Below are 270,634 nucleotides of genomic sequence, written 5' to 3'. Positions count from 1 at the left end.
TTCTTCATGTTCTTGGCATTACAGGATAAAAATAAAACATGCAAGTTGTTATATAGTATAAAATTAAGAATCCTGCCTCTGTTTTCATGTATTATAAAATACTTTATCTAGTCATTTTCATGGCATATGTCAATGTTACTTTACCTTTTAAGACCATGTGGTAATATACAACAAAGTATGGCCAACTGAATCCTGTACAGCAAAACAGGGCGTACTTCAGGGTGAATGGTGCCTGCTTATCCCATGCAAAGGGCCAGAACTGGAAAAAAAAAACAACCAAAGGAATTCAAAATCAGTCAATCCTCCAAACCTTGGACCCACTACAGAATTACCGGTATTAATGTCACTACCCTTAACTACACAATTATTAAGGTCACCACCCTTAAATTTTTTATTTTAACTGACTGTCTATACTGAAATTTGTCATTGTGTTAGAGTATATTATAATATAGAAAGCATGATATAGCCTAAAAACTTTGGTTTGAGCCAATCGCCCAAATGGGATATAATAGCCCAATCGGGATGTAAAAGCCCAAATGGGATATAAAGTTTTAGTTGCAAAAGATAATCTTTCATATAAATCCCCATTGATGTACGTCAAATGCAGCAGCTTTTGGTTACTGTTAGCAAGTTTTCCTATAAGCCTATAGTTTGTAAGAATGATCCCCAAGAAGTTTGGGATAGACTCTGACTGAGAGATCAATCTGTTACAGAAAAAGTCCATTAATATATGTACCAAAAGTTTCTACATTTCATCTATCATGTCTATTCTAATGATGATTTACCATATACCGTAATTATTTTAAGCAAAACAAAACTTTTTTTTATTTTCTGCACTTCAAACTTAGGGAATATTATATCCCAAATGGGCTATTTAATTATATCCAAGTTAGGTGACTGGTCCCAACCTGTTCATCATCCGAAAAAATTTCTGTCAGCATGGTCAGTAATAACTCAACCCGGATTACATCTTTCTGGAGGAAGGGCAAGTACTCTGTCAGTGACATGTTTGCTTCATGATTAAACATTTGTTCAAAAAAATTTATGTGTTGATTTTTCCGCACGTGTTTTAAAAAAAGCCGAAATGAAATGCTCCCCGGAAGTTGCGAATAAACGAAGTGTTTATATCTTCAATATGATTGATTTTAATCAAAGTACGACATGGCCTTATTCCTCGAACTATTTACTTTCAATTTCTATCATCCAAGCAAGTGGAAAACATTAATCATGAAGCAAACATGTCAGAGTACTTGCCCCATTAATAAACGTGATGCGCCTTTCCTCCAGAAAAACGTAATCCAAGTTGAACAAAAAATGAGTCTCATTTGGTAGGTAAAATAGGTATACCGTTTAGACATTTGACCACTAAATGGGACTTCAGTCACAGTTTCAAAAACACACGGTCAGTTTGTGATCCGACTAAAGACGAACTTACTTTGTGTGGGTTCAGGAAGGTATCGTCAACATCTGGTAGATTGTATTTCTCTGGCTCTTTGTACACTTGACTGGATGCCTTCCTGCGAGCGATTTGGCGAGAAGCCGTTCTCCCAGCTTGGGAAGCAGTTCGTGTGACCAGACCCACCACCATCTTGATTCTTTCCTCTACCAAGGTCAACGATTGGAATATCGAACCCGATTTATAAATTCGCCGAACCCGGGCTTATAACAGAGGAAACATACACCGAATGATTTTGTGTTATCATAAACAAAGTTGTAGAATTTCATATTTATTCAGAAAGGTATTAGAAATTCAAATATTTGGAACAATATTGTGGGTTTTTTGTTTATGTTTTTTTGTTTTTTTGTTTGTTTGTTTGTTTTTTTTTTTTGGGGGGGGGGGGGGAGGTGATGTATCGACTCTCCATGCGCGGATCCAAAACATTTTCGAGTGATAATTTTGTTTATCATTGAGTTCAAGGCCTATTTTTAGTTTTTAGTATTAACTTTGCTATTTGAATTTTCGAGGGGGCGCTTAGGTGCGGATTCACACCCCCCCCCCCCCCCCGGCGTTTAAAACAGAAAAGAATGGGGGTGAGGTGTATATAGACGTTATAACTGTATCGGGGAGGGGGTGTTAAACTTCAGTTCTGTCATAATAGATTCCACAATCCATGGATCTCTCTGGCCAAATATAAAAACCAACCCCTTTAGATTCAAATTCTATTTTTTTTTATCCTTGAAAAATAATTTAACTTAAATTACATGTAATATAATCAAAGTTATAGCAGAGATAGTTGTGTTCAGTTGCACTGTGTATACATGTATTTGACAAATGAATCTTTATAATTTTGACTTCACCATGTACACCGGACACATTTTTGGGGTCCACTCAGTCCGGAGAAAATTAAATCCCTTATTTCGTTAACTTCACGCACATGTGTCGAACCTGTAATCTGTTATCAAAACATCTTGATCCTTCGGTGTCCAGTTGAAAGACTTGGTGTCGTCCAAATTCAATAAAATAAGAAAAATGAAAAATAAGTTACGCATTATAGGACAACGGTCTTATCTTGAATTTACACGCCAACTTATATATAAAGCAGCGCATACTCTCTGGTATTACATATGAAACCGACTTAGCACGCTGGAATAAGGGGTATCCATCTGTGATTTCAAGGTTTGCAGTTTAAAAAAAAATCATTTCCTACTTGAAAAAAAAATGTGTTAAAGACAAAAAAATATCAAAAAATGTGTTTATCAAACGTAATATGTTCTCATTTGTATATGTGAAACGCCCACCATGTGTGTTCTCTATCATACTACATAATTATGTAGTTCATTGTATGTCAGATTTCAAAAGAAACGTATAGACCGAGTCGTGTCCCATATCGACATGTTTCATTAAGACGTAATAGAACTTATATTTTTAGGATAATTATTATAGTCACTTTTTATTGTTGGAGATGTCTTTTATTAATTTTCAATCTAAAGTTGAAAATGATTACATGACAAATAAGACAGAGAGATACAGACCGGGGCCGCTTTCGTCTTAAGCCCTGTATCTCATACAGTAGGGATCAAGTCGTACTCTATGCAGTGGGGTCGGAAGTGTGTGTGTGTGTGTGTGTTGGGGGGGGGGGGGGGGTAGGCTAATCATCAGGAAATCTTAACAAGCAAAAACACACACACACAAAAACAAACAAACAAAAAAGTTTAATTCCCAAAATCATGAAAATCCTAATCCGTGGGGGGGGGGGGGGGGGGGGATGGTAGAATACTAGTACCTTTATCTCAATTATGTAACCTGCGAGAAAAAGTGGAGGCGGCTAGCCCCTCCCTGATGCTATGTGCCTAATGGTTAGGTCTAACTTTGCAAAATGGGGGGGGGGGGGGGGCTAAGCCCCCCTTTAACCCCCCGGTTCCAACGCCTATATATGCTATGTACTCTAAATAAAAGTTTCATAACTAAAATAATGTTTACAAAATATCAAACAATAATTTTATGAGTTAGTAAAACAAGAAGGTACTAATAAATTTAACTTAGAAAAACATGAGAAAACTTTGATGCTAATTTTTAGAACAGTCACGCACATAATGACTGTGACAATCTTTTGAGAAAGCTTTGAAAGAAATTCTTAGGGGGTAAATTAAATGTACGACCAAAGTTTTACTCAATAACCTAATAACAATTAGTAAGAGAATTGACCGAATTGACCTTATTTGACTTGATTTTAAAAAATGTCAGAGTTAATAGAACAACAAAAAGGAAAGACAGAATTAACATGGACTTAATCGATATGACTGGGCCGGTAACGTCTTGTTTGTATGGATTTCATCTACAAGGTTATACTCAGTCTATACAGCTCGGGAAATTAAAGGCTTTGAAATTGAAACCCACAAAATGTAGACACACATAACATATATCTATATATATATGGCGAACAGCTGTTCATAGCATTGTCCGGTTATTTTTTCTTACAAATTACAAATATAACCTAAATGAACCCTAGACTTTGGTAATGAGATGTATACCGAAGAAAAAAAAGAAAGAAAGAGAGATCGAAAAACGCAGCTGTCAGCAATAAAATAAGTACAAAATAAGTAGCGACAATAAAAAACATTGACAGAAGACAGCAGATACGTTCCTCGGAGGTTGCTGGTAGAGTTGACAGAGGATAATGGACTAATTAAAGCATATTAGGCCAATCAGGTATTCGACATGCATTTAATTTCAGTATGTCTATTAAGCTGCACGCGCGGATTCAGAGTTTTTTTTCGAAGGGGGGGGGGTGTCCGAATTTTTTGTTTGCAAGAAGGGTTCCGATCATACCTAATTTAGGTTATTTTATTATTAATTTAATCGTCGGGGGGGGGGGGGGGGGGGTCGGACCCTATTACCCCGTTACTCTAGATTCACGCACGCAGGTCAAATGCTAATGACTTAATGCTACAGTCAGGCGTTAAATGTGATATTTGTAGCTAAACAGTTGACTCGTCGGTAAGACTTATAACCATGATTACTGTACATTCGACAGTAGTTAAATGTAGTTAATTAGTAAAATATACTATAAGTTTTCTTAACGACTTAATTAGCATGTTAAAAACATCGGACTTGTACCATATATACTAATGTAATGTAGTTTAGTATATACTAAAACTGTTTTTAGATATTAAGCAAAGACTAAGTGATGTCTTTATCCAGGAAAGAGACGCCTTCTTTGCATGTTCCTCTAAATGTTACGTATACAAATATTTGTACGACCCTTTTGGTCTCCAGTATTATCTTTAAAAATGTATATAAGAGCATATTGTTCACTATTTGACAAAATAAGATTGTCTGCACATTGACTAGCAATAGAACAAGGTCGGTATAATCAAACTGTACGCTCCCGGCGCATTTGTAGATTTTGTACTCTTAATAGGATTGAAGATAAATATCACTTCATTCTAGAATGTCCAAAGTACAGTCATTTACGGTGTATTAATTACAAAAATTATTACTGGTTAAAGGCTTCTTAATTGTTTCAAGTTTGTTCAGTTGCTGCGTTCGAGAAATAAGAAACAATTAAACAAACTATGCATTTTTCTTAAGACATCTGCAGAGTATAGAAAACATTTGCTTTGATAATTAAGGTCTTCCGTTTCCAACGGAAGACCTTGTACTGATTCTGTTGGAAATTCTTCATTATTATTTTTAGGGTCTTCCGTTTCCGACGGAAGACCCTCTTGTTATTCTATTGTTTCTTTTCCTTATTATTATTTTATTTTTTATTTTTTTTCTGGCTTTTTTCGAACGCTATTTCTCGTGAACTACATGACCGATTTGCATGAAATTTACAGGACACATTGAGCATCAAATATACTTGATATTTTAAAATTTCTGGCTTATGACGTCACTTCCGGTTCGAGATTTTGAGGATTTAGTGAATTTTTAAGGACCATTTTGTCCACGTAACTTCTCAAAAACTACTTGCGATAGAAACGTGAAACTTTCAGGGATAGTAGATGAATGTCTGTAGATGATCCTATTCATTTGATATTTTGAAAAATGCTTAAGGCGGCGAAGCTCGCCCGAGCTCAAAAATAGGAACCAATTTTTTTCACGAAATTTTCGCACATTTTCGGCCCTAGCTTATAATGTGTAAATATTTTGTTAAAACATGTAATGCAAAAGTTGTTAAGATTAACTAGGACTTGCGTTTGATTTCAAGAAAAAGGGGCTGGCCCCTCAAATAAGGGGCCAAAATGGCTCTTAAGTCTTTTTGCAATAACTCTTTTCTGAAAAATAATTTGTTATCAATTATAGAACCAAAAATGTTCATTGTATATCTGTTTATTTATACAGTACCATGCCTAAGTCATATGTTACGTAATTAGGGGTTTCAAGGGGCCAGAAGTTCAAAACTTTGATCTTTAGTATCTAGAAAAGGAGAAATATTTTGATAAGCATTATAGAACAAAAAATGCTTAGAATAATGTTCTTAACAATATGCTACCTTAATAGTTTTTGTTGGTGGCCCCAGTAAGGATTTTAAGGGTCAGCCCCTAAAACACAATTGTTCAGATATCTTTAGAACGGTCAACAATTTCTGAACACTTGTTGAGCAAAATGTGTTTATATTTATAAGACCTTTTATTTGATATCAAGGAATAAGGGCTGGCCCTTCAAATAAGGGGCCAAGAGGGCTCTAAAGTCTTTTTATAATAACTCTTTACTGAAAAATAATTTGTTATCAATTATAGAACCAAACATGTTCATTGTACATCTGTTTATCTATACGGTACCATACCTAAGACATATGATACGTTATTAGGGGTTTCAAAGGGCCAGATGTCTAAAAATTAATATCTAGAAAAGGAGAAATATTTTGAAAAGCCTTGTAGAAGAAAAGTTGCTCAAAATAATGTTCTAAACGATATGGGATCTAAAAATATTTTTTTGGTGGACCTGGTAAGGAGTTTAAGGGTCGGCCCCTAAAACACAGTTGTAAGGATATCTCTAGAACGGTTAACAATTCGTGAATACTTGTGTTACAAAATATGTTTATATTTACAAGACCTTTCATTTGATATCAAGAAAAAGGGGCCAGCCCCTCAAATAAGGGGCCAAAAGGGCTACAAATTCTTTTCATAATAACTTATTTTTAAGCGATAATTAGTAATTAATCACAAGGCAGAAAATAAGAGCTTATTATTCATAATTCAAAACTGAAATCCGTTTTAAAATCGGACGATGCAATACAGAGATAAAGAGTTTTAAAAATTGATTTTTCCGGAAATTTTGATTCCACATTCTTGGTTAAGAAAATAGTTTTATGTTCAGAGTTAAATTAACTCGTACCTAAAATTAATCGATAATTGTTAAATCGTACTTTTACAGATTCGGATTTGTATTTGCTATGTCGTTCTTGAAATCGATAAGGTTTGTTAATTCGTACTTGGTATCATTCGGATTTTGTTAACTCGTGCCAAGAATAATTCGATTTTTTTTGGTCTTAGTTTCTTTTGTTTGTTAGTTTAAAAACCCTGCTTCTTACAGGAACTTCTAGCTTTACTTCCGACATTACCGGAAGACCCACTCGTTGCTTTGCAACGAGCTTTGCTCTAGTTATTATTATTATACTTTTTCTTTTTTTTTCTGACTCCTTCTCGGCTTAATAACTCAAAAAGTTTCCAACCGATTTTTATGAAACTTTCAGAGATAATGTGCAACTATAAAACCTCAATGTATCTAAAGTTTATTTGAAAACGTCACTTCCGTTTTTACGTTACGTCATTTTAAAAATTTTCAAAAAGTCATTTTGTCCGCGGCGTTTCTCAAAAACGCTTTTAGATAGAGGCTTGAAATTTTAAATGGTTATGATTTAGTCGATTTACCTCTGTAATAAGGCTCGAAATGAAAATCTGTCGCTTCCGGTCGAAACCGGAAGTGAAACAAATTTTTCGAAAAAATGAATTTTCTGATCAAATCAAAAATGAATATGGGTTTTGTAGAGCTTATTAAGCTGAATCTAACACTGAAAGCTGTTTTAAAATCGGACGATGCATTACAGAGTTATCGGGGTTTAAAAATTGATTTTTCCGGAAAATTTGATTCCGCATCCTTGGTTTAAAAAATATCGTAATGTTTAAGGTAAAATTAACTCGTACCAAAAATAATTGTTAAGTCGTACTTGAACACATTCGGATTTTTTTGTCAAGTCGTTCTTGAAATCGGAAAGGTGTTTGTTAAGTCGTACTTAAATTTATTCGTATTTTGTTAAGTCGTACCAGGAATAATTCGATTTTTTTCATCTTTTTATTTTAGTTACTCTTGTTATTGGTTAAAGAGCTCTGCTTCTTACAGGAACCTCTAGCTTTACTTCCGACATTAACGGAAGACCCACTCGTTGCTTTGCAACGAGCTTTGCTCTAGTTCTTCTTCTTTTTCTTCTAGACGTTTCCTTAAACTGTAATATCTCGCTTGTTTGTCATTAGATTTTATTCAAATTTTCAGGGTTTATTGTAAATGACAATAGCTTACTATAGCAAAAAATATGGTGAAATCCCTACTTCCGGTTTTGAGTTATTCCCCTTTGAATATTTTTTTAGTGGGTCTCGTGTACCTGCAAAGGCTCCGAGTAGATCCGTAGCAAGTAGTTTTAATTTACAAATCTTTAATGTAGACATCTTGAACGTTGTCCTCCTAGTTTTACATGTTTGATTAACACACGTATACTGCTTAAAAAATTACATCGAAATTTATGTTTCAAAAAATGTTAAATTTTGCTTATATCTTTGCTCAATAACTTTTTAGTTGTAAATTTTTTCTAGACACATATAGAATAAAAGTTGTGCAGAATATCAAGAGCTTTCATTTGATACCATAAAAAAGGGGCTAGCCCCTAAAATGAGGGGTCTAGATCCCTTAAAAGTCTTTGCTTCATAACTCTAAAACGGTAAATTTTTCGATATGGGCGTCGCTGCAAAAATGTTGTTTGTGACTTTATTGATCTCATAAAACTGTTTTTGTGTTCGGGTAGTGCATAATATTCGGGTAAAAAGTAATACGTGTTGACCAGTACTCGCGGCATTTGGCCAAGCTTCCTCGCCCGCGGCCGAGAAAATCGGTCACCATGGTCGCGGCTGGGCTACCTAGCGGTCAGCGGTTATCTAATACACGAGAGTTGCGTCTCTCACAAATGAGTTTATTTAGTCGCGAACTCAAAAATTGTTATAGTTTTGATTACACATAAAAGTTTTATGGACTAAACAATTGGGTGTCAATTAAGAAATCGTTCAGTTAATTAATAAAAGTAATGTCATTCTCAATCTAAAGCAATATCAGACATAGATCAATTGTGGGTTTTAGGTTTAAAATAAAGAACGTTTATTTGATAGAACATGGTCATTATACTGCAAACTTTTCAAATCTTCCTGGGTTCTGAGATGTGCGTGTCTGTGCGTTGTACCTTTACGTAATCTATCCTTCGTCCACGGCCGATCAGCCACGGCTGCACTACTAGCGGTAAGCGGTTATCTAATACACAGGATTCGCACACTTAGATGAAGATGAACGTGTTTGAGTTTATATAGCCGTAAATACAAGAACTGTTTTAATTTTATATTATAAAAGTTTGTCCATCTTGTATTTATTTAATTAAACATTTGAGTGTAACTGAATATTAATGAAAGATATTACTCCAAATCGGAAACATAGTCAGACATAAATTAATGGTTGGTTTGTATATCTAAAAAATTTTAACCCCCCCCCCCCCCCCAATATTAAATGATGATCATCCCTCGCACATGGCCGAGGAGATCCAGCGCGAGTGGACAAGTGATCTGCGGTCGGCTCGTGTTCTTCTATATGTACCTTATCACGCGTTCATGTTTCATATTTTGCACGGACAGAACTATATTTTATTATGTTTTCAACTATTATATAGATTTAAGACGAAAATAAATAAATTTATTTTACTTGTACAGTTGATTAAGCATTGATTTTATTATACGATAGCGTACAAGGTAGTTTAAAAATCAAATCAAATTATAATCAAAGTTCCATGTTACATGTACATGTTTGCGGTAGGTGCTAGCACGATAAAAGAATGTCCTGAATTGTCCTGAATTGAGGCATTTGATGATTATTTAAAAGAATATTCACATGAGTTTTAAACAACTTAAGATTAATAGATTCTATCAGTCACATATTTATCACTCTGTAGTTTTTCTACATGGTTGTTCGTTTCAGTGTGGAAGCGAACTCAGTGCTGTGTCCCCCCTCCTCCCGCCCCTCTGACAAGTGCTCGCGCTGAATATTTTTAAATTGGCGAAAAGATATCCAGATCTGTCGAAAATCATTTTTGGTGACTTCTTTTCTCCTCAACGTGTTTAATTTTCCCACCCGTATGTTTATTCGGTCAGTCTGTGTTAATTCAATCGCCACGTGCGACCGAAGATCTTGTGTCGCTTCAGCGCACACAACTCAGAACATATGTAATTGAGTAACAACTGGAAGGGTGCTTTTATAAACAATAAGACTATTATTCTAAGTCAATCATCTTCACATTAAAGATGTGAAATCGTAACCTAAGAATGTGGCTAATAAATTAACCTGTTGATCACGCTAAACTTTTATAGTTATGAACATAATAATTCATGATATATTATAATTAAAAGTTTGAAGACAAAGACAATTTTTTTCTTGGGAAATACGACTACATTATGCAATGCAGTCGATCGCCATAGAAATCATCAAAGTACTGCAACTGTCGACGGATATCTTATTTCTTTGAAAGACCATGATAATTCACTTGACTTGCAGGCTATAATATAGCGATATATCTGCCTCCCGAAAATATATGCGCTTCTCAAAGTTACACTTAAGTGAGATAGATGTGCGTTATTGGGAATTTTATTTATTGCTAATTGTATGGAAATTGATTAAAAAAACCAACTTTTAATTGAAGTTGTGTATTATGAGGTTGTAATGCAACTTAATTTACTTACAAGGTAAGCTACAGCCAGTGGAATATAGGTGGCTTTTATGTGAACAATGAATACCCAATATATTAAATACAAGATAAATAGTTTCCAGAATTATAATACTAATATGCTTGTGTATATGAAGGTTGCACCCTCATTTGTATGGCTGTAGGTGAGGAGGTATAGGTGTATCGATGTACATACAATGTATGACTGCACATACGGATTCCGGACCATGGCTACAGACGATACCAATGATAGTCTTTTAATACATCAATGCACAGTTTGATCTTGAAACTGACCAGTTTCATAACTTCTTCGAATTTCTCTAACACGGACTGTCTAATTCCTTCCCAGAATTCCAATTTACGCAAGCGCAATTGAAGTTGTTTTTTTTAAATTTAATTAGTCATCCCACTGACATAAAAATAAGGATTTTGCATATTATTACATCGTCGAGAGAAGTAATATTCATTTCTGTAAATAAGGTTATTTAATTCACATTACATAGCGGTGTCTCTATGAAACAGCACCATCTGGTGTAAAAGTTAGATGCTCGCCTTTGCATAAATTCTCCCGCTCATCTTTTTTATTAGCTGATTATATATTATTTTGAATGTCCAAATCTACTCGTATCATTAAATAATATCAGACGACACACATTTCCCTGAAGAAAATCTCAAAGATGCCATCAATTTTGACTAATTACTAAATTTTGTCAGCCCGTAACAATTTTAAACTTGCAAATAGTCTTCAAAAATTTAGAAAGATTTAAATAAACAAGTTATCTTAGAGAAAAGGTTACGTGTTTTGTAGGCGGGTTAGGTTTTTAAAAAAAACTGCAAATCCTGACATGAATTATGAGTACATACTGTTTATAACAATGCTTGCTACCCTTTTTAAAATTTAACTCGCCATTAAACATCTTACATTTTATAGAATTTTTGAAACGATTACACAGACTGTGTTCGACAAATAGTTTTCCTAAAACATTTTCTTCCTGTCTTGTTCAAAACACATTTTATATACAGGCTTTCAATCACAACACGTTTTTATAACAAAAGCAGAACTGAAAGTTTAGTCATATAATCGTTTGACACCATATTACATATATTTTTAACCCGCAGCAACAACGGAAGACCTACTCGTGGCTTTGCCACGAGCTTTGCTCTAGTTATGTATATTATCGTCCTAATGTGATAATTTATTATAAAATACATATATGTACATTTTTCTTTTCTATTTTTTAATGTAATTACATTGTACATTTGTGGTAATATCTCATAATGGCAGATGTGTCTGTGTACTGCCAAAAAATTTGTTCATATTGAATATGTATTTACATGTATTTATACAATGCCTATAAACCATAATAACGTTAAAATTCATATCAATTCTATAAACCATGTGGTTTTGAGCTAATAAACTATATATATAGTGCTTTGCATCTATAGTAGGTTAACTTTAAAAGTGGACTCTATAAATGGACATGTTATACAGTCTATTCAGTCTTGAAGTTACATGAAAAAAATAATTTACTAAAGTCGGACGGTGGCATGCAGTTGAAATTTGGGGCTACCTAAAATTGGGTTATCAGAGTTGAACAGAGCCAAAATGATTCAACTAGAGACAGCTGGATGAAATCATGATGAGATATGTGAATATTTTGTTGAAAAAGAATTATTTCAATTATAATATGTAGATAAGTCTATTTTGGAAAGGCTTATTACTAAGTGATCAAATGTCAACATTCAATTGAATTTTTAAGTATTCCCGTTTTAAAAATCTGATTACAATTATATGAATTGAGAGAGAGAGAGAGAGAGAGAGAGAGAGAGACTCCAAAGCGTTTTATTCACGATTATTATGCACACCTAATTATTTCGATACAACAAAAACCTCGTAAAACATAATTTCATTTCATCGAACTGTATCAGTTCCATAAGAAATATTTAGCGAGAGATGTTATATTTAACCTTTCTTAAGAAAAGAATTACATAAACAGAGTTGGTCAGATTTTTAATAATTCAGTTAGTGGGGTAGCTTGTTCATGATTAATCTAGGAGATTAGGATTATCAAAATTAAAACTACCCAGTACATGTATGTTAAAAGGACAAATCATAATATTAATGCTCTGTTGGTTTTTATCGCTCCATTTTTCAACGTATTGTTTTTTTAATTTTAGGACGCCTTCCACAAATAATGGACGACATCAACTGAGCACAATTTTGAATAACAAACCCGATGCAATGAGCTTGAGGTGTGATAGCAAGGCAGCTTTTGGTGTTTGTCTGTGGGTCGCAGTGTGTTTCGTTCTGATGTATGTATACAATTTTGTGCCGTTACAAACTGATGGCAAATTCCAACACAACGGCATTGGTAAAGATAAAGTACGGGAAACCAATGTTGCGATGCAGCCCAACAGGAAGAGTAGAGCAAACTCCGAGAGGACAACGACTGATACGACTGTACAGGACGTGACGTCAGAAATATGGCGGAAGTTGATGAGACCTAGGGCCAAAAAATCTTTCCGAGAATCCGTGGATCACCATTACTCTCAGTCTCACCAGGATCAAACTGTGTACGACATCTTCCCTCAGAAGAATGGATTTTTCATAGAAATGGGCGCCTATGATGGAAAAGTGCACTCCAACACTTTATGGTTGGAGAGGAAACATAACTGGACTGGGCTACTTATAGAGGGAAACCCCAAATCATGTCGCAGTATCGATAGGCTGCAGAGGCAAGTTTGGCGTTTGTGTGCGTGCGTGTCGAATGAAAAAGAGGCTTCGTTCATAATGGGAAATGAAGTAGGAGGTGTTGGGAAACATATGCCAAAATCGCATTTGGTTCATTTAAACAGTTTTCAAAAAGTACAGATTCCATGTTTCAATTTGCGTGACGTTTTAACAATTATTGGTGTTTTTCATGTGAACTATTTTTCTTTGGACGTAGAGGGAGGGGAAATACACGTGCTGAATAGCATGAAAGAAGATTTGGTTTCTAGAAAAATCATTGTAGATGTGTGGACTATTGAATATCGCGCATGGGCGGGGCAAAAATTTGATTGGCAGAAAGGAAAGGAAAATCTGGCCAATTTGCGAGCTTTTTTCAAAGAAGTGGGAGGATACGTAGAACATTCCCAGCTAGCATACGAGAGACAAAGTCTCCCAGATGGCCATTATTTAGATGTTGTGTTTGTGTATATAGAGACTTGGTGTAAACACAATGGCATGCTTCCCGGGGGGAAGATAAAATGTTAAATGTTTGAAACAGTGGTGCTACAATGCAATATCTATCTATCTATCTATCTATCTATCTATCTATCTATCTATCTATCTATCTATCTATCTATTTATCTGTCCATGTGTCTGTCCGTCTGTCTGTCTGTCAGTCTGTCCGTCCCGTCTGTCTGTCTGTCAGTTCGTCCGTCTGTCTTTCAGAGAGAATATGATGTTTACGTTAGATACCGGTATTTATTTAAATTGTGGGATTATTTCAGGGCGTGTATTCACGAAAAAGATGCTATAACTGTATTCGGCAATGTATTTTTAAAAAAAATTCAAATTTTGTATTGGGGGACCAAATAAACCCGAGTGAAAAAAATTCAAAGTGTGTTTAAATTTTACACCAACTCAACGCACTTTGAAAAAAATATCCAAATAGCGTTATGAAGGTACATATACGTTAACATTTTTTTATGATCGGGACACTGCATAGTCCGATTTTCTAGCTATTAAAGGGACTTGGACACGAATTTAGACCAACATTTAATTTTCTATTTTTTATGTTTAAAATGGTTTATAACTTGCGCATTTTGAATGATTCACCAAAATTTGATTGTTTAAAGTCAAGTAATAAAAGAGATACAGAGGCAAGAATTTATTGTTATGTAAAAAAAAAAAAAAAGCTCGAGTCTTACATTTAAAGCCATGTCAAAGCCGCAATACAATAATCCCCGCCTCGACGTCAGGGGGCGAATTATGATATGAGGCGAAAAAACGCGATACCCTTTTTATGTCGATTGTTTTGTAAGAAAAAAAAATGTACATCATTTTTACATTGAAATATGGCTTAATAGACCGGGAAACTACTGCAATGTCTATTGTTATACACTTGTTTAGAATAACCATCGTTCCAAAGCGTACAATTTGTTGTTTCAATAGAAAAGATCATTTACATCGTATAGGCATTCTCTATCAAGGCTTCATTTTAATCTAATTAGTTGAATGCAAAATGTCAATTAAGTAAATTAAATGATCAATATATATACTTTTGGGTTGTAATGATGTTAGATCTTCAATGAACCAATCACTCAATCAAAAAAATCAATCAATCAATAATTCAAACAATGTTTCAATCAATCAATAGATAAATCAATGAAAAATCAATGTAATGGAATATTCAAAGTATTCAATGTATTCAATTATGACTATCAACCAGCTGGGATGTATCAAACGAATAATTTAATTACTCGGTGTTTTCAATGATTTGCTGTCAATCAATGTTTTCATCAAACGAAGTGCCAATTAAAGTAGGCCCGATTATTGGCCACGGACCTGAAAGTAAAAATAATTCGGACAGTCTTAAACAAAATTCGGCCATTTGTTATCAGGTATGAATAGTCAATAATATATGATACATAAGACATCCGCCACATGAAGTGGACACACTTTAACACAAATACCATGAGAAGAAACACTGCGGAATTTCTCGGCATGGGATGAAGCATGAATTTTAACGTTATCATGTAATATGTCCAAAAGGACAGCCCGAATATTTTCCAAAAAACAGACAAATGAACACAGCCACGTACGGTAAAATTTTGGTGATTGTTGCTGAGGATCAGGTTACTTTAAGCAGGTGCCCTTACGCTTAACTATAAATGGGGTTGATACTTTGTGAATTCTTTTTTCACCTCCAATATTTGATAACATGTGCCTGTATAAATTTCGTGGAAGTATCTGGGACCATATGAATCGAGTATTTGGCAGAATTGTTTGAAGATTAGAAACAGTTAATTTTTAACAACGGCATGGTCCCAATACTATTGCCCCCGCAATGTAACATCACCAAATCTTGATGGCCTCTTTGTTCAATGATGCCTGTAATTGTAGGCTCTACATCCTTCTAGACCATGCCACTCTTCCATGTCCCCCCCCCTACCCCCCATAAAACCTGTGATAGGTTTAGGAGATCTGATCTGAGTGTGTTATCGACGAGCCAATGATCCAGACGGTGGTGTTGGAACCTGAAAACTAAGTTTTTGGTTACTGTGGAGTCATTAGATTTCGTGGTGGCTCAATTTTCGTGGAATTCGTGGGTACCTCGCATCCACGAATTAACATCCTCCACGAATTAATAATTAAGGGTAATAAAGTCATATATCCTTTGTAAGTATCAGAGAATACACGAAATAACGTCCCAACGAACTTGTAAAATTTAAGCAATCCACGAAAACTGGCCCCCACGATATTTAATGATTCCACACTATTATACGAGTTTATTGTAAACATACATAAAATCATATAAATTAAATGCATTATATGTCTATCTGACTTTTGACTAATTGTCCTCCCCTGAATGAACTTGTAAGACTAGTACAAATGTGTATAGCTTTGCATATTCTGATTGTGTGTGATTTAAAAGTTGTCGTGTCTAGGCCAATGAATTTGACGGACTTGTTGTAGTAAGGATGGAAATTGATATTTAGTAAGAGGCTTGGCGTTGAGATGACAGAAAAAACGGCCTTGTATTTGCAGCCGGAATTGACAAAAATTCGTGCATGCACTTAAATAAAGAGTGTGTCTGAAATCTGTAAATTTAGTACCCCTTTAATTTGTATTGGTCTGTTTTTGAATCTTTGATATAAAAACCAATGTGTGTTTCATTAATGGATACTTCTTGAAATAAAAGGGCTGGTGCTTGATTACTAGCATCTTCGCCAGCCAAGGGTTTTCGGTCCACTTTGCTCCCCATAAACCCTTGGCGGATTTCATTACGAAAACTCGGTGATGTGGTGGCGCTATCTAGCGAGCAACTTGAGTTGCGCCCCTTGCATATTTACATTTTAATCGAATTAAACAACGGGTTTATTATACACTACGGCATTAATACAACTTGAAAACATGTTGACTACCGAATATCAGAACATAATTAACGATGCTATTAAATACGAATTAAGTTATAACCATGGGAAAGCACGTAATGTTTTATTCGTAGTGTTTTGTAAGGATCTGTACCGGGAGTGAAAAAGTCGCCGATTTATATGAAAGCTTTCATGCCATAAAACCAGGTATCGTTGTCGTGAATAATGTGAACCAAACAAATAAAATAAAACAGAGCTCATTGAACCTTTAAAAGCAATAACCATAAGCAAACGAATATACTAACAGGATAGGCAACTTCTACACATTCGCCATGTTTACTTCCCATGCATTTACGCGAGCCTTGACAAGTTTACAGAACTATGTATAATCCCAGTAAAATATATAGGTTTTTAAAGCGATCTGGTAAGACCATCGTTGGGGAGGCACTGTACTCGAGAACTTGTGCCTCAACTTGTTAAAAGCACCGAATGTTTTTACGTTTTACCAAAGTTCTTTTAAAGTTTATATTTACAAGCACTGCGATTGGATCAGCTACTCGCAGCTGCAGCCAATCATAAAACGGAACTTGTCACCGAGTTGTCGTAATGAAATCCGCCAAGGGTTTATGGGGAGCAAAGTGGACCGAAAACCCTTGGCTAGCGAAGATGGATTACTAGTAAAAATAAATTCACTAATGCGTAATAATGCGTAAAGCTGAAAACATAGCCGCTTCATAAGAACTTGTGCACACTGTCGATTGTTACTTCAAGCATGGGTTCAAGGATGAACAGCATTCCGGAGGTAAGCGGGCTTGCGCCTTATATTTCTGCGGAGTCAAAAATCTGATTCTTTCCCACTGAAATCGAGAAATTGAATCTTTAATGGGCCCTTTTGTTAGACAAATGCTCTTACAAGAGACATGACACGCTAATACTTATAAACTTGGCATTCAGACCAGAGCGTGTTGTCAGTGTTTATGGTTAATTTCTTAGCTGTAAATTGATCTGACCAAACCCAGAAGGCTACAAGAATAGGCAATAATTCAAAAATTGTAATATTTCTACTTTTATCTGGACCTCATGATTTTGGCCAGGATGTGACTGCCCAGTGATTCTGGAAAATCGCACCTCCACCATAGGAACCACAACTATCGGTAAAGAGGTTTAGGGTATCATTTTCAGACCAGGATAAATCTGGGAATGGTGACCGCCCATTGTATCGGTCGAGAAATGTGAGCAAGATCCCAACATCCTCTTTAACTGCTTGCTTAACCTTGATCAGGTAGTAACGTTTCCTAATACATGTACCATTTGTTGTGCTATAAAACTTGCGGTTAAAAGCCGTTCTGCCAGGCATGGCCTTGGCAAAGGTTATGGGAGCCACAAAGTGATTCCATATCTTTCAGGTTGACTATTTTAGAAGAAGTAATTGATGAAAGCTTTGACTGAAGTTCAGCAACCTTATTGTCAGAAATGAAATGACTTATCAATGGTATCAATTCCCAGAAAGGTAGGCGAGTACATGGACCTTCACTTCTTTTTTCGCGTATTGGGACGCCCAACTCTGTGCACATTTACTTGAACATTTCAGCAAGCTTTGAAACAACATAGTACTTTGCTTTCCAACAAATAAATCAAAGTACTGAGAGCCGGGCTCTTTTGGTGTGTCTTTATGCATATTATAGCATTGAATGATTTATTTTTGACGTCGTCGTGTCAATAATTGCCGTCAGGTGAGCAGACAAATTGAATAACGCGCGTTAGCGCGTTATGATAATTTGTCTGCTCACCTGACGGCAATTATTGATACGACGACGTCAAAAATAAATCATTTAATGCTTATATTTACATTCCCTTACTGAAGAAATCAATTGTTTACTTAAATAAATCGATATAAAGTGCGGATCACGGAGGGAGTGAATAAGTAACAGCAAGAACAGCTGTTTTGTAAAACCGGTTTAAACTGGTTTTCACATAGACTGTTGAGATGAGATCGACGAGCATGAAAATATAATCCATGATAAATAACTCTTGAAATGTTGCTTTTAACAATAAAGTCAAATTTCTTGTTGAATAATTATAAAACATGGTTTTTTGACAACATTCATGAAATACATTTTTAACCGATAACATAGAAATCACTGTTTGAGAACTACTTATGTAAATTACTCGTAAATTCATACGCAGTGAGTAGGTGTTGCATTTAGAGGCATTTAAACATCACGGAATTTAATGGAAAAACACAGTAGAATGTAAATATTGTGTAGTAAAGACTGAAAATATCTCTCTCTCTCTCTCTCTCTCTCTCTCTCTCTCATGCTTTTAATGTCGGCAAAGCGTCAGAGAGCGACCAAATTTTGTAAACGGCTATAAACAAAATATATGTCTGTCTAGTAGAAGTTAAAAAGTTTAACAGTTGCCGCCTTGAATTTTGCAAAAAAGCATTTATATATATTCAATCCCCATTTCTTCATCGCGCAGCAAAGTAGTTCATGGAAATTCATGCGCATTGTATGTATCCAAAATGCATAGTAGTGTTTTAAAAACACGTTATTAATATGAAAACCAAAAAAGATAGACAATTCATTCGAAATTTAAAAAAAGAAACAAAATGCCAACACTTTTGACAAAACGTGGCTCTTTGTGTAACTATTTGGTATAGCGGAAGCTTTACCTTGACGCTGTTTGGTTTTTTGTTTATTTGTGCTATTTATAGTAACATTGGCGATTTGCCTGCCTATAGCCAGGACTTTGTTTTCAGCAGAGCCCGGCTAAAAATGGTCATGATAATTGATGATTTTATGATTTTGAGACTTCTGAGCTACAAGCCTATGCAAAAATTATTAGAATTTTTCGAAAGAAAAAAGATTAGCAAGACATGGAACATCTAAATGGCATGCATCCATCAAAATAGTATTTTTTTTTTAAATACATATTCCTAGCAGTGGAAAATTTGAAGGGTGGATAGGTAAAAGTGTGAGTGCACGAGACAAATCCATCTTACAAAGCAATGCCCCTTCACCAATCTGATGGCGCTATGGTGGTAGGAATAGGAGCTGCAGTCTGCTCATTGGTTGTGGGATCTTCGACTATCAGCGGATTCTCTTTATTTTGAGGTTGGCTAGACTCTTAACTGCACCACTGCCTGCGTGGGCCTGCTTGCGTCTGATTGGGGTTGGGCGGCCGTGGTTTCCGGGTTTAGGGGTCTGAGGCCCGGGCTTGGTGTGCATTTGGCCTGCACGGCGAAGTGACTGGCTCTTTCTCTTACTATACTCAACATGCTCTAGAAAGTTGTCAAAACTAAGTAACTATTTTTGGATTCATGAACTTTATTAGGTAAGTAAAGAAAACAAATATTATGAAATAATTGCAAATAAAAATTTATGAATCATAAGTTTTATGATATGCCTATTAGAAAATAAGTACATTGTAAATTCTATTGATATTGTATCTATTAATGTTACGTATCTATGCTATGATAATAAAAATATACGGCCGTAGGCTTATTATAATAGTATAGGTGACCTATAGTTTGTAGGCCTAATGGCCTACTGAAATTGAAAGATTTTAAATTAATTGTAGAGTTTACCTAAATGTAGTACAAATGGAATATAATATTTTAATGACCGTTGACTATTTCTTTCATATTAACCAAGTCATAGTTGTTTGATGGCCGGCGAATTGACTTGGAACACGCCTTCATTGTAATGAAACAACCATGGCCTCTATAAGGCAAACGCAGACGAAACGAGAAATATGTGTTTTATTCTAAAGTCTGATAACCGTTTAAGAAAATAAATGGAAGTAAATACGTTTCGTTACTTGGAAAATAGTTGTATTTACTCAAGATTTCCCGATTACTATCCGCTGATGGTTTATCCACTGGTTTATCCAACGATTTAGTCAGACGAGAAGAACAATGGGATAATTTTTTAGATCAAAGCTGAGAAATGGCAATAAATTAGCGCATGGGTAAAAGGGGCCGTGTGAAAAGTTAGCGAGAACCTTACATTGAGGAGTTATCTTTCTTTCGATGTATATATTAGTGAAATGGTTAATCTAATCATTTCCATAACATGACATAACTCGTATCAAGTTAAGTCGGAATATAAAATCGGACTAACAGCTTTAACGCAATTTGCAAAAAAAATGTATAGATTAAAAATTCTGCATTTTTGATTATTTAAAAGCTTGGTGATTTGTAAACACTCTTATGGGGAAGATATACCTCATCGAAAACGAAGAGGGAACAATCAAACATACAGATAACTGCAACTTCATCATTCAAATCATCTTCGCTAGCCAAGGGTTTTCGGTCCGAAAACCATTGTCTAGCGAAGATGCATTCAAATTGATGAAACAGGAAAAAATTTCTTACCCATTTTATTCCCTTCCCAAACAGGATAGTCAGCAAACTGGAGTAAACTCAAAAGAACAAAAACGAGAATAAGCTTTGCTGCGATATATGTGTCTAAACATAACTTTACCCTCTTGCGAGTACTTGGGAACAACTAATAAATGTGTAATTAATATCTTAAATAGTGTAAGTAAAAATGTGCAGTCAGCATTAGCAATATCTTTTAGCTTCTTCAAATAATTTTTAAGGTATTCGATGTATAACGACCACATTTTGTACCTAATAAATGAATGGTCCGATATTCTTAATCATGATATCATTTTGAAGATGTTTTCAAATAAAAATACTCCACCAAATGAATTTTCAAAATATTAATTATGATCCAACTAATTACACCTTGAATTTGGTATTGAAGTCTATGGGCAACGTATGTTTTAATAAGATATTGTAAAAAGTAACTTAAAACTCTTGGTTAATACATGCATAAACTTTCTCTTTATTAGAATATGAATTAAAATGAATCATTTACCTCAGATATTTTGACGAAATTAAAATTTTCTTTTTTTTCAACAAGGGGAGATAACAATTTAAAAAAAATTTAAGGTGCAAAATGACCGGCTTCTTATATGTTGTCAGTCATGTGAATTTGGTTCATTTCACTTTTACTGTTATCTAGCAATACATATTTAACTAGTTTAAAACGATTCAAAATTGTTCAATATCTCTTCATTATACATAGAATACCTTAACTGAGGATATTTTGTGTAAAATCCTATTATACTGAAACCCAATGAACAGCAGAAACTGTGTTTAAATTAAAACATATTATAATTGAACACACCCTTAGTGCATTTTTTGTTCTAAATAACCATTGAGTGATTCCAAGTTCCAATAGCAATAGAAACCTTGTCTTTAGTGTTAACATTTTTATAGATAATATTTGTACATTTTTTATAAAAGATTATTGGCTCTTAAAAGAATGACATGACTGGACCAATATTATAACAATATAGTTCTTTAGTGAAGCTAAAAAGTCTTAAAAACTTTGCAATGGCACTCATAATGCTGTACATGCAACCATTATTATAAAACATAAACCCAAAAATTATTGATTGTCTTTTCTAAAAGTTTCTTAAGGATGTTGTTTACTCAGGGTTTGAGTTCTCAAATTCGGATTCTTATAAAGTTAAATGTCACGAGTAAAATTTGTTCTAAACACTAAAAGTATTCATGAAGTGAAAATTTATTGACATGCCATTCGATTGTTTTACTACATTATGGAATTAGGCTCAAACAAAGTTGGACTTTTAGCAAAACAGAGGAAATTCGGATTAAAATTTTCAGATTTTGTTTTTCACTGAAATATTTTTGGTAGCACTGTAATATTCAAAGTTAAGAATTTATTTCTTAGTCAACATAATTTTGCATATTTTCTGTTGGTTTTATCTCATTTTTTCGTTTAGATAATCAAATTACACGCATTACAAAAATATTGAAAAATGCTTAAAAACGATAAAAGACGCCAAATCTCAAAATTTTGATCATTGACTTCATATAAGTTTTATGCCTGCAGAGTAAGGTCAATATACCTAGTTTAATGCTATGAATTATTTAGTATTATCATCATTCAGTTTTTTGTTAAATTGAATCAAAAAAGGGTAAGAATTTGAAAACTAACAGAGGAAATTCGGACTGGAATATTTATAAAAATTGTGAATGAAAACTTGATGTTTTGTGTCCGTTTAGTGTCACTGACAATCATAAACTGTATTTCATTTAAAAAAGAGTTTAGCAATTTGTATTATTTTCATAATTAAGAAAATTTCAATCTTAGTGTAAACATTTTAGGGATTTTTCTTAAATTTTCAAAAAATATTCAATGGCCATTATCTCCAAAAGTAGGTCAATGACCTACTTTTTTGAAAGTGAAAAATAGCACTACCATGATAGGTCTCTAACACACAATAGATGGTTTTTCATTATCATCAGTGGAATTTTTTTTCATTCTGAGTAAACGTATACCTTAAAATATTAATAAACCATATAACGCAATGCGCCGCCATTGAAAATACAAGTATAAACATTAATAGTCTGTCTGCAGCATGCGTGCATGTTTATGTGAATACTGATAAAATAGCAGTTCAAATCTTACGGATCAACAAAAACAGGCATATCATATACGGAGTAGAATTCATACATGTGAGTGAGGTTTCCGATGTAAAACAATTCAATGCTTTAATTACTCGAGTGTATCGTACGTAAAACACGTATCTACTTTCTCTTTATAATTATAGATTGACAAACGTATGTTAAAAGTTATTATAAATGATATTTAGCACTTGTGTAATGACGGTTACGATAAACATTTCTATGCAGCTAAACATGAACACAATCGGGATAAATATGAATCGGGGTCGTGTCAAAAGCAAAAAGGCACTGATCGGATACTGTGGTTTCATCAATAATTTTCGTGGATTTCGTTGTTTAGTTGATCCACGAAATTAAATGTTCATCGAAGTGCAACTTCTATTAACAATTCACCTATCCTTGAAACTGTGATTTTCACTTTATCCACGAATATTGATACCCTTGAATATTAATGAAACCAAAGTATACTGTATACAAATGAAGGGAAATCAAAAGGCAAAGTCCATCCGAATAAGACACAGCAACTGAAGTATTCCAGATTTAAAAACAAACAGAAACTTGTGATATACTAGTAAATAAATCATAAATTACTGAAAAACAAACCAAATCGGCCGCTCCATGTCACAATATTTTGTGATCGGCTTCGGCCGATCACAGTTGTGTCCATATAAGCCAAATTCTACTATTTGCGCACGCATTGCGCCTTGCACTATTTTATTTACTATTCAATGGCAACCTCATTAAATCTTTAATTATACGTAGATTACTACAAACGTTACTCTTATCCTTTTGCCTTGAAAATAAAACATTTATACAGTTGCATACATAATGATTCAAATCACGTTTTTCTTCATATATGCGTAAGAATATTAATCATAATAAATCGCTTCCTAAAAGTAAAGCTTCTTCATGCCTTGCTCTTTCGAATTACATGCCGATCATTCCTTCAAAAGGAGTACTTGTTCACAAATTCGTTCACCTTACTCCGGCGCCATTTTTTTTATCGACAGAAAATAGTCATCGCAAACAAACCTATCACAAACCCCATGATGACCCCTGTAGGCAGTTTGGAGGTTCCCTTGGAGGTTCCCCCCGACACCTCTGTGGCAGCATATTGATTACCTGTTAATCAAACATTGTAAGTCAATCAACTCAACTCTGATCGAGTTTTTCCTATCGTAAATGTTTCTTATGGTTAAAGAATAAGACACTGAGTAGAATGAATCTTTTGCAGATACCATGAAACATTTTATTAATTACATATTACAAATTGATAAATTTAATGTTAATGGTTATTTATTCTGTGGTGTGCCTCTTCTTTCAAAGTTTTTTCTAGTTTAATTCAGGGTTCAAACGATGTTCATTCAAAATTATGGAAATGTTCCAAGATTTCTCTTTCGAAACGCCCCCTTTAGCTTGTCAGGTTTTAATGGCTAAAAAAAGTCTACGGGAATTTTGTATTGTAATTAAAAAACTTCCGAATGGAGAAAAGATATCAATATTTCCCAATAAAAATCTCCGTAAGTAATCAGTTTTCGTTCCTGTGAATTCTTCCGAGTGAAAAATGATAGTGTGTGAAATTGTGAATGAAATTGTTTGTGTAATATTTTCCCTATTTTAATTGCACTTCTTTCACAGGTATTTGTATTTTTTAAATTAAAATCGTCCAAATTTGCTGCATAAATATCTTGGGGGAAAACTATATAGTACTTGCACAAGATTATCAAAACAGTTAAAAAACTTACGGAATGTAGAAATGCTTAGGTTAAAAGTGTTGTGGGGTTGGACAAAATCAGAACCCTGGTCCCGCTGTACTGTGATAGTCGAGTTCCTGACCTCAACAACCCCCGAGTTTTCCTGGTCTCCCAGGCAACGGAAACTTTTCTGCATATTTAGAAATTGCAATCAGTAAAAGCAAAAGGATTCAATTAGATGAAAGCAAATATATCTAATTCACTACATGTTAACGTGCCCTGTATTTGAATACTTCTCATAATCTTTTTAGTGCTTTCATCTTCTTATTAAATGTCTGCACAGTTTAAGAAAATCTACAACAACATACAATGGGGGCTCCAGATGGTGTTGATCCCTCATAGATAGTCAGAGAGAAGGCACAGTCCTTGATGGTGGCCGTCCACTCCACTTTAATGTAATAGTAGGAGTCCGTATACCCAGAGCGTAGGTAAGTGGTACAGACCCGCCGAGGATTGGGGGTGGAGATTGGGGAGCGGGCGGCCAGGTTTATAATGTCGTTGTAAATAATGATGGTCTGCCCGCACGTACTGGGTCCGTCCATGTAGTCTGAAAGAAATGTGACAGTGTCATAGTTTTAGTTTACAGTTAAAGAGCAGACAGAAATCTTACGAGTCTGCATCTAGGATGTTGTGACCGGCAGTTTAGATATGTTGAACATCAGCCAAAATTCATGCTAGCTTTATAAACATACTCATCTTAATTCCAAGTCAAGGGTTTCTGAGCGGAGCGAAGCAGAAACTTTTGACTTTGGAGTATTATGTTATATTATATAGCACATACATGCAGTTTGAAAAATATATTGAGGGTCGATTGTAACCTTGATGTCCTTAGTCTAACATCTTCGCTAGCCAAGGTTTTCTGATCCGCACCGCTTTTCACAAACCCTAGCTGTATCAACCTTTCAAAAATTATTACAACAGATTGCAATTCTACTGGAAATAAGATCGATCATGGTACATTCATATTTCAAATAAGGATAGGTTTAGGAAATTAAGTCTATAATTTTGGTATGTAAAAATAAGATACACATACATTCTCTGACAATTCCATCCGCCAAAGTCAGGCAGACTGTCAAGATGATTAGACAGTAGAACTTCATCATTAGCTCAGCAATCTGAATAAAAAAGTTAAAACACTAACAGCTAGACCTGTGTATAAAGTGTGACTCTTTATATATTTATAAATTTCTTTATTGTAAATTTTGTTTAGGTCAAATTACAATATAATTTTTATCACTGTCTCAAATAAGAATTATAGATAAAAGACGTTTTAGAAAAAAAAACATTTGGGGAGGAGGGTCACCCACCCGTATTATGCGTATATACATGTATTCATAGAATTCGGCAACACAATTTGTTTATGGTCAACAAATTAACGTACTAGTATATGGTTTTATTTGTATTTAATTTAAAAACGCTAGTGTATGCATATTAATATTTATAATAATTCTTATGCAATGCCAACATCAACCTGGTGCAATTTTACATTCAGAGAGTATAGATTTTGACGATAAAATTTATGTATATTTTATAAAAACCAACATGTCATATATGACTAAAAAGAATTATTTAAAATGTGGTATTCTAATTAAGTCAAACAAAGTCAACTTTTAAAACATTCAAGAAGCGAATTGGTTTTTTTAATTTAATATTTAACATTAAAAAAATTTTCAATTTTATTTTTTATGTATACTCTTAACAAGTTCCCAATGAAAATCTTCTCTCCATACGTTATCATTCAATTTTATTTTATTGCAAGTATATAATTTGATGCAAACTCTTATTGACTTGGATCTGCCAAAGCGTATCCACCACCTTACTCTATTTTTTGCAATCGCTGTCGGTTTATCGAAAATGAAAGTAGGTTTTTATAATTGAAATAATTACTTATCAGGTGAAATTCAATTATAGTTTACGGACATCATCTCACACGTATTGAAATACTAAATGTGTAAGCTGTATCTCTGGTGCAGCCATTTTCTAGTTCATTTGCAAAATGTCTTCGGTTTTAACTAGATAGTCAGTTAGTGTCGCAATAAACAGTGAAAAAGCATCGATATATTCATCAAGTAACAATTAAGGTGTGATTAATTACTCAATTTATATGTACATCTTACCTTTCTGATTATATGAACCCCTTCTATTAAAAACAATATCAACCGTTTCACAAAAAAAAAGTGTAGATGAACTATGAAATTATATTCAGTCGTTTTCTTTGGGTAGCTAAACGCGGTTTCGTATCAAATACAGGTGGGTTTCCTCAGAGTAAAGCAATAAAAGGGTAGGGATTTTCCCTATTTTTTATGCGGTATATTTGAAAATTAATTCGTTTTATACTTAATTGCATAATAAAGAGTTTTATCTTTCGAAAACATGAAAAAAAAAGTGCGCAGAAAAATAGAGGGAGGTAACTCCATAAGCTTTAGTAGCGGGTATAATATAGCTCTTTAAAAAGTCGGCGAATGTATGCTAATTATACTAATAAACGATGCCTTAGTACTTGTTTGCAGTTTGCTGCTAGAGGGAGCCTAAAATGCATGGGCGTACTGCAATAAGAAGCATCCTTTTGCCTATTTTCCTCATGTCTTCAGTGCCAAAAGCACCCTGTCTCTCTCAACTCGTGGGCATTCAGTTGTTGATTATATTTGCGTCCCTCATGATATTTTCCCACTTTGCGAAAACTTCCGAATAATAAGTTGTAATGACATAGTTGAGCGATACAATTTAACAAACTTTCATGGGGAGAAGAGTAAAACCCCAGACCACGCAACAATAACATTTGAACTTAAGGTACCTTCACACACTTGCAATCCTCCTGTAAATGAAAACAAAATAGGGATAAAAAAGCGTTACAACCTACGACGCATCCCCGCAAATTTTATGAACACAGAAAGAACTCGCAATGCAATTCTAGATCTCATTTCCAAAATAGAGATGTGTCGAGAAATACAAGACCAAATCGACAAGGTCTACGACGACTTTTGTGATACAATTATCGGGGAGATGGCCGAAACAATTCCAAAATATGACTTATCAAATAAAGGTAGAAAAAAATTGCGTTTCCACAAACCATACTGGAATGATGAACTTACCGACTTGTGGAAAAACATGCGTAACAAGGAAAAACAATATTTAAAATGTGAATCAAAAGATAAAGGCACAAAAAGAGTCCTTCCTCATGATTGCAAAGTGGCCCATAACACTCTTGACAAAAGAATCCGTTTTTTTGAAAGAAAGTACAGAACCGAATTATCTATCGATATAGAGTCCTCAGCTGTGCACACTCGTGACCCTAACAAGTTCTGGAACTATATTAAGCGTTTGGGACCAGAAAGAAAAAACGTGTTTCCTGACGAATGTTTTAAAAACGGAGAAATACACACTGATCCCGAAACTATGAAAGACGTGTGGTCCAATGACTTTAAACTATTGTATAACCCACAAACGGATTCATCATTCGACGAGAACTTTAAACAACAAGTCTTAAATCATAAAGACCACTTAGAACGGCGCATGTTAGACCCATTATACCAATCAAACGCTGACCTGAACAGACAAATAGACATAAACGAAGTACGTTGTGTCGTAAACAAAGCGAAGGCCGGTAAATCTGCAGGAATTGACGAGCTCCCCTATGAAGTCTTAAAATCTGAGAATGTTATTCAAACACTGCACAAAATGTTCATGCTAATATTCGATACAAACATAGCGCCGTTCATATGGCGTCGTGCGATCATCTGTCCAATTTTAAAAGACAAATCGTCGGACCCTAGAATTCCACTAAATTACAGAGGGATAAGTTTACAATGTGTAACGGCGAAGATTTTCAGTTCCGTCCTAAACAATAGACTCATGGTGTACTTAGAAGACAACGAGCTACTCGTAGATGAACAAAACGGGTTTCGACGGCAAAGATCGTGTCTAGATCACATTTTTTCCTTGAACAGTGTCATTCAAAACAATAATTCAACGTTTGTCACATTCATCGACCTACAGAAAGCGTTTGACACTGTAGATAGAGAATTACTCCAGTACTGTCTTTTAACCCATGGAATTGACGGCAATTTTTACCACACTATTAAATCACTGTATTCAAATACAGAATCGTGCGTTCGGCTCAACGACAAGTATACTGACTGGTTTCGCTGCAGTGTTGGAGTACGGCAAGGAGATAATTTATCCCCAACATTATTCGCCCTATTCATAAACGATCTAGCCGTGAAATTAAAAACATTAAATAAAGGAGCCCAAATTAACAACTACAACCTAAGTCTGCTTTTATACGCTGATGAAATTGCTTTAATTTCCCACTCAGAAAATGATATGCAACACATGTTGGATACTGTCGACGCCTGGTGCAGAAAATGGCGATTAAGAATTAATTCGCAAAAATCTAAAGTTGTTCACTTCAGGAAAAACAGATCGAAAAGAAGCAACTTTAACTTTCATTTAGGGGAAAATAATTTGGACTACGAGGCGTCTTACAAATATCTAGGCGTGATTTTCGACGAAAAACGTGGTTTTAAAGTGAACGCTGAAAACCTATCCATGTCCGGAGGACGTGCCCTGGGATCCATCATCTCAAAAATCAACGCAATCAAATCAGTTGGATTCCGTACCTACGAAAAATTATTTAATAATTGCGTAGCCCCAGTCCTTAATTACAGCAGTGGGGTATGGGGGCACAAGAAACATCACTGTGTTGAAATGGTGCAAAATCGAGCCCTCCGGTATTTCCTTGGTGTCCATCAGTTTACTCCGTTGCTAGCAGTCCGAGGGGAGAGCGGGTGGTTAAGCTGTAATTGCCGCCACAAGATGAATATGTTGCGTCTCTGGAATCGACTAATTTACATGGAAAATGAACGCATCACCAAGCGCGTGTTTCTTTGGGACCGTGAGCAAAACAATACTTCTAATTGGAGCTCCCAAGTTAAAAATATCATGGAATCGTTAAACATAGAAAGTACTTACTTAAATTCTACACCCTGTAATTTACACTACGCAGAGGAAAAGTTACGTACAAATTTTGAAACCGAATGGCACAACGATATCCAAAGTATACCAAAACTTCGTACATATATCCTTTTTAAATCCAGCTACACAGTCGAAAAATACGTTACGCTAGATCTCCCAAAACCCATCAGATCAAAATTGGCGATGTTTAGATGTGGTGTACTCCCCCTGAGGATCGAGACTGGTCGCTACAGAGGAGAACCGGTGGAGGATAGAATATGTAACTTATGTAATCTTAACGAAATTGAAACTGAAAAGCACTTTTTATTACGTTGACCATTCTTTAATTACCAGATAAGTCAATTATTTTATAAAATTGGATATGATGTAACTGTAAGTCAAAATAATACAAATGACTCTTTTTGTTGACCTAATATGTAACTACCCCCGCCAAATCGCTTATTTTATTCATGAATTATACAATTTAAGACAGAAACAATTGACAAAGCCGTCTTGCTCCCAAAACATGTAAAACTTTTTATATTGTAACAGTTTGAAAGTGACTTATAGGTCCGTTGGGCCGGGTGTATTGTGTTATATTTGTAAAATGAATTTTGTAATCATGCTATATACACTATAATAAATTATAGTTATGCTATATACACTATAATAAATTATAGTGTATATATGTCACTATAATAAATTATTTACTTACTTTACTTACTTATAAAGTTGTATGTGCATCATTCTTTAATACCTAAAAAGAAACTTCATTATATCTTTCCAGCCACGTAGCATCATTTTTGTAAGTGGGGGGGGGGGGGGGGGGGGGCAGGCTCGTCCAAAAAATCTTGTCAAGCAGCCCCCCCCCCCTGCCCCCCTTCCCTGATGCTACGTGCCTGCTTTCAATTGACACATAGATAAATTATATATATAACACGTCTTCATACGGGTCAGATTCGCCTGTCCCTCATCGGATAACGACGTCCCTATAACGTTATATAAAACTGTGTTTTTTACCGAACAGAGTCCAAGTAAACATTTTTGCTCCATCAAAACTAATAATTTCACAGCGATCCATATTTTGTCAAATCTGTTGGGGTTTTTTTGTGTGTGAATTTTATGGGTTATTTTGTTTATTATTTATGTTTTCTTGTTAATTAAATGTTTTAAAAACAAGACTTTACATTTTGTTCACATACTATATAGTATTCAATGCACACGAAATTCCATGAACCACTTTACAAAGCATTGGTATTTGGTTAAAAACTGAACTTTATTTAATTTACAACGATTGATAAACAAGTTCTACAACTTATATTAATATCTCTCGTTGGCACGGATGTTAGCGCGAGGGGGTCAGTGGTGTGGGAAGAAGCCGGAGTACCCGGAAAGAACCCACGTGTCCAAGCGGGCGACCGCCATACCCTATCACATACGACCTCTGTCGATCGCGGGGATCGAACTCGGGTCGCAGCAGTGAAAAGCGAGTGCATTGTCCACTACGCTACCTGGACACTGGTATATGGTTGTACAAAAAAAAAATGGGGGATTGATTTAATAACGCTTGTTTCAGGATTCATTGCACGAATTCTTTCCTACTTTATTTCAGACATATTTTTTTGAATCACAAAATTTAGTCGCTTTCAGGTTTGTTGACATTAAAAGCATGAGAGAGAGAGAGAGAGAGAGAGAGAGAGAGAGAGAGAGAGAGAGAGAGAGAGTCTTTACTTACTACACAATAAGCCAAGTCTGGCTTTCAGTAATACAGTACTTTGAATTTTCTTACTCTGGTATTTTAAAGTAGGTCGCGGGTTTACCCCTAAAAAATCTCACGAGAAAACATACTTTGAAAATTTGTCAAATCGTTCTTTAGGATATAAACACATCATTATATAAGATCTTGTTTTCAAATCTTCAAATGTCTCTGTTATGACGTCATAAACGAATGTGCACAAAACTGCTACTCGAGTTGTCTAGACTGTGTACAGAATTTGATGACGAAAGCAAACCCGCGACCTACCTTAAGGAAGAAGTATTTTCGTTATAAGGCATACTTCATGTATTTTAAATAAAACCATGAAATTTAGACAAAGTCAAACAGATGACATAAACTAATGATTCGATCAGTTCAATCAAATTTGACCATCTAGTTTTCGCATAAAGTTCAGGTCAAGGTCACTATACCATTTCCCATTAACCAAAAGGTAAAAAAAATTGTAGGTATCTGCAATTATGTAGACACCTGTTTAAGATATGAAGTTTCCATTCTTTATTAAAATGATGGAAAAGTAGAATGTCTCTCAGCTTAAACTACTAAATTGGAATAAATATTTATAAACTTTAATTGATATTGCTTAGCCCGTATTTCCTCTAATTTTCTTAAATTTTGAAGACAGAAAAACTAATATATTGACCATTTAATAAGTGAGAAAATCTTATCTTAGTGATTTTTCACATTAATATATTTATAGAATGAGCGCTTAAAAAGCTAATAAAATGTAATTTAATAGACAAATCAAATTTTTAAAACATATTCTAAAAGATAAGTATCTTATCATTAGTTGACATTAGTTGAAAAAAATTCAACATTAATGTTATTGTTTTAAAATGCTAAATAGATTCATGAATCTGCAGCTATTCTGAATTACTAAAACGTGATATTTTCCTACGCTAATGTTCCGCCAAAAATAGAGTCCTTGTTAAATTCTAAAGTTTGATAACTATTTCTGTGCCAGCCAGGCTGTATGATAGTAATTACAAGTATATTACCGGTTTTCATTACAAGTATATAACCGGTATTTATAACAAGCAAACTACCGGTTTTCATTACATGTATATTACTGGTATCCATTACGTGTATATTACTGGTATTGATTTCAAGTATATTACCGGTATTCATTACAAGTTTATTACCGGTATTCCATGTAAGTCAAGAAAATACATTTCTATAGTACAACAAATAATAAGTTTAACAGGTCGGGTACACTACCTTATATGGATAGCATTATTTAACACGTGACAGTATTTTCGTCAAACAGATTCTCCAATCCAGTGAATGAGTTGCAATGCATGACGGTCTACAACGTGTTTACGATCCAAAAGACGCACGTGGTTTTTGTCTGTTTTATTCACATATTTAATTGCTTGCCGGAAAGTTTGTACATCTTGAATTTTTCTTTAGAAGGTAAGAAGGGAAAGATTACGTACCATTAACTTTGTTCCATGCTCACATTGAAAAATACTGTTGTTTTAGTTGATCAATTGTTGCTTCAAAAATGATCAGTATCAAACGACTGACAAAAATACGCATACAAGAACGAACAGGTTTTGATATGAAAAAACTGCACAGTTGTGTATTGGTGACTTTATCATTGTGCACTAGAAATAAATACAGGTAACTGTACATTTTTAACATACGTGAATAGCCACGGTAGTAGAAATGCACAAATATACAAACGCAGAAGCGCAAGCTGTGCAGCATTTAGTATTAATTTTGTCCGTTAATTAGGCATTCTGATGAATGTCCCTGAAGAAAATATCAACGCGCATTCTAATAATGTTGTCTTAAATATGGGATATCACGTGAAAAACGGTACTCGCTGCTTCTAATTCTATAGGACGTACCTCTCTTTTGAACATTGAAAATGGGGTATTTAAATAGGTTGATATAAGTCCTCATATGCAATATTTTTTAAATGTGAGCATAGAAATTAAAGTTCAGACATAATTGTCCATATTAATTTCATAAATTCTGAAAAATCATTCAAAATGAGTTTCCGAAGGACAATTCAAAATGCTATATATTTTCAATACGCTTTGTATACACTGAAACTTGTAGTAGCCCACAATGCCTTGCAACTCATTCATCTGATTGGTTTGTCGATAATAGTAAACAGATGGCTAATTTAGTATGCAAATTTATGCCGACGTCACAAAATATAGTGGTCTCGACCTGTTTAAATGTCATAAATTCTCAAAGACAACGTTGGGGTTTTTTTTATTAGGCAAGGGATCTCAGAGCGAAATCACAAGAAGACGAACATAAACGAAGTTTAAATTTGTTGCAATGATACACTATGATAAAAAATCAAGACAAAGCAATGTATTCAGGTAGTGTTTTAATTTCTACTAGTTTTGTCTAGTTGTTTATCTTGGCAGATTGTGGGTTTTGATTGCCTCAGGTCCCAATTTTTAACCCCAGTATAGACAATATCTGTCTTTATTGCAATAAGTTTCAACGTATGGACCCGAGTATTCTTTGATGAGTAAAAGAGATTTTCTCAAGAACTTTATCCTACAAGAGCTGGCAGTCTGAAAAAGTCAGGATGACATAAATGGCACTCCGAGAGGTTCGAGTACGACTTTATCTGAGAATGACCTAAACGATCTAAAAATGTTTTATTTGAAAAAAGGAAGCTTACTCATCTTATCGGCACAAAAACTATCAATACTGAATGTACAAGAATCAACATAAAAACATATAAAGCATCTTTGTAATGATAATATTTTCTTCTCGTAATATTGCTCTACTTGTGTTAATTGCATCCTTCTTGGAAATTTACAAGTTCATCTAATCATACTTACTTTATAGATTGTGGACAACACTTTAATATCAAACTATAATTTAATAAAGCAATTAGTATTGTATATCTTCTTGCCTTTAAAATCTACTTGTAATTTTTCGTAACATATATGCCAATTATTCTAAGGTCCAGTACATATTCTAAGTCAAACTTTTGGGTCAATTTGTTTCTAATCGTTTTTTAGCCCTATTTTGATTTCCATATAAAACTGAAATAAAAAGTAAATAAAAAGTAATGTTAAAATGTTTACAAGGATGTAAATTTAGTTGTTACATAATGAAATCATATGAAGTCGGAAGGGCTTCTTAAAAGATTTGATTATGTATTTACCAAATAACATGACAAAAGGCCGCTTTACTATTAATTATAATTGATCTCCTTTTCTAAGAAAGAGGGGTCTACCTTTACTTTCCTTTAAATACACATTTTCTCAATTGAATTTCTCATTCATTTCAAAAATATTTTGTGCCAAGTATGGTTAAAGTTGGCCAAGCATTTTTTAAGAAGAAGTTTTAAATGTTAAAAATTTACAAATGGAGGACAGACAGACAAAAAACCCCAGGAAAATGGTGACCAGAAAAGCTCACTGAAGCTTTAAGCTCTGCTCACTAAAGTAATTGTATCATATTTGTATATTTGACATACAAAGAAAATAGTTCTCTCTTGAAAAAAAATCAAGAAGACCTATTCCAAGGCATACAAAACCTCCGAGGCGATACATGAAATAAAAACAGAATATATGGGTTACATGAATGAACCAAAACGAGTAACACGTTAGCTACGTAAGCAAAAGTTGTTTTCCATATGACCAACATCGAGCAAACGCTGAAAGCTCCATTTAACACACAAATAATGGATATAATCCACGACATCTTTCTGGTGATGGCCGGGTTTACAGTCGATGACCGAAGTCTTCGTATCTTTAAGCAGTGAAGGATCGTGATAACGGTGACTGGTAGAATAACTACCACAGCTGTCCACATTAGTATACCAATAGTTAATACTTGAGAAATATCATAGTTATCGAAAATTACCAGCAACGGGACGAAAAGTGTCAACAAGATTAGGAAAACTATGCTGTATCCCCATAATGCCAATGACACACTGATGACAAGGCAATTGGTAAGGTACTGTCTACACTTTAGTGGATGAACAATCAGGGCGTAACGGAGGAAAAACAGGAACACAACATCACATGACGAATTGATTCCTGACAAACCATTTATAACAGCTGATACAGTCAGGGGAATTGAATATGTCTGGAAAAACAGGTGCAACTCGTTGACAACTGAAGTGAAAAGATATATAAAATCAGAGATAGCCAGACTGCTGATCGCGAGAAAGGTTGGCGTATGCAGTTTTTTGTCCAGTGCTATCTTCAGAATCGTAGCGAGGTTTCCAATCAATCCCAATATTGAAATGGACACAACTATCACAAATAACTGTTTCACGAAATCAAAATCAGGAAATAGATAAACGTCTGTAAAAGCACCGGTGGAATTTGGAAACATTGTTACAGGCACTGTTTCATTTGAAAAGTCCATTCTTGATAAAATCATCTGCTCCGTGTTTAGATGTTCAAATTGCTCTAATCTTGTTTGTTTTGTGTTTTTACCTTTTTATAGTGGTGTATTATATCAAATCGAACACTTAATGGATTACTTCCTTCCGATAAGACAAGTATATCTTATAAATACAGTTTCAAATGTCACGCTTTTCGGAGAGTTTTTATGATTCATAAGTAGGACTTCAAGTTAAATTAATCTATTTAAGAGAGTAAAATATATGTTTTCAAATTTGCTCAAAGTATCTCTATTTTTACCAAATGTGGTTGCATTATAACGAAAGTATTTATCAAATGTAAAGACAATTAATTAAATGCAGTTGGGGATGTAAGTGTTATAATTTTGCTTTAAAAACACCCATATTTCTAACAATTTTACGTAGGCGTAATTATATTAGGCATTTTGATATACTAATTTATATTAACTAAACAATACATACGTACTTTAAGTTAGTTTTACGGGAATGAAATGCCTTTAACTATATATATATATTGTTATGATATAAGAGCTTCACAACTTTTCAGAATTGTAGCGAGGTATTCAATTCCAAGTTTGACAATGACACAATTACCACATACATCTTTTCCACCAAAGCGGGATATCGATAAATGCCTGTAATGGCATCGGTGGAATTCAGAATCATACACTGTTTCATTTAAAAAGTCCATTATAAGAAAATCTTATTACCTTTTCATAGTGTTCTTGCCGGATTATGACGTTAAACATATCTAAGGTTTGAAAGTTGCATTCTCCAAACCAGTGCAGGCAATAGGAGCTAGCAATAAAAATATTTATTAAAAAAAACACTATCCATGTTAAATATGCCAACATTTTAATTCATAATTAATGAAAAAGTGATATGAGATGTAATAAACAATACTGAGCGAGAGTTTTAAATAAAGAAGAACAGTGATCGGCAGTGATCGTATGTAACAGGGTATGGCGGTCACCCCCTTGGACACTTGGGTTCTCTCCGGGTACTCCGGCTTCCTCCCACTTCAATGATTTCCTCGCGCTAATACCCGTGTCAACGAGAGATATTCATCTACTGTAAACGTACTACATTTGGCTATGTATTCTATTTAGTGCTTTTGGTGGAATGCCGCGTCCGCTAAATCAAGTACATCGCTAAATGCCATGCACGTATGTCCAAGAATAGTAACATTCAGGAATACGCTAATTTAAATCCAGCCAACTTGTTCACAAACTAAATTCAGCCAAATATCATATACGCCAAATATGATACGTTTACAGTAAGTTGTAGAATTTGTTTATTGATCGATATGAAATATATAAAGTTCTGGTTTAAAAACGTTCACTATGCACGTGTGTAATCGTGATTTAAACATGTATGGATGACAAGATCATGTGTTATAAATTTGGATTTATGTTGGAAATACACGTTTCAACATTTTGTCATTTTTATTTCTGTTGGATATTTGAATATCCAAATGATGGGCGGTTGATTATTAAAAATACCCAACTGCCCATCAGTTTGATATTTATATATCCAACAACTGCTGATTGAATAGTGAAAATGAACATTGACTAATTAATACAATTAATGACGTCATAGAATTTTTTTTTTTAAAAATAGGCAGCCATCCATGTTTGGACGATGCATGGAAAGAGGGGTCACTATTCTGCCTGGTGCAGGCAGATAGCTAACCTTGCACAACGCTCAACGCAAACAAAAGTCACACAGGTTTCATAGTTTATTTTGTGTGGAAAACGTTGCCGTCGTGAATAATATTTGTAAAAAAACTACAACAAATAGAAATAACAAATTACTAAAAAGGAAAATATAGAACCTTACTTCATATATAGAAGAAATATCTAAATTACTTTAAAGACCATAATGGCGTGCCATACTTTTGAGAATGTTTTATCTGCATAATAAAATTTCCATCTCTAACTATACTTAAAATTACAATTAAATACTGACAAATTTAAGCTATTACTTCAATAAAAAAGACTTACTTAGTGGCCCGAGGCACGCATCTAACAAGATTGAAGTCGAAAGACAAAGTGAGACCGGACTGGTCAGTAAGGCTGACAGGAAGTGAGTGATTGACCAGATATAGTTAACTTGTACCAAAAAAGATTACCGGATATATTAAACTCAGAGTGGTTAACTTGTACAAAAATATTTCTGAAGAATTTCAAAATTTAACTATAGACAACACAGTCACTGCAACACGACTTTAGTTATTCTTTGATATGGTAAAATGAAAGTTAAAGTTGATGTTGGATTATAATAATAATAATGATAATAATAATAATAATAATAATAATAATAATAATCATTATTATTATAAAACAAAATATTCAGTTTGGAATAAATTTAAGACATAAACTTAAAATCTGGATTATTCACTGGAGGAATTAAATAACCGTTTGGTTTCATTGGACCAGATTTTTAGATCAATTGGGCGATTTTATTCATCTTGAAAATGGCGTAACTTGCGTGTCTTAGGGAATGTAATGATCAATTAGTGTAGATTCTTTCTGATGAAATCAATCATGATAAAAAAAAATCTCAAGAGCACTCCTACTCTAGAGAATACTTTACAGTAAACCGTAAACATTTAGCTTAAGGGGGCTGGGGGGGGGGTGGTTGCCATTTTAGACAATATTGATCTCCTTTAAAAAAAGAGCTCCATATAAAGATAATGGGAAGTGATGAAATTTTATATTAAAATATATGAAATTTTTCTTTATCAAATAGTAGTTGATAGCTTCAGAAATCGCATAAAAAAATTTCAAATAAATCTTATGGTTTAATATTATATTATATTTTGACCCCCAGCCTCCTTAATTTGAGAAAACAAAAACTAGCTGTTATTTTCCTGATATGACGAACCTTTGCTAAGAAATGACAGAGAGACATAATTTTGTTATCGTAGTATTTTACAATTAAAAACTCGACCGTGTTCGTTGCCACGCCGCTTTTAATCTTAAAAATATGATACTTTCCTGAAAAAATGAAATAAAGTAATAATCTAATTGCCAAAAATATAAATTTTTATATCCACTTAAATAAAAAAAAGATTACTCATTGAATCTGCACATTCTGTTGATGAGCTTATGAACAGCAGCGGAAACTAAAATGAATTTCTTATGAAATAATTGATATTATGTTTCCAATGAAATAGTTTTATTTGGTCAGGCAAGCTTTTTGGAAGGCTATCACTTGTAAAATAAATTGAATTTAACACCATACAGTACAATACAGATTATACAGAACACTACCTTCAGATAAGACTATAAGTATATCTTATAAACCCGCTCTCTTAAAATTCAAAAGCAAGAAGTTAATGACAACTCAATATTCAAAGAGCAGATTATCTAGTTCTCTTCTAAATTTTTGTATCATTTCAAATTCCTGGTGTACAAATAACGAATGTATTTCTTGCATAGATGTGATAGTTAAAAATATGAACTGAAACAGTTCCACATACGCGAATGCATCATTAATTTTCATAGTCTAAATAAAGCTTTTGATAAATACCGTACCTCAAATTGCATGAGGAGAATGGCTTCGAGATTACGCATGGTATGTTTTGGGTTCTAAACTATGGGTTAATTATTGTAGGGCTAGCATAGCGTACCATAATTGCCAGAAAATTAATAGCATTTGTTTTCTGGGTAGTAAAACGTACTACCATATTACTGATATATATATATATATATATATATATATATATATATATATATATATATATATATATATATATATATATATATATATATATATATATATATATATATATATATGTCCTTGGTATAGGTAACGATATTGAAAAAGGTTTTCCGTAGACGATAACAAAATAATCCATTTCTATCAAATTTAATCCAGAGCGCTTTCGCCTGATCGGCTCTTCAGTGGATTTCAAATTGTAATTGTAATGTTACAATTTGAAATCCACTGAAGAACCGATCAGGCGGAAGCGCTCTGGATTAAATTTGAGAGAAATGGATTATTGTGTTATCGTCTACTAAAAACCTTTATATATATGTAAATATTTACATTCCAAATAGTTTTTGCATGTAAAGTGTGTGAAAAGACATTGCAGTTATAAGACCGTAACACACACAGGGTACTCAAAGGTTAGAAATACTAGTTTTATTATGACGTCACAAACGCTGAACGCTGTAAAATGCAACGTCACAAGCGAGAATCAAAGTTCACGCTCGTGGCTGTTACAGTGGCTCTTCCATTAATTTGAACTTACCCTTAGGATAAAACAGAATTTTTGACGTATAAAACACATTTGCAGACAAGGGAAGAAGTTGAAGAATGTAAATGTAAGCATTGAATCATTATTTTTTGAAAGATAAAGTCTCATAACTGCAGCGGTGTGTGCATACGAATTTTCAATTCGAGTTTTTAAAAATGTAAATATAAGCATTAAATCATTATTTTTTTAAAGATATAGTCTCATAACTGCAGCGGTGTGTGCATACAAATTGAATAACGCGCTGAATGCATTATAATTATGAATGTTTGAATATATTTTATGTTTTTCTTGCACAATTATAGAATATTTGAATATATTATATGTTTTTCCCGTACTATTACAAAACGCTTATACTATGACGTCATAATGAACTCTGAACAGCGCAACATATACTTGATGTTATGTGACGTCACAATGATCATTTGAAATGTATGTACTTATGTATCTATGGTGATTGTTCAAAACTCCTGAAGATTATAATGAAACCGGTTTTGAATCGGCTTTCTGTTATTTTTTATTATTTAATACTTGTGTGGATTAACTTTACTCATTTTGGATTATATATATATATATATATATATATATATATATATATATATATATATATATATATATATATATATATATATATAATAAAAAATAACAGAAAGCCGATTCAAAACTCTACCGGTTTCATTAAAATCTCCTGAAGATTTTAATGAAACCGGTAGAGTTTTGAATCGGCTTTCTGTTATTTTTTATTATTTAATACTTGTGTGGATTAACTTTACTCATTTTGGATTATATATATATATATATATATATATATATATATATATATATATATATATATATATATATATATATATTTATCTCATACGTGTGGTGTATATTACCCGTGTGATAAACCTTTGCTATATCACACGTGTGATGCTATATCAAATACTTCCGGTCGGAACTACTTTTGACACAACCCCTCGCTTCAACGACCTATTTTCGAAGATTTGCTAGTACTTTCAACATAACTATACAGTATCTACTACAAAAATTAATATAAAATTGATTTTGTCAAAGATTTAAATTACAAATATGAAGGAAAACACATAACTGCGTAGCACAGGCGTCGGAACCGGGGGGCTATTGTGAGGTGGGGGGGGGGATAGCCCCCCCCCCCCAACACCTTTTTTGTAAAGTTATTCATAACTGTAACCACAAGACCCTTTGTTCTTCTTTGTCAAGATTTTTGATAAATTTAGCCCACTTCCAACTTTCAATTTGCTTTGTGAAGTTTATAAATCTATAAATTACGTTTACTATCAAGAAGTTCATCCTGACGACCCGAGGAAAACAGAGCGCTCTGGTTGTGTTTATATAAAAGAACTTACCGAAATAATGTTTCATGAGACTTTAATTCCACCACCAGTAAGCATCCTTATTCACTATTTTCAATTTTGAATCATAAGGCTAGCCTAGTGTTTGTTTTATTAAACATCATGCATCAACAACTGTTCCTCGTTCGAGTCAATTCAAACTAACGAGCATTCGCAACTTTGTGTATGTCAACAAAACTGATTATTCAAGTCTTCTAATCGGAATTTCCATTTAATCAAGTGAATAAGCTCTAAGAAAAATTATCTAGAGCTAAAAAATTATTTCAAGGTTTATTTCAGTGAAACTTTACATTAAAACAGTTAGATTTATCTCAGGAATGACGTACTAAATTGTATTGCGCAAGGTCAAAATAGCCGCATAACACAACGTTGCATCATCGTGTTTAATCTTTGAAGAAAAAACCCAATTCGGGTCACATAAGGGACTGTCTCAAAAGCTTCATCATATAAATCAAATTGTATGAGATAAATAGAACATCTATGATTGTGTGATTTTATATTTGCTTTATCCAACTCGTTGAAATGGTTATATTCGCTCGGCAAGCCTCGCGAATATATACACCATTTCAACTCGTTGGATAAAGCAAATATAAAATCACACAATATAGATATCCTCTATATATATATATATATATATATATATATATATATATATATATATATATATCCCCGAGTACCCAAACTCCGTCACCATAAGCAGAAAACCTCCCGCGTTTCTTTGTAAATTATTTTTTGTGGTTTTTATCATTTGCAATCACTAAATATAATCTGAAACAATATAATTTATAAAATTAATAACAAAAATATTTTTATTTTTATTCAAATAAGCCCTCTGAATACGACGTTTATCACCCTTGCTATCATAACTTATGAACCTAACTCCGTCACCCACATGCTCTATGATATGGCAGGGAATGAAGACACATTAACAATTTAGTTAAAACTCAATTTGTATCTAGGCCAAGTTATAATAAGTAAAAATGGTGCATACAATTTAAATTGTATTTAATTTCATCGAAATGAAATAATCGCCAGAATAAAAAATGGGTCCATGTAACAACAATCACAATGGCCTTTTCAGAATTTATGGATGCCGTTTGATTTATGTCCTTATATATTTCAAATATTTTATATCATTAATTAATATATTACTTATTAAATTATTTATTTATTACATTTTTAGAAATGTAGCATATTCTAAATAGCGATATACCGGATATGTCTATACCCTGTATAAGGCAAAAGTATCGGCATGAGCGATTTGACGTAATCATCAAGAGTAGTGCATAAAGGCTATTGCGGTCTGAAAAAAATGTATTAATTACCTTAATCAAAAATGTATTACATGTAAAATGTTTCATCTTGACCGCTCTAAAAATGACTGACCACCGTAAATCGTCGAATGGGCCCGCACGTCAGAAATATCGATATTTTAGTGCACCTGTGAAAAAGTTTTAGCTGATTTCACACAATTAATGGTGCATAAAATGAACAAGGTTTAATTCTATTATTTTTTGACATATTCTTAAATTTAACCGTTGCAAATTGTTTACATTTGATTAAAGACTTTTGACATAAAAAAAATGACGTCATAATCGTACTTGATTTGAAACGGCGAGGAGTTTCCCGAAAGTGACGGAGTTAGGGTAGTGACGGAGTTAGGGGGCTATGCGATATATATTGTAATTTATGACCTGAAATTACAATAGGTATAATGCTACTTATTATAATATTATAATTTGTAGTAACTAGTAATGATAATAATCAAAAAAGAGAAAACATACAAACAAATAAAAAGCCGTATACACAAGTTAAATTTTTTGTGGTAAACGCATACATTCAATAAAAGAGATATAAAAAAACACAAAAAACTTTTCAATGAAGTGGTTTCCCACAGATATATTTTCAAAAGCGAACTTTCTTTTCATATAATGGATCTTTTCATATAATGGATCTATCCAGAAAAAAAACCTCTTTGACAGAAGTGTACATTCAAATGTTACCAGTATTTCATTTTGCATGTGTACCGTTGCACTGTTAAGGTCATCTAATAGCCGCGCCGACTATAAAACACGTGGACTGTTAACTAGGACATCAAACAAAACAATTAAAAAGTGATCAAAAATACTAAAAATTTAAATAACTTGCAAATTCTATTTATAGTGCCAACAAAGTTAACATTAAGAATTAAAATTAAATATAAACAACTGATCATGCATGAGGCACTTGTTGATGTGACGTCATATCGTAAATTTTCACGCATATTATCTGTAGAGAAGGACATATCAATCATTTTGGGAGTTTATTTTAATCAATTGTTCTATGCAATTACTCTGAAAAACCGGAAGTAGAAGCACAAATTATCACCGCTGACAAAATTTAGTTCTTGAAAATAATCGATAAATTCGATGTAATGTATTCTGAAGCATTGTTTTTCAAGGAAACTTATTTGTAATACGTTGAAAATAGTCAGGGTTTTTTTTATACTGTTTTGGCTTTTTCATTTTACCAAAAAACCCAGGTTTTGTTATATGACAACAGCATTTTGTCTCGTTTGATGTCACCACTACAAATAACAAGTGAAAAATAGTATGAATTAGCAAAACAAATAAGGGAAAAAGGAAACAAAAATTAAGTGATAACAAAAAAGATAAAGAGTGTATTGTGAATATATATACAAGTTGGTCACTGTACACACAAACATTAATGCAGAGCGGCGTTTTGTTGAGTAGTTCGTCATAGCATAAACCACAAGATATAACTATACGCAGTTCATTGTATGAATTCGTGACTGGTAAGGCAGTATAATGGAATACACGCCAGCGTTATAATAGGGACATAACAGTTCATGCAAATCTTGGTTACACTTATGTCTGATCCATCACGTGGCCGAATGGTACTAAGTCTACCTCTTCACGGATGTTGTGGGCTCTATTGTTCAGATCGTACGCTCTGATTGGACCATTCGTAGAAGATACAACTTAAGGGATGCGATCTCTGCACAGCTGTCTATCACGAAACATGATTCGATCGCGGTGATTAGTCAAGTCTTCAATACATTTTTGTGTCAAGTTTGTTCCTGTATTTCTTCAAAATCTAAACGAGAAGGACTTTAAGATTAACGGACTTTAACCTGGCTATGATTTGCCTGGTCCGAGTTTGATTTATCTATCCGATAAAAGTTGATTATATCATCCCGCTGGAGAAGGATGCGAAAACGGCCGCATCCAGAATTTTGCCTGCTGTATTTTCGTTTGACGTTTTGGGTATACCTTACTCACAAACCAGGAGTCTACGGCTATATTGTTTATAAGTTCATTAATTTTAAGGAAAAGATCTTTGTTTTGTTGCTTAAATTTGTGTTTTTTCTTGTAGCGGTTGTGTAGCTTTTTGAACTTCACTTTTAACAATGTTTTGAATGTCAGTGTTCATGGATGATAGTTCAGCGCTGAGTAAAGATTTAACTCCTTTACAATTCTTTGAATATCCTCACTACAGATAGTGATTGTCCATGATATTTTTCAGGGGGGGGGGGGGAGGTACAAACTCTGTTGTAGGTTTGGCAGCTCTGATTGCAATTGATAACATTCGCACGTCCACACTTCCTGTTGTTATAATACATTATTCGGACTGGTTGAGCAATACACCACCCACCATGACAAGTGTGGGTAACTCCTCAAACACAACAAATGTGGGTGGGTCTAGTAGGGGAAAAGGGAGCACAAACAATTTAAACGATCTTGCACTTCTTTAAAAGATGAACTTACACAAAAAGAAAAGCTATTGTTTAGCAAATCATTACTAAGTATTGCAAAGGGGTAACAGAATTGAGCCTTTTTAGGGAAACAAAGACATGGTTTGTAAACACAGGGGCTTGAAAAAAAAGCGATCATCTCAGAAACGGGGACAAATCTCATTTTCAGGAGTTATTGTGAAAACATTGTAAATTTTGTTTTACAGAAAAGAAGTTGTGTGTTATGATTTCTATGAGAAAAAATTGTAGCGCAAAGGGCAATTAATATATCGCGGAGTCAAACATGTGCCACATCTACTAGTTATGTTTAGTGGTTAACTATATATTTAGACCGCTCAGATGTTCGCTGGATTTGCATGGTCAAAGTTTAAAATTCCAGCACAAACAATATATATCTGTTACAAATGGTTCAAACGTTTGGATCTGTGAGTATTCTATGATGGGTAAAAGAGATTGTTTCGAATCGTTTTGCTTATGAGTAATTTGATTTCCATTTAAAGAAACAAAAAGAAGTGTTAAAAGGTTTACCGCGATATGCATTTTGTTTGTTACATAATGAAATCATATAAAGCCCGAATAACTTCTTTAAAGATTTGATCACGTACCCACAATCTGACAAATACCAATATATCATCATCGCTTTTCTTTGAATTATGAATGATCTACTCTTGATAAGGGCATGCGCCTTCATTATAACGCACTTCAAGGTATCACACTGGTAATCGGCCAATCAAAATGAACTTAGTCAATTGTAGTTCCATACATACTTCAGAATTATTTTTTTCCTTGACTGCATTTTTACATTTTCCTTTACTCAGTTTTCAAATTTTTTGTACCACTGAGTAGGATATTTCATGTATTTTGTTAGGTGATGATCTTTTTTTCACAGGGACTACTTCTTTCAGGGCACATGCAGCAGCTTTCTGGGGAGTGTGCAGTCTGTTTACAACAAATGGAAAACACGTGGTTTTGAGGGTAGAACTGTTTGGAGCTAGATATTTTGAGAAAATGCAGTATCGCTTGCCCTTTTTATGGTGTTAGCTGATGAGATAGGTAACAAATAACATTTCCTCCTAGTATTTTGTCATGAGGAATACAAACTGATTTTTAGGAATGTTTTCCCCTCTATAGTGCTATATAGTGAAAACAATTACCGGTATGTTACCTTAAATCCCCATCATCTAAGAATGCTTTGCGTCATGTGCCACATTTAGTTAAAATTAGCTCAGCGGTTTTAGGAAGCAGTTGAAAGTGCTAAAGACAGATGAACAGACAAACAGGCCACAGGCAAAGGGTGGTCAGAAAAGCTTACTTAAGGTCTCTGTTGAGCTTATAACTTTAAATTATTGTATCATTGACATACTATCATTGACGTATCCAAGAAAATGTTTTAATTATTATTATGTCAAGATGACATATTACAAGGCTTAGAACATTTCCGAAGAGATACATGAAATAAAAAGAGAATATACGGATTACATGAATGAACCAAAACGAGTAACACGTCAGCTACGTAAACTAAAGTTGTTTTCCATATGACCAACATCGAGCAAACGCTGACGGCTCCATATAACACACAAATAATGGATATAATCCACGACATCTTTCTGGTGATGGCCGGGTTTACAGTCGATGACCGAAGTCTTCGTATCTTTAAGCAGTGAAGGATCATGATAACGGTGACTGGTAGAATAGCTAACACAGCTGTCCACATTAGTACTCCAATAGTTGCTGCTTGAGAAATATCATAAATTTTATCGAAAATTACCAGCAACCGGATGAAAAGAGCTAACAAGATTAGGAAAACTAGGCTGTATCCCCATAATGCCAATGACACACAGATGACGAGAGAATTGGTAAGGTACTGTCTACACTTTAGTGGATGAACAATCAGGGCGTAACGGAGGAAAAACAGGAACACAACATCACATGACGAATTGATTGTTGACAAAAGATGTATAACAGTTGATACAGACAGGGGAATGGAATGTAGCTGGAAAAACAGCTTCAATATAATGACAATTGCAGTCAAAAGAAATATAAAATCAGAGATAGCAAGACTGCCGATCGCGAGAAAGGTTGGCGTATGCAGTTTTTTGTCCAGTGCTATCTTCAGAATGGTAGCGAGGTTTCCAATCAATCCCAATACTGAAATGGACACAGCTATCACAAATAATTGTTTCACAAAATCAGGAAATTGATTAACGTCTCTAGCAGCAACGGTGGAATTTGGAAACATTGTTTCATTTGAAAAGTCCATTCTTGCGAAAATCATATGCTCCGTGTTTAGATGTTCAAATTGCTCTGATCTTGTTTGTTTTGTGTTTTTACCCGTTTATAGTGGTGTATTATATCAAATCGAACACTTAATGGGTTACTTCCTTCCCATAAGACAACCCGTACGAAAATGTTGGCCGTTTTCCGGCTGGACTCGGGGTGAACTTATTCCGGTTAAAATGTAGCTGTACATAGGAGTATCAAAGGCGTACATGGAAAACGCTTTGAATGTTATACGGATTCCATCTTATTCATAACCGGACTTAACCTCAAACCTTAGCCGTATTTTCAGCATCTAGCCGTTTTCTAAGTTAACCGTATTATTTCTCACTGCCCGTTTCCCCCCTTACCATCATAAAATATTCCGCCTTAACCTAGCTAATTGGCAATTCTTTGCAAGTTTTAATATAAAACTTACGGCTAAAACTTGGCCAAATCGTGTTAAAGGTGCACAACAGTTCATTTTCTGTGCTATAAATAGCTCATTCTTATTTAAAATCTTCAAATGACACAAACATACAATTTGAAACAATGGTTTGTAACCTTAAATTCAAATTGGTAATCCGACGACACTATCAAACAGGTTATATACGTATGTTCTACACACAGGATGGTTAATTTTATCTTAACCACAATACACAGGCTGTCATTTGCAAACAGGCAAGAGCCGCAGCCTCTCCCTGTATTGCAAAGGGGCGTCAACGGGGGAATTTTTTTCTATCATAATTTTAAACATGTACATACTATTTTAGCCACAATGTTTAATCAATAAAAAGACAGGAATGAATTATGAACACGCTAGCATATTTATTATACTTTTAAACTGCTACTAAAAAATGTTTTACTACGGCCATCAAGCACTTAATTGAACACATAAAATCAGCGTTACCCCTTATCATATTTCTGGCCTCAGAGGCTCGTGCTTTGTGATTTTTGAATTTCAGGGCAACAACGGTCATGCCTAACTTTCCTGATCATCTTTGTGTTACAAAATTTAGACATATGTAAACCGTTGTGAGGATTATTTTTGGGGGAAATACAGTGAAAATTATTTACAGCTATTTGATGTAAACAAAGTCTTATGGAGTTAAGCAAAGTGTGCGCGTTATGTGGACTAAAATACATGAACACAAGAACCTTAATGTTCATACCGAAAGTAAGTCAATATAAATTTTAATTATGTTCATGGCTTTATCAATAATAGTACTAAAGTACAATTAAAATTGTGCTAATTGTATGTAAATAAAAAAAAAGTTTTAAACTATTCTTCATTTAGACAGTGCGTAAATGTCACACAATGTATAAACTATAGAAATTCCTTCATTCCTTTAGATTTGAAAGCTGTTGAAAACATCTTACATTATGCTAAACAATTAAAAACCAAGGAAAACAACAATACCAACAAGGCATTGGGAGGGTGGCAAGCTGCCTTCTTATATTTAAGCTGTCCTAGTTTGAGCATTGAGAAACAGCCTGATAAATAAACTAGCCCAAAAGCAGAAGGACAATGGACATGGGAGACTAAAAAGTAGAATGTCAGTCATACCACTTACATGAACCCTACCAAAATCAAAGTTTTGAAAGGTAAGGATTGGATCTCTTTTTAATTGTTCACATTGTTGAAAGGTATTCTTTATAATCATGATAATAATAAAAAGGTATATATTTGTATATTGATATATTTATATTTGATCGAGTGTTTGGTTATAAGTAATGCTTTATCAAATTACATGTATTTTTTTCAGAATATGTGAGAGAAGTATTTTTAGTGATGCAATTACCGAAAGATTCGAGGAAGGTCTGAGCTACTCTAAAGACTTTTCAAGGAACTACCTGTACAAAAGAGTGAAAATGTGGACTCTAAATCAAAAAGTTCAATTCATTATATTAAGTGGAAGGCAAACATTAGGAAAATATAAAGATATTATGGATGTAATATCTGTATAATGGTGTGTTTAAAAAAAGAAATACACAGGAATTATAGATGGTTTTATGTTTTAAGTCTGGCCACTGATTTATAAAAGAAATGAAGGCAATGATTCCACCCCATCCGGTGCAAATTTAAAAGGATTTAGTCACCGAATTCAAAAGCTCAAATCAAAAGAAGTTTTTTCTGTCCGTTGTAAAAAGTGTTCATCTTTACCCTAAGGCGGAGTCGGACGCAACCTTGTATTAAGGCGGATTCCACCTATACTAAGGCGGAGTCCACCTTATATTTAGGTGGATTCCACCTTATTTTAGTGCGGAATCTTGCGTATTCCACCTTATATTAAGGCGGATTCCAATTTATCATAAGGTGAATTCCACCTAAGATAAAGGCGGATTCCCGTTTGTTTTAAGGCGGATTTATATTACCCGGAATACGCTTAATCTCATTTAAATATTTCGAGCCATATGCCTCCCGGACTCCACCCGGACTCCACCCTGAATCTGTGATATTTGTTATACATTCAGAGGAATGAAAGACGGAATCCGCCTTTCAAATTTGGCCTACAGTCCGCCTTAAGTCTGGGTGGATTTTTCGTACGGGAAGTATATCTTATAAATAGAGTTTCAAATGTCACGCTTTTCGGAGAGTTTCTATGATTCATAAGTAGGAACTTCGAGTTAAATTGATTAATATTAAGAGAGCGAAATATATGTTTTCAAATTTGCTCAGGCAAGAACACTATGAAAAGGTAATAAGATTTTCTTATAATGGACTTTTGAAATGAAACAGTGCATGATTCTGAATTCCACCGATGCCATTACAGGCATTTATCGATATTCCTATATCTCTATTTTTACAAAATGTGGTTGTATTATAACGAAAGTATTTCTTAAATGTGAAAAAATAATTAAATGCAGCTGGGATGTAACGTTAAGTGTTATTTTGTTTTAAAAACATTCATATTTCTAGCAATTGTACGTAGGTGTACTTATATCATGCATTTTGATATACTAATTTATATTAACTAAACATTACATACGTACTATAAGTTAGTTACGGGAATGAAATGTCTTCTATATATGTATTGTTATGATAGAAGAGCTTCACAACTTTTTCAGAATTGTAGCGAGGTATTCAATTCCAAGTTTGAAAATGACACAACTACCACATACATCTTTTCCACCAAAGCAGGAATATCGATAAATGCCTGTAATGGCATCGGTGGAATTCAGAATCATGCACTGTTTCATTTCAAAAGTCCATTATAAGAAAATCTTATTACCTTTTCATAGTGTTCTTGCCTGATTATGACGTTAAACATATCTAAGGTTTGAAAGTTGCATTCTCCAAACCAGTGCAGGCAATAGGAGCTAGCAATAAAAGTATTTATTAAAAAAACACTATCCATGTAAAATATGTCAACATTTTAATTCATAATTAATGAAAAAGTAATATATGAGATGTATTAAGCAATACAGAGTGGGAGTTTTAAACAAAAAAGAACGGTGATCGACAGTGGTTGTATGTAATAGGGTATGGCGGTCGTCCGCTTTGACACCTGGGTTCTCTCCGGTTATTCCAGCTTCCTCCCACATCAATGACCTCCTCGCGCTAACATCCGGGTCAACGAGATATATTCATATCAGTTGTAGAATTTGTTTATATGTATTAATCGATATGAAAAAAATAAAGTTCAGGTTTAAAATGAAGGTTCACCATGCACGTGTGTAATCGTGATTTAAAAAATAGGCAGCCATCCATGTTTGGACGATGCATGGAAAGGGGGGGGGGGGGGCACTGCAACAATTTTTTCTTCTTATTCTTTAATATGGCAAAATGAATGTTAAAGTTGATATTGGATTATTATAATAATAATAATAATAATTATTATTATTATTATTAAACAAAATATTCAATTTGGATTAAAGTTAAGATATATACATGTACTTATAATCTGGATTATTCACTGGAGGAATTAAATAACCGTTTGGTTTCATAAGACCCGATTTTTCGATCAATTGAGCAATTTGATTCATCTTGCAAATGGTGTAACTTGCGAGTCTTAGGAAATGTACTTGAACAAATAGTGTAGATTATTTCTAAAACATTATAAACTATAAAATACATCGTTGTTAGCAAAACACTGAATGTCAGAATATTGATTTGACCTCCATCCTTATAGATCCATGGATGGGTTCATTCAGAGTATCGGGGATCAGGGTAAAGATCATGCAGAACTTCGCACCATAATGTCACAATCATCAGCTGTTTATATTCTAACGCGCAAATATATATTGTGGACTAGTTCAAAAATGAAATCAATCATGACCAAAAAAAATCTCTCAAGAGCTCTCCGACCCTAAAGAATACTTTACAGTAAACCGTAAACATTCAGCTTAAGAGGGCTGGGGGTGGTTGCCATTTTAGACAATATTGATCTCCTTTTAAAAAAAGAGCTCCATATAAAGATAATGGGAAGTGATGAAATTTTATATTAAAATATATGAATTTTTTCTTTATCAAATAGTAGTTGATAGCTTCAGAAATCGCATAAAAAAGTTTCAAATAAATCTGATGGTTTTATGTTATATTATATTTTGACCCCCAGCCTCCTTAATTTGAGAAAACAAAAACTAGCTGTTATTTCCCTGATATCACGAACCTTTGCTAAGAAATGACAGAGAGACATAATTTTGTTATCGTAATATTATACAATTAAAACTCGACCGTTTTCGTTGCCACGCCGCTTTTAATCTTACGAATATGATACTTTCCTGAAAAAATGAAATATAGTAATAATCTAATTGCCAAAAATATTAATTATTATATCCACTTAAATAAAAAAAAAGATTACTTCTTGAATCTGCACATTATGTTGATGAGCTTATGAGCAATGAACTAAAATGAATTTCTTATGAAATAATTGATATTATGTTTCCAATGAAATAATTTTATTTGTTAAGGCAAGCTTTTTGGAAGGCTATCACTTGTAAAATAAATTGAAATTAACACCGTACAGTACAATACATGTACATATTATACAGAACACTTCCTTCAGATAAGATTATAAGTATATCTTATAAACCCGCTCTCTTAAAATTCAAAGGCAGGAAGTGAATGACAACACAATATTCAAAGAGCAGATTATCTAGTTCTCTTCTAAATTTTTGTATCATTTCAATTTCTTGGTGTACAAATAACGAATGTATTTCTTGCATAGATGTGATAGTTAAAAATATGAACTGAAACAGGTCCACATACGCGAATGCATCATTGATTTTCATAGTCTAAATAAAGCTTTTGATAAATACTCTACCTCAAATTGAAGGAGGAGGATAGGTTCGAGATTACGCATGGTATGTTATGGGTTTTAAACTATGGGTTAATTATTTCAGGGCTAGCATAACGTAACATAACTGCCAGAAAATTAATAGCATTACTGATATATATATATATATATATATATATATATATATATATATATATATATATATATATATATATATATATATTGTAATTTATGACCTAAAATTACAATAGGTGTAATGCTACTTATTATAATATTATATTATTATATTTGTAGTAACTAGTTATGATAATAATCAAAAAAGAGAAAACATACAAACAAATAAAAAGCCGTATACACAGGTTTAATTTTTTGTGGTAAACGCATACATTCAATAAAAGAGATATAAAAAAACACAAAAAACTTTGCAATGAAGTGGTTTCCCACAGATGTATTTTCAAAAGCGAACTTTCTTTTCATATTATGGATCTATCCAGAAAAAAAAACCTGTTTGACAGAAGTGTACATTCAAATATTACCAGTATTTCATTTTGCATGTGTACCGTAGCACTGTTAAGGTCATCTAATAGCCGCGCCGACTAGAAATCACGTGAACTGTTAACTAGGATATCAAACAAAACATTTAAAAAGTCATCAAAAATACTAAAAAATAAAAAATATCTTGCAAATCCTATTTATAGTGCCAACAAAGTTAACATTAAAAATTAAAATTAGATATAAACAACTGGTCATGCATGAGGCACTTGTTGATGTGACGTCATATCGTAAATTGTCACGCATATTATCTGTAGAGAAGGACACATCAATCATTTTTTGGGAGTTTATTTTAATCAATTGTTCTATGCAATTACTCTGAAAAACCGGAAGTAGAAGCACAAATCATCACCGCTGACAAAATTTAGTTCTTGAAAATAATCGATAAATTCGATGTAATGTATTCTGAAACATTGTTTTTCAAGGAAACTTATGTAATAGGTTGAAAATAGTCAGGTTTTTTAATACTTTTTTGGCTTTTCCATTTTACAAAAAAAACAGTTTTTGTTATATGACAACAGCATTTTGTCTCGTTTGATGTCACCAATACAAATAACAAGTGAACATTTTTTATGAATTAGCAAAACAAATAAGGGGAAAAAAGGAAACAAAAATTAAGTGATAACAAAAAAGATAAAGAGTGTGTTGTGAATGTATATACAAGTTAGTCACTGTACACACAAACATTAATGCAGGGCGGTGGTTTGTTGAGTATTTTGTCATGGCATATACCACAAGATATAACTATACGCAGTTCATTGTATGAATTCGTGACTAGTAAGGAAGTATGATGCAATACCCACCAGCATTATAGGGACATAACAGTTCATGCAAATCTCGGTTACACTTATGTCTGATTCATCACGTGGCCGAATGGTACAAGTCTACCTCTTAACCGATGATGTGAGCTCTATTGTTCAGATCGTACGCTCTGGTTGGACCAGTCGTAGAAGATACAACTTTAGGTACGCTCTGATTGGACCATTCGTAGAAGATACGACTTTAATATGCGATCTTTGCACAGCTGTCTATCAAGAAACATGATTCGATTGCGGTGATTAGTCAAGTCTTCATGACATTTTTGTGTCAAGTGTGTTCCTGTATTTCTTGGAAATCTAAACGAGAAGGACTTTAAGATGAACGGACTTTAACCTGGCTATGATTTGCCTGGTCCGAGTTGGATTTATCTATCAGATAAAAGTTGATTATATCATCACACTGGAGAGGGATGCGGAAACAGCACCCAGAATTTTGTCTGCTGTATTTCCATTTGACGTTTTGGGTATACCTGACTCACAAACCAGGGGTCTACGGCTATATTGTTTATAAGTTCATCAATTAAAAAAAAAAGAACTTTGTTTTGTTGCTCAAATTTGTGTTTTTTCTTGTAGAGGTTGTGTAGCTTTTTGAACTTCACTTTTATCAATGTTTTGAATGTCAGTGTTCATGGATGATAGTTCAGCGCTGAGTAAAGATTTAACTCCTTTTGCAATTCTTTGAATATCCTCACTACAGATAGTGATTGGTCCTGATACAATAATCATGATATTTTTCAGGGGGGGGGGGGGGGTACAAACTCTGTTGTAGGTTTGGCAGCTCTGATAACTTACAATTGATAACATTTGCACGTCCACACTTCCTGTTGTTTTAATACATTATTCGGACTGGTTGAGCAATACACCACCCACCATGACAAGTGTGGGTAACTCCTCAAACACAACAAATGTGGGTGGGTCTAGTAGGGGAAAAGGGAGCACAAACAATTTAAACGATCTTGCACTTCTTTAAAAGATGAACTTACACAAAAAGAAAAGCTATTGTTTAGCAAATCATTACTAAGTATTGCAAAGGGGTAACAGAATTGAGCCTTTTTAGGGAAACAAAGACATGGTTTGTAAACACAGGGGCTTGAAAAAAAAGTACAAATCTCATTTTCAGGAGTTATTGTGAAAACATTGTAAAACTTTTTTACAGAAAATAAGTTGTGTGTTATGATTTCTATGAGAAAAAATTGTAGCGCAAAGGGCAATTAATTTATCGCGGAGTCAAACATGTGCCACATCTATAAGTTAAGTTTAGTGGTTAACTATATATTTAGACCGCTCAGATGTTCGCTTGATTTGTATGGTCAAAGTTTAAAATTCCAGCACAAACAATATATATCTGTTACAAATGGTTCAAACGTTAAAATCTGTGAGTATTCTATGATGGGTAAAAGAGATTGTTTCGAATCGTTTTCCTTATGAGTAATTTGATTTCCATTTAAAGAAACAAAAAGAAGTGTTAAAAGGTTTACCGCGATATGCATTTTGTTTGTTACATAATGAAATCATATAAAGCCCGAATAACTTCTTAAAAGATTTGATCGCGTACCCACAATCTGACAAATACCAATATATCATCATCGCTTTTCTTTGAATTATGAATGATCTACTCTTGATAAGGGCATGCGCCTTCATTATAACGCACTTCAAGGTATCACACCGGTAATCGGCCAATCAAAATGAACTTAGTCAATTGTAGTTCCATACATACTTCAGAATTATGTTTTTCCTTGACTGCATTTTTACATTTTCCTTTACTCAGTGTTAAAATTTTTTGTACCACTGAGTAGGATATTTCATGTATTTTGTTAGGTGATGATCTTTTTTTCACAGGGACTACTACTTTCAGGGCACATAAAGCAGCTTTCTGGGGAGTGTGCAGTCTGTTTACAACAAATGGTAAACACGTTGTTTTGAGGGTAGACCTGTTTAGAGCTAGATATTTTGAGAAAATGCAGTATCGCTTGCCATTTTTATGGTGTTAGCTGATGAGATAGGTAACAAATAACATTTCCTCCGAATATTTTATCATGAGGAATACAAACAGATTTTTAGAAATTTTTTCCCCTCTATAGTGCTATATAGTGAAAACAATTACCGGTATGATACCTTAAATCCCCATCATCTAAGAATGCTTTGCGTCATGTGCCACATTGAGTTAAAATTAGCTCAGTGGTTTTAGGAAGCAGTTGAAAGTGTTAAAGACAGGTGAACAGACAAACAGGCCACAGGCAAAGGGTGGTCAGAAAAGCTTACTTAAGGTCTCTGTTGTGCTTAAATCTTTAAATTATTGTATCATTGACATACTATCATTGACGTATCCAAGAAAATGTTTCTTACTTGATATTAATTAAGTCGAGGTGACATATTACAAGGCTTAGAACATTTCCGAAGCGATACATGAAATAAAAAGAGAATATACGGATTACATGAATGAACCAAAACGAGTAACACGTTAGCTACGTAAGCAAAAGTTGTTTTCCATATGACCAACATCGAGCAAACGCTGAAGGCTCCATATAACACACAAATAATGGATATAATCCACGACATCTTTCTGGTGATGGCCGGGTTTACAGTCGATGACCGAAGTCTTCGTATCTTTAAGCAGTGAAGGGTCGTAATAATGGTGACTGGTAGAATAACTACCACAGCTGTCAACATTAGTATTCCAATCGTTTCTACTTGAGAATTATCATAGTTATTGAAAATTGCCAGCAACAGGGTGAAAAGAGTAAACAAGATTAGGAAAACTATGCTGTATCCCCATAATGCCAGTGACACACTGATGACGAGAGAATTGGTAAGGTACTGTCTACATTTCAGTGGATGAACAATCAGGGCGTAACGGAGAAAAAACAGGAACACCACATCACATGACGAGTTTGTTGCTGACAAACTATTTATAACAGCTGATACAGACAGGGGAATGGAATATAGCTGGAAAAACAGCTGCAACTCATAGGTTATTGAAGTGAAAAGATATATAAAATCAGAGATAGCCAGACTACTGATCGCGAGAAAGGTTGGCGTATGCAGTTTTTTGTCCAGTGCTATCTTCAGAATCGTAGCGAGGTTTCCAATCAATCCCAATACTGAAATGGACACAACTATCAATTGTTTCACAAAATCAGGAAATTGATTAACGTCTCTAGTAGCAACGGTGGAATTTGGAAACATTATTACAGGCACTGTTTCATTTGAAAAGTCCATTCTTAAGAAAATCATATGCTCCGTGTTTAGATGTTTAAATTGCTCAAATCTTGTTTGTTTTGTGTTTTTACCCTTTTATAGTGGTGTATTATATAACATCGAACACTTAATGGGTTACTTCCTTCCGATAAGACTAATAGAATCATTCATTATTACAAGTTTGAGATAGTGAAATTCCACCGAGGGGACAAGATTCATAGTCTAGGACGAGGCTTTGCCGAGTCCTTGATCGTGAATCTTGGACCCGAGGTGGAATTTCACTATCTCACACGAGTATATAATGAATGATTATTTTTCTCGCATTATTTTACATTAAAAAGCATGTCTGACAACTCTCTGTCACGACGTTCAAAAGATTACTTTCGGTTTATCCCTCCGCGTGCTTCAAATAGTGCAAGTCAAAATAAGAGCACCCGACAGTTTCATTAATAAAAATATAATAAATTGAAATTAACTATGCAAAACAATTTTTTGATGAATAATCTCAATCAATCATTTTGCATTTCCATACAGCAGAAAACGTTTGTTTGCGTTTTAAAACGGCGTAGTAATACACAGTGTAAGACAGAAAAATCTCACACCGCTGTCTCACACTGGACAAACTGATCTCACACCGGTGATAATGCGAGAAAAGTATATCTTATAAATACAGCTTCAAATGTCACGCTTTTTGGAGAGTTTCTATGATTCATAAGTAGGAACTTCTAGTTAAATTGATTTATATTAAGAGAGCGAAATATATGTTTTCAAGTTTGCTCAAGTATCTCTATTTTTACAAAATGTGGTTGTATTATAACGAAAGTATTTCTTAAATGTGAAAAGATAATTAAATGCAGCGGGGATGTAACGTTAAGTTTTAATATTTTGTTTTAAAAAACACTCATATTTCTAACAATTGTACGTAGGCGTACTTATATCATGCATTTTGATATATTAATTTATATTTACATATTTACATACGTACTATAAGTTAGTTTTACGGGAATGAAATGCCTCTTGACTATATATATTTACATTTTCCAGTGTCTTTGCCTGTGATAACACTACGTGTCGATTTTTTACTATAGAAACCATAACTTCAAATGACGCAAAATTGATGCGCCAGCGGGGTTTGCTTATTTATATTTAAATATTTAATCGTACGATGGCTTAAAATTACATAAATATAAGTAATAAGGAATCATTCTTTGAATATTGTGAGGTGATAATTTTGGTCGGGACGTGATCAAATCTATTATAAAGCCCTTCGGGTTTTATTGGATTTGATAACGCCCGACCGAAATTATCACCTCATAATACTCAAAGAATGATTCCTTATTCCTTATATATTTATAATACAATTCATGTATTGTTATGATACAAGAGCTTCACAACTTTTCAGAATTGTAGCGATGTATTTAATTCCAAGTTTGAAAATGACACAATTACCTCATACATCTTTTCCACAAAGCAGAATATCGATACACATGTAAATGTCTGTAATGGCATCGGTGGAATTCAGAACCATGCCCTGTTTCATTTCAAAAGTCCATTATAAGAAAACCTTATTACCTGTTCATAGTGTTCTTGCCTGATTATGACGTTAAACATATCTAAGGTTTGAAAGTTGCATTCTCCAAACCAGTACAGGCAGTAGGAGCTAGCAATAATTTTTTTTTAAAATGTTTTAAAAAACCACTATCCATGTTAAATATGTCAACATTTTAATTCATAATTAATGAAAAAGTAATATATGAGATGTAATAAGCAATACAGCGCGATAGTTTTAAACAAAAAAGAACGGTGATCGACAATGGTTGTATGTGATAGGGTACGGCGGTCGTCCGCTTTGACACCTGGGTTCTCTCCGGTTATTCCAGCTTCCTCCCACATCAATGACCTCCTCGCACTAACATCCGGATCAACGAGATATATTCATATAAGTTGTAGAGTTTGTTTACATGTATTAATCGATATGAAATAAATAAAGTTCAGGTTTAAAGTGAAGGTTCACCATGTACGTGTGCAATCGTGATTTTAAAAATAGGCAGCCATGTTAGGACGGTGGATAGAAGGAGGGATGTCGATAAAAAAATTAACACTAAACCCGTTTAACAGATATACATATACTTTTCACGTTTTCTTTTGACATCTATTCTTATGACCTACTCCAACAGAAAAATGAAATTTTTACGTAAAGCACTACATATGTATAATTGTACAATGATGATGCTCACTTGTAAAAAAAAAAAAGGAGAAATCGTTTTATATATTACATTATACATGTATGTAAACATTTATTTACAAGAATGCTTGGAACCTGGCGCACGGAAACCCAAAACGGCTTTTGTAAGTAGGCAAGTTTGGAAAATAAACCCTCCAATAATAATTAATACCATGATACTAAAAGCCAGAAAGTTGCCATAAACGGAATCTGCAGGTGATATGAAACCATATTGTCCCTTACCAATTGCAAACTGTAATTTTGCTTTGAATTTGCAAGAAGTCTACTCGCAGGAAACAAAATTATTTGTGGATGATTGTCGCTAGCTGCGATCTTGCGGCAAACATTGCAGCAGATAAGCATAGACTTTCCAATAACCATTACATTACGATCTGTTGTTTGTTTCAAGTTTGGAAGTAAGAAACATTTTAACAAATTTGCAAAAAGTTCAAAAGAACACTTAATGAGTCGAATCAGCCAATGAATTGCAGACTGTGCTTTGTCATGAAAGACTTTGAAATGCCTGAATGTTGAAGTTGTAGATTGTTGTCTATTGTAACACATTATAATATAGAATATATATATGTGTTCAGAAGTCTATTTGTTTCATAGAAGTAAATGCAACAATTTTTAAAGTAAAACCATTTATTTCAGACCATTCAACATCTGATCACATTGATTTGATATATTTTTTTATTTATTGCAATGTAAACCAAAATTTTGTGTCTTTTAAAGTAAATGAAAATGATTTTTTTTTCCCCTAATTACAGTTGTGCAGTAATTGTTCTACATGTATTTTCCAAATTTAAAAGATGATATTCGTTTTAAAAACATTAAATAATATATCAGCTTATTCCAAATTAAATAACAAATATTATCTTAATTAATGTTACATTTCAATTTTTACTCATAAGGGATTATTGTCTAGAAATAATGATAGAATTACTAATCCTTCAGACAGATTTTTGTGTTTTCCAAAAGTATGATGAATTTTCTTTATAACTGAGGTCAAGACAGCATTTTTTCTTCAAACTTCCAGCAGGTAGATTACGCAAAGGACAATAATGAGACGTTAGCTACGAGTTAGCAGTAGGATTTCCATATTTGGAAAAGTAAATATTTGTTGTAGACCTTCAATAACGTTATAAATGTTTTTTAAAGTATAAAATCATTTTAAAAACGTTAACATTATCAATTACAATTTGGCATGATAAATTTTCTCAAGAAACGAAGGACCAAAAACTGTAAATAATTGAAAGCTATATCATCTAGCAAGCATCTTTCAGAAAAGTTGACACTGTTAAAAGTTTGATGATCCCGAACTTCCTGCCATGAAAAATAATTCCCAGTAAAGTATATACTAGTATTGTAAATTGTCCATATGATAAAAGGCATCTTATTTATAAGCAAAAAAAACAAACAAAGCAGAGTTAGAGATCAACAATTTAATTCATGATTAAGATTTAATACATCATATGACACAGAAACAAATCCCTCAACTTCAGGGAGATGCATTACTTTCTGAATCGCTAGTGGAAGTTATTTATTATGTACACAACGCTTTAAAATGGGGGGGGGGGGGGCATTTGACGAAAAGTCCAATGGAAAATAGTCAATAAATACAAATTAAAAATAGGCCTCATTATGCATATTATATTAATTCTACCCTAGGCTATCCCCAGAAGTTTCGATAAACATATAACACAGTCAAAAATGCTCTCATCTTGCAAAGCTTATTGTAATGATCATAACATTTTGCAATTTTACCAACACTAAACATACTTCAATTTGCTGGCCATGCAATCGCAAGTCATACGAATAAAAATGCAAGACATCATATTCTTCAAATTTAAGGATTAACGAAAGTAATATCATTTCTGAAACTACGATAAACAAGAACTCATTTTCTAGAATGATCTCACGAGGCTGGCCCAGTTTGTGGTATTGTTTGATGACGTCATCGCTTAGATCAGTAGTCACTACTTCTCAGTAGCGGAAGTAGATACTAGTCGCCCGACAAAGAGTTAGGAAAAGTGTCAAGAAAATGATTGGTCAAAAATTTTACAGCCTGGTACATGTATACTATATTTACTTTCCAACTTGTTTTTGACACATAATGAGGTAGTGATAATAAGGATGAATCATAGGAACACTGTTAATTGCCATCAAATTTAAACAGAGATTCGGTCATCATAACAGGGCTTTTTACTAATTCGAACGACTAGTAAACACTATAGTAAATACATAATGAAGTGAGACATCGTAGATATTTAAATCAAGAGTTTATTTTGATACAATACGGAATCATATATCATAATGGTTATACTATAGCCTAGCAAATCAAGTTTGCCAAGAGACGCACTATCAAAGAAAGCTTCTTCATATATACAATGTAAAAGAAAGTTGTCGACTTTAATATAAAATTTATAATAATATAAATAAATTATACACAAAATTTGTTCATTCTTTGAGCGATTTAGTTGCAAATATACATATATTTTAGTTGTGATCATGATTATTCTTAAATGAAGTTTATTCACTTTCCATTTCAAATAAATGAGTTATATGATAAAAGAGGAGAACTCCTTATCACAATTAACCAGTTGTAGACAGAGGGGCTGAATATACACAATCAACATTTTTTGACTAAATGAAACAGTGACATGTTTTTTAAATAACACAATGAAATCTTAATATTCTGCATGGAAAAAAATCAACAAAAATCATTATGAGTAGAATCTTTTTTTTTCACGGGGGGGGGGGGGGGGGGGGGGGGGGGGGGGGCTCCCACTCCTACAGAGCTTTACTATACATACTGAAGAGATAATTCCAATAAAAAGAGGTACGTGTTTGAAGTGAAAACTAACTATGAACGTTTATATTAAAATACCTTTACAGTTTAATCAGACAGTTTCATAGCTTATGATGTAATGGATGTAGAAACTCAAATCACATCGAGAGAGACACGTGTATAAGGAATTACCCTGGACACAGCTAGAGCCAGGCCATCCCGGGTCATGGAATACATTTCATTGTGAAAAAGTTCTTTCACCGAGTCCAAATATATTACAGACCAAAGCAATAATCAAATAACATAAGTAATTCTTTAAAAAAAAAATGATGCGAGCGAGGCACAGTCTGACTAAAGCCAGCCCCTACTAATTCACTTCGTTGAAGGGAATTAGTAGGGGCTGGCTTTAGTCAAACTGAGCGAGGCATAGAGAAACGATTTTTTTCTAAAAGGAAACATGCATGTACTAGCATAATTATATACATTACATCGCATGAGACGATGAAACATTGCTTTCGGGGTATGTTGAAGGGGTTTTTATGACGTCTCAATCTTTTATTTTCTTGTCAGTATACATTGAAAATCTGAACAAATGTCAATATATATATTTAAACATTTCTACAGCAAATGAAGAGGGAATAGTTATGTGCATAAAACTGCACACTCATACATATCCTATACAAATTTGCCACAAAAGTTTTATTATGTCAACTTCAAAGTAGCTTTATATTTAGAAATACTGTATGCATAGAAATATTCGACTCCGCTTAATTTTCGCCCTTTTCGCCCTCGCGGGCAGTGGACAAGTTTAGGACTGGGCAACTTTCTATGTCTCAAACTATTTTACTTCGGTTATTGACAACTTTGTCTGGGCGAATACAAGACGGGGCGAAATCGTTTGCAAGTTAAAAAGGGCGAAAATAACACAGGGTGAAAATAACCCTGTATACAGTAATTTAATCTCAACTCAATGCATGCATGTATAGATGATGACTGAATATTTGATCTGTACTTAAGAGTTAATTATCACCGTAGAAGAACATGCACCTTTGTTGAGAAAAGAAAATGAAATGGAAATTTGAGAAGAACATGAAATGAAAATTATCTGTAGGAGGATGTCAACAAAAATCTTAGTTGAAACTAAAACCACTTTAAAATAAACATGGCCAGATACTAATTAAGGGAGCGAAAACAGTGTGTTTCAGAGAGATTCAGTTTTGACTAATGGATATTGATCACACCCATTTTTGACCGTCTGACATGATAACAAATAAAATACAGCGCAGACCAAATGATCATTGAAAGTATGATTTAGAGTGTTCCCTATAGCTAGCATTGTGTGAATTTAGTTGTAGAGAATAACTGGTTAGCCAGTTTTAGGTCTACAGGTGGCTACAGAGGCTAACAGAATCTAACACGTCCGGCTCTTCTGGCTTTGACAATCATGGATTGGTATCTCTTGATTCTATCTTCATAAATGTGTCTAAAAAAAAAAATTAAAAATAAGATTATAACAAAGAAAAGAAACAAGGAATCAGAGAAAAATTGTATTGCTTAACTTTATCAAAAACCTTTATATTTCTTTAAAATTACAAAAAAAATGAAATCATATATGAATGTTATTTTACTCCAAAGGTTTTAAATATAAAATAATAAAACTTTTCTTTTTTAACCACAGTTATTAAAAATATTCTTCGGAATGCATAATTATCAATCAAGTCTTTTCTTGAGCATCAGACCCTTTAGTGATATGTTGTAAATTTTGTATTTACTGCCACGGTAAATTCAAAACTTACAATTATATGACAATATAGACCCTATTATGAAAATTGCACGTTCTCTACAAGTATTTCATGGCCAACTGTATCTAACGTGAGTTTCCCTCTGAATTTTCCTTTAAATGCACATGATAGGCACAATTTTAAGTACATTTTAAATCTAATCTTAACATTATATACACCACCACCAAGTCTGCATGCAAAACATCAAAACAACAATGTTTGAAGAGGATTTTTTTTAAATATCAAAAATATAATACAAATAAAAACCTGTAAACTAGTGACGACGTTTATTGTTAAATTCGGTTCATTTCATTATTTGCTGTTCAATAGAGAAAAATAGAAAAAAAATTAAATTGTAGCAGTCAAAAAAGGTGAAAATTCAATTTTTTTTAAAATTTGCTTTGATTATGGTCTCAATAAATGTACATATGAAATTACAAACCGCCAAGAAATGTTTAACTAAAGGTGGATTATATATAGTTTTTGGTTTGTTTTTGTCTAAATCCAATGTTTTTAAACTTCCTAATTTTATTGCTTCATATGATATAAAAGAATAAAGGCAATGACATTGTCAGAGATATATATTATCATTGTGAATATATAATTTTAGCGATTCATTGAAGCTGTTTCGAATAATTAATTGTTATAATATATACAGGCTCAAACAAATAAAGTACGTGTATATATCATTTTCTTCAATTAAAAGTAGGTGAAAATACTTTTAAAATAACTTGAAAACTAATAAGTCAATGTTATAACTAAACTTAAAACTTAAAATTCGATGACTTTTGATCGATGAACATCGATTTTACATAGATGCATTTACAAATTACAATATTTTACTGACATGAACAATGTAGTAAGAAGTAAAAAATAAAAGTTTCAAAGAATGAAAGTAAAAACTTTCCTTTTATTAATATCATCAGCTGGGGAAAATTGAACTCTGACAAATTTTAGAATCATGATAATCTATCAAATAAAGTAGCATCAATCAATGACAAAGTTTTTCTTAGACTGAACATTAATAATAAAGGGGTTTCAATATACAGGGAAGAATGGGTGCCTCTAATGAAAAGAAAACCTGTCTAAACCGACACAACAATAAAACCTTTGATGTGATGCACATATTTGTACATATAGATGGATAGCCGAAATAACAACTTCATGTATATCCTATATAGTGAACAAGTATATTTTTAGATTATGATAATGAATTGACCCTTTATCTTATGCAATTTGCTACAGCTGCTAAAACACAACCTTGTAATGTTGGCATCGTTTCACTTCCATAGGATAGTGTAAGCAACAGTACAAGATAAAAACTTGACAGTACTTCGTCAGAATAGACAGGCCTTACTACTCTACAAAACTACTTGACTAAAAGGGACAGATCGAAGGAAGCTTGTCATTCTAAAAAACAAATCATTATAAAATCATCCTTGATAGTCATCTCGATCTTTGTGTCAAGTCAAGTGAAACAATGATACCTAACATATCCATATCAGGGACTAAAATACCAAATTTTCTTGGCTTCAAAAAATAAGGGGGGGGGGGGGTGCAAAAATATGAGTCTCTGTACTTGACACTGTATTAATCTGATTGATCATGTAATCAATATGATTGATCAGGCAAGGTACTGCTGGGAGCATAAGAATTCTGGGATACTGTCAAAAACAAAACTCATGAAGGTCAAATGTATACTCAAGCTTTTTTTTCAATAGAGCTCGCTTCCCCCTAGCCAGATTGCCTTTCTTTACTCTTTGGGCCTTATTACTATACAAGATAAATATATCATTTGCACTGGGTCATCGTTTTCTGAGTGAGGCTACACAGATTCAGCCACGTGGTAGGATAATCATCAGGGGATATCCCGAGGATACTGGCATATAAAAGGATTTTTTCAAAATAATGGATAACTAGGAATCAGAAAGTGGGTACAGTATTACAGGACAACAACAAATCTCCTTCTTTCTTTATAGGATTCTCTGATTTTATGTTTCAATACATATGATCCCAAAAGTAAAAAAAAAACACTCCGTATAACAGTTAAACAGTCACTAACTCACTAAAGATATCATATTCCTAAAGAGTTAAAAGACCGAATTGCAAATTCGTAAAATCAAAACCTAAATACAATGTTGCAATGATAAACTCTTCATCACTTTTATTTTACATGGGTTTTTTTTTACATGAATTTTAAATTTTCATGAATCATTGATCAAAAGTTGTGACTTTAGGGTGAAAATACTTATTAAGTTTTCGTAAAAAGTGATTTACTAGTACAATCAAAAAATCAAATTACTTTATCTTAAAGCATTTCATTAGCACTTCATTTTTTGATTTTTATAACCACAGGTATGTATACTTTTGTTTTTACAAATTTTTAAGTTAAAACAAAATTGACCTTTATTAAAATGAATCTGGTGATTAGGGGCCCTGCCTGTCTTTTAACTCTTTAGGTTGATGATATCATTAAGATTCAAGACTATATAGATGAGGTGCAACAGAATTACAAGTCAGCCTTACTGAGAGTTTCCCCCTTTCTACTTCTGAAATCAGAAAAATACAAAGAAAACAAAAATCAGTCAAGTTTAAAATATATCTGTTTGGAATCTACCAACAGTCTTTTTCTATCATTCATAGTCGAATAGACTGCTTTCTTGTTTATGTTAAAATACCTCTTTTAAGAAAAAAAAAATGCTGGGAGGACACAGATATTACGTGTAAAATCAATAACCTACAGCATCATCACTTTAAAAAATATAAAACTCTATACAACATGTACAAATATAATTGTAAAACCTGAACTTATTCTACATTCCAGGTGCATGTTGACGCTTAAGAGAGAGAGAGAGAGAGAGAGAGAGAGAGAGAGAGCAATAAATAAGAGCAGGTTCCCAAAGCAATGTATTCATCAAAACTTAATTGATTGGGTTTGAGGGATGCATATGCTTCCAAGCCCCCTTTGGTCACAATTCTGTTGAAATTTAGTGAGCAGAGCTGGTAACAAAATGCATTCTGCCATCAAAACCAGTCAACAATTTATAAACAATTACACATCCTAATTGGCAATGCAGTTGGAAGAAAACATTCATATACCAGAATTATCTGTTATGAATGTAGCTCAGTCCATTGTATATGTTACACAACCTCCCTACTCATATATTTTATAAAACCAATTTGTTCATCTTTAAACCAAATTAAAGACTGTTTCAAATTTTACATACTACACAACAACACTGACTACACAAAGCATTCATCTCCTTCTACACTAAGGAAATCTACTATAGATACACAAAGGAAAGGAAAGTTTTATCTTCATGTTTCTTTGAGAAAAAAGATGTCACTGCTCCTTCACGATTTAGGGTTATTAAAGATGAGTTGTCTGCCTTCCTGTGGAACTCTCCGCTGTCTGGCTGTACTCCAGCTCATTTCTGGGTAGGTAGGTGAATCGCCTCAGTGCGACTGGCTTGTAGTAATGAATGGACAGTGGAGGGGCCGAGACTCTCAGGTTATCAGCCGAGCGCCTGAGAGACTGTTGCTTCAAGAGATGATCCAGTCTTGTTCTCATCTGGACCTTGGAATAAGACTCTGGATCCTCATCAGAAAATGAGCCAGATCCGCTCCCAAGAGGAGATAACTCCTCTCTTTCTTCACCAACATCATCTTCAGAGTTCTCTCCCTTTGCAGAAGCTCTTCTTTCTTGCATGATAAACTCCCCTCTAATTCTGCTGTTGCGTGCCTCTGTGTGTCGCACTATGTCATTGTTAGTGTTAGCTAGTGTCTTTTGAGACAAAGACCTGGAGTCTAATTTGTGGTGCAAGAAATTAGTTTTGTTAGTACCCTTCACCACACCATGCAAAGCTATCCCAGCATGCAAAGCTTTCCCCGAAACACCAGACTACAACAGTGAAAACATAAACAAATAGAAAAGCATAGTAAGCTGAATATGTTTTAGAATTGCAAAGAAGAATACAAGCATATTATCTGATTATACACATAAACACACAGTCACCAAGGTTTTGAATTTACTCCATGTCATTTGTCATACAATGAAATGCTGTCTGTCCTTATTTCTGGTAAATGTAACTGATAGAACTTTTAAGACAATTATTAATATGTTGTTTTCTATTATAGCAACAAAGTTTATAAAATATTTCAATGATCTCTAAAGACAGTTGAAAAATTGAGGTGTAAATGTTTCAAACCCTGGCACTGCATACTTTTTATTGTTACTAAAGCACTGGTTAAACAATTAAAGTTAAGAAAATAAAGAAGAGTTTTTGTTGTCTTTACTTTATCATGCTGTTTCATCTTCAAAGAAATGATAAATACAAGTATATTAGAACAAATTAAATCTGCATCTACATGTATATATATATATGTCTGTTTCATACATATGTCAGTCAATCCATAGGTGCCATTTTAAGCTTTACTGTCAACAATCAAATCAGCCTGAGATTAACTCATTTAAATAAGATTTCAAACTCAAGGCACCATTATTATCAATGCTAGCCACTAGCTCAATAGTCAAACTGTAGAGGATAGGCAATAAAATATTCATTGGGAATTCTATAATTTTACCTCTAGGGGACCTTTTCGAGACTGTGAAAAATTAGTATTCATTTTTTATTTTCAATTCATGAAACTTTTCTGAAATTTTTGAAGATGAAATTATTTTTTTAATAAATAGTTATTATGAATTATACAAATATTAATTGGCATAAAATGAATTTCTTTTAACATATTAATGCTGATACACGAATATTATTAAAGAATATAAGCATGTAAATTTTGTACATAATGATTGATATAAACTATTAATATAATTATGTATTTGAATCTGAATATTTTTGTAAGCATTTGCTGAATAATACATTTATTTAGTAATTAAATCATGGTTCTATCTCTAATGGAACTGCAAACAAACTAATCCACTGAAGTTTTATGTGGACCTAATCCAACTGTTGATAATAAATTTAATTCATACTACTGGTTGCATTCAACCCAGAAAATCATTTTTTTGACACAACAAAATACCCCACAACATATATTAGCAAAGAAATGATTTTCAACTACTTATATTAAAATAAGTTCTACTAGGTGTACTAAAGCAAGCCCTTTTTCTGATACAACATGTAAAAATGCATCAACTTGCTCCAAAAAAAAATAAGGCAAAGAGTTAATTTCAGATAATCCAAGTCACACAATGACACACAACTACAAATCTGTCAAACCACAGCAACATGCTAAACAGGTCATGTCTTCCTTACCATTTCTATAGCACCACTCTCTTCCGTGGATCCCATTGCCTTATTGCCCGTTGGAGAATCCCCCAATGTGGAATTCCCTGCTTTATCCACCCCTGTTGATCCTGAATCCTCCTCTTCTTTTGTGGAAGTCACTGGAATGTCAGATGCTAACACTGCAGCTTGATCTGTATCACCTGAATGCTTGACATCTTGTTCACCTGAAAGTTTGTTCTTGGGGTCTTGATCACTAGAGTGTTTGTCACTGTGTGAAGAAGTGTCTGAAATTGTGATAACTGTTTTCATTCCAGCACTACTGTGATCCGAGTTATTGGAAACATTGGCGATGGTGAATCCTGGTGAACCTCTCCTCATTACTGGGGAGGTGTGGTCCTTGTCCAACTCAGCTTGAAACGCAGGTTCTGTTTCAGATAAAACATAATTGCCATCAAGATTCTATCACATCAATCTATCGGATTTCATATTAAAAGGTTAGAAAAATCTTAAAATACATTTAAGATTTGTAAAAAACTCTTTCACTCCTTGCTTTTTTACTTTCAAATTGAATGAAACAAGATATCTGTGAGCTGAAGCTCACTAGTGATAACCCGGTCACTCTGATGTGAATATACAAACAAAAGCAAAGTTGGCATTTAACAGGAAGTTGACATCGATTTCTTGAAAAATGAATCCCATCATATGGCATGCCTATATAAAGACTGTGTCAAATTTCAAACAACTGCCATGCATAGATGATGAGAAATCTCAGACAAAATTTTTAGATGACATCGTAAAGGTACAAAATTTAATCCCATCAGTTGGCATGGCTAAATAAATGTGAGAAAAATTGTGAGCATCTGCAATTAATAGTTTCTGTGAAAAATGCTACAAAAATTTGTTACGCACAGATTCACGAGAGTAAAACAGTATACCCCCTCTCCTTGGAGGGGGATATATCATTGCAAAATTTTCAAAGGGGAATGACAAAAATTAAATATTCAAACAAAATTGAAAATCAAAGTTAATCCCCTTTCATAATAGGGCGAATAAACTAATTCATGCAGCAGTATCTAACCAGATATGACATGCCTGAGACACAAAACATTAATCTTTTGACCTTATGAAAACTTCTTTCATTTGCAGTGTGCCTAAAAAATGCAGTGATAGCCCTCACCTATGTCGCTGTAACAGCTAGGGGAGGAGGGGGTGTAACTGGGGGTACCCTCCGTGTACTCTGTGTGTGTGGGCGTGGACTCCGAGATACTCAGGGGTGGGGATCCCCGCAGACTGGACATTTTGGGAGAGACTGGATGTGCAGAGTCAGTGACCGTCTGGAATGTGGATCCTAAAGTTCCGGGTGTGCGACTGGAACAAGATCCAACATTTACAGTCAAGCAGGGTTAATACCACAAATATGTTTAGAAGCATACATAAATACCTGTGACTCAGCTGTTTCTCATAAAAAGTGAAAGCAAAGATTGTTTATTTATAAAGAACTGGCACTGTCAAGAAAGTGAAATCTCCCCCATTTTAGTTTATACTGCACTATTATGAGCAGTACTTCTTTTGTATCATAAGAAAGGAATTATAGACATATTGTGCCTATATATATATATCAACAAATATAAGAAACTGAAATGCTTATCAAACTCAAACATGTATGCATATATATGATGTATAAAAATTTGTCTTGCCTATAAAAATGTGAACTACAATGAAAAGTCAAATCATTTCTAACTTGATCTGTATAATTACAAAACTTGATTAAAAATATTTTTAAAAAATGTTAGACATGAACAAGCAAAAGATTAATTGCTTTAAGAGATAAATAAAAATATTCAACACGGTGATAACCTTGACATGGGCATCTCATGACCATGTGAGGAAGCCTCCGATTTGGAAGCTATGGCCTCAGCGAAAGTTGGAGGGGGTGTTGAATTTTCTGGCAGTAGGTCAGGCCTGCCTCCTTTTGTGCCTGTGTTAAATACAAATTGTCATTTATACTTGTATGTCCAAGATAATCTGGTTCCCAAAACATATAAACATATACTGTGGAATCATTTTTTTTCTTGGGGGTCAATATCCGTAGGTAGCCAAAATTTTCCTGGTTCGTGGGGACATAATTTCGTTGGTAGTGTTATAGGAAAAATGTTAACAAATATTAAACAAATGATTGTACTTAGGTTCATTGGGATGTGAATTCATGGGCATGGGTTACCCACAAATGCCACAAACATTGATCCCCTGCAAACAATGATGATTCCACTGTATATTAAATTAGTATATACAATGCAGGACCAAATCATCCAATGTTGAACATGACAAAACGTAGAAGATTCCTACTAGAGCAAATAATTTTGGACAATAAAAAAGTATAAATATTTTGCCTTTTAAACTTAAAGCAATATGAGCTGTATTATTTAGAATTTTATTTTTCTGCAAAAACCAGCTAGTGTGATAAGTCTGCCTGTAACTTAAACTTTTATGATAAATAAGATTTGAAAAAATCATTAATTTTTGTCAGGAGAAAGATTTCACTTATAAGGAATATATAGTAAATCAATTTTTGTACAGGACGACAATAATTCAATTTTGCTCCAATTAAGGCTTCTTAATGGCTTTTCCCACAAAAACAGAGGTAACAGAAATTTTAAAACCATGATACTTTTGTCATTTTAGTAGAAAATAACATTTTCTTCAAAAAAAATTTGCAGCTCATATTGCTTTAAAACCATTCCTAGTATGTAAAATTTAATTATTTCTGATTGTGTACAGAATGTAAACATACCTGACGGAAGGCCGTCATCATCCGAGAAACTGATGTTCCTTGTTCTTTGACCTCTAACCTCTGTTCTCAGAGGCTCCGAGAGGGTCTCAGATTCAGATGTCGTATTTGCTCTTTTACCCATAGTAGGTTTGCGCTTGGATGGCGAATGTTTAAGAGCTTAAAAAAAAAGAGTATAAAATGAATCTCAGTTAGGATAATACTTACAAAAACAAAAATGTTTAAAATATGTAGATATTTTGCTAACACAAAAAATCCAACCATTTCATTTGGTTTTTATTTTTTTAATATTTTGCTTAGAAAGACCAGAATTCAAATTTAAATACCAGTGATTAACCAGTCAATATCAATTTCCATTTTTTTGAATTTATGAATGATAACTCTAAAACTATAGTTTTGCCTTGCAGCTAAGGTAAAGATCTGCTGTGTTGGAGAAAGGTTTTAATTCATGTTGAAATACTTGTTAACAAAGGGATTATAAAGCAAGCTCCCTCAAATGCTATGTAATGTGGGTATTCAAAATGAAACACATAATATCTGTATGCATTTTTCATTATATGAGTTCAAATTTCACAGTTGTTTTACATTATTGAAACACACTGAACATTGAAACATACAAAATTAAATTTTTGTCATTTATGCATGGTAAGTTCTGTGATCACAACAAAAGAAAGATATATTCAAATCAATGTAATGCGCCATTCAACTTTTATAGTACTGAAATGGATGAAAATTGCAGCTATTTAAATCATGTTCACTTTAATTTTGACTGATAAGTTGCAACATATTCAAAGCATTTTAAATTCATAAGCCATCAATTTTGACATTAGAAAAAAAAACACTTTAATTTGTATTCTTTACAAATTGAATGAGGTATGGTTCATATTCTCAGAGTGAGAATCACCCATAAACAATATTTCTAAAAAAAATTGTTTAAAATTATTGGAACATTGTATGAATTTTTTAATGTTTGAAATGACAGTCTTCTTGTATGATATATGTAAGATATATCAATTTTGCATGGGATACTACAGTGCCATATAATAAATAACATACATGATTGTATATATATGCTTATTGCTTGTTGAGATTTTCAATATTGTAAACAACATTCATTCTTTGATTCATCATTATGATTCTCTCTCTCTCTCTCTCTCTCTCTCTCTCTCTCTCTCTCTCTCTCTCCAAGCATTATCTGAACAAATATGAAAAAGCATGCATGCTCAATTGCAAGTACATAATTTCAAAGTAAATTGATGAAAAATAAGTCGGAGAATGACATTGTATTAAGATGTTGACAATGAAAGTGAGAAACATACAAGAAGTTTCTCCTCAAGGCTCTTTTATCATTCTTTTATAAATAAAATTTAATTTACTGTTGATATTAAAGATCATAATTTCGTGCAAAAAAGTAGATCAATGATTTTGTTGATAGGAACATGAAATTCAAAGTGAGGAGAAAAAAATAAATTGCTGCAGAATAAATGAATGAATGAGTAGAAAAAATCCATACCCATTTTTTGGCGTAAATCTTAAAAGAACAGCAAAAATTTTCCCTTGAAAATTCACAATACCACAAAGCAATATCATTACAAAAAAACAATACCAAGTCATTTGTATCTATTAAAACAAACAAAATTTTTAACAATGCTCAATAAATGTCAGATGAAAAACTAAATTCATACATAATTTAAGGAAGCGTGATAAGAGTCTTACAAAGTTGTATGTCATCTGACATCCATTATCACAAGGAGTGCATGTTTTAGATGCGATGTACTGTACATTATCTTAAACTGAAATGCTTCAATAATTAAACAAAAGAAACATAATGCATGATTTAACTTTTAATGAAATAAACACAGGTGATTACTGGATGCTTAGTAGTTGAATTTGAGACTGAGATTGAATCTCAATAAAAAGAAAATCTCCATACAAAGACATTGTAAGAATATCGAAATATATGGATTTTTTCTTATTTAGATGTTAAATCTTATTAGCTTAACGAATCATATCTAAAAATTCAAAGAAGATCTGACGGTTAATTTGGTGACAACCCAGCCTACTTTAGTTGAATGCGGCTTTGATGCGTCAGACATTGAAATTAATTTTTGCCCTTAAGTAAAATGCGGCTTTGATGCGTCAGACATTGAAATTAATTTCTGCCCTTAAGTTGAACGGGCTTTGATGCGTCAGACATTGTAATTAATTTCTGCCCTTAAGTAAAATGCGGCTTTGATGCGTCAGACATTGAAATTAATTTCTGCCCTTAAGTTGAACGGGCTTTGATGCGTCAGACATTGTAATTAATTTCTGCCCTTAAGTTGAATGCGGCTTTGATGCGTCAGACATTGAAATCAATTTCTGCCCTTAAGTTGAATGGGGCTTTGATGCGTCAGACATTGAAATTAATTTCTGCCCTTAAGTTGAACGGGCTTTGATGCGTCAGACATTGTAATTAATTTCTGCCCTAAAGTTGAATGGGGCTTTGATGCGTCAGACATTAAAATTAATTTCTGCCCTTAAGTTGAATGTGGCTTTGATGCGTCAGACATTGAAATTAATTTCTGCCCTTAAGTTGAATGCGGCTTTGATGCGTCAGACATTGTAATTAATTTCTGCCCTTAAGTTGAATGGGGCTTTGATGCGTCAGACATTGAAATCAATTTCTGCCCTTAAGTTGAATGCGGCTTTGATGCGTCAGACATTGAAATTAATTTCTGCCCTTCAGTTGAAAGCGGCTTTGATGCGTCAGACATTGAAATTAATTTTTGCCCTTAAGTTGAATGGGGCTTTGATGCGTCAGACATTGAAATTAATTTCTGCCCTTAAGTTGAACGGGCTTTGATGCGTCAGACATTGTAATTAATTTCTGCCCTTAAGTTGAATGGGGCTTTGATGCGTCAGACATTGAAATTAATTTTTGTCCTCAAGTTTGTTAAACTTTGTAGATGGTGTTTGGATAAACGTAATAAAATGTTCATTACATGCAAATTTTATGTCTTAGATTGCCTGTAATTAAACTAATTAAAGCAAATAAAAGCATGTCATTCAAATCACAACTTAAGTAACAACCAACAGCCTATTTCACTGAAAAAACCCCCCAAAAAACTATTATCAAAATGGCTTTACATTAGCGAGTCATAATTAACTTAATGCCTAGAACCTCACTTAAATAACTTTAATATACAAGTCTAGGACTTCACTTAATTAACATTATGCATAGGAACTTTCTTAATTAACTTCATGCCTAGGACCTTGCTCAATTAACCTAATGCCTAGGACCTTACTTGTCTAATTCCAGGCCTAACTTTATTAATTTCATGCCTAGAGGCTCTCTTAATATACATGTACTTCAAGCCAAGGAGTACATACTGTCTATCCATTTTTTTTTTGGCATATCACAAATTTGCAAATAATGGGAAAAATATGTAATGTTTTTAATTTGCATCAGTCATTTTTTTATTTCAAAAGTTTCTTATAATATATTGTTTTACTTTCATGTTAAATACTGAAATCTGATTGGTTAAGACGCAGTCAATAATATTTACTATTACCCTCAGCGTTAGCAACGCACTTGGCAACGGGTAACATTAAAAAATGTTACATGCGCGAAAATTATGTGCGTACGGTTCGCTGTAGAATTCACGTTATTCCTATATAAAAGCAGTAAAATTTTCTTAAAAATTTTAAAAAAGACATTCAGTATAACAAAATAAATAGTGCCTGTTTGGGAGGATAACAGTTGAAATTGACACCCCTCGAAAACCATTGTCAACCTCCGCTTCGCGTCGGTTGACAATGGTTTTCTCGGGGTGTCAATTTCAACTGTTACCCTCCCAAACAGGCACTATTTATATAATACAAGATATATATTCTGCAAATTCAGTAATTTGCTATTTAAAGCAATATGAGCTGTATTTTTTAGAATTTCATTTTGGTCCAAAAACCTGCTAGAATGATGTCTGCATGTAACCTAAACTTTTATGATGAATAAGATTTGAAAAAATTATTAGTTTTTGTCAGAAGGGAGATTTCTCTTCTAAGGAATATATAGCAAATCAATTTTTGTACAGGATGACAATAGTTCAATTTTGCTTCCATTAAGGCTTCTTAACAGCTTTTCCCACAAAAATAAAGCAAACAGAAATTTAAAAGCCATGTTATTTTTTGTCATTTTAGCAGAAAATAACATTTTCATGAAAAAAAATTTTCAACATTAAAATTGCAGCTAATATTGCTTTAAAAGAGATATGAAAAAATAAAAAATTAGATCATTGCGAAAATATGCGATATATGGTACATGTATTTAACCTCATGTCTGGGACCTCAAACTTCATCAAAGCATGGGAACTAGATAGAGGGATTGTAATAATGTAACATGGGAACTAGATAGAGGGATTGTAATAATGTAACATGGGAACTAGATAGAGGGATTGTAATAATGTAACATGGGAACTAGATAGAGGGATTGTAATAATGTAACATGGGAACTAGCTAGAGGGATTGTAATAATGTAACATGGGAACTAGATAGAGGGATTGTAATAATGTAACGTGGGAACTGGTTAGAGGGATTGTTATAATGTAACATGGGAACTAGATAGAGTGATTGTAATAATGTAACGTGGGAACTGGTTAGAGGGATTGTAATAATGTAACATGGGAACTAGATAAAGGGATTGTAATAATGTAACTGTTCAAAATGATACGGAACCAGGTATATCTGGAATTCAGCTTCATATGCCTTGAAGAGATCACTTGCCCTTTGGGCCAGTAATTTTTTAAATTCTTTTTTAGTCTTGTATATTGGACAATAAAAATTTTATTTGAACATTTGAATAATCAGTGAAAAAAAAGTGATTTCTAGAGCTAGCCCTGCTTGGAAAAAAATTGCCATTACATTGCAATTATACAGTTGCAAACAACTATTAAAAACTACACCACTTTCCAACATTTGAAAGGCACACAAATCATTATAATATATATATAGTACAGAGGTACCATGCACCCAAATCAAAAGACAAAAGCAGTAAAAAGTTAATCATATTTAGCATTTTAACATACATTTCATAAAAATTGGTCCCGATTTGTGATGGGGTGTGAATTTCATTCAATGATTTGCTTGTTTTCTATCCAATAACTTACTTAGGCAAGAAGCCATGAAGCAGCCATTTTGGATTTTTAAAAAATTAATAGATAATCTGAGGAATTTTTTTTTTATCAATTTTTTATCTAGTAGTAAACTTTTTTAAAAACTAATTCTAAAAATGACTTTGAGGTGGAAAACATACAAATTGCTATTCTGAGAGTTAATCATAAAAATCCATGTGATGTCACTGTGAGGTCATTTTGGTATCAGGGATAAATGGCATTAAAAATTTCAAACAATACATGAATCCAAAATGTTGTCAGATTTTCATCATCCAATTGAAGTAATTATCATTTGTGACCTTCATTGACTGTGCATTATGGGCAATTGCGAGTTTTAATTTACACACAGTGAAAGCTATCAACAGAACTCATTGTACATGATAGGTAATATAACTTTAGCTTTAAAAACAAATGATAATAATTATGCAATGCACTGAATACAAAACTTTAAATAAAAATATAAAAAAAAGAGTTTCAGTCACAATTTAATTTCATCCAAAAAAAAAAAAAATAACTGAGGGTAAAGCACGTAACCCAAAAATAAAGAAGCTAAATAAATAATTGATTTGATTTCTTTTTGTGAGCAAACAACACACTGAGCACAGCGAGAGTGACTTTAAGCCATTACCTAGATTGACAAGTTTGCGGAAGCGTTGTGCAGCCCGAAAATTAGGCGGCTCCACTGAACGGGGGAAGCGTAAAAAAAGAAACAAAAGTAAGAAAGACGCAAAACCCGCAAATCACATTCAGCCATTATCAAATCTTTGTTGCCCTCGACCTGAATGTAAAATTGAATGGTTCAAGGTGCAAAATCCGTCTTAAAAAAAGAGAGAAATCATACTTATACTAAGATTTTCATGTTTTGAACGTTCTGTTGAATTTAAATCGTTATGTTTAAATCAAGTTAATATTTGAAAATTTGCGTTATTTTTCAAAACATATTTTTTGATTCCCTTAAATAATTTATCAAATATATCACATTTATTCATCAAATGTCAAAAACACAAAATTTTATAAAGGGATGTTGCACCTTATGCCTAGATTAGTCTTCAGATGGAATCATCGACATCACATTGCTTCTGAAGGAAAGTCCCAATCCTGATTCTTGAATTTCCTTTTAAGCACCCCACACATATTCATCCCCCCCTTTCCCTGGGATTACATCCATTGAATAATAAGAGAATAACCCTCCACCTTTCCTCAAATTCACCAGTTAACATAAAGAAACCTTAATTCTAAACACCCACTGGGTACTTTAAAGGTAAAAATACAGTAATCCATTTCTTTGGCAGCATATTATGAATCTTTTGTACAACAAACTTACAAGTATGATTTGTTTTATTTATTTTTTGTTATACCTTAATTTTTTTTAGTTCCGACTGCAAACCCCAATACCACACAAACTATACTACTTGTGTTCATGCAAATTTGTAAACTACATGTTTTACAGTACATGTAATTTTAAATCATTCAATCTCAAATATTTATATTTTTCATCCACACAGTTCTAGTGTCTTGAGCTTACAGTAAGAAGACATGATCAGGTTTAAATGTATGCACACTGTACATTGTTTGCAACTTAGAATGACTATGCCTAGAAACTAACTATGATGGATCTATTATCTGAGCTAAATCCTACACCAGGGAGCCAAAGGCCCAAAAAATTGAATTTCATGCAAAATATCTATAAAAATCTAAGGATGAAAGTTGAATCCATAGACAGGTCCTGAGTTTGGAAAAAATAATTGTTTGAAAAACTATAAAAAAAAAAAACAAACAAAAAAAAAAACCTACATGTCAAAATGGGAATGGTGCAATCTCTAAGCAATCTAAATGCTGTGGAATCATTGAAATTCGTGTTGGCTCAATTTTCATGGTATTCGTGGGTAGCCCTCCCCCACAAATTTACATCCTCGACGATAACAAATTTTGATAGAGTAAGTTATCTTAATATCTTACTGATACTAAAAACCGACAAATTCACGAAACTACATCCCCACAAATAAGCAAAAATCCCATAATCTGCGAAAATTGACCCCTGCGAATTTAAATGATTCCAAAGTAACATCAATCAATGGAGCGTGCAGTCAAAACTTGTACTAACTAATAAATCTTAAAAGTCGTGTCATAGAGCTGTCCTACTAAATCAACAGTGTGCTAGCTGGCTCTAGATGTGTACTTACGTGTGGGGATTTTCCTGAAGACTTTGGCAGACATGAAATCCTGGAACCTCTGAGAGTAGTAGCTGGGTCGGTGAACAGATATACTGTCCTGTTGGCAAAAAGGGGGAAATAGAATGATAAAGGGTCCACAAAATGTCCATAGCTTTATATCATCAACAGAGCATCAAAAGACTATTTCGTTTCCCAATGGCTGCCAGAACATAATTCATTTTTTTTAACAGTATAATAACTTAGACTGTTGTATTTTATTCTGAATTATTTTGAATACATGGAGTAATGTTGTTGTTTGTCCATCAACCAAGAGAGAGTCATGAGGCTTCCAAGTGCCTAAATAATCATCTCTTTCACAAATTAAAGAGCTTGCTCTCTTAACGCATCAATGACTATAGATTTTATGGTGTGCTCGCTAGCTCTCTTTAGCTCTCATCAAAGACTATACATTTCATGGTGTGCTCGCTAACTCTCTTACCGCATCAATGACTATAGATTTCAAGGTGTGCTCGAACTTCTTTTTGAGTCGGTAGCTTTGTAGTATATCGATGAGACCCAGGTACAACATGATTCTCTCCCCTTTGCTGTTCCTGGCTGGAATGCCTCCCGGTCTATCAATTAAACAGTATGCTTCAAATTAGTACCCTGGGTATAAAACTGAGCTTGAAAGCTAGGCCATCAGTTAACATGGATGTTTCATGTCATTGAGTGTTTGAAACATTAGAAGAGGAGACAAATTAATGTTGAAGTTAGGAGGTGGGGGGGGGGGGGGGGGGGGGGGGTGGAGTGAGTCGGTGGTGTTTTTATATGGGAATGGGGAATGTTGAAAGAGGAGGACAGGCCAGGGGTTTTCCTGGCTTATATTCGGATCTGTTTACTGCCAGATCCTTTCCCCCTTGAAAAATCATCAATATTTTGAATTCCTAATTCAAGACTTTTTTTACAATCAGGTGCCCATAGATGTTGGAAAGAGCTGTCGACTTTTTTTAAAGACAAAATATGAGAAAAATATCATTGCATTATTAATAGTCATTAGAATCATTGTTTAACTTTGTTGATAATTAAAATGCAAACAAACCAGCTAATTTGTTCACGATTGTTTATATTATGGAGCATAATAATGAAACCCTTAGTTCTTTAAGAAAATTTATAATTTTCCCAAATTCAACAGTTGATGCGTCAATTTTCCCCATTTCACAGACTCTGGACCCAGTTGAAAAATAGTAGGAAAACCCCTGCAAGCACATAACATTAGATTGTGGTTTGTGGTTTTTTGTTGAAGAGTTGGGGGGGGGGGGGGGGGGGGGGGTTGATTCTTACGGAAATTCGTCGTCCTCCTGCTCCTCTTCGTCAGACTCTGTGTTGTGGGCGGTGATAGACTCCATGGGGGTGGTGTACTGTGCCACGCGGGTCTTGATGGACTTGGTCCGCTGTGGGGCACCACCTACAAAACAAACACGCACTGATTATCACCTGCTGAACTAACAAAACAGACCCAGCATCACTTGTTGAATCTAGTCCTTGCGTTACACTCCAACAAGTTTGTAAAAAAAATTTTGACTTCCATTCCTAAATTTACATTATGTTACTTGAATGTTGATTTTCTGCTTATTCTGGACTTTTAAAATCTTCTGATTAAAGCTGTTTGGTCTGATTTTTTTGTAATTACAGTTTCAAAAATTTTTTCATACGTCAAATCATATATCTTAGAAAGTTATGGGCTTTCTCCTATTTACACCAGCAGAATCAGTCTCCTTTCAAAGTTAGAAATATTCAAAGTAAATAAAAAATAATTTCTCTTTGGGCAAACGAAAAAACAAACCAGAATGCATCACGGGAATATTTAGAAAAGGAAACTGTTTGGTTTCGTCCCCCGAATGATTGGGTTTATTCAACCCGCATGCTATGCATCGATTGTAAAGAAAGCAGACTTTAGAAATATTAGCAAACAAAACGTACACATGTTTATTTCTAATTTGTCTGATCATTTCGACCTTTATTTAAAGCGATGTCAAATTCGTAATACAACCATACCCGTCTCATCTACAGGGGTGAAATTTAACATGAGGCGAAATAACGCGGTACCTTTTATTGTCGTTTGTTTTGTTAGCAAAATTTGTACGAATTTTTCTTCATTGAAATTTGGCATAATTGACGGGTAAAACTACTGCAATGTCTTATTATTTTACATATACTAAGCATAGCCATCGTTTAAAAGCATGCATAAAATCTGATATAAAATCGGACCAAGCAGCTTTAATTAAAAAAAATTGACAATACAATCTGTCTAATATATAATGGGTGACATTATGATATTCTGGCAGAAACTTTCAGACTTTTCCTTTCTTCAAAGTTTGATTTGAGTTAATGAGTCCACAGTGTTATATTCATAATTATAATTATATTTTTCAACACTCATATATTCAATATTTTGACTATTCAATAGCATAAACTATAAAACAAAGTTTTGATATTATATAAATGAACTAGCAATTCTATTTACCACACAACAGTTATGATTAACAAATTTATCATGATAAATGCAATAATATCATTGGAGGAGGCAATTCCCAGAAACCCAATTTATAGATATTTTTCTCAAATTAATGTAAAATAACAAACCCTTTTCCTACTTTTTATTTACCGTACAGTTCAAATTTTCATCAATTAATTCATAGAAAATCAACAACACTTAAACCAAAATTAAATATTTTTTGTTTTCCCGAGGGCCTGGCTTTCAGAGAACTTCCTGCTAATAGTCTCATCCAATCATTACAAGCAAACCCCCCTCTGCCCTGTCACTAGCCAATCCTTATCATTTGTGGTGACCCCCCCCCCCCTCCACCTTGTCACTAGCCCCACCAAATCATTAGAAGCATAGCCCCCTCTATCTAATCAATAGTCAAACCAATTCATTATTAATGAGAGCCTCCCTCTACCCTGTCATTAGTCCCACCCAATCAATATAAGCTAGCCTCCTTTTCCCTGTGATTAGTCCCATCCACTCATCAGTAGCTAGCCCCCCTTTCCCATGTCATTAGTCCCACCCAATCATTTTAGTCCCACCCAATCATTAGTAGCAAGCCCCCTTTTCCCTGCCATTAGTCCGACCCAATCATTAGTAGCGAGCCAGTGAGGTGAGCCTGCAGACCTGAGCGCGGCGTGCGACCACCTGTGTCATGTCCTCCGTCTGGAGAGAGCGTCGTGTGTGGATAATCCGCCATGGCCGATACGTCAGGGTTAGCTGACATGCTCAATGATGGACGCTGCTGTTTCCTCTGCAAATCAACAAATTGATAAAATAGAAACAGCACAGAAAATATCATGATATGTGTAACTGTTGTTTCTTTGAGGTAATTGTCAACTTAAGCGTGCATGTACTAAAATTCACTAAATGCACATAAAGCCAAAACTTTTAGATAATTAACTTAGCTCTTTGCCTTTAAAAGGCATTTCAATAAAGAGAAGTCCAAACTTTTTTGTTTTACTCTTATAATGTTGTTTTTTCGACTAATCATCATCAAATAAATAATTTACCGTCATACACATAGCAGATAGGTAAAGTATTCGTAGTAAAACATGACTCAACATTTTCATTTTATAAGAATAAAAGGTTATAACAAATGGATGCCTTCTTACCTCCTGAGCAGCAATATCTAGATTGTAAATTCCCAGCAGCATGCTGAAATCCATGATCTTGAAACTTTCCAGCACCTGTTCAGACAAAACAAAGACCATAAAATCATTCCTCATTCAATCAATGAAAGCATTCAATGACACACTGCTATTAAAGGCAATTTTCTCAAAATACAGCAGAAATTTATTACTGGAGATTAGTGGAACCATCCAAGTCACAAATATTTCTTCTTGTGAACCAGACCTTTAATTGTTTATTATAAATTTATGTACATAATTTATGCTTTATTGCAAAAATTAGTTGCCAAGAACCACTTTATTAATAGCAAAATTTTGCTTTGAATTAAAGTTGGTTTCAGCATATAGACTGTAAACCATCTCTTAGTCGTGACAACTTTTTTTTCACCATTTTACGGGAGATAAACTGGTTCATCTGACTAATTTTTGCAATCAAGATGTAAATATCTGAAAGACAAGTATTCCTTTTTAAGTAATGATTGGTATGTGACATCAGTTGTCAGCATGTATTGTTTTTAATGTTATGCCAAAAGCACAACTTCCATTAAATAGATATATCGCGCTGATTTGTTGTTTTCTGATATAGCAAGGTGCGAATTAACTTCATGTTGAAGCGTACTTCTGAACCATTCTTAAGTATGTAAAGAAAAACAAAACCTGATTCAAATCGTTATGTAACTGTATAAATGTTTAAATTTCAAGCCAAATACATCAAAATAATGTTCCTTAATTATAACCCTATCAATTTAAGATTTACATAAAGCTGTCTCTGCATAGTTAACAAAGTAGTGTGAAGCATGTGTGCACAAATAGTGAAGCTTGCCAGATGCCTCATCTGGACACAACTGTGATTTGCGGAAATCCCATCACAAAAATACCAGAGACATTTGAGGTCTGGATCACAGCGAGTAATATTCATAACAATGAGACTCTCACGAACCAAAGGAAAAATTTTCATATGTGAACCAAAGTTTGTTTTCAGAATATTGTGGAATCATTAAAATTCGTGGGGGCAAATTTTCATGGATTGTTTAAATTTTACAGGTTCGTGGGTACATATTTTTGTGTATTCTCTTATACCTACACTCTCTTAAAGGAAATAATACTTTATGACTCTAATTTATTAATTCGTGGAAGATGTTATTTTGTGGATAAAAGGTACCCACGAATACTATGGAAATTGAGCCACCATGAAATCTAATGATTCCACAGTATTTGCAACAATGAGACTCTCATGAACCAAAAGAAAATTTTTCGCATGTGAACCAAAGTCTGTTTTCTGAATACAGCATATAAGCAATGGGGAAGTCTTACTCTACAGTCCCTCTGTATGGTCTTGATGAGAGCGTCGTATTTATCCTTTTCCAGCAGGATTCCCTCGGGGTGGTTGTTCATGAAGTCCAAGTCCTTGAGGGTGGGGCTGGACTTGGACCGCTCAGCCTTGGACGCCTTCCTCTTGTACGTGCTTCCCTTCAGGTCGTACTTCTCATGAAGTTTGACCGACGATGGAAGAAGATTGTTCATGACTACGAATCGAATGTTTTTGCCTCCACACTGTAAAAGAGAATCATTTTGGCTTGACAATTGTCAGACCCTTTCAAGGTAATTAACTGCAATAGTGCTTTTTTGCAAGGCAAATTGGTATAGTTTGGCAAAGCTACAATAGGTACATGTTCTAGATAACTAAATGACACACAGTAAACAATTTGTAACATCATGTATATAATATTAATGTTACAATTTTTATCTTGTAGATTTAGTCTTTCTTACCTGATAACAGTAGAATCCATAGAACTTGGGAAGCAAGGTCCGAGGATTTTGATTCAGGTTCTAAAAAAAAAAATTTTAATCAGTAATAAAATTGTTATTATCACCTTTAATTCATCTTTACATATAGTTAGAAACCAGTCACTATAACAAGATGCCCGAAATTCATGTACAATTTTGATATTTTTTTTATTACTGAAAAATATATTTTTATACCATGTTTTCTCATACTTGCAATAGTCACAGAAAAAATATATTTTTTATACCATGTTTTCTCATACTTGCAATAGTCACAGAAAAATATATTTTTTATACCATGTTTTCTCATACTTGCAAAAGTCAAAATAGAAATGGATGTACAGAATACAAGTATTATACACTGAAACGTGTGTGCTCTCCACAACGATTGGTCCTCCATGCAATCATTCTCTACTACAATGGGCAAACACTGTTAGGGAGATATACATATATACATCACTGGAACAATGATGTCTGTGCAGTGTGTATAAAGATATAGAGAGGGCCAACATTGATGGTTCTGTCTGGGAGGATACAGAGATTTGTGTGCAGTAGGTAAAATAGAGATTAACACTAAAACAGACCTGCAGAGGAAATTCTGAATAACTCCAAGGAAACTAGCAATTCAAATTCAACAAAAAATCCTCTGGATACCTTTTTTTTTTTTGGAAGATTAAAATTTATGAGTCCCAGTTATAACTTATGTAAGCCTATTAACAAAAACAAAAAGCAATACTGGTAATTTTGACAGACCAATAATCCACAGAGTTCATTTGAGCAGGACTTGGACAGTATGACGCTCAGCTACAGAAACTCATTCCAAGTTTTAGCTGAGGTGTGCTTTAACTTGTTCATAAAAAAATACACAAAAGAACATGTCAGCAATAAAATTCTTCATTAATAAATAATGCCTTTTATTAATTTAATCATTTGTGTGAAGAAAAAAAAAAATCTTTACTTTTTTTTTAATACATATTTTTTTTCTTGTAGCAGGCTTTCCATGACAAAAGTTGTTCTAATGAAAGAAGTTTAACACTTAACCGGTGCAATGTCCATGCACAAAAATTTTTAACTGGATATAAATGTACTTCATTTTCTATTCCCTGGTGTATTTTTTCTTTTCTCTTGCGGAGGATACCACCATTAAGAGAGCATCATTGAAAACTCATGGCCAGTCTCACAAATACACAATCTAACTGTGGACAAATTCAGGGATATGTGTTTAAATAAACAGAGATGGTGCTTATTTGTTCAGGGAGCACCGGGGGACTGGTGATGAATTTTCAACAATGTTAGGAGAGAGGAGTCCACAATACTGTCGCTCTCACCAGTGACACACGAATCAGGTGTATTCCCATGTTGACCAAATACAAAACACAGAAAAAAAAGCACAGTCAATCCATTATATTTTTTGTATCAGCTAGCTAGATGCATTTTAAAAAAATTGTCTTAATAAAATCTTTCCCTACAAAGAACAGACTACCCCTCCGTTTTTCCAGTGGGTTACAGTGTAACTGCCCCCCCCCCCCTCCATTTACCTGTGTATGTTGACTTACCGCACAACATGTAGACCATTCCCTCTACCTGTTGATTAACTGCCCCTCCTCTCTCACTGTGTGTTAACTGACTCCCTCTATGTGGATTAACTGTTCCCCTCCCCCTTCTCCCTTTGTGTTCACTGACCCCCTCACCTTGTGTGTTAACTGACCCTCTCTCCCTTTGTGTTAACTGACCCTTCTATCTCCCTTTGTGTGTTAACTGACCCTCCTCTCACCTTGTGTGTTAACTGTCCCTCTCTCACTGTGTGTTAACTGACTTCCTGTATGTGGATTAACTGTCCCCTTCCCCCATCTCCCTTTGTGTTCACTGACCCTCTCACCTTTTGTGTTAACTGACCCTCTCTCCTTGTGTATAAACTGACCCTCTCTTCTTGTGTATAAACTGACCCTTTTTACCCCCTCTCTCTGTGTTTTAACTGATTGCATCTCCCTGTGTATAAACTGACCCCTTTCCCTTTGTGTTAACCGCCCCCCCTCCCCCCCCCCCCCCCCCCCCCATCCGTCTTTTCTGCGTGTTCACAGATCCTCACCATGTAGTAGCCTGGCAGCAGTTTCTGTAAGAAGTCCGCCTCCTTGTGCTGCACTGTCTTGATGATGAACTCGTCGTCCTGACTCAGGTAGAAGATGCTGCCGCTCGCCCCGGGGTTCGAAAGCTCCTTCAACGACTGGTCACACAGTGACAACTACAGGAGGAAACAAAATTACTCAATAATTTTATGACACAAGTCAAAACCTTTTTTTGTAGCCAATCAAAATCCGTCTTACTAACAGAAATTGCATGAATTCTCCTGTTGTAAATTGTAAAATAATGGAACTCGGCCTTCAACCTACCAGAAAGTCATCTGTCTGAATGGAGAACAATTCACGAAAGTAGCGGAAAGCAATCGGGGCGTATGTCTTAAAACGAAAGTCGCTGTAATGATGGGCTGGCGTTAGGTTACTTCCCTCTCTGAAAAATAGCATCACAAAACTGAATTATTCTTCACACTATGCTGCAATGCAATTAGTTTTTTTTTTTTGCTGTTAATAAATTATTTGCATTGAAGTTATTTAGCAATTTTCATAAAAGTGCAGGATTTGGAGAGAAAAAAAACTTCGATAGTAAGTCTTCTACCAACAGAGCCAACTATCTAAGCTGTTTAAATTGTGATAAATTTTTGTATCTTTTTACAATCTGTTCTTCTCTTGCTGAAAAAAGGACATTAAAGGACAATCCTGATGAATTCATAAACTCAAACAGAAATTTCCCTGCCTTTCTCCACAGCTTCTCCCCACTAGTCCTAATGGGCATGATCAATACATTACAAGACTTATAAATCTACACGGGCAGAATAATTGAACACCATAATATCTGCCAAAGTTTCATTATCTATCCTCACAACCAATTCAAGCAGGCATGATATAGAACGTAAAGTCAACACTTATATAAACTCCAAAAGTTTGAACCACCAGTTTGTCATAGAGTTAAACAGACAATCTGATCGGTGAATCTTACGATGGATAGAACACGCTCTCAATGACAGCAAAGTCCTGCATCAGTAAGTCTCGCTCCGGTTTGGATGACAATCCTCCCACGCTCTGTCCTATACCCAGCTGGATCGCTGCCATCAACTCTGACGTGGATTTCTGTATTTAAATAAACAACAAAAACATATCTGAGAGATATGATACTCTAATGATATAAATAACATATTAAGTGAGGAATGATAATACACTTAAGAGGCTAAATATCATGAGTAATGATATGCTGAATATCATGGGACATGACACACTAAAAAGGTTGGATATCAATAGACATGATACGCTAAAGAGACTTAAAATCATGTCAGAGGAACTTTATGCTAAAAAGACTGAAAATCATGACATGATATACAAAAGAGGTTGGATATATCTGGACATGATATGCTTAAAAGACTGAATATCATGAGGAAATGATATGCATAAGAGACTGAATATTATGAGGAATGATATGCTAAAGAGACTGAATATCATGACATGATACACAAAAGGGGCTGAATATCATGAGGCATGATACACTAAATGGGATGAATATAATGAGACATGATACAATAAATGTGATGAATATCATGAGACATGATACACTAAAAAGGCTTAATAATATAAGTGAGGCTATATCATTCCATACTGTGTGAGGTTTAGTAAAATAAAGTGAAGGTTTTTTATTTATCATTAATATCATAAACTAAATTTACAAAGTGAGGGTCTTCCTGAATAAAAGATGAAGAGGCGATAGACTAAATGTAAATACAGAAGGAAGTTAAATATACAGAATGATAGGGCTGGATATTTTGAGTGAGACATATCACCACACTGTTATATTTCAAATTTTAGGAAGCTTTGATCAATCAACTAGTACTTGATTTATACTCAATGAGCAAGATATACAATTTTTAAAAAATTATCTATTTCATCATTTCATATATGGATTTAAATTAAACTTCAGATTATATTTTTACCTTTTAAAGTCGAACATCCTGACACTTATTTGACCTTTATGATGCACTGTGTTTAAAGGTAACCTATCATGTTTTGGTCCATGGTGTTGACATTAAATGATACCTCTTGACCCCACCCTACATGTATTTCAAAATACAGCACCAGGTATGTAACTGATAATTACTGTAGGCATGAGAGAGAGAGAGAGAGAGAGAGAGAGAGAGAGAGAGAGAGAGAGAGAGAGAGAGAGAGAGAGAGACTCTAGATCTCTAAATGATTTTTCAATCACTTGGCATGATATATCAGTGTGTGTCAAGCAAAAGCTGTCTAAGCTTATAAGCCTATAAACAAAATGGAAAGCCAAAAATCAATAAATGATACATCTCTCTCTCTCTCTCTTCTCTCTCTCTCTATCTCTCTCTCTCTCTCTCTCATATGAAAGGAAAGTCTTAATCCCCAAAAAAGCTTCCACTAAAAGCACTCATCTGAATTGCTACATACTGCTCATCAAGCACTTCCTCATACTGCAGTTACAAACCATCTGCCTGCTCATACTCAATCAATACTTCTTCATTTCAGAAACAATATGACATGATGTATCGGTGTTCTCTGCATTATACCTACATGTATATATCTATTGCATGCTACACCAGTCCTTTTCAATATAGCAATGGTTAACCACAGTCAAATACAGCTCACACTGAAAATTATGTACTTATTTATATATGCACGCTGTACTGAAATATCAATTCTAGCTCCCTTTCTATCTTTTGTTTGGATCACTTGAACTGAAAAGGCCATACTTAACAAGAATGATTAGACTGCACTGAAAATGAGAAATACACTGGTTGCAGATCAGGAATTTTTCTGAAGAAATTTACCATATTGTGGTGGGTTTTTTTCTCAAACCCTTGACAACACAGCTGTACATAGACATCATTCCTTAGAACCATTTTAACAAGACCTTGGACTTTCAGTAAGATGTAACTATCTTTTTCATGCATCAAAACAAAGTTAAAAATGATGTTGGTTTCAAGTAAAATATACACTGATTGCATCATCTTAGATCAAAAGCCAGACAAATTGTTGATTTTAAAGAACTATGACTGGATGGCCAGCAATGAAATAGACAGGCCTACGTCACATTGCTGTTTGACACAACTACCCAGAGTCCTAGCTCCTGTTAAAATGGTTCTAATAGTTGAAAATCTGCTTTTAAGAACCACTGAAAAGTGGGTTTCATGCATTTGAACAGTCAATAAACTGAACTCAGTATCACTCAAAGTGGCATCCCATGTACATGATGTGTATGAACAACCAATTAGCTGAGCTTTATTGATGTTGGATCTTTGCACAAACCTTTTTATAGGTTACTGCTCCCGTCTTGTCCACTCGTCTGTGTCCAATTTTGTCCTTGGCTTTCAAGGTGGAAGCCTTTCCGCCCATCTGGAAGGAAACAAAGAAATAATCATAGTACATACCATTAATTAAGTAATTTTAAGAAATTCATTAAACTAATTTGACAATTTTTTTAAAAAGCTAGAAATGTGAAGTCCCAAAATCATTATAAAAAGTTTATGAGAATTATAACATTTTTGTAACAACTGAAAGCAAGCTTTTCTTCCAACACACGTCAAAATCTCATTCATGTCCAGCTGACAAAGGAACATGGCCTATGAGCTTATTTACTCGAGAAATCCTAGTAGCATGTTACAGAAATGCACGTTACCTCTGCATGGTCCAAATGTTTACTCTAAAATCCTAGCATGTTACAGTATATAAATAGTGCCTGTTTTGGAGGATAACTGTTGAAATTGACACCCCAAGAAAACCATTGTCAACTGACGCGAAGCGGAGGTAGAGAATGGTTTTCTAGTGGTGTCAATATGAACAGTTACCCTCCCAAACAGGCACTATTTATTTTATTATACTGAATGTCTTATTTTCAAAGAAAATTTTACTGCTCTTATATAGAAATGAAGTGAATTCTACGGCGAACAGTACGCGCATAATTTACGCGCATGTAACAATTCGTTGTGTTACCCGTTGCCAAGTGTGTTGCTAACGCTTAGGGTAATTGAACGGATTATCAACTGCGTCTTAACCAATCGGATTTCAGTATTTAACATGAAAATATAACAAAAATGCATGTTACCTCTGCATGGTCCAAATGTTGTCCTGCCTTGCCAGATTCTTCATTGGAGTCATCTACAAAAGTTTAATGTAAATCATTCTTTAAAAGTAATTTACAAATTTTTTTTGCAAATCATCATTTTTAGAAAGCAACCTACGAAAGTTGATTGTAAACGATATAAAGAAGGAAACGAGTTTCATCTTATAACAATTAACAAAGCTGCAGCTGTTATTACATAACACATATTCAGAATTCTGCTATTTATTGTAGATAGAACAGTTATTCAACCTTTAAAATAACATTAAATTGTATAAAATTAATGCAACATCAGGCATTTTTTATGCTAATCTAAATTTACTGCGACATAGGCAACATTCTTTAAATACAATATAAACTAATTTTAATTTTCACAGCTATTAGTAAGCATATATCGCGTCAGAAACAAAATTTAGTTTTTCCCGATACCAACACCCTCCTTTACACCCCAAAATCCACCTCAATTTTCCCTCAAAATTTTTTGCATAAAAAAATTCAATTGGATTTGGAATTCTTAAGATTGGAATTCAAAACAAACTACTAAAATAGTCGAATAAATGAACAGAGAAATTACAGTTTTTATTACTCAAAAGAACAAAATGATTAAATTGTAGGATTTTGTTTTTGCAATTATAATATAAACTTTATTCTGACTCACAACGGTATGCTCAATTCTGAAAATTAGTTTTACAATAGACATTAAAGAACATATTCAAAACTTCCATGTTTTTGATAAATTATTGTAAAATTTCCAATTCCAAGGGCTCCGGCCCTATTCCCAAAATGGTGTGGAAATCCCTTAAGCTAATTATAAATAGTATAGCAGCTGGTCTGCAACACAGTAACCCATTTTATGCAGACAAAGGAAATGATAAGAATATCATATAGGCAAAAAATCAGTGCCTGCTCAATATTAAATATATTATAGTCTGTCCCAAGATATTTATGCAGCACATTTGGACGATTTTTAACAAAAAATACACATACCTGTGAAAGAAATGCAATTGAAATAGTTGAAAGGAATATTTTCCAAGATAATTTCATTGACACATTATCATCTTTCACTCGGAAAAAATTAACAGGAACGAAAACGGATTCCTTACGGAGATTTATAATGGGAAATGTTTACATCTTTTCTCTCTTCGGAATACACTCGGAATACGTCGCGCAATTTTTCAACGTTATCATCCGGGCTTGCTGCAATACAAAATCTCCGTAGACATCACATTTTTTAGCATTGTATTGAAACCTGATAAGCTAACAGGGGCATTTCGACTGAGGACTCTTGGAAATTTTTCATACTTTTGAATGAACATTCGTTTGAACCTTGAGGTATTTATAAATATCAAGCCAAATGTAAATCCAGAATACATATGTATCTTGGAACAGAGTATAACAAACTGTTCATAGACGAGAAATTCATTCATTTTTTTTACTAATATCTTAGAAGGTTCAATATTGTGTGGAATCGGTGTATCAACAGTGCCTTTTTAATACATGTCATATTTCCAGCTGGTTTATACAGTGAGCAAACATATAAATTATCTAAAGACTTCCTCCTCCCACCCATATTCTATAGGCGTTGTGAAATTTGGGATGACACACATGTCAATTTACCGACACGACACTAAGCCTCGATGGCTCTCGGTCTATTTGAGTTTTTCCCTGGATAACTTACCGCTGTCTTCGGCCATGGAGGTGGAAGCTTCTGGCTCTGGCCTCATCACACCAACCACAGAACCATCGCTTGTGGCCATCCTTTCAAATTTCAATTTGGGAACACCCAACACCTCTACCGATGCTGTTTCTGACCTTCTTCCAATAAATTTTTAAGTTGAGGTCAAACTAGAGTAAACCTTTAGTCGTTCAACCACATTTCTGAGCTAAGAGAGGATTCGAAATATGTAAAGTTTACATTTTAAATCAACTTATTGATTGTTGTTCTTTCAATCGCCTGACATTATAGCGGATGTATGAATCACGCATGCGCTGTACTATATTTCCGGGGTGGATCCAAACATTTTATACAATATTGTGTAATATTTTGTTAGTGCAACAACATGGACGTATATTATATGAACCGGTGATATGCATTCCTAAAACATGCATATATCATATTGATTTTTTTTTTTAATCTTTTCAAAAAAATTATGAAAATTACAATGAGAGAGAGAGAGAGAGAGAGAGAGAGAGAGAGAGAGAGAGAGAGAGAGAGAGAGAGAGAGAGAGAGAGAGAGCAATGAAATTCAACTAATGCATAGGCTACATGTAATATTGATCATCTTCACAACGTCAATGCTTTGTGATTACGGAACTCCACACAAGTTTGTTGCGACAAAGCCTTGACGTTGTGAAGATGGTAAATGATTCGAAAATGTTTAAAACCACTCTGCTGATTTGTGTAAAATTTATCAAATGCTGGTGTCTGTTCCTCGCAGTTGTGTGAAATAAAAATTGTACCGGTGTTACAGGGGTCATTTTTCAACGTTGAATGTTGAAATCAGAGATGTTGAATAAAAACCCTGGTCCGTTGAAAATTGACCTGTATCGTGAAATTTTGACCATATGAAACCTGTTTAAAATTCAACGGCAATTAACAAGCACAAATTTACATTTATTTATGTAACCAAAAATTTTACATTCTTTTTCATATTTATTCTTTATATACCATGTATTGAAATGTTTTAACAGTCGAACGCCAAAAAAACCCCGAAACATTTCAATTATTATTTTGTTTATATTATCCCTTCAAACTATATATTTTATTTCTATTTCATAGTGAACTTTTTGCGTATAATTGCTGTTTTGTGTGATACACATGTATATATATATATTTCAAAATTGTGTTTTAATAAGAATATTGGTTACATGGTTACAGGATAAACTACAATGTATTTAATTCAATGAGACCGGTTTTTTATCATTGGATATGTATACAGATATAAATAATAAATAAAAATTTACGTCCTATTGTTTAATTTTTGTTTAACACTCACCCAGTAAATTGAAATTGTGATATTGATCATTGTATATCTGGGTCGGTGTTAATACAAAATTTACAATAAAACGCATCAATCAAGCTCTCTTTTTGTTTATATATTTATTTCCCCTAACATTTGTAATTTTAGTATATATCGGAAATGTAAGAAATCAAGGTCATGTTTTACATATATATTATCATGTATACCCTGTTCTGAACAATGCTGTAGTAACTACATGTATGTATGTATGTATGTATGTTTGTATGTATGTATGTATGTATGTATGTATGTATGTATGTATGTATATACAGCCGATATTTTTCAGGGGTTTTTTTGGTTGTGTTTTTTTGCTGTGAAAATAGAATGAATAAATCAGGATGTAATATAACTAAATATGATGAACAAAATTGAATCAAATTGTTATTTTTTTTTCTAGGCATAATTTAAACAATTCTGCTTAACGGAATATATATATAGCAAGCTTGCAATCTAATTTTTGTACAGGATGACAATAACGGAATAACTTTTTTTTCCTTTTATAGTTCCTGAATAGCCCTGATCATAAAAACTTAACACAAGTTTATTAACCATAATTGTTTTCGTCGACGAAAGGATCAAATAAGATTTTGAATTAAAAATATTAGTATATCAAAATGAAGTAGAGGATCATGCTACGGGCCAAAGTAGGTGATTAACCTTTCTATTACATGCACCTTTATATATATATATATATATATATATATATATATATATATATATATATATATATATATATATATATATATATATATATATATATATATATATATATATATTGTAGAGGGTGTATATCTTTTATTAGGAGAAAAATACGTGTATTTAACGTCAGTGGTCTCTTACACCTATACGTAGTTAATAAAATTGAATTTTAACTCAAAATAATAGAGATAAATTGTAATTTAAAAAAAAAAACTGTGCATATGCAGAAAGTTGGCTGGTGCTTAAGAAATAGTTCATCTGGCAAGTTTACGAAATATTATTGCTTAGTTAAATATTAATGAAACAAAAACTTCTGGCGACTTCTCATATAAAAATATGACATGCAACTGTGCAAGTATTATTTTGTCAAGGAATCATCCTGACTTCTCAAAATTAAGAACATGAACCTAACGGTAAATATTTTTCTTATAATAAAAAAAAATATATGATTATATACCCTCTATACCAAATAATACAGTACTATAAAGGTAAATATTTTTTTATTATAAGAAAAATGTACAACGGCAGGTGCCTGTGAAATTAAGCTATATCGATATGCCTAAAAAGGAACGGTAACGGCCAGTATTTGTTGGACACAATATCAGAGATTATGACAAGTTTACATCAATTAAGGGAAAATCATTATATCCCGATGAAGGGAAGAGTAGGGAATGATTTGAGTTTTTGAGAGACATTAATTTGTATTCTGTATTAGTATACTTGAAAACAAATAACCCATTTTCTTTAAAGCTACAAAAAAAATTCTGACCATAAGGGCCAATAAATTCTGTCCCACAATCGAGGGAATGAAAATCAATTCTATGTCCAAAAACATTTCTTGCCTGACTCGCCCGTCCCATTCAGAAAAGCCAAAGGTTATCTTCTTATTCTGTTTTATTTACAAGGTAAAATGAATGGATACCAAGTTTTAACTTATTATTATATGAATCAATCTAAAACAAGTCAGCCTTGTCCGCATATATTGCACAATACGAAAGAATTAAAATTTTACAACTGAACTTTTAAAGTGTTAACATGTACATGTACATTAAAACCGTGTAGGGCAAGTTCCAATTTAGTTTAAAAACTCGACCTGAAGTCATTTACTCGGAGTCAATTTTCAACAGGGTCAATTTTCAATGTGTCGAGATCATCAGTTTAGAAAAATCTTTTTCATGCTGTTGGAAAATGACCATGGGTATGAATTTCACGACTTTTGGTCTCAATTTTCAACGTTGAAAAATGACCCCCGGGTCAATTTTCAACCCGAGTCAATATTCTTCTTTACACCGTAAGTGATGAACTACACAACAATTTATCTATACCTGAATTATATAAACCCTTTGAAGGAGCATGGTCACGAGTTGGGTCAAAAATTATTTTTCCAATTTCAATGTTTACAATGATTCAGTAAGGCATTTTTAATATTCAACAAAAATTTGAGTGTCATTTGTTGAGTTTTAAGGGACTTACAGAGCTTACAATTCTTCGCTATGTAAACAAAGCCTTTGTTTACATTTTGAATGTTGAAGTGAAAATTTCAATTTTAGATCTAAAATGAATGTGTTATATGTTAGGAACTGTTTATTCATGCTTAAAATCAATAAGAATATTGACAAATTGGCTAAAGATTTTTTACTGGTATATTAAACCTATTTAAACAAATACAGGGCACGAGCCTTTTTTATATGACAAAGAATTGCAATTGTGAGCCCTGTATCTTGCTTATAACTCTACGACTGACCCTCAAAATTCATTTAATCATTAGAAATGCCTTCCTAAAGCATTGTAAATGATAAAAACAGAATTTGACCAAATCGTGTCCATATTCCCCTTTAAATCGTTTAAAACCAAATCCCCTCCTTCAATTTCTTTTTTTTTGGACTACTCTGGACTCTGGAGTAAAAAAACTACTCTGGACTAAAAAAAAAATCCTTCCATTCATCAGCTGGAATTCATTCTTTGGTTTCCTTACAATTAAGCTACAGTTAACTTTTCTAAGCTCAGTTTTTAAAGTATTGACCAAGCCAGACTTTGCAAAAGATGATCTTTGCAGGGTCAACCTAAAGGTCAAAAGGGAAAACCAACAGTCACCTTTAAGCTAGTAACAATATGGGCATCCTGTGATATAATCTCATCAATTCATTCCTTTGAAATGTGGGTTGCCCCACCCTTATTATAAAATCTCAAATATCAAAGGTACAAACTTCTTAACTACAAAGGATACTTTGAGAAATCTATGCATTTCCCCTCAATATGGTGGCCAAGGGACATAACTTCTGTAAAAAGTGGATTGGTGTAATTTTTTACACTAAATTTTCACCCCTCCCCTTGGCACCCTTTGTTGGGCCTTTGAGTTGTATTTTTTTGCATTTTGAACAAACTTAAATTTAGCTGTAATTCTGAAGCATGTAGCTCTGAAAAAAATTGGGTTGATATACAGTTGAGCTACTTCCACCCTCCCCAATACAAAAACTTGCAACTTTCATACAGCACATAAAGCACACAATAGTTTTATTACCCATATGCATTCTGTGGAAATACTCAATTCCAAAATGTTGTTGGTTATTTTACTACTGATATCATAACTTTACTTGCCACAAACTTTCACTTAAACATGCTCACTTACTTCCTGAGAGTGAAGTATGTATATTCATGTGCAGATCAAGAATAGCCATTTTCATATGTACACAAACCACACTACTTCATTTAGCAGTGATGGGGAAGGTGTTTAAAAATAATCTCAGAAGAAAGTGAAGAGTTATTTAAAGTGAATATTTGTATAGAATGTTTAGGAAATTTAAGATAGTAATTCAAAAACTCGTGACAGTTTTTGGTTTAGCCTGCCCCCTCCCCCCTTCCCCACACACATTAAGAAGCCATGTTGTTTTATTAGTAAATAAGCCGATAAAAAGCATGATTTTTAATTTTTTTGTTTCTATTTAATACGCATAAAATAACATCAATATGGTATAAGTTAATCACACTCTATCCCTTTTCTTCTTCTTTTTTGTCCTCTTTGTTTCATGATCTATATCAGTTTCATGTCCCAACTCAATGTTTTTCCGCTTCCGCTTCTTTTCTTTTTTAACATCACTTTTATCATTTTGGATTTCTTGACTGTCATCACAATCAGGACTTTGATTTTGAGAAATTTTCTCTGCGTCTTTATATTTGTCTCTTTTCTTTTTCTTCTTTTTGGTTTTGACACACTCCCTATTCACATCTTCATTTTCAGTTGTGTCAGTTTTAGCATTTAAAGACGACCTTTCTGATTTGTCCATTTCACTGTTGCTTCCTTTCTGTTTTTTCCATTTCTCCATTAAGAGCCTTTCTTGCTCCTGGATTCGTTCTAGCTTGCCATTCAACTTTAACCCATGTCTGGCTCCCCTGCAAGAAAATTCAATGACATGAGTTTGAGACTCACTGTTTTCTCACACAATCAGAAATCTCTTTTTTCTCTTAGTCCATTGGAAAATGACAGTCAGTGTATCATGTACAATCATGTAATTTTTTCTAAATATTTCCTTTCTCTAACAGTCTGATTGATGTTACAAATTGCAACTATTCATAAAATGTGGCTGAGGTGCATAAATCAGGTTTTCTATCAATTATTGTGGAATCATTAGATTTCGTGGTGGCTCAATTTTCGTGGAATTCGTGGGTACCTCTCATCCACAAATTAACATCCTCCACGAATTAATAAATTAGGGTAATAAAGTTATATTTCTTTTGTAGGTTTAAGAGAGTACACGAAATTACGTCCCCATGAACCTGTAAAATTTAAGCAATCCACAAAAATTCGCCCCCACGAAAATTAATGATTCCACAGTATTACACTGAATGAGCAAGTAGAATAAAAGTGAATTTGGTATACTAGCAAAATGTGTGGATGCTTATCCATAAAACCCAAGACAGAAACTCTCTCAAGACAAAAAGACAATATGAACATCCTCCGAATTGCAATTAGTTGGTTCCCTTCAATAAGGATCTTACTTGTGTGCAGTCATTCCTCCACATATCTTCAGAATTTCTTCATCTGGTAATCTAAAACAGACAAACTCTATTTAGCCATGGTAAAATTAGTATAAATTCATATATATAAAAGAACAAATTAAATCAAATTTGGCATCTGAGTTTATGAAACAATGTCATTGACAAAATTAGGCCACATTGCAAAAAAAAATTACAGTAACTGTAGAAACTGAAATTTTTGTCAGCCTAAAAAAATTGTGACTTTAAATACTCAAATCCAGCTTACAAGTATTCATTGGGCAATTGTTCCTCTGTGTGAATTGCAATTTTTTGCAGAAAAAATCTAAACAACTTTTTAAGTCTAAACAAGTATGAAATGAGTAGCTAGTCAAAGCCATTCTAAGTAAAAGTCTTTTGTATGGAATTTTTTGGCATATGTGGTATACATGTATGAGTAAAATAAGGATATTTCCTATTATTCAGCAGTACTTTGATACACAGTAAGATTCCTAATTGTAGGCCTACGTGTACAGTGAATAATTCCACAATCCTGCTGTTCTGTATCACAAACACTGAACTTTTGTACAGTATACATACAGTTTACATCTTAAAAAACACAAGCAAGATTTTTAGAATTCACTAGGGAAACTGTTTTTTCACCCAAACATAGATTCCTGGCATTATCAAGGAATCTATAGTTTACAATAAACAACAGCGCAATTTTACATAATTATCAATATCTGATGTTTCACATAAGCACAATTTTAAACTGATATCATTTCCTGTAAGTTATAAATGAATCTATAGTATACATAAGCAAAATACCAATGTCTAGGGTTTATTAAGGAGTTTCAATACATTAGAGTAAGTAAAAGTAAGTAATTTATAAATAAATCTGTAGTATACTGTGGTTTCATCAATATTCGTTCAATATCAATTTTCGTGGATTTCGTTCTTAAGTTTAACCATGAATTTAAATGTTCATTGAAGTGTATTTCTACTACCAGTTTGTATTGATAGCGTCATTGGCCACGAATTTATGTATCCTTGAAACTGTGATTTTCACTTTATCCACAAAAATTAATACCCTTTAATATTAATGAAACCACAGTACATAAGCGAAATATCAATGTCTAGGGTTTATTAAGGAGTGTCAATACTTTAGAGCAAGTATGTACATATATATCAAAGTCTAGGATTTATTAAGGAGTGTCAATACATTAGAGCAGGGCTTACTTCTGTAGAGTCTGTCGGTCCTCCTCGAGGTACTCTGTCACCTCTGAGGCGTCCACCTCCTCCCCCTCACTCTTCACCTCCTGGTTGTTGTCCAGTGTCGCCCCCTATAAGTATCAATGTATAAACAGGTCTTATCGGTGTTCACCATTTTTTTTTGTATAAGAAACTGGAAAGCATAAGGGTCATTGTTAAATCACTGAAAATCAAGACACAGTTTTTTTTCTTCAAACATTATCTTAATCTTCAAAAATTGGCAACATTTTGTATGGATAACATTGACCACATGGAGCCTACCTTAACAAACTTTCTATACAGCATTGTCTTGTTGTCTGTATATGCTAGTGTCCAAACATTGAGCCTACCTTACAAACCGTCCATACAGCATTGCCTTGTTTTCTGTAATATGCTAGTGTCCAAACATGGAGCCTATCTTTACAAACTTTCTATACAGCATTGTCTTGTTGTCTGTATATGCTAGTGTCCAAACATTGAGCCTACCTTTACAAACTGTCCATACAGCATTGCCTTGTTTTCTGTAATATGCTAGTGTCCAAACATGGAGCCTATCTTTACAAACTTTCTATACAGCATTGCCTTGTTTTCTGTAATATGCTAGTGTCCAAACATGGAGCCTATCTTTACAAACTTTCTATACAGCATTGCCTTGTTTTCTGTAATATGCTAGTGTCCAAACATGGAGCCTACCTTTACAAACTTTCTATACAGCATTGTCTTGTTGTCTGCATATGCTAGTGTCCAAACATTAAGCCTACCTTTACAATCTGTCCGTACAGCATTGCCTTGTTGTTTGTATATAATAGTGTACATTAACAGCAAGGAGCCTACCTTTAAAAACTGTCTATAAAGCATTGTCTTGTTGTCTGTATATAATATTATACTAATGTCCAAACATTGAGCCTACCTTTACAAACTGTCCGTACAGCATTGTCTTGTTGTCATAGGTCCTCGCCTTCTTTGTGGACACGCCTACACTCTCTTTGGCTGCATTCACCGACACGCCCTCCTGTATAGAATTATGCAAGTTCCATTTAATGACAAACCCAGGAATAAACCAAACTTTCATAAGCCATGTACTGTAGACAACTCTTTGTATTTTGCAAATTGGAAATAATAGAAAAGAGTTTTCAAAATAAAGGAATCCATGATCATGTAGAATAAATGCATTGGAATCGAATCATGTACCACATAAGGCAATATGTTAAAGTGAGATTTTAAATTTCATTTAAGCTGTTTACACCAGACTTAATACAAGTCATGTAACAATTACATTTTCAACTGTCTTTGTCTGTGATAACATTACAAATCAATTTTGAACCCTAAAACCCAATAACTTCATAAAACATGAGTGACACAAAATGGGTGTGTCTTGTAGCATAACAGAAAAATGGCGTAGTAATACATAGCATGTGCTACATAAAAAATAGTGGTTTTTTAAAATAATGTTGTTCTCAACTGTACAATTTGGAAATAATACAAATATAAGTAATAAGAAATAATTCTTTCAATATTATGAGGTGATAATTTCGGTCGGAGCTTCAGGCTTTATTGGATTTGACCACGTCCCGACCGAAATTATCATCTCATAATAAATGATTCTTTATTCCTTAAATAAATCAAATTTACCATTTTTGGTAATATAATGTGCATTTTGTTTATGCTCCAGAAGATAAAACCAATGGGTTGGAGTTTAAGACAAGCCTCACAATGAAATTGCAGTCAGAAAAGACTGTAAAATGTTTTACAAAGGTCCTGACACTGACAGGTCTCACTGTAACATAGTTCCATAGTATTGTCCTATACAAGTTTTGTACATGTACACATATAGTATTGTACTATACCATACCTGTGTGGACTCCACCACGATACTGCTGGCTGCCTTATTGAACACGTGATCCCACCAGTGAAAGGTAAACTCATCTCCTCTGTTGTGGCCCACCTTTAATGAATAAAAGTCACGTAAATACTGAACGTAAAGGTTTATATAAAGCATTTCATATCTAATTCTCTTTATCAATATATTTGTACAAAAATTCTATACCAGTTATTTGATTTGCCCTTTTAACCAGGTCATGATGTTACACACTTACAATTTCAGTTATTAATATAAAGATTTGTATGCACAGAAACATTGTTGAATGCTTAAAGTGATTAACTTCAATTTTCTCATCAAAATGAATTTCTAAATACATTTCCTATTAGTTTACAACCAATATTTCATCCAATTGGTAGAAGACCTACTAATATTACAATGGTAGTTATCAACAGCATGGTTGCACACAACCTACAGTAGTTATTTGCCAAAATGTTACTATGGCAAAGACTGTACATAAATTCAATGTGGTTTGAGAAATAATAATAGTGTGAATAAATTAAAAGACATGATTTTTTTTAACATTGATCAACACTAGAAGTACATCTTAGGGCAATAAATATTTGGGGTTGACACTATATAAAATCACACTTTCAAAAACTTGAAAAATAAGGGTTGATTTTTTTATTTTTTATTTCTGATGCAAAGGGTATATGCTGGCCAAATAGTTATTTAACATGTTAAATGCTCTTAACATGTTCGTTACTATTTAAAATTTGTATTAGTTCTAAGAAGCTATACATTTCTCTCTTCATACAAGGTAATGGATGGGAGATGGAAGTGGGTTACCAACATGCTCAATACTATTTGAAATTTGTACAGGTTGGATCAGTAATTCAGTTCTGGGAAACCATTTATCTTTCTACTCTTCCAAGGTAATGGAAGGGAGATGGAATGGGTTATCTAATGTACGATCTAGGTTATCTAGTGTACGATATTTGGCGGAAATAAGTTTTTTAACAAGTTGGCGTAGATTTGAATTAGTGTATTCCTGAATGGAAGTATTCTTATACATTTATACATGGCATTTAGCAATGTTCTTGATTTAGCTGAGGCCGATTTCCACCAAAAGCGCTAAATAGAATACACAGCCAAATGTAGTACATGTACAGTAAAATGAGAGTTCTCTTTACTGTTGACAATGCATTCTTCCAACAGAGGCACTAGACCTGATACGATAATTGATAGTCACCCTTGTCTGTGGCATCTCTCGGAGCTTGTTTATTTTTCTCTTACTGGTTATTTGGCTTTATCAATTAAAGATTTTACTGGCCAATCAAGTATTTTCACTGTCACACTTGACACATAAATATAAAAAATAAAATGTCTTAATTGCTCAAAGTGCAAATGGTCTTAACAAAGTAAAAACTGGCCCCCATCCAAAATTTAATGGTCCCAGCTAGACCATCGGTTCAACAATTATTAACAGTCAAGATTATTGAAAGAGGATGTAAAATGCCAAGCACCCATACCCCATGACTGTCGTTCTTTATCTTCACTTTGATGGCTTCCTTCATTCCATTCTCATTTTTTCCCAGTCCCGATCCTAAAAAAATAAAGAAATCAATTTTAACATTTATGTTATGTACATACTGAAATATTATTTTCCTTTGACAGGCCAGAGGAGACTTTCTATAGATGCAACGTGATTTGTTACAATTACACTATGTCTCAAGTTTCTGCTTCAACAAATTATTTAATTACCGGTATAAAGATGTTCAAATATGTTTGGACAATTCTACACGTGGAGTTATGAGGTACTGTCACGAGATTCAGTGAAGGCACAAGTCAACTCTAACTACATTTATCCGGCAAATTTTGCTGAGGTTAGGATAATAGCAAAATATCTTTGTAACATTGATTTATAGCTGTCAAAACAGCTGACACAAATGACTGTGGTCTACTGGCGTGTGACCAGTTCTCTCCAAGTACCATTTCTCGCCAGTACATTCACTACATTGTGACATGATTTTATCAACACATGAAATTATATATGAAAAATAACATTACAATGTACTGGCGAGAAATGGTACTTGCCGAGAACTGGTCGCACGCCAGTATATATTAGTACATGTAAAAAGTGAATATCAATATGATAAGGTGTAGCAGGTACTCTTGGCAGGCCATTGGTCTTCTTACCCTTTAATTACCCTCGTGTATAGGTCCCTGTTTTACTTTTTAAATACAAAAATTAATATGGATACAATGTGCCAAAGGTCGAACCATAGGAAGATAAACACTAAAACAGTGAAAGATTAAATCCTTATGCTGTACAAAAAATATAAATACCTTCCTTCCATCCGAATTTTTTCAACTCCTTTTGAGCAAATCTACTTTGTGACATTTTGAAATAAACTTAAAACTTGAAACAAACGTTAGTCTAATCCATCCCTTCAAAATTAAAACAAATTCGTCTGACTGGTTTTGTCTCAGATACACTGACAGTGTCAGTGTGTGTGCTGTCTATTCAAACCGGAAGCAGCATGTGTGTTTGTTTTCGTTATAACGATCCCGATGGGAAAAAAATTAATTGTATCTTTGTGCAGGTGTGCCTTGATTTGTAAATATTCTCATTCATGAAATTAATTATTAGGAAAAATGCACTATGGTATCCTTTATAAACATGTGCCTGACCTCGTATCTTGTTCTTGTTATATATTATGCCAGCCCCTTATTGAAAATGATTAAAACAAGTGTCTATATACATGTAGCTGTGTTTTGTAAATAATTAAACCATGCGGTCAAATCAATGTAGATTAAACATGCATAGACATGCATGAACACAATATCACATACAAAATTTTCAAACAAATTATATTATGATTAATTACACGACGCCGATATTCTAAATAATTTTTTTATACATGTACCTATTTTTCATAAACTGTAATACACAGATGCATATGAAATATTTACACCCACTGAAAAATTAACAAGTAATGAGAATTCTTTGTACAGTCCGTCACTCGAAATGTAATATTTTAAATAGCAACGACAGTCACAGTAACGACAAAAAAAAATTGTACGAAACAAAAATCGAAAACAGTCTTATTACAAGTACAGATACTCTATTCACAATTGGACTTACTCATGTTATTAAGATAGTTTTTGAGAAACACAAAATGAACGAGTTATACACACACATTATGTTTTTTCTTACTGTGGTGAAAGTACATGTGTAGAATTAATTCAAATTTATCAAAAAATAATCAATTTACTCTTAACTTTACACATAACTGTTAAGTAATACTTAAAGTTTGAATATATAAATTTTGAAATATTTACAGACCCTGAGTGAAACGTTCTACTTTCCCACTTCAATAGTAAGTGAACGAAGAGCGCACTCTGAGCGTACGGTGAGCTCACTCTGAGCGTACGGGAAATTATAATTCCTATATAAATCACTTTAAAAACATACATCGGCATTAATTCTTGTAGACATTATAAAAACAACAACAAAAAAACGGACCTGCTCAAGAATGTGTACTTGATTAAATTTTACGGATCAAATTCTGATTTAAATGATGTTTTATTTGTAATATACATGTAGGTTTCCTTTCACCTAAATTTAAGTTACGCATGCGTTCTTTTCTAATCTTGTTGCGACTCGCGAATACCGATCCTTTCATTTTGGAGTTCGGGATGAAAATGAATGAACTTATCGGAATGAACAAAAGTGAACGCTGAACGAACGGTGAATGCAAGGTGAACGCTTTGTGAACGCACAGTGAGAGCACGGTGAGTGCTTTGTGAACGGGAAGCGCGGTCGAAGCGATGCGGGGAGCGCAAGTGAGCGTACGGTGAGCGCACCGTGAGCGCGCGGTGAACGCACGGAAAAATAGGAAAGTAAAACGTTGCGGAGACTGTATGTAACACGTACATGTATTTTAACCAATATGATTCGTACACTAGTACACCAATCAACAGCATTTAAAAAAAAATCACAAATCCATAAAAGTTTCGTAATGCCCCTTTAAAAATAAACACGTGCCAATTACGTAGACATCAGGTTCATTAATTTCACTCGCACGTACGGCCCAAAAATATAACTCATAAATTACATACACGTAAGAGGGTCCCGGAAACAATGTTCAAGTTCAAGTTCATTTATTTCACTCATAACACATAATATGTTACATGAGGTGCAGAAGAATTATATACAAAAGTATATGAAAAGCAGGATTTACAAAAAAGAAACAGAATAAAGTAAACAGTGAATTTGTTATGGTTATTACGTAGGATGACCGACCAAATCAAATATTTTTCTAATTAAAGTACACATTTTCATAAGTACATATGTATTACATGATTTGAAGATGACATAAGTGTTCTAAATTTCATGTTCTAAATGAAAACACATTCATTTGCTATAAAACTCACAGTTATTTTTGTTCATACGGATTGCGATCTTTTCTTTTTCTTTATTTTTTCAAAGGTTGCATTAAGAATTAGTACTTATACAAATAAATAAAAAAAAAGATGCAGTAGTTATTGCGGGACAAACACGTGTTATTTTATGGAAAGTGAAGGACGCCGTTATTTATTTAATCATTCTGCTGCTGAAATAATGACGGTTGTATAAGAATTCACGAGGCCGTGACGGGCCCACACATAAGCTAGGCTGGGTTGTTGTTGATATTTTCAGATTAAATTATTCCCTTTAAGAAGAAGGCTTCTGTATAAAGATATCGAGAATATTGTAATTTATAAATCTTAAATGTTTGTCTTTTGGATTTTTTCCTCCAAGAAATAGTAGTTTATGGCTGAAGAAATCATCTCCAAAATTCAAGGCAGATCTGATGAGTAAAACCATTTCAACAAGAGAGCTTGGACTTTGGGTAGTGGGTGTCAAAAAGCACTGTGACGTAGGCATGTCTATTTCATTGTAGGCCACTCAGCCATTGCTCTTTGAAATCAACACGGTTTGTCTGGCTTTTGAGCCAAGGCTACGCAATCGGTGTATATTTCACTCGAAACCAGCGTCATTTTTAACTTGTTTTAACGCAAGAAATTGATAGTTACGTCATACTGAAAGTCCAAGGCCTTGTTAAAACGGTTCTAATTTGTTGACCATACAGTCTCATCAAAACAGAACAAAATGCTGGTTAGATTAAAAAAAAATTATTTCTTACGGATGATGTTAAATAAAATTTAGGAAATTGTTAAAATTAAACTTTCGAAGGTTTTAAACTCAATTTCTTAAAAATCTGATAATTTTTTTACACTGCTGTTTGTTAATTATCAAGCTCTAAATTGAAATCAATTTTATGCAAAAATATGTTTTATTATACACAAAGTAATTTCATTTGCATGATTTAAATCAGTATTATTTAGCCCCCACCCCCAAGAAAAAAATTAATTCATTAATTAATATAGTCTAGTTATCGGTAGCGGGGGTAAGAGGATGGGGGTTCATTCATTCATAACCCAAAAATGTTATTTCGCAGAGCTCCAGTAACAAACTTAATGTTAATTTGTTTGGACAAATTAATTGCTGTCTTTTATTTCGTGAATTACTGCAACACGTGACCAAACTTGGCGCTTATTAAAATAGTTCAAAATTAGATCTACATGTAAATCTTATTCTAATGGGAAATGTCATTATGACATAAATTGCTTTCATCTTGGAGCATGTAAATTGATTTCAGGATTTAAACTTAAGGTCGATTTGCTTAAGCTGCAATGATGCACGATAAAAGCACCTCCTGGGTATATGCGTGGGTGTCCATTAGGTTCACCTTCCATTACCCGGACTCCTTTTAACTAAATATATATCCAGTCGTCAAATTATCTATTTTGAAATACATACAAAAAGGATATTTTATTGTCAATTAGACCTATCAGATGAATATTTAAAGTTCAAAAGGAAATGGTGTATAGAATTTACTTATTTAAAATTACTTTTCTGTTACAAAAAAATGGCAAAATTGTCAATGTTGCAAGGGCAAGTTTTTATCGATGTAGGGCATATGAGCTTATTTGTGGGGATCTTAGTGGAGATTTGATATAAGCATTTTCTGTAATTCACAAGAACGTATAAGCCTGGCACAGGTTGGGTTAAGTGCAGAATCATTCCTGTTACATTGTGCATCTTCAGAAAAGACCAATCTTAGTTTAGGCAATGTTATCTGTCGGCATAAAGATGAAATTAGCTGACGTATGAATACATATTAACAGTTCGTTACCGGAATCCGAATATAAATAGTGTTCAATCCACATTTTTTTTCATTTTTAAGAGTTAAAAGGGCGGAACGATCATGGCCATTTTTACACTGTATCAATCTCCTTTAAACAAAGAGGTCGGTATGAAAATAAGGAAAATATTCAAAGGACAAGAGCGTACAAGGCCCGACAAATCCCCCCGTACCCAGGATTTTGAAATGGCATATGAACATATAAAAAATCTTTACATTTGAAAGTGTGCATCAGTACATGTACATGTATAATATAGAACTGTATTCTCTGACAAATTAATAATATACATTAATACATGTACTTGGTACTTATATCCTTTGTTTTATTTGTTGCTTTCTAAACATTACAGCATGATCTCATATCTGTGCTAGCGCTATTTTTATCCGACATTGTGTGTACAGAACATGAACGTTAGGTAATTGTTGTCAGTATATAAATTATATTAGATTTTTTTCATGATAATCCAATGAAAAAGCAAAATAATGTTTTAGTTTATAGCAAATGAATAAAAAATAAAACGCATTATATACGATTAGAATACCCTCTACATCGAGAAGGATGGACTACTAGCCTCCGCCTATCACAGTGAGCTACGTTGACACATTAGAGTACGAGTGAATAAATTTAACTGACAATAATTGATAAAGTGAAACATTTTTGGTGAAAACTACGAATTTGACCCATTGTGGGTCTAGACTCCATTTTCATAAATCAATGATAAAAATCAATATCAACTGTGCAGCTTAGTTTGGAAACCTATACCGAATAAAAGCCCAATATTGGTTCCAATCGTGCTAAAAACAATACATGCAAGCCAAAAATTAATATTCTAACCTAAATTGAAATTCTTTCGTCTTCATTGTTCCGAGTGGGTGATATACAACATCCTGTACGCCCCTGTTCTTTAAAAACTGAAATATTTGGAATTTTCTTTACTAAATAAATAGTTAGAAATGACATGTAGTGATAACGAAAAGCGTTCAAAATCAAAAGGTTCAAAACAAAAATACATAACAGGAGCAGAGCAAATACGGACCTCTAAAAAATTAGAGGTAGGATCAGGTGCCATGGAAAAACCCGTAGGCAATTAGGTGATAAATTATGGTCTAACAATAAGTAGGAATTGTATTGTATTGTTATTTGCCAAAATTCATATGAATTATAAACAGTTGTACACGCCACTACCAGTATTAACGTTAGACAACATTCTACAAAAAATATTATTCATACATGCACATTCATAGAAGGAGAGACTCTATTAATCAATAAATCAAAAAGTTATGTTAAAAAATAATAATGTTAATACTTGAAGTATGAAAAACGTCAGTATGAATGCGACCCAACTGAAGATTCATTTGCTGATAAGTTTTTTTTTACATAATTAATTAAGAGAAAATACAAATAATTGTTCGGTAATATCTCTGCAGAGACCCTCTAAATATATCTTCATCTGGGGTGCCGGGGGGGGGGGGCTGGATCAGATATGATATGATATAATAAAAGTAATAAAGGTTTACGAGACATATACCAACAATGACTTATATACAAGTATATAAATGTACATTTTTACCTGTATCACAATTTATAATTATGCATAAACTTAAAATTTACTCGCGAAGAGCAAAATATTTTTGGTAATAAATATACACAAAGCAGAACATGTGTGATCAATGTAATCAAAACAATAAGCAGTTATGCGGCAGGACTACATGTAGTTTCAATATTCACAGTTCTAAATTATCCACCGCATAGATGTACAAAGGTGCAGGTTTCCCTCTAATACATTTTATACTTACAAAAAAAAATACATCTATATCTGTAGAACAACGCAATCCGAATATTAAACAAATATGCGTCAGGACCAGATTCACTATCCACAGTCCTAAATTGCCTACCGCATAGATGTGAAGAGGGGCAGGTCTCCCTCTTATACATTGCATAGTACTTGTAATATAATTTACAATATTTCATCAGTCGTCATATATCATTTGATAACTTTTCAAGAATGCTTATGATAAGTTTAAATTTTATACATTTTGACTTATTTACAGTATGATACAATTGCGTTAGTGCATTTAAGAAAAACAGCGCATACCCTTATATAGCATATGTTCATTTAAGTTTCTACATTTCATTTTATATTTGTAAATTTTACATGCAATGAATGAAAAACTTTCATTTGAAATAAGAGAATATTTGATGCTGGCAAAAATAAAGCCAATGATAATAAATTTCCATGTAACATCAATGTTAAGTATCTGTGAAATCCGCCGAAGTGGCATTTATAAGTCACATTCGAAGATCAATTGTTGTATGTTTTATGTTTTCTGGCATGTTGCAATTATTACAATTCCCATTAATGTTTTTATCCCATTTACAAACCGACATATCTAGATTTGTGGTCAACAGGTTGTGAAGTAATTTATAATTAAACTCTGATATATAGATTTATCACATAATGACCAGACTCTGTTCTTGTAGATTACATTGAGATAGTACTTTTCTATTCTACACCAGAATATTTCCCTTTTAGGTTTTTGAGATTTCTTATTTTATAAAAATGTTGTAGAAAATATTTAGACTTTTTATTTTGCTGACAAGGTCGTTGTATCGACAATAGAACTTACGAAAAATGACTTCACCCGAGACTGTTGGTAGTCCTGTTATGTCCACTTGTTCGTCAGCAGCTTGCATTGCCTTAGAAACTGTTGTTAAACTATCGTATTTAAGATTGTAATGTCGAACTGACTGATAATTTTATTTATCATCCTGCCTCAGAGCCGTTTGAGAACTCCAATATTTCCTGACCTGAAATACTGGAAGGTAAATTGTGAAGCAGTGATGGATTCAGAAAGATTCCGAATCTTAAAATAGAAAACTATACGCCTTATCCACGAAATCAGTGAAACTTTTTGAGATTCCGAAGAAGCATACATGACTTTAAAGTATGTACATATAACGTGATATATTTTGTAAGAGATAAATACTGGTCAATGAATTTTTATAGAGAGAAACAAAATAATTTGTTTATTATGTAATATATTCTGTTGGGGAAGAAGATGGGCGCCTCTCTGACTGATTATCCATTGCAAAGTGAAAAAAAAATTATTTCTCATTACATTTTAGCGATCAACAAGAAATTTAAAAGTATTAAGAGAAAAAAGGATATTAAAGCAATCACCTTTTTTTTTTAAATCTTTACAGTTGAGTGAATATCTTACCAAAGCTTTCAGAAAGGCATGTTGCAATGAGCAAAGATGACTAAATCTTTTTTATAGACATACTGTTGAAACAGGAGGCATGAACACATTTCATAATTTATAAGAAAGAGATGAGATGGGAGAGTAAATAAGGTTACATAGCAAAAAAAAAAGAACTATATTTCAAATAATGTGAAAATTGAAAATATTTATTAGGCTATGAAAAATGTTTTCTTCTTCTTGGAGCGTGAAAATAATTTTTCCAGCATGTAAATAAATTTTTCCAGATTTAACATTAAAGTAAATTGCTGAAGCATTATTGAATTATAAAAGCGTCTCCAGGGTGTATGAATATGTGTGTGGGTGTCCATTAACTCGGGTAATGGAACCCACAATAGTACCAATACATATAATGAAAGAGAATAATCGGTGCCAAATAGCCAAATTTATTTTATTTATACCATTCATGGTTTTAAAAATAGGAGGGAGGAGTTATGCCAATGTTACACGGGCAAGGTTTTGTCAGTGGAGGGTATATTGACATATTTATGGGGAGTGATGGTCTTAGTGGCGATTTAATAAGCATTCTCAGGAATGCGCAAGCTTACTTTTCCTCCACAGAATCCGGTTTTGCTTCGCTTGTATAATATATTGTGCACGGACCATGCAGAGGGTTCACGCCAAAAAAAAAAAATCAGAACAAAGGATCGCTTTGTAAAAGAAAATGAGAAAGCTGTTTACATATCACACACAATGAAGCTGCATGTCCATCTATCTAAATTTTGAACTCAGTGTCACGTTTTACATGTATGTTACAATATACCCAAACTAAATAAAGAAGATTCAGAAACATGCATACTAGAACGTTCTCTAACAAAAGTATTCCAAAATCCCTGAATATTGAGTTAAATTTTTTTTATAAATATACAAAACAAAGACATAATTCTTTAAAGATGTTAATATTTAATTTTAATCCTTTTTCTTACGTAAACAAATATAAAGTGCACCTTTCATTTATTCAACGCAGAAAAAATTGAGGTTTCACATATTTTAAAATTTCAAAAGTTACATTTGAATGGTGTCTATTAAATGTTTGAGTAGTTAAGCTTTCCATCAAATTCATTGAAGAATGTATAACTTGCATTTCTTTTAAACATTGTATGATAATCCAAGGTCATATTAAAAGGTCAAAGGTCAAATATGTGACGACATATACGACTTTTATCAATTAAAATAATATAGCAATAATTTCATGAGGATGTTATTAGGAACCAATTAGGATGTTATCGTTTGTATTTCTTTAGATGTTCTCGATATCTAATTACACTGGTAATAGTAGAAAATAAGGGCAGAATCTTCCCTGATACACAACCCATCTACAGAAAATTTCAACCTTAGTTTAGGCAATGTTATGTGCTAAGTACAAAGATGTCACTAGTTGAAGTGTGCATACACATGTATAACATTTCGTTACCTTAATGTAAAAAGTGTACAAACCCACAATGTTCAAACAACAAATTAAGAACCATTTGAAAAACTCCAAACATTTCCTGCAATACTGGAAGTTGAATTGTGAAGAGAGTCTGGTTTCATGAAAACTTCTTTCTTGTAAAAAAGATTTTACAATAGAAAATTATATGTCTATCAAATTTCACGAATTCAGTAAAATGTTACAAGATTTCGTATAAGGTATGCACATATAGAAATTGAACGAAATACATGAATTATGAATCGTAAAAAATAATACTGTATGGTCAAAGAATTCTTTATTTGAGGCCCTAGTAAAAATACACAAAATCTACTCATTAAATGCAGAAGATGAATCTTATTATCACGTGGACTTTTAGTTTATTATGTCTAGTTACCAAATAAATATTTGTCAAATCTCCTGGGCCAAATACCTTTTAACATTCACTCTGAACCAACACAATAAAGGAACAAACAAAACTTCTCCCCTCCTTTAAAAAATCAATAATAAAGAAAACAACAACAACAAAATCCGTAGATAAGTAGAGATTCAAAATATTGGAAACAAAATATATATGAAACAAGTCTTAAAATTCACTCAATACATCCATCGAATGTCATTGCACTTTACTACGGTCTTTGATCTTGTGTTCAAAATTTAATTCTAAAAACTATTTTCATCCCAAATGATAAAAAGCAAAAAAAAAAAAAAAAAAAAAAAACAAGACAATTAATGACGTATTTCCATATCAGGTTTAATAGATCAGACTCCCAGATATCTTTTTGATTTTTGTGTGTTTGGGTTTTTTTTTGGGGGGGGGGAGGAACTCAGTCCCAAAATAGACCAACCGATACCTACGTATCATTGCATGCACCGGTTGCTTTGAATACGTCCTACGCTAAAACATTCAATGACTTATTCCTCTAAGTTCAGACGAAGACACTAGGAGCCTATAACCATGAGAGCAGGACATTTTTTGGGTTTGCTTCTTTTGGGAGCTGGCATTGCAGTCGTTCAACCAAAGAATGCACCAACAATCAAAGGTAAAATTTACTTTATTTTCTTTGCAAAGGTCTTTCCTTTCGTCCAAATTATAGAATATATTAACAGTTTTTCATGATGCAAAAATTAGAAAAAGTTACTAGTATACAAAATATGCAATTCATAAAGATGATTTCGAAAAGCTTAGAGTATATTTTGTTTTATTGCAAATTTGTCATTAAAAGTCACTCAGATATTATTCAAAAACGTGTATAAAGTATTTTGAAAAAAAATATACATTATTTTCCATGATTATAAATAAGAAACAGCAAAGTTTTGTTGGATTTAAAAAAAAAATTACAAAGCAACCAAGGACAGGTGTTGTAATTTTCACCAAGCAATATTTCTCTTTTTCTCTTTCTCAAGAGATATTTTAGATGCTTATAACAAAGTGTGCTCGTTTACTTTATAAACTTGAATTGGTATTCTGAAAAAAAAAATTCCATATGAATTCAATTCTTCCCTTGTCTTAGATGTAGCGATTGTGTTGAAATTAAAATGTTCTTTTATTGGGGTACTGCAGTGGCAACTATCAAAAATTTCAGTTTAATGTCCTTTTATTTTCGGAGGTTTGCTCATCCAAACAAGGGAGTGTTGAACAATAAAGATGAGGCAATTGATAAACAGCATGAAAGAGATGTTAATATTCCATTACAAGTGGGAAAACTATTAAAAGTTAAAGTTCAATTTAAAAAAGAACGTCTTAATATATAATGGTTTTAAGACTACAAAAGAAGAAACCTTTTAGTTTGATATGACTTTAAAAATTCTTAGCATAACATTTCAGGTACAAAGCAAAAGAAAATTAATATAATATCAGAACTTGTTTATCAATCGTTGTAAAAAAATAATAAAGTTCTGTTCAGTTCAGGTTGTTGTCAATTGCTACAAAAGTGGTAAAGAAATTGGGCGAACTAGTCTGATGAAATATCTACAGAAGGGCTTATAAGAGACTCAGAAATAAAAATGCCAACATTTCTAACACTGCAAACAAATTTCGTTTTCAATGGCAAATACAATACATGTATTGATATATATTGATCCGAACTGGTGTTGGCGTGCACCTTCTGCCATCAGTTTGTGTTATAAATAATTTACTTATGTGTTTGAATGCATAGTTTACCTTGTATAATATTCTGCTCTACATAGTATATATGTTGCAGTTAATTTTAACATATGTTTTTTACAGTTACAATATTTTGATTTTTGTTCTACTTGAGTTATTGGTACATGTATGTACTAGATATGATGTACATAATCATATTTTAATCGAAAAAATTTTCAACATATTTGTGAGTTTGTTTGATGTGTAGGTAGGAGAATGAGGAGGCATAAATATTGATACGAACTGGTGTCGGCGTACAATAAGTGGCATTATTTAAATCTTTTGAAAAGGTAAAATTTAAAGTAAAATACACAAAAGCTTAGAGAGATTCTATCTTTTTTTAAGTAAATCGTTTGAAATTATCAATATTTTGTTATTTCCGAATAAAAGTAAAAATATTTAAATTAGATTTTTTTTTAGGATTGAATTCAAGGGCATTTGCACCGATTTCTTCGTCCATGGTCTTTGTATTTAAACCTTTATAGTCCATAATATGTACGCCAGGGAATTGTAAAAAAAACCTTTTAGTCTAAAAAAGAAAAACCAAAAACCAAAAACAAAAACAAAAACAAACAAAAAATAAATAAAAAAAACCAAAAAAACAAAAAAACAAAAAACAAAAAACAAAAACAGACCCCCCCCCCCTTAAAAAAAAACAGAAAAAAAAAACAAAATAACAAAAATACAAATTCAGACATTTTTCTGCTGTAGATGTTCAGTTGCAAGAACTTCTGAAGGAGCTTGGAATGGAAAACCTACAGTCACGAGCTCAAGGGGGATCCAATGAAGGGCAAGAAGATCCATTGGAGAAAGTAAGCTTAAGAAAATTAAGACATGCATTAATAGCATTAAAATTATTTCTTTAGGCTAGGTACATGTACCAAGTTCATGTCTATTATAGCTCACAACACACAAAGTTGTGCCGTATGTCAACTGAAAGGCGACTGAAATGTAACTTAAAGGTCACAAAATGGCATGGTCTGCCGTTCATTTACCTTTAACCATCTCCGATTCTCAGCCATTTTCGACAACTTAAAGGTCACAAAATGGTATGGTCTGCCGTTCATTTACCTTTAACCATCTCCGATTCTCAGCCATTTTCGACAACTGGATTTTGTTTTTATTCGTACAAATAATTCTTTACTTGTCTTTTATGTAAACAAATTAAATAACTTAAAGTCTTCTAGTGGTAATATTACGATCAATTATTCAACGAAACGGAATGCTTTGCTTAGTGGCTACATAGAGGTAAAGGTACAAGCTTCTTTTTTTTTTTTTTAGAATTTGATCTCCTCATAAATATATATATATATATATATATATATATATATATATATATATATATATATATATATATATATATATATATATATACAGCAAAACTCGTTTATAACGAATTTCAAGGGACCGTAGAAAAAACTTCGTTATAGCCGTAATTCGCTATACGTTTATAACGAATTCGTCTAAAATATTATAGCGAATTCGTTATAAAATAATCGGCTTACAGTTTTCCACACTATCGTAAGTTATAAAATTGGTTTTTACCGCAATTTTCAAAAAAATGTATATATATATATATTCCACTATATCTAATGTTGAAAAATTTGTCATTACTTTGTAAAATGCATCGATACCATCAATAAATTTCTTTTTATTCCTTTTCATTTATAAAGTTTGAAGGAGAAATACAATTTTTTGGATGAAAAAAAAATAGCTTGACGCTGAGAATCGGAGAACTTCAAGTATACTCCAATTTTATTTGAATGATATATAGTTGAAAAATGTACAATTGTATGCAAAATATAAAAGTTAATTCAAGTCAAAGTTCACTGTAAATATTGATAACATTTATTTTCCCCTTCACGTGATATAAACATTTCACAATGTTCACCTTGTATTGTCACTTGAAAAAATATTTAAAGATGCGTAAAACAGCAACATTTTATTCATTATATCAATTATATAACTCTTTTGAAATATGACATCACGCAGTATCAGTTGTATTGTAGAACAGACTGACCATAAATTGTGATCTTACCCTAGAAAATGAAAAGACTAAATCGTTAATTATATTAGCGCATACAAATTACTACTAGATTCTAACGTTTTTTAGAGAAATTAATTACGAAATATGACATCCCGCAGTATCAGTTGTATTGTAATACAGACTTACCATAAATTCCGATCTACCCCTAAACAATAAAAAGGCTAAATCGTTTATTATACTAGATTTTGACCCGTGCGTGCACGGGTTGACATAGCATATGATATCGTACATTTACGAAATAGATACATCGATACACTGTATATTGTTGACATTTGCATAACCAAGCTTTAAGCCTAAAATAATGCTATTAATTTTACTACACTCTGCTGAGTTTGAATAAAGTAACTGTGTCTGGGGAAAGGCAACAAAAGGCCTTCGCCACAGTTAAAATGCCTTTCATATACATGTACCCGTAATGTAGCAGAACATTGCAGTATCGCCCCTAAACGATTTTGGAGAAAATTAATTCAGTTGCGTTGAAAATACCAGTCAAATTGTTCATAACAAATCATTTCGAAGTTGTAAATACCCTTCTTCGAAAAGTGTAATTCCATAATTGCAGAATTCAACATTTCTTCAACAACGTTTTTACCATCTTCGCTAGCCAAGGGTTTTCGGTCCACTTCACTCCCCATATGGAGAGCAAAGTGGACCGAAAACCCTTGGCTAGCGAAGATGGTTTTTACACACCTTGTTGACATTCAAAACTCTCGGGATATTTTGTGTTTGAGTTATCTCCTGTACATGTATTTTCTTTGATGAAGAGAAGAAAAAAAATCCAATGAAAATTTACACGCATTTGTTTTATCGTCTTTAAGTTTATCCATGCAAATGTGATATTGTGGAAACATAAAATAAAGAGCCTTGATTTAGCGTGAATGTAATGCGCATGCGCAAGATTGTAAAATTTAAAAATTATAGGTGATTTCCGGACTTTTTTGAGGAATTTTTCGTTGATTATTAATTAGCGAAGCTTGATTGAGAAAAAATAAAAACAAATTGGTAATCTTCAAGTATCAATGATGTTAAGAATATATGAAACAAAAGACAGTGCTCTTCCGATTTATCGGTATTAACGCTCAAAAATTCGAGTCTATTATTTTAATAAAGTAGTATAGATTCGCATATACCAATTACTTCTAGATTCTAACATTTTTTAGAAAAAATATTTACCGTATAATGTTTTATTTATCAATACAGTATGCAGGGTTATTTTCGTCCAGTGTAATTTTGGCCCATCTACACTTGCAGCGGGTTTCTCCCCGTCTTGAATTCACCAAGACACATTTTTGTTCAAAGAGAAATAATAGTAGTTTGAGACTTTGAGATTCGCCCAGTCTTAAATTCGCCCGCTGCCAACAGGGGCGAAAGGGGCGAAAATAAAACAGGGGCGAATATTTCCCTGAATACAGTACCTCATACCTTAGAATTGACTACGTTAGGTACCAACTTCTCCAAAGTTTACGACCACTACCTTTTTTTTTATTTTGACAGGATCGTTTGACTACGGAAGATGAGAACAATGCAGAGAGACAGACTGTCGTTGTTGGTAACAAAGAGTTTAAGGTAGGTACTCTTCGCCACATCGTCAGATAACCAAGGCCAGACTTGTTGTGGCTCACTACACCGTGAAATATTTTCTCAAATCAGCAGAAAATTTACTTGGTTTTGATAGATATCATAATGGATAAGAAGTATTTAAGTCTAATAGGCAAAAATGTGCAATTTTTTTATGAAAAATTACATTTTCAAAAATTTAACTCAGTTAACATGAACAAAAAGCTCCATGCGGATTCGAACTCATGATCTGCGGTTCAGAAACCCAATACTTTATCCACTGAGCTACGACGATATACAACCCAATCGAACGATATAAACAGTTTAACAAAACATTTAAAATCGCCGTATTGTGACGTATTGTCTTAAAAAGTATAAGTGTAGGTGTAGTGGGGTACCTTAATGTTTACTGACGGAGGGCCATGAGCTCTCCTCGTTGTCATAAATGTTCCTTTATTTTAACAAATCAGTAAAACAATGCATAATGCTCTAGTTTTTGGAGGTATCATATGGAAACGAAGACAATATTTTCAAAACATCCTATTTTAGATATATGTATAAGCTTGCGTAAAGCATTCATTTGACGCAATCAATAAAAATTCTTTAATGAATGGATAAAATAGCCAATCGGAAAAGAGCATGAAATTTTTGTGAAAACAACAGAATATCAGCTTGTTGGCTCTTTCATAGTAATAGGATGCGATACTCTCTGTGAATTTCGACAGTACCGCTACTGTAAAAGTGGTTATTTACGCGTGGGGGAAATTTACACTAAATACGCGATTTGCTAAAAACCACGTAAAATACCCCCGCGCGTATTGTAAAATATTAAACATTTTAAAGTGGAAATCACGTATCCGCGTATTTAATACCCACGCGTATTGTTTGATCAAAGAAAACGCGTACTTAACCACCAGCGTAAATAACCACTTTTACAGTATTCGACGGGCATTGGTTGAGGTACAGTGCTTAATTATCAAGAACAAACTGTTAATTATTAAGTACAAATTGTTAATTCCCATCTCCACGCTCCTAAAAAGATAAACGTAAAAGAATGAAGCAGTGCAAAAATTAGTTTAATAAGTAAAGGTATTATTTGCTGCAACTTTAATTTGTGTAGCAAATAAAGTAAATATGTTATTGCCTAGTTCACCATAATCTATAAAAAAAAATTGTAATTTGTAAATGATGTTGAGCTTTGAAAATGTTTAATTTAAAAATTAGTACCTCTTAAAAGTATTTTAAATTTTCAAATTCCTCCAAAACTCTGATAAATAGATGGAACGATATTAATTTTCAGCCCAAGAACATTCATGTTAATGAAGAGCAAAAGAATGATGACAACAAAGACAGACACCCACTACCCCCGGTAAATCCACCCGTTGTAGGAATAAAAAAGGTGAGATCTGATTGGTCTTTAACAGTCATTTTCATTACGTGCTCAATTTTGATTGGTCTTGTTTTTGTTACATGCCCAGTTTTGATTAATCATGTTTCTTCTGTTGATTTAGTGAAATTCAATTAATTTACATGTTTTGTGTAATTTTTTGGATTGTTCTCTGTTTTTATTGGGGTTTTTTTCTTTTGTTAAGTTGCTTGACTCATCATTTGAATCTCACCAACTGTATGAAGAAATTTAAAAACTGAAATACATTTAGAAAAGGGATGGGATAATTGAAAAAAAAAAAAGAAATTGTTAATGAGTGTAATTTTTCAAAGTAATTGGAAGCAATCTGTAGTTGAGTCGTAAATGAATGTATTGAAATACACTCAAAAACGTCATGTATTTTAAATTACTTTTCAATCACATTTCAATTACTTTACTACAAGTTAGAAGTTAGAAAAGGGTTCTTATAATGATGTATAGTTTGCGTACCTGTTTGGCATGAATTATGAATTAGTCTCTGGGGTTTTCGCACGTTATTTCCGTCAGCTTACACTTGCTATCTAATTTGTTACTGGTATCTCTGTGGACCGTTGTAAAACGGTGTTGTTTATCAAATGAATAAATGAATGAATGAATGAATAAACATATAAATATATCAATTTCATATTTATAGGCTCTTCAAGCAAGGAATTTTGGAATTACGTCAAAATTTCTTTGGGAAAATAGCGTTATCCCGTATGAGATCGACACAAATTCTTTTGGTATGTGTTCTTTACTTATTCATTGTCAAAGGTTATGTTATTTTAATGACAGAAAACACATTTTAATAATTTAAGATAATTATTTTGGCGAAATTTTATTGCTAAAAAACAAATGTAATTGCAATATCTAACTAATCCTCAGTAGTCAAGGGTTTTCGGTCTACTCCGCTCCCCAAACATTTTGTAAACCTTTGGTAGATCTTGGTGATGCGGTGGCGGTATCGAACGAACAACTTGAGTTGAGCCCCTTGAAAATTTAACCTTTAATCGAATGACACACCTGATGATATACACGCATTATATATATTATATATAACTTGAAAACATGTTGACATGGTGAGTATCGGAACAGAATTTACAATACAATTAAATAGGAATTAAAATATAACCAAGCGAAAGCAAGGATTGTTAAAATGTAACTCTGGATGAAGTGAGCTACCTTAAAGTCGTACGTTATACAAATGCTATCCTTGTTTGAATAAATGATTTTCAATGCAAAAACTTTATCATAGTGTCATATCCCGATTACATGACATAGACAAAATGTCAAGATAGAGAATTTAGAACCATTTTAACAGGAGCTTGGACTTTGGGGAGTTGGTGTCAAACAGCAATGTGACGAAGGCCTGTCTATTTCACTGAAGGCGACTCAGCCATTGCTCTTTGAAATCAACAAGATTTGTCTGGCGTTTGAACCAAGACTACGCAATCGGTGTATATTTCCTCTGAAACCAGCGTCATTTTTAACATGTTTTGACGCAAGAAATAGGTAGTTACGTTCTACTGAAGGTCCAAAGTTTTGTTAAAATGGTTCTATTTTCATTGTACATTCTTTCTGATTTTTCAACGTAAAGACATTTTTCTTACGAAACCTTAAAGTTTCCGGGTAGAAAGAACTGTAATATTGAGAATTCTGTTAGAATTCAATATCGATTGCAATATAAGAGAGGAAGCAGTCACCATAAACTATACTTAATATGTACTTTACATGCTATAAAGTACCGAGTGGTGAATGAAAAAAATGAGTGTAATATCCCAAAGGTTTTTTCTCCACATGTAAATGGTAACATCCTTTTTCAATTCTTTTTTTATTTACTGAAACAGTATGTTCATTACTTAAAATATTTTGTCCAAAGATTGAAGTTAGATAATTATACAAAATACAGTGAATATCATTGGATAATGCATACGCCTATCACGAATCACTTCATTTATTAACCAATGAACACTGCTTGGTCCAAGGTATATTTTTGTCGCCCAGAGTTATAATAGCCTCAAGTTTATAAATCAGTATTTTGGGATTGTTTGGGGGGGGGGGGGTATAATATCATTGTTCTTTTTCCTCCCAAATGAGTTATGTTTTTTTTTCTATCAATGAACGCCATAGTTAAGATCACCATTGTTATTACAGGTACAAGACTTAACCAAGCCACCACACTTATTCAGGACATGATCGCACATATTGCACAAACCACGTGTGTCAGGTGGAGACTCAAAACTGCCACGGATACGTACTTTGTAAAAATCACAGGAGATCAGAATGGGTGATTAGAATATATTCTCTCTCTCTCTCTCTCTCTCTCTCAATAGAATATTCTTTTCCTTCCTCACTCTCCCTTTTCCAGCTTGCAGTATTTTTTTTACATTCAATTTTGGCCGCATAGTCGTGACCATGTTTCCACTATTAAATCTTCTAAAAACGAATATCTCAATAAATAATGAAGAACAATATCCCTAAACATATGTCAACGGCCCATTTTTTATTCGGTGAATTTTAGAAGAAAAAAAACCCATGATTTTGATATTTTTCAGATGAGAATGAAAAATTCATATATCTTGAGTAGTTTGGATGGCTTTGATTTAATAATAAATCAATAAATAAATTAAATAAATTATGAATAATAATAATTTTAATTTAATAATTGAGACATTATTGATGATGTTGTTGACCTACCAGCAGTGAATATCGTTCTGATTTGTGACTCTGTTCTTGCAATAAATACAGCGGGTCGTAGTATAAAAGAGGAGATGAATATGATGTAAATAGTAAACAGATCCGACAAGACTGGTTTATCTATCACGTGACATTTTTTTATCGCCAAATCTCGCAACTTAATAATAGTGCATTATTCGCGTAAATGAATATTAAGGAAGGAGTCTTTTCTGGTTTTCGACTTGTCAAAAGTAAATTTGATTAATTGTTCATTAAATCAAGATGAAAGGAAATTAAAATAGTATATTTTTCTTTCTTTTTTACTATCATACAACTTGGCATAGAAAAATGTAATCAATGTTTAGAATGGAACAAGGACTATATTTTTGGCGTAATATTGGCGTAGGAAAATATCACATGTTGCGCAATTCAGAATTGCTGCAGATTATATATATATAATGAGTCTGTTTTAGCATTTTAAAAACAATAACAATAATGTTGGATTTTTTTTTACTAATGTGAACTAATAATATGATACTTGGGTTTCAGATTATGTTTTTAAAATATGATTTGCCTATCAAATAACATTTTTATAAGCTTTTTAAAGCGCCCATTCTATACATTGATTTTTGTGAAAAAATCACTAAAATCAGTTTTTCTCTCTTATGAAACGATCAATATATTAGCTTTTCTGTCAATTTATATCTTTATATAAAGTCTTCATAATACATAAAAATTAGAAATATTTTATTATTGGAAGCATAAAAAAATAATCAAAAATTCTTCAAAATTTAAGAAAATTAGAGGAAATGCGGGCTAAGCAATATCAATTTTAGTATAAATATTAATTCCAATTTAGTAGTATAAGCTGATAGACACTCTCATGGTCTTTGATTTCATTGAAGATCTGAATCTTCAAATCTTAAACAAATGTCTACAGAACTATAAAGAGCTACACTTATTTTTATCACTCTTTACGTTGGGGAAAAAGGTAGTGACCTTGACCTGACCTTTATCCGGAAACAAAAAGGTCAAATTTAATTAAACTGATAGAATCATTAAGTAATATGATCCGTTTGACTGTGTCAAAATTTCATGCATCTCTTATTATAAGAAGTATGTTTGATAATGAAAAGACTCCTTCCTTAATGGCAGAGAAATTCACATCGAACACGCTTATCGATTTGGATATCACGTGACAAGTGTATAGTACATATGTACAAGCATGTTACTTTAATCGAGTTCATGCAATACACCAGGTATTTTTATAGGGAAGCCAAATGGACTTTTGCATTTTAAAAAAAAGCATTTGAACTAGATATAGAGAGATAGAGAAATAGGTTTTGACAAAATACATGGACCCGTCGAAGGAAAAAAGTGTACCTAATAGCGCTCATGTATCTTAAAGACTTTAAAATGTGGGACGAAGCTAAAAGTCCATGGAGATTGAATGCAGACAGTGTACCCTTACTACGAATAATGATGTATAGTTCCCATGTAACTGTTTTATCTCAGATAAAAAAGAGATTATGTAATGGCACATATATCAAATTTAAATATATGCAATTCCGAATTTTTTTTCTATTTGTTTGTCAATATACTTTGGTCCATATATCACCTCATCTGTTGAAAGCTACAGTATATCGATTTATTCTTTACTAAATTATAAATTATAATAATAAAATCTTGAAGTTTAAGGTATATCTGACTGTTGTTTGTTGACTTAGCCTCCTTCAAGAAAAAAATGCACGTTTTGCACGATGTCTTTCAGGTGCTGGTCCTACGTCGGCAATGTTAAATTCTCTGGAGGTCAAGGACTCAATCTCGGTCAAGGATGCTTAAATGTGAGAACTGTATTCTATTTTTGTATTCAACAAACAAAAGACATCTCAATTAACAATAATTCTCATTTGGTCTCATGTTGTTTTATGCGTATTTTTTTAAAAATTTTTGTCGTAGGAATATATAGTTCTACACGAATTGCACCATGCTATAGGAGGTCTTCATGAACAGCAGAGAAACAGGAGGAAATACTTCGTGAAGATCAACTGGGAGAATATACGCAGTAATTACAACGACCAGTACGCTCTCAGTGCCCAGACAAAGAACAACGAGGTGTATGACTACGCCTCCATCCTGCAGTACCACTTGACGGTAATTAAAGCTGACATGAATTCATAAAAGAATTTGGTCGCCATATTAGTTTCTATCGCTCTTCTACTGCCAACTGGGGGATATATATGGGTTGAGAAAGTTACTGTCGGTTGCGTTCCGATCGAGGTACTAGTATTCAGGTTGTAAGGAAACTGCAATCCATAAAACACAAAATAATGAATTTCCAAGGTATCCGTATTATTTTTTGCACAGATAGTGCTGTCTTTCTTTACATGCACTTCGAACACGTGTGTCGTTCATACAGAGTACATAACATCAATTTGCATCTTTTTGAAAACCACAGTGGCACTACATCCAACACAGTAGATAGATGATAGTAAATCCAAGAAAGTAACAATGTGACATGGTTTCTATCGGTTTCTACAAAACACTACGGTTTTTTTAATCCGTACGGTCATTGACATTTTCGATCTGCCACAGCATGTGGTTTGCGCGTGTATAATGTTATAATACATACGTCTGTAAGTATCAAGGTTTTTTAAAATACGTGTGCCTGGATTTCAGTCTGTCTTGTTTCGTCGTTCATTGGATATTCCTTACAAGTGCAGTGATTGTAACATTTTTTTTTTCAAAACGCGTTTCTACGAGTCTTTTCGTCCTATGTAACAGTGTTCGGGTGAATGAAATACCTGAATGCTTTGAAGCATGAATAGTGCTATCGGCCTTAAATATGGGGTGTGTAGCGATGAGCAGAACAATAGAAATAGTCGGTAGTGGAAGATAAAAGAGAAATGATGCGAATTTATGAATTATGGTCAGCTATCAGTTCAATCGCAAATTTTCAGGCCTTTCCGACAGGCTGAAAAACAACCTTAAAGGTTTTACACAGGTAAAGACATTTCCCTTCTTTAGGTAATCATTGAAAAGGATATATTTACATCTACCAAGCATAATTTCCTCTATTTCTTACGGAAACTTATAGCTAATTCATAGCTCTATAGAAACAGCCAGACTGAAATCTACACGCCCTATTTATCGATTTGTCAAAATCTACAGCGGCTGAAAGTGACAGGACTGAAATTGACACGCCCTGTTTATCGATTGGTCTGAACCTACAGCGACCTTAGTAAAATCCCGGACTGCACGAAATAATCATGACGATGCCAGACTCAAAGTCTCACAGTAGACGATTTGGCTGTTTCTTTTAGCTAACGTACTTTTATACATTAACAGTAATTTAGTGAATTTTACTAACTTTTCATGATCAGTTTATTAATTAGTTTAAGAAAGATGTTAATATAAACAATAAAATGCTTTCTTTGATGATTCATGCGGGTTATGAAGGTAGCGATCATTGCAGGAAAAATTTACATAACCCGCTAACGCGGGTTATGTATTTTTCCTGCAATGTCGCTACCTTCATATCCCAAATGAATCACCAAAGAAAGCATTTTATTGTTTAAATGAACTTGAAATTGGGGATTAATTTGATTATATCAAACGGCATCCCCTGATACTATAATAAGATACAGGAAAGACATTTACCTTGGTCAAATAATATCTTTTTAATGGACTTTTGTGTAAAGTTTCAGAATTCGATGACATATGACATCTGATGGGGATTATACACTGTATATAAGCTTCAATTAACGCATGTTGCATGGTTTCGTCTAATTAACAAAGGCAAACATGTTCAAGATTACTTAGGTTTGGAAAATGAAAGCAACACTTACGACGTGATGTGGAGTTGACTTATAGATATGTTAATTTGCATGAAGAAATAATTTTCTTTATCTAAGCATATTTAATTGGTCTAGATTTATAGTTTCATAATTCAGTATCGCTCTCTTAGAAATTCGTTTGCTTTAAATTAATCATATTATGTGCATGTAACCAAAATCATGCAGCCAAAGCATATTAAGTGTTTTATATAATCCCAATAAAGTTATACGTTGAACATTTTGAATAAAGTTTTTATGTTCAATTTTCTATAGTGGCATACCCCCCCCCCACGTGCATGATAAATTAAGTCAACTTGAAAGAAAAGTATGTAAACATGAAAGTAACCAATAAGGTCGCATTTAACTATGGGTAAATGTGCTTTTTACCCCCATTACCGGTCACCATGTTAGAAGGTGCAATATGTAAATCATGAAAACACTCAATATTTATGTGCAAGAAGCAAAAGGTATGTTGATAACTCTATCTTGCACAATGATATAAATAAAATATCTTGCATACAAAAATACGGATATAAACTTTCAAACTTTTAAGTTGTTTTGAGGTTATTTTCCTACTATGTACTGCAGATACTTTCCAGTTATAAAAAATATACCTTTATGTAGTATACATATTGCAGGCTTTTACCTCAAACGGCAAGGCAACAATGACAATCCCAGATAGAGACTTGGAGTATCTGATTTCCAACTACAAGAGCGGTTTTTCTTATTACGACGTGGCGGAAGTCAACAAAGCGTATGGCTGTGTTACCGGTAAGTATTTCAGATCTGATCCAATTCTATGAAGAAAAAAAAAATGGTAGCATCGCATTCAGATACAGTCATACCTAACAGTTTTGATAGACTTTGATAAGTTAAAAAGCCTAACACCATTTATTTGTTGCTGAGTGGTCCTGTTGCCATAGTAACAGAGGGTGAAGTCGTAAAAATTGCATTTTAATATCTACTGTGGAATCATTAGATTTCGTAGTGGCTCAATTTTCGTGGAATTCGTGAATACCTCTCATCCACGAATTAACATCCTCCACGAATTAATAAATTAGGGCAATATAGTCATATTTTCTCTGTAGGTTTAAAAGATTACACGAAATTACGTCCCCAGAATCCTGTAAAATAAAAGCAATCCACGAAAATTGGCCCCCACGAAATTTAATGATAACACAGTATTTGAGAATATATTGTGGGTAATGGCAAGAAGTTGGGGTTTACAGTAAAGGATATTTTATAAAGAAATGTTGTCATTTTTCAAGAGAAACAGGTACATTAATGGAGGCACGCATATTTTTATAGTGTTTTCATGGTAAATGATCAGAAGTTTCTAAATATGATTTATTCATTTAATTTGAATTTAAAATGGAATTCTAGATTATTTTTGTGCACAATTTTATATTTGGAAAATGAAGAATCCAAAAATAAAAATTGAGAACCGCTGCTATATGATAATAAACTGAAAAATAAGGTAAATTCTACTATTTCATATCTATGCCAGTGAATATAACCATGTATTATGTTTCAAAGTAGATAAGTTTGCTTTTTTCTTATCTTTAACAGCTGTTTCAATGGCCATGGCAACGGTTGCCCTAAGCAACCTTTATTAGTGTCGTAATACTTTCATCACCTAGATGTGTCCGAATGTGAAATATAAAAAGAAAATTGATGACAATGTGTGGCCAGTGCATTGCAGAATTTTTTTATTCTTTTAAAGAATCGATAATTAAAAGTTAATTGAATAAACCTTTTTAAATGGCTATTATACAAAGATGGTTAATCCTATTTAGCTTAAATCATGCACATATGAACGACCAAATCCCAGTATTTAACACAGTAGATCAAATGACTAAAATCGCTTTGAAATCCAGAATAAAACAGTGAATGCATTTTTGCTTAACTTATTGTCATAACACAGGATCATGGGCAGAATACCGATTTTGTAAAGGCACGCTGCTATGGAAGGCCTTACTCATTGCTTTATAACGAGCACGGCTCTAGTTGTTTCACTTACTATTTTTAGATGAGAATGGAACATGGAAAAGCAAAATAGGGGGTTGGGGGGTTGTGGAATGTAATTCTTTGTAATTTGAATGAAATTCACTTTTAAAAAAATCCCTGAAAACCAGATAAACATTTTTTTCAGAAATGTTTTTCGGCATTAAATGGCTTAAAATAGCATATTATCAATATGAGTTCATACAAACTTAAGTAGTTTTTCAAGCACTGATCAAAGCGAGCACTCAGATGAACAATCAGAGGGTGCGGCGGTTTCCAAACCTCTATAATTAAGTTCATTAAGTTTTCTCCCATTCCGTTTTATCTAATTCCCTGACTCCACTTTATAACTAATCGTTTTAAGCTCGACTAAATCTTTATAAAAGAGATTCAATCGCTTGCATTAGGTAGCTCATTTGAAATGGCACCTTATCGTTCATGTCACTCGGCACCTGGTTCGAATTCCAGACTTGTTCGTCATCATCCCTTCCCACAATTAGTAAATTTTGGGTTTAACAGAAAAATGAAATGTGACCTTTGGAGATTAACAATCAGACTAATTTAATTGCTGGCGATAGATGGCTCTCTTGAAAGATCGCCAAACTATAAGGACCAAGGTTTGAAGACCAGTATTCCAGTTTTCAGTACCATCAGTCTTAATTTCTCTGTTATCGAAGTGACTTGAAAAGAGACTAAAACTGGTTATGTCGTCATTGGCTCTACATGTACATGTACAAACCCTTCGTAGTGTATGAAACAAGTACGGTAACACTGTATACATTTATTATAATTTGGTGTTCTGTTTATAGCATCGTGCACAGTTTCCTGTCAAAATGAGGGTTTCCGAATGCAGGCTGTGGACCAATCCACGTGTGAATGCCAGTGTCCTTCTGGTCTCAAAGGCGCAACGTGTGAGGATCTCGACACAGACGCTGGTCAGTGAATTATTATTAATCAAAGTACCAAAAGTACTTGTTGGAGCTCTTAACACCCACCCTAAGTTGACAATAAAAATCTACATGATATTGCTTAATGATATAAGAATTCAGAACCACTAAAACTGTTTTTTTCTTAAGTACAACTACAGTAACACTTACATGCAACAGTCAAGCGATGAATATGACTCCAAACCTAATAATGTAAATAAAGAAATGTTGTTCAATTATTTCTAAATAGGGAAATATTTTAGTTTATATATTCTGGATTGTGTTGAAGTAAATGTAAAGTATATTTATCACTTGCTTATTGTTGGTAGTTTGAAACTTTTTTAACTTTAATAATTAGGAAATTAAAATGTCATGTCTAAACCAAAATTCGTGAACACATATTTTCTAGGATTTTCTGAAAAGCTTAGCAGCAAGTATTGGTAATTCTTAGTCAATTTTACTTTTTACTAAAGCACTGGATGTCCTTTCGGATTTCCTCTGCACTTTTAGTGGCATCTTCTTCCATCTCTTTTTATATGCTGTTCAATGTTGAGGTTTTTTTCATGGTACTATGAGTTATTGGAAATCACACATTAAAGTTAACTTTAATGAACATTAAATTTTCGTGGATCAACCTAACTGCTAAAGTATTTAACGAATACTAATGATACAACGGTCTGTGGATTTAAAATGACAGCTAGCACTGAAGAAAAAAAAATAGTTTTTCAAATATCAACATATTTGTAAAAAACAATTTGAATAATCAACATTAATATAAACCTCGATTTATAAGTACCGGTAAAGTAAGAAAAACAGAAAAATAGCCCGTTGAGATTTATGAAGCATTAGATATAGGGATGTGTAAAAATTCCAACGTTTTTAATTCAGTTATGTATTCTTAAAATGCGCATGCGTCAACAAAAAGGTAGAAATGCTATAAAAGAGTATAACAATTATTTTTCTTAAATAAAATCAATATACATATCAGAACTCAATAACGACTGTTTGGTCTGATTTTCAATTTTTTTTACACTGCTTAGATTGCGGGAGAATTATTAATCTCTCTAATGGTGGATTCGGGGAAATTAAAATGACATCATATACCCAAGGAAAAGTTTGCACGTGGCTTGTGAAGGTAAATATTACAACGCGCCTATATAGGCAAAATTTCTGTAAACAGTCAGAAAAAAACCTAATAAGTTATAGTGTAGGCAGATGTTAATTTGTGTGTAGGCAGATGTTGATTTTTGTATAGACAAATGTTAATTTGTGTGTAGGCAGGTGTTAACCTGTTTGTAGGCAGATGTTAATTTGTGTACATGCAAATGTTAATTTGTGTGTAGGCAGATGTTGATTTTATTGTAGGCAGATGTTAATTTGTGTACCTGCAGATGTTAACTTGTGTGTAGGTGGATGTTCACCTGTGTACCTGGAGATGTTAATTTGTGTGTAGTCAGATGTTTATTTGTGTGTAGGCAGATGTTAACTTGTGTGTAGGCAGATGTTAATTTTTGTGTAGGCAGATGTTAATTTGTGTGTAGGCAGATATTAACTTGCGTGTAGGCAGATGTTAATTTTTGTGTACATATGCAGATGTTAATTTTTGTGTAGGCAGATGTTAATTTTTGTGTAGGCAGATGTTAATTTTTGTGTAGGCAGATGTTAACTTGTGTGTAGGCGGATGTTAACCTGTGTACATGCAGATGGTAATTTGTGTGTAGGCAGATGGTAATTTGTGTGTAGGCAGATGTTAACATGTGTGTTTAGTAGTTTTGTATGCGGGCGTTAGTATTTGTATGGGCATTTATCAATCTGTTAATTACCATGTGACGTTAATAAGTAATTGTTTAGGCGGTAAATTGTAAGTTTGCTAATAGGTGGTTGGTTGCATGGGTTATAGATTGTTCAGATTATTTGAGACCTTACAAAAACAAGCATCAAACACTTCACAATTTTGGTAAAAAAGGTAACTTGTTTCTATTTTACCGCATCAAAATTGAAATCTTTGTTTGTAATACAGTTCTATAAAATAACTAAATTTAGTGCGGTTTGATGTAATAACAAAAAGATGACCTTTTCTGCTGAATTATTTTTTAAAATCAGCTATGGAGTATGGACAATTGCTATTACTTATTTAATCCTTTAGTTTATCTCAGATGTGATTTCGAAAAAAATATATTTCACATGTTCCTTTCTGTGACACAAAACGTCTTTGCGTGCTAGGGATACGTAAACAAAATGGGGAATTTCATGTAACAGCAAGTCGAATTTTGTGGAAGCGCAAAATCATGACTGATAAATTTAATCTTTTGATAGTTTCTAAAATAGTTTTTGAAGATCGAGAATAGCTGCTGTAATTTTTTTAATTTCTCAAAATCTTAGGCAGAATCCAACTCCATTATCAAAGCAACTGTGACGTCAGTCGACCTGCCATTCAGCTCACAGAACGACTGCTACCATTGGTTAGAATTCAGAGACTATCTGATTGGAGACGAGGGAAAAGAGTAATTTAAATAAATTATTATCTAATCTGATTCACATATAAATGTATTTGAATATTGTTGAAAATATCAAATATTCATCTTTTATAGTTTTATTTTGTCAAAATTTGTCATAATTTCTATTCAACAGATTGTGTGGACAGTCTACAACAGCCAAAACATACACACAGGCTAACATTGGGAAGGCGTCACCATTTATGATTCGATTCAACAGTCAAAAAACTCAATTACCAGGAACTGGCTTCACCGTAAAAGTGGAAGCAATGAAATCAGGTAACCAATCAATTTACAGCTCATAGTGTTATTATATTTTTCTATATATTTTTCTATATTATGTTTATTTTTTTTTACAGGATATAGAGTTCTCCCTGTAAAACATGAGTTTGATACAGTTAATTATAATGTTGTGTTTACAGGAATTAATGTTTGTTAACAATATATATATATATATATATATATATATATATATATATATATATATATATATATATATATATATATATATATATATATATATATGACTTTTCCTTGTAAAACGGACCTTTTCGATACAGTTATTTACAATGTTGTGTTTACTGCAATTATATTTCTTTGTTTACATGATACTAGAGTTCTCCCCATAAAACATGAGTTTGCTACAATTAATCATAATGTTGTGTTTACAGGAATTAATTTTTGTTAACAGAATGCATTTCTTTCTTATAAAACGGACCTTTTCAATGCAGTTATTTACAATGTTGTGTTTACATTTATTATATTTCTTTGTTTACAGGATGCTAGAGTTCTCCTTATAAAACATGAGTTTGCTACAGTTAATCATTATGTTGTGTCTACAGGAGTTAATTTTTTGTAACAGTGTGTAAGACTTTTCCTTGTAAAACGAATCTTTTCAATACAGTTATTTACAATGTTGTGTTTACAGCTATTATATTTCTTTGTTTACAAGACATATGAGTTCCCCCTGTAAAACAGGATCTCTTTCTGTACTGCTGGTAATGAACTGTAATGTGTTTACAGTTATTATTTTTCTGTCTTTACAGGATGTATGAGTTTTCCCTGTAAAACAGGCTCTCTCTGTACCGAGGGGAGCGGAGACGGATCGTACACCTGCTCCTGTCAAAATGGCCTCTCGGGCAAAAACTGCGACGAGTTCAGAGGTAAGGTTAGGTGTTGGCATTAGCTGTCAGTACAACGTAGACACCCAGTATAGATATCTATAGAACTTAAACTGCAAACCGACTTGTGTCGAGTTTTAACAAGTGTTTGTTGTACTTCGTTGAAATGTATCATTAGTATTATGATCCCCAAATATTGACCTAAGGTGATTCATTAAATCAACGACAATTAATTCGTTTGAATTTAATCTACAGAAAAGATGCACCTTAGACGGGTGCTTTGGTTCTGTCATAGTTATCCTGACGTTGTGAGGTATCTTAATTATTCTAATAAATTTCGTCAATCCTTTCGCGTTAATTGCTATACTGCTCTTCTGCAGTGACGGTTGGTTTAGTTTGGCACTGTTTTAGCTAGATAATTAAATGACGTCAATAAAACAGAAATCGTTACGCCGTTTTTATGCAAAGTGCGGCATTTATCCTTTGAAGGAGCAGTACCGCAGAGTTTTGGAAAAGGGGTCTGTTAATTAATATTTTTTATCTATTCTTAATCGTAAAACAGCTGGTGCATGTTTACATGCTTTCGATGTCTTTAAAGTATAACAATACACACTGCATGCAAATTCTTTATACAGTTGGTTTTTTTTTGTCAGCGCCATCTTACAACCTGTGTGACCACGAGGACGATTTCGGCACGTGTTTGTTTGACCAGGACCCTTCCTCCGATATTGGTTGGAACTTCAATACGGTAAAAAGAGTTCAGAGTTCAAACAAACCTGTTTAAACTGAAACCTTAGTAACCCTTCACTTTGTCCATCTTGACGAACAAGTTCTAGACATAACGAAAAAGTTATATCCTTTGGCCGCCATCTTTGGGAAATAACCATTTCATACAGCTGAAATGAAATTGTCTGAGAGCTTTTACGTTTTTCTGCATCATAAAAGATGCAACGATGATTCAACCTTACTTACTTTGAAATGTTCAGTGGAAGAGAAATGTATAATTGAAGAAAATTCAATTACTGCAAACGTAGAGGCGGCTCAGGTATAACAGGCTTCGTTAATTTGAGCTTATCTTTTTTGCGTCCAACTTCTGTACATTTTTATGGAAGGAGTTTGAAATGAAAAATTGCAACAGTACTATTGGAACTGTGCATTGCACCCCCCTCCCCCCCTTTTTTGTCAAATGAATTTCTATTATTTGATACATTTAGATACCCAGTTACACTATTACCAAACGTATTGAGGTGTCCTTTATAATGAGAAACTGACCTGCAATTAATGTTTTTCGGAGTTGTGTGACTAACTTAAAGTAACTCGAATATGTGCACATACGCTAGTGCTTATCAACATGTTGGGTGGACTCATACACACGAAATACAAGTATCTCCTTATCAAAACATTAACGCTTCCTGTAACAGCAAAGCACTTCTCAAAGTTTATCACTCAATTAGATTAAATGTTTGTTTTTCTAATTTGTATCATATGAACCTCTTGTAATTTTTGAAATATATCCACAATTAGTTGTTTTTCGAAAGATTAGGAACTTACAGTTGATGAGTTATCTTCTTATAATTGAAACAGAGGCTGTGTGACCGGCCGGACTGTGGGGGAGGAGTTCTGACCAGGGGTACCGGATACCAGTTCCTCACCCTCACACCCTACTACGACGGGGTACCCTGGGATCATGGGTCGAAGGCAGCCATTAAAACCTCTGCACAGTTTATAGGTAGCTTGGAAATTTTTAATCAACCATATTGTAGTTGCTTTGAAATAGTTGTTGCTATTTATAGAGAAATTTAAAAAAAACGTGCTTGTTTGAGAATCATAACCCCTGAAACATCTAAAATGATAATGATTTTTGCCTTTTTATTAGGGCACTCATTCAAACAATATTCTACTCTACTTAAAACTAAAGTAAACACACGGTTATGATGTTTACGAACCATCTACCACAATTGGGAAATTCCTCGTTCCAAACGTCAGACATTCAGGCCCTAGTGCGGGACCAAAATGGCCATAAAGTGCAAATGTATAAAGTCTTAGAAACATTTTCCTCTTTACTACTGTATATATTTGAGAAAAACTAAATGCATATTTATCATGTCCATGAAGCCCTCTACCTAGATTTTGAAACTCATTGCCCCTTGGTCAGGGGTTCAGGCCATAGGGCAGGGTCAATACGGTTATATAATGAAAATGTGGTAAAACTTAGAAAATCTTTTTCTCTTCTTCCATATATATTTGAGAAAAATGCATGGTTATGATTTCCATGATGTTACGTGCCTGAATTGTGAATTGTGAAATTCATGGCCAAGGAGTCAAGGATTTTAGGCCTTCAGTAAGGCCAATATGACCACACATTAAAAATATACAACGTTGCATGTTATTTACTTATGTACTTTCACGGTCGAGTGAAATTTACTGCATAAATGTGATGCCTATAATGCCCCCTTCCTAAATTGTTTAATTCACGACCCGTGTGGCACGAGTTGATGTATTTGAGTGGATGGTGTGGGTGACAAATTTGGCCATTTGGTGATCGTGTATTTTTTTTTAGGTCACTTGAGTCTATTGCGTAACATATTGCTGTTGGTCATGTGTTGTCCGTGAACAATTTTACATTTTTAACTTTGTCTTATAAACTTTATTTTTCAAAAAAAATATTTTCCTGTGCAGTGTATGCTTGACCAATACACTGTATGCATGTAGTTTAAATTATACATGAAATCGTGAATAGTATAAAAGATTGACCATTAGGGTCATCTGGTGATCCTCTGACTTCCCCCTCCGTTAACTGATGTTTGCAAACAGCAAATAATAAAAGTGGAGTAATAATCAGAGAGTCTCGGATTAGGGTTAAGACTCGAAAATGAAGTTTACATGCAGACATGGGTCCATCTGTTGGCCATGATACTCAGGTGACTGTCAAAGTCTATGGGCTTCTAGTCTCGTTGTAACCCAACAGCATAAATGTTAATCAGTCTTTTAAAACGTTTTGTACATTTTCATTCTGCTACTATTTATATATATTTCAGCCGTTGACCGTTGTTTATCATTCGACTACTCCCTCGGTAATAATGTACAGGGCAGTTCTTTAACCGAGATCAACGTGTACGTGGAAGGAACCGGAAAGACAAAAACTAACGTCAAGAACCTGAAAACGACCACGGATTATACCTGGAAAACGGAAACTGTTTCCATTTCAGCTGTTGACAACTTAGTGGTAATGATGTGTATGACGGAACTTGTAAATATTTATCATTGATTAATCATTTGTGTTTGTCATAATTGAGGATATTTATCTCAGTACGTTACGTATTTTCTCCTAACTTCTTTTTCAAAAATCTATAACTAAACACTTTTTTTCGTTGATCTCACAGTTGAGTCTTTCAACAAAATTAAATGTTCATTGATTTAAAAACTATTTATTTAAATAGAAAAATAAAAATACCAAAATTCGCGTTCGCGTGTTATGTATATTTTTACTGCAATGATCGCAACCCTTTTAACCTGAATCATAAAAGAAAGCATATTGTTGGTTATATTTACATCTGCACTTCAACGCATTATTACATTAATCATTACACGTAAGTAAAATTAACTTAATTAATGTTAATGTACCTCAGTACGTTAGAAAAAAAGAACAATCGTTTTATATAGGAGTAATTGCTGACATCATCGTGATTTTTTTCGTGCTGTCTGAGATTTTTCGAAGGTTGCTGATGGTTTAGATAAACTGGTTTGAACTAGATCGCATAGAATTCAGCCCTGTCAGTATCTATAGTGCTGTGAAATACAATCGATTCATTAAGAAATAGAAAAAATACTCGGTAGATTAAATAACAGTGAATTGTCTTGATCATCGAATGAAAACGAATTTTACAGTAATCCATGAGAATTGATGGCCATACATATTAATAACACCCTTGATGAACCTTATTTAATGTGAAGTGAATGTGACCCATTGACAGATCTACATAGAAGGAGTAATGGGGCCACAGCTTATTGGAATTGACAACATATCCCTCCGCCCCGGACTATGTAAGTACTATATAGATGTTCTGTGTTGTTAGCGCTCCTTTTGTGTTATTGTGTGCAGCAAAAACGTCTAACGCTTAGAGCACTGATATAAATGAAAAAATACGAGTGCTTGACTATTAAATCTTTACTAGACTTTGACCCGTTCGTGCACGGGTTGACATTGCATATGATATCGGACATTTACGAAATAGATACATCAACAAACCGTATTGTTGACATTTAATTAACCAAGCTTTAAGCCTACAATAATGATATTAATTTCACTACATTCTGTGTCTCGGGACAGGCCATCGCCACAGTTAAAATGTCTCCCATATACCCGTAATGTAGCAAAAAATTGCAGAATCGCTCCGAAACGATTTTGGAGAAAATTAAAGAAGCTGCATTAAAGTTGATTTATTCATAACAAACCATTTTGAGGCTGTCAATATCTTTCATCTAAAAATTTAATTCATATTAATAAAGAATTCAACCTTTTTTCACCAACTTTTTTGCTTGCTTCGAATTTACACACCATGTTGACATTCGAAACTCTCGAGATTTTTCATATTAAATGCACTGAATTAGAGTTACATCCCGTATTTGTTTTGTTTGATGAACAGAATATATGACAATTTTTAAATGAAAATTTTTATGTATTTGTGATATCGTTTCTGAGTTTATCCATGGAAATATAATATTGTGGAAACATAAAGTAAAGAGCCTCCCGTGATTTAACGTGAATGTAATACGCATGCGCAAGTTTGTAAAACCAAAAAAATCAAGACAATTTCAGGATTTTTATAAGGAATTTTCTTTAATTATTAATTAGCGAAGCTTGATTGAGAAAAAATAAAGGCAAATTGGTAATCTTCAAGTACCAATGATGTTTAAAATTATATAAAAATAGGACAGTACTCTTCCGATTTCTCGTTATTAAAGCCCAAAAATTCGAGTCAATTATTTTAATAAGGTAGTATAGAGTTATGCATGCAAACGGAATCCTCGCACTGCATACCATACAGATACATGTTGCGTTAAGAACAGTTTACACTAAAAAACTTTAATATGAAAATTCAATAAAGTGATTTAAAAGAATTCAGAGGTTAAAAAAGACTTATTGCCTTGTTGCTGCTTACTTATTGGTGCACTAAAAATGCAAACTTAGTATACATATATTAAAACTCTCTTCGCCGCTTTACAGGCACAAACACCCCCTGCAATCCAAACCCGTGTATAAATGGCGGAACCTGTGACGGATCAAGTCCGCCGTCCGGATCTAAGTACGTGTGTACTTGTCCCACAGGATTCTCTGGAGATCGCTGCGAAAGTAAGTTCGAATCTTTTTGTTGGTTAATTGATTTCATTTCAAATGATTTGCACTCTAAACATATTTATACATGTACTTTGAAAAGCTCTGAACTTGTAATATTGATAAGATTTACATTTTCAGAATCAATGCTCGTAAGATGTCTTTAAAACCACAAAGATAATGTGAACTTGCATACAGTATTGTTTTACAGAATTTTAGCAGTTTTTCGTGTTTTTCAGTAAAACACGATTTTTTTTCTTTTCTTCCTCCTTTATGTACATATCGCTTTCGAAATAATGATAATGAAGAAAATATTCAATCCATTACCAAACGCTCTGTTCTATTAAGGTCGTATATGACGACAACTTTAAATTTTATATACATTATAGTTACTGCTTATTAACTTATAAGTTTATACTTAGAATTGTATTAACATTTTTGCTATAAGTTTATACTTAGAATTGTATTAACATTTTTGCCAACGTTTTTATTTCATTTCAACTTCGTGATTATTTGTGAAGTTTAACAAAATTATTACTCTCATGAACAGTTATTTTTGTGTATGAAATTCTGTTCACTTCACTTAAGATGCAATCAACCCATGTGACGGCAATGGTTGTCAGAATGATGCTACCTGTGTTGCTGATCAAACGAGCACTGAAGGTTACAGGTGTCAGTGTAAAACAGGTTACACGGGACTCAGATGTGAAAGTAAGACAAAGAATACTTATTTAGTCACTAGATACAGAGGTTACAAAGTTATTGTTGATAAAAGACATGCACAATTCTGATACACGAACGATAACGCACGATACACGAACATCACAAACTTACTGAATTTTCACGATAAACGATTAAGAACGATAAACAAACGCAAACAAATGATTCTTCACAACTTATTTATATTCTATATCAGGTTTATAAAATGCAACGGGGAGGAATGTCTATTGAAGTTGAATTTTTCATTTACCACCTAATTTTGATGATAAATTACATATTTGTTTGATTCCGAATTCATGCAGTTTTACTAAATAGAACATGAAGAAGACAAAACTTAAAGATCGTTACTTATCAAATTCCACATTTAAGAAGAATTTCTTTACAATATGGAAACTAACTTAATATGATCATTTTAAAAAAATGGCATATCTCGATTGCGCCTTCCTAATTTCAATTTTCAGATGTATATATATTTCTGTGACTTTATACTACCGACAAGAAGAAAAAATAATAAAAGCTTATAGTCCTGGTTTGTAAATAGCGTTTTAGAACTGAAACACTGTTACGGATAAATTGCACATAGGAGGCATTTGAATGAAGATATCTTCTGTTTGAACAAAGGCAGTACACAATTTATACGTTTTAAGCATTACTTTTAGGTTTGATGGAAGTGTCATTTCCTAACTGACACAATTCTACTTTAATGTACAGAACCAGGAAATGATTTTCTTTATGATTCTAGGTCTTATCAACCCATGTGACGGCAATGGTTGTCAGAATGACGCTACCTGTGTTGCTGATCAAACGAGCACTGAGGGTTACAGTTGTCAGTGTAAAACAGGTTACACGGGACTCAAATGTGAAAGTAAGACAAAGTTAGAATACTTTTTAGTCACTAGATACAAAGGTTACAAAGTTATTGTTGATACAAAAACGATCACCCACGATACACGAACTATTTAATACGATTGGTTTATCAACATTAACGTTGTTACCACTGTAGAATTTGAAGAAGACGAAAGATCGGTTCTTTTCAAATGACAAAATTACCCATGGTGACATATCTTGATTGAGCCTCCTTAATTTCAATTTGCATTGTAAATTTGTGTAACTTTATACTACCGACAAGAAGAAAGATTATTAAACGCTTGTTGTCCTGATTTGTTGATAGCGTTATAGAGCTAAAACACTTTTACAGATAAATTGCTTAAACGTAGGTAGCATTTTCATGAAGATATTTTCTGTTTCAACAAAGGGCAGTATGCAATTTATACATTTTCAGCATTACTTTTAGGTTTGATGGAAGTGTCATTTCCTAATTGACACAATTAATTCTTTTTAATGTACAGAACCAGGAAATGATTTTCTATATGATTCTAGGTCTTGTCAACCCATGTGACGGCAATGGTTGTCAGAATGACGCTACCTGTGTTGCTGATCAAACGAGCACTGAGGGTTACAGTTGTGAGTGTAAAACAGGTTACACGGGACTCAGATGTGAAAGTAAGACCGAGTTAGAATTGTATCGACTTTGTTTTGGATTTTAAGTTGAATATTTCATGAACCAACTAATTTTGATGATAAAATACATACTGTTTTATTCCGAATCGTTGCTATTTACTAAATAGAACATGAAGAAGACAAAAAATAAAGATCGTTACTTTTCAAATTCCACATTTAAGAAGAATTTCTTTATAATATGTAAACTTACTAATAAGATCAGTTCAAAAAATTTGGCATATCTTGATTGCGCCTCCCTAATTTCAATTTTCATATATATATATATATATATATATATATATATATATATATATATATATATATATATATATATATATATATATATATTGCTAGATGTAGGTGATATTTTCACGATATTTTCTGTTTCAACAAAGGGCAGTACACGATTAAGAAAGTTTTTAGCATTACTCTAAAGTTTGATGTAAGAGTCGTTTTCTAATTGACACAATTCTACTTTAATGTACGGAACTAGAAAATGATTTTCTATATGATTCTAGGTCTTATCAACCCATGTAACGGCAATGGTTGTCAGAATGATGCTACCTGTGTTGCTGATCAAACGAGCCCTGGCGGTTACTGGTGTCAGTGTAAAACAGGTTACACGGGACTCAGATGTGAAAGTAAGACAACGTTAGAATACTTTTTAGCCACTAGATTCAGAGGTTACAAAGTTATTGTTAATAAAAGACAGGCACGATTCTGATACACGAACGATGAAACTACTCATCGCTGTTTTCATTAATTACTTCTTGCTTTTTTTTTTAAAAAAGTTACCACACGCAAAAGTTCACACGAACACGCACAAGAAAATCCACAAACCGATTTTCTCATACACGCACGTTCCCACACGATACACAAACGATCACCCACGATACACGAACTATTTAATACGATTGGTTTATCAACAACAACGTTGTTACCACTGCAGAATTTGAAGAAGACGAAAGATCGGTACTTTTCAAATGACAAAATTACCCATGGTGACATATGTTGATTGAGCCTCCTTAATTTCAATTTTCATTGTAAATTTGTGTAACTTTATACTACCGACAAGAAGAAAGATTATTAAACGCGTGTAGTCCTGATTTGTTGATAGCGTTTTAGAGCTAAAACACTTTTACAGATAAATTGCTTAAACGTAGGTAGCATTTTCATGAAGATATTTTCTGTTTCAACAAAGGGCAGTGTGCAATTTATACGTTTTGAGCATTACTTTTAAGTTTGACGTAAGAGTCATTTCCTTTTTTTCACAATTCTATTTTAATATACGGAACCAGAAAAAAATTTTCTATATGATTCTAGGTCTTATCAACCCATGTAACGGCAATGGTTGTCAGAATGATGCTACCTGTGTTGCTGATCAAACGAGCCCTGGTGGTTACTGGTGTCAGTGTAAAACAGGTTACACGGGACTCAGATGTGAAAGTAAGACAAAGAATACTTATTTAGTCACTAGATACAGAGGTTACAAAGTTATTGTTGATAAAAGACAGGCACAATTCTGATACACGAACGATGAAACTACTCGTCGCTGTTTTCATTAATTACTTCTAGCTTTTTTTAAAAAAAGTAACCACACGCAAAAGTTCACACGAACACGCTCATGAAAATCAACAAACCGATTTTCTCATACACGCATGTTCCTACACGATACACAAACGATCACCCAGGATACACGAACTATTTAATACGATTGGTTTATCAACAACAACGTTGTTACCACTGTAGAATTTGAAGAAGACGAAAGATCGGTACTTTTCAAATGACAAAATTACCCATGGTGACATATGTTGATTGAGCCTCCTTAATTTCAATTTTCATTGTAAATTTGTGTAACTTCATACTACCGACAAGAAGAAAGATTATTAAACGCTTGTAGTCTTGATTTGTTGATAGCGTTTTAGAGGTAAAACACTGTTAGGATAAATTGCTTAAACGTAGCTGACATTTTCATGAAGATATTTTCTGTTTTAACAAAGAGCAGTACGCAACTTATTAGTTTTAAGCATTCCTTTTAAGTTTGACGTAAGAGTCATTTCCTTTTTTGCACAATATTATTTTATGTTCAGAGCCAGAAAATGATTTTCTATATGATTCTAGGTCTTATCAACCCATGTAACGGCAATGGTTGTCAGAATGATGCTACCTGTGTTGCTGATCAAACGAGCCCTGGCGGTTACTGGTGTCAGTGTAAAACAGGTTACACGGGACTCAGATGTGAAAGTAAGACAACGTTAGAATACTTTTTAGCCACTAGTAGTCCTGATTTGTTGATAACGTTTTAGAGGTAAAACACTGTTAGGATAAATTGCTTAAACGTAGCTGACATTTTCATGAAGATATTTTCTGTTTTAACAAAGAGCAGTACGCAACTGATAAGTTTTAAGCATTCCTTTTAAGTTTGACGTAAGAGTCATATCCTTTTTTACACAATATTATTTTAATGTTCAGAGCCAGAAAATGATTTTCTATATGATTCTAGGTCTTATCAACCCATGTAACGGCAATGGTTGTCAGAATGATGCTACCTGTGTTGCTGATCAAACGAGCCCTGGCGGTTACTGGTGTCAGTGTAAAACAGGTTACACGGGACTCAGATGTGAAAGTAAGACAACGTTAGAATACTTTTTAGCCACTAGATTCAGAGGTTACAAAGTTATTGTTAGTAAAAGACTGGCACGATTCTGATACACGAACGATGAAACTACTCATCGCTGTTTTCATTAATTACTTCTAGCTTTTTTTTTTAAAAAGTTACCACACGCAAAAGTTCACACGAACACGCACATGAAAATCCACAAACCGATTTCCTCACACACGCACGTTCCCACACGATACACAAACGATCACCCACGATACACGAACTATTTAATACGATTGGTTTATCAACAACAACGTTGTTACCACTGTAGAATTTGAAGAAGACGAAAGATCGGTACTTTTCAAATGACAAAATTGCCCATGGTGACATATGTTGATTGAGCCTCCTTAATTTCAATTTTCATTGTAAATTTGTGTAACTTTATACTCCCGACAAGAAGAAAGATTATTAAACGCGTGTAGTCCTGATTTGTTGATAGCGTTTTAGAGCTAAAACACTTTTACAGATCAATTGCGTAAACGTAGGTAGCATTTCCATGAAGATATTTTCTGTTTCAACAAAGGGCAGTGTGCAATTTATACGTTTTGAGCATTACTTTTAAGTTTGACGTAAGAGTCATTTCCTTTTTTACACAATTCTATTTTAATGTTCAGAGCCAAAAATGATTTTCTATATGATTCTAGGTCTTGTCAACCCATGTGACGGCCATGGTTGTCAGAATGACGCTACCTGTGTTGCTGATCAAACGAGCACTGACGGTTACAGGTGTCAGTGTAAAACAGGTTACACGGGACTCAAATGTGAAAGTAAGACAGAGTTAGAATACTTATTTAGTCACTAGATACAGAGGTTACAAAGTTATTGTTGATAAAAGACAAGCACGATTCTGATACACGAATGATGAAACTACTCGTCGCTGTTTTCATTAATTACTTCTTGCTTTTTTTTTAAAAAACAGTTACCACACAAACACGAACACGCACATGAAAATCCACAAATCGATTTCCTCATACACGCACGTTCCCGCACGATACACAAACGATATCCCAGGATACACGAACTATTTAATACGATTGGTTTATCAACATTAACGTTGTTACCACTGTAGAATTTGAAGAAGACGAAAGATCGGTACTTTTCAAATGACAAAATTACCCATGGTGACATATGTTGATTGAGCCTCCTTAATTTCAATTTTCATTGTAAATTTGTGTAACTTTATACTACCGACAAGAAGAAAGATTATTAAACGCTTGCAGTCCTTTTACGGATAAATTGCTTAAACGTAGGTAGCATTTTCATGTAGCTGCAGGTCTGTAGCTCCCGGTCTGAAAAAATTCGGATGGACGACCTGGGAGCTACAGTGCCTTCCATAGTAAAAAACTGCAAATTACGGGGCACAAAAAATTGCGCTAGTTTTGGACTTTTTAATCTCATTTTCGAACATATTCTGTATAAATATTTGATTTCAAAAAATTCTTCGGACAATTTACTACAGATATCGTCACTTTACTTGCCTCTGATATTCTTTTAAACACGATCACCAGCCCTGTAAATTGAAGTGGTGCAGTTTGTTTACATGTAAAAATGGCGACTTTCGATCTCGACGTGAATTAATATACTTTATCTCCGAGGTCGTTTAGCATGTTTCAAAGAAAGTCTGAGGCAAGTTAGATAACAATATCAGTAGTAAATTGTCTGAAGAATTTAATGGTACTAATTGTTTTCACAGAATTTGTGTGAAAATAAGGTTGATCAGTCCAAAACTAGCGAAATTTTTTGTCCGCCGTAAATTGCAGATTTTTAGTATGGGAGGCACTGTAGCTCTCATGTCGTCCATCCGAATTTTTTTCAGACCGGAAGCTACAGACCTGCAGCTACATTTTCATGAAGATATTTTCTGTTTCAACAAAGGGCAGTGTGCAATTTATACGTTTTCAGCATTACTTTTAGGTTTGATGGAAGTGTCATTTCCTAATTTACACAATTAATTATTTTTAATGCACAAAACCAGGAAATGATTTTCTATATGATTCTAGGTCTTATCAACCCATGTGACGGCCATGGTTGTCAGAATGATGCTACCTGTGTTGCTGATCAAACGAGCACTGACGGTTACAGGTGTCAGTGTAAAACAGGTTACACGGGACTCAAATGTGAAAGTAAGACAGAGTTAGAATACTTATTTAGTCACTAGATACAGAGGTTACAAAGTTATTGTTGATAAAAGACAAGCACGATTCTGATACACGAACGATTACGCACGATACACGAACGATAACGCATTATACACGGACGATCACGTACGATACACGAACGATCGCGTATTATACACGGACGATCACTAACTTGCTGAATTTTCTCGATACACGATTGATAACGATAAACAAACTAACGATTCTTCACCACTTATTCATAGTCTTTATAATGTCTATAAAATGTAAAGGAGAGAAATGTGTATTGATTTAAGGAATGAATTCAATATTTATTTGTTTTATTCGATATAAAATGCATGGTCTGGGGAGGTTTAAGCTTTATAAACCGCGAAGAATACAATTTGGACACGTAATTTACATTAGAAAACCAATTTTTCTATGTGGAGAAATTATAACCATAGAGTGTTATTGTTTAAATTCTACTTATATCATTTAATTTTATTACCCATGTTGATTTTTTGGTTTATTTAAACAGCCCCAATTAATAATGATGCGTGCTTAAGCAACCCTTGTCAACACGACGGAAGTTGTACTAACACACCAGGGGAGGAAAACCCGTACAGATGTGAATGCAAGCCGGGTTTCCTTGGACAGAATTGTGAAGGTATTCATTTTCTCTTTGCCAAAGTAGCCTCTGTATAAAGTAAAATTAAGTTTAGAACATTTCCAAATATTTTAGCTGAAAAATTACGTTGTTTTTTTTTCACGGAACTCTTTTTTCTCAAGGAGGTTGATATAGCCTTAAACTAATCACGACTATTTAGCCTTCTTAATCTATACATATAACAAAAAAAAAACTTATTACATAATTGTTGTGTTTAGTATTTAACATAAACATGTAAAGAGGTGCTTTTGTTTATTAGTGAGATTTTATAATAACCCTTTGTCAGACGTTGGTCTGTCTGTCCGTCTCTCTGAGTAAACTTTTTTATATAAATTTTTCATCTACTTCTCAAGATCCACTCTAACAATTTTACCAAACTTTGCATAAAGCATTCTTGGGTGAAGGAGAATCAAGATTGTTAAAATAAAAGGCAACATCCTCTGACAAGGGGAAATGGTTATGAATTAATGAAACAATGATAGCAATTCTTGAGATCCCGGGGGTAGGATGGGGCCACAATGAGGGTTGTATTTTTGCATAATAAAAGGAAGAAAAAATAATTTTGTCATAAACGTCGAAACCTATGTGGAATTATTAAAGTATCCTAAGGTAATGTACATTCAAGTTGTTCAAATTATAACCCCACCGGGGTAGAGCGGACCATAATTTTTACATAGGAATATGTACAAAAAATCTTTTTTAAAATCTCTTTTTCTGAAAACCATATGGCCAGAAAAGCTGGAAATTGAAAGGCAATGATTATTTTTCCTTAAACCGGTGATCAAATTTTTACATAGGGGGTTTTCATATCATCAGTTTTGATGATAAGTATTACCAGTTATTATTATACTAACACTATTGCTATTTCTTTAGGTTTCTCCTGTGGGTTTGAAAGGCGAAGAGAAAGGAGCTGTTTTCTGCGGACACGAACACGTGGGTGGTTTAGGCGAAATGTAAGAACTTTATTACGACCTCTGAACGCATATTTTGTTCGGCATCTGTTGGTCTCTTTGTCATCGGTATATCATTTCACAAATTTTCTTCTCTACAGCCATTTAAAAACCTGTCTTTACCAAAAGGATTTTTTAAAATTTTTTGTTAAAAGTAGGGAGACTATGTACAGGTAACTCTCGATGGCTCGAACTTCGATCGCTCGAAGTTCTTGATCGCTCGAAGTGGGTCTAGGGTCCCGATTTTTTCCCCTATATAACAAAGCAAATTTACTCTTGATTTCTCGAACTCTTGATATCTCGAAACCCTTGATCTCTCGAAGTCAAATTGCAGTCCCGTTGTTCATAGAGTTTTTTACTCTCGATACCTCGAAGTCGCCGTGTATATCCAAGCGCTATACCTAATTAACACCTACTTGGTCATTTAAATGGCTCCAGGCGTTAGACGCGGGACCCGGGTCAGGGGTTGTCTATTCAGGCGACACTTGTCCTGCAAGGTGATAATTGTTTGATGAATGAGCATACCGATACCCAATCTATAATTAACACCAACCGTTTTACGATGAAAATGAGAAATTAATTGAGACGAAACGATAATATTAAGCCATGGTCAAATTTTAGAATTATAAAACTCTAAAACTTATGTTTATCAGCACCATTATCATTATAATGATTATTGCTGAACAAGTTCTTACAGCTGGGGAAGGACCCGTACAGTGGAAACACTGGGTGATACTCAGTTATCTCATTTATGACATGTCGATCGTCTCGAAGTGCAGTAGTACTGAGCAATCTGGTCTTAATATGATGTATAGAATAAATAATTATGATGAATTTATTCAATAGTTGTTTGTATTTAGTTTTAAAAACATCCAGTTCTGTATATTTTACTGAAAAGAAAACGTTGTTTAAGCACGTGCGTAAGGTTAGCACTAAATAAATGGCTTAATCATAACATCCGGTAAGACTAATTTTAAAACCCGTCGGTCAACCCGGAAAATTCCGAACTCTTGAAAGACCGCGAAGTTTTTCCTCGGTCCCATGGACTTCGAGCTATCGAGAATTACCTGTATATTTATATAGATGTGTAAATGATGAGAACAATTTTAAAGAAATAAATACTTTATAAACTCGGCCACTTTAGAAAATGACCATTTTATTTTCGAGCCCTTTCTCGAAATGAAAAAAAAAAAACCACATACTTAAGTGAGCCAAAAATCAAAAACTCAGGTCGACACTCACAAAAGCATATTTATCGCAAAACATATGACTAATTTATATTTGACACATCGCACGATGACGAACACTATTTTGACGTAATTGTATTTATTGATAAAATTGCCCTTACATGCAATTCTGAAGGTTGCGAATTGACTGGACTTCTCCAAGATAATAGAAACATGTCGCTCCGGAAGTTAGTGTTTTGTTTCAACAGACCAATGTATAAAGTGCTAAGTTTTGAATGATTTTCGATGAGGAGAATAGGTGCTTTGAATTATAATTGCCATACATTTTATAATCAAAATACACTGTATATTGATTTAATTACAGAGAAGGACCCCCTCGCGGGGGACTGGACCTAACAGTGCCTACAAGGGCAAATACTTTTTCTACTTCGAGGCCTCGAGATATCAAGCAGCCTATATTATTAGCAATGTTCGATTTCAAAGTAAGTTTCATCGATTTTATGTTGTTAAAATATCGACTGTTTCGTAATCATGTTAATTATGCATTTCAATCTACTTAGTTTAAAAGTTCATATGACATTGCTCTGATTTGTGGTTTTTTTCCCCCTGAAATCTAAATTAACAGTATGAATGATTAAAAAGAAGAGTTTGCCTCTGTATTTATTTTAAGAATAAACTTAATTTCAACTTTTGTAAACAATAAACTTAACATGACTTTGGGCATTTAAACGCTTCTATGAACTATTGAAAAAAAAAGTTATTTTTAAAAATTTCATCTTTATCTCAATATGATGAAATATTCAATTTCACTACCTTACAAAAAAAATATATATATATAACTTTCCGATTTAAAACTTATATGCATGTACTTAAATTACAATTAACAAGTAAGAATTCATTCGAGTTCATTGACTGTTACAACTCTTTGTCTTCAGACGCTCCCCATTGCCTGAGTCTCCAGTATCACATGTGGGGGAGCAATATGGGCAGTTTTGTAGTGTACACGTACTCAGCTGTACGAGGCTTGAAAGAAGAGTTCACAATCGCCGGCGACCAAGGAAACCAGTGGAATAATCTGGAGCTCGACTTAACACTGGACGATTCAACCTGGGTACGAGTTACTCGAACACTTTTTGCAAAATTATTCTTTTACGAGTGTATAATACTAGATAATTTTCGCAGTACAGAAATGTTTTGAAACATACGATTTTTATTTTAGGTTATCCTCCAAGCAAAAAAGGGGACTTCATATAAAAGTGACGTAGCGATTGATGACGTCAGACTTATGCCTAATTCTTGTCCGTGATAAGAATGCTACCGTTCCAGTTTCGACATAACGGAATCGATCGAAGTTCACAATTTTATAAAAATATAAAAACACAACATTTGCAGAAGATAATTTGGAAATAATCGTACAGTATCTAAACGTATTGGTTGAAAAAAAATCAGAATTTTAAATAAATCTTACAAAACTTATTAAATTTGTGATATTTGTGTCTGACATATTATATCGTTTTAATATTCTGTTTTCTTCATTTATTCTGAGCGGATGAACTTGTTTAATGTCTAAATAAAACACTCTGTTTTAAAATAGCTTTGATATTTTATTGCTTTATGTATTTTTCATGTAGATTTCTCTTTCAAATGACGATTTGAATAGAACCATGTGATTATTAAACACCGCTGTCTATGGCAATCTTTACATCTGTGTTTTGTTTGAATTCCATAAGATATCATGTAAGGAAGAAGGAATCATTCTTTGAGTAAATTATGAAGTGATAATTTCGGTTGGGGCATGATCAAATCCAATAAATCCCGAAGGACTTTATGATAAATTTGATCACGCCCCGACCTAAATTATCACCTCATAATATTCAAAGAATGATTCCTTATTACTTACATTTATATAATTTTAAGCCATGCATCGTACTATTGAATATTTAAATATAAATATGCAAACCCCGCTGGCGCCTCGATTTGGCGTCATTTGGAGTTATGGGTTATATAGTACAAAATCAATACGTAGTGTTATCACAGGCAAAGACTCTAGAAAATGTAAATATTGCAAGTTATTGGGCGTCATCTATAAATAACATATCATTTTTGGATGTATAGCAGAATATAATTTAAGACGGGATGGTAAGCGATTGATTTTATCATTTTAATGTAAATTGGGTTATGAATACGGGATGGCACGTGATCGATTTGATCACGTACCATCCCGTATTTAATATTTTTATCTCATTAAAAATGTTGTTACCGTTCCTGTACTTTTTTTTGACTGAAAAATGTCAATGTATCAATAAAGATATCTCGGATATTTTCCCTTTCGTCTACGTGAATTACACTTCCTTCACTGGTGTATTTTGTTACAAATCATCCAAATCATCATGCATGTATATCTTAAAGGGGTATGGTCACGATTTTTGTCAAAAGTTATTTTTTCGATTTTTATGTTTACAATGCTTCAGTAAGGCATTTTTAATAGGCAACCAAAATTTGAGTGTCATTTGATGAGATATAAGGGAGTTTTAGAGCTTGCAATTCTTTGCAATGTAAACAAAGCGTTTGTTTACATTTCGAACGTTGAAGTGAAAATTCCAGTTTCAGTCCTAAAATAAATGGGTAAATCGTTAGGAACTGTTTATTTATGCTTAAAATGAAGAACAAGATAGACAAACCAGCTTTAAAAAGATTTTTACTGGTATATTGAACACTTGTAAACAAAAGCAGCGCACGAGCCTTGTTTACATGACGAAGAATTGTGAGCCTTGTATCGTGCTTAAAACTCAACGACTGGCACCCAAATTTCATTTGATCATTAGAGATGCATTCTTAAGGAAGGAGTCTTTTAATTATCAAACATACTTCTTATAATAAGAAATGCATGAAATTTTGACACAGTCAAACGGATCATATTACTTAATGATTCTATCAGTTTGATTAAATTTGACCTTTTTGTTTTCGGATAAAGGTCAGGTCAAGGTCACTACCTTTTTCGTCAACGTAAAGAGTGATAAAAATAAGTGTAGCTCTTTATAATTCTGTAGACATTTGTTTAAGATTTGAAGATTCAAATCTTCAATGAAATCATAGACCATGAGAGTGTCTATCAGCTTATACTACTAAATTGGAATAAATATTTATACTAAAATTGATATTGCTTAGCCCGCATTTCCTCTAATTTTCTTAAATTTTGAAGAAATGTTGATTATTTTTTTATGCTTCCAATAATAAAATATTTCTATTTTTTATGTATTATGAAGACTTTATTTAAAGATATAAATTGACAGAAAAGCTAATATATTGACCGTTTCAAAAGAGAGAAAAACTGATTTTAGTGATTTTTTCACAAAAATCAATGTATAGAGTGGGCGCTTTAAAAAGCTTATAAAAATGTTATTTGATAGGCAAATCATATTTTAAAAACATATTCTAAAACCCAAGTATCATATTATTAGTTCACATTAGTAAAAAAAAATCCAACATTATTGTTATTGTTTTTAAAATGCTAAAACAGACTCATTATATATATATAATCTGCAGCAATTTTGAATTGCGCAACATGTGATATTTTCCTACGCCAATATTACGCCAAAAATATAGTCCTTGTTCCATTCTAAACATTGATTACATTTTTCTATGCCAAGTTGTATGTGGTAAAAAAGAAAGAAAAATATACTATTTTAATTTCCTTTCATCTTGATTTAATGAACAATTAATCAAATTTACGTTTGACAAGTCGAAAAACAGAAAAGACTCCTTCCTTAAAGCATTACAAATAATAAAAACAGAAAAAAAAAACTTGACCAAAATCGTGACCATGCCCCTTTAAGGGCAGCTAAGTTAATTCACAGCTAGAGCGGTTGGAAATTAGAAAACAAAGCGGTTAAAAACAGAAATTAGAAAACAAAGCGGTTAAAAACAGAAATCAGAAAACAAAGTGGTTAAAAACAGAAATTAGAAAACAAAGCGGTTAAAAACAGAGTTACTCTGTTACAGAGGAATTTTCAGAAGTGATCGTATCGCAGAATTAGATTGAAGAGAATAATGATTTTCCTCAGACATTTTAGAGACAAGCTATTCTAGACTGTATTGATATCTCTTTTAGAAGAGCTCTATTAAAAATATCGGATAAACATGGACTGTAATAAGGATTTTTCTACTTTGACAAATTGCGAATGTAATTTTCAGATACGCTCTGTTGCGATGTCGACCAGTAAACATGATGTTAAGCGAGTACGCGAAGCCATGTTCATTTATCCAGCTCATGGGTGTCGTTATATATAGTGACAGCCATTTTGAAAAAAAAAGTTAGCTAGAATATTGAATGCTGAGGCTCGTAATATAAAGGGTACTTAAGTTTAAGACAGTGCTTAAGTAGGACTTATGTACATTCTTAGACTTAAGCTAAGACATTGCTTATTAGTTTGCTTTATGTTACGGTATAAGATATACTTGAGTAGGAACTTATGTAGGTCCTGAGATTGCGCCTAAGTCCTACTCACGACCCCACTTAAGTCAAAATCTTAGAATACTTTATGTTACGAGCCCCTGGCGCTTTTCTATGTTTAACTGAATTACAAACTTTCCAAGGTTTCAATCGAAAGTAATTTGAATTAAAATGATAGGCTAGGCAAACCGGATTAGTTGAAACAGTACTACAAAACACAGCTAGTTATATGTAATCCTACTTAAATTAGTACATGAAAAATTAAAACACCACGATGGTGTGTGACGTACTTCCTATCGAAATAAACAGCAATTCAAATATTGTAAAATTTAAAAATTCTAAACCGGGGAAAGTATTTTGTTTATAATATGATTTTGTCCACATTAATATTGACAGGAGTCTCATACCATTTTAGCATCAAGAAACCGATGTTTTAGAAACTTATTAGATTAACAAATTCATCAACAAATGAAGTTGATAAGCTTGCAAGATAAAATGAAACCTTCTCTATATCAATAACAAAGGTTCTGAAAGAGTGAGATATTCAGGTTTCAGTTAAAGCAAATTTCAGAGCATAAAACTAATTAAAAGTAGTATGATTCTCAGTCGAAAAGATATAAAATATATGTTTTGCACATTTCACAATAATTTTCAGTTTATGTAGGAATTATGAAGCGTGTCATAATAATTGTCTGAAAATGTATAGCACTGAAGAAAGTTTGTGAAAAGCAAGTGATAGATCTTATAATTGTCAAAAGTCAGATCTTACGACAGTCTAATGTCAGATATGTCTTATGATAGATCTTTAGATAGTTTTCTGAAACCCAAGTGCTGGTATATTATCAACTAAATATTATTTTACGATATTTGATAATTAGATAAGTTTTACAACTCATAATGGCGCCCCTCGTTGACACTTTTAGGCATCTCAGTCGTATATATATGCATCATGCATCACCACGCATTTTGAATAAAATTCATTTATCGAAAAAGAAGTTTCATTTTCTAAATTATCCTGCGAAGGGAAAAACTCAGCTTACAAAAGAATCTAAAAAAATTGTTTTTTTTTTTCTATGTTTAAGTTCATGAAAACGAATTAAATTAATTAGATTGGAGAGAGAGAGAGAGAGAGAGAGAGAGAGAGAGAGAGAGAGAGAGAGAGAGAGAGAAGTTTAAAAAACTGCAGATTGAATAGAAAGATATCCATGTAAGTATCATTGGGTTCTACCATTATGTTGGTTGCCTATTTATTTACATTGCGTATTTCTTTTAACGTCAGATTTTAGCACATTCCAGCTTAAAAGTTTAAGGCCTGAAGATTGTAATGTTTGATAACGTTAGTAGATGTGTTCATTCGTTAATGCCTGCAGATATATATATACATGTACCAGCTTAAGAATAGAATCCATTCTATCAATATTGATGTTCGATCAGTCGTAACGCTGCGCAAGAAAACAACATGATGATTTAAATATCAAGACAGTAAGAATTAATAGAGGGAAAATAAATGAAGATCCAAATACTCGCAAGAAATCGTTCCCTCTTCTTTTATTTTGAAAATCTCCGTTTGACCACTACGGCTGTAACTTTCTGAATTTTTTTTTTACGGATATGGGAAAAAATTTGGATGGTACATGTCATGTATTATATCATTATCATTAGTAATGGGTGATTTTTTGTTTGAGTTTACTACTTTAAACTTAGCTGATATGTTAAATCGTGTATTAAGAATTGATTTTAAAAAACAAAACGTACTATTAGAATACCTTTAAGAACACCATCACGCATATATATTTTATTACCATCCGCAGTAAGTGCTGGAAAACAATTAATACAAGTAGTTTAAGATTCTCCTTTAGTATATATTTATAGTTAAATTAATTCTCTCAGAGAAAAAAACTCCCAAAGGATTCGGTTGGTGGCAGGGTTACAAATGTTTATGTCTTAAGATAAGAGGACATTGAACATATTCATATTGTACTTTTTTCTAAATCGGTAAAATAAAATTAACAAAAACCAATATACAAAGTGTATTTTTTCCCAGTAATTGTACACGTATCTATTCCATTATAAAAGCGTAGCACAATAAATCCATTAAACCAAAAGTAGAAGTTGATGGTGTTACAATTCTTATTTTCATTTCGTTCCTGCCGTTCTTCTTTTTACGTTTTTTCTCCTCTGTTTTTTTTTTTGTTTTTTGTGTTTATAAGTAATTACTCTGACCGTACGGTCGGGAAGGGAACGAAGATTAGCTTCTCTGCCTCTTTTTCTTTTTCATATTCTATATATTTGAATAAACATATAGATATTGTTTAATTTAAAATTAAAAAACTTCATTCTTGAGGAATTTTTGGGCTTATTTGGGGAGTTATTTTTTCAATCTTTTGAAAAATCAAACTCATCCTCCAACGCCAACAGCCTTCGCCAACGTCACAATCTACGACGTTTTATAATCAAAATTTAAAAATAATATTTTCAATCCAGAGGATGAAAAGCGCAAACAAGACAATTTATGACGTCTTTTCTTAGTAAAGGTCATAAACCTTACGAACACTGTTTGAGTTTATTTATTTATTTTCGCCGCTTTTTCTAAAAATCAGCAAATTAGTAGATTAAACGAACCATGATGTGGATCACGAAGTTGTTGTTTATTGAAAATATCACTGGACGCGCCAGTAACTTTGGGTATTCATGTCCGGACAAATTTGTTATGGCCCACTGCCACCCACGCTCGGTGGGCCTCCGGTATATAGGGTAGATTCTGGACGTGGTCATCCAAAAAAAGAATTCAGAAGCCAACAGTCATGAAAGCACGGCATCTTCTGTGCGTGCTCCTTTTCGGGGTTAGCATTGCAGCAGTTCAACCGAGAAGTACGCCAAAAATTCAAGGTAAAAATATTTTTTTTCCGGTAGTTCTAAGAATTATTAAAGCAAAATTAAAATTGCAAAAATTAATTTTTAAAGCTTCATATTGTTTAAATTGCGAATTGAGAAAAGAGATAAATTTGCCAACAATATTCAAGATGCACGACAGAGGGAGAGAACTTCCTAAATAAATAAAAACAGAAACACAAAAGCAATGTTCACTTTATGTTGAATTACAAATTTAAATTAAAATCTTAAAATTGCATGCACCAATTGATAAATGCTTAATATACCAGTCAGCGCGTGTATTGACAGTTATAGTAGCAGTATCTTTTATTGAAGTATTTACAAGTTGCATTTTTTTTAATCTGATTTGATTTGAACATATTTTATTTTGCAAATATACATTTACATAAATGGATTAGTCTGCAGGCAATGCCTATGTAAGCCTTCTCTATTTTTTAAGGTGGCTCGACACACCAATGCATTATTTGATGGATCGATGAAGAATTCTTTTTGAGAAATGATTATTCAAAAATGACACCTATATCGGCCTCTGATTATTTTATATGAATTTTTTTGTATTTTTTTTATCAAAACCGGAAACATCGTTTTAGCTGCGAACAAGTTATATTAGAGCTAAAAATTTGTTATCAATTAATGCACAATACAATTATCAATAAATACATATCAAAAACGGCCAGATAAACTTTGAAATATTTTTGTAAAAAAAATATTTATGAAAATGAAAAAAAAGGATTGTAGATATTTTTTAAATCTATGGAAAAAAACTGCAGATAAACTGTTACTCGCATTTAACAATTGCTGTACAATCATATTTCAACAAGAAATTGAAACCAAATAGTGAAATTAAAGTATAAATGGAAAATTTCAAAATCGAACCGATCCCGATTGTAATTAAACTGATCCCGAACGAAATCACATAAAGTTAGAATGAATCAGAATTTCGCAAAAATTTCAGGTTGTTTAGCTGAAAAATGGTTTCGTCATTTACTAACTTCATAATTTTTATCAATTACTTAGAAAAAAACTGCAGTTTATTTGTAAAATTTCAATTTTAAAATAATTCTGATCGGGATCAGTTTTTTTCAATCGGGATCGGTTCAAATTTTATAAATAGCAATTTTCCCAAAATTTCGCATTTTCATTTCAATTTCTTTGTAAAATATCATTGTTTAGTAAATAGTTTATGTGACTATATGTTATTTTTAAAATTTTATCCATAGATTAAAAAGATATTAAAGAATTACAATTTTGATTTTCAGAAATACTTTTTTAATTAAAAAATTAAACACTTGACCAAATGATCTTTGGCATGAATTTATTTATAATTATATTACACATTTATTGACAACAAGTTTTAAGCTCTAATATATTCTGTTTGTCTACAAAACAGTTTTCCCTATTTCACTGAAAAAATACAAAAAAAATCGTATAAAATAACTGAAAGCCGATATTGATCTCTGTTTTGTGGAATCATGTTTCAAAAAAGATTCTCTATCGATCCATAAAATAAAATTTTGGTGTGTCGAGGAACCTTAATGTGAATATATTGATTGCATACAAAGTCTCTTTCTCATTTTTCTTATATTACTTTCTTTCTCTTTCATGCTCTCTGTCTGTCTGTCTGTCTGTCTGTCTGTCTGTCTGTCTGTCTGTCTGTCTCTCTCTCTCTCTCTCTCTCTCTCTCTCTCTCTCTCTCTCTCTCTCTCTCTCTCTCTCTCTCTCTCTCTCTCTCCGGAGGATTTCAATCGATAAAACGATAGCACGGTAGAGAAAAATTTCTGAGCTGCTACACGTACGTTTCAAAGTGTTTTCTATATAAACTTTCTAGTATCAAATTGAAAACCCGTGACAATTTCCAATTAAATGTTCCTCTTTGTTAATAAGACATACCCCTTGGGGAGAAATTGAGATATTTTGATTAGACACCATCGTCGTCTCTTTCAATTCGCGGTTCAATAATCACGTGACGTTTTATTTTTCGAACTCCGCTCTTACAAATCAATTAGTGTGAACGTGTATTTGGATTTCTTTCGTTGAAAATCAGAGATGATATAGCAGATAAAAATGTAGAGAAATTTGTAACACTAAGAGGTAAAAAAAACTCTTTGAAGTTAAATTCAATGAGAAAACAGATGACTTTATAGAATTTGATTTGATCACAAAAGAAAAACCTTTTAATTTCACGAGGCTTGATAATTGGTAACATTGTATACAAAAAATAAATCATTTTTGAATTTTTCTTCAATAATTAATAATACACGTATTGAGACTCTATAACTTTAGAGAGTTGTGTTTGTTTTCGGAACGCAATTCTCAATTTTATAGCCATTCTTTCTTTCTCTTCTTTTTCCCCTCTCCATTTCTCTTATATTTTTCTCCATTTTCTCGTGCATTCATCTTCCCCTTTTCTTTCTCTTTCTCATCTCTCTATCTGTCTTTTTCTCTCACATGGTTCTCTCCCATGTTTCTCTCTCTCTCTCTCTCTCTCTCTCATTTCCTTTCCCCGTGTTTCTTTATATATATATTTCTCCTTCTAGTTTTTTCCCTTTTTTTCTTTTTTACTATAAACTCTTCCTTTTGTAGACGTTCGGTTGCGAGATCTCCTTAACGCGCTCGACAAATACGTCACAAATCAGAAAGACTTACAGTCACGTGGGTCCAATGGAGCAGAAGATCCTTTGGAGAAGGTGAGAAGAAGGTTCACTACACCTTTGGGAAAGTTTTACATACAAGTGCAAACCTTTATATTAATTTCTTAATGATATATGGAGTTTAAGCAGGCGTTCGACTTAGACTTCAATTTCTTGGGGGAAATCAACTTTTAAAATGTATTGCTATTTATAAAAGCAAAAAGTCCCCGTCGTGTTAGACCTGTGTGTTCGTATGCTGAATCTATACTAATAGCGCTACAGAGATAGGTATCCCATTTTGGTGTTATATAAACTGTGCCAAAATGGGTTAAATTCGCCTGTTGTGACGAATACAGTTTTACTTGATAAATACTGGTAGGACAATAATATTCGTCTAAATATTTTTTCCCATTGTAAACAATTCTAATGATTTTTCATCATGATTTGACAGGGTCGCCCATTTTTGGATTTTTTTTGGGTTGTCTTTTTACACCCATCTTCTTACTCGCTTATAGAACAACACATGATTGGAAGTGCTATGTGAATGGCTTCACGAGAGCATGCTTTATGGAGGTCTTTTTCCTCCTTGTTGAATCATTAAATGTAAGGGGCATTCACTAAGTACAAGTTGGGTATGTAGCTGTTTTATTTGTAACTTTCTGATACACACAGGACGTTTTAAGTACAGAGGATGAGAACGACGCAGAGAGACAGACGGTCATTGTGGGGGACAAAGAGTTGAAGGTAGGTACACGTGTCTATAAATCTTAGATCACAGGCGTCTGAATCTCAATTCTCTCCAGTTCCATGTTCTAACCCCCCCCCCCCCCAAAAAAAAAACAAACAAACAAACAAAAAAAAACAAATTCTCAGTAAACAGACAAATTTATAGCAAAAAAAAAAAAGGACAACATCACTTCAAATAATGGACTTCCTGGTGACCTCTGAAATTTTATCCACACGAATGGTAGCAATGGTCGACCACCTCAGTCATTGAATGTGTTTTAGCTATCGTGACGGAACTAGGTAAATCCAGAAGTCTGGAGGGCGATTGTCGCGGGATGGTGTCAATTGACTGACCCGTATGGTCACAAAGCTTATAGCGTCTGCTGTTTGATTCAATTCATCTTTACAAGAAATGATTAGAATATGTATACATGTAGGTTTTGTTACACCTGACTAAATTTTGACCCGTGTCTGTTCGGGTTTATCTCATATAATTCAGTGCCTAACGATTTGACCATCAAAAAAGAAATGATTAAAAAATCAAAGGCCAGAAAAGCCTGAGGGGCGATGCGTCATTAAACTGGTTCAAAGTTTTCTAAGTTAAAAAGTATTTGATAAAGAATTATAAACAAAATACAAGAAATTATGAAAGATCGAGAGCTGTTATTCGTTATTAATATTTTGTTGTTTATTTGTAAGATATCGTTTTTAAAACTTACAAAACTGTGCATCTTTTGAATCGTTTGATAAAGTAATAAAAATACAGACAGTGCCGCCATTGAATTTCTATTTAATGTAAGTTTTATAAAAAAAAAAAATACTGCATACTTTTCTTCAACATTTGCACAAACAGTTCTAGAATAATAACTTTAAAAAAAATCCTTCTTCAACAAATACGATGCTATGATAAAAGGTCATATCGTTTAAACCATCGTTTTTGTTTCAGATTATGCTGGTATATATAAATATATGTCCCTATCACTTTAATCCGTAATTGTGAGATAATTTTTAGCGATCAAAAGTTTAATCAAAATCGAGATCAGATCGAGGCTTTCCACGTCGAATGTGTTTGTAATATTAATTCTTCATTTTAAAAAATCTTGAATTGAATCGAAATACACATGATTGGAATTTTTATATTCTTGCTAGTGGAGTATACTACCAGCAAAAACACAACTTATCTTGAAAAAATGAAGTTAAAAAATTTCATTCAGTCAGAGTTGTTATCTATTGTACAGTGTCGATGTTACTGACCACCCCTCCCATCCTCCCTACCCCCCCCCCCCCCCCAAAAAAAATGAATTTGACCCTATTTTTTTTTTTCAGAACAGATAACATTGTCAACAGTTAGCCCCCCCCCCCTTTCCCCATTCCCCCCCCCCCCCCAAAAATGAATTTGACCCTATTTCATTGACAACAGATAACAGTGTCAACAGTTAAAGAAACGTTAATTAAGGCATTGACATCAATAACAATTCTTTCAGCCCAACAACGTCCATGTCAACGAACAACAAGCGAATGATGACAACAAAGACAGACACCCCCGACCCCCGGTAAATCCACCCGTTGTAGGGGTCAAAAAGGTGAGATCTGATTGGTCCTCATTAAATCATTGCTGCTTTTGATTGGTCGTCATTTGCGTGTTTTTCATACTCAATTTTGCTTATAGTTGTTGATTCAATTTTGTTTATATTGGAAAACTTGCTATTTTTAACTCAGTTTTCCAGGTTTCATACTCTAAATATATTATATTTGGCATGTACGATATTTGGCGGAAAATAGTTTATGAACGTTTTGCATGGATTTGAATTAGCATATTCCTAAATGTAACTTATACTTAATATGCATTGCATTTAGCGATGTACTTGATTCAGTGGAAGCCGCATTCCGCCAAAACCACAGGGGCCAAGCCCGTTTTAACATTCATTTGACTGTAACCCGTCTTAACATTAATTTTAATGTAATAATCTTTATTTATGGTTACACTGAAATTAATGTTAAAACGGGCTTTGCCCCTGTGTCAAAATGCGCTAAATAGAATACACAGCCAAATATAGGACATTTACTATATGTTTTTTTTGGTACCGTTTTTCATGATTTATATTGGATTTCAAAGGGTTTTCCTGTGTTGAAATGCTGAACTTTGGATCTTACGAATGCTGAAATATTACTAAATTCAACTGCATTTTGAGATAAAATTTAAAACTGAACTGGTCCTTCTGTTACAATTTCATCACCTCAACACTTCGTTATGTTTTCATACTCTCTGATAAATTTGTTAATTTATTGTTGCATTTGAAAAAAAATGTTAATGTTTCGTACTATTCCCCACTTTTGAAGGCGTTCGAATTCTTTGCCACTTATTTCTCTCTGAATTTCACTGGTCAATATTCAAATTCGAATATTCCTATAAAGTCAAATAAGAGATATGCTGCTTTAATAGATGAAGATGTATTAATCTTAATATTGGCTCAAACAATTTGTTTTGTTTTTTAATTTACAGGCTATTCAAGCAAGAAATTTCGGAATTTCGTCAAGTTTTCTTTGGGAAAATGGCGTGATCCCATATGAGATCGACGCAAATTCTTTCGGTTAGTCTTCTTTACTCATTAATTTCTATGCATTTTACGTTTTTATCATAGGATGGGATATATATATATACCTTATCTCATTTGGGCATGTTTCTACCCTTTATCTTGATTCTGATTATTTCAAAGTGAAGAATTCACTTATTCCCGGGTGAACAATTTAAAACTTATTCAACATCGCACAATCTTTTTATGTCTTTGTTAAATTCCATAATCACATGTTGAGCTTGAGAATAATTTATTCCTATCTAGTAACTGATTTGTGCATGGTTAGAGAAACATACAATCTGGCGGCCACCATATTTTGTGGCGGATGCCAATTAGATAATTATCTGGCGGTTTCCGGGGCCGCCAAACAAATAAATTGTGACCGCCAAAAAAATTGGGGAGTATTTTTTTTTTTAAAATGCGTATGCGCTTGATGTGATCTTGATATTGGAAACCTCTACAAAGAGAAATCCTCGATATTGTTCAAAGTACAGCTGGCTATTAACGGTCCAAAGCATATAACATACAGACCATACACACAGTAGAATAATCTAATTATAATCTTAAATGTATAAATCAATTATAAGTTAATATAACTACATGTATATGATCATATTTTGTGGTAGCTGCCAGTTTTCTGCAATGCTAGCTACCTTCATACTTGTATGAAACACAAAGAAAGCATTTTATTATTTACGTAACTCGCATTTTAGGGACCCGACTCAGTCAAGCCACCACACTTATAGAAAATATGGTGGCACATATTGCACAAACCACATGTGTCAGGTGGAGACTCAAAACTGCCGATGATGCGTACTTTGTGAAAATCACAGGCGATCAGAATGGGTGATTAGAATAGTCTCTCTCTCTCTCGCTCTCTCTCCTTTTCTTCTCTCTCTCAACTTAATTTGTTTTCATTTAAATATTTGATAGAGAATTTAAATTGAACGTTTTGCACGATGTATTTCAGGTGTTGGTCCTACGTCGGCAATGTTAAATTCTCTGGAGGTCAAGGACTCAATCTCGGTCAAGGATGCTTAGATGTGAGTACTGCACTCTTTATATTGGGAGTTATCGGTAACCAGTAAAACGTAATGATTTGTCGACTGCCGATTTTACAAAGTAAATGATACTTACCTGTAATTACAAATTAGCGGGAGAGTTACTCGCAGTTTCGCCATTGTCGCATCAATGTCTCGTTTTGAAGTAATAAGATTATTAAATGTTAAAAAAACATCAGGATAGTACTTAGCCTTATTGTAAATATTTATAAAATAGATAAACATATACTGGTTATAAAGACTGTCTCGTAAAAAAGTCTTAGAGTAAAAAAATAAAATAGGAAAACTTGTCATACGAACTTATGCATTGCAAAAATAAGGATTGAATTTTAAGAAAACGAATTTTCAATTTGGTCTCATGTTGTTTTATGCTTATTCTTTTTTTTTAATTTTCAACTCGTAGGAATACGTAGTTCTACACGAATTGCACCATGCTATGGGAGGTCTTCATGAACAGCAGAGAAACAGGAGGAAATACTTCGTGAAGATCAACTGGGAGAATATACAGAGTGCTTACAACGACCAGTACGCTCTCAGTGCCCAGACAAAGAACAACGAGGTGTACGACTACGCCTCCATTCTGCAGTACCACTTGACGGTAAAGAAGCTCTCTCGGGCTTTAGTTTATATACATGTACAAAACAAAGATTTCCCTTTGACGATGTCATGTTTTATCATGGGCAACATCATCATGTTGGGAGTCGAAATGATGTGCCTTTCGAAAAAAATACCATGTTACGTCATATAGATTGTGAAAAAGAAAAGTTTCTCCCATTTTGCTTCGTATCACAGGAGTCGGCGGCAATTTTATCAATTTGTTCCCTCACTGTTATAATTTTGCCTAATTTTTAAATTTATTTACAACAAATTGAAAAAATTGCCGACTACTGTGTTCGAGTAGTTTTTTTTCAGCTGTTAACTGCTGATTGAATGGCTTTATCTCATAGACTTTGTATAATGATATATAATTTTGTACCATAAATATTTCAGGCTTTTACATCAAATGGCAAGAACACAATGACAATACCAGACCAGGACTTGGAGTATCTCATTTCCAACTTCAAGAGCGGGTTTTCCTTTTACGACATGGCGGAAGTCAACCAGGTTTATAGCTGTCCTTCCGGTAAGGATATCTCGGTGATTTTACAATGAAAAACTATCAAAGTTTTCTGAAGATGTAAATCGAACTCAACTTTAAAAACTAAAAGAAAAGAAAAATGATAATTGAGAGATGTGTATAGTATACACGTATACGATTTTAATGATTTTGGGATGTCGAGGTTTTCAACCCATCATGCAGTTTCATTTAATGCCGTAACCATCTCTTCAACAGTCGCCTGTTGAATAGGTTGAGGTCCTGTCAAGATTATATTAAACTTAGTTACCGAATTAGGCTAACTGGAAGTGACAGATTCCTAAAGTCAAGACTATTTGGCTTAAGCTTAAGCGCTTATGCGAGATTTCTTTTCATGTGCGTCCTATAGTCTGTCCCGTGATATTTATGCAGCACATTTGGACGATTTTTAATAAAAATACACATACCTGTGAAAGAAGTGCAATTAAAATCGATAAAAGGGAATTTCCAAGTCATCTTCATTGACACATTATCAATTTTCACTCGAAAAATTCACTGTAACGAAAACAGACTTCTTACGGAGATTTATAATGGGAAATGTTTGCATCTTAAGTCACTCGGAATATCTCGCGCAATTTTTTAACGTTATCATCCGGGCTTGCTGCAATACAAAATCCCCGTAGACATCACATTTTTAGCCATGTTTTAAAATCTGATATGCTAAAGGGGGCGTTTCGACTGAGAAATCTTGGAAAATTTTCGTACTTTTGATTGAACATCATTTGAATCCTAAGGTATTTATGAATATTAAGTAATGAGGCAAAATGTGATTCGAGGATATCTTAGGACAGAGTATTGTTCCCTTTTTCCAACCAAAACGTGAAAAAAATGTCGACGACATATGTCAGAAAGTATCATATGACATTAGGAAAGGGTGAAAATCATATGTTTGCTTTTGTTCTTTTTAGCATCGTGCACAGTTTCCTGTCAAAATGAGGGTTTCCGAATGCAAGCTGTGGACAAAACCACGTGTGAATGCCAGTGTCCCTCGGGTCTCAAGGGCACAACGTGTGAGGAACTCGACACAGACGCAGGTCAGTGAATTATTGTTAATATAATCAAAGTATTGAAAGTACTTGATGGAGCGGACTTCAGTAGGATTCTTTGATGTCAATTGTTATGGTATCAGGTTATATTAGGGCGTTCGGCATGTGGGACCGCACTTTATCTATGACGTCATCAAATAGATTAAATGATGAAGTGTTGACTAAAATATGGGAAAGCTTATTTTGTAAAACAAAAATTATATTTTTTATTGTTTTAGATTGTGGAAAAATCATTAATCTCTCCAATGGTGGATCAGAAGAAATCAAAATGACGTCATATACCCAAGGAAAAACATGCACGTGGCTGGTCAAGGTAAATATTACAGAGGTTGGAGCATGATTTTTTTTTTAGGATTTATCATTATAGCATTGAATCATGATTTTTTGAAAGATACAGTCGCATACAAATTGAGTAACGCACGCTATTGCAATTATGAATATCAAGGATTAATTCCTTATTTGGAACTAATTTTTTCTCTAATTCTTAGGGGGAGTCTGATTCCATTATCAAAGCAACTGTGACGTCAGTCGACCTGCCATTCAGCTCACAGAACGACTGCTACCATTGGTTAGAATTCAGAGACTATCTGATTGGAGACGAGGGAAAAGAGTAATTTAAATGAATTATTATCTAATCCGATTCTCATAGTAATATGTTTGAATATTGTTGAAAATATCATATATTTATTTTTTTATAGTTCTATTTTGTCAAAATTTGTCATATTTTCTATTCAACAGATTGTGTGGACAGTCTACAACAACTAAAACATACACACAGGCTAACATTGGGAAGGCGTCGCCATTTATGATTCAATTCAACAGTCAAAAAACTCAAACACCAGGAACTGGCTTCACCGTAAAAGTGGAAGCCATGAAATCAGGTAACCAGTCAATTTGCTCCTGGTTTATTTGACACTGAATACTTGAAATGGGTATGCAGAGAAGTTATGTTTCTACTGTATTGAATCTAAAGTGTTTAATTTGCGTGATTTTAAGAACAATGTGGATAAAATGATAATAAATTTAAAATATATAGCAATAATAAAATTCTATGTAAATTAGGTTTTACCGAATTTTTTTTTTGTTCAGGATGTATGACTTTTCCCTCTAAAACAAATGCTCTCTTTGTTTTGTTGGTTCAAATGAATTGTATTTTATTTTTGTTTACAGGGTTTACGCTATCTCCATATAAGACATGTGCTCTCTGCACCAATAGATGCAGATTGTGTACTTGGTTTAGTAGTGTTTAAATGCTATATCTGAGTTCTCCCCGAAAAACAATCTTTCTCTATACTTATTGTTTTGTAATATGTAATGTTTACAGAAATTGTATTTTTTTTTTGTTTACAGGATATATGACTGTGACATACAGAAATGTATGTTTTAAGTTTTGTTTATAGAAATCAGGCACGAAGCATCGGAGGGGGGGGGGGTAAAAAATTGAATTAATATGGAGTTGCAAGTTTACTTGTTTACAAATGTTAAATCTCTTCGTTTACAGGATGTATGAGTTCCCCCTGTAAAACAGGCTCTCTTTCTTTACTGCTGTGTTTGTACTGTAATGTGTTTACAGTTATTATGATTCTGTCTTTACAGGATGTATCAGTTCTCCCTGTAAAACAGGATCTCTCTGTACCGAGGGGAGCGGTGACGGATCGTACACCTGCTCCTGTCAAAATGGCCTCTCGGGCAAAAACTGCGACGAGTTCAGAGGTAAGACTCTGGTTTCATATCGTACATGTCACCGGACATGTTTTTTTTTTTTTTGAAGATAAGGTGTTGGTGGTAGTAACATATATCGTTATATTATAAACAAACGCATGATCTAGTTAAAATACTGAACCAAACAATATTTTTATGACTTGAACTTACTTAATTAAAAGTACCTACAATATTTTCTCGTGTATAGAAAGAAATTTTTAGTGCAAATTCTATATGCAGTTAATTTTTTGTCAGCGCCATCTTACAACCTGTGTGACCACGAGGACGATTTCGGCACGTGTTTGTTTGACCAGGACCCTTCATCCGATATTGGTTGGAACTTCAATACGGTAACAGAGTTCAAACAAACCTGTTTAAACCGAAACCTTAGTAGCCCGTTACTCCGTCCATTCTGACATAAATAATTAGTCTGACAATATTATATTTGAGAAGACATTACCTAACCATATATTGGATTACGGTCTTTGCACTTTAAAAAAGATCTTCTAATTAGCTTTTTTCCTTATTATATCTTTATATGGTTTGAGGGGGTGGGAAAATAATGAATACTTTCTTTAATTGTTTAGCTGGTTAACAATTTTTACAATTATTAGTTAAACAAAATTCAATAATTAAGTATAACGCTACTAACAGAGGCACAACAGCTGATACACTCTCGTTTATTTGGTCACCCTACAGAGGCTGTGTGACTGGCGGGGCTGTGGGTCAGGAGTTCTGACCAGAGGGACCGGATACCAGTTCCTCACCCTCACACCCTACTACGACGGGGTACCATGGAATTATGGGTCGAAAGCAGCCATTAAAACCTCTGCACAATTAACTGGTATGTGTATCATGTATAGGTTTTGTGACAGGTTATTGAATGAAAAATGGCGTTTACTAGCGCTCATAATTGGTATATTTCTAAATATTTTTCTCGGTAGTTTATTCATTTTTTTTAAGCAATATTATATCTTTTTTTACTTGATTAATTTTTCTGGGTGCAATTTTTGCTTTCTGATTCTAGAATTGTTACATTTATTTTTTGCGAATGCTAAAAGACGTCAAAAAGGGAAAATCTTAAACACTTTTTTGAAATGAATTGTATGTCCGTAATATGGAAATATTTTTTTTGGACAAAATGGGGCATTTGTGTGTGGTGTTATTCGTTCGTGATATTATTCAGTGTAATGAACTTAATCAATCATTTGAAGCATACCTAATCAGTTACAGTATTCATATTTCAGCTGTTGACCGCTGTCTATCATTCGACTACTCCCTCGGTAATTATGAACAAGGCAGTTTTTTAACCGAGATCAACGTGTATGTGGAAGGAACCGGAAAGACTAAAACTAACGTCAAAAACCTGAAAACGACCACAGATTATACCTGGAAGACGGAAACTGTGTCCATTTCAGCTGTTGACAACTTAGTGGTAATGATCTATACTGATCTGTATATATCACATGTCATCAAAACATTTCAAAACATTTCTTAAGAGCATTACCAGAATAGAATATATTTAAAAAGTTTCACATATACTGTTTTATCTCTGGCAATCGAAGGTGTCGTTAATCTATTGCTTTTGACCTAGTATGCCAATACTAAACTTTGCACGTATCGCAATAATTTATCCGTTTTATTAGTATTCACCAAACGCTTGCCATAACTACAAATATACCTCTAGCTAAATGCTTTGATTGATGATGTTTTAATTTTATTTAATATTCATTAATTTTCTTTGCGGAGTGCATAAAAACAAAAATGACGTTAAAAAAAGAAAACGAAAACCGATTTCGACATTATAAAAAAAAAGGAAATGAAAAATCAGAGAATACAAATTTTTCCATTTTTTTTTTTATAATGTCTAATTTTTTATATTTTTTATCCGCGAAAATTGATGCCAACGAATATTTTATGCACCCACAATGCAACTTGTCCAAATAGATATAAAGTATCAGTACATCCACATAAGTATTATCTAATGTAAAGTGTCTGTGACCCATTGACAGATCTACATAGAAGGAGTAATAGGACCTCAGCTGATCGGAGTCGATAACATATCCCTCCGCCCCGGACTCTGTAAGTAGTCCATATATACTGATTTGTTTTTGCCATCGATCGCTTCAAACATTTTGTCACTGATTATACTAAGGGCTATTTTTAAAGGGATATTCGATACTACTTTTAACTTTGATTTTAAGTTAATGATTTCGGTAAATTTCAATCGCCATTTTTAGATTTACATTTAGAATTTAAAAATCTGATAATGTCACTGCTATTGAGAGATGCACGTTTTAGTTTGAACATTTAATTTGAAATAATTTAAGGAATGAATGCAATATTTTTTCTATAAAAAAGCGTAAACTGTCCCAAACCATTTTATATCCTATAAAACTAAAAAATATTGCATTCATTGCTTACAATTTAATTTTTTGCTATAACGTCAGGCGGATTAATACATTTTTTTACGTTAGTCTTACTATGACGTAGGCAACATTCTTTAAACAATATAAAATAATTCTTTTGCCAATCAAAAAGCGCGTTACAACCGGAATTAAATTCTTTTTTTTTTTGTCAGTTTGTGAATGCATCAAAATATTTGAAATTATTTTTGAAACATTTTAGGCACAAACACCCCCTGTAATCCTAACCCATGTCTGAATAGTGGAACCTGTGACGAATCAAACCCGCCGACCGGATCTAAGTACGTCTGTACTTGTCCTACAGGATTCTCTGGAGACCGTTGCGAAAGTAAGTCGGAATCTTTTTTTTTTTTGCCTTAATTGACGCAACGTCATTGGATAAAACGCGTCACGTGAGTGTCGTCTCTTTGGACGAACAATCACAAAATGTAGACGACAACATGGCGGACGCAACATAATTTACGTTGCAAATTTTCATGGACGTAATCAACGCGACAAATTTTCCTATACAAACCTAGTAAGTGATAATGTACTCTTGCTGTGGATACACATTAATAGACACGTTTTCAGAGAAATTTAAATAATTTGAACCAATATCAGAATTTATTTTGAAATATAAGTGGACGTAGAAGTATTTGTCCAAGAGTTCCTATTCCTATAAGTGGGATCGATGAAATCCACTGATTAAAAAGACTATTGAATTGATATCTATAAAAATGGTGCTGGAACTTTAAAAATATATCAATACAATCACACACGCGTAATATTTTGTATTTATGTAAAACTTTCTCCGTTTCAGCCTCAGTTACAACAAACCCCTGTGACAGCAACACGTGTCAGAACGGTGCAACCTGTGTTACGGACGCAACCAAAACAGACGGGTACAGGTGTGACTGTGCAACAGGATTCACGGGAGATAAATGTGAAAGTGAGTTATTACAGCAAAGATTTAGGGCCACCGTGATACAAGTAGCAACTCAACGCCATTCTACCTAGGAATCTGGGTGGTCAATAGGTTGCCCATTAGATCAATATAAATTTTGAGATCTGATTTGTTTACCCAAAACTGATTTATTAAAGAAAATCCCTGTATCTTTTACCTAGTCAATTTGGGTATCTTTATACAATGCTTTTTAGTGACATTTAAATTATCATCCAGTCCTCTTTAAATTAAGGTTATTGAGATAACATGTACTCTAGATTCCTTACTATACGCGAGTGTACATAATTCCGCGATTGAACGATTTTTCATCAAATTGCGATCGAGTGCATAAAATCACGAAAACCGAAATTTTATCATATTTCATGCAGTTTACATGAAAATTAAAAGTGAGATTTTAGATTTCGCGAGACGGGCTTCTGATATTTTTTTTAAAAATCCAAATCTCTTCTTTATTTCTTTATTGAAAAAATGAATTATTAGTAATAACAGATTTTGTCAGGCGGCCCATTGTGCGACGTCGAAACTTTCCAGTCTTTTTGTTGTTGCTAAACTCTAAACATCGTTGACGATAGCATTAAATAATATGTTTTATTTCCGAAAATGTCCTAAAAAATTAGTTTCTTTGAACACGTATGCTGAGTGCACATTTTATATATATTGTTTAATATTTTTATTAAATATTTTTTATAAAAGTTTTTTTTAAGTACAAACGATCTGCTGACGCCAAACTTGCCCTGCATTACTTGTTCTCCAACGTCCGTCTTACCAAAATTTGTCGTCCAGCATTTTGTCGTCCGTTTCTTTCAGTCGGGAGTTCTTTTTTTTTACAATGTTGTTAGACTACTAATTCACAAATGCATTTCTAAGCAATTTTGTTAATTTTATTTACTTCAAAAGCCGCTTAGGATTTATTTCAAGGTCTTTACGACATTTTATCAGTTACCGACGCGCCGTCTTTGACGCTGATATCGTTTTATTACGATTTTACACTGCAACCTGTCACAAAAAGCTCTATAAAATCTTTGTGTTATAGCCAAAACATTTACTGGGTAAATAATATAAACTTTTAAGGATAACTGCACTTAGCACCGGGTTTTTGGGCCCTTTTCGGTCGCTTCTGTTGCGTTTATTTTTTAACCTAATATCACTTTTGTTAAAAATTTTAAAGAGTCTAGTCAATTTCTAACATTAATTAAGATTTTAGACTGTGATAGAATAAGTTCATTCTATGCTTTTCTCCTAACAACTTTCGAAAAAAGGAGAATTTTCGCTTATCAGCCCTTGATCAAACATAAGACTAATATTAATATGCATGAGAGGGGGAGCTGACATCATCAGAATGGTACTAAAATTAGAGTAGCATGAATAACAATGCCACGTATAAAATTTATGTGATCACTCTTTCACCATGTAACCCTATCTATTCTATATGGTACATGTATACTATTATGGTTTCAACATTTAAACCACGCTTATATAAGTACAGAAGACTTTAAATCAATGCTAGACAACTTTAAAACGTGTTCGAAAACATTGTCCTAAGCTAGTTAGCACAAAACATACTACCTTACACGTCACGTGATAGAATTTTGTATTCACAAAGTTACCTAAGGTGAGAAATCACGTGGTGAATTATAATATTCAACATGCATCAACCCTTGGTTACAACAGGGAAAGCGAAAGTAAGAAGAAGCAGGGGTTTTTTATTTATAAACCATGAGCGCATGTTTGTCTTTTAATCTCCTTTTGACATAACGTTGATAATGCAGATAAACAACTACTGTTAATTAAACGGAGAACAATATACAAACATGCGCTGACTATGTATGAAGTTAGTATAAAAGTGGGCGTCCTCATTATCGTAAGGTGATTCAAGAAGAGGTTATGACGCCGCCTATGAAAATAAATTCGTACTTGGTAAAAACATACATGTACTTTTATTTAACGCAATCACGTAAAGCTGCAGTTTAGATGTTGACCATTTCTGCAATTGAATGAAAAACTCTTCTTTTTAAAGGTTATTTTCTCGCGAATAACGCATGTCCTTAAGTGCACTCATCCTTTAAAAGTATTTTTTATTTGATTTTTTTTATTCGGAAAGTACTTTTCCTCGCAATTTCCATTTCATTCATTTGATTTTAACTTTTCGTTTTTGACATTGCGCCGCATGTCGAATTTAAGATCTTGTATATTTGCATTTCATTAATTTAAACTCAAACAATACTTGATTTCAAAACCCTTACTGTTAATTACAGCCCCAGTCACAACAAATCCCTGTGACAGCAACACTTGTCAGAATGGTGCAACCTGTGTTTCGGACGCAACCAAAACAGACGGATACAGGTGTGATTGTGCAACAGGATTCACGGGAGATAAATGTGAAAGTGAGTTATTACAGCAAAGATTAAGTGCCACCGTGATACAAGTTGCAAAAAAATAATAAAATCGTAATAAAACGACGACATCAGCGTCTTGGCAGCGCAGCGGTAACTGATAAAATTTTATAATGACCTTGAAATAAATCCTAAGCGGCCCTTGAAGTAAATAAAATTAACAAAATTGCTTAGAAATACATTTGTGAATTAGTAGTCTAACAAAATTGAAAAAAAAAGAAATCCCGACTGAAAGAAATGGACGCCTAAATGCTGAACGAAATTTTATCAGTTACCGGCCGCCAAAACACTGACGTCGTCGTTTTATTACGATTTTAAACTTCAACTTGTTACAAAATGCGCTATAAAAACTTTAAAAGTTTTGTTATAACCAAAACATTTTCTGGGTAAATAATAGAATTTTTAACAAATATGCATTTCTTATTTGATTTTTTTTCATTCGAAAGTACTTTTCCTTGCAATTTCCATTTCATTATGTTGATTTTAACTTTTCGTTTTTGACATTGCGCAGCATGTCGAATTTAAGATCTAGTATAACTGCATTTCACTAATTTAAAGTCAAACAATATTTGATTTCAAAACATAATTTGAATCAAAATTACTTGAACCCTTTGTGGCACAAGTTTCATCTTCCTGTGTATTTGATAAACTGAAAAACACCACTTGTCAACGCTATTTTGGGACAACCCTGGCATTGCTTATATGAAGAGTCACTTATTGAGGTGCAAAAATTAATTCACAAGTATACTTCTAGCTCACACACAGTTGTCGCAGTAACCCACTTCATTTGTACAGAGGACATAAATGAACATTATAAGCCAAAACCTGCATTGTTTATTACAGCCACAGTGCCTACCAACCCTTGTGACAGCAACACTTGTCAGAACGGTGCAACCTGTGTTGCGGACGCAACCAAAACTGATGGATACAGGTGTGACTGTGCAACAGGATTCACAGGAGATAAATGCGATGGTAAGTACAAAACATTACCAGTGCATAACATATGAGAACATGTTAATGGTAAAATAAGTAACAGACTCAGCGAAAAAATCGGTTTCTCGTGAAGAAACCCCCTTAAAGGGTGAAGCGAAAGTGATAGTAATAATAAGTTTATAAAATCAGTGACTTTTTTAGAAGCATCATAAAAGGTTAAAAAAAAACAGCTATTACCATATTCCTTGGAATACGTATAAAGAATTGAAACAATTTACAATCTCTTGTGCACTGTGCGTTGGGCACTTCCTCGCCTTTGAGATTGGTAGAAAATACATGCTGTGAAATTGTTTTCATAGGTTGAAATACTGTTAGGCGCAATAGGGATAATTTCTGGTCATCTTTTGTAACGTACGAATTAATGTCGATTTCAATTACCATTGCATATGAAACATCATTAACGAAAAGTTCACGTTTTTCTTAAAGCCCCAGTCCCGACCAACCCCTGTGACAGCAACACTTGTCAGAACGGTGCAACCTGTGTTGCGGACGCAACCAAAACAGACGGGTACAGGTGTGATTGTGCAACAGGATTCACGGGAGATAAATGTGACAGTAAGTTATTTTTTAGACGAGTGCTTCAGTTAAACAAAGTAATCACTTAACGGCACTCAGTTCAAAAGTTTTGATATACAAGTACTTAGAAATTGATAAGTAATAGTTTTCTTTTTAACACCATTCATTGTAGGGTAAAAATATATATACCAACGATTATTCTAAATCTTCGTGGTCGCATAAACAATGTATATAAAACACCATTAACGAAAAGTTCACATTTCTCTTAAAGCCCCAGTGCCTACCAATCCCTGTGACAGCAACACTTGTCAGAACGGTGCAACCTGTGTTGCGGACGCAACCAAAACTGATGGATACAGGTGTAATTGTGCAACAGGATTCACGGGAGATAAATGTGACAGTAAGTTGTTTTAGCATAGTGCTACAATTAACAAGTAATTATCACTTAACGGCATTCAGTTCAAAAGTTTTGATACACAAGTACTCAGAAATTGATAAATAATAAATAATAAAACATTGTGGGGTAAAATTTTTATACCAACGATTATTCTAAATCTTCGTGGTCGCATAACCACTGTATATAAAACACCATTAACGAAAAGTTCATATTTTTCTTAAAGCCCCAGTGCCTACCAACCCATGTGACAGCAACACTTGTCAGAACGGTGCAACCTGTGTTGCGGACGCAACCAAAACAGACGGGTACAGGTGTGATTGTGCAACAGGATTCACGGGAGATAAATGTGACGGTAAGTGAAAAAAATCACCTGAACGTATAACCTTAAAGAAGCAAATGTTGCAGAAATTAAGCAAAAAATAGTGTCTTAATTCATTTTTTAACATAGTTAAACAAAATGTAACCAAAAAAATGTAACAAAATGTAACGTCATACTCAGTTGAATTAATCTATAAACTGTTTCTAGAAACATGAACGGTTGAGAATGGTATAAATTTTAGTTTTTATATCGAGCACTTCTTCTAAAGGGGTAAATACAGTCTTAATGGCCAAGACAATCGATGATCCCTATTAAATACCAAAAACAGAATAACTACAAACATATGTTTCTTTACTTTGTAGTCACTGTCAACCCGTGTGACAACAATGACTGTCAGAATACCGCCTCCTGTGTTGCTGACGCTACGGACTCTAAAGGCTACCGATGTCTCTGTCCATCAGAATTCTCTGGGGATAAGTGTGAAAGTAAGTGTAAAAAAACCAAAAAACAAAATAAGTTTGAAAAAAAAAAACATTTCATTGAGTCTGAAGTGATGTAGGAAAATTTAAGAGCTCAATTTAAATGATGATTACACTGTTTTTAGAACTCTGCATTACTAGACTTTTGTGCATGTTGCCGATTAAAATTGACAATGGCCAAAGAGAACATGCAAAAATTAAATTGATAAACGTGGATCTTGATAGTGATGTAACTGTATTTTTGTAGTTCAAGATTACTGTTATGATTTCCCGTGCAAGAACGGTGGAACGTGTACATCCGGGACAGCTACCTATTTCTGTCAATGCACGAGCGACTACACGGGACCAACATGTGACACATCCGTCACCATAGACTACTGTAACCCGTCCCCCTGTCTAAATGGCGCCTCCTGTAGTTCCTATGACTTCGGCTATTACTGCGATTGTCCATCAGGCTTTTCGGGAGATAAGTGTGAGATTCCTGTAACGAATAATTTCTGCGACTCGTCTCCATGCAATAATGGTGGAACATGTCATACAGATGATTTTGGCTCTTACTGTATCTGCCCCATGGACTTCTCGGGAGATTTGTGTGAGATCGCGATAACGGACCACTGCTCTTCATATCCCTGTATAAATGGCGGAACTTGTTTGTCCTATGATACAGACTTCTACTGCGCATGTCCTGAAGGCTATACAGGACAAACATGTGAAAGTATGTACAATGTAGTTGTTACCTTAAATAAGTTTGTTTCACAATGAGGTCGGATGGTCAACAACTTATACCAATCAGATCTATCTTAATTTTTAAATATGATTTTTAAGCTGACACACCTAATATGATTATATTTGGTAAAGGAACCCATCGTCCTTTATACAGATGTTACATTTGATTATAAAATCACGTCACAGAATTCTTAGCTATAACAAACTAGTTGTTCGGAATTCTGTGATTTTTAAACTTTTAATTTAACAAAGAACTTTATAGCTCTTTTTTACATGGAGATTAATATGGTCTGTAATTGACTATGACTATCCAGACCTTTCAAAAATTGTAAAAACCTTTTCGACATTTTGTTTTTAAAAAAAAGTGGATCGTAAGATTTGTAAAAGAGCTTTGCTTCGTCTATATGTAATGAAAAATAATAATGATTGAAATGTTTGGTTTTTTATGCAGTCCCCTTTAATGATGCCTGTCTAAGCGACCCTTGCCAAAACGGCGGAAGTTGTATAAACACACCAGGGGATGTAAACCCGTACTTATGTGATTGTCAGCAAGGTTTCCTTGGACAGAATTGTGAAGGTATTCTAAGAATGTTTTTATGATCTTTCTCTTTACCAAAGTCAACCAAGATATATTAAGAGACATAGTATGCGCATGACTTCTGTTTTTTCCATGACCGTGGATTTCGTGATATTTCGCCTACCTGAAAATGTACACGTCCAACTCAACATAAGACTCGAATTTGCCATAATATTCTCGATTTTATTATATTTTAATGATAAAATATTCCACATGACATCCACACAGCATTTATGTTGCAAGGAGATTCCATATCAAAGTTTTTCATAGATCTACAGCTTATGAATTCTTAGCTGGTTTGTTTGACTGTTACCATTCTTGTTTTAAGGTTTCTCCTGTGACTTTGAGAGATGGAGAGAACCAAGCTGTTTTATGAGGACGAAGAGAGTGCGGGGATGGTCAAGGAGAAATGTAAGAAAATTTTACAACCGCTGGATGACTGTTAAAGCTCTTCTGGACAGACTTTGTCGTAATGCCATAGTGCTATGTTGCCACTGTTGATTCAAAATTTGTAACGCACTCCCTTTTCAACTCGAACCAAACGATAAAGCAACTAGAGTCTTTCTTATGTATTTGAAATATACTTTGCCGCTTCGAAACTTAGGTTTGACTTCTCACATGACTTCTCGCATGCATCGTATCCGGTAGTTAGCATAAAAACAAATAGACCATAAATAAAACCAAAACAAAAGTTTTTTTCAATTCTCACTACACAATCAACTAAATGGGGTTTTATCCGGAATACTGACTGGGTTTTTTTTTTATCAATCTGATGTTAAACAATATTTGATAAATGTAACCGACTTTTTCAAAAATTGTTTTACATGGCGGTATGGTCTTATAATTTATACGCTGTCGCAAAATGGCAACTCTCCTCAATGTCCATGGCTTAAATTTAAAACGAAGAGAAGAAATTTAGGGTTGTTAATTCTCTACCATAGAATATACCATATGTAACTGTAATCGATAAGAATTGGTTGAGTTATCTTTTTGTGGAAAGATGTCGCTGAACCGGAAGTCGTGGTTAGGTTTAATAATGTCAATGTTTAAAACTCAAAGACAACTTTTCCTCGTTTTTTTTCTGGCAGAGTTACGAAAAGCTACCTTAAATGTATCAACATCGCCGTATTTTAAAACTTTGTACAGAGTAGAGTCGCTTCCAATCAGTTTTGTTAGACAGCTTATATTAAGGTTAACACATCATTGAATTTTGTGAAGCTAAACTGAAATCTAAAATCTCGACGTATCAAAATGTACAAAAAGGGGATGCGTGTTGTTATGGACGCCTAATTGATATAGTCAATGATAACTTTTTCTTTGCTTGTCGGAAAGACCGGAGATGTTGCGATTGTGATTGTAGTGCTTTGCATAAATAGTTGCTTCATAGGTTAAAACAAGACATATAATAATTTTTCATCATTTATTTTCATCACAGAGAAGGACGCCCTCGTGGGGTACTGGCCCCAGCAGTGCTTACAGCGGCCGCTACTTTTTCTATTTCGAGGCATCTGGACAAAGAAGAAATGGACGATACAACGTTTTCAGCAATGTTCCATTTCAAAGTAAGTTTCAGCACACAAGTGATTTTGCGCTTAAACAGAAATATCCACTAATTTTTTCAACTTTTTAAATTTAAAAATGCATTCTATGCTCGTGTAGTAGTATTTAGTTATATATATATCACGGGCTTTTAAAATAAAAGTAAAATTTTGGCTGATTATTTGCAGTTGAAAAAAAACTTAAATATTGTAAACATTAGAAATGGAATTTGAAAAAAAAGTAGTAACAATGCCTGTAAAATTTGATTTATCCAATTTCACTACATAAGATCAAGTTTGATTATCAAATAATGTAATTTCATTATGGAGGAAACTTTCGTTCACTGTAACATAATCTTTGTTTACAGACGGCACCCACTGCCTGAGTCTCCAGTATCACATGTGGGGCAGCAACAACGGTATGGGCAGCTTCCTGGTGCTCACGTACTCACCCGGCCTCGGCTTCACACAAGAGTTCAGGGTCAATGGTAACCAAGGAAACCAGTGGAATTTTCTGGAACTCGACCTCAATCTGGACGAATCAACCAAGGTACGGGTCAAAGGAATACTTTTTGCAATGCAATTAATCTAAGAAATTTTCCATACTTTACTAATTCGTAATTCCGTTGGTATAGTGTAAACAAGATAATTTTAGTAAATATGAAACAAATGATTGTGTATACTAGGTTCATGGGGATGTAACTCGTGGTTAAGGGTTACCCACGAAAGCCTCGTACAATTGGCTTTCCACGAGCAATGATGATTCCACAGTATATTAGGTTACCGGTCTATAAAAAAGCACAAAGATAGCAAAAACTCTTACATTAATATAAACCTGCCCATAGTGAAAAAATAAAATGAAAATAATGAAAAACCACAACCACGGAGAAATTCCATAAATTTGCTACACCCCGAGTCCGCCTTGGATTTTATCTTATACCTATCTAATAAACCTTACACCTAGCTCCTGTGCTAACTATTTCGTCATATCTACATACTTCTCAATTTTCATTTTAGGTTGTCATCCGGGCCATCCGAGGACGCTCATATAAAAGTGATATAGCCATCGATGACGTCACACTCATGCCGTACCCTTGCAATGGTACAACAACTTCAACAACTACCATGCCACTTCCGGCTTAGCAGAATCACAGAGGACGAAGTTCATTATTTTATTGTAAACGAATCGTGTTTTTTTAGCTTATCGGGAAATTTTTTAACTTTATTGTAATTTTTAGAATAGTATTTCAATTATCTTTTTCCATAATATTATCTTTCATCAGATTTATGCAGTTTTCTATGTTTATTGGAAAAAGAAAAACATTCCGCATAACACAATTTAAAAAAATGAAACTGATTTGTAGAAAAAAAATTGTATTATTATTTCATGTGATTATTTTATGTTTCTGTTCACTAACTTTCAAGTGACACAATGGTGGCAATAATTACTCTATGAGCTAAAAATAGCCTTTAAAAAAATGTTATATAACCTTGATGTTGAGTTTTCTTCATTTTAGTATTTTATAGAGGTTTTTGTGCATCATATGAAATAAGAAAAATCATTTGATCGATCTTGCTTTATTTATTGGCTAATGACAATTAAAAAGCAAACTATATCTAGTCTGTCCCGGGTAATCATTTCGGTTTGGGGGGGGGTATATTAAATATACACACAGTTTCACCGAGGAACACATAAAATTGATAAATGGAAAATATATTGAGATTTATTTTTGTATATATGCTCATTCTTTATGCCCGGAGATATCAGAACGATCATTTTTTTTTGGGGGGGGGTCTGATAGGAAAATTCTCGAAACTGAGAAGGCATTTCAAAACAACATTCTGTAACATTTCAATCTAGTGAATAAATATAGTTCGAACACAAAGGTTTTTTTATGAATATCGAAATGTCCAGCCGAAAGTTTGATAAACAATAACTTAGGACAGACTATGGAGGGAAGATTCATGTTTATTGCCTGTGCTAAATGTTTTAAATAATTTTCAACGTAGTTCGTTGACCATTCTACAGAATCAAAGAAGTTCTATTGTGGCCATTTTTTAAACAATAAACAATCGCATGACCTGCTACGTATCTATATTGCCGCACGAAAAACCAAAGAAAGTGTTAACTGTTTATATTTACATTTATCTCTGGAGCAACCATCCGTAAAAGTAAGCTAAAATACTTACAAGTATATCATATATCCGTCGTTAATTATTATAAATTATAATAGTAAAAGTTTTAAAGAAAGTCTGAAGCAAGTAAAGCGACGACATCAGTAGTAAATTACCTGAAGAATTTAATGACATTTATTATTTCCACATGTACGTAATGGTCCGAATCTAGCGCAAATTTTTATACGCCTCATATTATGTACAACTTTTCAACACGTAAGTGAAAGGAACTGTAGCTCCAATGTCATCCTTCATATATGTGGAGATCACCGTGGTAGCTACAATTTAATAGAAGTCTGAGGTCAGTCCGTGCTCCCAGTGTAGCGTTAGTTTTAATCGAACAAGAAACACATTAAAGACATCATTGAACAATATATTATTTTCTACTATAGCTACTAAATAAACTACGAGGGTCAATCAAAAAACACAAAGACAATTTGTCTCTCGATCACATATTTTTCATGAAAGTCCTATCTAACAGATAAATATGTACACCAACACTTATTTTATTGATATGCAAAGTTTTAGATAAAACGGTATTTTTGTTACTCCTTTTTGAAAACAACATGTTTTGTCACCACGGCGCAGGGTAACGTTCAAAACATGACAAGAAAAAACACGCAGTTTATAGATATACACCATATTATTTCACGCTTAGGTTCTTGTGTCTTTAACCTTACAATTTAAAATGGCACTGACATTTAATATGTTAAACTTAAAAAGCAGTTTTTAAAAGTTAAAAGGAATAGGTATATTCAATTTGAGAAAACTTTTACCATAAAAAAGCTGCATATTACTTTATCAGGTTAGCTTAAACCTAATGGGTTTCTTGTTTAGTATCCCACTGAGTTAAACTAGATTAAAATAATCTTCTATCATATTTGATACAAAACCTAGCATAATCATTATCCCAAAAAGCGTTAATATTTACCATATCTAGTTTTGAAAAAAAAATTCAAATTGCGTTGACTTGATCCCAGAAATACATTTTGAAACTTTTTTTCCCAGAGTGCTTAATTTTTCAAAGCGCGTCGTGACAGTACAGGCGTTATACATGTATAACGCCTCTTCCAGGAATATCTTTCTTACAGGAATATCCTTCTTAATTACAGGAATATCCTTCTTACAAGAATACCCTTCTTACAAGAATACCCTTCTTACAGGAATATCCTTCTTACAGGAATATCCTTCAAAGTTCAGACTTATCAAAACAACAAAAATGTAGGCGAAAAAAGTATGGAATGTAAATATTTTTTATTATTTTCCAATAATGAAGCATCTTGGTTTTTTTTTATATGGAAGACCAATAGTGCACATATAGATGAAGTTGATGGTTGATACAATGAAAAATACACGTATTATGATATAGACGTACAATGTATGGTTCATTAAATGCAGAGTTTGCTCATGAACTGTTACACATATAAGACAATGTACAACCTACGCAGTGTCATAGGCAACAAAACAAAAATAATAATAAGTGGTTGGCATGCATAAGTATAAATAATGGTGCTATCATTGACAATTATATTTTTATACATCATTTTACATGAATGGTATACTGATTTTCTACCTGAAATGTGGACAAGTGAAAAATACTGCCTTAATAACATATGCTTTTGACAAAACTTTCCCAACAGATGAATTCATTTTTTCTGCATTAACTAATATATATATTGTATTTGAAGGTTAAAAAAAAATCAACATTTTTTTTTGTTATTTCTTAAAAAATTGTGGCAATGATTTTTTTCTTCCAATGTTTAATAAATGAAAGAGGCTTACAAAAAATATGAAATGTTACAAAATTTTGTCTTTGAGTATTATCTTATAATTGTCCGTGCTTTAGAAATGGCATACACACATAAAGAAAATAAGAATTCTTGTTCAGTTGTAACCTATTTCGGACTCTACTAAAATGTTTCACAACCATAACAAAATTACACATATATAAACTTACAAATAGATAAAGACAAAACTTTGAATACTTTTCAAGACAACCAGTTCAAAATATTGCAACTTGTTTAAAAAACTAGATATCACAACCAATATACGAAATTATACTCCTTAAAGGTCCATGGGATTTTAAAAGCATGAAGATTTTTTTTTTATAAATAATTCTCATCATTAATGAAAATGGAACATTTTTCATGAATCAAAATTATATTAAAAATATTTTTGTGAATTATGTGATTTTCAAATATCAAGGGAGATCACTCAAAGACTGTAAAAAATCGACCAGCAAATGTGTCAGAACTTTCTTCGAAATCGTCTAAAAGGCTAGAAAATTCTTAGCTGGACCGATTCCTGCAGTCTGGGAGGCAGGTTATATCTTTTAATGAAGGGACTGGGTTGGACAAACAAACTCGTTATTCTGATGTTATGCTAAAGTTGAAAAACAAATGATTGTCACCGTACAAATTGTCCAATATCAGCAATTTCAAATGTTATATTGCAAAAAAAAAAAAATTAATAACCACAAAAAAATGTATACAAGTAAATCTGCCTAAAGATTATTGCATAAGTCTCAGTTCCTTTGATTTAACTGTGATACAAGTCCTGGTTTAAATAGGCACAGAAAACATTGGGTATTGGTTGTTTATCAGTTTCTTGCTTCTATATGTGCTTATATATCTGTATAATATTAACTGTTGGAAATCCAATACAACTTTGAAAGGGTAAAAAAAGAATAACAAGTTATCTATCTTTCTTCATAAATGATCTGAATGCAACAATTCAACTAACACTTTGCAAAAGCATAAAAAATAATCCCATGTTTGTTTTCATTCTAACATGTACACAGAGTAAAACTAGGTAACACTGAATCATTTTGCACTTAACAAGGTTTTATATTAAAACACACACTTGTTGCATACAATTTCATCATCAACAAAGCATTTCACGATCACTTCTTAAACAACCAGCTTGTTAAAATAATTAAAACAACTAAAGACAAAGAAAAAAAAATAACTTCTTTAGTTGCTACAAAAATATACAATATATCATTTCAAACAAAATAAACAAATTTGGCTGTAAACTATGACAAACCATTGACAATAAAAATAAATTTTAAACAGATGACTGTGTGTGTTTGGGGTGGGGTTGTAGGTGGACAGTGTCTTCTATATATAATTAACATGCATTTTATTTTGCTCAAGTTAAGGAATAAAAAACCTTTTTTTAATGACTGTTCAGCACATTTTAAATTTTTTTTTTTCACATGTAACAATGTAATGTTTTTATCACAACCAATCAGAAACCTCTGAATTCACAACCCCATTGGCTATACTATGAATCTCAAGTCCAACATCAATCCACGGAACATCAAAAATAAAATGAATATCCTTGCGGCTTTGTTTTTGGTTATTTTAGTATGCTTTCAAAAGTCTCCACCCTTCTGCCTGCCTTTAAATCATCATCATCAATCCAGCATTATTAATCTTCTCTCTTGCCTGTTCACCATTGCACACGAGTACAAAATGTTCTAGTCTTACAAGTGTTTGGTTCTATGGTCAACCAGCAGTGGGAAGTCAATGTCGGACACAGAACATGATTCGTTTTCCTCAGAAATGGTCAACCAGGACAGAAACACTGTTTTTACCCACACGACCTTGAGCCACTCCGTCCATACCAGCCAAGGTCATATTCTGCCACTGAGTGGGGTGACCTGCAAAGATAATGCCACACATAAATACACGGTAGTAAACTTCAAATTAGGGAAGCCTATTATCTCCCTCAGGATCCATCTATCATTTTACTATTACAGTTTAACAGAAAAAAGTTGCAAGGAATCTGAATACTTTGAATTTGAGTTTCAAGTTGTGAGAATATGGTGCATATCTTTTGAATTTTCAAAAAAAAAATTAAATCCACATTGCAGACTAACTGGACATTGACTATCTTTCCTCCACATATCTATTCAGTACAAGTATCTTATCACTATATACTGTTTGCCAGATTGCTCTGTACAATAAAAAAAAACCTGTTAAAGCTAAGGCAATTCTGACTTGGTTTCTAATATACCGCTCATCCACAATATCTTTTAAGTTTACAATGCATTTTTGAGATAAAGGCAATGAAACCAGCTTTGCTATGAGTGTGAATTCATTTTAAGTGTAATCCCTGTCAGGGATTCCCTGAGACCATGTTTTACTATGATGGAATTAAGGTAGACGCCCCTCACCTGTGGGGGAGTCGCTGGACTTGAGGGCGAACGACCAGCTGTCCGGGTTGACGGAGGCACAGTGAGGGAGGCGGAGCTCCACAGGCAGCAGGAATTTGAGGCCGTGCGGTCCGCACATGACTAGAGGGCTCAGGAGGGTCTCCCCTGCTCAAAACAAAATATACTGTGTAACAATTTATCTGCATTACAGTTTTCCTGTGTCAGGTGTGATTCAGTTTACCTGTGTCAGGCGTATTACAGTTTACCTATGTCAAGTGTGTTACATTTTACCTGTGTTAGGTGTGATTCAGTTTATCTGTGTCAGGTGTGTTACAATTTACCTGTGCCAAGTGTGTTACATTTTACCTGTGTCAGGTGTGTTACAGTTTACATGTGTTAGGTATTTTAAAGGTTATCTTGTTCAATGTTTCAAAGTTTTAGGCACTAACAAAATCATATGACTCATTTTCAGAAAAAAACCTAAATCATGACTCTACACAACAACAAATACTTGACCAATCAATACAAGATAAATGTTTACTTTTTTAAGAAACAGATATTTGCTAACCAACATATAATGTGTGAAAAACATTCAATATACAATGCTATTTTGATTACAGTGAACAGTAATTTTTTGGGGGATATATCAAATATAATTTTTTTTATACTTCAAAGAACATTACACGCAAAAGCAACAGGCCTATAACCAATCTGAAAGCCTCCAAGAGGTTTATTATCTGACAGTAGTACAGACCTTTATCCTTGTCTAGGGGTGGCAGGATGTTGTTGTCCTTGCACACCTTGAAGTAGATTTCTTGGCTCACTCCTTCAGGAATGGCACCTTTGGGAATTACTATACTGACACCTGAAATATAAAGTCACACATCTTATTGTTAAAAGGAAAGTTTAACACATATTCATTGAAAAACGTTTAGTTCGTTTTGTGCTGCACTTCTTATCCAAACAATTCAAATGCTTAACAAAATGTGCAAGTGTAGAACAGTTTACCTACTCAGTAGACAATGATATAGTTTCTCTGTATCAGATGAGATCTACTTACATCAGGTGATACACGGTTTAACAGTATCAGGTGTGTTATTGTATCAAGCATGTTACAGATTACATGTACCTGTATCAGGTGTGTTATTCACGTAGATTACCTGTTTCGGGGGACTCCAGCACCCCTCCCTGATGGTCAAACACACCCCTGGCTGTAGCCACCACTGTGTGGTTTCCTTCGATCAGTTGACCGTTATCTGACCTAAATAAAAGTCAAGTGTTAGCTTTTTTTTTTTTTTACTGTTTTTACAATTAAAAACTTTGGATCTTATCAATTCATCAAACTTATCATTTGCAAAGAATTTGATTCATAAATATTGTGTTTTAATCATGAATTTCAACCATGTACTTTTATATCTATTGAACCACTGTCAAATTTTCTCACTTTCTATTCAAAAGGTTGAGGTAGCTAAACACAGTTTCATATAAAATCCGGGGGTTTTTCTCTGGGAAAAAGCATGTTGGGTAGGGATTTTCCTGCTATTTTTATGCGGTATACATAAAATTAATTTTTTAAATTCTCAGTTGCATAATATAGTGGACTATCTTTCGAATACATGAAAAAATATGTAGAAAAATTTTAAAAATTAATTTTGTGAGACTCTAAAATAAAGGGAGGTAACTCCAAAAACATCCGGATTTAACACATGCAGAATTTCATGAATTTTTTAGTGGGTGACATAGCTCTTTAAAAAGCTGGCGAATGTACCCTGAAAATACTATCAAACGATGCCTAAGAACTTGTTCTTGAAAATGTACAGAAATTAAAATTGCTGATTTGGTTGCATTCTGCATTTAAGGGGAGCCTAAAATGCATGGGTGTATTGCATTTAGAGGCATCCTTTTGTCTATTTTCCATATGTTTTGAGTGCCAAATTAATTCTAGCATTAAGTTACATGTGCATTATTCTTCAATATTTAAAAAAAATCACAATTTTATCTTTCTATTGATATATAGATATATATGTAACATGTTTTTACAGGGGTCATTTTTATATTTTTATAGGGGTCAGTTTTGCTTTCCCCTCATCTGAAAACGTCCTTATAACGTTACATATAAAACTGTGTTTTGCACCCTAAACTGACAATTGACAAGCATAATTATATTTTTTTAAAAAGATATAAATATGAATTTTAAATATTTTTCTAAATGCATATATGGTAAACTGTTATACTCTGTCCCAAGATATTTTGGATTCACATTTGGCTTAATTGCTTGATATTTATAAATACCTCGGGATTCAAACGATGTTCATTCAAAAGTATGAAAAATTTCCAAGATTTCTCAGTCAAAACGCCCCTGTTAGCTTATCAGGTTTCAATATAATGCTAAAAAATGTGATGTCTACGGAGATTTTGTATTGCAGCAAGCCCGGATGATAACGTTGAAAAATTGCCAATGTATTCCGAGTGTATTCCAAATGGAGAAAAGATGTAAACATTCCCCATTATAAATCTCCGTAAGGAATCTGTTTTCGTTCCTGTGAATTTTTCTGAGTGAAAGATGATAATGTGTCAATGAAATTATCTTGGAAAATATCCCTTTCAACTATTTCAATTGCACTTCTTTCACAGGTAAGTGTATTTTTATTAAAAATCGTCCAAATGTGCTGCATAAATATCTTGGGACAGACTATAGGTTTAAAAATCCGGCTTAATATGAAAATTCCAACTATAAGTCTTATATGTAAGCTCATAACAATTCATTTACCTGAGTACCATGGTACATCATTTAATATTCTAAACTTTTTGATAAATTGTACTTTATATTTTGACAGCCATAATACAGCAGCATGCCTTCATACACAAAGTTTGATACATGAAAATCTGAATACATACATCTCTTTATAAAAAAAATTGTTACATAATTATGCTTACTTGTAAATCTGTGAATTAACTCAGATAGAGTGAAAACCTTAATAGATCAAACACAAATTTATATCTTATTTTGGATTTGATTATTTGTCCAATTTGACCCTACATGCACCTGTAGAATAAAATATCAGCCATGAATGGCTTTTAACTTTAAGGGGGAAAACGACATGGATTTAAGGGGAGAATTTTGACTTTGTTCTTACCCAACAAGAAAAGTGTTGGAAGCATTGACTTGCTCAATGTTTGAACTTTCACCTTTGACCGCATTATCGCTTGCCCTTTGGTCAGTGTCTTCTGACCTTTGCGCACTCTCCTCAGGGGGTGAGGAGGAGTTTACCGTAGGTGCTGTAGGTGGGTTAGTATCAGAAGAGAGAGTGGCGCTACAGAAAGAAAAAAGACCAAACCAAAAGATAGACACCTCAAACACTCTCAACTTCCTGTTCAACCAAAACAAAATGGCTGCTATTTGATAATATTCATCAAAATTACTGGTATACAAATTTTGTTATTTCATGTGTTGTTTTTTTCAAATTCTCATTTCTTGCAATTGAATCATTAAATTGACACCCAATTAATATATTTCATGTCAAATATTTTTGTATTTTTTCGTAAATAAATGGTGAACTACGGACATTATGAGTGTTGAGGCTTCAGCACAATGAGATGAGAGTTCAAAGCATCAGTCACATTTAAGGTACATCACCTCACCCACCCACCCATCCCCCTAATATTTCATAACTTGAAGTTTAATTTTGTTTTTTGATTTAACAAAGAATGCTGTTTGATAAGTTAGTAATCGAAATAATCATCAGACTTATCTTCTTATCTCCCCATACTATACATGTAGTAACAAGCTTACTTTTGTTTGATCTCTGTCTCACTTCGACAAAAAAAATACATAGCAGGAAAGTGAGCTCATCGGTATGCTCTATGGCCTTACAGCTTGAATGACGGAATCTTAATTTTTATGAATTAAAATTAAAGTTTATATAGAGCAGTTTCTCCCCAATATGAGTAACCTCCCTTATCAGAAGAGTTCTCTCCCTTTGTCTAGATGGGGGCTACTGTGCGTTTAAACATTTCTGCAAGACTGTGCCGTGAACTCTCTAAATCAAGAAAACTAAAACAGGCATAGGATGCTAACTAAAGATCTAAAGATATCCAAGTCACGGTATAACTCCATCACAACTAGATTTATGTACATGGCTATAAAATGACATGGAAAATCTAACTACGGTATAACAGAGCATGCAAATTAAATTCATGCATCAAAACTACTGGGAGTCTGTAAATATACTGGTACTTCATTAGATCATACATGTACAAAATAACAGGCTGTCAGAGAGCTTCCATTCCTGTACATATAGCACAAACGATCCAGTGGATTGAGGATATAGATACAAACACTCTGCAATCCAACTTTATACAGGAAATGATGCAATCAAAATATCTCTGCATACTAATTTTAAGTGGGAATATTTCTTTATGAAAGGAAGTGATATTCAGTGACATGGCAAGTGAACAACTTGAAAAAAGCCAACAAAGTCAACTTACACAAAGGAACAACTGAGTGCTAATTTGTGAGACACAATTTTAAGCCAAGTTTGATGCTGAGAAATTACACCCTTGCTCTGATGGAAAGCATGTAAGACACTTTGAATTTCATTAGTTAGTCAATCCATGTATATATACAAGTATTGGTCTCCAAATATGATATAATTAAGCCAATTTATTTCTTGATTTCATGAGTACATGAGATTCAATATAGCATTTAGGTGTAAAACTGTTCTTGTGATTATATCAATAAATACACTGCCTAGTGAGATATGTACTGGGCTCCCGTCTATGCATCTCAGAGATTCTCTGTGGTGTCTGCGATATCAAATACTACTTTCTTACCCAATGTTAAGGGACTCTAATTTCAATTGTCGCAGATTTACAGCAAAAGGTTCCTCATCGGAAGCTGCAGGGTCGTCTGCCAAGTCTGGATCTCCTTGTCCATTATGATTGGAGAAGACAGTTTTACAGGTTGTTTTTGGCTTATTCTTGTCATTGGTGACTTTGACATCGTCGTCGTCGTATATATCGTCCACACAGGTCTCCTTGATGTCTTTGTTGTAGGCCAAAACGTTTCTTTTCGTGATTCCCGACGTTCGCCTGTAGGTTCTATAAATGGTCTGTTTCTCCTGCGTTACTTCGTTACTTTGTTTATCGCTTTTTACAGAGACGCGGACTCTCTCGGCAGACTGATCGCGTCTGACATAGCTGTGCGGTTCCCTCCGATTTTCTTTACTCTTTCTTAAATCTTGGTTCCTTCCCTCCGACCGACCGTTGATGACCTGAGGATTTTGTCTGACCTCTGAGCTTTTTGGTTCGTTAGTCGGAGATTCGTGACTGATTCCACGAATCAGAGAGTGTCCTACTGAGGGCTGATCATACATTCTGTCATAATCTAATATCTCCATCACCTCTCGATCAACCCCATTGTTTGTATTAGGTTTTCTTTGAGCCTTTTTGTCAGCAGTCTCAACAGTACTCTTTTTAAGAGACACATTTGATTTATCAGCTTTTCCCGGAGCTTGCAATTTGATAGGGACACTCAATCCCTTGCTACCCCCTTTATCAAATTCCTTGCTCCTGGCATAACCGTTTTCCAACTTTTCCGGCAGTTTTTCTCCATTTCTATCTTTGTCTTCCTCATTTGTTACCTTCCTCATGTTACTTGTATTTTCTGGAGAGTTTTGACTCTTCTTCGTTTCAAGCTGAGGTTTTTTGACCTCTTCTTTACTCTCCACCAGTGAGTCAATAGAAGGACTCCTTATCACAGACCCTTCGCTAGCAGTTGAGGAATCATCGTCGTCTTCTACTAGAGTACTACTGGATGGACTCTTGACCAGTCGTCCCCCTACTTCATCCTCATTGCCATTCCTTTGAAGCCCATTACTAGGTATGTCATGAACCCCCAAAGATGAATTTTGCACATCACCATCCTGTTTCCTCTCTGTTTTGTTGTCCTTCATTTTATCATTACCTTTTACACTGTTTTGGATATTTTCTGGTGATTTCTGTTCGTGTATCTCTTTCTCTCCTTTTTCTGGACCTGCAGCTCTCACATCCTCAGAGCTTGACTTCTCGTAGGAGGACATTCTCCCATGGGTTCCTAATAGGCCCCTGTATCTATCAAGTCGATTACTGGTGGGCGACACCTTCTTGTCATCTCCCAGTTTATACCTATCTAGTCTCATTTTAGGAAAATTGAACACACTGGCGGGGGGAATGGCCTTCTCTTCTGTCCCCTCAGGTTTTCTGTCGTGAGTGGTGGACAGCCTTGAAGAAGAATTTGTGATATGATTGGAAGGGATAGCATCCTGTCCTTCTTTTTCCGGTACTGGATCTTCTGCCATCCTTGCATAATCATTATCTTTAGTCTTGCTATCCTTCTCATTTCCAATTTGGTGCTTCGTTCCATATTGTGCAGGTGCCAAATCACCCCTTTTCAAAGGAGGAGAAAGTTCAATGCTATCTTTAACATTTTTCTTTTTTTCTTTATCCATCTCCTTCTCTTTATTGTCATCACTATCATCATCATCATCATCATCATCATCATCATCGTCATCATCATTGTCAAAAGCGTTGTTGGCTCTGTCTGAAGTTCGTGCAAGATGGGTGCTTGCACTTGGGTATTTTGGCAAGTTTTCTGTATGCAATTCATGAGAATAATCAGAGCTATTGGCATCATCCATATTGACCTTGATTTTCTCTGTTCTGTCATAGGTTGGGAAACCTGTACTCCCTGTGGGACTAAATTCCTCACTGTCATAGGCAGAATCTTCCATCTTCTCACCTGTATTCCATTTGCCATCTGGTCCATTAACACTTGACACCCTCACTGCTTTCTCTCCATAATTGTGCATGTTGTCAATCTTCCATTTGCCATCTGGTTCATCAACATTTGACACCCTCACTGCTTTCTCTCCATAATTGTGCATGTTGTCAATCTTCCATTTGCCATCTGGTTCATCAACACTTGGTGTTTGGTCTGCTTTCCATTTTCCATCTGGCTCATCAACACTTGAAACCTTCATATCTTTCCCTCCATAATTTTGCACCTTGCCCATCTTCCATCTGCCTTCCAGTTGATTCAAACTTGAGATTTTTGTTTCTTCCTCTCTGTAATTTTGCCTCTTGTTGTCTGTCTCCTCTTTATCATCAGGCCAGTCACCAGCTGATCTTTCCAACACTTTACGGGTACTAATAGTTTAAACAAAAAATACATGAATAACATGTATATAATTGATTAATAGGGAACCCCTATAGGTAAAGTGCTACACTTCCTGGTTACACGAGTTCTCTTACCCCGCCTGCCTTGGCTGTGAGCCTTCTACTGGATGGTTAGCCTCATTTTTATCCAGTGGTTGCTTAGGAACTGTGTCAGAGTCACCACTTTCAGGTGCACTGACATGATGTGTGACATGTGTATCGTCATGGTGATTACTTACAGTAGCACTACCAGGTTTAGGACTTGATGTTCTAAATCACCAATATCAAAACATAATTATGTATTAAACATGCAAAATATGTGTCTGAAATTTAAAAAAAGACCCAAAGTAAGTCTATCCAAGTGAAAGTATGGGGAATATCAAAGATGAAAACCCAAGAATATGAATAATCCACCAAGAATATGTAATATAAGAGGATGGAAGCTTTAAGGATGAAGATGATTTGGTCACAGCCACTACATGAAACACTAGCTACATATAACTAAAGAAGTCAGAAAGTCAATGAAAAAATACAGTGCTGCATGTTGTAAGAGAAAACATTGTTACCAGTTCAAGGTGCCCAATCCAGTAAATATTCATAATATGCTCATGAATATGCATTTCATCCACTAACCTTATATGTTTGCTGGGTTCAAAGCCTTTTCCAGCTGGCACTTTGCCAAACGTAGACATGGCGGGTTTTCTGTAGGCTTCAAAGGCACTGCCGTGGTCACTGCTGTCCTCATGGCTGCTCCGCTCCCGATCACTGGCCTCGTGGTTCACAGCCCTACTGTGATCTCTAAAGAGAAAGTAGATCACAAACACTGTATATGTTACCGTAATCTCTAAAGAGAAAGTAGAGTAAAAACACTGTAGATGTTACTGTAATCTCTAAACAGAAAGAGGAAAATGTTATCCTAATATCTAAATAAAAAGTAGATCAAACCGTTGATCTCCAAAGAGAAAATCTATATTTGGATGAAATCTTTTAGTGTATTCCAATATTGATACAAAGATAAATATATCTAAATCTCTTGTATTTCAAAATTTGATAGGATTTTCTTCATATATATAGTTTTCTTTATCTTTGTTGGTATTTTCTATCTGCAATTGCACCCCTATTCCACTGCAAATGGAAATGTTTTACTTTAAATTTATGTTCTTTCCTTCACTAATACTGTAGGAAAATATTTGCTTTGTGTGACAAATCAGTCTCCTTAGATTTCTACACTCATATTTTGACAGTTTCTATTAGAGAGACTAGCACTTCCAGTCTTAATTTTTTTCAAGTCCAGCATCTGAATGAGTAAATCATTGAAACGTCCACTTTATCACAAAGTACCGGGGCATTATTAAACAATTCTTTGCAACAATTTGAATACATGAATACTTAACTATGTTTCAAGCATATTTCAAAACAGTCTAGCAATATGTGTTTTTCTTTTAAACCTCCATCTCTTAAAATTTCAATTTAAAGAATCAGCTTGTACAATTTACGTGAATTAGTGACGACGCAAATGACAGATAAACTCAAGACAATACATTTCAGGATATTTCAGTTGATACTTTTATCTTTCATAATCACCCCTATATACATAAAGCTTAAAATTAGTTTTTAGACACAAATTTTTTCACAAAGATATGGTTTTCATTCAAATTTAATAAGATTTTTAATTAATAACATATCCAAGTTTTGATTATTTTTTAAAACAAATAAAAAATATTGCCTGTGATGCTTTTCTCCCTCCCAAAATGTAACAGTTTCTAATCATAAGCTAAGCTAATCACAAAGTATTGGGATAATGTCTGATTATATATCAAAGTCTTCAAATAAAATATTAATTTACATCACATGTAAGTTTTACATCTTTGTTAGTGGGGAGTGTTTGAATAATAGGTGCTAACATAATTCTACTCACTATGACAAGCAGGAAAAAGTCAAGGTAACATCACTGACCCTTGTCTCACACATACAATAATCATAAACTGGGCTTAATCAAAACAGGCTCTAATAGATCATTGTGCAGAGGGCAAAATAGTTGTCTAAGACTAATTAGAGATATTCAAGAGAGCTAGTCATCTATAGAAGTAAAGTGACAGCATTGTGCTTTGTTTGTGCATTTGGACCCAATCACCGCTAGTTTGAACTAGCCTACAAGTGTGTCGCCATTACCCTGGGTCGTCTCGAACAGAGTGGAATGGTTTTATGGCGCCATAGAAACCAGGTGTAATGAGGTTCTTGTATGAAGAGAAACTAGTCCCATTGCCACTAATCCCCTCGCTAGAACTTGATCGTCCAATCGGCTCCTCCGTTTCTCTACAAATTGGTCTTCTTATATATCATAAACTAGATTTATCAACCCCTTACAATTCATGTTAATGGAAATAAGAATTCCCACCAAGAACAGAATCTAAAACTATAAAAGCTCAACAAGCTTAATTTTAATTAACTCAGTCTCTCTTTAGTGAAAAGAATATATGAATATAGGGGGAAATGAGACCTGGAAAAGTGTGAGCTTGTAAAACTTGGATAGTCTACATGATTCTGATCCTGACATGCAGCATTTTCATGCATTGGAATCTAACAGGGACTATAATAATCCATGCAGCTACATGCATATCTCTTAAGATAGGAATTATGATCAATTTCTTTACATAAAGTTTATCAAACTAGTGTTTGGTTATTGCCTTTATCAAACATCCCCCATCCTATCTCTATGTAGCTGATTGCATTCTTGTTGAAGAGACAACAGAACTATGGCCAGAAGTTGTGACGAGGAGTTTATTAGAATACATATAACAAAGCAATACAAAAACACTATTATAGATCTTATATATATATCTATATTCTAAGAGAGCTGCTCACTGACCATGCATTTCTGTGACATATATATATAGATATATTAATATAATAAATGTACAAATATATTAAGTGTCAAAAATATATATATTTTTTTAATATTTTTCTGTTAAAGCCATTATAAACTGTACAAAATGCTACAAAATAGTTGAGATTTTTTGAGTTAATTCCCAATTAAGACTGGAAGAAATTAATACATAATTAAACATTATTAGTATTAAACTGGAGTTGTCTACCCTCAACAAGAATGCAATGTTCACTTTTACCCTAAACATACACTTACTTCATCACTGTAGCAGCCATAAATTTCTTACCGAAAAAAAATGCAGTATATCTTGTATGTATAACATCTTAAAAAGATAATATATCTATAATATTATAAATTTACGAAAAATGTATGAAACCATGACAAGCAAATAATCAAAAATCAAATATTTCTTAAAGACAGGTATAAATCACTTGTTGGACAGTGGTAAAAAAAAAAAGGTACAAAGTTGGTGAATAATAAAGGTTGATGTGAATTTTTCTGTTCCCAGACAAACATTGAGATTAGAAGTTGTGAAATTGAATAATTGCACAAAACAGTTGTTATGTTCTGCAAATATCAAAGATAAAAACAGGTCTTGGGATAATAAGGCAGTCTTGTCGAAACTTATATCATCCATCAGGAATTTACTAAAAAATCTCAGAAAAATTATCTTAGATAGCATTTTCAATTTGCTCATAAATGTAAAGACAAATTCTTTCTTCTACAATGTAGATCTTAAGACCAAATTCTTAGTGATTCCTATCTCACGACTATTGACAATTTCTGGACATGTGACCTTGACATTATTTACTTAACACACATGATCTTGACTCTTAAGTAACTGCTGAGATATGACCTACAAATGACCTTGATACTATCATGCAACTGTTAAAAAAAGAGATATACAAGATGCTTGAATGGTGGAACTTGCACATGCTAACTTACTAGGAAATCTAACTCTGGGGGTATCACATGCATATATGTCTCAGATAAACATGCTCACAATGCAAGATTCACAGTATTTGACAGTTATATCAACTTCTCTCCATCTGACTTATTATGGCACTTATTGGAACAATTACTAGTTAAATAACTTTTAATAATATTTTTCAAATAACACTTTTACATAACATAAATTAAACCTCAACAGCCAGTAATTTTTTTTTACCCCAAACTTACAGGGAAAAAAGGGAGCAATTATGAACTTCAAATGCTAAAATAGTATTACAAAACTACATATCTGTAAAAAGTTTTTGATGCATGGAGCAAAAAATCCACAAATTAACAACCAAAGACAAGGAGTGATGATAGAGTTGTTAACATGTTAATACACATTCCACTAACACCAACTCGTGAACGTGCACATACATATTATGCAATCTAGATTACAATTTTCTTTTGCATACATTTTTGGAGGTAGACACATTCTTCATCAAGACTTCATCAAATTTCATCAGATATTCTTAACAATTATTGCCAGATCAGAAATAAAATGTTTCGTAAGACTTTCAATGTGTTTTAGCCAAATGAATTATCAACAAAAGCTACATAGATGCTAAATCAGTCATCTCTTTATTTCAGATTTAATCTTAGCCTAAATTATGAAAAAGCAAAATCTATCATAAATGTTTTGCAATTTTGGCATAAGGCATTTATACTTGCAGAATTTCAGTTCATAAAACAAACTTAAGGGAAAAACCACTTGATGAAAAATGCCTCTGTTAAACACATAGAGATAGATACACACATCCAAACAGTGAGGGAAGACAGGCTACGAGCCCTGAAACACAGACCCAGTTATCTCAAAAATCACAAAAACACCAATATGTGAGCTGTAACCCCTCACCTCGGCCGCTCTGGACCTGGGTACCCAGAATCCCTTGCTCCCATCACTTCCCTGTTGCCATGGTTACTGGTAGGTGGGTGGCTTTCTTGCCTGGCCCTCAACTTCTGCAGCTGCTCGGTGTCCATGTAGATCTGGTTCATGAACGACCTTCCCCGGTCGTACGACCCCTCCCTGCTGTGTCGGTCCGGTGAGGCGTAGGGCCGGGCGTACACTGCGTTCTGATTGGGCGACGTCCGAGATCGGGGGGCAGAGTTTTGCCTAGGAGCAACATAATCATATGGATTTTCGTTTTGTTCATTGTAATGATGTTTCTGGTCGGGACCTGAATAGCTGCTTGGATCGGCGTAATTATAAGCTCTGAAAGAAAAAGAATGAGTTCCGAATATTTCATAAGCAGTGTTTTCTTTTTTGCATGTGCTGTATATAAATTTTTTTTCCTTCTTTTTTTTAGCTTGAAAATTGAGCACTCTAGAAAGCAATTGTTCTCATATCTGGCTGGTATAGACACCTAGCTCATGCACGACAACAATTTCCAGTCGTTCCTTTGTACTAAATATTCTTTTATGAATTTTGATTTTGCATTATCAAAACATGATTCTATTGATTATGATGTAGTTCAATTTAGAGGATAGTGGATCAGCCACATGAGACTGATCATGAACACTGAACAGCGTGTTCACATGTATATGGGAAGAACCCCAGTGAGGCTTGAACCCCATATCACTACTGATCCATGTGACAATGACAATGCAAAGACCTGTCGAGAATTATATTAGCAGATTTCTTTTTTAAGAACAAAGTAAATACTTTGACTTCTAATGCCCTACTACTTATACTTTTGTAAAATATGAAAGGCCTAGCATAATTTTTCATTTAGTCTATGGGGTGAGCTAGGTATACTCATACACAGACAGAGAACAATGTTTCTATCAAATAGCAGGCTGCAGCACTGAAGCTTCTGATTACACATGCAAAATGAAATGCCTTTGTCTCTTCCTTCACATTTCTTCGGTGACCGATCCAAATTATGTGTTGAAATGTTTTCAGAAAACTTCTATTTTGTTTGCAATACATCAAAGTAAAATGAAATTCATGATCGACATTTGAAGCAATTTGATAATTCATCCAAAAAAAAAACCCTACCCCAGTAAAAATTTCAATATATGTTACATGATTTAACACAAAAATCCATGTTTAATAATGCACTGAGAAGTGAAACACTTCAACACACTTGGAAAGGTTAATAATGATAGAGAACCTCAAATCTTATTAATGTGCAGTTAATTAATTAATAGATTAATTAATTCAATTTCCAATTATGGTATATTTGAGCTACACTGAAAATTCTTGAGCAAAGGAAAAATCATGATGTCATGAATGAAATATATATAGGAAAGGCAGTAATGGAGACCAACAGATCCAATTTGGATAGCACTGTAAACCATTCTCTCTCTCTCTCTCTCTCTCTCTCTCTCTCTCTCTCCCCACACAAGCAAGATTTGAATTCTCTTGAAATTGAAACACTCCAAAAATATTTAAGCTAAATCTTAAAATATATAACTTCTAAAAAATTTCAAAACTACTTGGAGTCAATTTCAGAGCATTCATTTTTCTAAGACATTTTTCCTCCAAATAAAATTCAAGTTCACAGCGTCCAGTAGTATAAACCACTGGATCCCACCCTCCACGAGCGGGGGGCGTATGTCTGGTACCTGTTGGAATTTTCGTAATTTCGAATTTTGAGATCGTCTGGCTCTATGCCCCGGTCCCTCAGGTGATAGGTCTTGACAGGGACAGGTGGTGGCTCTTTTTTCACCCTGGGTGGCGCCCCGTCCTGCTGCAGTGGGGCATGATGGGGTGGTGCGGAGGATGCGGGGGGCTGATTGACTGAGGGTGAAATGACTGGGGATGGTAGAGACTGTTTGCGGGTGGGAGGGTGCTCGTCTTTTCTGTTAAAAAAATCATGCTGCTGGTTTGGTTTTTCTTTTTTTCAATCTCAGTATAATGAGAACACCATAAAAGTGAAGAGATAGACAATGACAGTTTAATGACTCTCACTCTATTCATTATTTTCACAGTAAGGCCTATAAAAAAAAATTGTGTGTTTAAGGTAACACTGATGAAAAAATTAGGTTTGGTAGGTGGGGATTTTTTTTAATTTTATCATATTTTTTTCTGCATGAATCCTAAGAATGTTTCTTTGTGTCATATTTAAAAGCGCATTTTTTAATAGAAATAATATAAAATTCACAATCGGATAAAAACAGACATCTAAAAATGGTGGGGTCGAGGCATTTTTGTAGGTTAGGTCGGGTTACCCTAAACACACAACTTTTTTTTTTAGGCCTAATTTAAGAATGCAATGGAATGGCATTGTCAGGAAACTTTTGCATTAATTTTCTTTTGAAGTTGAAGTAAAAACATAATATCAAAGTTTGTCTTGCTACTATGACCCACTTTTATGGTGTCAATGAATGGACATGAAAGCTGATGACTCTATGTTCTATATCAGAAGAAAAAATTCTGTAAAAACAACAACAATCCTCATGCTGTTTTGTAACTTGTATCCCCTCCTTTCAAAAAAAATTTGCACATAAATATAACATTTTTTGGAGGCAAAATGTAGCAAAAGCCCTGCACTGGCTTTTCCCCTTTCCATTTCAAGAAATTTTTACTGCTGGATTTGGTGACCTACAGATCCGGTTTATAGTAAAGGCAATAATATCATGATATGATAAATCTGAATAGTGGTTTCTGAATATAGACATGGTATATCCTCTTGTTAATTATATATATGTATCTGTAAACAATGTATCATCAATGATTTAAAATGGTGAACAAAATATCAAATATCAAATTACAATTCATGAACACATAGCCTATTCTGAATAAAATCGGTTTTTTCTGCTCATAATTGGAAAGCATCTCGCTTTGTGTTCAAGCATGACATTTATCAGCTGATTAACTCTGGAAGTCATTTTTGTCGATGGCTGAAACATCTAGAACACTATCAAAACAGCTATAAGCATCAAAAAAATCTCTATCCATAATATATACAAATCAACATCAGTTATTTAACTACCTTTATATACAATACATGTAATTATTTCCATTCATATTTTCTTAAGTCTAATTCAAATTTGTGATATTTTATTCTTGCTTGTTTTTGTTGTTGGTTTGGAAGTTTCCAAGAGTTTACTCAAGTTAAAAAAATTAATATTATTTAGAAATGTTACAAATCCACACATGAATATAGTTTTAATGCAAACCAAACCACATGATGCCAGAGTGAATGTGAACAGATCAAACATGAAATTGTCATCAATTAAAAAGCTAATTCGTTCCGAGAGCAACTTACTGATAACTTATTGATAACTTCTGAAACATTTAACATGTACTCAAGAACTACGCATATTCCAAATTCTGTTTTAGACTTCTGATTTCAAAAATATCTGCAGAACTCTCTATTCGTTGATAAGAATAAAATCATATCCTAGAAATGTCAATAAAGAATGAATTTTTTTTTTATCATTTCAGTCTTTGAAAATTGTTTTAAATTAATTTATCAAACAATACACAAATAAGAGTGATCGCAGCAGACGACGGCGTACTTACCTATAGCGAGCGGAGAGATCCGAGAGTTTTGATTTATCTATGTTGGCAGTGTTGACGGGGTTAGCCGTGCTCCGCGTGAAGCGGTAGGGGTCATGACCTATTGACCTCTCTCCTTTTGCTGCCACTGCGAGGCTCCCAAACTTCTCCCGTAGTTTGGAGTCATCGTGACGATTGACCGGATTTGAGGTGTAACGGGAGTACGAATCACTGCTGTAGCTAGAGGCATTTTCCTGGAATGGCTGCCAAAGAAATAAAAAGTTGACCAAACTGCAAATCAATGATATAAATAATATGTACACACAAAATAAATACAAAACCTGATTTTAAAAAAATAAGCATCAAATGATTCAAAAAGAAAAATTATCATTGATTTTCCCAGTATGTGAGAAAACAATCTTGTCAAGGACTCAAATAAAACAATTTATCATGCATCTTCCGTGTGTTTATTAAAGCATGTTGAGGACTGGGATTAATCATTTTCTATGCATTTGTATCCACCTACCTGTGAATGATGCGGTGGATGAGGGGGTTGACCTTGACCCGGGTCGTGAGTTTGGTGGGGCTGGGGTGGTGGCAGTGACGCAGTGGATGGACGATTATGATTGACGTGACGACCCAGATCTGGTTCTGAGCGATGATATTCGGGATTAAATTTCTGAGGCCCCCGGTCATCATATGCTGGGTTGTACCATTGGCCTACAATCAACAACACCCATATAATCTCTGCAAAAGTTGCTTCGAAAGATGAATTTGATGGTTCACAAATTCTACATCAATTTAAATGAACTTAAATTGGAAATCTAAATGAATGATGTGAAAGTAAATCAAGACAGAATCTAGAACAATCTTAAACCTCTCCTTGATTCTTCTGTATTTGCAGTAACTGCAAATGTTATCAAAATCTTACCATCTTCTGGAATTTTGCTGCGTAGGCGCTCGTGGTGGGTGATTGTGGCGTATGGTTCTATGGAGCGTGTGTGTGGAAACTGGCCATGAGGAAGGCTCTCAGAGGCGTAGTATGACGGATAGTACCTGTCCTCTGATTGGCGATCAACTGCAAGAGTTCATGAATATTCATTACAACAATGACATCAAATAAACATAAAAGTTGAACTTTTTTAACCAATCAAATTGTGTTTAACATTCAAAAATAAATTCTGTTCCAGCCAATCAGATAAAGAGTTACAACAAGGTATAAACAAAATAAGCCTATTACTATATGATGAGCATCAATCACTTACAATCCACATATCTACGGTCGTCCATCAGCTTCCTGTTCGGGGAGCCAGGCTGTAAAGAAAAGATCCACACATTATTACACAACAGACAACACTGTGACAACTCAGGGATGCATTTTACACACAACTTACTACATAGATTATAGCAATGTCAAAAACTGATGTAAATTACAGTAGATTTTTGTAATTCAATATGTGGTTGAAATTGACAGTGGAACAGATTACACAAGAGTTGATTAATGCTGTATTTTTTGTTTATAAAACTGGCTGTGTGATATGCTGTGACAGATTTGCTAGATATGCATAAAATATATGGAATAAATCATCGGCTTTGTGAGCTTTGGTGTTTGCTAGGCGTGCTAGCATGGTTCAGAATGGTATTATTGTTGCAAGATTTCTGATTAAAACTTTCAGTTATACTTAATGTACATGTTGATGTACTGTCATCATGACAGGTCTTTTGCAAATAGGATGGAGATGAGTAAGTGTTATACAAACCCAAAACACCTGTTGGCCAGTAAAACCTTGTCTTTCAATTCAAATTTTGATATTCAAATTTTCTTATATATATTTAAATTTTCTTTTCAAAACAATGCCAAACAACCATGACTTCCTTCTTAACAAAGCGTGTAAGAACAGACAGCCCTAACGGCCCACTCACGGATCTGTGGTAGCTGGGGGGTGCTGGATAGGGAGGGATACCAGGGACGCGGTCAGTGGTGTTAATACTGGGGTCTGAAGACGACCGCACCAGCCTCTTCTTGTGCTTGGGGGAAGCGTCAAAGTCATCTGGGTGAGTTTTGGGGGTGTTGCCCGGCTCTGTGTCCTGGGCTGGGGAGTAGCTGGCCCGGCTGCCCATTGGGAACAGGAAGTCGTCGTTTACATTGTCCTCGGGCTTGTGCTCTGACATCCAGATCTGCTGTTCCTGCTGGAGGTGGATCATCTCCTGGAGCCGCGAGTACCACACCTCCGTGTTGTTGTGGCTGATGGTGGCTGTAAACAGAGAAATCAAAGTACTGAAATGCTTGTACATTCCACATACTTTTACTTATACATTTGTATTTTCATTTGTTAATTCATACAAGACCTAATATGTTATAGTTTCAGTTCCTTACCAGTGAATAGATGAGGATAGAGCTTCTCCAGCTTCTGGCTCTGTTCAAACAGCTTCTTGTGGTTTTTGGTCGAGCCCTTGGCAAACTTGGCCCGGCAGTCTTTGACGATGTTCTTGTTCTCTGCTTTCAGAAAGACGACGATGGGGTAATACTGCGAGTAGTTCAGCTTGTCCACATTGTGGGGCGTAACGTCAAGCAGGCAGTGCTTCCTCTGTGGAAAAGGGAAAGAGGAATGCTTAAATGGGAGTTACTTTTTAATTCAAATATAATTATACCTGGCTTAATGGACTTTTATAAAATCTAGGCTTTGATTTTATAATGTTATCTTTGACCACTAATTTTCTATCAAAGTATATGTTTAGCAAAATAGTGTCAATTAATGTTCCAATGCGTAATTGCTTCCAGAAAATGCAACGCATCTAGGTTAAACAGAGAGTGTAGTTCACTTGTTATCTCTATCATAAGCAAAAGTTTCATACATTAAAGTAAAGAAGAAAAAATATGAGAGAGACACAGAGAGAGAAAGAGAGAGAATGACAGACAGACTGATGTTTTACCTTATTGATAATTTCTTTGATTGCACCAAGTCGGATTATTCCGGATTTCCTCTGATCATTTCCACCCTGGCTGCTTGCATCAGTCTCTGAAAAATGTAAATCAATTTGAACATACACACTATGAAAATAATTATATGTTGAACATGCTTTTCAATTTTAACCAAAAATCCATGACAAATGTTGTATACTTACGTGGGGATTCAAATTTATCTGGGAAATCTTGAAGGAGTTTTTCTCTGGCCACATCAGCCAGTGCACCAAATATGACTACGGGTCTGACAAACCCAGCTGTCAAGACAGAGAAAAGTTGGGTTAAATAATGAATATTCATATCAAACTCTGTTCAACATCTACAAGAGTATCATCAAATGCTTTCTAGCTCAGTGCAAGTGAATCACCTCCTGCAAACACGCAGTGTTATAAACATCATTGTTATACTTTCATGTTAAATACTGAAATCTGATTGGATAAGACGCAGTTCATAATCCGTTCTTTTACCCTCAGCGTTAGCAACACACTTAGCAATGGGTAACATTAAAAATGCGCGAAAAATTATGCGCGTATGGTTCGCTGTAGAATTCACGTTATTCCTATATAAAAGCAGTAAAATTTTCTTAAAAATTAAGACATTCAGTATAACAAAATAAATAGTGCCTGTTTGGGAGGACGACAGTTGAAATTGACACCCCTCGAAAACCATTGTCAACCTCTACTTCGCGTCGGTTGACAATGGTTTTCTCGGGGTGTCAATTTCAACTGTTACCCTCCTAAACAGGCACTATTTATATATTACAAACTGTCTTTTTATAAACAGTCTATTTACACTGTTGAGTTAATAAAGTGTTAGCAGGTAGAGACTGATGTCCCATTTACTTACTATCTCTCAGAGTCACTCTCTCGTAGGCAGGAAATTTTGTGGTCAGATTTGCTGTAAAAGAAAAAAAAAGTTTGGATTAACAGATTTATAAGACAACAGTGAATTAAAGTAAAGAATATAAAGCAGGTGACATCACATAAAAATACATCGTACATATTACAATCTGGGATACCAAGATTGCGCATGTATCTGTTTCTTAACACCCCCCCCCCTTTTTTTTAAAATATATTGATGACTGTACAAGTAATACCCAAACTTCCTATATTGCCTTAAATTTTTACTATAAGAGGATTTCATTACAATTTAAATTGATATTATATGCCAATAATATAATTAATTAATAATAAAAAGACTGAAAGGCAAATACTGTAACAATAGTTTTTTGGAATTTAGCTTATCATTAGCAATTGTTTTGAATGCTGTAAGATTAGTACTAAGCTACTGGAATGGAAAATTTAAAGTTCAAAGTTTAAATGAATAATTCCACATTAACAGTGATTTGTGATAAAAAAAAAAAATGTACCATGTTACTAAAACAATTTCTCTAAATTTTATTACATGGACTAAAATTGAAATAATTACATGGTTAAAAATATTATATTCAAATTAGTGTTAATTTTATTCAAATTATGCCATTAACTAAAACAAAACAAAATACAGTATTCTGGAAAAAGAATATTGCTAATGTGTATTGAAAGACGAAGGTATTGGTATACATAGAGAAAAATATACAAATTTGGAAAAATAATATGAATACTGACTTCTTTGAATCAAACCTTTTAAGCTAAAATCTTATTTCAGCATAAAATCTATTCAAAACGCATGTGTACAAAGAAAGATCTCCATCATGAAATGAAGAAAAATGAAGAAAAATAATGAATTATCATTCAAGTTCCGCCAAGGCAAAGATGGAAGCAGTAAGCTAGTGAACAGGGCAACTTTTCTTTCTTCTGCAACATTCGCTGAAATATTGTTCATTCGAATTTCACATTTCTCCTAACTGTTGTTTAAGGAATTGAAAATCTCTGAGAATTTTAGAACGAAGAGTTTCATTTGTTGTTTGAGATGCACGTGCATGATAATAACACACATAGAAAAACAGTTCTAAAAACGTTGGAGGAAATAAGCCATGATGTTTAACTTCATTGCAATTTTTTAAAACTCACAATCCATCGTAATAGAGAATGCATTCCAAAATTCAGCTGCGTGCAAAATCTCAAAAGAGCTATCTTTTAGGTGCTAAATTCATTTAAATTACAAAACACATTTTCATAATTTTGCAACAAAGGTCTGCAGTTTTCAAAAGCAAGTAAGATCATAAGGCAATGTGCATCTAAAAACAATTCACAGCTTTTCCGATACATTATCAATCAATGTTAAAATTGCTAACTGATGTGAACATTACAAAAAATTAATATGAATAGTACTACCACTGAATGTGAACACTATTATATTAACAAATAATGCAATATCATAAAAAGAATTCATTCTACTGACTGCTACAGATCATACAGGAAAAAATAAAAGGGGGAAAAATAAGCGTGTGGAATACGTAAATATACACAGTTCTTGAACACTTACCGCCATTTTCAGCTAAGAAAAACCAAACAAAGCTTTTCCAAGCAATAACTTCCCACAAATAACACAATTACATCAATATTCATAATGTATCCCCAAGAGATAAGCCATTGCAGAGGATTGTCAGATTTAATAACAACTAATATAACCGTAAGGATCAAGATGACCTTGAAATTGAATGACCTTCATGTTGACTTGTCATATACCTTTAACCTTAATTTCAAAGGTCCCAAAGTATAGTCTCCTTTCTTGTATACTTCAAAATTAGAAGGAAAATTAAGTTCCAGAAAGAAGTACATAAATACCTAAAGCTGAAAATTATTTTGGAAAAGTTTTTAAAGTTGGGAAGGAGAAAACATTCTCTCATTTTTCAGGTCATTAGCATATCTATATTTAAACATATTTATTTAGTTAAAGATGGAGATACTTTTAGCAATAACATGCTGTAAAATATTGAATTTTTTTCCTTTTCATACAAGTATTATATTATCTACGGTTCTATAAGAGTGTACTATTTTAAATTTGTTAACCTGTACACAAATCCGATGTTTTCACAACAAACAAGTTTTAAGATTTGTAAAATCCAGACTATTGTTTAACAATCTCTCCCCAAAAGCTACACCACAGAACAACCATATTTTTTTCTTTAGAAAATATTTAATAAAACATTCACCTTAGCTCCTAATTAATTTAAAAACTAAAATTAAAATGTAAAGGCAATCTTACAGAATATGACATCCTCCCAATGGTCCTTTCCCAGGGACTTGCTTCGTCTCGCCGCTTTTCGTTTGAAAAGGAGGCTGCGACTTTTGGTGGGCGTGTTCTCTTTCTCCGCCTCTGTATGGGTTGTCGATAAAAATATTTGCTCCGCACTAAAAAAAAAGATGAGAAAATGCATACAAATATGATTTAAATTTGCTGCAAAACCGCACTGAACGTAAGTTGATCTACCAATCTACCACCCCTCCCCCAAACCACATCTGACCCCCACCCACCTGTTTCTGTTAGGGATGAAGCCTTTCTGGGTCTCCTGGTTGTTGCGGCCGATACGCATGGCCAGCCATGACCCCACGACCCCGCGGAACAGCGTGTCTTTGATGTGGAAGATGTCTCCTATCGTAAACGACAGCTCACCCATATCCTTGGCCTGGTATTCAAAATGTGTCCTACAAGATATGTCACATATTGAAATACAAGATCTGTGATACCCTTAAAACAATAACTCTCTCATCTTTTGACTGCCATAAAAAAGTTGATTGTAAAGAAAATGATTGTATAATTAAAAGAATTTTTACATTTGAATGACAAAATATTCCAATACAACTCTCCTCTCCCCTTTAATTTCATTAAAATTTTATTATTAATAATTGCTCTGTCAAATATCAGCAGTTACCTCCCATTTATATGGATTTTCTTTAAAATTTCCCCTATGTTTTGTGGATCTACAAGTGTTACCTGATAAAGAAGCTGTCTCCTGCTTCATGACTTGAAATTATTCTGTCATATTCTGAAAGCAACCAAAGAAACACAGCATGAATATATCCTGACTAACTCTTTTGCCATTATACAACAAAAATTCTACACAATGAAATTTCAATCAATCATTTCATAATTTTAAGATTAGATCTTTCAAGAGAAAGACTTATGTTAGTTTTCATTTACTCCCCACCCACCACACAAAGACAAAAAAGAGAATGTTTTTGCACTGACCTTCCCTCTTGTACTGAACGACCATGGACACCCGCCCCTCCAGACTGGTTAAGTAGGTCACGGCGTCCTCTCTCGTCATGCCTGGGATCTCCACATCATTGGCCTACAACATCAATCTTGGTTTAATACAACTTAAAACTTAAACCTGCCCTAGCCACAGGAAAACTTAAGAACTCAAAAAGTTCAATGTAATTTAGATTTAGTTAAACTCTGAGCCCCCCCCCCTCTCTCTCTCTCTCTCTCTCTCTCTCTCTCTTTCTCTCTCTCTCTCTCTCCCAAACTTTCATAACAAAATCTTTCCCATTTTAAGCACTTCATTACTGTATTTTCAGTACCTTCAATATTTGGTCCCCCTCGGTCAGCCCCACAGCTTCTGCACCACTTCCTGGTTGCACTGAGGCTATAAATATTCCAGTAGCATTTCCTCCGGCCAGCCTCAGTCCCAGACCAAACTCAGGCTCTTTCTCAAAATACACAAAGCGGGGGTCTAGCCTGCAAATCACAGAAACCTGTTAAAGAGTCTCTTCAGCCAACTGAATAGTTGTCTTAAATGTTTTGAAGGTAAAAGTAGTCAATCTGAAACACATGAATTTATACCGTTTCTTTCCTTTGTCTAAAAGTACTTACACTATGTCTTTCCTCTTTCCAACATACCTCCTGAAAAAGATGTACAAAATAAATGATTAATGTTTTTATAAAAAAGCATCAAATCTGCACATGAAACCTTTAATAAAAAAATTAATACATATGTAGTATATATTTAGTGATCTAAAGAGCACATTGAAGTTGGTGAAGGGATTGAATACTTGTTTATCATTATCTCTTTTACTATGCTAGAACATTTACTATCTGTATGCTATGACATTTACTACCTCCTCGGCATGGTTTTTTAGAGGGTTCCAGTAAGTGCAAAAGTGTTATTGTTCCATGTCAGGACATTGAGTACCTCTGTGGTATGTATCTTTTGCAGAGTTCAAGTTTATATGACAGCCCAGTCACTCTGTACTAAGTTAGAATATTTACAGTCTTTCTGGCATGTATTCGTTTGTGTCTATACTATGCTCGGATATTAACTATTTTCTTGGCATGTGCCTTTAGGAGAATTCCACTTGTACAAAAGAGCTGTCTAAACTATGCCAAGACATTTACTACATGGCATGTATTCTTTGGAGAGTTCCAGAATGAATGACAAAGGAGTCATTAGCATTTATACCAACTTCCTTGACATGTGAGAATAACTGTTTGTACAACCACAAGATACTGTGAACATACAACAATAAGTTACAGGTTCTGTTCACCGGCAATGTTTTGGCAGGGAACAGCATTTTCTAGCTCATGTTCATTGCTAAATATCATGCATATATGTAAACAAATACAGTCAAAATACTTCCAGAGGAATTCTTCATTGACCTGTAGGAAAGTTTGTTTTATCCAGATAATGTACAGCTTAATTAAATAAATTCTCAGTACCAGTAAATCAGAAAATACAGTGTTGTATATCTACATGTACATGTATCTCAGTCTGCTTTAACTTACTCATCATGCCTTCTCTGTCCGTGGGGGTCCATCCTGCCGTGGTCACTCAAATAGCCGTCCCCCAGGGGTGAGTGTGGGGGGTGGGGGGACCGAGGACTGCGGGGGGAATAGAAGTCGTCTGGCCTCAGAAGCTCCTTCCCTGGGCTGGGGGGTCTGGGAGGGGCATCTATAGGGAACAGATACAAAGATGTGTATTATTTGTTTCTGTGTAAAACTGATAGCTGTGAAGATAGAGGTGTTAAACAATGCACAACTGAGAGTCAAAATGAAATCTTTTCTGAATTTTTTAGTAAAATTTTAAAATACCTGAGCAATTTTACAGCGTCATTTTTTTTAACAGGTTAACACTAAATAACATGTAAAATAATTCCAGATCTTAATGATGCATCAGTATAAGTTCTCCTCATAGAATTTACTTTAGATGAGTATAAATGTCTAATTTGCATTAGGCAGAATGCAAATTTTTAAAATATAATAATTTCTACTAAATATTATGAAGAAAATATTATCAAGACAATTAATCTATGCATCATGACCTTTGACACTGACCTGTTTCATCAGGAAGTGGGGGCCGGGGAGGGGCCTCGTGGTCATAGATGTACCTCCCGTCGTACCGTGCGTGCTCGGAGTTGGGGTACGACCCCGGGGGGATTTCCTGGTAGTTGTGGTGCCCCTTGTAGATCTCCTCCTCCGGACTTGAGAGAGAGGGTCTGTATATGTTGACATTGTCAATGTCTGATCTCTTGTTCTGTAGGGTTCCTTGTAAAGTGCCATAGCCTAATGAATATTCTGTGGGGTGAAAAAGAAAAGGGATTCCTCCTCTTGTTACGAATTCCTTAAATAGGGGCACTACTATAAGGGCCATTATTGTAAGAAAACATCAGCTTCTAGCTTACAAAGTTAAAGTTATTCAATACAAATTATGGTGATAGGCCTGCTAACTGTATGAATGGATGTGCACATTTTCCCTGAAAATGTATAACACGTATAGTAAAACATGTTTACCATTAACAAAAGTAGGAAATGGAATTGAGAATGTTCAAGGTTATATACTAGAGGGAAGAGGAGGAATAAAAAGAGAGAAAAAAAGGATATAGCAATGAGTTCATTCCCTCACCCATCCATCCCACCTCCCACTTCCACCCCCCCCCCCCCCCCTCAAAAATAAATTGCAATTTGGTACTACTTAAAACATTAACAAAGAAATCTAATGTCAAACAACACAAATACCCAATTTAATTTATTTCCAGTGTTATTTATTTTTTCCATGAAAAACAATGAACGCTAAGTTAGACAACTCTTACCATCGTCCTGAGCTTTGTTGGCTGGTCCCCGGTCCTCGTACCGAGTCTTCGCGATGAACAGCTGCAGCTTGTCTTTGGTCTTCTCTATCAGTTTCTTGGCGTCGACCAGAGACAGGTTCTCTATAGCTGTACTATTTATCTGTAAATCAAGGAACTAGATCAGTGAAGGACTCTAACCAAAGGCTTACATGTACCAGTATTGAAGCTTACATGTACATCTACCAGTATTGCGGCTTTACATGTACCAGTGTTAAGGTTTACATGTATCAGTATTAAGGCTTACATGTTCCAGTATCAAAATCACAACAAATGAATTATGGCTAAGATGGCATATTTAATTTTTCTGCCATTTGTTTTTCATTCCTTCTATAAATCACCAAGGAAGAAAATCTGCCTTGGCTTACAAGTAAATATTTCTTTACAAAACAAAAAATCCTAAATCTGAAGGAACCAAGTGTATGCAACAGGTAATGCATTAGACCAAAAAAAACTTAACACCTGTAGTCATGTGTTTCAGAATTGCACTTGCCTTTAGCACTACATCTCCCTCTTTTAGTCCGCCATCTTGGGCTGCTATACTGTTTCCAGTGATTTCTTTGATGAAATACTTGCATCCCAGAACCACTCCAAAATCTATGGGTAAAAAAGACAAAAACAGGGGGAATTGAGACTGAATTAGAATACATTATCTCAGAAATCTTTACAACAGATATAACTTTAATCAAGTTTCCAAAATAAGTATTTTAAACAAGATATTAAAAGTTATAAAGAAAAGTCCAATCAGAAAACCACAGGTCTGAAGATAAACTTACAAGCTTTAAAAACTGTACATATATGTTCATGAATTAAGAAGGCTGGATGGTCAACAAACTAACCATCAGATCTACCTTAACTTTGAGGCATGATTTGTTTTGCTATTAATTAATCAAGAAAAATCCATATATTTTTACCTTTTAAATTTGGGTATTTTCCTATATTTCTATATATAGAGCTCTTCTTCTAAAGGAGATCAATACAGTCTAAAAATGGCTATGACCATCGAGCCCACATATCTACATGTACACTGCACTTTGAAAGTTTTGAACAACTACATACAATGTAGCCTAAGACCACTGGAACATGTACATGTATCGTACATGTAGCTCAAAATGACAATAAGAGTACCTACCTTCTCGTCGGTTTTTCCGAGACAGCGTGATTTTGAGTGGCGTGTTTTCTGTATCAGTATATGTGGGGACCAGTACACGTCTTCTAATGACCTGATAGACAAAATAAACGAAGCACTTTAATTTTCATCAAACACCCTAAAACATCATGATAAATACTATAAACAATGTGAATTCTTTAATATTGCAATAATAACCTGTGAATGGCAGTTTTAACTCCTTTAATTCCTGTACCATGACCATCACTTAAAAAATTGCTTTTATTCATAGTCCCATAATTACAATGCAATATACTAAAGTTTACTTTTAACACTCCATCATAACCCAATAATCCTGTAATAGTTACATAATGTACAACAGTTTACAGTCCTGTAAATGATACCTAATGTTCAACATTTTACAGTCCTGGTGTAGCTGTTGCCTTAGGTACAAAGATATACAGCCCTGTTTTTATTACTCATTTCAAAATTAACAGTCCTGTGTACAGCAGTTTACAGTCCTGTGATTTACAGCAGTTTACAATGATTTAAATCAGTTTACAGTTCTGTGATTTAAAGCAGTTTACAGTGATTTACAGCAGTTTACAGTCCTGTGATTTACAGCGGTTTACAGTGATTTACAGCAGTTTACAGTCCTGTATTTATAGCAAAAGTTCCCTGTGATACTGACCAAGTTGACCTTGTTGCCACTGTCTTTGAGGACGGCAATAGCCTGCTTGTGGTCCACATTCTCCAGCGGGATCCCGTTAACACTCATCACTCGGTCATTTATCCTGTAATGTACAATGATAAACATCAAACCTACTTAAAACAAGAGACAAAGGAAGCTTCAAGTCATACTCTCAGTAATACATGTAGTACTAGAAACAGTACTTTTTAAAGGTGACAAATGTTTTCCTTGATCTAAAGTAAAAAGATCTGAAAAGGAGAAGGTTAGACAGTCCCATGCAACCATCAGCAAGATCTCACCAACTCCAATTTAATGTCTTTCAGTGCCACACAATTGTCTGACTTCATGCAACTGACATATAAATTAAAAGATAAGAAACAAATAATAAAAGATGCAGTCAAATGGTATCTTTACAAAATCTTTTTCTATTCCTTTGTTAGAATAGATCTTTATTTATAAATTTTGCCTACCTTACAAATTTAATCCACATAATTTTTATATAAAAATATTGCCATCCAGAAATACTGACAACAACTGGAGATGAGCCCAGGGCCTCATAGATAATTGATACAAGTCACCTGACGAGTTGTTCATTAGCCAATACAATTGACAGGACATTTCATCAACAATTCCTTTACATCTTCAAAAAACATCCAATCAACACTACTAACCTGTCCATTAAAAACATCCAAACTCATTATCAGGAAATAAAATTAACATTGTTTCTCAATAATGGTAACTGCAAGACAACAAAAGAGCCCCAGCATTTCCAATCTGACTGGCACTGCGAACCAATTGTATTTTTAATTTTCTAAAACCCCTGTGGAAAAGCTTTCAATGCCCCAAAAATCAATCTAGTGTTCCAACATGAGAACCTGAGCTCAGCCTTAGATGAAATAACCCTAGCCACAGTGGCAGCAAATACCTGCATCAATTGATGGTTCAATCTACTTAAATTTCTCTTAAGTCCCGTCCTTTTCAGGTTCATTCATTTCCCAATACCACTGCAGAAGCTTTTTCCTTATATAAAGGCTATGCTTGCATAGACAGATGATTGTCATCCAGAATATTTTTCAATATTCTAGTTGTCTAAATTGGAATACACATTTTTTTTATTTACCTCTGTACACTGCAAAAATCACTTACTAACAGTAGTTTACACTGTATATAGTAGTTTACACTGTAATACAGAGATCACTTATTATGGTTTACATTGTATACAGTAGTTTACAGTGTAATACAGAGATGACTTACAGTAGTTTACACTGTAATAGAGAGATCACTTACAGTAGTTTACACTGTAATAGAGATCACTTACAGTAGTTTACACTGTATACAGTAGTTTACACTGTATACAGCAGTTTACACCATAATACAGAGATCACTTACAGTAGTTTACACTGTATAAAGCAGTTTACACTGTAATAGAGAGATCACTTACACTAGTTTACACTGTAATAGAGAGATCACTTACAGTAGTTTACACTGTAATACAGAGACCACTTACAGTAGTTTGCCCTCTGCAGGTCCCGCTGTGAGGACGTCAGATATGGCTATTGACGGGTCGCCGTTAGCAAAGTGTGGATTGTCTCGTCCACCACTGACTGCAATTCCAAATCCGAATCCTGGCACCTGTAAAATGCATCATTTACTCATATAAATCTAATTAATACAGCATCAGTAAAAACATCTCACACGTTAAAAAATTTGTGTGGTCTATTCAATCAGTGAAATATTTAAAACATTGACCACCAATGCTAAGTTTGTTGTTGACATCATATCAATAAAAACAAACAATGATTTTTTTTTTTTGGTTAAAGTTAAAATCAATTTAAAACATAGGTAATCATAGATTACTAAGCTCACCGAGACGGAGCATCACCCTTATGAGACATCACCTTCATAAGACCACCTTTATCATTTTATATGAAAATCATACTTTATGATCTTGGATATTCATGGATTCTGTTTTGACAAAATATCGTATATCATCTGATAATTTTTTTTATGATAATCATATGTTCATATGTTAATCAATTCAATGATATAAAATTAAATATTGCATCATGTCAAATTTATAATATATATCATATAATACAATAAAATACCGTAATAAACAATGAGATATGATATTGTAACGTATGATATGACATTGTATTGTGTTATACCTTATTGTATTTGATCACATAAAACAATATCATAAAATATAATACAATAAAGTATTATATTACAATATCATATAACAAGATACATCATAACATTGACACATGATATTATATTGTATAATGTAGTATGATATTGTATTGAATGACACTGAAACATATTTGATACATTATATGAGATTATAATATCATATAATACAATATAATTTGATTCCAACATTGTATCTTATCAAATGATACAATATTATGTGATAAAGTAAAATATTATAAAATACATTATTATATTATACATATTTTATCATATGACACAATAATATATATTACAATATCATATAATACAATTTCATGTGATATAATTCTATATTACTGAAACCAATATCATATTATACAATATTGTATGATACAATATTATAAAATATACAATATTGTATCATAGGATACAATATAATATTTTGCAATATCTTATGTAATTGTATCATGTGATAAAATAATAAATTAAAAATACAATGTAATATTATACAATATTGTATCATAATATACAATACTATACATAACAATATCATGATACAATATCATATCATAAAATATCAAAAAAATTGATACAATATCATATCGTATCGTATAACTTTTTATAATATAACATATGATATCATATGAATCATGTTATATCATTTATCAACAAACACATCTATCTATCGAGCTGGTTTGAGTGAGGTAGAAGATTTCTTTAGCATCCTTGATAATGGAGATCAGGCTCTGCATCTGAAGCAACCTCTGCGTTTAATTTATAATAAAGTTAAATCAACTATGCAAGCTTTCATCTAGAAAACATGTGACCTGTTCCAAAAAACTTAACCTCATCCAGCATCCGAAACCTATGGCTCAGATTCAGCATTCAAGCCCATCAGGTGCATTGGTATCATAAGACGCATCATCAATGCAAGTTTGGTGAAGTTTGGACCAGTAATAACTAAGATATCATCATCAGAGGGCACTAGCAATTAAAACCTTTACTTCCTCCAGCATCCGCAACCTATGGCTCAGATTCAGGATCCATGCCTGTCAGGTGCATCTGTATTATAAGACACACCATCCATTCAAGTTTGGTGAAGTTAGGACCTGTAATAACTAAGATTTATTTTTAAGCATCCTTGATAATGGAGATCAAGCTCTGCATCTGAAGCTACCTCTGCGATTCATTCATATTACAGTTAAATCAACTATGCAAGTTTGAAATAGTACTATCATCTATTAAACATGTGACCTGTTCCAAAAAACTTAACTTTATCCAGCATCCGAAACCTATGGCTCACACTCAGCATTCAAGCCTGTCAGGTGCATCAGTATCATAAGACACACCATCCATGGAAGTCTGGTGAAGTAAGGACAAGTAATAACTAAGATATCATCATCAGAGGGCACCTGTTTCAAAAACTTTATTTAACCAGCTCTTAAAACCTTAACCTCCTCCAGCATCCGAATCCTATTGCTCAGTTTCAGCATTCAAGCTTGTCAGGTGCATCAGTATCATAAGACGCACCATCCATACAAGTTTGGTGAAGTTAGGACCAGTTGTAACTAAGATATAATCATCAGAGGGCACCTGCAACAAAAACTTTAACCAGCTCTAAAAACCTTAACCTCTTCTAGCATCCGAAACCTATTGCTCATATTCAGCATTCAAGCTTGTCAGGTGCATCAGTATCATCAGACGCATCATCCATACAAGTTTGGTGAAGTTAGGACCAGTAGTAACTTAGATATTGCTATCAATGGGCACCTGCAACAAAAACTTTAACCTTCTCCAAAAACCTTAACCTCCTCCAGCATCTGAAACCTATAGCTCAGATTCAGCACTCAAACCTGTCTGGTGCATCAGTATCATAAGACACACCATCCATGCAAGTTTGGTGAAGTATGGACCAGCAGTAACTAAGATATTGCTATCAAAGGGCACCTGCAACAAAAACTTTAACCTGGTCCAACAACCTTAACCTCCTCCAGCATCTGAAATTTAGGACCCAGATTCAGCATCCAAGTCTTTCAAGTCCATAAGTAGGTCCAGATGCATCATCCATGCAAGTTTGGTGAAGACAGGACAAGTAATAGCTTAGATACAGGACCTGCAACAAAAACTTTAACCAGGTCCGGACGCCGACGCCGATGCCGACGCCACCGCCGACGCCGACGCCGAGGGTATAGCATAAGCTCTCCTTGACTTCATCTCGGTGAGCTAAAAATGCATGTTTTTCTGTTTATTAGATTAAAAAGTTAAATATTATATGACAACAATTTGTCACAGATAACTTTTTAGTCTGAAACGTGCATAATATAACATTGCATATAATATCTGCTATGAAGTTAAAAATCATTTATATAGAAGCCATTTGACAATCAGTCCTTAAGTGGTACTAAATAGCATATATAGCTCTTTCACAAAAAATCAAAGTTTCTTTCTTTCTTTGTTGATGAAATAAATCAGATTTGGAAAGATTGAACAAAATAGGCAAAATGTAATGTAACATTTTTCCTTTTGTTTTAGAGAAAATAAATAAACAGAATGTGCTATGCTATCTAAAAAAAATGACAGGTTTTTAAGCTAACACATATTTTTTGTTCATAATCTCCCATAGATTACTGTAGGATCAAATTCAAGTCATCAGACAAATGAAATACTCCCCTTTGCAAAAGTAAATTAAATCTGAAGCATGTAGTTACAAAACATTCGACTGATCAACATATGTCAGCATAACACAGATCTCAGTATCATAAAATCCCAAGGTCATACAGATAAGTTCCAAGGTCAAAATGATGCTTTAAAACATATGGTTGTACAATCCTAACAAGTCTGATGTGAAAAATACAGTTGTGAAACAGTGTTATTTCACATCATTTCTGCATCATCATCATCCCACTAAGAATTCATGCTTATAAAAAGTTTTCTTGGTTTTTTGGGGTTTTTTTTTGGGGGGGGGGGATAATAAAAAGATTTATGATTTATTGGGGGATGAAAAATTGACTTACTCTTCTCAAGGTAACATTGTGTGTCTCCCAGGTAACATTGTCAAGGCCCTGAAATAGAAATGCCATCATTATCATCATCATCATCACAAATGTAATCAACCGAAGTATGATTTTGCATGGGCTTATGTCATCAACCTCATATTTTATCTTCTTTACCATGAACTTCTTTGTCTAAATATATCAATGCAAAGAAAACCCCTGCATGACATACTGTATTTAAACAGTAAATCATAATCACATTATTGAATCCATAGAAAAACAGATGGACAAACATGCATGATATATCACAATATCATGCATATGATAAATAATTATCATGATCATATCAGAGTTAATAATATATATCTAAATATCATTCATTTATAATTCAATGAACTCGTTAATACAAATAAGTCAAATCCATATTGATACAACAAAGCATTGATTTAAATGAACCTAAATTGATGTTCCATATTCTTTCAATTTCAAATACCTTATTGGCAAATCTATTTAATGCCTTGATGTGCATCACACTGAGAAATGATGACACAACTAAGAAATTAACAATCTCCAAACTGATCCCAGATTTATCTATAAGTCATATCCTTCACAACTCGGATTGAAAACTTAATATCCTCTAATGATCCTACAAACTGTCATGACAGCACTGTATTGCTGATCAAATGACCCCAAGTCTTAATTTTCTCCTCTATTCAGTAACTGACACATGAATTTTCTGTTAGATTTGTTTTCTCAATTTCCTGTAATGCTTTATTCATGTCCATTCATTGTGCAGATTAAGTTACACTGTACAGTGATAATTAGCTTAAGGGTGGGTAATTAAGTTCCACACATTAATTAGTCCTTAACACACTGTTTGTGTTTGGGCAATTATGGAGTAATCTCTGCCCTTCTAATTGAAATAATAACACCAATAAGTCATCATCTACACAAACTTGCAAACAACACTGAGTACCATCTGTGCATTGTGCAGATGTCAACAGGAATGTTTCTGTATTATTTGGCAATTGTCCTTATTTTCAAACAATTATTTGTGATTATTTTGGCAAAAAAAATCTGAAACAAAGTATTCAATCTTAATCCTCCCTTTTCTAATAAATAAATTGCAGAGAGCAATATATGTCATAATGGCTTAAAATTAACAATTTTGACCCAATTGCAGGTAAATCTCTTGGCTATTCACAAATAACTATCATTAAGATGTCATATTAAAGGTTTGAGAAGATTTCTTCTATTGTTGCTTTGTTCACTTTAATATACTGGTAATGGCAGGAAAATCTAGGTCTCTATTAGAATTTCAAACATTTCTATGACAATAATTTTAACAATATGATTATACATCTGAAAGAATTTAAACTTTGAATAATTGAACTACTTCACTGTTACAAAGGATTAACTGACTACCATGCTGTGTGTTAGCTATTTTTCAGATTAAATATTGACAAACAACTGAGATCAAAAAGACACAGACGTCTAATTGTAGTTAATCTGTGTTAATCTTGAACAATAACAATTAACAAGCGAATAACATCAAAGAAACAATTCTTATTATTAAAAAAATCTCAAAACGGAAAACAAAATTCCCTACACATTACAACACCATCATCATTCTTCATATTAATGACACAGACTTCAGGGAAAAATCTCAGGTTTCTTCATGCAGAGAGATGCATCATATTTTGCCTTGGCATGCCACCGTAAAACACACATGTACACGAGGTTGCGCAATAGTTTCCAAGAAAACGCCCGGTTTCTTAGACAGCACCAGACAGGTACTGGGTTCCCTGACTCGGGGAGATTTCAGTCTCTTTGAGAGTTGGCACATTTCTTGAGTTTTTTGTCTTATGATATGATGTACATTTTTACACTCATGCCAAGATCAAGAAAAATCTGCACAAACAAGGAAAATTCTTTCTCTTTGAATAAAATCGAGAGTAATTAAAAATAAGATTTCTCTAAACTCCTTCTTTTCTTTCAAATATTAGTCGATAAGTATTTGACCTTATAGGGTCCATCCATTAGGTTCTCATACATATATGACCTTTGTTATTAACACTTGAAATCTCCAGACTTATAGTTGAGATTTTGAAATCATATAAAAATATAATTTTACCTCTAACAATCACAACTGTGAAAAATTGTCAATATCTATTGATGTATAAGAAACTAGCAGAAATAGAACTTTACCTCCAATAACAATGTCCGCTCCCTCCAAATATTGCAGGGTAGCTTCATGGCAAATCTTTTCCCATAAAAAGTCAAAGACAAAAAGGGAAAAGCACAAAAAAATATCCCCCAACCAAACAGTGGATATCCCCTGAGCTCGAAAAGTCTGTAAAACGTCCCGATATTTAATACAACTGCAGAGGGCAAACGAAGTCAGTCTACCTCTGTATCATCATAATGACAAAGTGGTCGCACAAAGTTTCAGACACAAGGATCAATACTCTATTTTTTCTCCCCTCTTTATGGAAAGAAAAAAGATCAAGAGAAATGGACTGGTTAAGGCACGTGCCAAATCTTAACTCCTTTCATTCTGGACTGTAATTAGATTCCACATGCCAGTTCATTGATCCGATATTGATATTTCCTCGGACAGGTGTAAATAATTTCAATGGAACCAATTCCTTCAATGAAATCAGCTTTGACGAACTACTCAATCTTTTCTTTTTTAAACTTGATGCAGATGAGAATCTGCTGACATCTTGTTACTTCTGTACTGAGATAACTCTACATTAAATTTCAACCTGCAAATTATATTCAAAAGTTCTGGTACCCAAAGTTTTATTTTTACACCTTGGATAATAATCCACGATTTCCACACGAAAATGAAGTGAGAAGAGGAAGATCTTAGATCCTCTCCCCTAAATCTCACAAAAACAGTTGCAGGTGCTTCTCTCTGATGTCAGGTCAACTGACAATGGTAGCCATTCACCTGAAAGACCACAATCCCAGGAGAACTTTACGAAAAAAAAATTAAAACAATCAGGACTTCAGCGTGGAGTGCCACACACGCGAAAATTCCACTGATCTCCCAAACAACACACCAGCACGGCCTAGACACCCCAAGGCATGATGGGAACAAATCAGCAATTTGCTGTCAGCTGCTATTTATAGATCTGCTGTAACTCAGCCAACAATGCACTTTTTATGTGAATTCCATCCACGAGGTAAAAAGAAATTGTTCAGCCAGGTGTAGTTGATAAAGGGGGAATTAGGACACTAGGGACACAGTGCTACCAATTTAACAGCTGGGGGGGGGGGGGGGGGGGGGGGAAGGAGGATTGAGGAGGGGGAGGGGGTGGGGGTAAAGGAAGAATTAACATTGGAGGAGGAGGAATCTAGTCAGAGAAAATGTGTGCCTGGGAATGGAAGGGAAAGTAACCTGATATTTTAAATATGAACACCTGTATTTAATAAACAAAAAAAAAACCAAACAGACAACGAAATTGAGAATCTTAATATTTAAAATGCACCGATACAAATTCAACAATCAAATGATTCACTCAGAAATATGTAGGATCTTTCCTAAGTAACTCTGCATGATTTGACAATTCAATGTCAAATATTAACAATGAAATGTGACCTCCCAGAGTCCAAATAAAATTCCAGGTGAAATTCCAAACCAACATAAAGGCATCGATTAAGGTATCTGAACAATGTCTAGGTATTTGCATATTTTGAATAACATTCATTTATTGATTTGACATCGAATTGCAGGCCTGCATGCATATACACTATACAAGTAAAAGTTAAAGACTCTGGCAGAAATCTGTTTTTTAGGTAATTAGACATTATTACACTAAAGCAAATCATTTTAATATAACAGCCAGAATCTTATGAATTCTACACCTTCACCATTTCATTCATTTGAATCAGCATCCTTTCATTAACTGGCTGGTCAAAAGTGACCTCCAAACCAAGTATGCAACAGATGACATATAAGTATGTATTGCAAAATCATATGATTCAGAAATGATGATAATCAATCAATTAAACGTTGTACTATGAGATGTATTTTGTCTAAAATTTTTTTACAGCAATACGATTCTGAGGACCAAATTTTTAAAGAGAAAAAAAAAATCTTGCTTCCTTTTTTTGATTTTTCTTTCCCATCTATAATTAGCTGGAAAAATGTAGCCCTCTCCCGATTCTTTTTTTTTAAAGATCAGATAAAAAAAATCAGAGAGGGCTACATTATTACAGCTAATCCATAATGTTACCCCTGGCCTCAGGATCTCTTTAAATTCTTCAAAGAAGACCAAGTTAAATGTAGCATACCATTGGTGGATTTGGCTTCAGATGTTAAACTAGGGGTACAGTGAGGAAGCTCACAAATGATCTTCCCTTCCCCCGCTAAGAAAATATTATTATTCAAAATTTCTTTATCTAAAATTAAAGGATGCATCATTTTTTCTTATAGTGACCTTGAACTTGTACAAATGACCAAGGTTACAACATATTTACAAGTCACAAGCAATTGCGTGAAATTTTAGCTTCTTATCATTTTTCCATTACAATGAAAAATGACAATAACAAAGTGTCAACCATCTCAAAAATCCATAAAACGAAATACAAACTCAAAGCAGAGCACCATGGACCTCTAAAAAGATAGAGGTGGGAAGATATGGCCAGAAGTTATGCAATTTTTCTAAACAATGACCTTGAACTTGCACAACGTTCATGACACCCTAAGGTCATAAGCAATCTTTGTGTGAAGTAGGAACTTCCAATGTTCCTCCATAAGAAAGACATGGAGCAGATATGATTGCACAGACAGACAGATGGACATGGTGATTCCTATATGTAAACCCTCCCCCCCCCCCCCCGACTTTGTTTGTCAGGTGTATAAAAACTTGGAGGAAAAGGGGGTTGGTGTCCTTGCATCAGTGACTCTTTAGCAGATGACAGATATATAAAAGTTACATACTCTTGTTCACAACTTTCAATAAACAAATAAATGATGGCTTCCATACATATCTTTTTCAAATACATGTATTAAATTGTATCCCAAAGCTTTTGTGTATCAAATTTAACTTCATTTTAACTTCATTTGTCCTTGAGACAGATTCTTATGTAACTGGTGCTTCTAATGTATCTTTCTGGAAATTTGATATATTAATGGACAAAATTCTATACACATTTATGCAGGTAAAACTGAATTGCTTTTCTCAGGTTTGAACAGCAAGGTTTCAACATTATACAAGAATTTACAGAACTCAATATAAAGTCATTGCTTTAAAACTATGATAGTTGGATTAAGACTTTCAATACATTTACCATTCACTATCATCTACTACAGCACTGAATTTTGATTCAGAGATATTTTGAGAGCATTTAACATATCAAAGGCATTGGAATCGGGGGGCTAATGGTGTGGGGGAGGGGGAGGGAGAGGCTCCCCCCCCCTCTTTTTTTGCAACATTAGACATAACTGTAACCATAATCCTTTCTTTTTTCAAAATTTTTGATAAGTATAGCCCCCCCCCCTTTTCAATTTGCTTCCTGAAAAATTTCATGTGACCTTGACTAAAGTATTAAGGTCATTTTTGTTTGGTTGGTAATACTTTCACACTTTTCTAAAACCTTGCACTTAACGGACCAACTTTCTCATGTCACTTTATACTTCAGATTACTTCAAATGACCTTGGCTCAATCTTCAAGGTTATTGCTATTTTTCTTAATATATATATCTACAAACTTACAACAACAAAGTAACTTTCAATTCACAGGAAATAGATATAAATATAAATTTGATTAAAAGTTTTAATATGAAAGGTGATCTACAAATTTTCTATGTACGTACAGTAATTGTGAAAACAAAACAACACAAAAATTTTAGTCAATATCATATTATTCCTCAACATTGCTCAAGTGGCCTGCCGTTCCTCACGAAAATTCAAAACTATGTTTTGTACAGCAGTTGCTCTACTCAATTTGTAGATACTTTTACAATCTCCATTCAGGAGATCAAACAGTCACCTAAATACCACTCACAACTTAAATACATTTGAGTAAACTGACTTAGAAAACAATACATGCATTAGTATGCAGTACATGTATAAGTTCTTTATAACTTGGGGCTTATCAAATTGATAATTGCAAGTTAAAATGCTACAATGCTGGCAAATATTTGTTGCAACAAAGAATACCTCTGCTTTTTAACTACCAGTAAAAATTTTAAATCCTCAATATTCAAATTTTGATTCAGACATATTCAAAGAATCCAAATTCAATTTTACCTTGGTTATAAACTAGATGTTACACAATATCTCTGAAATCTTTGTCTTGACTTTAACCTCAATTTATCAATGGACACTTACCAATAATATGACTGAATAAAATCCCTCCCGATAAGTTTTAATTAAGAATCACCGAAAATTAATCAACAGTTCCAGACTACGATCAGATCCCCACACACCCGGTCGATACTATATAACACCGACACAGTACACAGACACGGATCTTTAACACTGTAACACGGTCCACGCTCTGCGATTGAATATTTTTGTGCAAAAAACTTATCTGTCATCATTATGGGGCCCCAAGGGAGGGGAACTATTACCAGCAACGACCTTCAAAATTAAATACCAATTCTTTTCTTATTTTTAAATGCTTCACTGTGTCTATATGGTTTACGGATAAATTATATGTGAAAAATTAAAAGCAATAAACCCATTTTTAGTGTATAAGGATTAAAGTATTTTAAAATTTATTTTATTGATAAATTCCTGCAACTCTCTCCCCCATTAAGGCATATATTATACCATTCTATCAGACAGAGTTTTGTAAACATTCAAGTGCATTGACTGTAGTGTCAAGCGAGAGGTACACATATACCAATGAATACCAATGACTGTAAAGCCTGAAATGGTACACATACTCATTGTAGTACTTCTACAGTGGTAATTTACCAGTGATAATCTCACAACAGATAATCCATGCTAATGCTTGGTATTCAGTCTCCCTGGCAGTTACTGTCAACATATGTACAAGTCCTATTGCCCTAGTCTCAGAGTACACTGATCTTTAATATATAGTCATATTGTGCACTGTTTTAGTAACTTACTTGCAGATGGTATCTAACACTATTTCCAATTCAAATAGAGCAGAATTAAATCAATGTTTAAGCTCAAGTCAAAAGATGAGGAGAACCCATGACAATACAGCTATACAGCTGTTACCCATCAATGTTATTCTCAAAGTTCAATGAAAGTTGGTACTCTTTAATCATTAATTAAAAAAATGTCAACTATAACAATCAAAATATATCAGTTCAATAAAACAATGACTTTATATCTAAACACCCTCTTCTTCTTCTTTTTTTTTTTGGAAAAAAAAAATTGAACCGATTTTAGTTATATAACAATATACTGTTACTAGGAATATTTAAAATATTATAGAAATTATCATAATTATAGAAATCTCCCCCCTCTAGAGCCCCACACAAAATGTTCAAGGTGACCTCTGTCTACAGCCACCCCTCTGTAACTTGGATGACCTTCAAGAAAATCTCACTTTGTACCAGTTTCAATTAAAAAAGTTTAAAATAGACCAGCTAGAGCATACATATACATATATATACAGTGTAGCATATGACAGTTCCTTGTACAATTTTTTCTCTTCCTCTCTGTCAATCCAAAATATAACACTGATGTATGAATGGACTGTTGCATCTCACCTTAATATCGAGATTTCAATATATCCTTTTGAAATAAATTTTCCTTTAATTAAATCACAGAAATCTCATAAAAACAGGATCGAATTAAAATCTTTCTATATGTCTGGGACTGCACGAATGGCTAATTCATAAGAATCCCCAAAAATAATGTGAGGTCTACATGTAGCTTCAAAAGAAGCCACTATCAGACTATATCAAGCTATACATGTCACATACTAATAAAATACTGTTTATTCCCAGGAGTTCTGACAGCATCTAATCAGTTCCCATGGAATGCAGTTTTCAATTAACATGTTGTAAAGGCAAGGAGAACTCATGATAATTGAAAGAATGACACATTTATGATGTTCAAAACAGCCCCCTACCGCCCAACAATCAGCTGGAACAATGAAGTTACACCTGTCCAATTACCATCCATAGCTCAATTAAAAAATGAGCTAATTAATTTCACTCTCAATTGAGATGGACTGGAATAGAAATGGTGTGCTTCATAAAAATAAATAGTTTGATTTTTTTAATGTTTCAATCTTTCTATATGCAGTATCTTGCATGATGCCACCTCTTTCATAGCTCACACCTAACTTTCCACTTTCTCTGCCCCCAGGGTGCCTCCGTGATTTCACTGTCACACATGAGTAACCTACAGGAATGCAGGTGCATATCTGACACGGTATCCTGCAAATACCTTCTCATTTCCCTGTCATACATGTAGCTCTTGCATCACTCAATAACGTGTACCTGTTATAATTTTGGAGCAGTCTCGAGTTATTCAAAAAAAGATAACTTTGAAAGTTTCTGTCTTTCAATGACAATCTTTTTTTAATTTATTTTTTGCCATCCCAATCATTCTATCATTTTCCTTTCTCATTTATTCCATCACTCTTTATTTTCTAATGCCATTTCCTTTTCTCCCATTGGTGCTCTCTCTCTCTCTCTCTCTCTCTCTCTCTCTCTCTCTCTCTCTCTCTCTCTCTCTCTCTCTCTCCACATAATCCAACAGATATCAAACACATTCCTCAATGCTGTTACACAACATCATGCCATAAAACACCATGTCACCCCCAGGAATACTGTACATGTTACACACAGGTAATTGTTCATCAGCTGGTAAGGAGCACCTGTTTTATAGCATGAGAGTTTAACAGCCCATCTGGACACCTACAACCTTCTCTAAACCTCTATCTCACAGAAATCTCCCACACATTTTTGGGTTTTAATCTTGTCAAATCACTTGTAACATGTCACCTTGCTTGGACAAAGTCACAAAGGCTCCATCTTTATTATGTAATAATTGATCTCAGAACTCTAAAACTACACCTTGACTACATGAATTTTTTTTGTTTCCTGTACAACTCATTATTTTGATTTTATAAATAAGGCTCCTAGCGATGTATTTATACTCAGTTTATAATTTTAAAATATAAGAAAATTCATTGAAACAGTAACATGTACAAATAATATAAACTGCATTTCAAAACAGCTGTATTAAATTTATTATTGTATGCCATCTTGTAACAATTGCAAGAGCAGTACATATTATTTCAACCATTATAGCAAGCCTATCAGACCCAGCTAAATCATTACAAAACAGTGGACAGTGGTTTATCATTATTCTGGCGATCAAACAAAATGACTCAATTCCCTTCTATTTACGGGTCATTTCCACCCCATTTGATAAAAGCTTACTTAGTATGTACAAATAGCCCTTATCATCATAATGACCTGCCTTCAATGAGATTAGCCAACCAGTGCTACATAATACAATACCCATATCATGTGTACCCAAAGCCAACATTCCCTGTCTATCACCACTTCCCTGTTCAAACGCCTATGAATTGAGCTTTGCCATTAAGAGCTAATTGAGTCTTCAGTTGTTATCTTTTGCAAATGTGTGTATAATCTAGTCCCTCAAAGGCCTACAAATTAAGTTCTGAATGTTATATAATTAACTTTAAGCCTTGTTATCACTTCTAAATTAGTCGGTTATTTAGCTATTTATGGGGAGACATACCATACTACCTGACTTCTTTTTGCATTGGATTCTTTAAGAAGGGAGGGGGAGTGTGTACTTAACACCATACAACATAGAGGATATAAAATCCTGCCAGTTAGTTCATATTATTGTTAATTTTGTTGTTTGAGATGGCGGATTAGCATGATAGCATAAGATCTGCATGATAGTGACATGTAATCAGACAACATTGATTATAAGCATCAGCTTATGTAAATGAGATACTCCAATGCCTTAATTCAACCAAAATCTCAAACCTCTTTTGGCAATTCAACAACTAGTCCAACATAATTCATGTAGACTTTCTTTACTTCTGATAGAAACTATAACTCGACAGACTGAACCCAAATAGCTGGAGAGTGCATAAACTGCAAGACAGCTAAGAGCTAAGACTGAAACCATAACCATATCTATCTATCAAGATTGTTTGCATTTAAATTTTGGAATAATTGTTAAAAGCAAAAATCAAAATCAGCCTGAACTGAATGGCAAGAGATGAATAGGAACAAAAAGCCGTCTTGCAATCTGCAGGATGCATAGGTTGTCTCAAGGATCAATAGGGAACAACTGATGCCATTAGAGAGCCTACAGCTTCAAGGCATACAAGTTACAGGGTCTGCAGCTGCAGTCTTACCTGAGAGTCCAGCACATTCTGCCAGAAGTTGATGTTCTTGGCGTGTAGGTCTGACAGACTCTTGGACCAGCGTAATGGGTTATTCCTATGCATTGTCACACTATCGTATTAAGCATACAACACTTCTTTCGAACAAGGATTTCACATACTCCTTTAACAATACAACACCCCAAATTGGAATGTGGATGTACACCGTGGAATGAATTCCTTGTCAGAAATCCTTGTTTGTGCACAAGACTTGTTGACTTTACAACTGTATTATTTTTTCTGGGGGTAGATCAGGCCCTATTCAGTCAGTTCTGCTCATTCCGTCCTAACAATGGACTAAATATCTTCTGTTGTGAATTGACTTCTACTGTGCAAACTTTGGGAGCTTTAATTATAATGGAGAGCTTCGATGATGATGTCTATTCAATGAGAGTCAGGCTCTAAACTCCTTGTATGCACCTTTTTCCTTTCCTCTCTAATAGCAACACATTCATGTAAATGTTTTTTAAGGGTTTTTACTAAATCCAGGGGAGCCTCTATTCAAACATATTTGTGTCCATCTAAAGATATACCATTGCATGCAACAGTCTCATTTCAAAAAGCAAAAAAAAAAAAAAATTTCTCGGACGCAATTAATTTTTCACAATCGTTCACTGTCACACAAATATCAGTTTCATTTCTTCCAACCTCCCAACAAAGGGTCAGGAAATACAAAAATAAAACTTTTTTTGGAGAGAATGAAATTCCTTTTTAGTCAAGGGGATCGAAATTTGCTTAAAACTTCACCCCAAACTAGACGACTAGAAATGTTCTGAGTTCTCATGCAGTGTCTGTCCCTGTGTCATGTCAAAGGAATGCATTTAATATAGTCATTGACTAGTTATTTATCTTTTGATAGAAAGTATAAGCTGGATCGATTGGGTCCCTTTAAAATGAGATATCTCCTCTAATCCACCAGGTCTGTTTGGGGATATTGTTTTTAAAACTCGGCACAAATTTCACACCTCCTAAATTTGACACCCTGCAGGCGATAAAGAAAAAAGGAAGAATTTCGGAGAGAGATGGTCAGATTCAATGAGTACAAAGAGATAGTGTCTCCTTTGTTGTGTGGGGCAGGGAGTCCAGTAGATTCATGAACTTTTTAAATCCCCACTCTCAGTCGGTGGTATTTTCCTGGACTTCAGATTCCCTCAATAAGACAGTAGCCTTAAAGACGGTATTTTACAGTGATGTAATCCAATCGACCTGATTAGAAGCCTGAATATATAGGTCAAACTGCTGCTGCGTCTCCTCTCAGCTTTTCCCCTTCTCACCTGTATCAGGTAAACATCCAGGTGTGATTCATCACAGGTAAACTCAATGATATTTTGGTTCCACTACCTAAACACAAGTTACATAACAAATAACAAAACCCACAAAATAATCACAATTTGAGGGAGAGGCAAATCACTATCAATGAAATCAGACACAAATTCTGGCAAAGACTATAAAGTGTCCCTTTTTCTCTTTATCCAGACTTCAACCTTGCAATCCTTTCTGGCTAGTATGGACCTGGAATATCTAGCGCCAGGACAAAATTTTTAAAAGTCTTCTGTGTTGAGAGGAAATACAAAGGTTAATCCCTAACGGCAGAGAGAAAGTGTGATCCCAATGAGGTTAAATACTCCCCTATGTATGTATTACACTGTACGCACCGAACCCCTTTTGTTAAAAAGTTCAGAGATCTATATCCCTATATATTAAATATATAAGCCCAATTTATCTCTGATCTCCAAAGTCAGTCACTCACTTACTGGTGGCTTCACCGTGAGGCCCCTCTCATGTAGGAATCGCGACTAATCTGCAAGTTCTACGAATGGACCCCAAAAGGTGTCTCCAAAGAAAAATATACACATATTAACTTGTTCAAACACAGAATGAAATGCACTGAGGGTTTAATTACGTGTTCAGGAACACAATCTTCTTTTTGCACCTTGCTCAGGAACTTGGATAATATCACAAATAAATGGGATTTTCAGATAGAGAAGTGACTGTAAATGCAGACTGAAATCAAACACAGGAAATGCACTTATTAACAGCGTGAGGTGGAGTGCTTCATTCCCAAAAATTTTATCTCCACTCGTAAAAGAGCTGCAGTGTCCAAAATTAATAACTTCCACTTCATAACGCTTCTCCTTCTTCAGAGAAAAAATGTTTTAAAAATTATCTGCAGAATTGATCAGACAGATATTAGGTATGTTCAAAATATGAAACTTATTAATGACTGCATACTGCACTGTCACTCACAGAATTAACAACCTGAAAATCTTCTACCAGCATCTGCCCCTTCCAAAATATTGCTGACAAGTTGACGTCACTGGGTTGTAGGGTCAATGGTGAACAAAAAGTTCAAAATCTCCTGAAATTCTCCTTTTTTTACACAGGAAAATAAAACAACTAGTACATACACTGGTTGTTTCAACAACCATACAGCTGACTGCTTTAATTAAATTTGCAGAAAATTCAAAGAAATTTTCCTTAAGTATATTGCACCTTGGCTTTTTTCACATTATTTCCTTCTTTAGCTCGATCCCTTTAGGAAAATGAATGTTGTCCAAAAATGGAGACTTAGAGAGAACAGTCCTAACACCTAGTGGTCAACTTCCTTGAATGGAGCAACCTCTGTCCCTGCAGATGTTTTCCTCCAGAATTAAGGAATTCCCCTGGAAATCTAACAGCTTCCCTCGGTCAGTCACTGCCCTGTGAGTATCACCGAGTACTGTGATGGTTGTCGGCTCTCCTGTTTCCTGACAAGTTACATGGGTAAGTAAGGCAGGAGCCCTGGTTACCTGTTACAAGGGGCCCCCTACAGGTGTAGTCTGACCGGGCCGCCAGTCTTGTAGATTACTGATACACGCCGGTTTCTAGCCAGAGGCCCCCTCCAGGTGTATAACGCACATTCCTAGCTGAGACGGGCTATAGGCTCCCACCTCATCCCCGGTCGTCATCCGTCACACACGTAAGGAGGATTGACAGCCGAGATTTGGACAGTGTGTGTCGGCAATACACCGATGTGTATCTTACAGACCTCTGTTTCAATGAAACTCCATCTACGAGCGGATCATATGTCACAGACCAGGCCATCACAGAGGATTTCTGTCTATTTACTCTTTAAAGTTTGTCATAGAATAATTCTATGTTCATCCACATGTAAATTAAATTCTTCAACAATAATAAAATATCAATTCAAATATTTGTATATATAGATTCTTTTTACTATTAACCATTCAATATCAAAATTTCATAAGAACTCATTAGAGGACATGCAATTCAAAGTTAAAATCATTGCAGAAAACCCTTGAATTTTTACCAATATGTTTCCTCTATCTATCACCATAGCACCCTTCCTAGTGCCTCCTTCATTATATATGTAAATTACTTTGTCTTGTGACAAAATGTTAATTGTTTTCCCTGATAACTGGGCTCTATCATAGTGGAATTTTATCAATGAACCTCTGGGTCATGCCTGCGTTTACTGATATGGACCTGACATACAGCCTTCATTAGCATCTGGACCACAGGCCCACCCAGTCTAGGTCCTGATTTATCATATCATGATAAAGAATCTCCTAATTGATCGAGAGAAAAAATGCCAACAAAGCACAAACTCTGTCCCATAAGGAACAGCTCATATTGAGCACCAAAAGATCACCTCAAATTTTTCATCTAATAAAAAAGGAATATCATGCACATATGTCAAGAATTCACTCCCTGCCTTTTATATAATACTGTAAAAGCTTTTAAATGATTAAAGTAAATTGAGCTGTACTAGAATGATCTGGCCAAATATCTGCACCCTCCTTTTCCCATCCCCCATCCCCACCCCCCAAAAAATGATAATTTTCCACACAAAAAAGACACAGGCACACAAATCTGTTTGGGTTAATTAGCAAAAAGGGAGATAACCCTGTAAACTAGAAAACCATCAAAACAAACTTAATCAAAATTTATCTTCACTAAATAATTACAACGTTCGTCAGTACAAACTACATTAAAGCATGCAATAATAACAATTAGTAAAACATGAAACTTCTGAACATTAATACATTAAAAATTAAAAAAAGTTTTCATCACATGCATAAATGAATACAGTTAAATTTTTTTTTTAATTTCAGATATTGATTTTGGGTTATAATGTTTAATCAAAGAGGCCTCTGCCACTCAATGGTATATATAAAGCAAGAAAACAAAGCCCACATAACAAACCAATGTCACTATAAACATATCAGGCTGAGCTTAACCATAATATTTTGTTTTTGAGAAGTGGGGAAAAAATACACTGTATTTTTTACATTTATATTTAAGATCATGAAAAAATTATTTCATAATATCACATATTTTACCTTACAACTGGCAAAACAAAAAGGAAAGCATTCCTTAGGAATATTATTAATGTACTTGGTTTTAAGATTATAGCTATTAAATGTTACATCTCCTGATCTCCAGCATTTGCAATGTACAGTTTAGACTAAATATCTGCTTCCTATGAAACCTATGAAACTGATAGGTAAAGAGGAGAGAGAAGAGTGGGGAGGTAGGTAGCAGTGTTAGGAATTATTGTCAATGGCATGCACATTTTCTTACCTTGACCTTTGTTGGTGCTTTCACAAAGCCCTTCACAAAGAATTGAAATATTTGTCAAACACAATATACACTCAGTCATAATGCAAAACATCCAAAGGGGAATAACTCCAAACAAATTCTGTAGATCACAGCTACTCCACAAGTTCTTTCCTTCTTTTACGAAAAGATAGAAAAGATTTAAATTGAGGAGAGATTGTTTGATGTCACAAGGTTGAGTAAAGAATGAGTGGATAGTGAGATTTTTTCTGTTGAATTTCTCTAAGTCAACAAATGTCCATATTGTGCTTTTTCAATTGAAAGAATTTGTAATTAAATAACGTATGTACCTGTGCACAACTTTATAAACAAACAAAAAATAGCTAAAAAGCTTACTCTTTTACTTATTTAAACTTTAATCTGGCTCACTGCTAAAACACCTGTACAATAATTTGAGTGTTACGATAAAGTTTCATAAAATTGGGGTATTCTTTTCAAAATATATGTCTCAAGCACTGTGATATAAAACATTTTTTGTATATCTTTCACTGTTATCAAACAATTCATGTTCACTCACCCTCAAACAACACATTCATAATAATGTTGAGTAAGGTCTATTTTGAGTTGCTCCATTTATTGACAGGCCAATAAATCTTTGAATAAAACTCAGGCATCAATATTAAAAAATATTGATTTTTAAATTTCTTCTCCATTTTCAAATTCATTAGCACTTTTTAAAGTAAACTTTAGAAAAATTATTTTAAAATGAATCTGTAAATTTACTGTGTACTTGACTTTTGAAACACAAATCTACATGACACATCCACATTTTCCCTTTATATATTTGTCTCCAAGACAACACTTCTTGATTTACATGTCTCCATGACAACACTTCCCGATTTACATGTCTCCATGACAACACTTCCTGATTTACATCTTTTGATGACATCACTGTAATTGATATGTCTCCATGACAACCCTTTGTAGTTAACATGTCTCCATGACAATACTTACATCTTCCTGATCTGTCTCTGGCTCCATCTCTCTGAACTTGTCCAGTAACCTTTGACTTTTCCTGTGGGCAGGGGGACTCAATTCTGACGATTTCCTGCATATATCCAAATTTAAAAAAAATTATAAAAATGTAAAAAAAAAAAAAATTAGAACGCTTTTTATAATTAAGGAATGAATTCAATATTTATTTGTTTTATACGATATAAAATGGTTTGAAACAGTTTACGCTTTTTTATAAACCGCTTCGCGGTTTATAAATATTGAATTCATTGCTTATAATTTAATTTTTTTTACTTTTCATTGTAGATAAAAACGGTCATTTGACCTTTAAAATGACGTAAAATTGTACAAAATTCAAACGTAACGTCAGGCGTATTGATACGTTTTTGACGTTAGTCTTACTATGATGTAGGCAACATTCTTTATACGATATAAAATAATATTTAAGCCAATCAGAAAGCACGTTACAACCAGAATTAAATTATTTAATAATAAACTACTGTTCAAACAAACCTGATGAGAATAATATCACTTATTAGGTGTCTTACTGTCTGTCTGGTTGATCAATCTCATCTATGAGATTGCATGATCAACCCAATATATTTCTGTAGTCAGTCATTAACAAACATAATAAATGTTATGTTTTCCCGAGAACTATCAAGTAAGACTTTTATTCACAAAAAACAATGATCGACGCAAATCCATGTAAAAGTGGCCTTACCGCTTGTCCATTTTCACATAGGCCTAACCAAACCCTGAACTCTTCAAAATGATCACTCTACATTTCAAATACTATTTGCAAATCTTTGCTGCACCATTGTTTACTTATAATCAATGTTTAGCTGCTGTTCAATTTTAAACATTTTCTCCTTTTCCTCTGCAGAGGTTAGAGCAAATCTTGATGCTGCCATTTTATTCTGCTCCAGACACAACAATATGAGGTCAATTCAAGGGGCAACTAACTTTTCAAAGGGCAAATATCCAAATCTTTGAAGAACTTACAAATCCCTATTTCGGTATGAAATATTATGAAATGTCGAGAAGAGTAGGCAAAGTGTTGGCCATATTGGTGAATATTAATTCTCACCAGACAGACATAGAGATATATCCGGCAGTCATGTGTCATGTGTGAACCAATTGATGTTTGATATTTCAGTCCGAGGGAAAACAAGAGATTGTTAAGTTCACTTAAATATTCTTAATATCCTTTTCCTCTTTACATTAAATTCATTACACCCAGTATATCATATAGAACCATTTTAACAAGGCCTTGGACTTTCAGTACGATGTAACTATCTGTTTTTTTGCATCAAAACAAGTTAAAATGACGCTGGTTTCAAGCGAAATATACACCGATTGCGTAGTTTTCGCTCAAATGCCAGACAAATCTTGTTGATTTCAAAGAGCAATGGCTGAGTGGCCTACAAAGAAATAGACAGAACAACGTCACATTCCTGTCTGACACAACTACCCAAAGTCCAAGCTCTTGTTAAAATGGTTCTAATATTCTCCTGAATTCCCAAATTGTAATATATAGTACGTACGTATTTGTGTTTTTGGACGGTTTTCCAGTGTTATTCTCGAGACTGAACGCTGAATCTCGCTCACTCTTGAGCAGCTCGAGTTGTCTGATGGCTTGATCTCGCTCCTCTACGGCCTTAGCGTTCTCTCTGAGCATGAGATCTCGCTCATTGAGCGCCAACTCCAGGCTCAGCTGTAATGCCTGAGTGGGTTTCTTCTCCTCTCCATTGGGAGATAGACTTCCTGTCAAAGATAAGACATGTAATTATTATAAGGAAATGCATTATAAATATCTTCAAATTCATTGAATATGTAATGCAATGACAGACATATTTGGTTCAAAGCTTTAAAATAAAAGAAGCTGTTGTAAAAAAAAAATCCCTGTTTTATCAATGATTTTATTATCAAGCATTACAATGAAGTCTATAGGAAATCATAGAAAGTTAATCCTTTTGCAGCCATTTGACTCATAGAGCCACACTAATACCCATTTTCTGCTGGGCTAAGCGGATGAGAGTCATTGACTCCCCATGGATAGGACAGTATACGCCATTTTTCCAAATGAAATGAAGTTCCTTGTCCAAGGAGACAGCACACAACATTAAGTTATCTAAGTGGGATTTGAACCAGCAACCTTTGCTACATGACTTTTCACTTACAGAGATACATACCCTCAAGACCAATAATTCAATCTCCTTTTTCTTCATTATTTCATCTTTTTCATACCAAATAAACTTTCCATTTTAATCTGATACACAGATTTACCTAATTAGTTTTTAACTACATGGGTTTTTATCTAATTGAAACAAGTGAATGTTCAATGATAATCCAACTGAAAAAATAAGAAATATCTTCATGACATTTATTTCTGGAGGATGTTGTCCCAACCTTAGTCCAATCAACACAAACAAAATCATTTTAAAAAGCCAGTTTAAAAAAAGAATTCAATCTAAATGTAGTCTGATGGTGGTTGGGGGTATTTCTTATACATGTATATATATACCAAATGCAGGCAAAATTACTTTAAATTTAACTTACACCTGGTTTTATAATAGAAGGTCATGAAATGTGTATGTAACTCAAGTTTGAATTTCAATGCTCCTTTTGAGGTTGGTTTTATCTAAATTGAATGTTGTCCTTGTACAAAAAAAAACATGTGTCAAGACTTAATTACCCGATTCTTCCTTTTTTGAAAACCAACTAGGGAAAAAAGCCAAGAAAAAACAAAAAAAGAGCCATCTTAATCTAAATATCAGTGATTTAGCTTGCACGCGGAGAGCAGTGTCAAGCCATGTCAAACACACACGGTGCACCGCAATTAAGATAGCGTCAACAAACACAGACTAATGAACATGTACCGATAATCACAGGAATCAAACAATTACTCACTTACGGTCACAAAGACTAATTTACACAGATCTACCTGTCTGCTATAGTGTCACAATCATTTCAGCTTTGCAATGCTCTAGATATGTTCCAGATATCCTGTTCGAATTAAGTGTACAAAAAAGCAGGGGGGAAAAAGTTTTGCATTTTGAACATGCCCTGAGAATGAGTGTAAGACTTAAAGCAAAACTGACAAACAGAATATACAGAGAAAATGTATATGGATGAACTTAAGAAGTGAAGACTACTTTTCTGCGGAGAATAAGAGAAAACCTGCATTAGTCAATTACTGCACAGCTCAACTTCAATATCTCAAATAGCCATATCTCGAATACCATGGATATGATAAATTTATTTACAGATTTTCCAACCACTAAATTTTTTTAAGTATTTCAATGATTACATCTCCAATTTTTAAATATTTCTTATATCTAAATTTAAATTTCCCCAATCCCATTTAGAACCATTTAAAACAAGGTTTAACTGTGTTCTCTCTCTCTCTCTCTCTCTCTCTCTCTCTCTCTCTCTCTCTCTCTCTCTCTTATTGCCTGTCTGTTAGTTCATCTACTGTGTGTATAGGTTTACAATTTCATTTGGCCAAAAGCTATAAAGAAAGAGATAAACTTCATGATAGAAGATCAGGAAACTAGACTCCTGACATCTCCTGCTATCAGACCTCTCCTTCGTTTCATTAATTATCCAACAGTTATGTCATTCACCTTAAAGGCTGGTCATGCTAAAAAACATAATAATTCCTTCTTTCTAATTATTTTTTAAAACCGACAACTAAGTTTAATGCTTCCATTGTGTGAGACAAGAGGTTTGCTCTCTGTAGTTCTAATGTACACAGTCAATATTGACACAAGCTTTAGCTCCTGATAAACAATGCAACAATGCAACAATGTGTATCAAACATCCGAGACATAGATACCAGAGTCAGACTTGACTCAAAAAATTACCTACGTGAGTCACCCAATGTACATGACAAACAAACCAATGTACCAAACATTGATTTTTTTTCTTTCTTTCTTTTTTCTTAAGGTAAAATCATGATTCACAGATATAACATCCACTTTAAATTTCCTCCCCCAATATTCCAAACAGCATTTACATACCTTCAACGGAAAATTTCTAAAAACCCTGTCCCTAATTGACTTGCAATTTTCACCTACAGCGTTCCGAGCCAATACCTCTCCCCTAAAGACAAGGCCGACATCCCTGAACCTCCCCCGGTAACGTAATACTCAGCGAGCAGGCCTGGGAGAGGGTAGTTCTCACACTGTATTCAAAGCACTTCCCCTGAACCATTTAAATGCATTAAGATCTGTAGATAGTATTTTAATATTTTGCTTTTACATCTTGTACACTAATTCCTATAATAGACGACATTACACCCCCCGTTATACAAAAGAAAGAGAACCTATTCTCCCAATAAAGCTTTTAAATCAAGCGCAATATGTCTCGATAACAATTTTTTAAACTAGTTTAAGTTAGCGCTGAATATCATACATGTAGATGTCCATGAAAAAGAGAAAATTCTCTCTGAGACTCTCTTTGTCTTTAGCTCTCAAGTCTTTGTCCGATACAAAATTTCTTCATAAAATGATGAGGCCTCTGGACACTACACTGTATGGAAATATATGACTAAGGGGGAATTATATTACTTTTGTTTGTGGGTTTACCCTAAAGACAGGTCCTGCAGTTTGACTCCTGGGGACAGGAAAAAATCATTTTTACTATTCATCTGTGGGTCACTCTTATATTCAATAAGGACTGGCATTGCAGCTACCATTTCAATGTAGACCAACCACTGCATGTATGTCAGTGTGGAGGCAAAAGGTCACCACACTTGAAGGCACCGCAATACAACCACAGAAACCACAGAAACCACAGAAAACCAAAGGAAATGACTCAGAGACTGGATCAAGTCTACCTGGAGGACAGAATTACCATAGTTAACTGATAGTCATGGTTGTACAATAAATATGGGGAGTGTGTCTGTCCATGTCACAAGGTGCAAACAGCAGTCAACCTTACAACATTTTGATGCTCATACAAACAGTCAGAGTATCGTTATACATGCAAGTTAGCTAGCTCAGACAGACCCTGCAATTCATAACTGTCACCAAGTTTATTATCACAAATCAGGCAGTGGCTTGGTAATATTGACTTTCATATGATTTTCATTGCTAATCTGCTTCAATAATATGGTGACCAAATTCACGTAATCTTTATAAGCACCCCACCCTTCCCCCTCTCCCCTCCACCAACGCTTTAAATATGCATATTAAGAACATTTGCACAGTATTTAAAACATTTTATTTCACAGGCTGTCATAATATTTTCATTTCAAGTTATGCCTGTATTTACCTTTTTTCATACATTCAGAGTACAATTTGTTGAATGACTGGAATACCATCACTGAACAAGTGTCTTGAAATCTTGCATTATATCCTTACCGAGAATTATTAACCTATTCTAGAATGCAAGAATTCAATTCATTCATAAATGTATGCAAATTTTCTCAGATTAACAGGAAACTCATTTCCATGCTTTATCATAAGTGATAGCTAGGCCTGGTAATATCATAAATAAATGTGGTCTTACAAGTCACCAGTGCCCATTAAAATGATAACCAAATTTTAGGACGATAGGGAGGCAATTAAATCGTGCATATCCTACAAAGTCTGTGGTCAGCATTCTTTTATACTTCCTAAATCATTAACTTTGTGATGTAATTAGGTAGACACCAAACATTTCTGCCCTGTATCAACATTATCCCTGTAAAAAAAATAGATGATGAGTTTTCCCCCATATTATCAGTCTCTCTTTGGGAGTGAGCCTGCAAGTGTCTTGAAATCCTTATCACATTTCACATAGAAACAAGAGCTCAGCTGACATGGAATGTAAACAATCAAAAGAGACATTTTCGTACATCAGGTATCTGAAATCGCGCGATAACCATGGAAATTGGTCATGTTATCTTCACCCCTCAAAACAGTTTATCTGATTGTAAACGGGGATAACTCCGAGATGTAGAAATTTACCCTCCCTTTAAAAAAATGTAAATGATACAGAATATAACTGTTTTTCTATATTTATTCTGTGAAATGAATAATATAACAAGAAATCAACATACTGCCACACTGATATTTTTAGACATGTAAGTTCAACAAGAATTTATAATGTGTAATTCCCAAAAAAAATCTTTTTCAACTCTTCCACACAATTCCTGACCCCCCCCCCCACCCCCACCCCAACAGTAAATCTCAATTCTTAACAGAATGTAATGTATTCTTAAAGTACCAGGTACATGAAGAGAGGTCAGTTTGTGATAGCCCCCCCCCCTTCCCCTTCAAATCCGACAACACTTGTTCAGAAAAATGTTAATCAGAGTTCAGGAGTGTGCAAGCATATAGCCTTTTTATGAGTAGATTTCCTATTTATGACTCAATCTCTTTGAGATAAACACCAAACCTTTGCATAAAAAAGGTGGCACATTTAATCTACATTGTGGCAGCCCTAGTCTCAACTCTTGTGGTCAATATTGCACATGATTAAGGTTCCTCATATCTTATGTTCAAAACCAAATGAACAAAGAAAGAGAACAAAAACACATTGATAGCATATATTAACACACACTCTCTCTCTCTCTCTCTCTCTCTCTCTCTCTCTCTCTCTCTCTCTCAAAAGACCTAACTTTGCTTTGTTTATTTTCCAAATAAACTACCCAGAGTAATACAATATGCAGCTTCAATGTCAAAACAAAGGAGACCAAACAAAAAAAATTTCTATGCAGCATTTCTTTTAAATCTGGTTTCTTTCCCATCAGATAAGAATTAAACCTCTCTCTATACATCCCTCTCTGTCAAAGGAACTGTACCTTATCATCAAACAAATTTAGAAGCTTCCTTTTTATAAAACTCTCTCAATCTTCAGCCAACTTAAGCGTGACACTGATGAGAAGCTCTTGGTCCTGGTGAACACAGGGAAAACTTTGGGGGGGGGGGGGGGGTATCTTATCACAGGACTCCCTGATTATATTAACAACTTATGCTGCATCAACCTTCCAGCTCAAAAAAAAAAACATGCTCCAAAAACTGATTTATATATAGACTTGAAGACACACAAATACAGATTTAAGACTGATATCATATTTAGGTAACTCTTAACGGCTAAATCAGATGGTATGGCCTTGACTTTAAAATTTGTGCAATTTGCTTTTGATACACATCGCATTTACAACTGAAAGATACAAGGAAATATCTATTTTTTTGAAAAGCATATTGCAAATATGATATAATGAACAAATATTTACAATGAAAGAATATATACAGTATTCCATTATATTTTACTACGTACGTTTCATTATTGCACCCGTCAGGCTTCAATACCAATCAAAGCAAGCTCTGGATAATTGTAAACCGTAACTTAATTTTAAATTGCGTAATCTGATTGTAAAAATAAAAAATAACAAAAAACTCTAGTTAATCTATAGGTCCTCCCTCCTTGCTTTATGAACTCGGCCTTTACACTGAGTGGCCCTCACCTCCACACAATGGCTGACCTGTTGCTGAAATTGACATGCATTAATTAAAAGATAACATCTTAATTGCCCTTCAGAATATACAGGCCTGAAACGGTTCCACAACAAACAATGGCTGTATGTCCTCCGTACAACTCCTGAGTAAACTCAGAGAGCTTGTTTACATATTATCCACAATCACAACAATGACAGGGACTAAATTATTTTTTTTTCCAAAAAGAATTGAAATTCTTGTAATTTTGCAAATCAAGACATTGGTAAACTGCCCCTTTTTCTCCTTGCCCTGCTCATTCAACTGACCCCTGACAATGCCCCCCCCCCCAACCCTTCAACTCCTTTAAAGGTCCATAAATGAAGTCTATCCTACAGTACTTCTCCAACCTGCACATTCAACCACTTCTACTTTCAACAAGTTAAACATTAAACCCTGTCAATTGAAAAAAGAGCAATATCCATTGCATTTATTCTCATTTTTTATGTGATGGTTATAAATCTAAGTGTAATATGGTGAACCTTTTCCCCCTTTGACACACTAACATTTACAAACCTCTATCGTCCTCTCTCCCTGCACTTGAATGTCAACAGCAAAATCTGTGTGATCCGGTGCTCAATTTAAAAACAAACAAATTTTAAAAAGCCTATGTTTAAACTCTGGCAATAAGTCTCGCACAGGTATAGTAAAATATAACACTGAAAATTCAAAGCCTCCGAAATCACAGACACTTCCCCTCAATAGTCAATTTATACTTGTAGTGAATCAGTAGCAAACTTCATACAGCAAGTGACACTGTCCACTTTACAGCACTATTTTTGAAAAAAAAATCTCCTACCTGTCTGTTAGCGTTACGCGTCTTTGACCTAGATTTACCTGTGTGTATTCGGGGCTTCTCTCCAGAGTCTGTGCTGCCGGTGTGTGTACTACTATCACCTAAACAAGAGAGACACTGGGCCACGCTAGGGGGGCATCTCAAAACTTAATAACAACGAATAAAAATACATTAACTTTTACTTTTTACTGGGGGATCATCTCAAAAAGAATTATATGGAACTTGTCTGTTAAGTGTAATTGAAGATTGGTCTATGAGGTTCTTCACTTAAAAATTAGATTTTTAAACTTGTGCATAATTTCAATGAAATAAAATGCACAAACTGAACAACTCAAAGATTACGGTACTTATCTCTCTTTCTTCAGAGACTTTTCATGTATTTGACAGTTTTATCACTAAAACACATCACTTCGAAAACTAGAGAAAAAAGAGTGCAACAACAGCAATAGTCAAATATTTGCATTCACTTGCTGTTTCACTTATCTAAAAGTCAAAAAGAATTTTCTCAAATTCTTCACTCAAAATCTTACTTTTGATTTATTTTTCTACTGCACGTTCACTGTAATTGGAAAAAAATTATCATTTGTTAACTGTTTACATAAATTGAATCAGATAGCAAATATTTGATATTTATATAGTATCAATTATATAAATGTCAGCAGTAAATCATGAAAAGTCTTCCATCTTCTCCATAGCAGTATTGAGTAACCTTTACATGTAATAAAACCTCTAATAATTGAACAGTGGAACCGTTTCACCTCTCAATCAGTAAATGTATATAGTGATCTTCTCACAAAAAAACAAAATCTACTGAAAAGATTCCAGCCATCTTTTTTGATGTCAATCGACCTTGTCAATCATATCAATCAGTCAAAGACCAAAATTAGCCGTGCACTGTTGAACTTAGGGCGCAGTGGACACATGCAGGACAATGTAATTGTATGTAGGGTTCCGTCAGTGACTTAGCAATTTACGACTTTGTTTATTATTCACTGAGAACTTTGTTATGGACAGTGGTGAAGTCTTAATTCGGTCCATTATCTTTGTAATTCATTGTTAATTACGATACACATGGATAATGCTTTACATGAAAAATGGTCTTTCGCTCTTTGTTACAACTCTGAAATTAACTGGTCACAATCTCTATTTGAAATGGACAATTTTCAATGTGCATGTGTAAAGATGCGATTCAAGGATTTCTACTTTTAATCATATGTTTTAAATTTTCACTATTAATATAGAATATACTGTAGTGTACAGAGTACATCTATTACTGTGGTTTCATTAATATTCAAGGGTATCAATTTTCGTTGATAAAGTAAAAATCAATTTCAAGGATACGTAAATTTGTGGCCAATGACCCAGGCTATCAATACAAAATGTTAATAGAAATTGCACTTCGATGAACATTTAATTTCGTGGATCAACTAAACAACGAAATCCACGAAAATTGGTATTCAACGAATATTGATGAAACCACAGTAGAATATACTGTAGTGTACAGAGTACATTTTTTATATGTTCCCACAGATTTTTATTTTTTTTTTGTGAGGACACTTGTTGTCCATGGATGCAGAAAAACCACACTTCAATATCATAAATTAGCAGTGAGCAACAAATGAACATTTTGTCCATACAGTATTTCTCAGCTCAAACCAAAATGAAAGACATCTACACTTTACAGGAGCATTGGAGCAAAAAAAACCTCAATTTCTAAATCTGCTTTTCAATCCAAGGGAAGTAATTCATCTCTGATATTAATACATTTTAATAATAAAAACTTATTAATAAAATATGAAACCGTTTACAGGGTGTGTATTTTAACCCAGTTGACATTTTTGCCAGAGCTTGATTTTAAACATTTATGAAGTAATTAAGTAATTTAGTTTAATACCTTCATGTTTTTTGTGGTGTAAACAAATGTCAAAACACATTTTTTAAACAGCTAGATTCCCCATTTCAAATTTTTCAGCAATATGCTTCACCGATAAATTCAATCACTTTTAACGCATCAATTTATTAAGTTGAGGCAGTATTGACACAACTGTGTCAATTAAGGCAAGCATATCGCAAAACCAGCATGAGTGTATACACCGTGACCAATAGACTGATGTATTGAGTGACGACACTATCGGGGGTAATAGGTAAACTATTTGAATCGCAAGTTGCGCGCAGTTCATAAAACTTGAAATAAAAGTTTCAAAACTGCAAAAAACTAAACACTGCAATAATTGACCAAGAGTTCTCACAATAAATATATTTATAAATGGTAAGGGAAACACGTGTTGTTATTATTTCAGGTGTTATTTATAGTATAACGATTTCGATTGGTTTATTGACTAGTATACGGGGTTAAGTGTACTTGTGCGGAACAGGTAGTTTACCTGTGTCCAGGTATTAAGGAATTAAAGTCATTCGAGGTTTCGCTGCTTTACGTGCAACAGCCCCCCCTCCCCTCCCTTTACGTTTGTTTTGTACATGTATCTAATGTTTTATTTTTTATATTGTAGAATGTTGATTATGAACCAGAAGATTAAATACTTGTTGTAAAAATTTTTAATTAAAATTTAGTCTGTTGCACAGACGCAGGCGAAGCAGTTCCTATATATGTGTTTGAGTTTTTAATTTATAAATAATTTATGTTCGTTTGAACTGGTGAATAAGAACATAATTGCTTCTTGTTTTTTTGGGTGTAAACAAATGTCAAAAATACACTTTTTAAACAGCTAGATCCCCCATTTCATTTATGCAAATTCACCAATAATTTCAATCATTTTTAATGCATCAATGCAAGTTGAGTCAGTATTTATATTGTTGTAACTTATTCCAAGGAATTCACAACAGATACTGACAATATTGCATAAATTGCATGTTATTGAACTTCAACCGATCAATGGCACACTCGCTTCTACAACTGTGCATTGTCCAACACTGTCCAACATACACAAAACTTGGAATTTACAAACGTGTCCAATTTTGGACTGATCTGTGATTTTGTAACTCACTCAGTCTGTAGAAACATTAATTTTATTACATGTACCTCAATATTCATCAGACAATATTTACTTCTGATGTCGACGCTTTACTTGACGCTGACTTTCTCTCAAACACGCTAATCGACCTCGGCTTGTAAAATTCAAGTGCAGATCGAGTCCCCCATTTTATAATTTTACATGTTTATAAACAAACCAAACATTTCCTCATTTTACATAGCTGCTGATAATGTTTCAGAGATTTTCAGTACAGTTTATTGTAAGAAAATAAGTGAAGATACCTGGTATATGCTGTAAATTGTTTAATCGATTTCACGACATGTCAACTTGAATTTTCCCGTGGATTTACATTTTGCAGCAAACTTTTTGTGAGGAAAAACAGTCTGTTCAACTCGAGCGATCATTTCACCCATCATGTTTGCTACATTATAAACGGTAATGTAAAATATATTTGTTCACTAAACAGTTTTAGACAAATTTCTTCACAATAAACAGAATAATGTTATTTGATGAGCAAATTACAATCTGTGACTTTAATCTATATGCACTCGTCCCTGCTTCATGAGAATTTTTTCTTTGTTTTCTTTTTCCACTAACATTATTTACACATGTACACAAATGTCATCCAATTTGTTATCAAATAACTCTGTATGTAACTTTTAAACTTGAGAGTTCAACTTTATAAGTTTTTCTCCGACATTTTTTCCACATGTTAGCATCATGTTCTCAACATGCATTTGATATATGGGCGGGTCTACATATAAATGCCTCAATCAGAATCTTTGTTTGCGAATCGCAATTGAAATATACACCAATTAGAAACCGTCATCACTAAACGCAATGCTTCATCGGCCATACTGTGTATAGTACACATGAGTAAGATTTGCGATAAAACTGAGCAAAATCTTTTACAATTGTTCTGAACAAAAAATAACATAAAGCTAATGCTATTTTGTTTCTGTAGCGATACCAGTTGTGTATTACTACCTTATATCCGGTTTTTTTTTGCATGTCACAAAATTTGCGAAAATGGGGAAAATCTGAAACATTTTTAATTTGCGACTGTCATTTTTTGCGATTTAAAAAGTTCCTTATATAAAATGATACAAGATAGAATTTCTGTGTATTCAATAATTTGCGATCTAAAAGGTCGCGAAAATTAGATCACCGCAAAAATTTCGCGATATACGGTATCCCCTTATTGTCTTTCTGACATTAAATTAAACACAATAAATATATAATGTAAGATGAAAGCATTTCAAGTAGTAATACTGTCATACACATAGGTTAGGTAATTTGGTCCCACACAAATTACCACTGGCATATATTGAAGAATGAAAAGTCTGACTGATTCTATTACTTCCCCTACCTGGTATCCCAACGCGAGCTAGCTAATTTTTCATTTTCAGTATTCACATGAACAACAGAACTCAAGCAAAAGAACCTAAATCAGTTGCGTCAAATCAGTGTCTCATTTATTATTAGTGACTGGGAATTCCATTACCAAAACTGTAAGTATCGGGTGCGGTAAGTATCTGGCAAAAATTATTTCCACTACCTAAAGTTTCTAAACTTTTTCTATAATCTTAGGAATGTTTATTGAAAAACACGAGTCAGGAATGAATGTAATAATAAAAATACGACTTACCAGAATGCTCTAGCAGAAACCCTGTTAGCAGGTGAGGGGCAACTTTCTCCAAACAAGAACAGAAATCGTGAAATGCACCCAACCCCCTTTTGCCAACAATATCCAGTAGGACCTCTGTCCGTTCCCGAGGGTCACTCACGTCCAGCACATGCCGTTCCTCGGACGTGGAGATAACTTCTTTAGCTACTAGATGAGGTAAAATTTTGTTCGTGTCCAAGTCTCGAACGAGAGAAGCCCTATGACGGGTTAGGAGTCTCGTAACTCCTTGCTTCCCCGCCATCTTGAAAGTTTTGATTGAAAATCTATCTTTAAGATTTCATTTGTTAAACTGTCACAAAACGAAAACTAAAAACCCTGTGTCATCATTTCATTTGAATAAAGTATGTCAATGTTTCTACTGTAGGTTATAACTTTTGTTTGATTTTTTAAATAACTTTTGCATATAATTGATCTTATCTAAATGAAAAACAAAGAAAATGATTAGACAAATTGTATTTCCTTCAGGCGCCTCATCCGAAGTTGTGGACGCTATAGAAGCGCCACCTATGATATAATTTTTACCTGTTCCATGTGGTGATGTTTATGACACCTGTCGCATGTGTCGGTTGGATAAATAAACGAATACACATATAAAACGATTTTCAGGACGTATTTCGCATCAACTGGTATACTGTTTGCTAGATAATTGATAAAGATTGTAAAATGTATAAGTTAATTTTTCAGTTTAACTTGAATATAGTATGAGATGTACTGCAGTAAAGTAAATATGTATATTTATATATATGAATCATCGATCATATAAATTTTCTCTACGATAGTCATAATATTCCTCGAAAACCTTTCTTTTGAGATTTTAAATTCCAGTAAAACTTTGAAATAAAGTTTGTCTTTTGAAAGATATTCAGATGAAATATGTAAATTTTGTAAAAAAAAAAAAAAAAAAAAAAAAAAAAAAAAAAAAAAAATTCTACATAGCCTTTTAAAATATCCTATAAGAATCATATTAGTATTCTGTTCGTTCGGGGCATTCTCATTCTAGTATATACATGTATATACATATGATAATATATAGAATTTGCATGAATACATATATAAAACAAATAATATACATGTATACATATATAAAAATCATTCAAGAAATTGAAAAAATTTCACTGTCAGATTGAATTTCTTTACTTGTATGTACATGTATATTGCATAGCAAGTGTGCATAGATACTGTGTATTTCATGCGCAGATCTCGAGGGGGTCCCGACCCCCCCCCCCCTCTCTCTCTTTCTCTCCCTCTGGAAAATGAAAATTGATTAAATTTACATATTAGTAAAATCATCACAAATATGCCTTTGACCCCCCCTGGCATCTTCGCTAGCCAAGGGTTTCTGATCCGCACCGCTTCTCGAAGCGGTGCGGATCAGAAACCCTTGGCTAGCGAAGATGCCCCCCTGGTAAACACATATATCCTTCGGACCACCCCCACCCCCGGAAAAAAATCTGGATCCGCGCATGTATATAACGAAAGTTTTACAAATTTTTGAATTGTGTGGAAACGATTAGTTTTAAACTGGAAAGACAAAGTACAAAAAAATTTACAAATACTTAATTTAAAGAGTTAGAGAGAGGGCAGTTGTAATATAACCATTTTAACAAGAGCTTGGACTTTGTGTAGTTGTGTCGAATATACATGTAGTATTGTGACGCAGGCCTGTCCATTTTATTGCTGGCCATTCAGCCGTGCATGGTTTTGAGTTAAAGACTGTATGCAATCTGTGCATATTTAACTTGGAACCAGTGTCATTTTAAACTTGTTTTGACGCAAGGAAAAGATAGTTACATCCTACCGAAAGTCCAAGGTCTTGTTAAAATGTTCTAAATACTTTGTTGGTGTCAAAGTTGTGGTATTCGTAATCTTTTATATCAAAACTCGAATATACAAGAGAGTCAATACAAAAACAATGAGTATTTATTGTGGAATTATGGCAATATGGCGCACATTTGGTCTTATAAAACTACTGTTGGTGCATGATGAGCACAAAGGTGGTTTAACTTTATTTCAAAATGTCATCATTTGATTGTTTAGCAAAGACTTATATGCTAGGTTTCCACTGTCATGTGATCTGTTAAAAACGCTACGATTGACAAATCTTAACTGATCGTGGAATATCGCGCTTGACTAAAATGTTTGACATAGACCTGTACATTTACGATGTGATGCGTGCCGATTCGTCCTAATGCGATTTGTTGAGCGTTAACAATTTAATGCTAGATTCACACATGTATCACAATTAGCGGCGCCTGAAATCGCGGTTTTAATTATACATGTAGTAATCGTAAAACATCTCGCCAGATCTTGAGGTCTATCGTGGCTTCAATTGCAATCATTTGTGATCATCGTATAAAATTGCATTGCATCGTATAAAATCGCAGCATGTCGAGTTCAATCTTGCTCCATAATCGTAATGTAAGATTTCGACCAATCTTAATTAAGAAACAAACAGCTAGCACAATGCGCTGCATTAAATTCAGTTGCAATGTGACCATAACAGTCGGGTCCAATCGTAGCTCAAATCGTGATTACTGTACTTTCCATCTTGATCGTGAAAATAATCGTCATATTCATCATATGTTCGTGATGAACGTATCTTAACGTACATGTATATGAATTCCTATGTACGCGTACGTACACAAGTGTCCCAAATCGGGGTATCCTGTCGTTTCTTATCAGAACGTACGTGTATGTTATCGTATCTAAACGGGCAATGCATGAGATCATCACATATCGCAGCATGTCTATTGTGGCTTAAGAACGTAGAAAAAAAAATCTAAGGACGGCAGACGTCAAGAGCTTCCATTACCACGAATTACTTGACAATGATACAACCTAATGAATGACATAAAAATGAACAAAATAATTTGATAAAGGACATAACTCGCAAAAAACTTGAATCCTGTAAAAATGCGCATCTTTTTCATGTTTTTAACAACTAAAACATTCTAAGTTCAAAAGGGCCAAAATTTCCAGAAAATAATCTATGGAATCGGAATTTCATGGTAAAATGTATACACGTGCGACACATTGTGTTCTAAATGCCTATACAACTTTTCATTTAATTCCATGCAGCGGTTTAAGTTCAGCGGAGTTTTAACTATTGCGCTGAATTACAACTTGTTGTTGTTAAAGTACTATATTTAACACATGGGGAAAATAATGGAATTAGAATTATAGTTTACAGATGTGAATCTACACTTATCAGCTGTTCACGTTTGTTTTTATATAAACAGTCTAAACTATATAGTTAAAAACAGTTATATTTAAACAATAAAATGCTTTCTTTGGTGATTCAATCGGGATATGAAGGTAGCGACATTGCAGAAAAAATACATAACCCTCGTTAGCGGGTTATGTAATTTTTTTCTGCAATGATCGCTACCTTCAAATCCCAAATGAATCATCAAAGAAAGCATTTTATTGTTTATATTAACATCTTTCTTTTAGCCAATTGATAAATTGATTATGAAAAGTAAGTAACATTCACTAAACTACTGTTAATGTACGTAAGTACGTTAACTAAAAGAAACAGCCAAATCGTCTCCTGTGAGATTTTGAGTCTGACGTCGTCATTATTCGTGCAGTTCGTGATTTTTCCTAGGTAGTTGTAGGCCTCGACCAATCGATAAACTGGGCGTGTCATGTTTGGTCCTGTCACTTTCTTGTCAGTTTCAGCCGCTGTAGATTTCGACCAATCAATAAACGGGGCGTGTAGATTTCCATCTGGCTGTTTCTATAGAGCTATGAATTAACTTTAAATTTCCGTAAGAAATAGAGGGAATAATACTTGGTAGATGTAAATATATAGATATGTTCTACCAGAGACATAAATGGTTCTACTAATGAAAACTATACTATAGTTAACGAATCCTTAACCTCCTTTGTGTCGGTTTTTCAAAAACAGCACCCCCCCCCCCCCTAAAAAAAAAAAAAATAAAAAAAAAAAAAAACAACAACAAAAAAACAAAATCAAAAACAAAACTGCGTCAAAAACGGCATGGGATGAAGAAGCTTTAATTTAGGTAGTCTCGCTTACTCCAGACTCTCGCTCTTGAGTCTTGACTCGTGCGAGGGTATCTCGATTTATTGACTCGTACGAGAGTCTCTCGCACGAGTGAAGTATCGAGAGCGAGACGGTCACATACCACTATTTTTACCCCGTGCTCATTGATGCAAGTAGTTCCATTCTAAAAATGTATGTATTATTTCAAAAAATCCCAGGGGTGGTAAATGGGCAAACTTGGTTTCTTTTAGGGCATGGATGGAAAGAATTTAAGAAGGATTGGAAAAAAATACAGGCAGGAAAAAATTCAGAAAAATTATCTTTAAAGGCGCAGTAGAAAGGGTGTAAAGAGGCCATTGTTTAAAGTGGTAGGGGATATTTTAGGGGCCATATCTCATGATCTCAGTCCCCTCTCAATTGATTTTCCTGTAGTTTGGATATGTTCTTGGACTAGGGTCATTCTATAGGTATGCTGTATTTGAACTCATTTGAGCCAGTGGAATTTTTTTATATGATTTATTGTTGTATGAAGGAATAAGAGGGAAAAATAATTGTGGTCTGTGTCTTAGACTCTGGGGTAAGCGAGTCTACTTCCGGATTTTGTTGCATGAATTCTTTGTTGGTTTTAATTTTAGAGTGCCATTACTGTTTCCAGCCTAAAAGGATCAGAAGAAGCCATTAGACTTAGAGTGAGTACAAGCTTATCTTTTAAAAACAATAAAAAAGATAGATGAGCTAGCGCTGTAGCCATCATAAAACAGAATTAGAATTTTAAATCAACGGTTTAAATTTCTAAATTGATTAATAAATATGTTTTACGGTGTAACAGTTTGGAGGGCGAACCAATGAAGTGGACAGGCATAGCCTACATCCACTTCTCTTCGCAAGCCGGGTTAGCCCTCATATTTTGATTTTGGAAAACGTGTAAATGTCTGAACCGAAGATGGTCTACGCTTCGACCCATGTTTTGACTCCAGTTTCCCTGAATTTTCGTAACAGACTTATTATTTCTCCATTTTAAACGAATTCTTTTTTTTAATCAGAGTTTTTCACATGAATGAAAAGCAGATTTCTTATGGAGATTCATATCTTTTTTCCATTTGGAAGTCTCTTAAAGCACCTCACTTCTATTCATCCATAAGTGCCAATCAATGATTGAACTAACTTTTTAAAAACAAAATGGGGCCAATATTGCAGTGTCCATGAGCTGAAATTTTTTTTTCAGTCCTTAGTACCCCTGATTCAACTCTCATTTTTCACTAATTTTCTTATACGTGTGTAACAGGATGGGAGAAATAATGACGGACCAGACCGGATTTCGAACCCGGGCCCCCTGAATCTCTAGTCAGGTGCTCTACCAACAGAGCTATCTGGCGCCGGTATTCGAACCGGTCTGACCATCACATTCCTCCCCCCTTAAATGATCTTCGTCCCCAAAGATCACCCCAGGCTCTTCCCCTGGCAGGTGTTCACCTGTCAGTTCCAGGGGTTGGTCATAGCACCAAATGTAACGGGATGGGAGAAATAATGACGGACCAGACCGGGTTTCAAACCCGGGCCCCCTGAATTTCTAGTCAGGTGCTATACCAACTGAGCTATCTGGCGCCGGTATTCGAACCAGTCTGACCGTCACACGTGTATACAGTAAAACTCGGTTATAGCTAAGTCCTAGGGACCATTGGAATGACTTCGTTACATCCGTAATTCGTTATATCCGTATAATGTATTTGTAATTATAATGTCTATAGCGAATTCACCATATACAAGTTTTCTTTCACCAGACTATTATTTTTGGTACCGGTAATTGATGCCTAAAATGAAAATTCATTACTTTGATACCTTTAATAATCGGATTGCGAATTGAAAAAATTATATGAAATACATTCATTCAAACTATTTTATTAATTGGTAGTGCAAAGTTTTTTAAACTGAAAAGAAATTTGTTATATCTAGGTGCTCAATTTCTTTATTATTCACCTCTAAGGGACTCAAAATCAGTTCGCTATATCTGTAAATTTCGTTGTATTCAAAATCGTTATAACCATAAAATTTTTGCAAAGATTAATGTTAAGAATTTTACGGTGGATTCCAAAAAACTTTGCTGTATCCGAAAAATCACTATATCCATGTTCGTACTAAACGAGTTTTACTGTATACATATTACGGTACCATTAATCCTCACTTGGGGAGGTGGCCAAAACTTCACTGTATTTTAATAAAATAAAAATATTTTCCACCTCAATGATGTTATATGGATGCATGGGGGCATGGATGGGCCCCTTTCTAATAGCTGTTGACAATCCATGCATTCATAAAATCTGCTGATCCCACTGGCATTCATCCTGATGTCTGGAAAACGAAAGACGGAATATGCTAAGGTGTCAGAACTTCTTAAAATAATAAATTATTATGAAAAGGTAGATTGTTCAATGTTGGCATCCAGGCAATGGCTTATTATAATTCATGTTGGTCTGTTTTTCAGGTACTCTCTGTTCTTTTGGACCACATGGCAAGACAACCCACTACCGCCTGCGTAGCTGTTGATTTTGAGGCGGGTATCTGGAAAACCGTACGAGAGACAATAAGTAAGAGTTATTCGATTGTCATAAAATGAAGAACTTTGGAAAATGAAGTCCACTTCTGAATTAATTCTGATTTTGTTGTGGTAACACCAGAGACAAACTTTTCAGTCATCCGATGTAGAATTATCCGTATTTATGGAATGAAGACATTTGTTTTTGGATTTTTTGTTCTTTGATGCAGTTTCTAAATCAGATATAACTATGAACATGCTTACAACATAATATACACATGAAAAACTTTGATCTGTTTTAATATCCCAAAGTCAGACATTTTTTTAAAATCGACCCTTATATAGCTATTTAGAAACGATAGGTTTTTTTTCTAATATTGATTTAAACATCATTAATATAGTCAAATAAAAAAAATTAATTCATTTAAATAAAAAAAATGATAAATCTACCAGGGGACAGATCAACCAAAATAATGTGTACGTTAACATTATACCAGGGAACAGTTTGACCAAAGTTGGGGATGGTTTGACCAAAACTAAGGGGCGGATTTGCATTGTATATATAATTATATGATGGGACGGTTTGACCAAATTTTGGGGATGGATAAGCCAGAATATAGGGGACGAATTGACCTGGGCGGCTTGATTTGGGTACGGATTGACTGGATTTCAGTCAACAGTACCCCCATTAAGGTACATATAAGGATTTTTAATTATATTTCCTGTCACCTACATGTAATGCAAGGGTTATGGCTTGGGGGAAGTACATTTGTCTTATTATTTTATTCTGCTCTTGAATTTCAATGCAAAAAATAAGTAAATTCACATATCTAGAAAAGAAAAAGATTGAAGCTGTCTATCAAAGTTAAGATAATGTGTAAGCAGTTGGAAAGAGTTCAAAAAGGGGGAGGAGGGTTACACCAGTGCATGTAAAATGATTTTGGGATAAATGCCAGATGGTGATGTTTAAACAAATGTGGAATATTGAAAAGGTGGAACACTAAAAGTGATAGAGATTAACGGGTTTCTTCTCTGTGTCGAAGTTCATGAAGTTATCTTAAAGTTTTATATTTTGCATATTTACTATATATTTGGTGCGCATTGCCAATGGAGTGTGTATGAGAGGTGAATGAGTGAATCTATGAATGAGTTTTGGTTAATCACGTGAGGATTTTGTTTACGGGCCTATCTTGAAAGTTAACAAATGTGGGAAAAAATTTTCCTAATAGTCTTGCACCTTTTCAATATCAGGTCATAGAGTCTATTATGATCTTAAAAGTTTTCGCCAACATTATATGTTTCATAATCCTTTTAATTTTGAAAGATCTTAGGGAGAGAGATGGTTGTCATTAAAATATTTTAGTTTTATTTTACTCCAGAATGAAACTTAATTTGATTGATTGCTCGACAGTTCCATGTTTGGGCTATGGTACTCAGGTGATTGTGAAGGCCTACTGGCCTCTTGTAAAGTTGTTAAATAATAATATTTTTAGGCTCTTGTTCTTGTAAATTTCAGATGCAGAGATAGCCCGCCAACGTTCCTTAAAGCTGCCCTATACCCTAAATAAGCTGTGCTATAAGCTGCCCAGTGGCAAGACAGTAGTTATCAAACTTGTTGACAATCTGAGATCTGCTCAGAAAGAACTTAGCAAATCATCTTCCTCGACCCAGCAAGGAAATGGGGATGAATCCTCCTCATGTGATGAAATTTGTTGTTCATCAATTAAAACAGCGACTTCACAGGAGAACAGCAAATCTAATACGGAGACGACTGCAGTGAAAAGTGAAGATGGTTTCACTGTAATTAGACGGGAAGGTTTAAAAAAAACTAAGTTTAATGGTAATACATGCGCAAATAAAGATAAAGGGATATCGAACTCTACTGTTGAAAAGCTGGCTAATGCAAATGTAATCTGGAAGCAAGAGATTAGCAACTCAAATACCATAGACCCAAAACAGAATCATCCAGTAAACTATCAGTGTATTCCCAAGGATAGAAATAATGATAGTCAGGAAACTGCAGAGTCTGAAGTGCCTAGTTTGGCAAGTAGAAGACAACCAGTTGTCCTCAAGAGAAACCTTTCTCACAGTCATGAAACTGCAGGGTCTGCAGAGCATAGATTTGAAAGTAGAAAACAACCAGTGGTTGTCCTCGAGAGGATAAAAGTGGAATCTGATTTGACGGTTTCCAATATACCTGAAGAGTTGGGAAAAAATATGCAAGAGGGATGCAGTGAAAACATTGGGAATATAAACCTTTCTGAGGACAGTGTTGCAGGGACTTTATTGGACGTAAACACTGAAGAATGTTCCACTGAATGCTCCAAGCAGGGATTGCGTTTGAGAGGTGTGAAAAAGCCTTATACCAGAAGTAGTGTTCAACAGAAAACTAAACAATCAGAATATGAAATGTTGGAAAGTAAGATAGAAAGTGAGGACTTTTTTCCATTCGCTTGCAAAAAGTGCAACTATACTTCAAAATTTAAGCATGGATTGAAAAGGCACATGAAATTACACATGTCTGATCGACCTTTCGTGTGCGAGATTTGCGGGAAGGGATTCAAACTTGCTCAATACTTGTCTGAACACAAGCGAACACACTCGAAGGAGCGACCATACTCATGTGACTTTTTTCCATTCGCTTGCAAAAAGTGCAACTATACTTCAAAATTTAAGCATGTATTGAAAAGGCACATGAAATTACACATGTCTGATCGACCTTTCGTGTGCGAGATTTGCGGGAAGGGATTCAAACTCGCTCAATACTTGTCTGAACACAAGCGAACGCACTCGAAGGAGCGACCATACTCGTGTGAGCAGTGTGGGCGATCCTTCTCTCAATTTAGCACCTTGCAGAAACATAAGACAATCCATCAAGGGCTCATGGAGCGGATCCAGTATAAATGCTACACATGTGGCAAGAGCTTCTCTATGGCAACTAGCTTGCGCCGTCATTCGAAGATACACGAAAATCTTGAGAGAAAGATCAGAATGTTTAAAAATATCAAAGAGAAAAAGTTGACTTTCAACTCAACTGTAGATGACCATCAAGGAGAGTTCGAATGTGGCGAGTGTGGACGCAAGTTTCTCAGAAAGGAGGATGTAGTGAAACACATGTTGAAACACACTGGGGAGTCGATGTACACGTGTGAAGTGTGTGGGAAGGGTTCTGGCAGCAAGCAGGCTTTACAAAAACACATCAACATCCACACTGGGGATGATATAGAGTTGAATGTTACTGGGTCCTCATCTTCCAGCTTCTCTACGGCATCTTCCTTGGGGATGCACGAAAATCTTACTGTGGATGACCATTAATGGAAGTTCGAGTGTGGCGAGAGTTGCTGCAAGTTTTTCAGAAAGAACCATGTGATGCGACACATGATGACACACACTGGGGGGTCGATAAACATTCACGTGTGTGGGAAGGGTTATAACAGCAAGAAGTCTCTACAAAAACACATCAACATCCACACTGGGGATGATATAGAGGTGGATGAGGATGACACAGGGTCCTCATCTTCCAGTGACTCATCAGGAGAGGATGACTTGTATGACTGATAAAAGTTACCTTTATTCTGTAAAATACAATGGTAAACTCCACCTTTTAACAAAGATATAGAATTTTGATAGTTTATTTTCCTGCTGGGAAAGTAATGTCTTTTCATGAATATTGATAAAGGAAGAGAAAAATTGACCTCATTGTGCATGTCCGCAAGAGATCAGGTGGCCATTATTGTTAGTCTTATTACATATCCGTCTTGATTTGTAATATGCTTAACAGTTGTTAATGAAATATATATACATGTATTTTGAGTTTTAATTTGTTTTTAATTCACGATGCCATCATTTTGCATATATAAATAAATTAACACTCATACGAACTGAAAATAGCCCTTAGGGGAAAACACATCACTTGTGTCATTGTAGGTTTTTGGTTTTTTTGTTCGAATTCCTAGATAGGACCAATTTATGATAAACTAAAAAAAAAACATGTCATTTCCTTCGTGAAACTTTAACAGTTATAAAGGTGTTGGCCCTTCAATCGCCAATTTTGAGCTCACCGAAAAGAAGTTTTTGTTGCAGGTCCTGCATCTAAATTATAACTTGTCCTATCTTCACTAAACTTGTATGAATCATGCATTTGGACCTACTTATGGATTTGAAAGACTAGGATGTTGAATTTGGACCATGAATTTCAAATGCTGGAGGAGATTAACGTTTTTGGAGCAGGTTAAAGTTTTTAGAGCAGGTGCCATTTGATGATTAAATCTTAGTTATAACTGGTTCTAACTTCACTAAACTTGCAAGGATGGTGCGTCTTATGATACAGATGCACCTGACAGGCTTGAATGCTGAATCTGAGCCATAGGTTTTGGATGCTGAATGAGGTTTAGTTTTTTGGAACAGGTCACATTTTTAACAGATAATAGTTCTATTTCGAACTTGCATTGTTGATTTAACTATAATACATGTACGTGTACACAGAGGTAGCTTCCAGAGCCTGAACTCCATTATCAAGGATCAGGGTTGTCTCTAAGACCCGGAAGGCGGGGAATTCCCCCGCCTATTATGCCTTAATTACCCGGCTATTATTGCTTTTCAAACACAATGTAGCTATAAGGAAGACCCCCAAACCCCCTGCTACTTTTTCATTCCCTCCTTCTACTTCAATTTTTAGAGACAACCCTGAAGGATGCTAGTAAATAAAACTACCTCACTCAAGCCAGCTTGTTAGATTTGTTTGTTGTTGAATGATATAACATGATCCCTATGATATAGAATTCTATGATATGATACTAACACTATTGTTTTATATGATACAATATTATATCTTGTATAATATTGTAAAACATTTCATGATAATATATGATACTGTATCAATGTTTTTTGTATGTTCTGATATTGTATCATGATATTGTTTTGTATTGTATATCATGATACAATTTTGTATAATATGAGATTGTTCTATATATAATTGTATCACATGATATTGTTTCATATGATACTGTAATATTTAAGAAATAAAGAACGGATATGGCATTATATTTGCATACGTACTGTTCGTTTACTTGTATATATAGTGGATATTTTTAATAACCAATTAATGTCAGGAGGTACGAGTGTGTACATGAATATGTTAAACAACAAATTAACTATAGTTACAATTTATATAAGGCAAAAGTCAAGATTTGAATTTAATAAATGTTCTTGTATATACAAACTGATAGTACGATATTCTATAGATTATCTGATTGACTTCTGTATTTTGGAGAGTGTTTACATAGGCTTTGCCTGTTACCCAATCCATTTGATTTCTCAATAAAATATGTTTATATTAAATCTTTGTTACGTAATTGTTTTAAGCGTTATAGTTATACCAGTAATATGAAGGTAACTTTTATAAGAAATCAAACATAATTATGTATTTTACTTGTCATTCAAAATTGATGCAAATTATATTTTATTAATAGTTATATCATGTGTTATTTCTATTTCAGTGTTTTTATAAGTTTTTGAAAAAAAAAACTCTACAACAGAATTCTTACTAAATAAGTCCTTTACAATATTTCAACCAAACTTGGCATAATGGGAGGTCGAATTTGTAACTAGATTGCCAGCTTGGCTGTATTTTAATCCACATGTAGTCATGTACTCGACGAAGATGATGAGCAATAGTTTGTTATACGAAATCTAATCATATATTATTTGCTATCACCAGTTTGGAATTTAGGGTTGAGATACTAAAATTGAAGTTAATATGTTCAGTGCTTCAACAGCCATATAATTAACAGTAAGTTATTACCGGTATACTTGGTCAAGCAGAATGTGGCTATGCAAATGATTTAGATGATAAAGCTACGGAGCTGATGTCGCCATAGGTTGAATATACATGTATAGAAATCATGCTCAGTGTGATGAGTTTATTGTTTATAATGATAATATTATTATTTATGACTGATTATACCACATGGACAGAACAAATCTGAAATTTTTTCATTGTGTAAATGATCATATGTAAGCCTATGTTAAAACATACTGGAGAGAGGGAAGAGATTGAGAACGGTGGGACATTCAGGAGTTGTTGAGAACGGCTAGTCAGCCAGAGAGATGGAGATTTGAATTGGTAAAACTTTAAAGTTGCTTTGTAAAATCTATACGATCATGCTTTAATAAATTATTGTTCAAACAGGACTTATCATTTCTGGACTGAAAATGGAACTGAACCGACCCATAGCTTACAAATTTTTACATATGAATATAAGTCAGTAAATCTTTATAAATCTTATTCTCTGAAACTGATCTATCAAAAAAGGTGTAACTTGTGTGAAGCATCTTCAGGTAGTGTAGATTCAAGTTTAATCAAATCATGTTCCTCAGAGTAGGGTCACAATGGGGGGTGGGGGTGGTGGTGGTTCTAATTTTACATAGGAATATATATAATGAAAAATACAAGTCACTACAAAATCTTATTATCATAAACCGACAGGCCCAAAAAGCTGTTACCCATGTGGCAGCATCTCCACAGGTAGGTTAGATTCAAGATTGTTCAAATCATGATCCCTGGGTTAGGGTGGGCAACAACTGGGGAGGGGTCAAATTTTTGTATAGGAATATTATGAGAAAGTCTTTTAAAATCTTCTCAGACTTTGATCAGCCAAAAGAGATACATGTATTACTTGTGTGGAAGCCTCCTCAGGTACAGTAGATTCAAGGTTACTCAAATCATGACCCCCAGGGGAAGGATGGGGACACAATGAGGGGTCAAAATTTTACATATGAAAATATAAAGAAAAATCTTTAAAAATCTTCTCAGAAGCTGATCGGGCATAAAAGCTGTAACTTGTGTGAAAACTCCATGGAAAATTGTTGGACCTCACAAGGGGTTCAAAGTTTGATGTAGGTTTATAATCCATATATATATAAATGAAGTCTGATCATTTTCTCGAGAACTGCAATGATATAACTTAAAAATCATCCTGTTACAACGATAAACATAAAAATATGCAGGGGATTTTTTTTTTATACAGGATCTATAATATCATACGACATTGTTCAGATATTTTGTATATGACTCCATAAACCTGATTTTATTTTGTCTATTGTTGCTCTGGTGAGCGATGTGGTCCATGGGCCTCTTTTTATAGGTAGGGGTCACTACATTTTCTTGAATTTCCATAGGACAGTGAGATCTCCCACTTTTTTTTTTACAGACTTTATACATAGCCAGCGCATGTAAACTTCTCCATGTTCTCCCTTTAAGGTTGTATGGGACACTTCCATGTTGGGACATATTGTTTATCGAAATAAACAATAAAATAAAGTGTAATAATATAAGTACATGTAGTTTCTTTCCAAAAATGGTCTCCTAACTCCGTAGCGCAGTGGGTTAGAGGGTTTACTACGAACCTGTAAGTCATGAGTTCGAATCCCGCTGGGGGGTTTTACAATTTTTACCTTTTCAAATATTTTTAAAAGCTATTTTTTGGTTAAATATTGTAAAATTTAAAAATTATAAACCGGTGAAAGTTTTTCATGTATATAGTACTTTAATCCACATTAATATCGACAGATGTCCCATACCACCTTATTGGTAGTTGTATATTTATAAATATACGCTTACATGTATGTTTAAGGGACTTGGACACGATTTAAGATTTTTAAAAAAAAATTCATTTTTTATGTATAAATGGTTTACTAGTGTATATTTTTTAAAAGATAGACCAAAATATTGAATGTTTAAGTCAAGTTACAAGCGAGATACAGAGGTCGGAATTGGTTGTTAAGGAGGGGTGTCTACACCAAAAAAGTGTAGGCGATTTTTGTTGCATGCATTTGTTACTAATAATAGGCATGGTATTCAAGAATATCCAATAATAGACCTCAAAGTACAAAACTCTATTTTTTAGAGAATTTTTAAAATATCAGTTTGCTTCCAGATAACCCTTTATATGTCAAATTTTTTAACATTTCTGTTTTTAAACTCTTATGAACAAAATAATCATGATTGTAGTTTGTATGATTTTTATTGGAACCCATTTAAATATGAAACTAAATTATTTGAAAATTCTTTTGAGGCAAACTGCTGGATGAAATCACACAAATATCTGAAAATAGTAACAATATTTGTTGGGTAATGGGATGAAAAAAAGAAATTGAATGAAAAATTAAAAGAAATACTGAATAATTGCAAAAATCTTGGTTTAAAAGATCCTGTTTAAGAGTTGTCTTTCTTGATTTTACTTGGTCTCAAATATCTTGGGACCCATTTTCTAATTAAAAAAAAATCACGAAGACAAATTTTAAAAAGGTACAATTATATGCTTAAATGTAGGAATAAGGTTAGTAGTGCTTATGATCATAATGTTTGAATCTGAAAAAATATATTTTTTATGAATGCATTACAAAAACAAAATGTTAGTAGTTTCATTGTCTTTTACTTTTTATATACAATACAAATTACAAACAACCATATGCATATTTATACATACATTCGATGTCCATAGTGATACACATGTACGTGTGGTAATTAAAAACATGCTTTTTTTCTAGATTCTGTCGTTCCCTCATTTGGCTTGCAAATCTTAAGTGTCAAACTTTCAATGCAAGTCTTATACTGCAAATGTTTTAAATTTGGGAAATTGGGATCAATTAATACAAGAGATGGTACTACGGAATTAATCATGCATATATGGTTCAAGTGAAAATATTATATCTGCTCACCTTTATCGATAATCCGTCACATATTTATGATCGTCTATTGCAGATGGCATGACAAATATGTATTGCCAATAGCAGGGATACAGTACATTTATCTAGATAAATCCGTAGACAATTCGGTAAAAAATTATATATAGTGAAATAACAATAAGGATGAAAAACGTCAGTAAGCTTCCATGCAACCTAGTGGAAGATTGTTCTACCAGAGACACATGAAAACTATGCTATCGTTAACCACAAAGTTTGGGCCGGGTTTTTAAACTGCGTAAAACGACATGTGATGAATTAGCTTTAGGTAGTCTCGCTTACCCCAGACTCTCGCTCTCGAGTCTTGACTCGTGCGAGGGTCTCTCGATACTTGACTCGTACGAGTGATCTTCCACTAGCTATTAGAAGTCTTCCAAAGTTGGCTTGCTTTTCAAATGCTATTAAGAAATATTTTTTTAAGACTCCAACAAAACTTTTTAATTTAGGGAATCGGAGGGAAAACATTATACATTGTCAACTAAGAAATAATGCTAGCAGTTTAAATGCTGACTTATTTTGTGATTTTATTCGAGAAAATTCTGTTTGTGATTATCGTGGTTTTCATACTGAAAATGCAAATCATTTTTTCTTTGAGTGCCCAAAATATAATGATGAAAGAAATTGTTTCTTTCATCAAATATCTATGTTAAATCTCCAAAAACCAATTACCTTAGATCTATTACTGTATGGAGATAATGATGTTTCATATGATGAAAATGTTAAATTGTTCAAGCTTGTACATGAATACATTAAAAAATCCAGAAGATTTGTGTAAAGAAAATAATGTAATTAACACATATACTGAAAATGTAAACAAAATTATGCATATACCTATATTTATATATATATGCTGTAACCTTATTGACAAAACTTGATAATTCTGTTCTACTTTTGTTATAACCGGTTTTGTCAATTTTATCTTTTTTTTCCCCTCTTTTTTTCTTTTGTTCACTTTGCTACACAAAAAAATCATGTATTCTTAATTGTATCATTTAACTCCACAATTCTTGTATTTTATACATATGACTACCTTGTACCTAGTGGAGAAGGCTTAAATAGGCTTTGCCTGCTGCCCAATCCTATTATGTAAATATTATTTTGCATAATAAAATATGTTCAAATCGAAGTATCGAGAGCGAGACTCTGGGGTAAGCGAGACTACTTCCGGATTTTGTTGCATTGTTGGTTTTAATTTTAGAGTGCCATTACTGTTTCCAGTTTAAAAGGATTAGAAGAAGCCATTTGAGTGAGTACAAGCTTATCTTTTAAAAACCTTAATATGTTTTACGGTGCGACCGTTGGGGCGAGCACAGCATGTGATCAAAAAATGAATTATGATAAATCAATAAAATAAAATTAACAACGTGAAATTTGAATGCCAAAAAATAAAACATACCTATTTTTTAGTAAATTTTCATTATATATAGTTTATAAGATTTGTTATAATTTATTTATTTATATGTAGAACAATAGTTTAATCTCAGATACAATGTCGTTAAATAATAAAGATTTTAATATATAAATATTCATTGCACTGCATCTCCTCTTTTAAAGTGATTGTGATTATGATTGATTGATTGATTTCCCCCTTTTTTTTTTGCAGTAGACATTTTTTCTTAAACTTACATATAAAACTTGACTCATCATAGAGCTCCCCCCATGCTAAATTTTTTTTTCATTTTTGTCAATTTATACATAGAAAATCGACTTACCATGGATTTGCCCCTCCACTTTAAAAAAAATAATTAATGTTTAATTTTATTTTTAATTTACGCTTAAAAATATTTGCTTATCATGTTAAAAGAACATGGTGTTGCCCCCCCCCCCCCCCCCCCCCCCCCGCATGTAATAAATTGAAGTGAAAATAAAGAAACCATTGAACTGCTAAAGAGCTGAAAGATTAGAATTTTCATGATTTATTTTTCTTTTTGCTTGCAAAGATTTTTTGGATGAGGCTGCCATCCACCCACCCACCCCCTTTAAAAAAAGGCGCTGCTACGCATAACGTTACATATCAGGAAATTACCGTAATTATAGTGAATAAAATATTTGTGAGCATTCATCCAAATTAGTGCAATTTACAACTGTTTCCTGTATCTGAAGAAATGTCCTTATTCGTCAGCTGTTCTTTATCTTAGCCTTTGCAAGATTTTGAGAGGATTTTGGTCATTTCAGCAGATTTACAATAACTTCAATTAGAGTAATTTCCCCTTATCTGTGCTTATTGTGACGTCAAAGCTGACGTTGGTTAAGTGTCGTCTTACTCTTTAAAACTCCCCTGAGAAATAAAAGTATGCGAAGTATACTGTTTTATTTACTTAAAAAGCATGATGTTCTTAAAATTACACATCTTATAAGCTTTTCAAAGGTTTTACTTTGATTCTCGGGAGAACGTGATGTTGGAACGTGAGGTTGGAAACCATTGGTACTATGAATTGTGGGTCAAAATTTACTGACTCCGAAAAAATATATCGGATCAATGTGTAAACGTTTGTGACGTCACACGATTATTTTTGATTGAAAGTGTACTGAGGTGAACTTTAGAGGTAACATTGACTGTATGTCGCTTACATCGTTATTGTTTTTACTGTCTAAATTTGTCTTGCTGATTCTCGTGAGAGTGTGAAGTGATAAAAATTGCCATGATTACAGGGAACTACTGGGACGATTAAAACGATGCATTACTGGTCCGATTTACTGACGCCAAAAAAATCCGTTGAATGAATGTGCAACTAGTCCGAATTTTCTATTCACACACGCCTTGCCGGTAGAGCTCGCTTCGCGCCGGCGCTGCGCGCCGGCGAGCTGCGCTCGCTATTACATGTAAATACGTCAATTCTAATGGAGTTGGAGAAAAACACATGATGTATAGTATAGTGGTTTAAATCAATAACGTCATTGAAAAGTATATTATATAACGTTACACCTTTATGACGTCATAGTATACTGACAGAGCAATTGCGATTATAGAGAAATAATTGCAGCTCCTCCGTATGGGCTTACAGTGGGAAACAACAATAGAAATGCAAATATATGTACGTGTACAACGTTTATTTGATATATAAAAGTATGAGTATGCTAATTAACGTCATGTATATGTACGTGTACAACGTATATTTGATATATCGATGCTACATTTCAATTGTGTCACGTTATCTTCAGTCACTAAGGACATCTTGTTTGTCTTGGATTCCTCCGAGAGCATTGGCGAGTTCGTCTTCTACGGACAAATCATTCCAGTGGTTGAAAATTTTGTCCGATTTCATACCTTGGAACTTGATCCTCTGAACACACAAGTTGGAATGATAGCATTTGGAGGCAGGCAACAGCGGTACATTCCAATGAATAACAACGCAACGAAGGACAAACTCATCAACGCTCTCGGGGTTAGCTCTCTCTCTCTCTCTCTCTCTCTCTCTCTCTCTCTCTCTCTCTCTCTCTCTCTCTCTCTCTCTCTAATATGTACACAATTATATGTGGTTAATGTAATCATATATATAATTCCATAATATGTAAACGGTGTGACCGTTCGACCGAGCGCAGATATAACACAGTGCAGTTTGATTTTTGTAGATCAAAATTTATTTGAACGCACTCAGTAAGATCCGCCTGGTTGCTTACTCAAATCATTAGCTAAAGTTTAAGTAAACGTCGCGTGCTCAGTCTACATAATATTATGACGTCATGTTTCAGACGTAAAACATGCACGTTTTGTCTTCGGAAATAGCCGAAGAGAGTAACGTTATTCCGAACTTTCTTAAAATTTCTTCTTACATTGTTTATCAATTTAATTCAAATAAATAACGCGGTAATAAAATCGAATACTTTATTCAGTATCTAAAAGTTCAGTTCTTGATGGTAATGTTTTTATTTTCCATCTGATAATTTGATAAGATATACATAGAACTAGTCGTGTTTCTTGATTGAAGCACTTTTGAAGCTTATCTGGTGTCCTCTTTTATTTCTTTTAATTCAAATTACCTATTATTGAAACACTAGAAAATTTTAATCGAGTTTAGGGGCAATAAACATCGATAAGTACCAGTCAATCAATGATCGAACTAACTTTTAAAAAACAAAATGGCTGCCAATATGGCGGCGCCCAGGGCTGGAAGAAAATTTTTTTGGCCTTAGTACCCCTGATTCAACTTTCATTTTTCACTGATTTTCTTATATATACGTGTTACTATTAATCCTCGCTTCGCGAGGCGGGCTTCGCCCACCTCTCGCTGCGCTCGGTATTATTTCTCCATTTTAAACATTTTAAACGCATTCTTTTTTTTCTCAGAGATTTTCACAGGAATGAAAAACAGATTTCTTATGGAGATTTATCTTTTTGGGAGTTGATTTTAATCAACTCTCCATGCAGTTACTCAGACAAACCGAAAGTGAAACAGTGTTTGGACCTCAGCACAAATCATTGCTGCTGACAAGACTTAGTTCTTGAAAATAATTGATAAATTCGATGTAATGTATGCTAAAGCATTGTTTTCCAAGGAAACATATTTAATATGTTTTACGGTGCGACCGTTGGGGCGAGCGCAGCATTTGATCAAATAATGAATTATGATAAATCAATAAAAATAAAAGTATCAACGTAACGTAAATGAATTTGAATGCAAAATAAAATATAAACATGCCTATTTGTTCTTGTAAATTTTCATTATTTATAAGATTGTTTAGTTATTTAAATAGAATTTATCTCAGTTTTTACAATGTTGTTGAATAATAACGATTTTAACACAATGTTTATTGCATTTTATTTCCTCTTTTCTTGCAGCATGCAGACATTTTTCTTAAACTTACATATAAAAAATTGACTTATCATATAGAGCCCCCCCCCCCCCCCCCGTTTAAAAAAAAAAAAATATATTATTTACGTATTAAAAAAAATAATTGCTGATCATATAATAAAATCGGTTTTGGACCCACCCCCCGGGAGGATGTAATAAATGTGAAAATAAAGATACCATTGAGCAGCTAAAGAGCTAAGGCCAAAAAAAAAAAATATTCCTGTTTCCTGTCACAAGACCAAAAAAATTACGATAGTTAGGTAGGAAAATAATTTTATTTTTAAAAAATATTTTATTTTCAAAAACTTCAAGGATGTGTTATAATGAGAAAAAAGTATGTTCACAGTGCACAGTATGTTAATGATGATTCAAAATTTCCAAAGGTCTTTGTATTATTAATGCATGTAATGTATAGAAAACATTTTAAAAATAAAAAATAAAAACTAATATTATTTGCAATATTTAATCTGCATGTGTATGAATGTATTTATCCTTTTCTGGATAAATATTTCTGTTTTGTTTTAGCTTAATGTCAATATCAAATAAGTGTCTGTACTTTCATGTATTTGGGGTATTAGTCCAACCCTTTGACCCACTTACTACCATACGTTATTATGTAGAGGATCTGTTTAATTTTCAAGATAATATAGACAGCAGTTTTATGATAATTTTAACATTTATTGCAGTTATTAACTAATAACAGGTTATTAACTAACTGTTATATCAGGATTCAAAGTAATTAACATCGTTTTTGTAACTTCCAATGCACAATATGTTGTTGCATCACCCGTATTTATAACCCCTGAAAATAAGATAGGTGCAAGTTATACTATAACCACAAGGTTAATTTATGCAGTGAAAATGTCTGTATATTTGTTTACTATCATTATTTTGCCAGTGAGGTCAGTTTACACGATTGTGAATTTAGAAGACCGGGCACTTTCATTTCTCTTTCTGAGGAAATTCTGGCGAAGTTACCGATCACCATCATGATCACAAAAAAACTTTTAGGGTCGGAGGGTAAAAGATAGGGTCCGTCGGGCGACAGGAAACAGGAATAATTTTTTTTTTGGCCTAAATGCATACTTTGCACTCACCATTCCTCACCCGGATTAGAATTTCATTTTACTTGTAAATATTTTTTGAATGATGCTGCCGCGCCCCCTTTTAAAAAATGTTCCTGGAAATTACTTACTGTAAATATATAGTGAATAAAATAAATGTGAGCATTCATCCAAATGAGAGCAAGTTAATTACAACTGTTTCCTATTAAAAAAAAAAAAAGATGTCTCCATTCTTTAGCTTTGCAAGATTTTGAGAAGATTTTGGTATTTATATTCCAGCAGATTTACAATAACTACTTAGAGTAATTTCCCCCTATTGTGACGTCAAAGTTGACGTCGGTCAAGTGTCATCTGTCTCTTTGAAAAACCCGGGGAAAAAAACTAAGTGAAATATTCTGTTTTGTTTACTTAAAAAGCATGATATTCATGAAATTACACAATTTATCTGTTTCTCAAAAGTTTTACTTTGATTCTTGCGAGAAGGAATCAAGTCTAGTAAGATCGTCCGACATTGATAAATTGCATTGTGGGTCGAAATTTACTGACTCCGAAAAATTCTGTGGGATCAATGTGCAAGAAATCGATTGTGACGTCACTCGAAGGAACGACAACTCTGTTAGTCTTATGTAATGGAATTATTTTATTTACAATGCATGATGTACATAGTCTTTTATCTTGTTCTCGTGAGAGTGTGAAATGGGAAACTATATTTACAGGGAATTACTGGGACGATTAAAACAAGGCATTACTGGTCCGATTTACTGACGCCAAAAAAATCCGTTGAATGAATGTGCAACTAGTCCGAATTTTCTATTCACACACGCCTTGCCGGTAGAGCTCGCTGCGCCGGCGAGCTGCGCTCGCTATAAATACCTTGAAAATAGTCACATTTTAAATGGGACGAACTATTTAGATATTTTTTGTAGTCGTATGTATTCCTACGCCAGAGTTCAATATAGTCTCGTTCAATTCGACGCTCGGCTGTCTCTGTAAACCCTTGTCGGAGATTTACGGTGTCAGCCGAGCGTTTGGTTGAACGAGACTAGAGTTCAATATTGCTTTGATCCATACAATTTTCGAGAAATATTTCTATTACTGATACATAGTTTGATTGAATTAATTTTATCTTTAAATATTATTTAACATGATTCGTATGTGGGTTTCTTGACATTCTTGTCGAAAAAGTCCAAAAATTCATATTATAAAAATGTGCGTAATTCAAATTAGAAACTACATGTACTTGTCATGCAAAATAACATATCATTGATTTTTAAATAAATAAACATCTACAAAATCAACTCCCGTCAGTTCTTTAGTACTTTGATTTCCATTCGGAAGTCTTCTATTCATCGATAAGTGCCAGTCAATCAATGATTGAACTAACTTTTTAAAAACAAAATGGGGCCAATATTGCAGTGCCCATGAGCTGAAATTAATTTCAGCCCTTAATACAAAAATATTAGTACCCCTGATTCAACTCTCATTTTTCACTGATTTTCATGTACGTGTATACAGTAAAACTCGCTTATAGCTATATCCTAGGGACCAATGGAATTACTTCGTTATATCCATTAATTCGTTATATCCGTATAACGAAGTCCTAATTACATTTGTATAATGTCTATAGCGAATTCACTATATATAAGTTTTCTTTTACCAGATTATAATTTTTGCTAATTGAGGCCTAAAATAAAAATTCATTACTTCGATACCTTTAATAATCGGATTGTGAATTGAAAAAAATTATATGAAAGTAAATTCATTCAAACTATTTTATTAATTGGTAATGCAAAGTATTTTAAACTGAAAAGAAATTTGTTATAAATCTAGGCGCTGAATTTCTTTATTATTTACCTCTAGGGACTCGGAATCAGTTTTCTCTATCCGTAAATTCGTTGTATTCAAAATGGTTATAACTGTAAAGTTTTGCAAACATTAATGTTAAGAATTTTATCGTGGATTAAAAAAAACTTCGCTGTATCCAAAAAATCACTATATCCATGTTCGTACTAAACGAGTTTTACTGTATACATATTACGGTACCATTAATCCTCACTTGGCGAGGTGGGCAAATTTCACTGTATTTTAATAAAAAAATATGATATTTTCCACCTCAATGATGTTATATGGATGCATGGGGCATGGATGGGCCCCTTTCTAATAGCTGTTGACAACCCATGCATTCATAAAATCTGCCGAACCCACTGGCATTGATCCTGATGTCCGGAAAACGGAAGACGAATTGTGCTAAGGTGTCAGAACTTCTTAAATAATAAATTATTATGAAAAGGTAGATTGTTGGCAATGGCATATTATAATTCATGTTGGTCTGTTTTTCAGGTAGTCTCAGTTCTTTTGGACCACATGGCAAGACAACCCAGCGTAGTTGTTGATTTTGAGGCGGGTCTCTGGAAAGCCATACGAGAGACAATAAGTAAGAGTTATTCGATTGTCATAAAATAAAGAACTTTGGAAAATGAAGTCCACTTCTGAATTAATTCTGATTTTGTTGTGGTAACACCAGAGACAAACTTTTCGGTCATCCGATGTAAAATTATCTGTATCTACGGAATTAAGACGTTTGTTTTTTTGTTCTTTGATGCAGTTTTTAAATCAGTTATTACTATAAACATGCTTACAACAAAATATACATTACACATGAAAAACTTTGATCTCTTTTATATCCCAAAGTCAGACAATTTTAGAAATCGACCCTTATATAGGTATTTAGAAATGATAGTTTTTTTTGTTTTTTTTTAATATTGATTTAAACGTCATTAAAATAGTCAATTAAAAAAAATTAATTCATTTAAATTAAAAAAAAAATAAATCGACAGGGGACAGATTGACCAAAGCATTGGGACGGACCGACCAAAATAATGTTAACATTATACAAGGGGGTGGTTTGACCAAAGTTGGGGATGGTTAGACTAAAACTAAAACTAAAATTTTACGATGGGAGGGTTTGACCAAATTTTGGGGATGGATTAGCCAGAATATAGGGGACGGATTGACTGGCAGGGTTTGATTTGGGGACAAATGGACTGGATTTCAGGGATTTTGAATCTCTAATGGTCGTATAGCATGATATAGTGGGTAGAGGTTCTTACTGCAGAGTGGGCCAAAATAGTCATATACTGTTAATGTACCGGTATATAATGTTTAAAAAATTATAGTCACAGAATAGAAACTGACTGCATATGTAGAAAAAACATTAAGCTGTCGTCTTTAATTATATTTCATGTCACCTACATGTAAGGCAAGGGTTATGGCTTGGGGGATGTACATTTGTCTTATTATTAGGCTAGCTCACCTGAGCTGAAAGCTCGTGAGCTATTCTAATCACATTTTGTCTATCGTCTGTCTGTCTATCTGTCTCTCCGTCTGTAAACTTTTTACATTTTGAACTTCTTCTCTAAAACCGCTTGGCCAATTTCAACCAAGTTTGGTACAAAGCATCCTTATGGGGAGATGAATATAAATTGCAGAAATGAAAGACCAATCTTTATTCAAAGCGGAGAAAACCTGGAAACTGTAGAAAAAAAAGGGGGAGAACATAAAAAGGCATTGTGCCTGCTGTTCAATCAATTTCAATGTATTTATATACTTGAATAAAATACTTCTTAAATTAAAAAAAAGGGGGCATTTTAAAAAATCTTCTCAAGAACTAATGAGTCAAATTCAACGTAATTTAACATAAATAATCCTTATCGGAAGGAAAATATAAATTGCAAAAATTAAGGGCTAATCTGGTTCAAATTTGAGTAATTTATGAAAATAATAATAAGACAGAGAGAATGGGGGTCAATAAGTTTAACTTCGGGCTCGATATTTCATATATCGAAAACCAGTTTAGAGGACCAGTCTATGTTAGAAGCAGCCATCTTGAACAGAGATGAATTTGCTTGTTGTGCAAGAGTTTATGTGCGATGGGAATATTTGAAACATCTAAATATATTTGTTTTGTTTATGTGAAGAATTTGAGGTTAGATATTTCAATGCGTTGACATTTTAATTTGTGACAGTGGCTTTAGCTTGTTTTGATTTTCGTTTAGCATGTTTACTTTCTTTTTTAATTATTTTAACTTAAGAGGAACCATTGTCTTTATTTTAGAATTTAAAATTTTACATGTAACGTAAGACAGGTAAATCAGACAGCTGATTG

At 33.8% G+C, this 270,634-nt stretch overlaps 9 protein-coding genes and 1 long non-coding RNA gene across 33 annotated transcripts in view; 6 read left to right on the top strand and 4 right to left on the bottom strand.

Annotated features, from left to right (window-relative positions):
• The first annotated feature begins 2,498 nt into the window (after positions 1-2,498).
• Positions 2,499-13,766, top strand: LOC128170383 (uncharacterized). Of its 2 annotated transcripts, XM_052836155.1 has the most exons (3): positions 2,501-2,617; positions 3,951-4,150; positions 12,594-13,766. In XM_052836155.1, the coding sequence occupies exon 3, from the start codon at positions 12,658-12,660 to the stop codon at positions 13,669-13,671; it is 1,014 nt and encodes a 337-aa protein (XP_052692115.1). In that variant the 5' UTR covers positions 2,501-2,617; positions 3,951-4,150; positions 12,594-12,657; the 3' UTR covers positions 13,672-13,766. The 2 variants fall into 2 exon arrangements, with proteins under 2 accessions (XP_052692116.1, XP_052692115.1); XM_052836156.1 differs by lacking the exon at positions 3,951-4,150 and having other exon boundaries at positions 2,499-2,617.
• Positions 13,767-23,435: 9,669 nt separating this feature from the next.
• Positions 23,436-25,866, bottom strand: LOC128170763 (uncharacterized). Its single transcript, XM_052836535.1, has 4 exons — positions 25,789-25,866; positions 25,064-25,302; positions 24,747-24,885; positions 23,436-24,123 (listed from the first exon to the last, which is right to left on the bottom strand). Exons 1-4 carry the CDS (start codon positions 25,856-25,858, stop codon positions 24,002-24,004), a joined length of 570 nt encoding a protein of 189 aa, XP_052692495.1. The 5' UTR covers positions 25,859-25,866; the 3' UTR covers positions 23,436-24,001.
• Positions 25,867-48,417: 22,551 nt separating this feature from the next.
• LOC128170595 (uncharacterized) lies at positions 48,418-49,544 on the top strand. The gene is made up of 3 exons (XR_008241869.1): positions 48,418-48,657; positions 48,834-49,085; positions 49,247-49,544. It is a non-coding gene; the product is annotated as an uncharacterized LOC128170595 (long non-coding RNA).
• Positions 49,545-62,754: 13,210 nt separating this feature from the next.
• LOC128171198 (phosphatidylinositol 4-phosphate 5-kinase type-1 alpha-like) lies at positions 62,755-93,060 on the bottom strand. Of its 10 annotated transcripts, none has more exons than XM_052836925.1 (21): positions 92,746-93,058; positions 91,053-91,105; positions 90,257-90,343; positions 87,936-88,066; positions 87,272-87,389; positions 86,971-87,123; positions 84,867-84,926; positions 84,411-84,650; positions 83,082-83,156; positions 82,594-82,720; positions 80,763-80,886; positions 79,921-80,053; positions 79,452-79,539; positions 73,632-73,649; positions 72,122-72,277; positions 71,188-71,308; positions 70,508-70,698; positions 69,358-69,755; positions 68,669-68,689; positions 66,611-66,633; positions 62,755-63,786 (listed from the first exon to the last, which is right to left on the bottom strand). In XM_052836925.1, exons 1-20 carry the CDS (start codon positions 92,822-92,824, stop codon positions 66,628-66,630), a joined length of 2,379 nt encoding a protein of 792 aa, XP_052692885.1. In that variant the 5' UTR covers positions 92,825-93,058; the 3' UTR covers positions 62,755-63,786; positions 66,611-66,627. The 10 variants fall into 10 exon arrangements, 9 of the variants coding, with proteins under 9 accessions (XP_052692885.1, XP_052692886.1, XP_052692883.1 ...); XM_052836926.1 differs by lacking the exon at positions 68,669-68,689 and adding an exon at positions 68,381-68,398; XR_008242037.1 differs by lacking the exon at positions 68,669-68,689 and having other exon boundaries at positions 66,611-67,985; positions 92,746-93,059.
• Positions 93,061-97,703: 4,643 nt separating this feature from the next.
• On the bottom strand, positions 97,704-104,358 carry LOC128172148 (G patch domain-containing protein 4-like). The gene is made up of 7 exons (XM_052837908.1): positions 104,178-104,358; positions 103,361-103,434; positions 101,862-101,954; positions 100,920-101,021; positions 99,998-100,101; positions 98,783-98,833; positions 97,704-98,176 (listed from the first exon to the last, which is right to left on the bottom strand). Exons 1-7 carry the CDS (start codon positions 104,230-104,232, stop codon positions 97,768-97,770), a joined length of 888 nt encoding a protein of 295 aa, XP_052693868.1. The 5' UTR covers positions 104,233-104,358; the 3' UTR covers positions 97,704-97,767.
• Positions 104,359-119,851: 15,493 nt separating this feature from the next.
• On the top strand, positions 119,852-149,779 carry LOC128173172 (neurogenic locus notch homolog protein 1-like). The gene is made up of 30 exons (XM_052838886.1): positions 119,852-119,900; positions 120,562-120,649; positions 122,061-122,193; positions 124,354-124,426; positions 124,542-124,736; positions 127,057-127,189; positions 129,232-129,357; positions 130,389-130,483; positions 131,731-131,852; positions 131,980-132,122; positions 132,890-133,006; positions 133,618-133,712; positions 134,549-134,693; positions 136,003-136,190; positions 136,939-137,008; positions 138,192-138,317; positions 138,888-139,010; positions 139,762-139,884; positions 140,400-140,522; positions 141,038-141,160; positions 141,843-141,965; positions 142,641-142,763; positions 143,023-143,145; positions 143,826-143,948; positions 145,182-145,304; positions 145,834-145,962; positions 146,836-146,915; positions 148,464-148,581; positions 149,035-149,210; positions 149,319-149,779. The coding sequence occupies exons 3-30, from the start codon at positions 122,099-122,101 to the stop codon at positions 149,403-149,405; spliced, it is 3,420 nt and encodes a 1,139-aa protein (XP_052694846.1). The 5' UTR covers positions 119,852-119,900; positions 120,562-120,649; positions 122,061-122,098; the 3' UTR covers positions 149,406-149,779.
• A 5,555-nt stretch (positions 149,780-155,334) lies between these two features.
• Positions 155,335-179,195, top strand: LOC128173170 (fibropellin-1-like). The gene is made up of 32 exons (XM_052838885.1): positions 155,335-155,441; positions 158,028-158,131; positions 158,747-158,818; positions 160,285-160,383; positions 161,304-161,391; positions 162,090-162,222; positions 162,347-162,419; positions 162,841-163,035; positions 163,428-163,560; positions 164,481-164,606; positions 164,837-164,931; positions 165,107-165,228; positions 165,357-165,499; positions 166,215-166,331; positions 166,575-166,669; positions 167,019-167,163; positions 167,567-167,754; positions 168,332-168,401; positions 168,948-169,073; positions 169,545-169,673; positions 171,944-172,072; positions 172,925-173,053; positions 173,507-173,629; positions 173,862-173,990; positions 174,211-174,339; positions 174,669-174,791; positions 175,033-175,500; positions 175,963-176,088; positions 176,417-176,499; positions 177,524-177,650; positions 177,995-178,176; positions 178,644-179,195. Exons 1-32 carry the CDS (start codon positions 155,357-155,359, stop codon positions 178,767-178,769), a joined length of 4,212 nt encoding a protein of 1,403 aa, XP_052694845.1. The 5' UTR covers positions 155,335-155,356; the 3' UTR covers positions 178,770-179,195.
• A 1,845-nt stretch (positions 179,196-181,040) lies between these two features.
• On the bottom strand, positions 181,041-245,567 carry LOC128173747 (tight junction protein ZO-1-like). Of its 14 annotated transcripts, none has more exons than XM_052839408.1 (37): positions 245,287-245,567; positions 233,910-234,129; positions 232,366-232,459; positions 231,376-231,405; positions 216,439-216,486; positions 212,760-212,884; positions 211,253-211,355; positions 210,586-210,676; positions 209,947-210,050; positions 209,418-209,556; positions 208,663-208,902; positions 208,114-208,279; positions 207,205-207,234; positions 206,913-207,069; positions 206,578-206,680; positions 206,323-206,374; positions 205,863-206,033; positions 205,594-205,739; positions 203,290-203,340; positions 202,605-202,700; positions 202,413-202,498; positions 201,856-202,066; positions 201,402-201,733; positions 200,744-200,792; positions 200,410-200,556; positions 200,005-200,198; positions 199,503-199,741; positions 197,600-197,836; positions 195,888-196,244; positions 193,327-193,470; positions 191,788-191,952; positions 191,251-191,424; positions 188,794-191,145; positions 185,121-185,221; positions 184,715-184,825; positions 183,982-184,125; positions 181,041-183,465 (listed from the first exon to the last, which is right to left on the bottom strand). In XM_052839408.1, the coding sequence occupies exons 1-37, from the start codon at positions 245,564-245,566 to the stop codon at positions 183,362-183,364; spliced, it is 7,593 nt and encodes a 2,530-aa protein (XP_052695368.1). In that variant the 5' UTR covers position 245,567; the 3' UTR covers positions 181,041-183,361. The 14 variants fall into 14 exon arrangements, with proteins under 14 accessions (XP_052695368.1, XP_052695370.1, XP_052695372.1 ...); XM_052839410.1 differs by having other exon boundaries at positions 208,663-208,872; XM_052839412.1 differs by lacking the exon at positions 245,287-245,567 and adding an exon at positions 240,687-240,818.
• Positions 245,568-251,619: 6,052 nt separating this feature from the next.
• On the top strand, positions 251,620-257,239 carry LOC128173087 (zinc finger protein 394-like). Its single transcript, XM_052838810.1, has 3 exons — positions 251,620-251,712; positions 251,817-251,919; positions 253,384-257,239. Exons 1-3 carry the CDS (start codon positions 251,680-251,682, stop codon positions 255,180-255,182), a joined length of 1,935 nt encoding a protein of 644 aa, XP_052694770.1. The 5' UTR covers positions 251,620-251,679; the 3' UTR covers positions 255,183-257,239.
• A 4,537-nt stretch (positions 257,240-261,776) lies between these two features.
• LOC128173088 (zinc finger protein 836-like) overlaps positions 261,777-270,634 on the top strand; it is a 19,368-nt gene continuing 10,510 nt past the window's right edge. The window contains exons 1-2 of the mRNA XM_052838812.1: positions 261,777-261,858; positions 268,810-268,903. Of these exons, the coding sequence (XP_052694772.1) occupies positions 268,834-268,903 (70 nt within the window). The 5' untranslated portion in view covers positions 261,777-261,858; positions 268,810-268,833. The remainder of the gene's footprint in view (positions 261,859-268,809; positions 268,904-270,634) is intronic.

The sequence above is a fragment of the Crassostrea angulata genome, chromosome 2 (assembly GCF_025612915.1).
Source record: "Crassostrea angulata isolate pt1a10 chromosome 2, ASM2561291v2, whole genome shotgun sequence".
In the NCBI taxonomy this organism is placed as follows: Eukaryota; Metazoa; Mollusca; class Bivalvia; order Ostreida; family Ostreidae; genus Magallana; species Magallana angulata.
Note: the sequence above shows the minus strand (reverse complement) of the source record. Positions and strands in the feature narration are given on the sequence as shown.

Excerpts from the sequence above, each read along its gene's own strand:
- LOC128172148 (XM_052837908.1), bottom strand. The coding sequence starts at position 104,232 with ATGTCACAAAGTAGATTTGCTCAAAAGGAGTTGAAAAAATTCGGATGG. Across the intron at positions 101,955-103,360 it reads TAAAGAACGACAGTCATGGG|GTGGGCCACAACAGAGGAGA; the intron begins GTATGGGTGCTT and ends TATTCATTAAAG. Across the intron at positions 101,022-101,861 it reads TCGTGGTGGAGTCCACACAG|GAGGGCGTGTCGGTGAATGC; the intron begins GTATGGTATAGT and ends AATTCTATACAG.
- LOC128173747 (XM_052839408.1), bottom strand. The coding sequence starts at position 245,566 with ATGGCGGGGAAGCAAGGAGTTACGAGACTCCTAACCCGTCATAGGGCT. Across the intron at positions 203,341-205,593 it reads TTGGGAGGATGTCATATTCT|CAAATCTGACCACAAAATTT; the intron begins GTAAGATTGCCT and ends TTTCTTTTACAG. Across the intron at positions 199,742-200,004 it reads ATCCACCGCATCATTCACAG|CCATTCCAGGAAAATGCCTC; the intron begins GTAGGTGGATAC and ends TTTCTTTGGCAG.
- LOC128170763 (XM_052836535.1), bottom strand. The coding sequence starts at position 25,858 with ATGATGAAGTTCTACTGTCTAATCATCTTGACAGTCTGCCTGACTTTG. Across the intron at positions 25,303-25,788 it reads GGATGGAATTGTCAGAGAAT|ACTACATGGACGGACCCAGT; the intron begins GTATGTGTATCT and ends CATTTCTTTCAG. Across the intron at positions 24,886-25,063 it reads CACCATCTGGAGCCCCCATT|AAAAGTTTCCGTTGCCTGGG; the intron begins GTATGTTGTTGT and ends CTAAATATGCAG.
- LOC128173172 (XM_052838886.1), top strand. The coding sequence starts at position 122,099 with ATGATCGCACATATTGCACAAACCACGTGTGTCAGGTGGAGACTCAAA. Across the intron at positions 122,194-124,353 it reads ATCACAGGAGATCAGAATGG|GTGCTGGTCCTACGTCGGCA; the intron begins GTGATTAGAATA and ends GATGTCTTTCAG. Across the intron at positions 137,009-138,191 it reads ATCCCTCCGCCCCGGACTAT|GCACAAACACCCCCTGCAAT; the intron begins GTAAGTACTATA and ends GCCGCTTTACAG.
- LOC128170383 (XM_052836156.1), top strand. The coding sequence starts at position 12,658 with ATGAGCTTGAGGTGTGATAGCAAGGCAGCTTTTGGTGTTTGTCTGTGG.
- LOC128173087 (XM_052838810.1), top strand. The coding sequence starts at position 251,680 with ATGTCTGGAAAACGAAAGACGGAATATGCTAAG. Across the intron at positions 251,713-251,816 it reads GAAAGACGGAATATGCTAAG|GTACTCTCTGTTCTTTTGGA; the intron begins GTGTCAGAACTT and ends TCTGTTTTTCAG. Across the intron at positions 251,920-253,383 it reads AACCGTACGAGAGACAATAA|ATGCAGAGATAGCCCGCCAA; the intron begins GTAAGAGTTATT and ends TGTAAATTTCAG.
- LOC128171198 (XM_052836920.1), bottom strand. The coding sequence starts at position 92,824 with ATGGCCACAAGCGATGGTTCTGTGGTTGGTGTGATGAGGCCAGAGCCA. Across the intron at positions 88,067-90,256 it reads GAGCAGTAACCTATAAAAAG|AAATCCACGTCAGAGTTGAT; the intron begins GTTTGTGCAAAG and ends ATTTAAATACAG. Across the intron at positions 71,309-72,121 it reads TGATGACGGCCTTCCGTCAG|GCACAAAAGGAGGCAGGCCT; the intron begins GTATGTTTACAT and ends TATTTAACACAG.
- LOC128173170 (XM_052838885.1), top strand. The coding sequence starts at position 155,357 with ATGAAAGCACGGCATCTTCTGTGCGTGCTCCTTTTCGGGGTTAGCATT. Across the intron at positions 165,500-166,214 it reads AGTGGAAGCCATGAAATCAG|GATGTATCAGTTCTCCCTGT; the intron begins GTAACCAGTCAA and ends CTGTCTTTACAG. Across the intron at positions 176,500-177,523 it reads GGGGATGGTCAAGGAGAAAT|AGAAGGACGCCCTCGTGGGG; the intron begins GTAAGAAAATTT and ends TTTTCATCACAG.